This window comes from Spermophilus citellus (genome assembly GCF_964194105.1).
Source record: "Spermophilus citellus genome assembly, chromosome: 15".
Taxonomy (NCBI): domain Eukaryota; kingdom Metazoa; phylum Chordata; class Mammalia; order Rodentia; family Sciuridae; genus Spermophilus; species Spermophilus citellus.
The window spans coordinates 20,807,763-21,045,913 of NC_138195.1; the positions used below are offsets into that span (position 1 = coordinate 20,807,763).

The 238,151-nt window shown below is 37.7% G+C and overlaps 4 protein-coding genes and 1 pseudogene across 10 annotated transcripts; 2 read left to right on the forward strand and 3 right to left on the reverse strand.

The window, feature by feature from the left end:
• Positions 1-9,683: 9,683 nt before the first annotated feature.
• On the reverse strand, positions 9,684-32,035 carry OGDHL (oxoglutarate dehydrogenase L; the record flags this gene model as incomplete). Of its 3 annotated transcripts, XM_081268616.1 has the most annotated exons (22): positions 9,684-9,807; positions 10,582-10,736; positions 10,910-11,073; positions 12,409-12,481; positions 12,593-12,718; positions 12,838-12,909; positions 13,408-13,586; positions 14,430-14,557; positions 15,698-15,848; positions 16,825-16,953; positions 17,437-17,539; positions 18,067-18,219; positions 18,582-18,761; positions 20,234-20,362; positions 20,723-20,902; positions 23,368-23,458; positions 24,101-24,247; positions 25,096-25,250; positions 25,619-25,734; positions 26,122-26,224; positions 30,015-30,179; positions 31,832-32,035. In XM_081268616.1, 22 exons carry the CDS (start codon positions 32,033-32,035, stop codon positions 9,684-9,686), a joined length of 3,027 nt encoding a protein of 1,008 aa, XP_081124742.1. The 3 variants fall into 3 exon arrangements, with proteins under 3 accessions (XP_081124742.1, XP_081124743.1, XP_081124744.1); XM_081268617.1 differs by lacking the exon at positions 30,015-30,179; XM_081268618.1 differs by lacking the exon at positions 18,582-18,761.
• Positions 32,036-65,386: 33,351 nt separating this feature from the next.
• Positions 65,387-185,135, reverse strand: PARG (poly(ADP-ribose) glycohydrolase). Of its 2 annotated transcripts, none has more exons than XM_081268837.1 (18): positions 184,927-185,135; positions 177,525-177,591; positions 175,861-176,844; positions 174,852-175,035; positions 171,697-171,819; positions 171,488-171,571; positions 166,832-166,906; positions 132,621-132,713; positions 129,025-129,182; positions 121,634-121,713; positions 118,072-118,132; positions 114,104-114,179; positions 109,243-109,390; positions 95,335-95,413; positions 93,860-93,968; positions 85,035-85,140; positions 69,254-69,382; positions 65,387-68,447 (listed from the first exon to the last, which is right to left on the reverse strand). In XM_081268837.1, exons 2-18 carry the CDS (start codon positions 177,560-177,562, stop codon positions 68,293-68,295), a joined length of 2,682 nt encoding a protein of 893 aa, XP_081124963.1. In that variant the 5' UTR covers positions 177,563-177,591; positions 184,927-185,135; the 3' UTR covers positions 65,387-68,292. The 2 variants fall into 2 exon arrangements, with proteins under 2 accessions (XP_081124963.1, XP_081124962.1); XM_081268836.1 differs by having other exon boundaries at positions 184,647-185,134.
• LOC308634305 (small ribosomal subunit protein eS1-like) lies at positions 74,388-75,327 on the forward strand (annotated as a pseudogene). The gene has a single exon. The product of its transcript is annotated as a small ribosomal subunit protein eS1-like (transcript).
• Positions 185,136-185,195: 60 nt separating the features above from the next.
• LOC308634770 (mitochondrial import inner membrane translocase subunit Tim23) lies at positions 185,196-208,920 on the forward strand. The gene is made up of 7 exons (XM_081268841.1): positions 185,196-185,444; positions 186,602-186,660; positions 191,916-192,009; positions 192,263-192,347; positions 194,267-194,325; positions 196,513-196,623; positions 208,170-208,920. Exons 1-7 carry the CDS (start codon positions 185,339-185,341, stop codon positions 208,283-208,285), a joined length of 630 nt encoding a protein of 209 aa, XP_081124967.1. The 5' UTR covers positions 185,196-185,338; the 3' UTR covers positions 208,286-208,920.
• Positions 208,453-235,083, reverse strand: NCOA4 (nuclear receptor coactivator 4). Of its 3 annotated transcripts, XM_081268839.1 has the most exons (11): positions 234,956-235,059; positions 227,537-227,880; positions 219,070-219,224; positions 216,621-216,761; positions 216,351-216,439; positions 215,947-216,055; positions 215,330-215,419; positions 214,718-214,864; positions 211,942-212,955; positions 211,471-211,611; positions 208,453-211,122 (listed from the first exon to the last, which is right to left on the reverse strand). In XM_081268839.1, the coding sequence occupies exons 3-11, from the start codon at positions 219,208-219,210 to the stop codon at positions 211,117-211,119; spliced, it is 1,878 nt and encodes a 625-aa protein (XP_081124965.1). In that variant the 5' UTR covers positions 219,211-219,224; positions 227,537-227,880; positions 234,956-235,059; the 3' UTR covers positions 208,453-211,116. The 3 variants fall into 3 exon arrangements, with proteins under 3 accessions (XP_081124965.1, XP_081124966.1, XP_081124964.1); XM_081268840.1 differs by lacking the exon at positions 227,537-227,880 and having other exon boundaries at positions 214,718-214,861; positions 234,956-235,083; XM_081268838.1 differs by lacking the exon at positions 227,537-227,880 and having other exon boundaries at positions 234,956-235,083.
• Between the last annotated feature and the right edge of the window lie 3,068 nt (positions 235,084-238,151).

Consider the following 238,151-nt stretch of genomic DNA (forward strand, 5'->3'; position numbering starts at 1 on the left):
TCAAAGAGATTTATAAAAGTCATCAAAATAAAAGGAAATATTTTGAAACAGGCAGAAATGAATAATGCATACTGAAATATTAAATAGCTTTAAACAATTTAGAAATCTTAAAAAAGTATATGCCAAGAAATTTTTAACATTCACTAAAGAGGATAAATTCTAGATTGAAACTATTTGAGAAAAACATTACTGAATTGGAAGATAGCATCGGAAAATTCACCCGGAAAATTCACAAATACAGAGACAGAAATTAAAAGATATATTTGAAAAAATAGTTATGAGACCTGAAGTCTACTTTGAGATCTTCTAACATCTATCTGATAGGGGTAACAGAGGCAATATATGGGGGAAATATATTTGAAAAAGATAATAGATAATTTGGAAAAGATAATAGAAGAGAAATTTCCAAAATTGAGTAAAACAATCTCAGACTGCATAATGAGCATAAAACAGAATTTTAAAAAAGCAAGAAAAGAAATCTAAACTTAGAGAAATTGTAACAAAAGTGCAGAACATCAAGGGTAAAAGGAAATGACGGGCTGGAGGTACAGCTCAGTGGTACAGCATTTGCCTAAGATGCATGAGGCCCTGGGTTCAATTCCCAGCAATGGAAAAGCAAGAGAGAGAGAGACAAAGAAAAGAAAGAGAAAATGTTAAATGCTACCATACAGGGAAAACAAACTGCTAATAGAGCAATAGTAAGAGTAAGAGGAGACTCTCCATCCACAAAAATGAGAGCCAAAGAGAATGGAGTCTTATCTTCATGAAAAACCAGCCTCTACCTCAGAGCAAAGCATGTCCAAGGAAGGGGCGTGACCCTTGTCCTTGGAAAGACCCACAGAGCACTCCTAGGCACATTCCCACCCTGCTGAGTTGTTTATCTACAAATAACAGGAGAGATCTGCTGCTCCAGGTATCCCTGACTCAGTCAGGCTAGATGAGGACCCATAGCAACCCCCTAGCAACCACCAACCAGCATGAGACAGGGAAAATACCTGGGATGCTAGATGACCCTCCCAGTAGTTTATGGTTGATAATATGTTGGGTACTTCAGCAAGTACTCCACTCGTAGCTTAAACCAATCAGTTCAAACGAATTCCCCTCTTGTACTGACCAATCACCCCTACCCAACTTGTTCCCGCCAGTGAATGTGCTAATTATGTTTTAGAGTTGTTTTATGATTTTCCCACAGTGTGTGATGATTTGCTTAGAGATGTTATGATGTATGTGAAGTCCCTGCCTTCCCCAAAGAGTGTATAAAACTGCTGCAAACCCGGGGCTCAGGGCCTCTCAGAGTCACCAGTTGCTGTGTGTGCGTGGAGGACCGAGCTAGCTCGAAATAAACACCTCTTTGCTGCTTACATCGATCTTGGTCTCTGGTGGTCTTTTGGGGGTCCCGAATTCGAGCATAACATTCAAAAGGGCTGAAGATGAAAACCTGTCAATTTAGAATTTTATGACAGATAAACTATCATTTGTGAGTGGCATGAAAGACTTTTTTTTTTTAAATACCTAAAAGATTCAGAGGGTTTAGCACCTACAGACTCACACTAAAGTAATGGCTTATGTTAAGGGTACCTGGGATTTGTTTTAATCACGCATGATAAAGACACAGACATGGAAATAACTGTCATGAAGGAAGATGTTTGCTATTCTCACATATCCTTACAAACAGGAGGCAGAGCAGGCCATGCAGCCACGTGGGAAGCACAGGGCCAGCAGAGGAGTGAGGGGGGAATGTGGGCAGGATCCTTTATAATGGTTTCCATGGGAGGAAGCAGAAAGGTAGTGTAAGCAGGTTTAGGATCACTAGTTTGAATAATTTTAGCAAGCTGTGAATAATTATGGGGTATAGAGATTGTCTTGTTTGGTTCTGGGCCCTGAGGGACTAGAAGAGGTAGTTGGAGGTACACGTCCTTGATTTAGTTGGTTTGCATGAGAAAGACCTGCTCTCAGGAGATCTATTGACTCTCTGCAGAAGTGGGCTAACACTGGAAGGGGCAGTCCCTCCAAGGTTAGCAAGACCCCAGATGTCAGGCATCAGAAAAGACAGAAAACAAAATTACAAGATTCTATTTCAGTTAAAGTGAAATGAACTGAGAGAAGTTAGAGAATTTAAGATACAATATTAAGCAAAGGTGATGAATAAACAGGTAATTAAATTTAATTAATGATAAATCTGGTCATATTAAAATAACAATTTCTGTGTTTAATCATGCTTATAGTTTTTTTTTTAAAATGACTAAAATGGGAGTTTTAAAATGGGTAGTTAAATTTTGCAAAATTCCTTTGTTAAGGAGGAGGATAGAAATACTAAATAACATAATAAAAATCAAACCCATAAAAAAGTGTAATAAAACGAATATCAATATTTATTGCTTCCAAATCAGCAGAGGATAAATTGGACCACCAGAAAAATTTTAAACTTTTATTCAGCAAAAAATAGGATAAAAACAATGGAGAAATAAGCTACAATTTAAAAAAAAGGATATTTCTAACATGTATGACCACCAAGGATCAGATTCTAGAATTTACAAACAATTTCTATAACTCAATATGAAAAAGTATGAGTTTCAGTAATAACTGTTATGCTTTGTTGTCTTAAAAAAAAAACTCTTGTAAAGCATATAGGGCATAGACATGAGGATTTGTTCAAGATAAGTGGTTGATGGATATAAAGATGTCTGTCCTCATAGCCTCTTGTCTATACATTTGAAATATTTTACAATTTTATTTTAACTGTATCAAATAAAGATCCATTTAATTCCCAAATCTTTACCTTGACCACCATACCAGAAAGTAAATACTCACTGCCCAACACTGACAGGGGCTCAGCTGAGACCCAACAGGCAGGGACGGTGCGGAAAGGAAGCTCTGTGGACCTGGCTCTGCCCAGCAGAGATCTTTGCCTCCCTGCTGCAAAGAGTCCCTTTCATTCCAGTGTTCTGAGGAGCTGAAGATTTCCCCCTAGGTAGCAAATATGGTCCCCCAGCTGGTCTCACTCTAGGGGATCCAGTCCCCTTTGGTGTGCTTTCCCAAATGAGCCACCCATGTGGTGTCTAACGGGGAACACTGGCTTGATGCCTGGGGCTCACAGGGGGCCGAATAAGGACTGTGCTGTAATTTCTGCAAGTGAACCCCCATTTCCACTGACTCCTCAGCCAGCATCTCAGAACCTTTGGTTAAACATGTCAATACAAGAAGATCCAGTTCACGGGCTGGAGTTGTGGCTCAGTGATAGAGCACACGTCTAGCAAGCCTGAGGCACTGGGTTTGATCCTCAGCACCACATAAAAATAAATAAATAAAATAAAGGTATTGTGTCCAACTATAATGAAAATATATATGTATTTTTTAAAAGAATATATATTTAGAAAGAAAGAAAGAAAGAAAGAAAGAAAGAAAAAAGAAAGAAAGAAAGAAAGAAAGAAAGAAAGAAAGAAAGAAAGAAAGAAAGAAAGACCCAGTTCCAGCAGTTAGTTGGAGGGAGACAGGCAAAGTGAAGTGGCATCCACATCCTGGATGTTTCAGACCCCACGTCCTTTCCTTTTTCAAAGAATTAAAGATGTCAGAGACACAAAATTTATAGAAATTTCTCCTCAAGAGAACTTGGAAGTCCCAAGTAAACCAGCAACTCTATTTCAAAGCCAAAAAATCATGTCCATATAGAGTATTCAACTTACAGCTTTTAGCTTTATTGAACACAAAGAATTTACTTCGTGAAGGTAAATGCATTTTGCTGAAGAAAAAAAGAAAGCCAATCTCTAAAGGTGACTTACTGAGTGATTCCATTTATATGACTTTCTCAAAATGACTCAACCATACAGATGAAAGTTTAAAGGGTAGCATGAGGTAGATCTCTGTGGAATGGATAGTTCACTGTTAACCAACATTGTTAGCAGTGTTAGTTAAACAAGTCTACACATTTAAAAAATGGCACTAGTACACATTGTATTAATATCAGGCTTTTATATTGTCCTGTAGTGATGTAAAATGTAATTGCTAGAGGAAACTAGGTGAAGGTACATGGGTTGCCGTACTATATTTTCAACTTCTTATACATCTATATTTTGAAATTAGAATTTAAGAGAAAATAACTCAAGCATAGTTAACTTTCTATATGAGAGTTGGCAAACTGTGAATCATAAGCCAAATCTGACCCAATGCCTATTTTTCTTTGAACTGCAATCTAAGAATTTGGTTGAAAGTGTCAGAGAGAGAGGGGCGGGGGAAGGAGGGAGGGAGAGGGAGAGAATGTCTTGTGACACATGAAAATTATATGAAATTCAAATTAGAGTTCACAAATAAAGTATTATTAAACACAGCTATGACATTCCTTTATGTACTGTATGGGTAATCTTGCTTTACCTCAGCAGAGTGAAATCGTTCCTACAGAGATTCTATGGCATACAAATCCTAAATTACTATTTGGCTATTTGCAGAAAAAGTTTGCCAACCCTCACTGCAGAACATTCAGGGTTTCTATTATTTTACTACTATAAAAATACTGAGATGAAAAATCTTTGCATTTTCCTCTATGTGCACATATATAAGAAGAGCTCTAGAAGAGAAATCAAGAAATGGGAGAATTTTCACCTGTAACAGATATAGCCACATTGCCCTTCAGAAATAGTGGTTTTAGGAAACAGCTTTTAGTAATATAAGAATAGCTTATATTTACTTGCCAATAACATTTACAAATTCTGGACAAAATATGAAAAGACCAATCTTTTGAGGAACTAAAGGTCAAACAAAAGAAGGCAGATATTGATGGGATATGACTCTTATGAGAAGGGACACAAAGTAAGGGCAAATGAACCCTAAAATAAGCAGGAAAATCTAATAGCAAAAGTCAGTGGCATAGAAAATGAAAAAAAATAGAGAAAAATCAATAAAACCCAAAGGAGAATTTTTAAAAAAAAATTTTTATTGTCAATGGACCTTTATTTTATTTATTTATATAGCCTCACACATGCTAGGCAAGCACTCTGCCACTGAGCCACAACCCCAGCCCTCAAAAGAGGATTTTTGAAAACAAACAAACAAAAAAATCCAAAAACTTAAAATTCTAGTCAGAAGTATTAGAAAGAAAATAAATTTTCAAAATTAGAAATGAGATATTACTATAAAGCCTACAGACATTGACAGAATAATAAGGAAACACTATGAACAATTTTATGCTAATTAGTGGGTTGGACAAATTTCCTGAAAACTGTAAATAGTCTGCCTGGGCTGCCATACTGGAATGCCACAGACCAAGCAGCTTAAGCAATAGATATTTCTCACAGTCTGAAGGCTAGACATCTGAGATCCTGGTGTTGGCATGGTTGCCTTCTTCTGAGTCCTGTCTCCTTAGCTTGTTGGTGGCATCTTCTCCCTATGCCTTCACATGGTCTTTGTTCTGTGCATGTCTATGTCCTAATCTCTTCTTATAAGAATACTAGTCATTTTGGATTAGGGCCCATCCTAATGACCTCATTTTTAACTTAATTACCTCTTTTAAGGCCCCAAACTCTATTTGCATTAATATAATTTGGCCGGGGAGGGGGGGTAGTAAATCCAAGAGAATGTTTTTTAAAAGTCATTAAAACTACTAAGCACATTCCCAATGTATAAAAATCAATTGCATTTCAATATACTAACAATTAGAAACTGAAATTTTAAGAATACTATTTATGGTGGCTAAAAATTTTAAATTTTTATAGATAAATTAAGTTAGTGTGTGTTCTTCCTGTGTGCTGAAAACTACAAAACATATATAAATAAATGGAGATGTACAACATATTCAAAAACTAGATGGTATCATATCTCCTAAAATTGACTACAGATTCAACATAATACCAATCAAAAACCTCAGCAGGCTTTCATTGTGGTTTTAAAATAAATCTTGATATAAGGCAGTGTAAGTTCTCTGTGCTCTTCTTTTTCAAAGTTGTTTCGGTTGCCTGAATTTTTACATTGTAGCAACAACATGTCAATTTCTATGAAATGGCTTGATATAATTCAGATGCAGATTGTGTAGACTCTCTAGATCCATGTGAGAAGAATTGATTCTTAAAAGCATGAAGACTTCTAATCTATAACTCTTCATTTACTAGATCTTCTTTATCTCTGTCAGTGGATAAGCCTTCCACCTATTTTCTCATTCTTGATGCTAGGTAATTGACTACATACAAATACACAAAGGTACCAAGTTAATTTAATGAATAAAAATCTTTTTTAACAGATGGTACAGGATCACCTAAATATCATATAGGAAATAAAAAAATCTTGCCCCTCTCATCTCACACCATATATAAAATAACTCAATATATGTTTATAGACCTCAACTTAAACTATCCAAAAAAATAATAATTAGGAGAAAATGTTTGCAATATTAGTTTTAGAAATAAATTTTTAGTTAGGACAATACTATGGTCTGAAAAATTGCATTCCACCAAAATTCACATGAAGAAATACTACCTCCAAGGTAATGGTATTAGGGACTAGGGTCTTTCAGAGGTGGTTAGGTGGTAGAAGTAGAGCTCTCATTAATGAGATCATGTCCTTATAAAAAAAAGGCCCAAGGGAGCTTGTTTGCCCCTTCCACTAGGTGAGGACACAGCAGGATACACCATGTACTAAGAGGGAGCCCTCATCAAACATGGAATCTGCCAGTGTCTTGATTTAGACTTCACAGCCAACAGAACTGTGAGGAATCAAATGTTTGTTGTTTATAAGCCACCTGGCCAATGGTATTTTATTACAGACACCAAAAAAACCCACAAACGATAAAAAGTGATAAATTAGATTTGAGGAAAATAAAAATCTTCCATTCTTGGAGAAAATTAAAATGCATGCTATAGATTGATAATATTTGCAAAACATATCTGATAAAGAATTTGTATCTAGATTACATGAGGAATTCTTACAGCTCAGAAACAGGGAGCAAACAATTCATTTTCAGTTAAACATTATTTGATATAATAATAGAATTATACATAGTTTGTAAGAAATATATCCCATGCAGCTTGGTCAAGTTTCCCTCAATGGGGGCTGGGGATGTGGCTCAAGCGGTAGCGCGCTCACCTGGCATGTGTGCGGCCCGGGTTCGATCCTCAGCACCACATACCAACAAAGATGTTGTGTCCGCCGATAACTAAAAAATAAATATTAAAAAAAATTCTCTCTCTCTAAAAAAAAAAAAAAGCTTCCCTCAATGGTAACAACTTACAAAATTATAGCACAAGACAACAGCCAGGATATTGACACTGAGATAGTTGAGAGACAATAAATTCCATCACCTTAAGGATCCCTGGTTTTTCTCCTGGGATTTGCCAGATCTGTCTGAACTGTGAAATCTGTATGTCCTTCATATCTCTTTAAAGGAATATTAAAAATAAAACTTCTTGTTTATATTCCAGAAGTATCTCTACCCCAAACTTCTTGTTTATATTCCAGAAGTATCTCTTCTATTAAGCCTCTCCATTAAGATTTTTATTTTTACAATATTTGGTATGTTCTAAATATCTAATCAGGTTGTTTTGTTTTGTTTTAACCCAATTTACCACTGAACTACATCCCCAGCCTTTTTTTTTTTTTTTTTTTTTACAGGATCTCACTAAATTGATTAGGGCCTTGCTAAACTTCAGATGCTGGCCTTGAACTTGTGATCCTCCTGTTCCTGCCTCCTGAGAAACAAGGATTACAGGCATGCACCAGGCTTTCAAGTGTGCACCATGGTGCTCAGCAAATCAGTTATTTTTTAAACAATCTGTGATTGTTTCCCAGTAGCAATATTCTGCCCTCTGAAGTTATCACAGTTCATTTAAAGCCTTCTGTTTGTTCCATGAGCTCATTTTATTTCCCAGTTAGTTCTTAGTTTATAGAGTTTGGAGCCCTTTTTTTCACAGTTAGTGTTCCTTCATTTATTGATCTGGCAGTCACCCCACTTTCTCACGAGGTCCCCCACCAGCCTGTCTGCAGCCCTCTAGTACCAATGTGAAGGAAAGGCAATATATGCCTTAGGGAAGCCGGGCCAACCATCCAACTCAGAGCCTGAGGCTCCCTGCCCAGCCCAGGTGCCTCACTGACTGCACCTCTGCCCTCTGTCACAGCCCTAGGAAAGAGCTTTCTTCCAAGGGAAGCAGTATGGGCTTGTAGACAGAAGCCAAGTTCAAAACCACTACTTCCTCAGCGTGTGACCTTAGGCCTTGATTTCCTCATTTATAAAATGAACATATTCTCAAAACGGGTGAAGTTAAACAGCACTTAATCATGGCATACCAAACATTCCAGAGAGGTTCCAGAACATAGCAGACACACTACCAGTTGCAGCTCTAATTATTTTTACTTTATTTTCACTTAGAATGCTTCTGCAGTAGGATTCCAAGTGCACACGAACCTGGATTTGAGGCTGACAGCACTTAACAGCCCCCAGCCTAACCTCAGTTTCTTTTCTCTGTGTTGCCCCATGCCAACCCCCGGGGTTAGTATTTCTGGGTCTTCTCTAGGGAGACTCATCTCCCTTTAGTTCTCATATAGGACTCATCTTTCTTAATACCATCTCATTCAGGGAGCCTTCTCTGACTCCCACAGCACTCCGTACTTACCTCCAGCATAACCCCTAACTCAGAATTAAACCACTTGCATTGGACTGAGGGTGCAGTTCAATTGTAGAGTATGTGCACAGGGCCAGCACCCAAAATAAATAAATAAATAAAAATTAAAATTAAAAATTGCATCTACCTAGCTGAGTTTCTGAGTTTGAAGAGCCAGCACACCCCAGTGCTGAGCATCTAACAAAGAGAAAGTACTGTGGGAAGGGGATAAGTAAACAAATGACTTGTAGAAAGCAGAATGTCTCTGTGCTTCAGCTCCCCAGCATCTTGGTGGGAAGCAAAGCCAACAGAAGCTGGATAGGAATGAAGCCAAAGACTTGCAAACAATGCCTTGTGCTTGGAGGAAAATCTGTCCTCTACATGTTTATCTTTTTCTTTCTCCCCACTCTCTACCCAGAATGCACCAAAATGCTCCTCCCTTGATTTTACAACAGGAAATGAAAACAGCAAAACTCTCTTAGGCATTTTATTATTATTATTATTATTATTATTATTATTATTATTATTATTTCTGTTATTTGGTTTTCTACTTTGGTACACATGAGCTGTGGCTGCATCTCACACTGAAGCTGACATACCTTTAGGACACGCCCCATAAAACAGAGCATACATAATTCACCTGGCATGGTTTTGCTTCACCTGCTTGTTATTGCTGAAATCTCCATGTCTAAGAGCACAAAAGCGAACTTCCTTTTGAATCTACAGATGGATATGGATAGGGTGAATGGCATCCAGGTCTGCCAGGATGGGAGTGACACAGGACCGCTGTTGGCTGTCTTGAGACATGAAAAACACAGATGGGGAAATAACACAAAAGCTTCCAGAAAGCTTGGGGAAGCTGGGGGAATACTCTAGAACTATATCCTTTCTATCAGACCCCTCTGACTTTCTCAGTCCTACAGATTCTGAAATAAACATGAAGGCCAAACTTGGTATAGTACCGAAGCCAGCAGTGCTACTCTTTGGCCTCAATCGCTACATAAGAATGGTTGGTCCTGAGGCACCAAGTAGTCCTTCCCCCTCTCAGGCCTCCTAAATCCCCAATTGACCCCACAGCAAGACCCAGGTAGGCCTTGACTAACTCTAGAACGTCTTGCCCTCGAAGGCCTGAAGGTTGAAGGCAGTATCCAGAAACTTCTTCAGTGACACCAGGTGTGCATTCCTGTTTCCAGTGGCTGGTGCAGCTGCTGGGTCACGGCCCACATACCTGGAGGAGAGACAGCTAAGGGGAGGGGTGGGCCTGGCCTCAGCCCACACTCACCCCAGGACTAGAGGGCACACATCTGAGGAGAGCTGACCTAGCTGTGGGAACTGTCTGGACACCACTCCCAGTGAGGTGAGGACCTGGGGCAAACTCAGCTACCCAGCTATAGAACAGGGAGGAGAAACTGCCCTCTCTATGTCACTAGATCTGCCCATGAAGAAAATAAATGAGGCCACAACTTAAAGGCTTTGGGGACAAACACACTTTTGACTTAGAGTTTCTCATACCCCTTTACCATCTTCCCAAAGATAAGTGATGCTAATGTTAAGCACTGAGCAGCTACTATGTGCCATGCACCTCAGAGGGCTAATCTGTCCATGGGGTCTAAGCCTATCATCATCCTGCTGCAGAGACAAAGAGTTCACAGAGTCTACATAAGGAAGCTAGGCTCAAAGGATGGAGGTTTGAGACATGCAGAAGGTTCTGTAATTCAGCTCTGGCTACAGAACAAAAACAAAGGTCTACTCTGTATAAAGGTGGTAATGCTGATGCTCCATCCCTGATGGGGAAACTAACCCATCACAGTCAGAACACGTGGAGCCAGCAGGGACTACAGGGCTCAACTCCTAGGTTTTCAAATGTGGCTCAAAGAATAAAGGCCAGCTCCAAGTAGCACGGCCAATAGGACAGGCAGAACCAGGATGGGGTCATCAAGCCCAGAGCCACAGGCAGTCCCAACAGAAGCAAGGGTAGGTACTGGTCCCCCAAGTCTTGTACCATATGGGGCGAGTGTGGCCAAGGATGGTCATGAAGCGTGGGCTGATGTAGTCATAGTATCCCATGTTCTTGTGTTCCTCCTGACACCACACCAGCTCCGCTCCTGGGTACTTCTCTGCCTCCTGCTTGATCAGATCAAAGGGGAACGGAGAGATCTGGGGAAGCAAGGACAAATGGGGCACAGTTGAGGGGAAGTGTGCCCAGGGCTCCCAAGACAGGAGCCATCCTTCAGCAGACCCTCCCAGCCCTGCCTGGTATGTTGCCCAGAGCTGGGGGCTGGCGAGTCAATCTTGCTTGTTTCTCTAATCACTAGAGGAGTTTGGCACACCTGTTCCAGGCGTGTGATGGCCACCTGCTCCTCCAGGCCCTGGCTGATGCGTTCCTTCACCAGATCGTAGTACACCTTTCCCGTGCAGAAGATGAGCCGCCGCACCTGTTCAGGAGCCCGTGCTGCAGCCCCATCTTCAGGAATTACTCGTTGGAAGGTGGTCCCTGGGGACCAATATGGCATGGCAGTGACGTGAGCACACAGAGAAAGAAGCACACACAGAGAAGCTCCTAAAAGATCCCCAACATCCCCAGGCTCTCCCTGGCTGCTGAGTCTAACCCCAGGCTTAGGCCTGTGGTTACAACTGGCAACTCTTGATCTAAAAGTTAGAGCAAGGGACAGAGGACACCCTGAGATATCACAAGTACAGGGGTGGAGATGGAGCTGTAGCCATCGGCAGAACCCTGGGAGCATCAATATTTAAGATGCTGGTTATTAGGAGTACAGGCCCCTGCAGGAGACTGATCTGATGGCATCATCATTTGTCCAAGACCTGCTACCTCCAGTGGTGCCCACTCCCTGCATGACACCCCATTCACCACACTGGATGACGAGTAGCTACTGAGAGGCCACTGTGCCCTCTTTTTCCCTCAGACCTGCAGTACAGCCCCCATCTTGAAGCCCTATCCATTTTTTCTGCCAGAGGTCACATCATGCACCAGATCAAGCAGGTTGCAAAACCTTTCAAGAAGCCGCTACAGTGTCCCCGCATCACTGCATCCCAAATGAGGACACTGAGGCAGACAGGGTAATGGCAGCCAGTCCCACAGGAGAAGGGTCAGCACCAGCTCATCAGCCCAGGTGGTCCAGTCCCACTGCAGGAGCTGAGAACTGCCCACTTCAGCCACCTTCCCACACTGGAAGGAACACCCAGACACAGGGGAAAAACCAACACCTGTCCATGCCACTAAGGCCCTTTATGGCCCATTGGTGCTTCTTCTATTGACCAAGGGGGTTCTACTCTGCCAACTTCAGTGCCTTGTACCTGCTTATCCCTGATTCTCTACGGAATCACATCTCAAGTTCAGCACTGGATTTCCATGTGCTTCCTCTGACCCCCCCAAGGTCAATAAGACTGAGAGCTTCTGGAGGGGGACCCAGGTCCCCAAGGCCAGTAATGTGTGTTTGGTTCATGAGTGAAAAGATGGATTAATGAATGAGTGACAGTGCACAGCAAACTAGGCAGCACTCCACTGGCCTCCCACCTCTGAACAACCTTGGCAGAGCCAGGTCAGCCTTGCTGGTGGCTAAGGAGGGTGGATAGCACACACCTCTAGCCCTACAGCTCCATACAAGTGACCAGAGCTGGCCACAGTGCCAACCTCCCAACCCCATGGCCTGTGGAGACCAGGAGAAGAGCTATTAGAGGGCTGACAGAGCCCCAGACAGAAAGGAAAACAGAAGAAGCCCAGAAGCAGACGCCACGCAAAGGCCACTGGGCCCCACGTAGGATGTCTCCCCAGTGCAGGCCACCCAACACTGCTAGGCTTGGCACATACCGGACACCATCTGGTCAAAGCTGGACCTTGCCTCTGGATGCCTCAGCAGAGATTTGGGTGTGAAGATGATCAGCTGGAAGGGAAACACATGCTCAGCAATCATCTGTCCCCACCTGTCCAGGGCTTCCCACATTCAGCCCTCATACTGAAAAGGTGCTACGGGGGCAGGCACAATTCAGCTCACCGGCTTGCGGAAGGGCAGCAGGATCTGCCGGCGCAGCACATGGAAGTAGCTGGCCGGCGTGGAGCAGTTCACCACGATCCAGTTGCAGTCGTAGAGCTGGCTCACCTCGAAGTCCTCAGTGAACACCTGCCAAGGCCAGAAGGAGGTCAGTGGTGACTGGAGGAAGTCACATGCTGCACCCACACCCTGGCCCCCCAAGGCCCAGCAGGGTGGCCCCCATCCTGGGGGATGGCAGGAGCACTCACTGGGTAGGCATCAGAGTCATCATTACTCATCTGCAGGAACCTCTCGGGTCTTGCTGAGGAATGCTCAGGCCCCTGAAAGCAGATAAGAGATGGCCAAGGTGACCTACACAGGGCATACCTGGCCCCGCTGGGACCCCAGGCCTGAGGGAAGTGCCCTCACTCTGGAGCTTGAACCACAAGGAAAAACCAGGAATGTGAGGCAAGAGCAGGCAGGGCATTTGCAGAGGGGATCCACCCAGGGCCAGCATGTGTGAGCGTGCAGGGCGGCAGGAAGAGGTAATAAGTTACACTTTCTCAGTGCTGCCACTGAGTGAGTGAGCACTTCTGTCAGGACTCATCTTGAAAGAAGCCCAGGAGGCAGACACACAGAGGGGGAGGTGAGAGACTGAGAGGGTAAGACCTCAAGCCAGAAAGGGGTAGGTTCATCCCTGTCTTGGCCTTTCCCTTCCCTCCCCATCAGGCAGATCCCTGAGCTCCAGGGCCATAGAAGGCAGAAACCCCTCAACCCTGCAATGGGCCAAGGATCTCCCCACCAGAGCCCACCTCGCCACCAGCCACCACAGTCCTCACCATGCCCTCCATGCCATGGGGCAGAAGCAGCACAATGCCGTTATGCCGCACCCACTTGGCCTGACCAGTGCTGATGAACTGGTCGATGATGCACTGGGCTGTGTTGTGGAAGTCACCAAACTGAGCCTCCCAGAGAACCAGGGCATTGGGGCTGGCCATGGCGTAGCCCAGCTCAAAACCTAAAGAGAAGACACCAAGATAGGGCTTGCTGCATACTGTCACCAAACAGCCGTCGGACCAGTGAAACCCAGCCCTCCTACCCAAGCTCATCCTTCCCAAGAAGCCAGGAAGAACCCAGGGGTTCCTTGGGACTCAAAGGCCAGGATGGGTCTTCTGGAAGCTGGCAACATGCACGTCACCTTCATCTCTTATATCATACATGGACAGGCTTAGCTTTAACTAGCCCAGGAGCCAAGGCCAAAGATACCTGGGAGGTAGCAGGAACCATATGCCAAGAACTACCCAAAAATGTGTGCAGAGATGTGGATGAGGAAGGGGAGGAATTGGCCCAGAGGCATCTCCCTAGAGTGGGTGGCTAAACTCTGGGAAGAGGAGTGAGGGAGGAAGCATGCTAGCCAATGGCTGAGCTGAGGGGAAGCATATATAGCAGACATAGGGGAGCCAGAGCCCATGGAAGGGACCTCAGTACAGGATTCCTGGGGTGCAGGGCAGAGGAGGCAAGATGGGACTCAGGAACATGGAGGCAGCAGAGCCAGTCAGTAGCCATGTCCCATAAGGGACTCTACTGGGCTTTCTGTCCCAGCCCACCAAGGCTGGTGTCCAGGGAAGGGGCTCTGGTGTATAAAGTCCCCTTCCACACAAGGCAAGCAAGGCTCTTCAACTGGGATCCCTGAGGGGACAGGATAGGACAGAATCTCATCTCCCACATGTCCCCAGTAGGGGGCAGCCCAGTACCTGCCCCCTCAGGAGTCTCTGAGCTCTGCAGCCCTCCCAGGCCATAACCCTGGCTCCCTCCCAGCTTCTCCCTCGTCCCCAGCTATCTCAGGGCCTGCCTAACCCACCAAGGACTCCATATTCCGAGAGGGAGCTGTTGCACACGGTGTAGGGGGCCTGGTCAGGCCACAGATGGTTCATAGGGACACACGTCCTCCGGTCAACTTCCTGGTCGTGGAGAACATGGTGCCGGTGACTGGGGAGACAGACCAGGAAAGGGACAGAGGGTAGGAGGGCTGGCACCAATTCCAAAGCAGGGGAGCTTGGGCAGCCAGAGGCAGGCAAGCCTTCATCAACACCCCATGAAACCTGAAGGGTCCCGTAGGATGTTGACACCAAGACAGCTGCCACAGTCCCTCCCCCTACACCTCCCTCCCCTGCCTGCCCCTGGCCTGCCCACTGCCCACACATTGCACCAGGGGGTTGGGAGCAAGATTTTCAGGTCATGGCACCTCCCTGAGTTTCAGCTTCTCACTCACAGAGAGACCCGATGAGACTTGTCCTGCCGACCTCCCAAAAGCAAGGAAGAACCTGAGATCCCAGGAGGCCACACCTCTGGGGCACTGTCCTGCTGTTACCTTGCTGACTCCTCTGCTACCTCACCTGCCCTGTCCAACCTCTAAGGAGGCAGGAACTGCTGTGCAGGACCTGAGGCTGACACCTAAAGAGGACCACCTGGCTGAACCCTGGCAAGGGCCGATGTGCAGCCAAGGGGCAGCAAAGCAGCTGCCTAGGTCCCTGGCTAGAGCAAAGCCAGCAGAGATGAGCAACCAGAGCAAGAGCAAGATAGCTGGTTGAATTCTGCAAGCCACACCAGCATGACATGCCAACATGGCACTGAGTAAGGATGTGAAACAGCTGGGGGCCCAAATCAGGAAAATGTGATGTTGACCATAGTAAGTGTGAGATCCAACAAGCAAGATAGGGAAGGCTGGTCTGACCGCAGTTCAACAAAAAATAAAAATAAAGAATCCTAGGACCAGAGATGACCACCAGACCACTAGATATGAGTCACCAGCTTGGGCCAAGAAATCAGCTCTGCACAGCTGCTGCAGGGGAATCAGAGAGAAGTCAGCAGCCCTCTGATAACTCGGCCTTGGCTGGGGGTTGTGGCTGCAAATGGGATTAGCTGTGAAAACCTCAGCTAGACAAGGGAGTCTTCCTTGGGTCTTCAGACCAGGTCCAGGAAGAAGACGAAAGGCCAGCCCCTCATCCGTATCTCCTGTGCTGACCCTGGGATACCCCAAACACTGCTGAGCAATGAGCTCCCCTACAGGTTCTATAGGAACATGACCAATGCCCAGAGGTTGGGACCCAGAACCTATCCTGCCCTTACCTGAATGTGCCTCTCTCCACGTCCTGTCCACTGAGCCGCACATGGATGCCGTCTTTCAGCAAGGAGCCAAAGGCCATGTACTCTGCCAACGCCCAGTCTACTGTCCGTTTCTTGGTCATGTCTGCACGGCCACGCAGGATGCGAGAGAGGCCTGCAGAAGGGAAGGGGGTCTGAGGGCCTCCGGAGCCTGACAACTATTCTGGGACAGCTGAAGCAAAGGTCCTGGGGTAAGTGTTTAGCGTAAAAGCAGGGTACTGGCAAGCTGCAGGAGGGCCCAGTGCCGGCCCCCAACTCCAGCTTCTAGCCAGTACAATAGGCCAACCTGAAACAGCCAACCCCTCTCTGTGGGAACAAGGAGCCAGTCTCAGATACTCATGCACTGAGTCAGGATTCTTCACAGCAACCCTACAGGGAGGAGTGTCCCACTCTCCAGGTGAGGAGACCGAGGCTCAGAGGAGGGAAGTCATGAACTCAAGATCACATGCCTAGCAAGAGACTTAGGATTGAGTCTGGTACATGTACAAACACCCTGTGCTGTGCACAGAGAGGAGCACTCACATCATCAGCAGGTGCCCCAGGATGCCTGGCTTCCTTGCACATTGTGAGGGAGCTCCCTTAAAACTCTATTACAGTTGTAGTGGCCCTACAGCTGCCACAGCATCCAAACGCAAGGGGTGTGCTAGCCAGGCTCATTAGCCAGGGATTTGTGGGGTTGACCTCAGGCATCTGCCCATGCCAGCAGCAGGCCCATATCCTTCCTGCCAGCAGAGTCCTGGCCCCACCACCTCCTCCATGGAAGCCCCTGCTTCTCTGCTCCTCTGCCTGGCCAAGGTCATGTTCCCCAGCAACTGTGTTTGGAAAACCCAAAGTGCCCAATATGAGACTGGTCCCTGGCATGGAGCTGCATGGCATCCACATGTGCTCAACTCCCTACACCCACCATGAAAGGAGCTACGATCAAGGGCACCCCAGAGGCACAAATGGGACTTCAGGAGCAGAGCAGAGCCACCAAGGGCTCAGCAGGGACATTCCATGCAGTCTCCCTTATTGTCCCAACCCACCTCCCTACAGGGCATGGTGTTAGGTCTGGGACAATGACTGCACTGGAGACCACAGAGCACCCTCACCTGTGTGGATCCTAAAGTCCTCCAAGGGCACAGAGCTGGCCACATTGCCAATGTGGGTCAGCACGTCCTCGGGGATGCCTGTGGGGGGGCACGTCATGCTCTTGGGCTCCCCATCCACATTGAAGAAGCCTGAGAAGGACAGAGACTGTTCACATTTGGATAGCAAAAGGCTCTGATGTCCCTGGTCAGCCTGCTGTCCCCGGACTAAGGGGCCTATGGCTTCCTTACCCACACTGGCTGGCTCTGGACCATCTGTGGGACTTGCCACCGCTGAAGAGCCACAGCTGTACTCCTATACCTGCCCCACACTTTCCCCAGGGCCTGGGTCACATCTGACCCAGCCCTGCCCCTCCAGGGAAGCCCTCTGAGCTCCCCACCAGCAACCCTTCCTTTCCAGGTAGCACACGTGACCATTAGCTCTACATGGTCACCCCTCTGCCCCAACCTACCTTGACCTGTAGGAATGGGGCCCCCACAGCCTGGGGGTGTGCAAGGCCCAGCCTCAGTGTCTAGCTGGGCAGTGACTGCTTTTACCCAAGGCCATTTCAGTCCTGTCCCTGTACCAGAACTCAAGGCTCAGGTGGATCACTGAGCCATACACCACTAACTCACCAGGCCAAGGAGAGTCTAGCCAGTGCTTGATATGAAGGATCTTTTTATCCTTGGACCTTCCATATGCCTCCTCGCAAATCCGGTCATATTTGGCAATCTCTTCCTGGAGTCAGGATAAAGATATGGAAGGAGGCAGCAAGGCCCAGGGCAGTCAGAGGCTCCATCTGCCCAGACTCATAAGCCCTGGTCCCTTCATCAAGTTCTAGAATTCTCTGCCTCCTGGCTTGTAGGAACCTCATGGCTGTAGCCAGGCCTGGTAGACCTGCTGTAAGGGGCTTGAGGGAAGAACCAGGAAAGACTTCACAGCCCTTGCTCTGAGTTCCCTGAAGGTGGAAGGACCAACATGTCTATAGATGATTTGGGGGAAGAACCCAACTCGGGGATCCCTCTATAGGAAGCCTCCCGGGAATCCTGCCTGAAGCATCATGGCACCTGCTGCACCCTACCCAGCTGTAACTGTGTACTTAGTTCTCTGTGCACTTTGTTAACTGAGGACTCTTGGGGACAAGGACCACATTGACTATTTCTTTAAACCCTCTGTGCCCAGTACTGAGCTGGTGACATCTGTAACGACTCCAAGGTTCCCACCCAGTTCTATCTGAAACTTGTTCCCAGTGCCCATGTGCCTACCTCAAACTCCTGCAGGGTGACTGTTCCCTCGGCGATGAGCTTATCTGCATACTTCTTCAGCACCGGCACCTGTCTGTGTATCTGCTTATACATGAGCGGCTGTGTGAACATGGGCTCGTCCATCTCATTGTGGCCACGCCGCCGGTAACAAACCTGCAGGGGAAGCTGGGGGCTCAGTCCCTGCCCAGGCTGTGTGCTCAGCAGTCACTGCAAAACAGGGTCACATCCAGGCAGGGCAGACTCTGAAGCTCTCGAAAGCACCCATTATCACCTATCACTAAACAAATGTCCCATGCCCAGGACTTTGCACACAGATAGCTCTTAGTGGCACTAAACCTGTCTAAAAAGCAGTCCTAGCCCTTAGTGCTGAAGGTTTGGAAGACCTGGTCTGCCTTGCATGATGGGATCAGGCCACTCACTCCTGCCTTGGCCTTAGCACCCCAAACCCATCAGGCCTGCTTAGCATTGCTAGGAGGAGCCATTACCCTGCCTTGGCCTCAGTCCCCAAGACCCACCAGGTCCACAACGACATCTTTGTTGAAGGTGTTCCTCCACTCAGCTGCCACACTGCACACATATATCACAGCCTCTGGGTCATCTGCATTCACATGGAAGATGGGTGCATTGACCACTCGGGCCACATCAGTGGGATATGGTGAGGAGCGGGCCATTCGGGGGTCTGTGGTGAAGCCAATCTGTAGGAGCAGAAGGAACCAGCAGCATCCCTTTATTATTATTATTTAGTAATAGTAATGAGTACCTGGGACAGCAGGCATGTGCCACTGCACCCAGTGGTTCCCTTTTTTTGTTTGTTTTGTAGTGCTGGGGATGAATCCAGGGCCTGGTGCATGCCAGACAAGTACTCTACCACTGAGCTACACCCTAAGCCCCAGTTTCTATTAGAGACCCAGTGGGTCAAGAAACTGGGTTGGAGGGTCCATCAAGGGTACCTAGAATACAGGACATGAAGGATAATAGCGAACAGCTCCACGGTCAGACATGACAGCAACACCCACAGGGACAGCAGAGCACCAGGAGAGCTTCCATGCTTCTTTTTCCATCTGTCACTTCTCTATGTTAATAGTGACGAACACAGGCCTGGAAAAACCCAGTGTGCCAGCAAGTGACTGCACAAGTTTGGATAACATACTTCAATTCCCAAAGCCTCAGTGTCCTCATCTATCAAAAGGGCTCCTTAAATTCCTGCCTGCAGGTTTACCCAAGGAAGATCCAATGGCACTGTAAATAAGGCAGTTAGTTAATGCTCTAAGCTCATAGATGAGCCCTTATTAACCACAGCTGCCTTCAAGAAAAGGCAGGTGACACTGTGATCTGAGACCAACTTGCTCAAGTGAAGCTAAAGGTAACATCTTATTACACACACAGCCTCCATATTGTATTCCTTTCAACGTTCTCTGTACTAAGTACAGTTGTCCCTTGGTATCTGTGGGGAACTGGTTCTAGGACCCTCTCAGGAAAATCTTTGGACACTCAAAGTCACTTAAATAAACTGGCATCATATTTGTGTGTGACCTACACGCATCTTCCTGTATTCTTTAAATCATCTCTAAATAACTTATAATACCCATGTCAATGCTGTGTAAATACCTGTTATACTGTATTGTTTAGGAAACAATGACAAGAAAAAACCATGTATATATTCTGTACAGGTTTAATTTTTCCTCAAAAATTTTTTTTCTGGTACTGGGGATTAAACCCAGGGTTTTATGCACTGAGCTACATCCCCATCCTTCTTTTTATTTTATTTTAAGACAGCGTCTCACTAAGTTTCCCAGACTGGCTTCAAACTTGCAATCCTCCTGCCTCAGACTCCTGAGTAGCTGAGATTACAGGTGTGTGACACTGTATTGGCCCAGCCACAATTATTTGTACTTCAGTTGGCTAAACCTGTGGATGCAGAACCTGCAGATACAGAAGGCCAAATACACACACATACACATACATGTGTACACACAAATGTATCTACCAATTTCATAGATCAGGACATGTGGGCTGGGGATCAGGTACTTTGCCTGAGACTGCATGCCAGTAAGTGGCAGGGCAGTGAGACAGTGGGATGACAACCAGGGTGTCTCACTGTCCCCACCAACCCACCACCTAGATCTCCAGTGACAGACATATGGCCTGGCATGAAGCCCACCCTTACCTGGTTGTTGACAACGACGTGCACAGTGCCATTGGTGGTGTAAGAAGGCAGGTCACTCAGGTGGAAGGTCTCATACACCACACCCTGTCCAGCAAAGGCAGCATCCCCATGGACAAGGATGGACATGACCTGCAGTACAGGGTGTGAGCCAGCAGGGCCTATGTCCCAGGATGCACAGTATCCCTGACTCCTCTACCATGAAGACCCAGGGCCCAGGTCCTCTTTGTCCATCCTCTTAAGGCCCAGGTCCCCAGAGGCCCACCCATCAGGGCCCAGCATCTAGCCCCCCAGGGCCCAAGTCCCAGAGCATAATCCCTCAGGGACTAGCCCTCACAGGATACTCCCCAACCTCTTGGGGTCAAGATATCTGAGCCTAGGTCCTTGGAGTCCAGGTCAGCTGAGCCCAGGTTCCAGAACCAGTCCCCTAGAGCCCCACCCTTGGGACCTGACCCTCAAAGAACACCTTCAGGCCTAGCTAGAAGCACACACCTTCTTGCCCTGGGCATCCCCGCGGTAGAACTGTTCTGCCTTGGTCTTCCCCTGTACAACAGGGTCCACAGCTTCCAGATGGGAGGGGTTAGCCACCAGTGACAATGTGATGTTCCTGTTGGTGGCGCGGTTGATCCTCTCATGGTACATGCCCAGGTGGTATTTGACATCCCCAGAGCCCTGAAGATCAAGGTAGAACATGATGAACCTATCCCCACCCCATGCCAAACAGGTTGAGGGAGATGAAGACACTCAAGCCCATGCTGGGCTGGGACATTACCTGGCTTCTGTTTCCTCTGAAGTCTATGCTGTCTCTGAACCACCTTTCTTCCTGGTCACACTGCCTTTCTCGCCCTTCTAGGCTAGCTAAAGCAGAAAGGTCGGCTCCTCCTGAGGCTTGGAGCGCCTGAGCCACTTTCTCATAAGAGCCCCCTCTGCATTATCAACTATCATCCTCTCAATCTAAATGACCACAGCATGGGAAAGGATAAAGGCATCAAGAAGAAGGGCCATCAAGTGGTAGTGACCACAGAGAATGAAGAGCAGCTCATAACAGAGCTAAGTCCATATACCAGGCCTCTAGAAAACACCAGAACTGAATCCCTTCCTCACTCCTCACACCAAAGTAATCAAAGCCACAGCAGTATTGAGGTAAACCAGACGTATCTTACTATATGGGAGTAAGGGAAGGCTTACTTTCTAAATGATATTCAAAGTCCAGAAATCATAAGAGAGCTAAAAAGGAATTAACTTGTCATGGGTGGGAGAAGCAAATACAGGCACATGCTAGGGGGAAAACAATCAAGCTGAGGAAAAGACTTACAAGACAAGTGAGGGAAAGGGCTGGTGTCCTCAAAGTGCAAACTGCTTTTACAAATCAATAAGATAAAACCCAAAAAGCCCTAGAGTGAAAACCAGGACAGAGAATTTACAGAACAAAAAGTATAAATGGTTCAAAAACATATGAAAAGATATTCAATTGAGTTCATAACAAAGATATGTCTAAATGAAATCATTTTGATATTTATATTGGCAAAGACAGAAAGATCCAACAGTGTATGTGAGGACAGGGGCACAGCAGGCATACACCATGTCTGCAAGCTCCCCAGAGGGTCATATGATCCTACCTCCTTAGCTTTGGCCACTGTATTTCTCAGACATCATATAACCAATGTACTCATTTGTATATGTGCAGGGACACTCATTACAACGACCTAATGCCCTTGCAGGGGACACCGTAGCTTTAAGAAGCCTGGGGTGTCACACAGGTGCTGGTATAAAACAATGACAATCTTGTATGTGGGGACAACAAGGTGCCAGTGGCATCAAAGGCTGCTCCCGTGGCCTTTTACAAATAAGGCTGTAATGGAGTAACTGTATTTGTGTCTGAATGGAACATTCTGGAAGCACATACCTCAGAACAAACATAAGCACACACACACAAACTGGCCAAAGGAATGGGGTCTCACAGAGGAAACGTTCTCATTGTGTAAACTTTTTTTAAGCAATGCTCATATTTCTTTTGTAATTTACCTTTAAAAAAAACAGTGCTCATATTTTTTTCAATAAAAAATTTAGAAATTCTTTAAAAACTTATCCTTGATCAAGTTTTACAGCGTACACACGCACACACACCACCAGCACCATCATCATCTCTTCATTTCCTCACAAACACAGTGGGGCAGGTGCTTTTATCCCAGTTTTACAAAGGAAAAAAATGAGGCTTAGAGAGTTCAAGGTGCTTGAGTAAAATGAACAGGACTTTGGAAAAAACCCTGGGCTGGGAGCCAGCAGATGTAGATTCTGGATCTTATTCAGGTACAATGTACTCATTGTCCTTAGGGCAGTAATTTATTGTGACTTATTTCAACAAACCAAGCACCTGTGGAACTGGATACTGGGGCTTTAAAGGCAAGGTTCTTATCCTCATCCTAGAGGGGAAAAATAGATATGCAACTCGATATGCATGCATGCAGATACAGACAGACAGACACACATGGCAGGCTGAAGAAAGCCAGAGACTAGGACTGAAGGCAAATGAACACAGAGGCTTCAGGGGAGGGAGGGGCAGGCTCAGTGCCACCAAAAGGAGAAACAAGCAGGACTTTGAACGAGGCAGAGGGCAAAGGAAAGGGGGAAAGCAATGGGGACTGAGGGGCTAGCATGGCCACGGCTGGGTGTGCAGCATGTACAACACACATGCCAGCTAGGGGCGGGTGGGAGTAGGAAAGCATGTCCTTGGCTGAACCCCACAGGCAGTCTTCTGATCTCCCAAGACTCTCCTGGGCAAACAAACAAGTGAGGGGGCCCTTCCAGGCTGGTGGACAGGACTTGGGGACAGAGGCACAGACATAAGCCGCAGTGAGCAACTTCTGTAAAGTCCTTGCATTTCTCTGGGCCTCAGTTTCCCTAGCTAGAAACAGGAGGTTGGCCCAGATTATCAGAGGGCCCTCCTAGCTATCTCATGACAGCACTTGTTCCCAAAAGCCTTAGGGATCAAATATTGCAGCCTCTCTTCCACTCTTTTCCACTTCTGTCCATGTCAAGTTCTCTCTCACCTTTAAGCTCTCAGCCCAGCCTTTCCCTATTCTATCTCCTAAATACCAGGTCCTCTCAGGGACACAGTATCCAGGGCATGCACCCACCTCATCTGCTGCCTCCAGCTTGGGGTCAAACTGGCAAAAGATCTGCTCCAGGTCCTTGCGGATCACATTGGCCAGCACATTCAACCTGCCCCTGGAACCAGAGAGGGCTTGGTTCTTACCTGACACCAATGCCACTTTCCCCCACTGGTCCAGCAACATCATTCTCCTTTGTATACCTGGGATCTAACAGAATCAGGTGAGGGGGGGGAAATCCGCCCTAGTAGTGCCTCGTCCCACAGACTCTGGTCATACAAACTGCTAGTGAAGAAGCTTTCCACAATTTCATCAAGGTCAAGGGAGACATGCAGTCACTTTATAGCTGGGATAGACACCTTCATCTCACCTTCCCTCTAGGAAATGCCAACCCAGGGCCACCTATTCAGGTCCTGCCTTCACCTCCTTGGGATGTGCCCTCCACTTGATGTCCACAGGAACTTCAAGAAGCACAATGCATACCTTTACAAAATTCTGCCCCTCCCAAGAACTATAGCAACATGGTCAGAGGAAAGGGAGTCTCAGAGCACTTGACTAGTCCCCAGCCCCATGTGCTTTGGCCAAGTACCTGGCTCTTCTTGGAATGAAGTCAGACCTAGGGTCTCAGAGAAGCTACCAGGCTGATGGCCTTTACCCAAAGACCCTACCAACACCCTCATTTCCATCTCATCCCTTCCAACTCAGTCTCCTGAGCCTGGAAAATGGACAAAGCTAATGACAGAAAAGAAGGCAGCCCCACCTGTGTGGCATCCCCAGGATGACGTTCTCGATCCCCATCTCACTGGATTTGTCAATGATAGTCTTAAGGGCAGGGATCATGACCTCACAGCCTTCCAGGCCAAACCGCTTCTCTGAGGACCACTTCCGGGCCAGGAAATCTTCAAACCTGCTTGGGGAAAAGGGAAGGGGAGGGATGGAGAGGGACAGGGGTGGAGCTCATGGGGCTTTTCATTAGCAACAGGAGCTGGGTGCCCAGGACAAAGGAAGAACAAAGTCATCTTCTTACTATATGATCTAGTACTCACCCCTACAGAGCACACCACTCCCACCCAGCAAGGAGCACAAGGTCAGGGCAGGCTGAGGGTCCTGCCAGGTCACCATAGACTCCTGCCCATACCTTCCCAGATGCCACCTCTCTCCTCTTCAGAACCCAACTTCCCCAACAGGCCATCCCCCACCTGCTCTCTGCCACTACTCTCCTGCCCACACTGCTAAATACTCTCTCCCCAAGACCTCAAAGACCACCTCCCCAGCAGAATTCAGAATCCAGCCACATCTCACCTCTCAGAAAGTCCCTTGGCACCCAATACCTGGGCCAGGTGCTTCTCTAAGCCCTGCATCCATGGGAGGACCTAGCTTCTGAGACCTCAGTCAGGAAGTCACCTCCACACACCATAAGGCACCACTATAATCACTTCACACGGGGACAGCTTTCTGCCCAAACATTCCGACAGCCACATCCAGTTACTTCTGCCCTTGTTCAGAGTGTCCCCTGCTCCCATGCTTTCCTGGAGTCCTACTCCTTCCTACCTGCCTGGCTCTTTCCTGGACCAGCTCTTGGCCAAACTAAGTGAGCACCTGTTTCCAAAGCTCTGTCTAAGGGCCTCCCCACTGCCAGCAGAGGAGGCCAATCCAGTCCTGCCTTCCCTTGCCAGGCACCTCCTTGTTTCCTACTTGAGGCCAAGAGCAGGCCCCTCCAACTACACTGGGCAATCCATCTGGAGTGGTACTAACCTCATGGAGCGCACAAGCCGGGCCAGCAGGGTTCGCTTCTCCTCGCTGGAGAACTGCATCACACCGGGGGTCTCAAATTTTTGCCGAATCCACTGGCACTGCTCAACATCATTAATGAACATGAACTCCAGGCCAATGTGCTGGCAGTAGGTAGTCTAGGGGGACAGGAAGGATCTTTTTTGTGTGGGGGCAGGGGTAACCAGGGATTGAACTTAGGGACACTTGGTCACTGAGCCATCCCCAGCCCTATTTTGTCTTTTATTTAGAGACCAGGTTTCACTGAGTTGCTTAGCACCTCGCTTTTGCTGAGGCTGGCTTTGAACTCATGATCCTCCTGCCTCAGCTTCCCGAGCTGCTGGGATTACAGGCATGCACCACCACGCCCATCCCAGGAAGAGTCTTAATGGGAAGCCAGGAACAGGGACAATTGCCCTGGCATCTGGAACAGAAAAGGTAGAGAGGGCCGTCCCTCTCTCCTCAGATGCTCCAGAGAGTTCCATTGGGTACACATGCCTGGGCTCACCTCCAGGCGCCGGATGATCTCCCGCAGAGAGAGGGTGTTTTCAGAGCCCCCAATGAAGGTGGTCGTGGGAAGCTGGAACTCTTTATCCAGGTCAGCCTCCTGCAGGTCATAAAATGCTGGGGAAGGAGCCCCAAATAGCAGAGAGGGAGAAAGAGGGAGGTCAGGCCCAAGAGGAAGGGCAGCATCCCCAGACCTCCTCAGACCTCCTTCCAGGTCTAGCCTGGAAGTTCATAAACTGTTAGAGCACATCGGTTACCATGAGAATGGGCTTGGACAAATCCCTCTTGCTTTCTGGGCAGTGTACCAGCTAGAGAAAATAGGAACACATCCCTCTCAGGGATACTATACAGCAGATGAGTAAGGGTCAGAAGGGGCTAACTGGACTCAGAAGTAGTGGGCTCAGACTGCCCTACAGGGCATAAGACCCCTCCACCCCCAATGGGCCACAAGCACCAGCTTGATCAGTCACTGCCAGGACAACAGGGAAGGGTTGCAACACTCACCCAACTTATCAATGGTTGTGATCAAGTCAGAAGGCACAAATGAGTCCAGGTCTGCATCCAGAATGCCCAGGGGATCCAGCTGGGCCACATGGTGGCCCCGGATCTGGAAAGAGGGAAAAGGGCATGCCAGGCTAGGTCTCAGCTAAGCAGACCTTCACCTAGAGTGATGCTCAGAGCCCCAGCCCCTCACTCTCAGCTTCAGGATTTTAAGTTTCCATAGATCTCACAGGTTTCATAATGCGGCTGTCTATGAGACCTCAGCATCAGCCACCAAGCTGGTACCAGCTCACCTGTTTAAAGCTAGGAAAAATAGAAAAAGACTTATACACAAAGATATACACTATAGTTCTATTAGTAGCTGTGAAATTCTAGAAATTTCCCAACGATTCAACAGGTGTCTAGCATATGGACAAAGGAAATCCAAACGGGGGAGTACTATAGAGCTGTAAAAAGAATGAGGAGGCAGGCACAGTGGTGCATGCCTGTAATCCCACTGGCTCAGGAAGCTAAGGCAGGAGGATCACAACTTCAGAGCCAGCCTCAACAACTTGGCAAGGCCCTAAAAAACTCAGTGAGACCCTGTCTCTAAATAAAATACAAGATAGGGGGGTTGGGGTTGTGGCTCAGCAGTAGAGCACTCACCTAGCACGTGTGAGGTGCTGGGTTTGATCCTCAGCCCTACATTAAAAAAAAAAAAAAAAAAAAAAGGTATTGTGTCCAACTGTAACTAAAAAACTATTAAAAAATAAATTTTAAAAAAATCATGTTTTAAAAATAAATAAATAAAATAAAATACAAAAATAGGACTGGGGATGTGCCTTAGTGGTTAAGTGTCCTTGAGTTCAATCCTTGGTACCAAAAAAAAAAAAAAAAAAAGAAAAAAGGAATGAGGAAATCCCTTTCTGCTCATATGAGTCTCCACAAAATACTGTTAGGAAAAGCAAAATTCTATAAGTGTGTATGGTGAATCACAAATTATCCAAGAAAGAGGACATACCAGTAAAAATATGCACTTGTGTATGAACATATAAACACACACATCAGAAGAATAAAATCACAAAATAAGAAAACCATAAAATAAGAAAAAATTATTATCTATAGGGATAAAACAAAACAGGAAAGAGTGCTAGAAGCCAGACTTTTAAGAATATATCTTGCTTTGAAGATTTGACTTTGGAACATTACACAATGTTATAAAGCAAAATTCAGCTTTAAAAACTGAAAGTAAAATGAAACAAATGAATAAAGATATCTACTTAGTGGCATAAATATACAGAGAAGAACTATTCTAATTACCTAATGGAATATTCCCTGAAGACAAACAGAACTACAGGGGAAAAAGTCATAAACTGCTTTCTATAACTAACCAGTAGTAGCAGAGTTAGCATTATTATTCTAAGACTATTGCATGTGGGTTGTAGGAAAATCAAATAAGCCATTGTGCTGGCATCTTTCAGAACATCTATTTTTGGCATCTTTGGAAGGAGATGGTGCCATAAGATTGATGAGGTCAAGGACAAATCCTGAGTCCTGCATTTGAAGTACGAAGACACATCAGTATAAACTGACAGCACATGTTATCTTTCTAAACACACATACACACACACACACACACACACACACACACACACGCACACGCATGCACATTTCCTGGCTCTGACCACTGAAATCACCAAATCAATTCCAGTGAACATTCTGAACTCCATAGAGACTTAGATGATTCTAGGGCTGAGCAGAAATGTACATTCTGAACTTTGGCATCTTGTTCTACCAGAAAGCAAAAGTGTGCTAAACATGTTAGGGCTGAGAATATAGACACTTCCTAAGCAACCATATGTATATCTGCAACTAATTGAAATATGTTTAAATTTGTGCATTCGTGTGATACCAAAAAAAAAAAAAAGGAAAAGCCTTCATTGATCACCTTTGAAGGATATAATTTTCATATTTTTGGAAATCAGTCAATACAAAACAAACACTGAGCCTTTCTTTTTTGGGTGGGGATGGTGAGTGGTGGATACTGGAGATAGAACCCAGGGACATTTTACCACTGAGCTACATCCCCAGCCCTTTTTATGTTATATTTTGTGACAGAGCTTTGCTAAGTTGCTGAGGCTGGCTTTGAACTTGTGATCCTCCTGCATCAGCCTCCCAAGTCATTAGGATTACAGGACTGTGCCACTCTGCCTTTCTTAGACAATATTTATCTCCCAATAAACCAGGTGGACAAAGGGATTTTCTCCTGGTAGAATATGTCAGGTAATAAACAAGGAAAGATAGAATGAGAACAATATTCATTAGTAATTCCTAATGAATTAATGGATCTAAGAAATTATTACGCATGGCTATTCACTGCTGAAGAAGTATGGGGCCACAGCTCTCCTGGAAGGAACTCACCCATGTCAGGCACAAGAGGCTGGGGCCTGCAGCCACCCTGCTTCTCCACCTTAGATAGACCTTTACCAGTAAATAAAGTCACAATGCCTGAATCCAGGGGCTAAGAGCAGATGAAAAAATACCTATGCTAGAATATAAGGCCCTAAGCAGCACTCTGGAGGTTATTGTATTTAATACATTTTGCATTCCATGTGCTTCATTGTCAAAGTCAATTGTTAGATCACTTTCTGCTTCTTTCAACCAGCCAAAAAAACACAATGTGTATTGAGCATCCCTTATCCAAAATGCTTAGGATCAGAATTGTTTGGGATTTCAGGGTTTTTGTTTTGTGTTTTCTTTTTTTGGAATGTTTCCATGTATGTAATGAGATATCCTGGGAATGGGACACATGTCTAAACATAAAATTAATTTATATTTCAAATATACAGGACCTAAAAATGATTTTGAACAACATTGTTAGTGTCTATGTTTTGACAGACTCATCAGATGAGGTCAGGTGTGGAATTTTCCAGTTGTGGTGTCATGTTGATGCCCAAACAGTTTAAGATTTTGGAGTATTTTGGATTCCTTGGATTAATGATGCTCAACCAGTACAAGCAGTTGCTGTTTGCTTGGTGGGCCAAGTCAATGAGTCTTCAGGCCAGTGAGGGGGGCCTAACCTGCTCACCTTCCTTCTTCCATCCAGGACAACTGGTACCCAGGGAAATTACTTCCCTCCCATACAGGGCTTTTCATTCAGAGCAATCATTTCCATTTGCTAATGCATCTTTGCTCCCAAGCCCTTGTAGCAGCTTGCTGCTCCCTCCCACGGAGTCTCTGCCCAGACCTCCAGGATCCCCTAGCATCACCCCCTGCATGTCAAGTTTCCCTTACAAAATGCCTCCTGCCACCAGTTCCCATAGAAATCCCCAATGATTACACTTGTTATGGCATGAATGCCCAGAACAGTATCCAATTAGCCCTGTTCAGTCAATACCAAGATTACAGATCACCAGAACTCTCTGACAGAGGAGCCCAGACTGGGGACCCCACACAGGAAAGCCAAGGTCTCCAGAATGTGCAGCTGGTGGGGAAGAACTGTTTACCAGAACTATTCATTCATTCCACAAATGCTAATGAAGCACCTGCTGTATATCAGTCCCTGTGCTCTTGGACCCAGTCCTGATGAGAAAACAGACATTAACTATGGTTAATGCACTTACCTCTCATTCAAGTGAGTGGAATTGATTACTTACTAAGTATTCCTCTAGGTACTGAGGGCCTGGTGTGGGAAAGACAACATTCCAGAAGACAGATGACAAGCCACCTAATCAGTATGCACAAAAATAACCCAGTGCTCTGAAGGATAAGTGACAATAACTAGCCAGAGGAGCAGATGGTATTTGGTAGCAAACTTCAAGAAGGGCTCTCTGAGAAGACACTGGAGCCAAGTGAGACCCTTTCCCTCAGAACCCAGCCAAGTCCCAGGAGCCTCCTTGTTGGCTGTCCGTCCGTACCTGGTAGGCCCGGATGAGGGACTGCACAGCCAGGTGGTCCTCTACCAGTTTGCTGGTCCGGCCAGAGACTGTGGGCCTGCTCTCAGGGATGACAGAGGGAAGCTGTGGTTGAGCAGAGCCAGATGAGGCTTCCTCACTGGCTTTCCGGAAGAAGCTGTCCCAGGACTGGGCAGGGAGGAAAGCAAGAACACAGCCAGTTTAGTGCCTGGGAAGACTCAGGGGCGACCCAGGGAGCATCCTTGGGGACCACAGCTCTCAGGGTCTTCTCAGGGCTCTGCTTCACAGACCCTTCTCAGCTAGCTGAGGCCCCCTCACCTAGAGCCCATTTCTTTTTAGGACTTGGTTTGATGTAGTGGGGGCAGAGAAGGTTATAAGTTGTGGCTCAGGGGCTTCGGTTGTGATATCAGTTGTGACATGCCTTCACCCACTGGTTTAAAGAGATCCTTCTGGAAGGCAGTGTGGCAAGCAGACACTCTACACATTCATGGCTCTTTTTTTGAGCCAGCAATTCTGCTGTTAGCAATTTACTCCACAGGCATTGCACAAGTCTGTGCACTAGGTATATACACAAGGATGTTCCCTGCAGGGCTGTGATTTACAAAACAACCTAAATGACTATCAACAGGAAAATGGCTAAACAAATCAATTTTAGAATCTGGAGGATTATGCAGTGTTAAAAAATATGAAAGTGCATTCATTATTGTGGATGTGGAATATCACCAAGAAGATATGTTCTAAGGAGAACAAAGCAGAAGAGGATATGTGGCTTGCTACTCGATGCGCCTATACACAGGCACTTCTATCAGTTTTCTAGGAGAACATGTAAAATTGTTTTCCTTTGCTCACTTTCATACAATGCCAGTGGCAGAATCAACTGGAACAACCTCTGTGGAAAGCAATTTAACAATACTCACCAAAATCACACACACAGATAATCTTGGACCCAACCTTTCCACTTTGGGAAATCTTTTCTACAGATAGCTATACACATACAAGAGTATGTACCACAGCACTGTTCATGACAACCAGGCTGGAAGTGAACCAGATATCTGTTACTGGGGACAGGGAGGGCACACCCACACAAGATAATACTATGCAGCTAGAAAAAAGCACAAGAAAACTATTCACATACTGACATGGAAAGATGTGGAGACAGATTGCCAAATGAAAAAGCAAGAAGCAAAACAGCAAAAAATGTTTATGTACAACTTTGTGTAAAAGGGGGACAAAATCCAATTATGTCTGCAGTAAGTTTATGTAAAGAAAGTTAAGGAAATGGGGTGAAAAGGATCTGATCAGCTGGTGATAGACTGGAAGGGTGTTTTTCTGGGTCTTTTCATACTGCTTGGCTCTGGATCATGTGTCTGTTCACTTTCCTTTGAAAAATGTGAGTGAAGGGGAGAGAAAGCAAGTTCACTTTTCACCCTGCTATCTGACTGACTTCTTTTTAACCATCAAATGGTATTTGTTTTATTTGATCATGTACCTATAAACATTTATTGGCCTAATTCCACATGAGAGGGTATCTGGAGACAATGCAGCATATTAGTGGGGCAGTGAATGCCTCAGGTATGACTGAACAGGCACTATCAGGACCTCTAGAGCAAGACCTCTTCCCCCAGCCAGTTCATCAGCAGGAAGGCATGAAGTTGTCCTCTTCTACATGAAGACAGACAAACAGGGACAGCTGAGGATCTGAGAAGTAAAGAAACTCATCCAAGATTACACAGCAAGCAGACTGCTTCTCTCCACTACCCCCAACACAATAGGCCCCAGAGACTTCCCTCCCACTCGGCAGGCAAGGTGCGGGTGCCAACCTTGTGAACACTCTGTGGGTTTTCCAACCAGGCGAAGTACATCTCTTCCATGTAACTGGAGCCACCTCCACCTTTGCTTCCAGGGAAGGTGGCTGGTGACCCAGAAGACCTGCCACGCCAGTTGAACACTGAGATGTACCGTGCAGCCAGAAACCTCGTGGCTTGTGCCCCGAACAGGGATGGCAGCAGCCTTAGCTGACTCATTCTGGATATAGATGATGAAGGAGAGGTGTAAACCATAGGACCAAGATAGGGGAAGGCTTTGAAAACCATGTGCTCACTCATCAGCACCTCTCAGTCCCATGGGGGCAGCAGGGAGTGGGTTGGGGGCTGGTCCAGGCCATAAGATAGAGGTAAATGAGATAATCTTCCAACCCCCTGGGTTCACTGTCTAGCAGGAAGGCCCAGCTCAGTAAACCTCATTAAGAGACACTGAACATCCATAAGCCCAGCCCTGCTGGGCTCTACTCATCCCAACCCAGCTCCTCCTTTGCCCTAGTCCAACCATTGCCTGGATACTGAACAGGACTTGCTAATGTGTAGGGAGCCCTAGCCCGTGAGGGGTGTGCAGAACCAGAACTACCCCACCAGGGCCCCCACGGTAGGGAGAAGACTACTGTCCCTTCCAAGGCTCAGCAACCCAGAAAACACACATTCTGAGGCATAATGGTTACCAGGTCCTGCCTATGCTGGACCCTGAGCCAATGTCCCTGAAGGCATGCTCTACCACCAGGTTTCCTCCACCCTGACCTCCACCCATCCCTTTTATCAGCCCCACCAGCCACTAGAAGCCCACTGCCTGGACTTTATAAAAGGGCTCAACTTCCACTGCAGGGTAGGATATGGCCCTCCCACCTCCTAGCAAACTCACATGAGCCAGAGGGGAGGGTCTCCTCAATCAAGGAAGGCCGGGTTCCTCAGGTAATCAGCAACAAGTCTAAACAGTAGAAAAATTAAAAACTCAAAAATATTGAGTGAATTTGGTAGGGCTCTAAGTCCCAAGTTCCTCAAGTTTCCCTCCCACATGCTCAGCTCCCAAAGTTTTGGGCTGTGTGCCCATCACCATCAGCCACTATGGCCAGGCCCTACAGTGAGGGCCCCCTGGGGCTGGCTCTCCCTAGAGCAGCATCTCTCCAAGGCATTGACTCAAGGGTCAGATAGTTGGGGGTCACAACCCCTGCTCTGTCTGGCAAATGTGGGGCTGCACCAGCCCAGCCTGCCACCAGGCCCAGGAGCTCCTGGCCTGGAGTACTGCAAGATCCCAAACAACTAGGAGGTTTTATTGTCCCTATTCCACACACAGCAAAGGAAACTAGGCACTAAGACCATCCATTCTGAAAATTTAAAAAAAGAGCAGACTATTAGGAAGCACTGGTCCTGAAGCAATCACAGTACTCACTTGATCCTCTCAGCATACCACTGTGGGCCCCTATCAGCCCCACTTTATAAACAGGAAAACTGAGGAAGAAGAGGCTATGCTGGTGACAGGGCCTGTGTCTTCCTAACTGTAGAATCAAGATGTCACCCCAGATTTCTCTTATGGGCAATGTACTTTCCACTGGCTGAAGCTGCTTCTGCTGACAGCCCAAGCCCCACCCCCATAGGGAATAGGAGAACTCAGGCCAGAATAGAACAAAGGCTGGCTGTATCCAGCCTGGCCCAGTGTGGGAACACCGAGTTTTAAGAACACTGAACACTGGGGCAGCTGATGGACACTGATGTGGCCTTCACCCAGTTGGGCAGGCAGGTAGCCAGCATACCACTTCAGCTCCTACCCAAGGAAGGCTTGCAGACCCAGGAGCCCTAGAACATTCAATATCTACAGCCAGAGCCCCAGCCAGCCTTGCCAGGCCCTACTCACACTGTATAAGGCAGTGGCAAACAGTTGAGAGACACCTTGTGAGGTCCCTGCCAACTAGAAGAGTTGTGTGGGGCAGCTCCTGGGGCTGTCCCCCCCACCTCCCGGGCAGTGTCACCAACCCAATCTTAGAAACACAACTGCAGACACCCCTACCACTAAGGCTCCCACATACAAGGTCCTGTCCAGGTGCCTAGGTGAGAGCTGCTTCCTAATGTACCTACCCCTTGTAAAAATCAGTTAACAGAAGTCAGAAGAGGGGTTCTTCCCAAGACCTCAAAGCTAGGAAGCATTCTCTTTGTTCCCTCTTTATGCTCTGAGAATTGGATGGGCTTTGCTCAGGAATAAACCTCAACTCTAGCTTGCTGGACCCAAGAGAAAGCAGGTGTGTGTGTGTGGGGGGGGGGGGGGGAGGTTGTTTCTTTGCCAGAGAGTAAGGGCCTAAGATACAGCCCAGAAGTGGGAAAAGGTGAGGAGGGGCTGCACAGTAGGGCTTGGGCTTCTTTGGGGAACTGAAACCATAGTTAAAACCATCTTTAAGGATGGAAGGGGGTGTTAGAGTAGGGCCCTCTGGGATCAGTTAAAGCCTAGGTTGCCTGCTGGGGCCTCAAGGTTATCACCTCGCCCCCTCCATCTCCCAGAAGATGGGAAAGACTTCCATGTTGGCTTCGTCCACTTCCTTAGGTCAGTTCAGCCTCTAGAAACCTCAGTTTTCTCGTCTGGGAACTGAGATCGCAGTTAAAACCGTCTATAAGGATCCTACCCCGTGAGGCCCTGGGACTTCAAACTCCCTGAATTTCCCAATACACTCACAACACTGGACCCTCCCCAACCTTGGTGTGACCCTTGGTGGTCCTGGCTGCATGGGAGGGCAGTGAGCAGCAAGCCCCTCCCCAGGTCATGAAAGGTAAAGAAAGTAGTCTGTAGCCCTTGGACCCAGGAGCCCAGCGCTAATGCCTGAAACCCTACTATTGGCGCGTCGCTCCTTTACACGAAATTCCGTACTCGCCAGATCAAACGCGCGCAAAAGGTTGGGGGTCCTCCAGAAGGCCAAGGGCGGAGGCAAGGTCACGTTCTGTTTCTCCCTTACTTCCGCCTCCACTCCATGCCCCCCCACCCCCACCCCCACCCCCGAGCACCCGACAGGGCCCGGCTCAGGACAGCCGGCAGCGACTCCTCAGGACCAGGGAGACTGGAGCTGAGGCGCGGGTCCCCCAACACAGCCCAAGAGATGGCGCAGGGACCAGGAAGGGGACGCGCAACCGCGCTCACCGGGTGGGCGGGGGTCGGCGCTGCAGCGCGATCCGGAGGCTGCAGGTCAAGGGGCTGTGCAATGGGGTGCAGGGAACGCAGTGCCAATTACCTGGGTCACGTGACGCGGCCGCCCGCGAGTGCGCGCCCCAGAGACTTCTCGCGTCGTGACGTCTCCACTGACGCCCCGCCCAATCCCTGCCCTGCGGCTGTCGCTGTCCGCGGTGCTGACTGCCCACCTCCGAGGCCACCTGTGGCTAGTGGAGTGAAGAACAACCAGAGGGCAGAATCAAAAGGAGGCTCATAATGGCTGAGTGAACCGAGTCACTGCTGAGCCCCTCAAACCCAGTACTGTCTAAATTTAAGAAGAAATGTACAAGAAAATAAGCAACGGTTTGTATTTAGAGGAAGATAGTTTCCGTTTTATAGCCTGTAAAATGGGTATACTAAAAGTTCCACTGTCTTAGGGATGTTTTTCAGAAATAATGAAATAATGCATGAAAACTGCATATCTCAAAGTCCGGTGTGCATTTTACCCATCCATTCTCCCAGTGATGGTGACGTTGGCTGCCCTCAGTGCCCCATTGCAGCAAACAGTGATGCAATAAATATCTTCACATTCCCTTATGATCCTACGTGAGAATTTCTCTGGAATATACTTATTCCAGATGGGTGACACAAGCCCCCTCTCTATATATAATTAGGAGATGAATTATCGAGTTGCTGGGTCATGCTTAACTTGATTCCATAGAGTCAGATTGCTTCTGGATTCTATATTCCTTTAAAAGTGTATAAGTATTTTAGGTCCTCTTATCTCAGATTTTAGCTTTCCATTTTCCCCCAGAATGACAGATGCAATATCCTATTATGTTTTATTTATTTATTTATTTATTTTTGTAGTTATAGATGGGCAGAATGTCTTTATTTATTTATTTTTTATGTGGTGCTGAGGATCGAACCCAGTACCTCACACATGCTAGGCAAAAGCGCTCTGCCACTGAGCTATAGCCCTAGTTCTCCTATTCTGGTTTCAATCTGCATTTCTCAATTATTAGTGATTTTCATCTCATATTCTTTGTTTTGGGATTTCCTGTTGTACTTTTTGTCAATTTTTCTGTTGGTATTTGTTCTACTGTATGCAGGATTTCTTGTATAGGAGATTAAAGCACCTGATTTAAATCACTGTCTGCTCTATTGAATTCTGCAATAGCCTCCTACTGGTCTCCCAGCTTCCATACCTTGCACCCATGAATCCTAATCTCAGCACAGCAGCCAGATTTACACTTGAAAAACACCCATTCAAATCATATCACTCCTCTGCTCAAAGCCCTCAAATCTCTTTCCATTTCACTCAAACTAAAAACCACACTCCTTTTATCTGCTTTCAAGGCCCTTATCCTTATCTCAAAAACTTCAGGCATGCTACCACACTTAGTGAAGAAAAATGGAAAACAAAATAAATATATAATGTAAAATTATTTGTGTTAATTAAAGGTGCATGCCTACAAAACTTCAATATGCATTTCACAAGAATATATTCACATATCAACCACATTAATATGGTTGTCAAGGATGAAGGAAGATGTAGATATAAAGTAATTAATCTGTTACTCAGACCAATGCTGAAAAACTCCAAGAACAGATGAATATAATTAACTCTATCCTTCATACCTGAGGTCCCTTAAAAGTTGTTTATTCAGACATATTTGGGGGTTTATATGTCCAAGAACCCTACGTGTTTCTTTTTTTTTTAAGAGAGAGAGAATTTTTAATATTTATTTTTTAGTTTTCAGCGGACACAACATCTTTGTTTATATGTGGTGCTGAGGATCGAACCCGGGCCGCACGCATGCCAGGCAAGCGCGCTACCGCTTGAGCCACATCCCCAGCCCCTATGTGTTTCTTTTATTATTGTATTTTTATCTCCTAGCACAAGCCCAGCTTATAGAATTTTTAAATAAATATTTGTTGGATGAATTAATGAGTAAATGGACATAACTTGGGTCCTCAAGGACAAGCAGGAGTTTGTCTGGCAGGTCTGGGGATATAGCTCAGTGGCAGGGTACAAACTTAGCATTTTGAAGGTCTGGAATCAATACCCAGCATCAAAAGAAAAAAAAATTGTAGAAAGGCAGGGTTCATTGGGAAATTCTTTAATTATAAGCACCCAAAATGACCCAACTTGTTTAAGTTTTAAAAAGGGGGGGGTATGGAAGTTGTTTATAAGTAAATTCACAGAATCAGAGGAAGGTTGAAGAAGTAGTCTCAGGGAGCTGAGCTGAGCTGAGCCAGGAGCTTTCTCTTCAAGGCTTATAATATTCAAAACTAAAATTCCAGGAACAGAGAGGCTAAATGATCTGGCTAGGCCAGAAGTTGGGGAGAGGGGACCTGGAGTCACCTATCTAAACCACACAAGGATTGAAAGGCACATGGTTCATGGGGTGTGGGTACCATAAGAAATGGGAGTGGATGCTAAAGAAAAAAAATCGTCATGTGTCCTGAAGATCCCCAACAAGAGAAAGAGGCATAGGCACTGGCAGAGCTCTGTGAACAGCTATTTGAAAGGGGACATTCCCAGGATGTCTGCAGGGGTGGTGGCCTGGGCAGTGGCATTAGGCTATGTACACCCCATCAAGGGGTTTGGACTTGTTGAGGCTGAGAAACTGATGCCCCAAAGCAAAGGCCTCAGAAGCAGTATTCTTGTTTCTTTCTGACCTTGTCCTGTGCTCCTATCTCCTGCTTTCACTCTTCCCCCAGGAAAGCCACAGAAATTAGAATTCCTCTTCTCCAAAGCAGGTCATATAAACCAGAAAACCTTCCCAAAGCCAGCCATAAAACCAAAAAACTATTGCTCTAACTTTCTAGTTTCCATATAGAATATGTCCATAAAGAAACTAAGGCCCTCACCCCCAGAGGTCCCATCCTATACCTGGGAGGAAGAAATTCTATCTTTGAGGGCCCAAGAAGAAGCTGAGAAGAGAGTCCTTTCTGGGTTTCCCCATTCAGTCAGTTTTCATTAGCTCATATCCTTTTTCATATTTCTACATAGCTGTCCATTCTTCATAGAGGCTAAGCATAAAAATGGGAAGTTCACCCTGAGTCTTTTGGTCTTCAATCTGAAGGCTCCTGTGTCATGTAAAACTGTAATAAAAAAAAATGTTAATGCTTTTCTTGTGTTAACCTTTCTTTTGTTGTAGGAGTATCTGTAATGAACAATAAAGGGGATCCCCTTTTCTTTCCCTAGAGATTCCATCCAGTGAGCCACAGATGCAGCAATGTTTTAAGTTGTGAATAACATGGTTAAATTTTCCTGCTAACAGGCTTTCTCTTCAACTGGAGGGAAAATGGAGTGGTAAAGGGTGAGAATGAAAATTATCTAGGTAAGAGGTAATAATGCACTGGCAGTAGAGATAGAGGAAAGGGACAGAGTAGAGATAAGTTTTGGACTCAGATCCACAGGTTTAGTGGTTGACCAGGTATGAAGGGTGGGGCAATGGTGACTCACAGTTTTCTGGTTTTGGTGACTAAGGTAGAACTTCAATGAACTGGAAAATAGGAGATGATGCAGGCTTGGAGGGATAGAAGGAAATTTTAGAAGTCAGATTCACTAATGAACAACTTAAAGATGCAAGGCGACACAGAGTAGCAAGCAGGAACAATACCTAACAAATCAGAAGATTTCAGAGTCTCCCACTGGCTCACAACTGTCTTGAGTCATGACAGGAAATATGGAAAAAGATAGAGGGAGAGAAAGAGACACACATTTGGAAGGGCTGCTTAGTCACTCACTGAAGGAGATGGGCAGGGCAGCCCAGGACAGAAGCCACTGCCTTTCAGCTTAATTGAGGCTCTGCTAATTACACTGATTAAAGCAAACATTTGGAGCAATCAAGGCTCTCACAAGGTGGCTGCCATTCTTAGAAGCCTGAGAGACTTGAGGCAGTGGCCAGGGATTCTGAAATGATCTTTAGAAGAGGACACCTTTTTTTTCCTTCCTTGGGTGTGGTGAGGAGAGGGTCAAGTACATATTTTTTTTAATTCTAGTTGTACAGAATTTCAGTAACACAGAAATATAAAGAGCAAAATGTGAAAACTTCCCTTCCACTTTCCCCAATATCACCTTTATTCTCCTCCAGAGATAACTCCTGGATAGTTTGGTGAATATCTTTTCAAAGCTTTTTATATATTTCAATACATATACAAATAAAACGTAAAGCAGATCACACTAGAATATAGTTCTGCAATTAGCTTTCATTTGTCTTAAAGATCTTTATTTTACTCTAAGTACATGTATGACATCTGTTCTTTTTAATAGGATATTCTATACATTGTAAGACTATATGATGATTGAATTTTACTTCTCTTCATTGGACATTTACTTTTTTTTACATTTACAGCAGAAAAAAAATAGAGAGGAGTGCTGCAGATGTAGCTCAGTGGTAGTGCACTTGTCTAGCATGTGTAAAGCCTTGGATTTACACGTGATCCCTGGCACCACACTGAAAGAGAGTAAAATCTTCCTACATACAGTCATTTGAGCCAGGCATGGTGGTGCATATTGTAATCCCAGGGATTTTTTGAGGCTGAGACAATAGGATTGCAAGTTGAAAGCCAGCCTCAGCAATTTAGTGAAACCCTAAGCAACTTAGCAAGACCCTGAATCAAAATACAAACTTAAAAATCAAGAGCTGGGGATGTGGATCTGTGATTAAGCACCCTGGGTTCATTCCCTGGTACCAAAACACACACACACATCACACACACACCCACAAACGCACACATACACATACACATACACATACACATATACATATATATTTAAATGTTTTAAACATATATATTTACCAAATAAATGTATGAATGCTATACATTCATATATTCATATATACATTCATTTGGTAAATTCCTAGAAGAAATTTAACACTGGGCCCAAAATATACATATTTTAGAATTTAATAAGTGCAGTTTTCAGTAAGATCATTCCAATTTATGATTCATTCTCAGTGTTTTTGAGTTCTCGTTTACTTATATCATTGTCAAGACTTGTTATTATCAGTCTTTTTTTGTATCAGGGATTAAACCCAGGGGTGTTTTTACCACTGAGTCACATCCCCAGTCCAGCCTTTTTAAAATAAATTTTTATTTAGAGACAGAGCCTCACTAAGCTGCTGAGTCTGGCTTTGACTTGCGATTCTCCTGGAGTCTCTCCCCTAACAGAATCCGGGGACTCTCTTCTGCTTTCCAAGGTGGCCTTAAGCCAGGGGAGCAGTGGAGCGTTCCTCTCAGGAGGCCTGCATGCTGGGCCGGGCCTGTGTGCTCCTGAGGAGTCCCAGGAGACTGGTAGCCCTCCAGTGACCTGTACGGCCCAGCTGAAAGCCTCGCTTTCCCGTCACTTTGGACTGTGCATAGCCAGGTGTCTGGTGGGAGACCCACTTTCACCACCCAAAAAGAACCCACCGACGCCGCCTGAACCTGGCCGGGCAAGGTGCTCTGCGATGGCATGGGTTGGGGCGGAGAGGTAATAGGGCCTTCAGGCTGGGGTCCTGAACCACGAGTAAGAGTTTTCCAGGCGGTGCACTGCCCACCAGTGCAGGCAGAACCGAGGGGAGCGGCTCCCCTCTCCACACACACTCACACCCGCCTTGCCCTGGGATGCGCCCATGGTTTCCCTGGTTTCCCAGAGCGCGGGCTCCAGAGGAGATCGTAGGGAAGGCCACTGTGCGGTGTGGGGCGCTGGGCAGGGACTGAGCCGCAGACACAGCTGCTCTGTGGCCGAGCAGCGTGCTGCGGGCCCTCTTCCGGCGCTGTCCTCCCGCACTCACCCTGGGAGGGTTCTCAGCCCACTAGCTGGGACGCATCGCAACGGTGGGCCGTACATCTGTTGAGGACCCCAACCCTGTGGTGGGCTGAGAGCTCCGCAACCCTGGAAAGCAGGAGTGGGCGTCCAGTCACTACTGCTCCCTGCAAATCAACCCGTGCGGCTAGGGGCTGGAGCTGCGCTCCCCTCCCGGGAGTGGTGGTCAATTGTTACAGTGGGTGCCTAGCAGGCAGGCCTGCGCCCACTCCAGGAAAGAAACATCAGATGCAGCCTTCAGAGGACTCTCAGGCCGGCAAAGCTCAATGTGGAAGAACTGTTGGCTCTCCTAGGGACACCCGAGTTTCCTGTAAAACGGTCTGAAATCCTACACTTCCATGTGAGCACCCGGGAATGAGTTCTCTCAGGTGGGGCCAAGTCACCTCTCCCCTTGACCCACTCTCCTGGGATTACAGATGAGGGCAAATGTACTCTCCCTCTGATCCGAGGGAGAGCTTCCCGGATCAGAGGGCAAAGATGCTGAAGTGAGAAGGTGTTGTAGGCAGAGGCCTGGAAGGCAAGCAAGGGTCTGGCATGTCTGGGGAGTTGAGTGTGAGTGTAGTGGGGTGGGGGTGGGGTAATGGGGTTCTCTGTGGGCCTATCTGGTGCTCCAGGGCAGGGTTTGGAGTTAGCCAGGCCTGACCAAGGGCCTCAAATATTCCTCATGACTTTGGGGTCCCCTCAGCTCTGTAGGACCACTTTAGGGTTGAAGTAAAGATCAGAATCAGATTCTGTTTTTTAAATATCATTCTGGAAGCTGGTGGAAGACTGCTAGGAAACAATGCAAAAGCAAGGAGGGAGCTTCCCCTACTGAGGACAGCCCCCAAGTCCCTAAGGGAATGGTGGACCAGTGGTGAGGGGGGACCCACTGAACAATATTACAGAGGTACGGTCAGTGGGGCTGGAGGCAGATTGGCAGTGGGTAGTGAGAGGGAAAGAGTCAACCTTGAGTTCCAAGATAATAGAGATGTGCCCAAGACCTTTCCTGCCTCTGTATGATGCAGTTATCACATCCTAGGAGGCCCAGCCTCAAGCATGGCTGGGTCTTCATATTTCGTTGAGACCAAGAGAATTGATTTCTCATTATCACGGATGTACTAAAAGGAGCTCACCTGGGAGAGACCTAAGAAACCCCTGCTTTCCTAGTAGTTTCAGAATACAGATCACCTCTAGTAGACTCCAGGTGATATTTACCTCTAGCAGACTCCAGGAGGGCTCCAGGGTAGACCCTCTACCCTCAGTAGAAGAGAAGGCAAGACAGAGAGACAAACAGAAAGAACACTGAAATGGTTAACAAATCAGGCAAAAAAAATAAATAAATAAAAGCAGGTAGTTGTGTTTTAGAGTCAAGATTGTCTTTTTAATTGCACTGTCAATACATTTTCTCACTATAGAAAAGTCTAAAAGCACCAAAAAAAATGTAAAAGAAAAAAATATTCATAGCTTCTCACCCAAACTCAATCACTTATTTGAGTTGGTCAGTGTTTTCCTTCTTGTCTTTCTTCCTTACATAGTATTCAGACTTTTAACAAAGTCTGGGGTTACACTGTTTTCACAATTTGCAATTCCCTTTCATTTAAGATCATCCTGAAAACATTTTCCATCATATAATAACCTCTTGACCTTGTTGAACAGGTCACTTCGGTCTTGGCCTGCCAGATTGAATTTAATTAATCCCCAGTGAAATTATAAATACAAATACCACTTGGTCTACTTGCCTTTTGCATTAAAACAGAAGTTAAGAAACCTGGCTCCCTCACACTTATAAATCCTATTCTTTTCTGAAAAATCTTTAGGCAACTGTAAGCACAGTGACTTAGAAAACCCAGCAGTATAATTAACTTCCAGTGAGAGGAAGGCGGAAGTGTGTGCTGAGCTTAGTTAATAAGATTGGGATAGGTTCCTGTATTATATGAAGCATGTGGGTTAGAGCTGAGGGCCGTGGGGAGTAATCAATGCCACTGTTCGTTGGGTTCAGATTGATTTTATAAGCAAGAACTGAGCTAGTGAAATATCAACAGAGACAGATTGTCTCACTATTTAAACCCTACCAAAAAGGAGTTTGCAATGTATTCTCTGTTCAGTATTGAATCAAGAGAAGAAAGGTGATATTTACCATTATTCATACCCTGATCACTGCAAGAAAACAGGGCTTCATTGATTCCCTCAGAAAACTTCAGGAAACAGGTCATGTTTTGAACTCAGAGACCCGATAACAGAGTGTTCAGTATCTTCTAGAAATTGGGTTATCATTGCCTATGTCCTGACTATTCAAGTTGTGGTCTCAAACCAGAAGCATTGGCATCACTTGGGAGTATGTCAGCAACACAGAATCTCAGGCCTCAGCAGAATCCAAATTTAAACAACATCCCCAAGCAATGTTTACATTCAATGTAAAACGCACTGTTCTCTGTAACATTAAGAATCCTTCAACCCTTTAGAGCAAAATCATGCCTTAGGTAAGGCTATCAACAAAAAGGCTTAAAGGAGCCAGCTTGGTGGCTTAACTTCTATGGAGTGTCTTTAAATAGATTAAATTAAAACTCTATCTTGATGTTCAAGAATTCCAATCTTTAGGAATGTTTTTACTCTCTCCTCCTCTTCTCAGGAGGCAATTATTTCTATCACAAGTTCCACTATGGAGTGTATTCTGTTGTGACATTTAGGAAAGACCACAGGAACATAAAACGTGAAGGTCTTGTGTGTGTTTCATTCAGACAGGCCATTTCTTCTTAGGAAGGTTTGCATTGCAATGATACGTACATTTTAAATGACATTTTTAAAGATTTTAATTATTAACCATTTATACCTGCTCTATTTCTTCTCTTTGATCCTTCTCATCCTTCCATGATCATATTATAGAACAGACCCTGACTCAGGACAGACAGAGCCAGTGGTATTAGACGTATAATTCCCTCTTTGAGGACATAACTGAAAAAAATGAACCTCTGGAGAGGCTGATTAATCGAGCTATTCCTTCCTAAAGCTAGATCTTTGGGCAAGATTACTAAAGGAACTAGGATCTGGCTGCATCATGGAAGAAAGATTAGCACACTTGTCCCAAGTGTGAAGTGATGGGCATCAGAAAGCTGCTGGATTTTCAGGACCGCGGACAACATCCAGACCTCAGCTGTGTGACCAGCTGATGACCTGGAGCAGGGAAGCTTCTGTTGCCAGCTCTGGATTTACAGACACTCAGAATGCCTGTTGTGGTTTAAATACAGTTTGTCCCTTCTGAAACTTGTGTTAAAATTTGATTGCCATTGTGATGGTGTAGGGAGGTGGGATCTTTAGGAAATGAGTATGGCATTAAGAGGGGTTAATGCCATTACTGTAAGAGTGGGTTTTTTTTTTTTAATGAAAAATAGGATGTGATAAAGCAAGGTCACCCCTTGTGTTTTTCCCTTTTACATGCACCCACTTGCCCTTCTGCTTGCTTCCATGATTTGAAGTGGCACATGTCCTTTTCCAGAAGCTGTGCTATACTTTTGGACTTCCCAGTCTCCATGACCAGGAGCCACAAAATAAACCTCTTTCCTTTATAAATTATTTGGTATCAGGTATTCTGTTATAGAAATAGAAAATGGACAGATACAGTTTCACAGAATTCTTCAACTTACAGATTATTTTTTTAAAAATTAGCCACTGTATAGTAGTTAACAACCAGGAAAGAGAATGTTGCAAAAACAAAACAAATGACATTATGATACAAAGCCCAAAATATTGAAATTGACAAAACTGTATTTAACTCTTGTGGCTCAGTCAAGACCAATGCAGCAATATTCTCCTTTGCCAAGCCCACCATACTCCTGTTCATCTACTCTGCTGGTATCTCTTTCCTCCTCTTCTGCTGGTAGTGTGGGTGTTGAGAGAGTCAATTATTGGTGACCTGATAAGGACTCTGAGATGATTCCTTGGGGCATCCATGACAGCCAGTTTTAAGCATATATTATAAAAATATTCATTGTGTGGTTGGGGTTGCATCTCAGTGGTAGAGTGCTTGCCTAGTATGTGTGAGGACCTGGGTTCAATATCTCTCTCTCTCTCTCTCTCTCTCTCTCTCTCTCTCTCTCTCTCTCTCTCACACACACACACACACACACACACACACACACACATAAATTCATGATGATCCAGAATATTCTGTTGGGAAATCCATCCCAAAGAGTAAATAGAGAAAGAGCAAACTTTTACACATAGAGCTGCTTACAAGTCTGAATTTTTTTTTTACTTCTTTCTAGCTTCAGACCTTGAGCTGGTTACTCAATCTCTCATGTCCTTATTTACTCAGAAAGGGGAAAATAGTAAAATAAGCAACATCATTTAGAATAGCCCTAAATTGGAAACAGTCTTAAAGTCTAATTATAGGAAAATGGCTAAATACATTAAGATATAGCTATATGGCAGCTTATTTTCTAACCATTAAGAAATGTACTTAAGGGACTGAGGATGTAGCTCAGTAACAGACCATGTGCTTAGTATGCTTGGGGTCCTGGGTTCCATTCCATGTACCAAAAGAAAAAATGTATTCATGAAAACTGTTAAATGATATTAGAATGTGCATCTGATAGAATGTTTTTAATAACATTTATGAAGAACTTACTGTATGCAAGGCATTATAGTAAGTGTTCTGAAAATTTTAATCTAGCTGGTCAGATGACTGTAAGTATGTGGGTTTGCTTCTGTATCTTCTATTCTGTTCCACTGGTCTTCATGCCTATTTTGATGCCAATACAATGCTATTTTTGTTGCTATTGCTCTGTAGTATAATTTGAGATCAGATTTTGTTGATACTTCTTCCATTGTTCTTCATACTCAGAATTGCTTTAGCTATTCTGGGTGTCTTATTCTTCCAAATTAACTTAAAGACTACTTTGTCTAGTAGTCTGAAGAATGTTATTGTTATTTTGATAAGGATTGCATTGAATCTGTATATTGATTCTGGTAGTATAGCCATTTTTAAATTCATTCCACTTTTGATGAACTTTTGAGAATTTTTTTTACTATTGTGAATAATGGTCCTATGAATATCTAGTGCAGGTCTCTCTATTACATTCTAATACAAGTCCTAATGTCTATTAGGTACACATCCATGAATAGAATTGCTAAGCCTCAGGGTATGGGGAATACTGCCAAATGGTTTTTCCAAAGTGACTTACCAGTTGACACTCTTAGAGTCTTTTTTGTTTTTATTCTTTTGTATAAATTTCTTTTTCATTCATTTATGTTTTTTTTTTTTGCACAAAGCCCATGTGGGAAATAAACAAACTACAACAACAAAATGTAACTGTATCATAGAAGATAGCTTATAAGCATCCTCTAGGAAGTAGGTCCTCTGACCTTCCTCATTATGTTGTCTCACAAAAGGGGGATGTAGGAGGAGGGACAAAGAAGCCCCTGCACTAGAAACATAATTTTCCACCACGTAAAGATGCCATCATCTGTAGCAAGGATATACTGAATTCATCACCTCCTATCTGTTAGCAGCCCATTCTCTTACCACAATTAAGTAGTGCCATATTGCTTTATCATGAGGGAAAACCAGGTTAAAGGAGGTCATGAACGACAACTCTAATCCCAGATCTGAGTAACCCTGGTCAATCTTTTGTGTGTAAATTATGGGGTGTAACAACCTCAGGTGAAGAATCTGGTGTGCCTGGAGATGGAATAAAGATGTGCAGTAGTCTTAAAAGATACTATTTTTAGTTGTTAAGATCTGGTCACTTCTCTTAAAAATGGGTGGCAGATGTGTGATGACTTTTGTTTTGATGAATTGCAGTTCTCTTTGCCATTTCTGAGATATTACAGTTTAGCTGCATCTGAACACTAATGCCAATTTATGAGACACATGAGTCATCATGGAAAGGACCCAAGGAGAAAAAACAGAGCCTGATAAAATAGCCTGTGGATCAGAGCCTAACAGCATTCTTCTCCAAAGGAATGAGCTAAGAGTGCAGTGACTATTAAAGTTGCCTGGATGCAAAATCTGAATGTCCAAAATCTGAATGCCACCCTAATGCCCAAAGGCTCTCTCCTTTTTTTCTGACAGGTATATTTTTACTTTCCTGAGAGACTAAGTGCCACACACTATGCTAAAGACATGGTCCTTGCTCTTAAAAGTCTGACAGTCCACATAGTGGAGACAGATAGTAAATAGGAAATTATGGGGCTGGGGATGTGGCTCAAGTGGTAGCGCCTTCGCCTGGCATGCGTGCGGCCCGGGTTCGATCCTCAGCACCACATACCAACAAATATGTTGTGTCTGCTGAAAACTGAAAAATAAATATTGAAATTCTCTCTCTCTCTCTTTCTCTCTCTCTCTCTCTCTCTCTCCATCTCTCAAAAGCAGTAGAGTGCTCACCTAGCATGTGCGAGGCCCTGGGTTCGATCCTCAACACCACATAAATATAAATAAATAAGGATATTTCATCCAACTAAACAATAAATATTAAAAAAAGAGAGAGTGCTAGAATCCTGACACTACTCAGCAGAAGAAGCTGCCAGTTTCTTTACCTTCATAAAACCTACTAGACCAGGTGGTTTTAATCTTTTCTCCAAGTATCTGTTTCCTGAGTTAAAAAGCAACCAATAGCCAGTGTCTGCCTTCAAAATAAGTTAAGTGCATTTCTGTAGTTATAACAAAATAGCTGAGAAAATCAACTCACAAATGGGAAAGATTTATTTTGGCTCACAATTGTGGAGGTTTCTGTATGGATTAGTCAGCCCCATTGCACTGGGTCTATGGCAAGGAGCATAACAGCAGGACAGTGTGTTAAAGAAAAGCTTTTCACCTCATGGCCAGGAAGCAAAAGAGAAGATGAGACTAGGTTCCCAAAATCCCCTTCAAGGACATGCTGGCAGTGACCCAAAGACTTCCCATTAGGCCCCACCTCTTGGGGGTTCCACCACTTCCCAACAGCGCCACCCTCAGGACCAAGCCTTAAACACATGGGCCTCCAAGATCCAAATGATGGAACTGCAATAAATAAAGTAGAGTTGGGGGCAGCAGGAGGAGGAGAGTGGGGAGGAGGGGAAGGAGAGGAAAAGAAAGAAGAGGAGGAGGAGGAGGAGGAGGAGGAGGAGGAGGAGGAGGAGGAGGAGGGGAAGGAGGAGGAGGAGGAGGAGGGTCGCTATAGCATAAAACTCCATGATATGTATGTAAGGATGGAGAAGGAGGAGATGATGTTCATGAGTGTAATGGGGAGGAATCCTCATTAAACAAATAGTTTTGCTGTTTGCTCTGTGCTTGGTGCTGAGGACTCAAGAGATGAAACAACCAGTCACTCACCTGCTAAAGCAGAAAGATGAGACAGACACAAATAAAAACAAAACCCTGCACTGAGAACTCCAGATTCTTACCTCTCTAAGTATTGCTGTGGACCAGCAGCACCAGCATCACTCGGGGGTTTGTTAGGAATGCAGTTAGACTCTGGAATCAGAACCTGTACTGAGAGGTTTAAAAGCACTGCTGTGCATGGTGTAGGGCTGTGGGCATCATGTGGCTGGGGGGAGAAGGGCTGACCATGTCTGAGCTCAGGGAAGGCATCCCCAAGGAAAGATCATCAAAGGTATGTAGGAACTTTGAGAAGAGGAAGAAAGAAATCCCAAGTAGAGAGAGCAAGGGGCAGGATGAGAGAGAAGCAGGATGAAGAGAGATGAAGCTATCCTAGAAACACAGACTGAAATCTGACTTTTGAAGACATATCTCTACTATATGAAGGAATTTATGCAGTGTTTGATCCCCAAGGACAGAAGATAAATAAGGAGAGAGGATATTCTCTAAGTGCCATGTTGATATATAATTATGGCCAGATGTGCAATGTACAGTAGAGATACTGATGATTTTGTTGGCGGTGGAATGATATTTTCAAGGGAAAAACTAGTAAAGACTAGCACCCTTCAAATTTGCTCCCAGACACTTGGAAGCACCAATGAGTTTGAAGGGAAACAGAAAAAAAATCCATCTAAGGCCATTTATTTTCGGAGGATGGGAAAAGCAAGAGAATTATCTTTTCCTCTAAATAGTATTAAGTCACAACACGGGAAGTAATATTTCTTCGAGGCAAAGTGGCAACTGCTTAATCTTTTCCACAGCCTTGTGAAAAGCCAAAGCAGACAGAAAATCCCTGCCTCACTTCAGCTGGAACTTAAGTTGACTTAGGAGTTGAAAGTGTAGTGTTTTGAGAAGGATGGTCAGTCCATATGCCAAATCCACAGAGTGCTGACTCTGTTGCCTAAGGCCCAGGCTCCGGGTATGATTTTTGTGCCCAGGCAGGCCCAGACCAGCTATCCCTCTCAACTAGATCCTCTCAATGTTGAATTGGAGGAAGCCAGGTTTTTAGAAATAGATGAGACCCAGGTATGATGTTGCATGCTTATAATCCTAGAGATTTGGGAAGCTAAGCCAAGAGGATCTCAAGTTCAAGTGCAGCCTGGATTTAGCAAGACCATTTCTCAAAAATAAAATAAATATTCAGTGATAGAGCACCCCTGGGTTCAATCCCCAGTACCACCAAAAGAAAAAAAGAGAACTTTTTTCATACTCTGCTATAATGATGATAATTGATTTTTCTTTTTTCCTTTTCTATTTTCTTTTTCTTTTTGGTACTAGGGATTAAACCCAGGGTAGTCTACTACTGAGTTACATCCCCAGCCCTTTTTATTTATTTTTTATTTTTAAATGTTGGACTAGGCTGGCCTTGAACTTGTGATCCTTCTGAATGAACCTCCCTAGTCTTAAACCTGCTTCACCTGCTTTCAGTTACTTGTTTTCATTGGCTTTAAAAATCACCAACTTTGGGGACAGAGATAACACTCTGAGCTGTGGGTTATGACAGTAAGACTTGAAGTTTGATCATACATGTGCATCTGCCTCATCAATTACTTCCTAGCCTCCAATGGCCATTTCTCAGGCCTCAGCCTAAAAATATCCCAAACCCTATCCTGGGAAGGTGGATTGGAGACTTATCCTCCCATCTCTACATGTGGCCGCTTTGTGAATAAACTTATTTTTCACAACTCACTGTTTGACTAATTGACATACTGTGTGGTGGGCTAAACAGGCCTGGTTCAGTAACACTTGGGCCACTGAAACTATTGACTAGGGGTGGGGGTTAAAGTGTGTGAGAACTAAAGAGCAGAGACTCAGCAACTAGAAATTAGCAATAATGCTGCAATATGAAGTGGCAAAAAGAAGAAAAAAGGAAAAGAAAATGAAGGGTTCTTACTATTAACACCCACGAGGTGCTGGCTCTATGATGAATGCTTAGCACTCATCTCTAATTTGTTCTACAATCCTACTATATCACTGTCATTAGCATTGATTAAAAATGAGGCCAGGTGTGGTGGCACATACCTGTAATCCCAGCAGCTCAGGAAGCTGAGACAGGAGAATCATGAGTTCAAAGCCAGCCTCTACAATGGCGAGGTGCTGCTTACCAGTTCAGTGAGACCCTGTCTCTAAATAAAATACAAAATAGGGCTGGGGTTGTGGCTCAGTGGCTAAGTGCCCCTGAGTTCAATCCCAAGTACACCCCCCAAAAAAACCCAAAATGAGGAACCTGGTGTTCGGTGAGGGGGGTTGTTAGGCCCCATACCAGGCTGTGTGAGCTGGGATTTAAGTCTAGGTCATCTTTGTTGGCCACAGCCCACGGCCCCACTGAGGGGATTGCAGGACCCTGCTGTTAGAAGGTGTCTGTTGATAGTTGGTCTAGTCTTCAGAAAATCCACCAAAAAGACAGAAAAACAGACAAAATCCACATAGGTAAAACTGATTAATTGAATAGCAATCATTAAATTACATAAAGTTTATAAATTATACATAGCCATACAGTTTTGTTTTTACTATAAAAGTTTCATTTTGCCAAAACCTTCAGCATAGGTTTTTACATATCTTGCTTCTAATTGCACTTAAAAGTCATTTGTTCACAGACATTTTGTTTGTTGTTTTTCCAGAACACAAAATTTTCATGACTGTGTTTTTCAAATAAAGAACATTTCACATAAACCCAAATCTATGGATCCAGGTGAGATGATAGTAATAACAAATCAATAATCTATCATTTACTCTTTTGAAGATTCTGTGCTAAATCCTGGAATAGAAACAAGGCAATTTTGGATTTGTAGTATATCTTTTTAAAAATTAATTGATTAGATTGGTGTACATAATAGTGGGATATATTGTGATGTATTTGTACATGCACATAACATACTTTGCAGTTGGAGAATGAAATTGACCAAATTATAAATTATGTTAATAGTTTTGAAAAATCCATAAATTGTTTTCCAACATGTCTGCACCATTTTGCAATCTCATCAGTAGTGTATGAGGGTTCCAGTTTCTTCATATCCTTGCCCAAACTTGTTATCATCTGTCTTTTTTTTATTATAGATATCCTCATGGTTGATATCTCACTGTCATTTTGATTTGCAATTATCTAATGACTAATGTTGAGCATCTTTACATATTGATCTTCTACATCTTTAGAGAAATGTCTGTTCAAATATTTTATCCATTTTAAACATTTTTTTCTTTTCATTATTGAGTTATAAGATTAAAAAAAAAAGTCCCCCTGGGTGGGGGGTTGCAGCTCAGCTTTTGTCTATTATGTAAGGCCCAGGATTTGATACCAACACTGAAAAAAATTATCAATTTAAGTTCTTTATTGGATATAGGATAAACAACTATTTTCTCCCACTCTATATGTCGTCCCTTCCATGTTTTAAATATTTTCAGTTGTAGGTGGACACAATATCTTTATTTTGTTTATTTAGTTTTATGTGGTGCTGAGGATCACTGGTGCTCTACCATTGAGCTATAGCCCCAGCCTCATTTTTCCATTTCTTGATGGTGTGGTTTGAAGTGCAAAGTTTTATAGTTTTTATTAAATTCAATTTATCAATTTTGCTTTTATGATTTGTGCTTTGCAAGTATGCTTGAAAAAAGATCACATAGATTTACTCCTGTATGTTCTTCTAAGGGTTTTATGGTTTTATTTCTTATATCTGTGATATATTTTGAGTTGATTTTTGCATATGGCATGAGGTAGAGAATCCAATTTCTCACTAAATTGCCTGCTGATCTCGAACTTGAGATCTTCCTGCTTCAGTCTCCAGAGTCACTAGGATTACAAATATGTGCCACTGCACCTGGCTATGTTATGTATATTTTTGTGTTTTGTTTCTTTCATTCAGCATAATGTTTATAAGAATAGAGTGCAAAATAGATATTCTCCCCTCCATTGAATTTTTATGAAGTTGCCAAAGTAATTCACTGAGAAAAGGAAAGTCTTTTCAATGAGCGATGCTGAAATAAATGAACATTTGTGTAAGATTTTACCCAATATACAAAAGTTAACTTGAAGTAGACCTCAGATCTAAGTGTAAAATTGCAAATCAAAATGACAGTGAGATATCAACCATGAGGATATCTAGAAATCCAGAACTTTTAGAAGAAATACAGGAGAAAAATCTCTGTGAACTTTGGTCAGACAACAATGTACTAGATCAGACACAAACAGGACAAGCCATTAAATTTTTAAAAATTAAGTTTACTTCATCACACTTCAAAATGTCTTTTAAGAAAAGGAAACAAGCCACAACTTGGATAAATACTTCTAATACACATATCTGATAACTGGGTTATAGTTTAAATTTTAGTTTTGTGTTTTGGTCTTCAGAGATTCTTAATATATGTATGTTGGGTCTTCTTTTTTTTATTAGTTTTTGTAACCAAGCCCATGTAGATAAGACTTTACATATTTAATACCATGTTATCCCTGCATAATTGGAAAAAATTAAGTTAATGTTTCTAGACCAATAAGGCTATTAATTTCTGTACAATGCCAACTCAACATGGTAAACTGGGATACTTTTTTTTTCCAAAGTTGACAGCACAGCTGAAGTTTTCAAAACTTCAAATTATATATGTACATATATTTATATTTAAAAAATCATATAAAATCTGTTATTATATTATATAACAGCAAAGTTCTGTTGCTGTTGTGATACCTGGCCCCATTTCTTTTATTAGCTTCTCAATTATCATCTGAAAAGAAAACATTCTAGAGTAACATCATTAAAAACAGCTCTGATAAAGCATGGTCACTATTATGTATCATAAAACAGGCGCCAGGATGTGATACAGCACTGTCCTGCATCTATAATACTAGAGGATACAGTTTAAAAGGTGTTATTTGGAACTTGATTCTACTTTCCAGGAGAGGGCCCAAAGGACGGTATGACACAGCTCTGTCAAGAAATGTACTTCCTTGGGATTTCCTTTCATTGGTGGTACAGTTTTATGTTGGATCTTCTTTATGTGTCTTCTGTTTTAGTCATTTTCCTCTCTGATCCTTTTCAAATTTCTTAATCTTATTTTTAAATTTTCTTGGATGTTTTCCTACTCGTCTTCAACACTCACTACTCTCCCTTGGACATGGGGAAATTTAGTTTTCCCTTCTGCTAGGGCTTTATCATCCCCTCTTTACCCTGAGTTCAATCAATTAGTTTCATTTCTTTTGTTCTTTGCCAATTTCTCTTCCTAAGTTTTCAATTTCTGATCCAAGGTACTTTTTCAATCTTTATGTGATTATATTAAATTAATAATGAACACAGTTTAGAATTTGATGTTACAGATATCTTTTGCTTCATAGTTTTAGAGAATTGTTTATTAACTGAAATATTCTGTTTTCCCTTCCCCTGCCCTCCCTTCCCCTTCCTTTCCTACTTTCCAGATGACAGCTTCAAGTGTGAATGCATTCCATGAATAGGATGGGTAGATTGGAGTGGATTACAAGAGTCCTACCTCAAGAATCCCCTCTACATTCTGTCAATACATAGGCAATTGCATTTTCCTTAATATTTGGCTTGCAGGAAAGACATGTGTAAGGGGAGATTTCATGTATCCTCCATTTATATAACAGCAAAGTTCTGTTACTGTTGTAATACCTGCCCCCATTTCTTTTATTAGCTTCTTTTGGGGGGTTGTCTTTTGTCTTCCAACACCCATTTACTTTTCTTGTTTTTTTTTTCTTTTTATGACCCAGGTTTTGAAAGCCACGCTTCTTCCTTTTTCTAGCATTTTTGTAAGGATGTTGAAATATACAGAAAAGTTGAAAAAAACTTTCCAGTGAACATTCATATACTTGGATTCTACCATTAACATTTTATACTTCTTGCTTATCACATATTGGTGAAAAGATTCCTCTAACCGTCCATTAATCCGTATTATTTATTATGCATCTCAAATTAAATTGTACACAATCAGTACAATTCTCCTTAAATGCCTCATCATGCATATCATTAAACAAAGGTCAATATTTCTTTATAGTATTTAATTGTAAAATCTACACACAGTGAAGTGCACAAAAATTCAGAAAGGTTGAGTAGCCTGTACAGAGTCTGTGTTTTTTAAGGGTTTTGTCTTGTCCTATTTTCTCATACTCCATTAAGTAGTTAATTGACCCTTGGTATATCCCTCAGCAAATTTCCTAAGCAAGGGTCCTGATGACTTAGTCACAGGGGGAGGTTGTGACACTGTTTTGGTGATGACTTGGTCCCAGGGACAGCTGTTTACATGATCTTGGGGCAATAGTTTCCTTAAAAGATTATAATTATCCATGGCTGGGGAGATTATGCATCACAGTTCCCATTTTACAGAGATGCTTGTCTGCTTTGACAAGGTTCCCTGTTGTTATGTTTTGGATATGAGACATTCCCCAAAAGCTCCTGTTAATGCAGGAATATTCAGAGGTGAAATTATGAAGTTAAGAGAGTTGTAGTCTAATCAGTTCACTCTAGTTTGAATGGACCAACTTGGTGGTAACTGTAGGCAGGTGGGACATAGCTGGAGGAGTGGGTTACTGAGGTGTGCCCTGGAAGGGTGAATATTCCTTGAGGTTCCTGCCCCCAACCCTTGCTTCCTAACCCTACCATGAGCTGAACAGTTTTCCTCCAAGGGGCCCTTCCTCCATGATGTGCTCTTAGGTCCAAAGCAATGGAGTCAGCAGTATATGGACTGAGCCCTCTTAAATCATGAGCCCCAAATAAAGTTGTTCTTGTCAAGTATTTTGGTCACAACCACAAAAATCTAACTAAAACACCCATGATTTTGAGAAATAGTTCCCTTAGGATATTATGATTGTCTGTGTGTTGGGGAAGGTTCGACATTACAGTTCACATTTTCCAGATGCTTTTCTGTCCCAATAAGCTTCCCTATTGTTTTAAGTCTTGTGACTCATGGATTTTTCTTAATGAATATGTCTAAGTTGTCCTGAAAGTTGTCCCTGAAAGTTACTGCCCTTCCTTGTCCTTCCTTCTACCCACCTGTTTATGACTGACTAACCTGCCTAACACTATCCCATATCCACAGTAAAACCATTATTCTGTCAATCATTAATTGGTTTTGCTTGTTCTAGAATTTTCATAGGAATGGAACATATGGTATATACTCTTGTGTAGTCTTTTTTTCACTTAGCATGATGTTTTTAAGATTCATTCATGTTACTTTTATGTTATTGGTAATTTTATCAGTAATTCATTCAGTTTATTTTGGAGTTTTGGGCTATATGAATATGCCACAGATTGCTTAATTATTCTCCTGATCACATTTGTGTTGTTTCCAATTTGGGGATATTATAAAAAGTTCTTAGAATGGTCTCTTGATTCTCTTGCTATTCCACCCACCTTCAATATCCTTTGTTAAAGGGTCCCACATCCACACGGGCATTGAACCAAACTAGGCAAATAGAGCAGGAGGCTTGGAAGGGAAGGGGGATGACTTATGATCTCCTCTACCTCCCTGGAAATAAACTCTCCAGAGACAGAAGGAGCTAGGGAGAGCTCTCTTCACTCCTGGTACTCTTCCTCTTGTCCTCACTTGGGAAAAGCCCTAATTACTGGCTGTACAGCCTCTAAATCTCCTATACCACACATAGCAGCAGCCCTCACTTGCTAGAGGTGGCCCTGAGCAAACCTTTGGTTTGTTCCTGGCAACTCCACACCCTCCTCCTTCCTTCAGCCTCTGGCCTAGTCACCCATGTTTTTTGTCACCTACTCAGACCTTCTCTCTCATCTTCCAGGCCTCTCTGCCAAAGGGTTTCTAGGGAAGCAGCATCTTGAGGGTCTTCCCTTCTCCTAGCAAGGGACCACTAACAGGCCCTCTCTACCCAGCATGTGGGACTCACATAGCTGTCCCACTCTCCTTGAAGTCAGAAGCTGAGAGCTGCTGTCTCACTCCTGGGGGAGTAGTGTGGGAGGAGCCATCAGGCTGGGTAAGGCTGTAGAAAACGTGGATAATAAAGCATCTTTATTTTACATTTAAAATCATTATTTAAGAGAAATGAAGGTCAAATGAGATCTAAAATAAGTCCAATTAGAGGTCCAGAAAAGAATAGGGAAAATGGAAGAGGTAAGATGTCTGAAGAGAATTTTCTAGGACTAACAACATGAAACAAGGAAAGCGCAATAAACACTAAGTGGAATAAATACAAAGAAAATCAGAGTGGAATTTCAGAATGGCAGAGACTAAAAGCAGATCTTCAAAGCAGGAAGGTGGGACTTTTCAACAACAACTTTAAGGTTACCTTATATGCAGAATATTGATTTTTTAAAGCATTTATTCTCTCATACTGACAGGATACTGGGGATTAAACTCAGGGGCACTCCACCACTGAGCCACATCCCCAGCCTTATTTTGTATTTTATTTAGAGACAGGGTCTCACTGAGTTGCTTAGTGCCTTGCTTTTGTTGAGGCTGGTTTTGAACTCCCAATCCTCCTGCCTCAACCTCCTGAATTGCTGGGATTACAGGTGTGCGCCACCACACTCAGCTTTTAATGTCTTTTTTTTTTTAAACGAAATTTAGATGCATTTTGTTTTATTTTTTGGTATCAGGCATTGAACCCAGGGGCACTTACCCCTGAGCCACATCCCCAGCCCTTTTTATTTATTTATTTATTTTAAGACAGGTTATCACTGAGTTGCGTAGGTCTTCACTAAATTGCTGAGGCTGGCTTTGAATGTGTGATCCTCCTGTCTCAGCCTTTGACACTGGGATTACAGGCATGTACAACTGTGTCCAGCTATATTTAATGCCTTTATAGATAATTTAACTGTTGATGTATTAAGGCTTAAGTTTGTTGCTTCATAAAATTAATAAGCTTTATTTTTATAGTAATTTTTAGGTCCACAGCAAAATTCAGCAGAAAATACAGTTCCCAAATACCTCCTGTTCCCTGCCTTCACAATCCCCCATTATTGACAAACCATACCATAGCTGTTGTTAACAGTTGATGAACCTACATCATAATCATACAGGATCTGCAGTTTATATTAGGGTCCACTTTTGGCATTTAATATTTTCTATGGGTTTTCACAACTGAATAATAACATGTATCCACCATTAACGTATGGTACACAGTAGTTTTACTGCTCTAAAACTCCTTGGTGCTCCATTTGTTCACCATTCCCTCCCCAACCTCCAACCACTGGCAACCATTGATATTACTGCCTCTGTAGTTTTCTCCCTTCCAGAATGTCATATAGTTGGAAACATATGGTATGTAGTCTTTTCAGATGGGCTTCTTTCACTTAGTACTATGCATTTACATTTCCTTTGTGTCTTTACAAGGCTCAATAGCTTTTTTTATTTTGGCACAAAATAGTATTTTATTGTCTAGATATAACACAGTTTCCACTTTAGTCTACAAAAAAATGATCTTGGTTGCTTGCAAATTTTGACAATAGCGAATAAAGCTGTTATAAACATCTGTGTGCTAGTTTTTGTGTGAACTTAAGTTTTCAAATCACTTGAGTAAATACTAAAAAGTATTAAGTGATGGGTTGTATGGTAAGAGTATATTTAATTTTTTTAAGATACTTTCAAAGTATTTTCCAAAGTGATTATACCATTTTGCGTTGACATTGGCAATAAATGAGAGTTCCTATTGCTCCACACTCTCATCAGCCCTTCTGGCCCATTTTTAATTGTGTTGTTCATTTCTTCTTGTTTTTTTTTAATTGTTGAGTTTTAAGGATTCTTTGTGTATTTTGGGTATGAATCCTTTAACCATTTCATTTGCAAATATTTCCTCTATTCTCTACTTTGTCTTCTCTCTTGACACTGTGTTTTGCAGAGCTGAAATTTTTAATCTTAATGAACCAAGCTTATCAATTATTTATTTTCTGCATTGTGCTTTTAGTGTTGTATCTAAAAGTAATCACCAAAGTTGCTTAGGTTTTCTTCTAGTGTTTTATAGTTTGCATTGTATGTTTAGGACTATGCTACATGCTGAGTTAATTTTTTAAGGGGTATAATGTCTATGTCTAGATTTATTTATTTTTTTACATATGAAAATCCAGCTGTTCCTGCATCACTGTTGCAAAGATTATCCTTGCTACATTGTATTGTTTGGTTAAAAAACAGTTGACCACACTTGTGTAGATCTACTTCTGAGATCTTCTGATTCATTGGTCTATTTTGTTAATTGTTTTTCCAATATTACACAGTCTTTATTATTGTAGCTTTATAGTAAATCTTGACACAGGTACTGTGAGTCCTCTTTGTTCTTCTCCTTCAATACTAAATTGACTATTCTGGATCTTTTTCCTCTCCATTTAATGTTGAGAGCCATCCATGGGCTGTGTGTGGACTTTTGCACATTATAGACTAATGAGGGGATAAGTCTGGCATTGGGAACTTCTGGTGGCACCCCCACAGAGATTGACCACCTGATGCAGGTGAACTCCCCCCTCAAGCTCTGCCAAAGATCCCACACAGCACCTGAGATGGGTGTGACCTGCCAAGATGTCAATCAACCTGCTGACTGCAAACATCACGAAGAAAGATTCTGCCCTTGAAACCTTATCCTGGCCTTTGATGTACCCCCTTTAAATAAACCACTGGAGCCATCTCTCCTTTGTCTAGTTCCAGCACCCATGTGGACTAGATCTATCAGGGGCTCGGCTTTTGTAAATATATTTCTGACTCTTTATGTTTTGTTCTTCACTAATTATTTGAGATTTTAAGTTTTCAGGTGGCTTAAACCCTCCTCTGCAGAAAAAAGAAGCCCCCCCCCCCGCCCCAACCAGGCTCCGCAGTGAGATGCTGGCCATCACTCTCATTACATATAAGCTGTAGAATCATTTTGTCAATAACCACAATATTGCTTGCTGGTATTTTGATTGGGATTGTATTGAATCTATAGACTAGGTTGAAAGAAAAATGGCATCTTGACAATATCAAGTCTTCCTATCCATGAACATGGAATCTCCATGAACATGGAACATCTCTCAAATTTTTTAATTTTTGATGTTTCATTAGAGTTTTGCATTTTTACTCATATCTTAAACATATTTTGGTAGTTTCATGCCTATTTCATTTGGGAGGACACTAATAAATGGTAATGTGTATTTCTTCTATTTGTTCATTGCTGGTATATAGGAAAGCGATTGATATTCATATATTAAAATCATATCCAACAACCTTGGGGATTTTTTTTGTAGATTCTTTTGGACTCTACATAAACATGTTATCTGTAAACAAAGATAGTTTTACTTTTTCCTTCCTATTCTGAATATATTTTATTGTCCTATTGCTTTAGCTAGGTCTTCCAGTATGATGTTATAAAGCAATAGTGAGAGGGAACACCCTTGCCTTGTTTCTGAGTGTGGCAAGAAAGCTTTAAGTTTCCCACCATTAACCATATTGGCCAAGGCTCTGTATACATTATCATATTAAGGAAGTTCTTCTTCTATTCCTAGTTTGCTGAGGCATTTCTAAAATCATGAATAAGCAGAGGCTGAGGCAGAAGGATTGCAAGTTCAAAGCCAGCCTCAGCAATTTAGCAATAGTGAGACCCTGTCTCAAAATAAAAAATAAAAACGGGTTGGTGATGTGGCTTTGCAATTAAGCACCCATGGATTCAATCCCCCATACCAAAAATTTTTAAATAAAATAAAATATAATGAAAAAAAATAAAATCATGACTAGGGCAGGGCATGATGGTGCATGCCTATAATCCCAGCAGCTTGTGAGGCTGAGGCAGGAGGATCATGACTTGAAAGCCGCCTCAGCAACTTGAGGCCTTAAGCAACTTAGGGAGAATTTGTCTCAAAATAAAATATAAAAAAGGGCTGGGAATGTGGTTCAGTGGTTAAGAACCATGGGTTCAATTCCTGGTACCAAAAACAAAAACAAACAACCCCTGCCCTAAACAAAAACCAAAAATCATAAATAGAAATTGGATTATGTCAAATGCTTTTTTCTGCATTTAATAATTTGATTACTATTTTTCTTTAGTCTATTGATGTGATGACATGAATAGCTTTTGAATTTTGAGCCAGTCTTGTATATCTAAGATAAATCCTATTGCTCATGATGCAAAATTTTTTCAATATATTGTTGGATTCAATTAACTAATAATTTGTTGAGAATTTTTGCTTCTATATTTTGAGAGATGTCAGTTTATACTTTCCTTTTCTTTGTCCAACTTTGTTATTGGGGTAATGCTGATCTCATAGAGAAGTATTCCTTTGGCATCTATTTTCTGGAATAAATCATAGATACTTGGTTTAATTTCTTCTTTACATATTTGGGAGAATTCACTAGGAACTATCTGGGACATCTGCTATTTGGAGATAATCATTAATTATTGATTAAATTTCTTTACTAGAGATAGGACAATTCATATTTAGGGGGGTGGGTATCAGGGATTGAACTCAGGGGTGCTCAACCACTGATACACATCCCCAGCCCATCATATTTTATTTAGAGTTGCTTAGTGCCTCAAGGAGGCTGAGGCTGGCTTTGAACTTGTGATCCTCCTGTCTTCCCTGTGCTGCTGAGTCTACAGGCGTGTGCCACCATGCCTGGCTTCATAGTCTCTATTTTTTGTGACTTTTTAGCAAGATATTTTTTTCAAGGTATTGGTCCATTTCTTACAGCTTATCAAATTTGTGGGCATGAAGTTATTCATAATATTCCTTTATTATCATTTTAACATGATGGAATATATAGTGATGTTCCCTCTTTCATTTCTAATATTAGCAATTTGCAACTTTGCATTTTTTTCTTAGCCCAATTAGAGACTTATCAATTTTATTATTTTTTTCTAAGACTAACCTTTTATTCTTTTGCCATTATTTGTTTTCTGGTTGTTCCAATGTTTTGTTTTCTTTTTTCTGCCTTCCTGTGGATTATTTTTTATTCTTAGAATTTTACCTTGATGTATAGTGGTTTTAAATGTATCTCTTTTTATAGCCATTCTAGGGTTGGTCTAGATACTACATTGTATAGGTACAGCTTATTACAATAGTCTACTGTTGCCACCATTTTACCAGTTTGTGTGAAGTACAGAAACATTGCCTCTCTTTATGCCTCTTTACTCTCTCATATTTGTAATTGAAAATCAATTCCTCTATAAACATGGAAAACTACAATAGACAGTTATTAATTTTGCTTCAATAGATATCATTTGGAAAAGTTAAAGAGTTTATTCTACTTACCCATATTTTCTACTCTTTCAGTTCTTCCTCTCTCATAGTCCAAGATTTTTTTAAAAAATTATTTCCTATGACCATTCTATTATGCAGGTCTGCAGGTCTGCTGGCAACAAGTTCTCTTGGCTTTCCTTTATCTGAGAATGTATTGGTTTCCCCTTATCCCCATCTGGCCTTCATGAATTCTGGTAAGAAATTCAGTGTAATTTGCATTATTTGTCTTATGTAATATGTCCTTTTGCCAGTACTTTCAAGATTTTTTTCCTTTAGTTCTGAGAAAATTGATAGTGATATGTTTTAGTATGTGCTGTGGGAGTGTTTTTTGGAGTTCACTCAGCTTTCTTAATCTATAGATTTATTTTGTTTGACAAATTTGGAAGCTGGGATTATAGACATGTGCCATCACACCTGCTAATTTGGGAAAAATTTAGAAATTATTTATTTGAATACTTTTGAACTCCTATCTTCTTTCTCCTTTTCTTCCAGGACTACAATGAAAGTGAGATTTCTATTACAGTTTCAAAAAAGTTGATGTTTCGTCCCCCCACAGTCTACCCTTTTTTTTTTTTTTGTTCAGATTTGGCTAATTTCTATCTTCAAATTTATTCTTTCCTCAGTCCTTATTCTCTTGAGCCCATGTAACCCCCACCTCCATTATTGTATTGTATAGTTCTAAATTTCCATTAGGTTCTTCTTTTATTTTTTGGGACTTTCTACCTCCATGCTGAGACCGTCTTTTTCATTTATTTAAAGTGTGTACAAAGTTACTTTTTTAAGGATTTTTATGAAGGCTGCTTTAAAACCCCTGTCAGATAATTCTAACATTTTTGTCATTTCAGTGTTCCTGTCTGTTGTCTTTTGTCATTCAGGCTAAAATCTTTCTGGTTTGTGCATGAGTGATTTTTGATTGAAATGTGAATATATTGTATGAGACTCTGGATCATATTAAAACTTGCTTTAGCACCTGACATTATTACAATCTTTGAGTAGGGTGTGAAAGACACTTCCTTATTACATAGTCAAGTGGAGATGGAATCCAGGATCTTCTGCTTCTGTTGATATCTAGGGGGAGGGGGTCTGTTACTGCTGAATAGGGGGCTGGAGTTCATAGGCTAGGCTAGGAAGATGGAATGGAATGAGTGGTCTCAGTTGAGTGGTAGAGACAAGTCTTTTGGTTAGGCTTCCTCAGACAACACCTAATAAGTAAGGGAATTGGAGTCTTGCTACCCTTAGGAAGTAGAGTTCCAGTGTTCCCATGTATTATTTTCACATTGTGTTGGGAAAAGATTTTCTTTACCACCTGCTTGGGCTTGAAATGTGGTAGTTGGAACACATTGTCACAAACCAAAGAACATAGACAACTAGATTTCACACCTAGTATTTGATGGTGGGGGGTGTTTTTGTTATGTGGTATTTGGTTAGATAGAGTAGTATTACATGTTTTTTTTTTTTTTTGTCATGCTTAGGTTGCCCCTTTCCTAGTCTTTGGTTTTAAAGGGAGGAGGCTTTTCTTAGGCCTTTAAGTCTGCAATCAGTATCTTCACATTGTTGGTTTCTCCAAGATCCAGTATGGGTTATCTGGGACAATACAAAATCCAAGGAACTCATCAACTGTATTTTTCCTTAATTCCCAAAGTCTCTAGCAGTCTGCTTATTTTTCAGTTTTAAGTCTTCCTGTGTGTATGTTTTCCTGGTACTGGGGACTGAACCACTGACCTATGTCCCCAGTCCTTTTTGAGACAGGATCTCAAAAATTGCTGAGACTGGCCTTAAACTTGCCTCTAGCTTCCCAAGTCCCTGGGATTACAGGTGCACAACACCACACTTGGACTATTTGTTTTACAAACAATGATCAGGGTTTTTAGCTATACTCATCAGAAAGAATATCTTTTTAAAAACATTGTTTTTTAGTTGTAGATGAACACAATACCTTTTTTTAAAATTTTTATGCGGTGCTGAGGATCAAACACAGTGCCTTACGTGTGCTAGGCAAGCACTCTATCACTGAGCAACATTCCCAGCCCCTGTCTATGTCTTGAATTTTATATCTATATATAATTAGAAAGAAACAGGATCTATGTTGCCTAGGCTGACTTCAAACTCTTGAGTTCAACTGATCCTCCAGACTCAGCTTCCAAGAGTGGCTGATTACACATATGTCCCACCATTCTTGGACCCTTTTTGGGATGAGAAATTGGTAGAAATATAATTTAACCATGAGTTGATAATTGTTGAAGATGGGTGATGGATATGGAGATTCATTACCCTATTTTATTTTTATATTTGTCCGAAATGCTCCTTAAAAAGAAAACAAAAAAAGTTCTTGACTACCAGTCTAACTATACTATAGAATTTTACAATAATCGTGATTTTCTCTGTAGTGATTGTCTCCATTTCTGCTAAGAGTATAAATTTGATATTTAATATGGGCACAATTACCATAGCTAAAAAGAGACTGACATATGGTTGTCACTCAAGTTGCCATGTTTCCTCATATATAAGATGTCTTAGATAGTAATACACCTTAATTTTTATGTAGCATTAAGAAAAACTACAGTATGCTGATTTTAAGATCAAACATTATTACCCTATGTATATATATAACTACACAACTGTATGATTCTACATCATGTACAACCAGAATGAGAAATTATACTCCATTTATGTATGATGTGTCAAAGTGCATTCTTCTGTCATGCAAAACTAATTAGAATTAAAAAAAAACTGGAATTTTTTTTACAAGTGCTTTGATTTCAAAGATGCTATCATGTGAAAAAATGCTCACTGCCATCTGTGAAATTAATGAATACTCTGAAATCACACGAGGTCGAGATTATAGTGAAAATATCTTTAAATGGGTTTAAGACAAATGAGAGTCTGGTTTGAGGCTGTTAACAATTCTGGCACGAACATGTTTCTTTCCCCAGATATTAAAATTTTATGTACAACTTTATAGGTGGAATGGCAAATCTACATGTAAAACTGTTCACCAAATCCCTAAGACATACTCTACATGTTTTCACTGAGAGCATGCTCACAAAATTTTACATGAAAAATGGCTTAATTATTTGCAGAAAAAAAGAGGTAGTGACAAGGGGATCCAAATTTCTTTATTCTCTTCCTACAAAATCATGTAAACATCAGTACAGACCTGTCCTTATCCCCAAATCCAGAATCATTATGACACATTAACCTTACATTTAAAATAAAGTCAGGAGCAATAAAGCCAATTACCAGATGAACATATGCAGCTTTGTTGTCTTGTCTGGGAAACCTTCCAACTGAAGGCACAATTGATCTATGTAGTATCTGGTGAGCAGGGACTCAGGACATTTTGCTGGGACAGAGGGCAATAGTGGGTCAGTGGATCTTAGCTGTTTGTTCTAGCAAGTATCACTTTGGAATGTCCCCCTTTATCCCCCCAAAATGACAGGATTAATTTTCTGAACTCATCATGTACCTGCAATGGCCAGACTTGGTCTTCCTTGCAAACAAAGAGATGGGAGGTATTCACAGGTTTGAGAGAAGGAAGTGCAGGCCCTCTCAATCTTATCTTTAAAAGTTGGTATGCTAGATTGTCTTCTGCATCAGAATAAAAAAAAAAATCAAACCAAAACAAAAAACATGAACATACAGCCACACAGACTGAAGAAAGGGAAAGAACACAGGTAAAAAAATCTATGCAGCCATATTCCTTCCTGTTGAGGAAGTTTTCCAAAAATATGACCCAACATTTTGCTCACTATATTCTGGAGTCAGACAGCTTAACCATTTTGGTTTCCAGAGCAATATGTACTAGAGAGAAGTATCAATCACTGGGCTGGGTTAGATCTCCTTTTTTAATCTCCCTTTTAAATACTGGTTTGAGTATGCCTGCTCTAAATGCCTTTGCAACCAGCAACAAGAGATAATCCTTTTGGAAACAACTGAATGTACTACACAGGTTAAGAACCCCTAATGTGAAAATAGGAAATCTTAAATGCTCCAAAATCTGAAACTTTCTCAGTGCCAACACAACACTATGTGGAAAATGCCACATCTGACTTCATGTGATAAGCCCCAGTCAAAGTGCAAGTGCACTAAAAATGTGATGTAAAATGACTTTCAGGCCATGTGTATATGTGAAACATAAATGAATTTTTCACTTAGACTTGGGTCCCATTCCAAAAAAAAAAAAAAAAAAATCTCATTTTCTACCCAAATATTTTAAAATCGGAAAAAAATCTAGAATCCAAAACTCTTCTGGTCCCAAGTATTTCAATAAGGGATATTTAACTTGCTAGGTAATAAGGGTGTCAGGGCCCTTTTCTATCAGATCCTTACATAGATAACACAGCAAGTCCCTTTTCCATAATGAACTCCTTCAGGTTGAGCTTGTTCAATAACCCCAAACCTCTGGGCATCTGTTACTCCCTGGAAAAATAGGCTAAAATTTGTAGAACAAGCAGATTGGCTAATATATAGTAGGTACTCCATTATGTTTCCTGGTCAACTGATGTATTTTTGAACACAAAGTATGTGTTCAATTTACTGTGTTTTATTTCCCAGTAGGTGCTACTTATTCCATTTTCTAGCTAAGTTAGGTCAGAAATCAATTTATTTCAACAAGGTTAAAATATTAACTAGAGAAATGGCCAGCATTTGAACTCAATTTTCCTGAATTAGAAATCTCATGTCCTTTCCATTACTAGACATTTGTTTTGTTAAGTTGCTATTATAGATCTGAATGAGTTAGCCAGAAATTGAAAAGAAAGCTTTATTAAAAATCTAAGATTTCTACATGAAAAAAGGAGTAACAATATGAAAACAATAAACCCTGTATAAAAGAGTAAAAAGATACTGTTAAACACCTCAGAATAGATACAAATGTTAACGAGATGTTTAATTTCTCCTTCTTTTTTGAAGAGGACCTTTAATGACAAAGTAGCTCTACGTTTCCTCCTTCCTTAAAAAGTCAGGCATGAGCTCTCATGTTAGCTGCCCTACTGTCAGGGCATACTGGGACGAAGAACTGGTCTTCCAAGAGGTTTCTTGGAAATCTCTTAACAGCAAGAGAGGCAAGGCAGTTAGTAGGTGGCTCCATCACTACCGCTGTACAACTAAGAGCAAAATCTCTGCTTCTGTGTTTTGGAATACTGAGCTGGGTAGTCTTCTAACCTGGATCCATAATTCCTCAACTGCAAGAACCAACAAACACTGTTCATGAAACACTTTAAGCAACTAAGAGGGGAAGAGCATAGGGATGGAAAAATAAGGAAAGGAAATATAACCATAAATGCTTAATTAAAGCACAGATTAGGCTGGGAAAGAGACTTCAGTATCAGCAGAAATAAAGCCAGACTTCTTCAAATTTAGGAGATGATTAAAAATCTTAGTTATTATGATAAACAGCTTCATCAATATCAAGCGTCTGCCATCAGGTACCAAATCCTATTATCCTATCAATCTTTATACAAACATAAAGAGTTGCAGATACTGAGCCAGGTGTAATGGTAAACACTTGAAATCCCAGCTCTCAGGAGACTGAGGCAGGAAGATCTTGAGTTCAAAACCAGACTGAGACCTGTTTCCAAGTGAAGAAGAAGAAGGAGAAGAAGAAGGAGAAGGAAAAGAAGAAAGGACACGAAAGAAAGGAAGAAAGAGAGAAGAAGAAAAGAGTTACTGGCATAGGCCCTATTTTTTTTTCTTCCAGTGCTGATAACAGGAGTTTAGGCCATCTACTGATGTTCCTTATAACAGGATTTGATCTCCATCAGCTTTTCCTGACAATTGACTATAAACCAGAACAACACTATAATTTAGGACTATTTTGAAAATCTAAATAAGTGCTTTTGTGATTAAACTCTACTCAACACAAGACTTGACTTTGGCTTTCAGTTTAATCTTCTAAAGACTTCATTATTTATTTTTGTTGCCACTTTTAAAAGAACAAAGTTGTGAATAACAGATTTTAAACAAAGCCCTGATAAAGCTTAAAATTCCCCACAGCAGTTTTATTTGGATTTATGTGTTCCACATAAACACTTAAAGATCATGTTTATATAGTATATAAAATATAGATGATATGGAAGTTTCTGACAAATGATTTATTAATGAAAAATTATCAACTATATAACCTATGAATACCAGAAAAACTTCAATATGTACAAATCAGCATGAAGTTTCTGGTTCCCAAACTTTGGTTATATGAAATGCCTCAAGCACCACAGAACAAATATTGATCCTAAAAAAAAAAAAAAAAAAAACCTCAAACAAACAAACAAAACTCTTCAACCCTCTTGAATTTGTTTTCATTACACCATATGAGGAAAACTCTTTTACTCTACATTTTCTTTCATCTTGGTCAGTTTCTAGAAACAGTGTCAATAAAAATTGATTGGGATAAAATGGATAGACAAACCATACAGATAAAAGTGGATGTATTAAAAGAACAACTTCTGAAAATTATTCTGATTTAAATAAAGAACAACATAGGATATGTGCACTATGTAACATATATGAAAAAAAAAACTTCTTAATTTTCAAAAATTCACACAACATAAGCCTGTTAGTGTTGGGATGAAAGGTTCACAGGGAGATTTGTAGCAAATTCTATTACAGAGATTCCTGGATTTTAACTTTTTCCCAGGCTCACTGGCATCTGCAAGCTGCAGAAGCAATTTGTATAATATACACCCATGAATAAAGAAACCCGATAGCTGAGCACAGTCTTTCATGGAGATTTTTACAAGAAATCTGATGGACAAAAGACAAATCAAAGAATGAAAACTAAAATAGAAGAAAATGGAAAGATAACATATCTAAGCCGATATAAGTCAGGATGGGGAAAGTTTAGATGTACAAACTGACAATTGCATATGTTTAGAAGGGATTACATCCTTGACTACAAATGTAGATTATATACACACTTACATTAACTTAAGTCATTCATATATTACACCTGACAATTCAAACAGGATGTCTCTGAGCAGTGGGAGGAGGTTCTGTTCACTTGGCTCCTCAAGTCCCTGTCTTTTGTACTGGCTGGTTAACAGTCTCTGTACAGGACTCAACAGCATGGTACATGAATGGATAAAGCTTGATGTCTGGTCCAGGGGTAGAACAGTTCCTGCATTCTTCATTGTAGTATCGAAGCAATAGCTTATACACTTCTCCTGGAGGGTAAATGGTCAGAACAATTTGCATGTGAGTTATGTGGATGGAAAAAGCTTCAAAAAAACACTAGAGTTTTGCCATAATCTAAAGAGCACATGCTCAGATTTGGTTTTTGAAACTACAGTATGAATTTCTTATGTTTAAAAGGCTTTCTTGGCATAAACTTAAAAATTTTACAAACACTTTAAAGAAAACAACTTAGCTCATGATAACATCAGGCTACATATGGTAAACTGTCCATACCCTGTTGTGGGAGTTCATGCAATCCTAGTTATACATTCAGCTCCTAAGGTAGTAATCACACTGGATGAGCATACTCCATATCTGATAAATACCACAGATTGAGACTTCTTATGTTTGAATTTACTTTCAGATGTCTTCCACTTTTTTGCTTTCTTTTTTTCCTTTTAATTTTTTTTCTTTTAGTTGTCAAATGTTTACTTTATTTATTTATATGCGGTGCTGAGAATCAAACCCAGTGCCTCCTATATGCTAGGCAAGAGCTCTACTACTGAGCTATACTCCAGCCCCTCTTTCAGTTTTCTATACCCACAAAAGTAAAAATTGAAAGTAACTCCAGTTTCTTGACTTTAATAAGCTGACATACTCATTCAAAATCGTGGATGAAACTCTGCCAGAAAAATAGACTACAAATGCAGTCCCTCTAAGAGCTTTGTTCTATCCCCTCGAAGTGATGCACTTGTTTCTTCTTATCCACTATGATCCATCCAGATTTAGCAAGTGTTCCTCCTAGATGGTGTATAATCCATCTAGCTACCAAGTATCAAGACTACCTCCTACTTACCAACAGTCAGTTTCCTCTCAGTAAGGAAAGTGTGCATACTGTAAACGTCTCTCATCAATTCTGAGTCCCCAAAGGTAAAATAAACCACATCTCGTTGAGCTGCTGCAGCTGCCAGTATCTGTATTAAAGCTATAGCAAAGAGAAAAGATACAGCTCTATTATGATACTTCTACTATCAAGTTACCTTTAATTCTTTCAACCTGCTAACTTGTAGCTGGTATATCACAGCTTCATCCCAGATCCAAGATTTATAAATAAAATACACATTATTACATATGATGAATACAAAATAAGCATAAATCATCTAGCTGTGTGACTTTCCAGAAATGCTGCTGAGAATACCATTGAATCATAGGATTTCAACACAGATACCTTCTTTGGATCACAAATAAAGAGCATCTGAAACTGCAAATCAAGGCACTGAGGTGGTATTTATATTCACTTCTGTTAATCCAGAACTAATAGTTTTGTTTGCTTGCTTGATTTTATAATTTTGTCTTATTAAACAGTCACTGTTCTTTTGTATCACAGGCATATTTGGGGGGTTCCAATTCTCATCAATGCCACAGCAAGCATTCCCAAACAATATCCCTCTGTGCTTGTACTGCCAATGTTCCTGCAGCATGGAGTCAGGAGTCAGTGTTACTGAAGATTCAGTAACTGTCTAGTATGTTGGAATAGAAAACAACTAAGACCCACTATTTCAAGAGTCAAAGCTACAAATCAATGAGCCTGAAATATGTCTGCAAAAATCAAGTTTCTTTGCAAGCTTAATCTCCATAGGTAGGATTTATTTTGAACCACAACAAAACTGAATATGGTTACAATAATGCCCTTTTGCTCATTGTATATCTTTCACTTCATAAAAAAAGAAGGTGGGAGTCAAATTAAAACATTATGGAGGGGCTGGGGTTGTAGTTCAGTAGTGGAGTGCTTGTCTACAATTTAAAAATTTTTTAAAAATTTTTTAAACAAAAGTAGATTTTTTTAGTTGATTTTATTTTTTAAACACATAACAGCGGAATGCATTATAATTCTTATTACATACAGAGCACAATTTTTCATATCTCTGTTTGTATATAAAGTATGTTCACACCAATTCATGTCTTGTCCATCACATTCCACCATCATTGCTAACTCCTTGCCCCCTCTCTTCCCCTCCCACCCCTCTGCCCTATCTAGAGTTCGTCTATTCCTCCTATATATATATATATATATATGTTTGTGTGTGTATACATATATATGTACACACACACAGAGGATATATTTTTATTATTTTGATTGAGAGCATTCTAATATTCTATATATTCAACATTAATATACATGAAAATGGGGAGGAACCTACAATTGAAAGCAAATAAAACAAGTAAGCCTACTTTTAGTTCAAGTGACTAAAATAACTACACTGAAGGGAAAGAAAAAAGAAAAAAAATGAAAGAAATTATGAAGATGGTTATGTGATCACTTTTGGTCTTAGCCAAATTCTTAGGAAAGAAATGCAAAAAAATTCTCATCTCTTTTTGCTAGGAATGTTTACCATAATAATTAAATATAAAGTAATTCTGAAACTATTTTTAAGTGTATTAGAGGATGAGCAAAAGAATAAATATGTTGATGCTATTGAGAGCTCAGAGTCTCACTATGAGAGAATGGACACAGACATAGAATGAAGGAAGACAAAAAATAACTCCACGAGGATGGATAAAAATGGAAGACAGTCAGGCACAGTGGTGCATGACTGTAATCCCAACAGTTTAAGAGGCTGAGTCAAGAGTATCACAAGTTCAAGGCCAGCTTCAGCCATTTATCGAGAATCTATCTCAAAATAAAAAATGAAAAGGATTAGGAATGTGGCTCAGTAAAGTACCCCTGGGTTCAATTTCCAGTGGGGGCGGGGGAGAAAGAAAGAAAAAGGAAGACAATGGTGTGTGTTCATGATGTCTAAATTAGAGACACATTTGTGAATATGTGTTTATACACATATTTTCTAGCTCTGCTGGGTGGATGGGCAAAAACAGACACTCTAGCAGCACCAAATACACTGAGTACTCAGACTGTGGTCTCTAATTCCGTTCCTCCTAAAAGGAATGGACTCCTAGGGAAATGCCTGATTCCATGGTTGGGGCAGGCAGGTACAAGATGAGCCCAGAATGTTAAGTAGTGCTAAAAATAAATAAATAAATAAATAAATAAATAAATAAATAGATTAATTAAAAAGGGAAAAATTGGTGGGAGCTTATCACAAGAAAATGGGAGTTTGAAGGAGTTTCCATTACCCAAATCTGAATGAGCTAACCACCAAAATACTAGAAGTATAGCAATCAATTAATTACAAACTATTAAAAAATGTGTACCCTTGATTAATACCTATTAGATACATAAAGGAGGGGCTATCACAATAGGAACAACTTCTCTGTGTAATCAACCATGGTTAATACTGGATGAGGAAAGGATCAATTTGTAGATGTGAAGTCAAGGGGAAATTTTGTGTTACAGTATCTTCCCACAGATTGCTTACTAGTTACAAGGTGGGGTGGGAACCTCAGTTAACTATGCACTACAGAAATCAGGCAACATCTTTACTGTGTAATCAAAATAAGAATCAACATTGTGTCTGATATCCTCCAATGCTTCTAGGCACTATTACTGATGCAATGGTTCTGATTAAGAATACATTATCTTAACCTCATCATGAGGAAAAATAGTAAACTCAAAGAATGTGTTAGTCTTCAAACATGTTGATGTCATAAAAGACAAAGGCTGTTTTGGAAATACTATGAATTAAAAAATGAGTCTAAAACATGTGGCAACTAAATTATGTAGCTGACCCTAGACTCTGTGTTGGAGGAGAAAAGACTAGAAAGAGCTTTATTAGGTTATCTGACATAAAAATATAAACAATAGAAAAAAGTATTAATGTATAATATAGATTTAATAAGTAAAGTTTAAGAGTTTTTTCCTCCTTTCCCTTAGGAAATATATATTGATGTATGTAGAGGGCATAATGTATGTAACTTAGTTCAAATAGTTCAGGAAAAAAATTGTGTGCATGTGTATAGACATAAACATTACATATTCAGCAACAGGTAAATTATTTTTATTTTTTTATAAATTTGAAAGGTTTTTAGTGTTTTTTTTTTTTTTTTTTTTGTGGTGCTGGGGATTGAACCTGAAAGGATTTTTAAATAGTTTAAAAAGTTATGAAGGAAAAAATGTTTCAAGGCAAACTAGGAAAATTTGGTATAGTCAAGTATTCTCCAGATTTGGGAAAGAATCTATATTATAATAACACATGAGATTGATTTCCAAACTAATATTTATTGAGTATCCACAACTTCGGAGGTGCCAATGACTAGATCTCATTAATTTCAGAATGCTGAAATTGGTTAATTTCAAAAGAGGTAAGTTTTAATTAAAACTGCTCATCCAACTTATGCATACATTAAAGCTTCACTACACCCAATTTTAAAAGTTTCTAATTAACCTAAACTACATATAAAAATGTCATCTTTCTCTACCAAGAGGTATAATCTCTTCCCTTTCAGTAAGAATAAATATTTAGCTTTAAGTGCTTCCTATAAAAAAAAAAAAAAGACTTGAAGAGAAGTCCTTTTGGTTCTATTTCCTATTAGATCACTGGTCATTTGTCATTTTGGGCCTTAGGCATGCTAGACAAGCACTATACTACTGAGTTATACTCCCAACCCCAAGCATGACATTTTTTATTTCACATCCATTTCTGTTTGAGTCCATAAGTACATGTTAGACTAATTAGGACTGGGAGACAGAAGATTCAAAGTTAGTCCACATCCTCTGCTAGTTAGCTATCTCTAGGCTAGTTACTTAACCCTCTTGGCCTCATTTTTTTGTTATACAATAAAGCATGTGAATCAGATGATCCAGAGTTTAAGATTCCATAATCACTGAATTTTTCTCTATGTATCATCAGATATTAGATTATAAACACACAAAGGAAATTTCCAGGAAGATAAATTAATCTCAACCCTAGATACATCAGTAGTCACTGGCAAAAGCTCACTTAAATAATAGTACACGGACCTCACTCACTCTCTCTGATATTCCCAAGATCTTTGTAAATCTAGAGAATTAAGCTGCATGATTTAAATGAACTATCTTCTACCTAAAGGTAGATGAGAATAAATCACAAATCTAATAACGTATGTGGATTGATTCCAAGTCTGACACAAAAGCATGAAATTCTAACTTCAAGCACAACTAGGTGCCAAAATAATCACTTAAATTAACCTGCAGGGAGTTTGGTTTTAATCTTCTTTCTGGCATTCAGTGTTAAGCTATGAAGAAAATATAAATAAATGTGAATAACCTCAAAAAACAATTTATAGTGTCCTACTGCAATAAATGAATCAAACAGAAAATGGTTAAAATGATGGATACTATCGCACAGGTGTTGAGGCCACCAGCACATAATATTAGTAACCCCTTGCTAACAATGAGAGATCTTACAGCATGTAAACACTGTTGTAGGAGCTTTACAGGCACTGACTTATAACTTATAAGGATTACTTCTTTTAATCCTTACAGAAACTGAATGAAGTAATTATTAGTATTATTTTGTTTTTAAAATAATAGGCACCAATAGGCTAAGTAATTTATCTAAGGTCACTTAGGTCAGAATGTAGTGGAGTTGAGAGTTGAACCCCTACAGGATGACTCAAGGGCCTCATGCCCTCACCCCTCTTCTTGCAGGCTGCCATGACACATCATTCTGCTCAAGGTCAAGCAGATCTCACCACATGCCAGTTACAAGAACTTCCTTGCACTGTTTACTGTTATTTGAATGCATTTTGGCAAACAGTACAGACCTAAAAACACTACCCATGCCCTTGTAGTGAACCCAAGTTCTTTTGAGAGCTCTCACACCAGTAGTTGCCCTGAAAACCCAAACACTGCTCACCAGCCCAAGGCACCTGCTTGTTTCCACAAAACAGCACGTTTCTAGGCCAACTCCTATTCTTTTTCTGCTCTTGTCCTCTGGCTACTCTTCTTAATCTTGACTTGTCCCACTCCCTCCTCCCATTATGGAGGTTTCTAAAGACTCAATGTTGCCTTTTGGCTCTCTGAGCAGCACAACAGAGGTAGGTAAGAACAAGAGCCTAAGGCAACAAGAAGGAAGCCTAGAAAAAAAGTGGTTGATTTATTTTTTTTTAGAAATATTGGTATGGTGTGAAAGTACTGGCTATGTTCAAGATAAGAAATATTGAGAAAACATTAGTTAGGAAGACTCAAGGAACTGAAATTGCACCTGATGGTCTCAAGGGTCATGTGTTTGAAGTGAATTTTGCTGATGCACAGAATGATGAAACTGCATTTAGAAAGTTCAAGGTAATTACTGAAGATATTCAGGAAAAACTGCCTAACTTCCATGACAGGGATCTTACCTATGACAAAATGTGTTCCATTGTCAAAATGTAGCAGACCAAGACGTCAAGACTACCACTGGTCACTTGCTGCACCTATTCTGTGTTTGTTTTACTAAAAAAAGCAACAATTAGATTATGGAAGGCCTCTTATGGCTCAACAAGTTTGCCAAATCCAGACAATGATGAAAATCATGATTCAGGAGGTACAGACAAATAATTTGAAAGAAGTGGTCAATTAACTGGTTCTAGACAGCATTGGGAAAGACATAAAAGGCTTGCCAATCTATTTATCTTCTTTATGATATCTTCATTAGAAAAGTAAAAATGCTGAAGAAGTCTAAGTTTGAATTAGGAAAATTCATGGAGCTTCATGGCGAAAGTAATTCTGGAAAGGATACTGGGGATGAGATAAACACTAAAGTTGGATGAACCTATGAATATGAACCACCAGTCCAAGAACCTATCTAAAATTCAGATTTTTAAAAAAGTCATGAATAAAAAGTCCTATTGGTGAAAGAAAAAAGGCACACGGTGGCAGGGCTGGGACAGGGACTCAATTGTTGGGCCTTTCACCCAGTTTACAATGTACTCTCCAACTCCTATATCCAGATTCAATATAGATTAAATAATAAAAGCATACATATTGGCTTCAATCCTGATTTGAATCCTGGCACTGGCACTTGGTATCTGTGAACTTTAGGGTAATTACTTACCTCTCTATGTCTCTTGGTTGTCTCATCTATAAAGATGAAAATAAAACCTTCCTAATAGGCTATGTTTATATGTAGGTAAAGAATGTACTTAGTATAATTCTTGGAACACAGAATGCACTCAACATGTTCTCAACTAATAATAATAATGACAAAAATAATAATAATTGTGAACACACTACAGTCTTTGAGGAAGATGGAGCCAAGTTTAAATGCTAGTTCTGACATTAGCTCTCTCTTTAGGTTTGTTAGCCTGTCTACAAACCTTAGTTTACAATTCTTGAACATGCAGCTAACAAACTAAAGGGTAATTATGCAAATAAAATAAGAAAAATGCAATGATTCTTATACTTAATGATCATCAACTCCCAGACAGTAAAAAGAAAATTCCTGAAGCCATTTCCCAATTCCATTACCTTAGCACCATTTCTGAAGTGCTGATAACAAGTATTCACTTACCTATGACATTTCTGAATATACATTATTAAATAAGACCCTAACCTAAGACCTGGGTCCACAAAGAGGTCAATACAGGAAGGTTAAGAGTGGGAGAGATTGCAGAATCACATCGGTTACACATCCACAATTTTACATAATGCCCTATTAGTAATTGTTGTATTCTGCTACCTTTCCTATCCCCTACTATCCCCCCTCCCCTCCCCTCCCAACTTCTCTCTCTACCCCATCTACTGTAGTTCATTTCTCTCCTTGTTTATTTTCCCATTCCCCTCACAACCTCTTATATGTAATTTTGTATAGCAATGAGGGTCTCCCTCCATTTCCATGCAATTTCCCTTTTCTCTCCCTTTCCCTCCCATCTCATGTCTCTGTTTAAAGTTAATCTTTTCTGCAATCTGCATTTGGGGTAAAATTGGGGGTTCATAACCCACTTCAATCTAATGTATGAAATATGATATGTCAAGAGCTTTGTAATGTTGTGAACAACCAATAAAAAATTAAAAAGAGTGGGAGAGAAATGGAGAAGGTGATTTATTCTGGCAAAAGGAAGCAAAGTGCTGAGGAACTTGTGGTAGGAAAAGTGAGGTAACCTGGAGCATAATTCTCTGTCTTCAATTTTCTGTCACCTTTTCTGCACCTCCATTAAAATGCCTCCCACAAACCCCAGTCAATGGGCTAGGCCAGGCCAACCATCTATAGCAAAAAATGACTCATTAACATTGTCCAGGTTCCAATCTTTTCCAGATTAATGATGTTTTGTTCTGGTTTTGCAATTTAGCCATCTTGGTTCTAAAATAGCAAAGTAATTAGTAAAGACATATTTAGGTTTGATATAAATGGAAACTAGGTCAGAAAGAAAATAAATTTATATCAAGTTTCTAAATCTCAGAAACTTTTCACTTAATATAAATGTCATGAAAACCAACTGGAAATCTTCTCAGTTTCACTAGGGATGTATCAAATATGTACTGAGTTTGGGACTATGATAATTTGGTCCCAGTGATGGGAAGGTATCCAAATTGGTCCAATTATAACACTTCCATGGGATTTTTAAATCAAGGAGTCCTTCTTCTTCTTGGGCCACTCAACAGTAGTGCTATTAGCCTGGAACTATTTGGTACCCATTCCTGCCATGCAGAAACAATTGATGTAAACAGAAGAGAATGAGGCCATCACACTGAGAAGAATAGGCAGGAGAGGAATCAACACACACACAGGCAGCACCTGATCCCAAGATCATTCATCCCTGAGAGCAACTCCATCTCGCTTACTCAGAGAATTGGCCAATAATCCCCTTCTAGGCAGAAGGAATAAGATGCATTAGTTCTCTTTTAATGGAAACAACCTTGATTCATAACTTTTTGGAGGGAGAATGGAATCTTTCTGGGGCATAACATCAGAGCAGAATCTTACAAAAACTAGTTGGATATAGAGAGGTGGTTACAAAACAATATATAAAGTTTTAGATTAATAAAAGGCAGAGGCTGCTAAATAAATCTGTTAAAAAGAAATTCATTGGACAGATTTATCTGCAAGTCACTTTTAGGCACCAAAGGTAGGAGATGGGGATAGAAAAGAAAATTCAGAGAACTATAGCTTCCAGATACCTTTAAGAGCTGGTAATGTATAACTCTGTGGTACAGCATATGCTTAGTGCCTGGGTTCAATCCCTAGCACTTGCAAAACAAAAATAAATACAGAAAATTGGCCAACAGTATAATCTCTCACAAATCAGGCAACATTCTATGGACATGGTAAAAATTAAACAATGAAGGAAAGGCAAGAAGAAATTGACAAAAATCACAATAGGAGAAAGAACTTTAAAGCACTACTCAGTGTCTTCATGAAGCAAGCAGATAAAATCAGAAGCATGAAAAGCCTCAGGTGATAACCAGAGAATCCTTCCCCTATTCTCTTACTGGGGATTGAATCCAGGTCCCCATTCATGCTAAGCAAGCACTCTACCATTGAGCTATACCCCCAGCCCCTATGTATTATACTTATTTTGAGACAGGGTATATTAAGTTGCCTAGGTTGGCCTTAAACTTGTGATCTTCCTTCCTCAGCCTCTACAGTAGCTGAGATTATAGGTGTGTGCCACAACATCTGGCTCAGGTATATAATTTTTACAGGCATGGAGTAAGCGCTACACCCTTCAGAGACACTTTCAGTGTCAACACATCTGTAATAATTAACTATATTAGGTCACAGAGAGAAGCTCAAAAAAAACTCCAAAAAGTAGAATATTATATAATTTTGGAACTATAAAAAATAAGAAATAATAAAAAAAAGCAAACTTATTTTTTAAAATCCAACCCTTTAGAAATATTTAAAATCTGCTAAAAATCTCATGCCTAGGGCCTAGTGATACATTTGAGACAGGAACCCACCCCACAATCTCTACTGAGGATACGATATAGAAAACTGAAAGAAAAAAAAAGCATTTCTACTCTAACAACAAGAAAAAGCCAAATAATCTACAAAATTATAACTTCTGGCTTTCCCAGAAAATTGAGTTTGCAAGGCGATCAAAGTGTGACAAGTCCCTCTAAAGCATGAACTGCTTTACCTTTGAAAGATCACAGGATAAAGATGTAGCCACCATTCAAATGGGATGAGAATAAGTACACTAAAATTTTAATAAAATTCTGACGTAATTTTTTTTTTTTTTCAATTCTGGAGATCAAACCTGGTCCTTGCTAGGTCTTGGGCATGCCAGGCAAGTGCTCTACCACTAAGCTATAGTCCCAATCCCACTTTAACAAAAATTTAAAAGCCAAGCGGGGACTAGTTACTTCAGAATATAGATGCTCCTTGAATCATGATGGATAGGGTTACATCCTGATAAACCCACAGTTAAAAATATCCTAAGTAGAAAATTCATTTAATCACCCAATGTACCAGTCATCCCAGTTTAGCAGCACAACAATGCAAAACATTAGTTGTTTCTCCTCATGCTTATGGGGCTGGCTGGGAACTGCAGTTTATGGTCACTGTCAGCATCACATGAGTGTAATATACTAGCCTGGGGGGAAAAAATCAAGTCAAAATTTCAAGTATCATTTTATTGAATACGTATTGCTTTTGTATCATCATAAAGAACCACTGTGAGTCAGAAACTGTCTATGGTTAGAAGCCCCCAAAGTAAGAGGAGTTTGAATTTACTCAAAACATTTTCCCATGTTCTCCACTAGGCAAGAGGGCAGAGAGCCCTCCTGGTGGCATGGGTGTGCATGAGACCACTGGCTGCTGCTAGGGCCGCCACAAAATCCTTTCTTCTTCCTCAGTACCTTCTTTCTGCCTTCTGGCTCCTATGGCCATCAGTTGCCTGGGGCAGAAAGTTGTTAATAAAAGTATATTGAATTAATTAGTATATAAAATATGTTTTCCTAATAGCTACACAACAATGGGCAATTAAAGAAATTCAAATTCAACTGGTATAACTTGTTGAGACTCATGTAAAATTATGCAACAGTATATTAAAAATACTGAGTCCTATTTTTAATAAAAGAAAGTTTTAAGACTTTACATATGGTTATGTTCCTCCTCCATGAAAAATTTTTGATATTTGTTATAAAACACATATGATCACAACAGAAAAAGTTATTAAAAAAGAAAATAAAGAACACTTGTGTCATCCACTTGGAGATAACCACAGTTCATCTTTGCACAAAAACTGATAAATGAAAAACCTCAAATTTGAATGTAAAATTTTAAATGACTTCTGTGGCATATACTATATATATCCTCCCCCAATGTGGCAATATTCCAAAAATATCTTTCCATGTCAAAGATCTATTTCTTTTTTTCCCCAGTATATTCTACTTTAAAAAATGTTCTTTTTAGTCATACATGACAATAGAATGTATTTTGGCAAATTACACATATATAGAGTAGAACTTATTCTATTTAGGATCCCGTCCTTGTGGTTGTACATGATGCACAGTTACCCTAGTTGTGTATTCAAATACAAGGGGAGGAAAGTTATGTCTGATTAATTCTACTGCCCCTCCTCTTCCCTTCCCTTCTCCCTTCCTTTCATTCCCCTTTGTCTAATCCAATGGATTTGTATCCTTCCCCTCCTCACCCTCCCTTGTTTTGGGTTATAGCTTTTAATGGCTATATAATATTTTATTATACAAATAAACCATATCTCTTTCTTTTTAAAAATGAGTTTTAGAGACAGATGTTAGGGCACACACTCATAATCCCAGCGACTCAGGGGGCCCAGACAGGAGGATTGCAAGTTCAAGACCAGCCTCAGCAACTTAGGGAGGCCCTAAATAAAAGGCTCAGGATGTCTCAGTAGTAAAGCACCAGTAGGTTCAATCCCCAGTGCCAAACCAAACCAAACCAAAAAAGAAAATCAGTTTTAGTAATCAATCTTCTACTAAAGGATATTATGGCTACTTTTTTTTTAATAACATGCTTATTTATTTATTTATTTTTATGTGGTGCTGAAGATTGAACCCACAGTCTTGCGCATGCTAGATGCGCACTCTACTCCTGAGCCACAACCCCAGCCCTATGGCTACTTATTTTAATTATTATTCAAGTGAACAAAGGGTAGGAAGTTGTCAAAGAATTATTCCAAAATTTAAATCTTAATTATTAAGAAAATGAATTACACAGTGGAAATTTTTGAACACTATACCTGACAGTCACTAAAGCAAACAAAGCTGCAGTCTGAGAGAAAGGCTTTAAAGCCACAAAGAAAAGGAAGAAATGAACACATTTATAACGCTTTCTAAATTGTCCAGCACAAATGACCATGGTTTATGGCAGACCTGATTTCTGGATTGATGGCACAAAACCAATCATTCATTTTACTTAAGAGAAAAATAGGAAAAAAGTGTCTGTCATAAGATCAATAAACTCAAGAGTGAAAAACCATGTTTCCTCAAACAAATTCAGGATGATAAAGAATTTCACAAAATAAAAAATCCAAATTCTTTCTTTTATGGACTCTCAAAACACTGAAAAACAGATCCATGCAGTTTTTGTAATTTCAAATTTGAAGAAAATATGGATGAAAATCTTAAGACAGGGAAGATTTTTCTAAGTACACTACAAAAAATGTGGACATATAAAAAAATTAACTCGGTTTGACAACAGCTCAGGAGGCTGAAACGAAAAATGCCTGCAACACAGGGCAGTCAAACAATTACTATTTCTTAATCTACAAAGAGGTATTACTAGCTAGTGAAAATTCAACTACTCCCATAGAGATAAATGGATAGAAGGCATGAAAAGCAATTCACAAGACAACCAAAAAACTTTGCATCTCGGAGAAATTAAAAAAGATTGACAAATCTAATCTTGGTGATAGGGTACAGACAAACACAAGTGGTGGGGACATGGGGTTAAGGGAATAATTCTATAAAATGGGCCTACTGTGCTGACCCCCACATGCTTTCTTTTCTAAGAAGCAATTTGCCTGCAATCCTGCCTGGCTTAAGTGGACTGGCTATGTCACATTCTTCAGCAAACTACCTGCAGGAGAAATGCAGGCCCAAAATAATATCAATAAGAGAAACCCAAGTTACCCTAAAGGGGGAGACTTATATGACCCTTTTCACAGACCAGATCCCAAAACTCAGGGAGATAAGGGTAATTCCTCTTAACCATAAAATATTTAAGACCTAGATTTGTCACGGCAGTGAGAACTTCCAAGTCTCATGCCACCCTGCTGTCAGTCAGAAGTCTAAAAGAGGTGGACGTAGGCAGAAAACTCTGGAAAATTCTCTGGGATCCCTAATAGACCTGGAACTCCACCAAGATTTCATCTTACTTGAGTCAGAATAGCAATTATCAAGAATACAAGTAACAATAAATATTGGTGAGGATGTAGGGAAAAAGATACATTCATACATTGCTGGTGGACTGCAAACTGGTGCAACCACTCTGGAAAGCAGTATGGAGATTCCTCAGAAAACCTGGAATGAAACCACCATTTGACCCAGTTATCCCATTCCTTGGCATATACCCAGAGGACTTAAAATTAGCATACTATAGTGATGTGGCCACATCAATATTTATAGGGGCTCAATTCACAATAGCTAAGCTATGGAATCAACTGATGTGCCCTTCAACAGATGAATGGATGAAGAAAATGAAGCATATATACACCGTAGATTATTACTCAGCCATAAAGAAGAACTAAAATTATGACATTTGTCAGTAAATGGATGAAACTGGAGGCAATCATGCTGAGTGAAATAAACCAATCCCCCCAAAACCAAAGGCTGAATGTTCTCTCTGATACACGAATGTTAACACATAACAAGGAAAGTGGAGAACAGAAGTTCACTGTATTAGACAAAAGGGAATGAAGGGAAGGGGGGATGGGAATAGGAAAGACATTAGAATGAACTGGACGTAACTTTCCTATGTTCATATATAAATACACTAGCAGTGTTAACTCCACATCATATATAACCACAAGCATGGGAGGTTGTACTACATGTATGTATAATATGTCAAAATACATTCTATGATCATGTATACTGAAAAAAAAAACATATAAAAGGTTAAAAAAAAAAATTGGAGAGAGGCACATGGTCTATCTCCTCTCTGAAGAGGACCCAAATCTTCCTTTTTCTATTCCTTCAATAAACTCATTCCTTTTTCTCTGAGTGACATGTCTGAAATCCTTCTGATTTGGTTGCAAGAATCAGGGCTTGAAGGGGAAGGGGGGGTCTTCATGCTGCCTCAGTTTCCTGGAAAGTCCCAGCTATGTAATATTGGTGAGGTTAATTCATGTAAGGAAGACAATGTAAACTGATGCAGCCTTTCACAGTGCAATTTACAACATGTATCAAAATATAAAGGATACATATTCTTTGAATTATTAATGTTACTTCTAGGAATTCACCCTCCCTTATAAGATAATTACATAAAGCTTATATATAATTATACACCATAGTGTTGCTTATAAAATAAAGAAAACAAATCAACTGTGAAATAAATTATACATGTACATATAACAGAAATACCAAATAGCCATTTAAAAATGTTGACAGGAGTTGACAACTAGCTTCTAGCTATGAGGGAGGCTGAGACAGGAGGATCATGAATTTGAGGCCAGAATGTGCAAAACAGTGAGACTCTCATCATGAGACCCCACTGAAGGAAGGAAAGAAAGGAGGTAGAAGTGAGGGAGGAAAGGATGAAGGAAGGAAGGGAGAAAAGGAGGGAGGGAAGGAAGGAGGACATAAGGAAAGAAGGAAAATGTTGACAGTACATGTATATTTGTTGGTATTAAAAATCATCCATAAGACTGTAAGGTTTTCAAAATGTCAAATGGTCACACAGACTTTTACAATGATGTCTGAAAGGATGGCCATCAAAATGTTAGCTATGTTGGTGATTTTTATATACTTATGGCATTTTTCTACATATTCAAAATTTTATAAAATTATTAACTTTTTATTATTGGGGGACAGTTACATTATGACAGACTCAAACTGTTCTATTCCTAAAGAGATAGATTTTATTTATTTCTAGTTTGGTTATTAAGGCCAGCTAGTAGTTTGTAAATTATATTATTGTTACATTGATAATTGTGATATTACAGTTTGTCTTGTCTTGGTCTTGAGTTGCTAAGAGAAGCTTCAAAAATCCTTGGATATGGGCTGGGGTTTTGGCTCAGCGGTAGAGCACTCGCCTCACACATGGGAGATCCTACCTGGGTTCGATCCTCAGCACCACATAAAAATGAATAAGTGAAATAAAGGTATTGTGTCCAACTATAACTAAAAAATATTTTTAAAAAATCCTTGGACATGTCCAACCACAAAAATGGGTAGTTATACTGCATGTATGTATATATGTCAAAATACATTCTACTGTCATGTATAACTAAAAAGAAAAAAAAATTTAAAAACTCCTTAAAATTTCTTGAGTACTAGTGGCTTTGTAATGCTAACATTTAGAACCCTACTTCCAGGAGTAGGGGTAGAGCTGGAGATCAAGTTCAATCAGTTAACCAATGATTTAATCAATTATGTCTAGTAATGAAGTGCCCAAAACAACTCTGGATACCAAAGCTCAGAATAGTTTCCTAGATGAACAAATTTCATATGCACAGAAAGTGAAGTACCCAGACACCATGGAGTCAGGTTGTCAAAGATCTGCATTCCCTTCCATACCTTGTGTATATACTTTATAGTAAAACTGCAACTTAAATATAGGACTTAAAAGCCATTCTAGTAAATTATCAAATCTGAGGACCATGAGAACATCCCATGCTGGTAGTCAGCTGGTTAGATGCTAGTGATCTAGGGACCCTGCTCAGACTTGTGGTTACAATCTAAAGTATAGACAGTTTTATGGAGAACCCTTCCCCTAATCTGTGGGTTCTGCAATAAATCCAGATAGTTAATGTCAGAACTGCATTGTGGTATATCCCGCTGGGATCAGAACAGTTGGGCTGAAAGAAAATGGTAACCATACCAAGTAATGATATAATACTATTTTCTTTTGAAAGTATTTATCAATACTTTCAAAAGTAAAGCAAATGTTATTATCTGGTAAAGGATCAACATCATTGTTATTCAAGTTTTGTAATTTTTTTTCACCACAAACAACCAAATACAATAAGCAAAATGCTTATCTATCTTGGGTACCCAAATGCTTCCTCATCTGTGCCATTCATGCAGCTCTCCCAAGATATACTCCCACCACATTGTGTGGCTCTACTAGAGCATTCATCATTATGTGCTGCATTTGTTTATGCCTCTCTCTCGTATGTGGGACAGTGACTCCCAAAGCAAGGACCTAATCTTCTTCATCTTTTTATTCTCAGTGCCAACTACATTGCTCAGAACATTGTAGTTTAGTCAAACAGCTATGCCTGTAAAAAAAAAAAAATCACTCCACAACGGAAAGTGCTCAAGTAGGTGCTTTGGTTTGAAACCTCATAGTCTTTATGGACTCTTTCCCCTAACCTTTCTATCTTCAACTAAATACTGTGTCTGAGAGATCAAACAGATAAGCAAGCTCTATAAGGAAATAGTAAATTAAACTAAGAATTCCTTTAAATATAATAATTTAAATAAAATATAATAATAATAAGAGGATGGTATCAAATATTCTTTTACTTAAGATTTTTACAGTCTCTTATGATAGAACATTAGAAATGTTGTTAAAGGACTACTACTTATCCCCTGGTGAGCATGCTATTATCCTTCTGTATAAGGATTTACTCACCTTTTAATCTAGCATCACCCCCAAAGGCACCACAACCCCAGTTTCCTGTGGCCACAGCAGAAAGATTCTCTGAAGGAACTCCAGGACGCAGAAATCCACAGTAAGCCTACAAGATGAAAGAAATATCACAGCACATGACTGAATGGACAGTAACAGTATTTCTGACAGATGTACTAGGATCAGCATCTATTACCAAGCTTATATTCTCTCTCCCTCGTTTTTCTTTTTCTTCTTAAGGCCAAAGTAGAGGGGAAAACAAAGAAAGAGAAAAACCTGGGATTGTACAAGAAAGAGAATGAGAAATGACAGATTCTAATATTTATTTGTTTGAATGTTGGGTATATCAAATCCCTTACACTAATACAAGTATTAGTTTCTGTTAGAAATACTGAGGTGCTGTAAGAAATCAAACATATGGTAGGAAGCCAGTAAGGCAAAAACTGCAGAAGAGTATGTCCCCAAAGGGAATTTTGGTGGGCAAACATACCTGGGTAGGCAGTCTGCCAGTTTTTATCCCTAACGAAGTACTGTTTGCTTTGAAATGAAGAGTTCGGGGGTACAATCTACACAATTAGCTGATTTAAAATTGGGGAAGGCATGAAAAGGGGCTACAGTTGTGGCTGGATACCTGTTAGGGAATTTAAAAATGGCTCCATTCTGACCACATGGTTTTCTAACTTAAGAGGGCTCCACTATACACGTGAAACTTAGTTACAGTAAATTTGTTTGTGTTGCATTACAGATTTAACTTTGATAGAAAAGAAAACATAAGTCTTACAGTTTCTTTTTCCACCTCAGACATATGTGATTATCAGAGATATTTCAAGAACCAATGGGATAACCAAGACAAACTATCAGGAAAGGTACTTGTTCAAATATTGTTTTCTCTGAAGGCTTTTGGTGACCACTTTTGCATCAAAGTAGAGTTACTATGGAGCTTCCTTAGCAGGTTCTTCCCCAGAGTTATTGGGACTAGATTAGTAACTATGATTCACTTTTTTTAAAAAAAATGTTTTATTTGTCAACGGACCTTTATTTTATTTATTTATATGCAGTGCTGAGAATAGAACCCAGTGCCTCACACATGCTGGGCAAATGCTCTACCACTGAGTCACAATCCCAGCTCCACTATGATTCACTTTTGTGCTTCTTGCCATTGGAATGCTTTGTAAAAGTGAGGCCACCAAGGCCACCCAAGATGACGCCTGCTCACTTCTCCCACAGCTGCCTGGAGAGGTTCTGCGCGGGCCCAGGCACTTTAGGCAATGGCATTGGAGTTACATCCCATGACATGTATTTGACCCCGAAACTTCCGTTAACAAAAAAATAGCAACTATCTATAAAAGGGATTCCTATTTCTGATTATGAAAAAAAAAAATTTTAAGATTTCTTTCAGTCCTAGAATTCTCTAGTTTCATAGCTGTTTTAAGATAGAATATTCAAAATTTTGCCAGTAACCTGAAGAAAGTACAATATATCCTGAAGATGCTGGCTAAGTATTAATTAAATTAATTTTTGTACATGAGAAGGTCCCAGAGTTTATGGTTTCTACTTCTTTGCAGTCATCTCAATCTTTCTGCCTTCTAGGTATACTGTATTAAGAAGATAATACAACAGCAAAACAAATCTTCCCTAGGTTCTCTCAGGTACCAAATAAGCCTAAAATATAGTCTATATGTAATAGTAAATAGACTAAAAGAGTAAGAGAAAAACCAACAATAGAGAAAGATGCTTCTGTGAAACCCACATGCTGAAATACAGCAAATTACTCTCTGAAGTTTCCACAAAGGTATAAAACTTTATTTTATACACTGTCTGGATGGATGAACAAGGTTATTCCCTCCATCCTCTCCTAGGCTGTAAATTCTGACAGATATTAATTATAAGTTGGTACCAGACCATTATTCAATGCTATGGTACAGAGCTTGCACAAGAACTTACAAATTACCTGTATAATCAGATGCACAGAGCTTCTAAAAATCTCTTTCAGGTCAAAATATCAGACAATTTCATGGGGGAAGGGTAAGTTCTTGAATGATAAAGAATATGGCATTATATGTATAACAGGGAAAACAAACCTCTGTCAGAATAAACGTAACTTTGCCATCTTTCATTTCATTTTTTTTCTGGCATGCTTGGACAAAGAGGAGTTCTTGGCTTCCTGGTTCATATTTTGTTTTATACTATCAGAATGTTTTAGTTCCTCACTGCTTCCTCTAAGTAACCAGGTTAAATGTATTTTAATGAGCAAAAACAGTGCAGTTTGGTGAACAAGTAAAAACCAAAAGAAAAAATTTGTATCTAGAATTAAAAACTAGATACTAAACAGGAAGTAGTGAAAATAGAGACATAAGAAGGAAGAAAAGAAAGTGGAAAAAAGACCAAAGAAAGCATGTATAAAAGTTCCAGGACTGAGCCCAGGAAAGGCATGGGACTCCAGCGTAGCCCAAATAAGTATATACACACTAACAACTCTGGTTTCAATATAAATTGTAGCAGGCCCAAGTAGATACACTTAAAGGATGTCTTTCATCATCATGAAAATATATATTATATTGTTATTAAGATTAATAACTTAGTAATTATTATTCCCAGTTATTTATTCATAAAGTCAGTCTACTCGTGTGTTTAGTTTACATTAATACATAGTTGATGTTGATATTGATTTCTTGAGGTTATTAGTATTCTGTGATTTCTTAAAAATAAATACAATATAAAAAGACCCTTAAGGATCTGTTGGAAGAGAATAAAGTAATATTACTAAAGAGTCTTTAAGTTATCCTTAGACTCAGTAGTAATATTAGTTTTGTAAATTTCTTCTAAAAAAACAGCATTGTACAGATGTTTATTCCTATTTTACGTAAAAGAGAAAAATCTGGGACTAATTGCTTAAAAATAGGCTAGTGACTATAGAGTTAAATCACAGCCTATCAATCCAACCAATTTTATTTAATTATGAAGATTTTTAAGAAGTATGAAAAGCATTTATAATATAAAGTTAAATAAAAGAGGTAAAATGCAAAATTATAGGTTAACTTTTGTGTATATTTATATAAAACCAAATTTCATGTGGAAAGACCTATAAAAAATGAAAACAACTGTTTTTGTTTTTAAATATTTATAATTTTTTAATTATAGCTGAATACAGTATCTTTATTTTAATATTTACGTGGTGCTGAGGATTGAACCCGGTGCCTTACGCATGTTAGGCGAGCGCTCTACCTCTGAGCTACAACCCCAGTCCCTGAAAACAACTGTTTGAAAGACAGTATTATGGATAACGTTTTTGTCTTTGAAATAGTTGTAACATTAGTACATTGTTTTTGCTATTTTAAAATGTAATATAAAATGAAAGTCTGTAGATCTGTTTTCTCGTGTGTAAAACTGAAAATTAGTTATCTTGTGATGTTCTGACTCTATATGTTGAGAAACTTAAGGGAAAACTCACTGGAGATGACACATTTTGAACTAATATTCCTAAAAAAGTAAAGTGACACATATTTTAAGAAAAGATTATAAAAAGATCAGGTGTTGAACTTAAAGTATCAGCAGCCAAGTACTGAATGGTTTTATTATAAAGGTTTTATTTAACAATAACTCCATTCTAAATTTGGATAATAATAAATCAATTAAAAAAATCAAGAAGCTGGGGTTGTGGCTCAGTGGTAGAGCACTTGCATAGCACATGTGAAGCACTGGGTTCGATCCTTAGCACCACAAAATAAAATAAAGATATTGTGTCCAACTACAACTAAAAAATGAATATAAAAAAACAATTAAAAATAGAATAACAGTGGCAATCCACTTTGTACAATTCCTATTTTGGAAGGCCTAATGAAATATATTCATTATGTAATCTTACCTAAAAAAGTCTAACATAGCCAAGTACAACTTTTCACAGGTGATTTCCTTCTTCCCTTGCAGGGTTATTTGCCACTTTTACAAGATGGAGTCATAAATTGTTCCAAAGTCAAAGATAATTCTCCCCTAACATGTCACCCAACTGCACTCATAGGATTAAATACAGATTTGCACTATCAGTTAAATGGATTCCTTCCTTTTAAAAACGTACTCTGTTTGCTGGTCATGATGTCACTTCAATAGGACAGGAGGGACCTGGACGGACCAGACCTTTTCCAGAGGCATTAGAGCACTTTGTGGGAATGCCCTTTCAAGTAATGTGTAAAAGTAACAAAGAGGCCCTGAGAGCTCAGAGATCCACACTGAATTCTGATGATGAAAACTAGTCTTATGTTTTGTTGCTTCATTTAGAAAAAGGTAATTTTTCTATTCTTAACTTTCTCTCTGGCATGCAAAAAGACACGTGTTCACACACGCACACAAACATACATAAGTCATCTCTAAAACTGATTTGATACAGACTTCTGCTTTAAACCCAAGTTTATAAAACATAATGAAATATAAAACATTAAATATTTCCTTCAAGTTGTGTTGCCAGCTTATGTGGAATTCTTGTTACTTACATAAAAATTCATAAATCTATTTCAATAGGCAAATGTAAATTAATAAGGGATGGAATGCTTTAATTTAGAAGGTCCAAAGTTATTTGGATTAGTCTGTTAAATTAATCTTTCAAAAACACTTAACAAGGACTGGGGTTGTAGCTCAGTGGTAGAGTGCTTGCCTCGAACACATGTGGAAGGCCTGGGTTCGATCCTTAGTACCACATTTTTTAAAAAAATAAAGATATTGTGTCCATCTACAACTAAAAATAAAATAAAAAACACTTAACAAATTCATTTACTGTTTTTCCCCCCTTTTTTAGTGAAAGAATTAGAAAACCAATCTTTGATGAAAGAACAAATTTTAGGAGAATATATCAGTGAATGAAAGAATACACATTTTCAATACTTTCCCATGTGTGAGGCCCTGAGCCAGGTGCTCTTTCATATACTGACAAATTCTCTTCATATACTGGCAAATTCTATTACATGCAAGATATTTCTTCATCTCATGGGAATTCAAGAATAGGTTGAGGGGAACGCTCACATTTTCTTGAAAAAGTGTATCAAACAGAAAAGAATATTTAGAAAAGGATTCAATGGATACTTTGTGCATAGTGAAAGTTTATCATCAGAGGACAAGGAGCAACTGAGGCATATGTCTGTATATTATATATTAATCAAAGGCCGAAATATTCTCAACGATTAAAGATTAAACAAGATAAAAAATCTAGAAGATCAGATCTAATTATAGTAATCTCTATATGAGAGGATTTACATTTTTAAAAAGTGATATGAGGCTGGGCTTGGTATACACACCTGTAATCCCAGCAACTTGGAGACTGAGACAGGAGGATTGTTAATTCAAAGTCAGCCTCTGCAACTAAGGCACTAAGCAACTCAGTGGGACCCTGTCTCTAAATAAAATACAAAATAGAGCTGAGGAGGTAGCTTAGGGTTGAGTGTCCCTGAGTTCAATCCCCAGTATAAAAGAAAAAAAAAAAGGGCTGGGGATGTGGCACAAGTGGTAAGGCGCTCGCCAGGCATGTGCAGGGTGCTGGGTTCGATCCTCAGCACCACATACAAATAAAGATATTGTGTCCACCGAAAACTAAAAAATAAATTAAAAAAAAATCTTAGTACTAGGGATATAGCTCAATGATAGTGCATTTGCCTAAGCAAGTGTTAGGCCCTAGGTTCAATCCCCAGAACTGCCAAAAAGAAAAAAAAAATTATCTAAAGTCAGGGGAACCCAAGTTAAGCCCTGGTGTGGTCACTACCCAGCTTTTGGGACCTTAGGCAAGCTACTCAACTTCCTGAGGCTTACTCTACTGTCTCAAAATTGGCAATAAAAACAGTATCTCTGCCTCCTGGGGTAGTGAGGATTAAATCAAACAATGCATGCCTGGCAGGCAGCGGCACATTAATAGACCCAGTTACTTGGAGGCTAAGGTAGGAGAATCTCGAGCCCAGGCCAGCAACCGAATGAGACTCCATCTTAAAAAACACAGCAAAACAAAAACACAGACAATGCATTTAAAATGCTAAGTGGAGTCCCTATCACACAGTAAGCAATTATTTTATTGATCTTACTATTTTCACCAATATAGTTTGAAAAAGTTTCTGCTTAAATTTGACTGAAAAGAATTTTTCATGAGTTAAAAATTAGACTCAACTTCATATTGACATAAATAATGGCAGGCAAATTCAGAATGGTATACATTAAAAATCAACCCATCTCCATCATATCCTTCAACTGCTCTGCATTTTACAATGGACTTAAGCTTTATTTAACACTTGGAAATATTTAAAAGTTTATTTAACACTTGGGAATATTTGAGAAGTTAACAATTGGTAATATTTTGAGTGCTTTGAGATAATGTACTTCTATAGTTTCTAAAACTTTTGTCATAAAAAAAGCCATATTAGCACTGCCTAAGAAGTTATTCGCTTAGTAACTGAGCAAGACATTTAACAAATTATTCTTGAGACATTCCCAATAAGGCAAGCAGTGTGTCAGGCACTGTCTGACCTGAATGAAATAAAATTCCTGTTGCCAGGTTATTTAAAGATTCACTCTTTTTATATAAAGTATGTCTCATAAGCACTCTACATTCCACAGATAAATATTTTTTTAAGGTTTGCAATAATACAACTAACAATGTATTCATATAAACCAACACTTCACACCTTTAAAATTCCTGGTGTCTATAATTGAATGTTAGTGATATAAGTTAATGTAGAGAATACCTACATATGGTAAAAGGGAATTTAACAAAGACTAATTTATGCCCAATGGTTACTCCCCTCCCCCATTTTCTTTTATTGGTGCATTACACTTGTACATATGGGGGTGTCTGTTGTTACATATTTGTATATGCATTAAACATAATAATATAATGTGGCCAATCATTCCAAAATTTATCTTTTAAAGAGATCATAATTGCAGATAATTTCTAAAAGTGAATGATCTAGCTTCTTTAGGAAGACTTTATCCATAAAAAGGAAATATTTTAATTTTTGTTAATATGCTTTACAACTTTAGTTAAACACATTTTGGTCTTGTCTTTCATCTATTTTTCTCCAAACCACCTACCACTTAGATAAATGTCCTCTAGTTTCTCTCTCTCTCTCTCTCTCTCTCTCTCTCTCTCTCTCTCTCTCTCTCTCTTTTTTTTATTAGTACCAGGGATTAAACTCAGGGGCACTTAACCACTGAGCCATTCCCCAGCCCTACTTTAGAGAAAGGTTTCACTGAGTTGCTTAGTGCCTCTCTAAGTTGTTGAGGCTGGCTTTGAACCCGAGATTCTCCTGCCTCAGCTTCCTGAGCTGCTGGGATTACAAGCATGAGCCACCACACCCAGCCAATGTCCTCTACTTTCAATGACCAGGTGACAAATTGCTGTATACATGTTTAAGTAACACTTGAAGAAACTCTAAAAATTAATCTCATTCTAGATGAATATGCTCTATTATAAAACACATAGAGGTTTGAAGACAATTGCTTTAAGTTAAGAATTTGGAACAGTGACAGCAGCCTTATATGGATTTTCCCCCCTGTAATGCTAGGGATGAAACCCAGGGCTTTATTCATGCTAGGCAAATATTCTAACACTGAGCTACATCCCTAGCCCCAAGCACACTTACCTTTAAAGTGTACTCAACTACTAGTAAAAGATACTTTTCAGTACAAGTAAATTTGACTTTCAGTGTCAGATAGGAAAGAAATTTAGAAGTGCTAATATATTAAAGAATATATCTGGATAGATTTTCTGAGGAATTGCTGTTTTTTAAAATAAATGTTGTCTGTTTATAAATTCAACTTTGGATGATAGTGCATTATTCTTTAAACTTTTTGAGATTCATCTGAAACCCCTAAAAATTAAAATGATCTAATAAGTTATCTATAAGAAAATATGGTCACCAATAAAGCAGATTCTCTGATGATCAAAATATGAGATAATATAACCAATTATATTCAAAATATCTACAAGTTATAAGGGTAATAAAAGCCTATCTGGATTATTTGGTTGTATATATCCAGTCTGCTGTCATTATTAGAGATCTTTGTGTAGGGACTGACACATGTAGCCACATAAAACCACAAACTTCACAAATAATCTTATAAACAAATCCTGCTCCTGGGAATCAAACAATGACTTGGAATTGAGTTAGTCTCCTTGGCTATGAAAGTGATTTGAGGAACCAAAGAAAATTTTGATTGTTTTGGTGAGGCCCGAATTCTAGAGAACAGAATCAGCACTACTGCATGATGGAATTTATTGTAGCTAACAGTTGTGACAATCTGAACTAACAACAGATATGACTCATTTTACATTTCTGTAATACAACAGAAAGAAGAAAATGAGTATACTAAACAGCACTAAGCATAACAGACCATTGCAGTTTCCAGTAAAAATATGTCAAATTACCAAATCAACAAACAACTTTTATTTGAACCTTATCAATAATAATAATAAATGGTTTATCTGTTCTAATCCTGATAGGATACTATGTAAAGAAAATGTCATTGGGAAGATCTGAAAAAAATTTTTTTCAGGGCTCATTCATTTCTATATGGTTTTACAATAATGTTCCAAAGCAGCTAAAAGTACTTAATAAGATAAATGCATGTGTGGAGTTTAACATCAAGCAACAGTGTAGTGGGCAACCTTATCTAGTAATCAAACAATTACAAAATGGAAAGTACATCTTGTACAAGCTGACAAAGCCATTAAATCAGGAAAGCTGTGGGCATTTTGACACTGTAAAAAACTACCAGAAAGCATTAATTTCAGCATTAATAAAATGGCAGTAAATAGATGACAGTTACCAGATGAACTAAGAAATAAGGTTACTGGCCTTGTTAAGCTCACGTCTCATTTTCTCAGGCACAAACTGATCGAGGTAGCGTCTGAAGTGAAGTGCATCAATGGCAACAATCTCAGTGCATCGTCGCTGCCAGTCATCCCTGGGATAGGACAAACAAGGGAAAAAGATGAGGAATAGGTAGAGCCCTTCGGCCTTGCAGAGGTTAGGTTGTCAATACCTTGGTAGTGTATAGTAAAAACAAACAAACTGTGACCACAGGTCTCAGCAAAGCAGGAGGTCAAGAAACATTTTATATTTAGATTCAAAGGCATACACATTATGCACTGTTGGGTAGTAAGTAGTACAATGAAAAATCAAAAAACCACACACTATGACATATTATATATCATTTACAGTGAGTCTGACACAAAAAGATTTGAGGGCAAACAAAGGGAATTTAGGTCTTTCTTTTCCTTTCATACTGAAGTTCAATCCTTCTTTGTTTTGTGGGATCTGCTCTAAATTACTGGGATGTAATACTATTAACATACTGTCCAGGACATAAACCCAAGAAGTCAAGTGTTACTACTGTGCTCAATTGCTGACTGCAAGAAACTATTTTTTGAAAGACAGGACATCAAAGTAGACAATAACATGTCACTTGTGGAAGTAGAAAGGACTAGTTGAGATGATAATTTTAGAAATGTGTGAAATTCCAAATATCTCACCTCTTTAAAAACTTGCATAATTGGTATGCCGACCAATTTTTCATTTTGAAGAACAATGAAGCCTTCATGTTAGTTTGGAAATAATTACCAGGAATAAATAAATATTCACAAAGATAACTGTTTGTTACACCATATACTTTAAACAAAATAAGAATACAGAGGCTGGACTTGAACGTTTGTGGCACAGGTATGACTACATGGACCAGAGCTGATTGTTTCTCATTTAAAAACAAACAAACAAACAAATCCCACAAGCTTTCAGGCAGCATTTCTGCAAAAAAATTATACCTGATAAACTACACAATTTGATGGAAAAGCAAAGATGTCAAAATGTGAATAAATTCTAAAAAGAAATAGGAGACAACAGCAGCAAAGTTCACTGCAGTACCTACTATCAACTGGCTTTGTGGCATTAGACAAACTGTCCCAACACAGGTGTCCTCCATTTACCTAATCTCACGGAGAAATTAAGGATAACTAAATAAGACGCTCTAATTAGAGCCACTTCTAATTAAGTTTGGATTTGGAAGTTAACCGCTCCCAATTGGCAGCTTGTAGAACTGTAGAAAACTCTGTCTTCCTTGTACTTATTTTAGACTTCTGGTTTTTCATTTTCTCTGGTCTCCCTTTGTATACAGAAATGGTTATACTGTTTTAACTGCAACAAAACTGTAACACTGAATTTAAAAAGAAAAGTTCAACTGCCTGAATAATAGTACAAGAGATACAGAGTGCACTAGAGTCACTCCAGCTCCTTCACTTTCAGTCATATAATACTCAAGTCAGAAACAGACTCACCTTTCACTCCCATCTTCATGGCTCCGGGCCCAACGATATGTTTCAGCATAGCCAGTGTATTCACTGTACTGTTCAGTACCTGAAACAAATAATTTGTTACTAGTTACTTGATACTCAATGGTGAAAACATTTCACCTAAAATCAGCAACAAGGCAAGGAATACCATTCTCATCACTTATTTTCAGCACTGTGCTTGAGGGGTCCCCCAGCCAGTGCAATAAAGCAAGAGAAGAAATAAAAGGCATAAAAAATATTAAAAACAAAAACAAGAGTGTAGCTCAATGGTAGAACACAAGCTTATCATGCACAAGGTCCTGGGTTAAATCCTTAGCACCAAAGGAAAAACAGTTAAAATGTCCCGATTTGCAGATGCAATCATTGTTTATCCAGCAAATCCTAAGGAATTACTGAAAGAAAGAGTGTGTAAATCAATCAACAAGTACATGAAAAAATGCTCACCATCTCTAGCAATCAGAGAAATGCAAATCAAAACCACCTTAAGATACCATCTCACACCAGTAAGATTGGCAGCCATTATGAAGTCAAACAACAATAAGTGTTGGCGGGGATGTGGGGAAAAGGGTACACTTGTACACTGCTGGTGGGACTGCAAAATGGTGAGGCCAATTTGGAAAGCAGTATGGAGATTCCTGGGAAAGCTGGGAATGGATCCACCATTTGACCCAGCTATCGCCCTTCTCGGACTATTCCCTGAGGACCTTAAAAGAGCGCACTATAGGGATACGGCTGCATCAATGATTATAGCGGCACAATTCACAATAGCTAGACTGTGGAACCAACCTAGATGCCCTTCAATAGATGAATGGATAAAAAAAATGTGGCATCTATACACAATGGAGTATTAGCAGCACTAAGAAATGACAAAATCATAGAATTTGCAGGGAAATGGATGGCATTAGAGCAGATTATGCTAAGTGAAGCTAGCCAAGCCCTAAAAAACAAATGCCAAATGTCTTCTTTGATATAAAGAGAGCAAATAAGAACAGAACAGGAAGGAAGAGCATGAGGAAAAGACTAACAGTAAACAAAGACAAATGGGGGGAGAGAAAGGGAGAGAGAAGGGAAAGCATATGGAAATGGTAGGAGACCTTCAATGATACACAAAATTATAAGAGGTTATGAGGGGCAAGGGGGAGGGGGGAAAAAGGGGAGAGAATTGAACAACAGCAGAGGAGATAGAGAGGGAAGATGGGAGGGGAGGGGAGGGGAGGGGGGATAGTAGGGGATAGGAAAGGTAGCAGAATACAACAGTCACTAATATGCCATTATGTAATAATGTGAGAATGTAACAGTTGTGATTCTGCAATCTGTATTTGGGGTAAAAATGGGAGTTCAAAACCCAATTGAGTCTAATGTATGAAAGATGATATATCATGAGCTCTGTAATGTTGTGAACAATCAATAAAAAAAAAAAGAAAGAGTGTGTAGAGGGGAATTATAACAAGAAAAGCTCATAAGCAAATTTAGTAAGGTCAATGGTATGTCTATATATGTAGCAATAAGTTCCTGTGATGACCAAAAAATCCTTATTCTCATTGCTAACTATAAAAATAAAAATGTATACTCAAGGATCTTATTTCAGTTACATCAAGTGACGTCACATAAAAGAGTGCACTCCTAGTTAAAAATAAATTAAAATGGATCCAAATATTTTAAGACCACGTGGTTACATAAAGTTAATACAATTATAAGTTAAGTTCTTATTCTTAATATATATTTTTTAGATATTTAAATAACCTATATTTGTTAATCTATAAATTAATTAGCACATGCCTAATTGATTAGTTAATATATATTTGCCTAATTGTTTTTCTTCAACAGGAAACCCATAATTTATGTTTTATATTTACATTTATCAAGATACTCTGCCTTTTCAGTTACAGATATTTGAGATAAGTGTGTTTACTATAAATTTGCTTTTAAGTGAAAATACAATCAAGTAGTTTCTAATTCTCAAGGTTACTGTTTAAACTTACAAGATGATAAATTATTATAATTATTTCTACAAAATATCTAAGGGTTTTAACTATATTTTCATTGATATTTCTTATCAAAGTATAATAATTTGTTTATAGATTCTAAGGTTTTCAGAAATTGTTCCAAAGTATATTTTTTTTTTAAGAAAAAGGTGCTTCAACAAAGAAAAAGCACACATGGATCCTAAAAAGAAGAAAGAAATCATCTTTGGGTAAAACAAGGTCTTTATATTCATTTTCCTAAAAAAAAAAAAAAAAAAAAAGGGGGGGGGTTTATATTGGTATCTAAACAGATGATGTAAAAAGTTAGAACAATTAAAAAAGAAATTTATATATACTAAACTGACTATAATTAATTTAAGGGTATTTCAGGTTATTTTCCTAATTTAACTATACTAATGTGAGCAAAAATTTTGTCCATATTTTGATATGATAAACACCTATTAAAATGTAAGTTTATTTTTTAAAGAAAGATTCTTATTGCCTAATAATTCTTACTGTTTAAGATAAAGATTAATTTTGGTAAATAAATTCACATTGTTGATTAAATATTAAGTATATTGAACTACTAACTTAAACCCCTGTATGACCTTTTGAGAAAAGACCCCTCACCCACCTCCCTGTGAAAACCTACTCCAAAAGCCTTGAAGGCACTCAGGTTAATAAAAACAGCCCCACAAAAGATACAGGTTACCCAGATAGATTATTCTATACCCCTATCATTTATAATCCTGCCATCAAAATTAACTCCTACTGGAGTGTTTTGGCAAACAGGTCCCATCTATTGGGTCCATCTACCCGCTTCTAACTCTCGGGTGATAACTCCCTTTTATGAACTAGTGATAAATCTGATCTGGAAAGCCAAATATTTGGGTGATGCACTGTTTGGAAAAACTTTTGACATTCTCATTCAGCCTTATACCCAGGATATGACTTTAAAATTACAACAAGAACATGATCTTTGGTGTCTTTTTCTCTGTAATTTCAAAGGTCAAATTGATAATCACTTCCCCCGACATAAACTTCTAGAAGGCCTTAAAAAATGTTCTATTATTTTTCCTAAAATTATTAAAGGGGAACCTATCCCGGGGGCTCAGACTGTTTATACAGATGGAGCAAAAGGGGGATTTGCTGTTGTTTTTGATGGATCTCAAGTAATTCGACACCCTGTTCCTAAATTGTCTGCCCAAAGATCAGAAGTTGAGGCTCTAATTATGGCCCTTAAACTTTACAATTCCACCCCACTTAATATGTATACTGATAGTCTCTATGTTGCCAATTTAGCCTTAGTTATTGAAACAGCCCCTTATATTGGCAGGCAATCTACTATCATGGAACAATTACAAACGGTTCAGCTTCTTGTTTGGGCTAGACGAGATCCTTTATTCATTGGACATATCCGAGGACATTCAGAGCTTCCTGGGCCTCTGGCGGAAGGCAATGCTAAAGCAGATGCCGCCACTCACAATATGGGACCGCTTTTTGGTCTCCTCCTTATAGTTGCTGTAGGCCCCTGCCTCGTCAAAAGAATGACACAATTTATTAAAGACCAAATTAACATTCTGACTTCTAAGCCAATACAGGTTCATTATCAACGCCTACAAACCAAGGATGATTTTGCTGAAGTTTGTCTCCGACCGATTCGAAGATGATTTTTCTACAATGATCCCTGCTTCATGCCTTCCTCCTTTTACCCCCTTTTCCTTCTTTATTTTTGTTGTTCCTCTCCTCTGACTCTATGCCTTGTCTAACCGGAACCAATTAGAGACCCAATAATGACTGGCTGGATCGCTACCACTAAATGCCTTGGCAACAACGAGCTGATCTTGTAGTACCCAGAGACGGGCAACATTCACGCTTGCACTGCAACCTAAGACAGGGGAATGGGGCCTCCCCAAAGACGGGTAAGCAGTGTAAGGGCAGTGAACGACCTAAGACAGGGGCTACTTGATTCCCTTTGACGTGCAACAAACAAAAGAGGGTGAACTGCTGGCTCAAATTCCCCCTGGCCCCCGGGGCTTGGGCCCAGCCCTGGTTTCTTGTGTGCACGTCAAAGAGGCCAGCTCACAAGGCCTTGAAGGAGCTCACAAGGCCTTGAAGGATTTGTGGTGTCTGTTTTCATATTATTCAGCCTATAATGGTCATGTGGGGACGCCCTGACCTGCTTGGGTCTGATAAGGTTCCTGGTTGAAGGCTCACTATGAGTCGAAGTGAACCACCTGTTTTCCCCTCCTCCTTGCTCCCGCCTACTAGTGGCTTTCTGTTCTATCTGAAAGAAATATATAAGTATGAGCTGAGATAATAAAGTCAGTCTCCCCTGGATGAAGAACCTTGGTGTCCTGTGAATTCTTTTAACCCCGACGTCTCCCGCCGGACTCGGTCCATTTCGCCGGACGCGGCAGCAATAAACAATGGGAAATAAAACTTTTCAAAAATCCATTAAATATAATGTAAAAAAAAATCTAGAAGTAAATACAATGGATGAAGAAGACATAACTGAGAAAAAACAAAGACCTCAATAAAAATGAGAAATATACAAGGCTCTTGGGATAGAAGACTCAATATTGTTACAACGTTAATTTTTGATTTATAGATTCACCTCAATCCTAATGATAATCTCAAAAGACTTTTTCTTTTTAAAAGTAGTAAATGATGGGGCTGGGGTTGTGGCTCAGTGGTAGAGTATTTAGCATGCATGAGGCACTGGGTTTGATTCTCAGAACCACATAATGTAAAATAAAGATATTGTGTCCACCTAAACTAAAAAATAAATATTTTTTTTTAAAAAAGTAGTAAATGAGAAGAAATGTAGGTCTATTCTAAAACTTATATAGAAAAGACAAACAATCCATACAGAAAAGGGTAGTTTTCCCAACAAATATTACCAGAGTAAATAGACATTCATACAAAACAAAATAAACTTCAACTGCTACCTTACACTGTGAATAAAAACAATTTTGAGATGACTCACAGAAATAAAAATAAAATTATAAAACTTCTAGAAGAAAACACAGAAGAAGAGTTTCATTATATTGGGGATAGATAAATATTTCTTAGACTGGATAAAGAAAGCAATGACTATAAAATTTACCCAAAGCAATAACAACAACAAAATCCCCCAAAGCAAGCTCTCCTCTCTACCCCAAAAAACCTCAAACAAAAACTACAATGGAGCAAAGTTACATACTTCTGGCCATACAAAGACCAATAAGAAAATATGTAGGCAGGACAGCAGGAAAAATATTCATAAAACTGGCATCTGTCAAAGAACTTACATTTAGAATACCTGAAGAACTCTCATGAATAACAAAAACAATAAAATTTAGAAAACTGGACAGAAGATTTGAACTATATCCTACTAACAACCATATGAAACACTGTAACATTATTCCAGTATAACATTAAAACCACTATAAACTGGAAAGAATGACTAAAAACAAAAAAAAAAAAAGACTGACAACACTAAACATTGGCAAGGATGTACAACAAGTAGAAATTTCATGCACTGCTGAAAGAATGTAAAATGGCACAATGATTTTGGAAAACAGACAATTTCTTACAAAATTAAATATGCATCCAACCCTGGACCTATAAATTACATTCTTAGGTATTTAGCCCATAGAAATTAAAAATATATGCTAACAAAAACTGAAGAGAATACTCTTAGAGGGTTAATTCATAATAGTCTTCTATCAGTCAGGGTTCAACCAGAGATACAGAACTAGTAGGAGATATATACGAAAAGATTTATTAAAGGAGTTGGTTTAAATAACTGTGGGAGCTGACCAGGCAGGCTGGTACTCAGAAATGAACTACTGTCCACAATAAGAATTTCTTTTTGGGGGGGGGGGGAAGCCTTAGCTCTGCTCTTTAGGCCTTTGAACTGATTGAAATTGGTTTGCCCAGATTTTTGCAAATAATCTCCCTTTTAAAATATTAACTACTTGTGGACTTTAATCACATCTACAAAATATCTTAACAGCAATACCTAGATTAGCATTTGAATATATGAGGACTGGAGTCTATCTAACCTGACATATAAAAAAGACTATCACAAAAATAAAAGTACAAATAATCTAAATGTTCATCAACAGAAAATTAGCAAAACATGATTTACAAAGGAATTATACTTTTAGTAATAAAAAGGATTAAAACCACCGATGTACTCAAATCCATAGATGAATCTCACATAACATTTTATGCAGAGGGGGGAAAAAGCAAGGTAGAAGTGTGTGTGTGTGTGTATACATATATATATACATACATATACATATATATACAAATATATACATATATACAAATATATACATATATATATGAAGTTCTAAAAAAGACAAAACTAATTCATGAAAAAAATAAAAATTGTGTTTGTTTCTGGTCTTAGCATGGGGATTGATCAGAAAAGGGCTCAAAGAAATTGTCTGACAGGATGGATTTGTTATTCTGTCTTGATAGGGGTGTGGGATAAAAGGGAAATATTTATTTGCCAACTTACCACAATATACACTTAACATTACATATTTCACTATATGTAAATTTTACTTAAAAAGAGAGAGAAAACCAGAAAATAATTATAGACCAATACCAAACTCCACTAAGGTTTGCCTTTTACAGCGGCATGGTTTAGTAGTTCTGAAATCACCTAAATGAATAAGCAAAATGTAATTAGGAAAAACACTGGGCAAATTCAAAATGAGGGACATTCTATAAAATAATTGGCTTATACGATTTAGAAATATCAATTTATCATGCCTTTAGCATGATTAATAAAAATCAAAGAGGAACACCAAAGAAATGTTTGATTTCCAAACATTTCTGAAAAACTCCAACTGAATTTGGATCTTTTCCCAAAGAACTGGTGTCATTTAGCAAAGGGTTATTTCTATAGTGACAGGTGTCCCTAGCACTGCACCTCTATAAAGAGATGGCACTAATATTATAAGCAAGAGTGTCTACATATAGTCATTTCTGTCAGTTCTGCTGATACTCAGAAAAGACATAAGGAACTGCAATGTCTGAGATAATTTGATTAACTGAAGGGTAGATTTTATGTTAAATATACTATTCCTCTGCTCAGAAAGTTTCATGTATAGGCATGCATCTGCTTTGTGTGCTCACCAAACAGAAACACAACAACAAAAACCGCTTAGAGTCCTTTAGTATTGAGCTATTTGTTGGATATTGTAGAGAAACACATGACAGAGGGGAAGATAAGAAAAGGTAAGACTGGAGTTTTAATTCTTTCTCTTTATCTATACTTACCAAAAGGTTTTAACTTATGGCTGCCCCAGTGAGGATTGCTTGGGGGGGGGGGGCTGGGAATAACACTGTATAAAACTATAGAGGGATAACACCGTATAAAAGTATTTGCCTGTTTGCATGACCTGTTTCATATTCATTTAAAAGTCTGATGGTAACCAGATGTCCCACAATGATGATAAATTTAATTTATTTCCAATTTCTCAAACTCTTCTACAGATTCAGGCAGCATACTCATAGTCATTAGCTCACTGAGCCTGGATGCATGATTGAAGGAATGGAATTGATCTGGCAGATAGATGCAGTGCATGGTTAAGAGTCTCCTAAGAAGGGAGATGGCAGAAATCCAGACATCAAATAGATGATGAAATGGCCATTTCCATTAAGGGAACATCACATCACAGATATTAATTAGGAGGCACTATAATAAAGTTAAGTGGAAGTGGGAAAAAAACACTGAGTTAAAAGTCACCCCAAATGTCCTTAGCTTGACTTAATTACAGATCTGAAGGTGAACCATGGATCTGCAATTTTCTATCCATTTTACAAACATAATTTAAAGACTAGAGTTAACTTCCAAGTGATCTGGGGATAAATGATCTTTAAAAATAAACTTTCTTTAAAAAAAATTCCCAGGGAATTTTTCCATTTATTTATAGTTACATTAAAGGCAGATGTCAAGGGACTCCTACTACTGTAAATGAAATGAAGCAAATGAAACAAATTAGTTCTGAATATAATTCCCAAGATTTTATTTCTTTTTAATTTTTTTTTTGTAGTTGTAAATGGACAGAATGCCTTTAATTGTTTATTTTTATGTGGTGCTGAGGATTGAACTCTATGTCTCACACATACTACTAGGCAAGTGCTCTGCCACCAAGCAAGATTTTATTTCAAGGATGTAAATTCATCTTAAAAACTGATGGGATATTTTGTTCTAGGTCTTCAGTTCAAATCCAGTTTAACTGCTAAAAATTTAAAACCTTTTAAAAGTATTATTTGATATACCCAAATGATGACAGTCACATTCCTGACCTTCAGAGATCCCTGAGTACAGGGTAACAGGAAAGGCAGTGGAATGAATCTAACATAACTTTCCTATGTATATATGTGAATACATCTCAGTGAATTTCAACACTGTGTGTACCCACAAGATTGGGGTCCCAATTAGAAGAAAATACATTCCATGTTTGTGTAATATATAGAGTCTACTGCCATGTATAACTAAAACAAACAAAAAAGAAATATGGATAAGCCAAAATATCTTAAAATTTAAAAAACTGGGATAAATACCCTTTTAAAGAACACAACCCACTGGATTTTACAAAGCTATGCACCCACATCACTTTCCAATTACACAATATTTTCATCTTCCCTCAAAGAAATTTCTTTAACAATTATTCCTTATTTCCATTTCTCTTTAACCACTGCAACCACTTATCCACTTTCTATCTCTATCAAGTTACCTATTCAGGACATTTAATATAACTGGAATCATACAATATGTGGCTTTTTGTGTCTGACTTCTTTTATTTAGCAAGTTTTCAAGATTCATCTATTATATAATAAACAATGTTTTATATCTATACAAAGGATATTACTCAGCCATAAGAAAGAATAAAATCAATTTGCATTTTTAAAAAAAGAATATAGGGCAAATACTCAAAGTACTTAGTTGCCCAATAATGGATTTATACCACTTTTTTTTTCATTTTTTTGTTTTGTAATCTTGCACTCTCACTTCCCACAGTATTTCCCACAACTGTACCCTTTCTAAGTGCTTATGTAAAAACTAACACAGCCAGCCAGATGACCAATATGTGAGTTGAGGCAATGCTGAGAACAAAAGTGGTCTGTGTCTATCTCTGTCTCTCCATTTCAGTACAATTTGGATCACTAATTCAAGAATTGTGAATGAAATACTTCAAGTTACAAGTCATTAGCTTCGTATGGCTAACTAGGGTTCCATCCAAGAAGAAATTCTTTGCCAACATTCCAATCCTAATTTCCTACATAAACTCAGGTAATTAACAACTTTTATTTTCTTAAAGTTACTTACCTCAGCAAAATGGCAGAATTACAAGGATAAGAATTAACACAGAATTTTAAATGAAGCAAAATAATTCATTTAAAGCCCCTTTACCAAAGAATGTCCACAAAAGGTATGGAGACTTCAGCAAAAAGGATAAAATAAAAACCTTGAAAATTCTCCCCTCCCTAAAATCAATGAGAACACTGAGAGAATCACAGCAAAAATCAAAAGTGGAAATAAACTAAAGCCTTAAGTAATCCAGGCAGTGTTTATTCAAGGAAAATTGGTGGAATCTTGGTTAAAAACAGCAAGCTTAATGGTGTTTTAATTTGCCTTATTTTCCATTTCACTCTCCCAAGCTCTGTGGTAGCCTTAAAAACCAACTGTCCCTAAGCATAGTGAAAACTAGCAGCCTGGCAGCCACAAGAAGAGGCAGAAGAGTGACAAACATCCTTCAATTCTCCTTTCTCAGAGAACTGTCATTATTACATTTGTCTGGTGTTTCTCTCAAAGACCTCACTTCGAAGGCTCTTTATTTACTGGACTTAGCATTCCCAGTGTGAAAAGACTAATTCCCAAAGGTTAAATGAAAATAAACACAGGCAACTACTTAAAATTGAGGCTGCCTGAGGTGGTGATTGTCAGTTAGGGCAAATAATAGGCTAACCAAAAAGCTTCAAAGAAAAGGCCTAGGAATAAGATGTCCACAAGGGGCTTAAGAAAAGTTCTAACATATTCCTGGGAGTCTGGAAGACCACATGCAAGCCCACAACCATGCAAATGCTCAGGCCCTCAGCTCTCTCCCCTCTTGCCTAATCTTAAGGCTCTGTGTAAAAAGGAAGTGAAGAATAAGGCAGAGTCAATAACTGTAGATGGGAGTGTTAAAAGGTGAGTCCCCACATGTACAAAGATCATTTCAGCACAGACTGTGTGACTTACTGGCTCCAAGCATTTAAGGAAATCTGCATTAGAATTAGCTGACCAATAATCTAATTGAGTAGAGACAAGAAAGAATACAGACTTTACAGCATTTGTTTAGGAAAGTTACTAAACAAACAACAAATAGCAACACTGAACTCTGATGAGGGAAAATCTCATTTGCGGGTTGCCACATTATATTATTCAAAATGTCCAGTTCTCAACAACAACAAAAAAGTAAGACATGGAAAGAAATGAGGTAATATAATCAATACCCAGGGGAAAAAGCAGTCAACAGTAACTGATGTTGGATTTACTAAACAAACACTTTAAATCAGTTATTTATGGAATGACATAATTAAAAAACTTCTGCACAGCAAAACCAATTAGGAATATGAACACAGAACCTACAGAATGGGAGAAAATCTTTGCTAGTTACTTTTCTGACAGAGGATTAATATCTAGGATATATAAGGAACTCAAAAAACTTAAAATCAAAAAAATCAAATAACCCAATTAATAAATAGACAAAGGAACTGAACAGATACTTCTCAAAAAGAAATACAAATGGCCAACAAATATATGAAAAAATGTTAAACATTATTAGCAATTACGGAAATGCACACCAAAACTATACTGAGATTTCATCTCACACCAATCTGAATGACAGTTATCAAGAATACAAATAATAATAAATGCTGGAGAGGTTGTGGAGAAAAAGGAACACTTTTACACTGTTGGTAGGATTATAAATTAGCACAACCACTATGGAAGTCAGTATGGAGATTCCTCAAAAGACTAGGTATGGAACCACCATGACTCAGCTATACCACTCCCCAGTATTTATCCTAAAGAATTAAAGGCATCATAGTATAATGATATATGCATACCCATGGTTATAGCAGCAAAATTCACAATAGCCAAACTATGGAACCAATCTAGATATCCATCAATAGATGAATGAATAAAGAAAATGTGTTGTATATACACAATGGAGTTTTATTCAGACAGAATTTGTAGGAAAATGGTGGAACTAGACAGCATTAAGTGAAATAAGTCAAACTCAGAAGCTCCAGGGTCATATGTAGAAATTAGAGAAGAAAAGGAAAAAGAAAGGTTCTGGGGAGTATCCCATGGAAAACAAAGGGAGATTGGTAGAGGAAAGGGACCAGTGGGGTGGGAGAAGGGGAAAGTGCTGGGGAGTAATATTGGCCAGATTTATATTGTTATATTGTGTGCATATACACATATGTAACAGCAAATCTCATCATTATGTAACAATACAATGTACCAATGAAAAATGTGGAAAGAGAAAAAATTAGTTATTTAAAATATGTTGGAAGAACTAAAGAAAACTGGCTAAGTAACAAAAGTGTAAAGATAACTCTCAAATAGAAATATTAATAAAAATTTGTTCCCAGGATGTAGGCTCTTTATTTACCTCTTTTATTGTTTCTCTTGCTGAGAAAAAACTTTTTAGTTTAAGTAAGTGCCATTTGTTTATTCTTGTTATTAACTTTTGGGCTATGGGTGTCCTATTAAGGAATTTGGAGCCCGACCCCACAATATGTAGATCGTAGCCAACTTTTTCTTCTATCAGACGCAGTGTCTCTGATTTGATATCTAGCTCCCTGATCCATTTTGAGTTAATTTTTGTGGATGGCGAGAGAAAGGGATTCAATTTCATTTTGTTGCATATGGATTTCCAATTTTCCCAGCACCATTTGTTGAAGATGCTATCCTTCCTCCATTGCATGCTTTTAGCCCCTTTATCAAATATAAGATAGTTGTAACTTTGTGGATTAGTCTCTGTGTCCTCTATTCTGTACCATTGGTCCACCTGCCTGTTTTGGTACCAGTACCATGCTGTTTTTGTTACTATTGCTTTATAGTACAGTTTGACCTCTGGTATCGCTATACCTCCAGATTCACACTTCCTGCTTAGAATTGCTTTTGCTATTCTGGGTCTTTTGACTCCCCACACCTCAGATAGAGCCCCAATATCCAGAATGTACAAAGAACTTAAAAAATTAAACAATAAGATAACAAATAATCCAATCAACAAATGGGCCAAGGACCTGAACAGACACTTCTCAGAGGAGGACATACAATCAATCAACAAGTACATGAAAAAATGCTCACCATCTCTAGCAATCAGAGAAATGCAAATCAAAACCACCCAAAGATACCATCTCACTCCAGTAAGATTGGCAGCCATTATGAAGTCAAACAACAATAAGTGTTGGCGGGGATGTGGGGAAAAGGGTACACTTGTACACTGCTGGTGGGGCTGCAAAATGGTGAGGCCAATTTGGAAAGCAGTATGGAGATTCCTGGGAAAGCTGGGAATGGATCCACCATTTGACCCAGCTATCGCACTTCTCGGACTATTCCCTGAGGACCTTAAAAAAGCGCACTATAGGGATACGGCTGCATCAATGATTATAGCGGCACAATTCACAATAGCTAGACTGTGGAACCAACCTAGATGCCCTTCAATAGATGAATGGATAAAAAAAATGTGGCATCTATACACAATGGAGTATTATGCAGCACTAAGAAATGACAAAATCATAGAATTTGCAGGGAAATGGATGGCATTAGAGCAGATTATGCTAAGCGAAGCTAGCCAAGCCCTAAAAAACAAATGCCAAATGTCTGCTTTGATATAAAGAGAGCAACTAAGAACAGAACAGGAAGGAAGAGCATGAGGAAAAGACTACAGTAAACAAAGACGAATGGGGGGAGAGAAAGGGAGAGAGAAGGGAAAGCATATGGAAATGGTAGGAGACCTTCAATGATACATAAAATTATAAGAGGTCATGAGGGGCAAGGGGGAGGGAAAAAAAGGGGAGAAAATTGAACAACAGCAGGGGAGCTAGAGAGGGAAGATGGGAGGGGAGGGGAGGGGAGGGGAGGGGGGATAGTAGGGGATAGGAAAGGTAGCAGAATACAACAGTCACTAATATGGCATTATGTAAAAATGTGAATATGTAACAGATGTGATTCTGCAATCTGTATTTGGGGTGAAAATGGGAGTTCAAAACACAATTTGAGTCAAATGTATGAAAGATGATATATCATGAGCTATGTAATGCTTTAAATAATCAATAAAAATAAAATTAAAAAAAAAGAAATATTAATAAAAAGACAGATATTATAAAAAAAATCAAATAGAAATTCTGGAATTAAAAAATACAATAACTAAAAATTCATTAGAGGGATTCAAAAGTAGATTATAGCAGGTAAAAGAAAGAATCCATGAATTTGAAGATATGTCATTTGAGATTATCCATTCTAAGCACCAAAAAAAAAAAAAAGAAAAAAGAAAAATGAACATAGCTTTAGAAACTTATGGGACACCATCAATGTACTAACATAAATAAATAATGGCCAAAAATTTAATAAATCTGATGACAAACATTAAACTCGCAAGCTCAATGAACTCCAAGGAGGATAAAATTTAAGTCCATACTTAGATAAATCATAATCAAACTGCTGGAAGGCAAAAAAGAAAAGGTGGAGAATAAAATGTATATTCAAGATATTTTAGGAAAATGAGACTATAACAATTTCAAAAAGGAAGTATAAGTAATGTATAAAAATACTGGGACTAATACCCATCAGTAGCCTCAAATCTTCACAACAGATATTCACAGGTAGGGAGGACTTACCCCATTTCCAGAATTCCCCAAAACTAACCTGTGATAATAAGACATTCATTGTGATCCAGCACCTCAGTGAAGAGCCGTGAAACAATCAATTCAGGATTGATTAAAAAGCGGATTTCTTCTTGCACAAGTCCTGCACTGGTTACTCCACCTCCAACAAAACGATTTGCAAAATCCACCTGTTTAGGAAAATGTGGCATGTTAAATAATGATCTAAAATACCAGAATTATGATAAAGAAGCACATGCCAAAAAGTTCTAATCTTTTTATTTCCCACGAAAATCAGTCCTCAAACGACTAATGTTCCCAAGGAGCCTGAGTTATACTTGTGTACACTCGTAGTTATATTTGTGCCTTACTTTTCCCATTTCATTGAAGTTAATATGTCTGCATGTTTCTTTGGATTCCAAAAGTGCATAAAGGACCTCAGAAAAATTGTTTATGGGTGAAATATTATCTAGGAACTCTTATTTAATAAACCTTATTTGTGCTCCCCTGGTCATAAGTCAAGGGAGGTCTTCTGCTTGAAAGGTTTTAACATTATTTTCCTACATCCATACTTAACCTCATTTTATATATTTCAGATGACTTTAATACAGCAATCAAACACTTGTCCTAAAGAACTGAAGAGTTTAGTAGTTGACTATTTTGGGATAATACCTTTCTTAATAATATTATATCTTTCTCTTCTGTGGAAGAATAAAAGGTATGGAATTTTTGTCCTAAATCACCAAATACATGAACATTACCAACTTATTTTTTGGGTATCAGGAATTGAACTCAGGAGGACTAGACAACTAAGTCACATCCTCATCCCTATTTTGTATTTTGTTTAGGGACACAGGATCTCACTGAGTTGCTTAGTGCCTCACTTTTGCTGAGGCTGGCTTTGAACTCTTGATCCTCCTGCCTCACTCAGCCTCCCCAGTCGCTGGGATTACAGGCGTGTGTCACCACGCCTAGCTACCAAATATTTTTTAAAAATATACCTAAGAAAGAAAGAAACCTGGTATAAGAACAAAAATTCAACTAAATTAATATTTCCAATATAGTCTGAAACCCATAGCTTTTTTTTTTTTTCTTTTCTTCAGTTCTAACTATTGAACCCAGGGTCTTGCAAATGATAGGCAAGTGCCACCACTAATCTATTCCCTCAGTCCTACATAAGATTTAGGTAAAAGTATTATGAGATGTACTGATGAAGAAGAGCTACACAATCCTTGTGAGAATGCACTCAAACTGCCAATGTTAATTCAGTTTATGTAAGAAATGGTGTCCATCTTAGCCTTAGGTTATTGTTAAGAGTTAGATTATACAGATACATATAATTTCTGTACATACATATTCACACACACAAGTAAAACAGAATTTACTAAATACTGTAAGAGAGGGTAATATGCTTTCCAACCACTGTAAATTATAAGATTTCTTCAAATTTGTTTGTATTCTCTGAGGTAACTGATACTAAATGATAACCTAAAGCTAATTTTATAATAGAGTAAAACAAGAATTATGAATCAGGTCAGGTGTACTGGTACAAGCCTCTAATCTCAGTTAATCAGGAGGTGAGACAGGAGAATCAAAAGTTCAAAGCCCCCCAGGGTAATATACCAAGACCCTGTCTTATTTAAAAACAAACAAACAAACAACAACAACAAAAAACCCAATAACTCCTGCCAAAAGAATGTAAATCTTTTGCTATGTGAAAGTATATAGAAACTTACAGAAATCAAAATAGTCTTTACTCTTTTGTGTGTATGTGTGGTCCTGGAGATTAAACTTGAGGGAAATATATAACAAATTCTTAAAATGAGTTTGAAAATCATATATTTGGTTTTGTATTCTTTTTCTTTTTTTGTGTGTGTGGCATTTAGGATTAAACTCAAGGATGCTCTACCATTGAGCTATAACCCTAGTCTTTTTTTGTTTTGAGATAGAATTTCACTAAATTGCTTAGGCTGGCCTCAAGTTTATAATCCTCCTGCCTTAGCATCCTGCGTCACTGGGAATATAGATATGCACCACTGCACCTAGCTGGGTTTGTATTTGTAATCAGCACTAAAAAAAGGGGGGGGGGCTGGAGGGCAGGGGGTGCCCAGTAACTCTTTAGCTTATATAGAAAAACAATTTTTGATGAAAATGTTAATTAGATTGGTTACTTAGTACTCAGCTCCTGGCCTCATAGGATTTGCAAGTTAGATGGATGGGAGTCAGGAACATAAGCAGAATGATAAGGTGATAATTAAAGAACATGTTAGTATGTATTTGTTACTTTTCATATAACAGAATTAACTAAATATGAGCATGGGAGGAAGATTAGGAAAGCTTTACAAGAGAACATGGCATTCGATCCAGAGTTAGCTAACATATAGCCTGAGGCAACAGCTATACAAGGGACACAGGGAGAAACCCAAATGTAAACAGCTACATGAGAAGAATTATGGTGGCTTCACTGCAAAATACATCATGTGGATAGTTATAGTTGGTGATAAAGTGGTTTGGGGTCTAGGGAATTTTTACTCAATTTTGAAGTTTCTGAGAAAGATTCATATGACAACTGGACCTGTGTCTTAGTGTGATACTTCAGGCTACAGTTTAAAAAATAAACTGGAAAAGTGTAACATTAAAAAAAAAAAAAAGCAATTAATCAGATGACAAGCATTATGAGAGCAGGGGCAAAGTAAGGGGGGAAGACCCAGCAAAGAAATGAAATTAAATGAAATGAAGTGCATTTGAGAACTGAGACCATACTGAGTGCCTGCAAGTGTAATTCTACTAGAAATACAAGTGAGAGACTAAGGAGAGTTGAGATCAGTATAACTTAATTTTTACTGGAATAAGTTACAGAACAAATAAAATACAAGCTCTATCCAACTTATGTACTATTTGATAATGATCATGAAATACATGCAATGTGAATGCTATTGTTTACTGAATAAAAGGTCAACAATTCATTATTTGCAAGGTGTACACAGAAATAAATGCACAAAACTCAATATGCCTCTAAAAACAGGGGTCTTTAAGAAAATAAAAGTTTCTGCTACTTAAAAAAGTTCTTAATAAAAGGCTCTCTATAACAGGTGATAGACCTGTTCTAGTACATGAAAACAAGCATATTATTGTTTCTTTATTTTTAATCACTCATTTTATAAGTTTCTTTACTTTAACGCTACTTTATTCAGATTATTCAGCTTCTGAATTATAACTTGATGAAAAGAGAGAAATGATAACGCTCCTTAGAGAGGTTTTGTTGTTGTTGCCATTCAGCATAATGTAATTTATGTGCTACCCAAGGAGCTTTGAAGCATTGCAATACAATATTCCCTGATCTCCTGGGGAGATATAGCATGGGTTGGGAGAACAATTAATAGTGCTAGAAGCCTTTATGGTATTCTTTTAATCTACTGAGGTCTCATATTTCATCTATAATATATTCCACGAAGTGAGGAGAATCTCAGCTTCAACTGTTGTTAAGTAATTCCCTGTTGAATTATACTGTAATAAAAGGTCAGCATTCCTGTGGTGCTAACTAAGAATAACTCTGTTCAGTTCATATGTATTAAGAATACCCCAGTTTACCCAAGACTTTAATGGAGAAAACAATCTCATAAAGAAGGGAATGTGGGGGAAGTAATATTCATTTCAAACAGTTTTTAAGTACATTTTGAAATTATGTTTTTGGGTAGAAGAAAAAATATATGATTGTACATATATTAAAATATTTTTTGGTGTTTTTTGTTTTTGTTTCTACAAATGTTAAATCCAGGACAAACTGTCAATTCAATTTTCCTAAATACTTTTGTTTACAAGTTCAAGTAATTACTAGGAGAAGGTGATCTGAAATAAAACACAATTCACTTCCTTTAAAATTTTAATTACAGATATGTCTAAATAAAAGGCCATTCTAAAAAGAATCTGATTCATCAGTCATTTGGAACATATGTATATCATAACTATGCACAAATCAGTCTAGTTAAATTCAACTATTTTCTCAACATTGCTTTCTTTATAGCTTCTAACCCAATATAAGCACCAAATAAGGATCTAAGAAGAAAAATCCCCAGTATAAATGATATAATACACAAGCTTCTTTCAGAGAAAACTAAGTTTACAATGCTCTTACAAATGGGATAAAAACACAAATCACTAATATATTGTCTGTGATTAGTGAATTTTTTGAAAAAAATGCTATAAATCAAAAGCAAAATATATGCTCAGGTTAGGTATTATGAGGTTTTAAAGCTAAATATATGAAGTGTTTTGTTAAGCTCTTTTGCTAAAAATATTTTTTTAACTAATGACAGTTACAAAATAATTACAAAGATTGAAGAATGCACAGAATTATGTGCTCTCTAACAGGAAAAAAGACATTAGCAAGCATAGCTAGCTCATGTGCTTAAAATTGTTATATATAGGAGAGAAGCTTTTCTTATCAATCAGTTTTAGATGTCTGCCTCCTAGACCTAAGGCTGTTGGTGGCAGAAAAACATCTCAAGCTGGTCATCATTTGGGGCAGGGCAAGAGCCTTCAAAACAAAGAACAAAACTGCCTGTGACAGCTTGTCAAGAACATACCCTGGGAACTTCTCCACTGTCAGTCTACAATCAGTGTCTGAACCAAGAGGAACTGATGTTGTCCAGATCTTGGGACTTTCTGTCAAAGGCTTTTTAAAGAGGCACATGTAAGAAACAGAGAGCATACACTGGCAAATAACAACATTACCAAGGCTGTCAAAGTGATCTGTTTGGTGTTTCTTTCCATTCTGCCATGATGCTTCTCTGCATTAAATCAGTTTAGGAGACAAATAAACAGCCTTTCAAATTTCCTTTTGTCAGAAGCTTGACAAGAAAAAAAGTCTTCAACATGCGCACAAACAACGGAGATTTACCTACCTGTAGCATGCCTTGTCCATTTCCTTCTATGGTACCTTCATAAGTAATATGCAACCGTGTCAGGGGTTTGTCACATCTATAATATAAAAATATATTCCCTTAATTTTTTGTTAATGATAAATAATTCATTACAGACAAATCTGAAAATATAGGTATCTAAAATATTGAAACAATTCCAAATCTCAAAAGCCAGAAATAGATGACTGCTGTCAATATTCCTGGTACTGAATCTCCCAAACTTTTCCTTCTAAAAATCTATAAAGAGGGGTTGGGGGTGTGGCTCAGCGGTACAGTGCTCGCCTAGCACATGCAAGGTCCTGGATTCAATTCTTAACATCACATAAAAGTATATAAATAAAATAAAGGTATTGTATCCAACTACAACTAAAAAATAAATATTAAAAAAATCTACAAAGATACATATTTAAATTAAAATTAGACAAGACATTGTTTTGAAACCTGCTTTTCCTCCTTTTAATATCAAAGTTTCTCTTCTGTTAGGTAGCCGAGAAACTTGTTAAGACATAAAAAAATGAAGATCTATGATATTTAACTATTATGCTCAAGTTCACAGTCTAAGAAAAAAATGTAGAAAATTTGGCAATAAATCATATACAATTCTCAATGGGCTCTATTTACATGTGTTCGTGAAGGGGTGTCTTGATGAAAATACATGCTATACAAATCTTGATCTGTGACATTTTCATATTAATAGATGAAAGATGAACCTAGGACCTATAAGTCACTCAGAAGACACAATTGTTTTCCTTTCAAAAATGCTACGGTCACTGAGGTGTTGACCTGCCTTATAGTATATTAAAAATCAATTTAAATAAATTAATAGCATTTGGTAATAATATTTTTTCTTTACAAGATTTTTCCCCTTGATTTCTTACTGCATAAAATATATAAATTAGCTGGGTACAGTAGCACATGCCTATAATTTCAGTGATTCAGGAGGCTGAGGAAGAAAGACACCAAGTTTGAGGCCAGACTCAGCAACTTAGTGAGATCTTCAGCAACTAAATGAGACCCTGTCTCAAAAATAAAAAAGAGTAAGGATGTACTCAGTGATAAAGTACACCTGGGTTCAATCCACAGTTCCCAAAATACATACACACATACATAAAATTATAATAGAATGTAGTAGAGATTAGACCCAAACTCCTTATGTAAGGGTAGCAATAACTTTTTTTGAAGGAGAGAATGATTACATTTTAAAAAATAATAACTTAAAAGGTTAACTGGGAAGCACTACTTATTTACTGAGATCGGCTTCCTAATTTTAATGAGTCCAAATATATTTCTAGCAAAACTTCAGTCTAATAGACTGTTAACTTTAACCCAAGAAGGTAATTCAGTAGAAGTTTTACTCTAAGGGCTTCATTTGTATTAACTCATTTAACTCTCAAAATAACCCCATATGATCTCCTTTGGAAATAGAAAACCAAAGCACAGAAAGTTTTTAAGTAACCTGCTCAGGCAAATAAACAATGTAGCAAAGATCTGAACCTAAGTAATACATCTCATTGGTCCAATTAGACCATAATTTTAGAAAAAAGTATACAATCCCTTGCAGACAGTCCATAGGTTTGATTTTTTTTTAAACTTCCTTTTCTTATTCCTACTTTCCTAGCCATTTTATTCAGAGACCACCTGTGAGGATACTACTGAAAACATAAAGAAGCATGGTCCAGAAATCTCTGGAATGTCAGTCAGGACTTCAAAACAGAACTCCCATCAATTGGCAACTATTCTCCATGGCTGAAGTTGTTAACTTTATATTATAGTTCTCATTGTAATTATGAAATTGCTAGAAACTATTTTTATTTGTTTCAAGTATTCTTCAACTTCCCAACAGGTTTCCTATTTCAGTCCCAGCAAAGCTTCTACACTCCTGTCCCAAGAATCAAAGACAAATGATTCTGGCTCTCTGCAATTAATGAAGCCTGGTTAAGTTATTTGCTGATGGGATCAAAGGGCTAACTAATGTTATAGAAACTGGGATTCAGAAAAGCCTTGGACTTTCTGGCACCCATGTAGCTCCTTATTCTTGACAATCAACAATCCTCATCTCTTCTTCATCCTCCCTTCTTAAATGCATATGCGTTTCTGGTTCTGTGCAGTCTGGAAGACTACTTTTAATTACATTCTCCAACTCACTTATGAAGCAGCTAAAACAAAGAAAAAAAAAAGAGATCAATGAAATATAAATAAGTTAGAAAAAGTACCAAATTAAATTCTGCCTATGAAAGTTAAGGGGATAATCTTTGTTTGAGGGGGGCGAAGTAAATATATCTCATTCACATGGCAGTCTGCAAGTCTCTGCATTTTGACCTCTCCTTATTTCCAACAATGATGTACAAATGTGTGACCTTTCACACTGATGTCAAATAGGCTCTGTGAATGATCTATAAAATCAACAACAAAGTGGTATGAACACAACATTTGTATTCCTTCTAGAGATTAATAGAAAAGTGAAGAAAAGCAACCTTCTGTACTTTGGTCTGGCCAGATGACATAGCAGAATGTTACTTTTAGTTCTATGCACTATATTGAGAGAAACCAATGATTAGGAGGAGTATGTCAAAGCAGGTTTAGAATTCCCAAAAGAGTATACTATGGACTTGTGTTCACTGTTAGAACTGTCAAGAAAATATTTTCAAGATACTGAAGGAGGGGTGAATGTTGAAGAATATTATATATTAGATTTATTCTAATTCCAGAAGGAAGAACCAGGAATGGAAGGCGGGCTTATTTTGAGAAGACAGACATTTTTAGGGAATAAAATGTTAAGTTATAACACAAGCATCCACTAATGGAACAGACTGAGGTAAACAGTGAATTTCCCATCAGTGAAGTTGATCAGTCTCTATCTGTTGAAGGTATTATAGAGGTGATAGTATTTTTGGTAGGCAGATGGACTACATGACTTTCAGGGGTCTCTCTCATTTTTGATATGCCATGCTTTCAAACACTGTATATGCTGTGCTCCTTTTCTGGCTCTATTACTCCCCACCCTGCTTTTCAGGTTGTTTAATCTTTTTATCCACTTTTTAATCATCTCAATTATGCACTGAAGTAAGTTTTTCTTCACAAACACCTCTGATGGATATGAAAACATCACAGGAAAGCCACCTAAGCAGATATCTTCTCAAGTTAACTTCCTTTAAGAGTGATTCCCCCCATCACTAATTTCAAATAAAACAACTACAAACTAAGATAAAAATTACTAGTGAAAACACCGAGGCAGTGGTTAATATAAAATGCACATCTACAAACATACATACATGTAGTATGCTTGATCATGTCCTCGCCTATTTAAAAAGTCAATCCACATTTTTAAATGCACTGGAAATTTCCTCTGGAAATGTATTAGCTATTTCAGAGTATTGAAGATCTTACCATCTGAGTTAACTCAGACCTCCTCAGTGTTTTCAGGTAAAGAATAATAATAATCTTAAAATCCTAATGAATTAGCAACAACATAAAATCTGCCAAGAATACAGAGAGCCAAACTTAAAATTCCCCACTTAGATAAGTTCTAAATAATTACTGTTTATATTCCAACTAAATTTAAAACTTTCCCCAATCTTGTGCTCCAGAAAGAAGAGTCATAAAATACAAGCACTAACCAAAAAAAGGGTAAGGAAGAACATTTAAATATTGGTGTTCTTACTTAATATAGTGTCTTCACACACAAAACTCCTTAATTCTAAACAAAACTTTGTTTCAGAAGACAAAACTAAGGCAGAATGGTAGAAGCCAAAGAGTTGCAGATTTTGACTGAAGTTGCAACTTTTCTAACAATGAGAGCTACTGATAGAGCATTTATGAGAAAATATTCCCAGAATGAGGGCAGTTATGAGGTTGAGTGCCTATCTTTCTAAGGGCTATAAATCAAGTCCTCTCATGGTTAAAAAAAAGAAAAAAGTCTAAAGGTATAACACTATTTTTATTATTATTACCTTTCCCATTCTGGAAAATCTTCAAGACTCTGTCTTGTAAATGTCACCAACCCAGTAGGTTCTACAAAAGCAATAAACCAAAAACACACACAAAGTTAAGTTTCAATTGTGAATTATCTGTAACAAATGAGGAAATACTGATTCTAGTACACAGACTTGGTATACAGTCCTTCAGTATCTGTGCGGGATTTGTTCTAGAACCCTCCTTGTACATACTATAATCTGTGAATGTTCATGTCCCTTATATTTGCAAATAAACCTACACACATCCTTCTATATACTTTAAATCATTTCTAGGTTACTTAAAATACCTAATAAAATATAAATGCTAGCTAGGATGTTATAGTGCATTGCTTAGGAAATAATGATAAGGAAAAAAGTCTGCACATGTTCAGTACAAATGTAATTTTTTTTAAAGATTATTTTTAATCCATGGTAGATTGAATCCTCAGATGGATCAGATACAGAGGGCCAACTATACAGCAGAACATTGATATAAAAGAGTTATCCTTACATTAGGAGCATCATCTATAAAATGTAAGCCCTTAGTAAACAAAACTATACGAGTAGCAGCACAACAGAAGGATCTAAAGCTGGCACTTTTTGGTGGCATTTTAAAAACTGAATATACTTTTAAAAAGAGCACTAAAAATGCACAGTTGCTATAGCATAAACAATAAAGACAATTAAATTCCAATTTTTACACTCCTTTTGAAAGAAAAGCTTTAACCCTACACTCAAAGACTGGTGCTTTATGGTAAAGTAAAATTTTTCAAAAGGAAATCTTTGGCATGTCTTTTGGACTTAGCACAACTAAGTCCAGAGCTTAGATGATTGGCAATTACTATACTTTTAAGTATGCATATTAACTGGAAGAGGAATTACTGAGTCCTAAGAGTTTAGAGAAGAAAGATGAAATTTTAAAGGAGCAATACATTGAAAGGCTCAAAATTAGTGCAGTCGATAATTTTAGAGAATAGGATCCTTTCTTGGTTAGGATTACTTTTTTATTTTTTAAGCCAGTGGCAAAAGCAAAAAATAAATCTGCTGGCCAGAAGTAATCTGTCTGCTTCAAATAAAAGAACAAAGTAAAAAGGCCATGCCATTTCTGTTCTCTTTTGTTAAAAGAAAGAAAGAAAGAAAGAAAAAGCTCTTAAGCACAAAGAGTGATGTCAGGAACTATTAGTGATGATGGTGTCAAGCCCAACAGAAGCTTGGCCATAATTTCATTCTTGTAGATAATACCACATTTCTTTACTCCCAAGGACAAGCAGTAACGACTCAAAAATTACATGGAGCATCTACATTAGTAAACAATTTTTGTTAACACAAGTCTTAAAATATTCTTCAGATACTAACTTTAAGACAAAAGGGTAGCATATTTAAAACTCCCAGGAGGCCAAACAACCCAAACATTAGAGAAGCAATTCTATTAATAGGAAATTAATGTCTATTTTATCATTCAGTCACTTGGCAAAGAATATTATTAAAAGTCCTTCATACATACTGAGAGAGACCACAAGAAATTCATAAATAAATACTGCTGGCAAAGCAAGAGAAAAGGCAGTATAAGGTTCTCCAGAGAAAATTACTGACAAAAATGCCTTGAGAACATGTCCGTTAGCTTTTTCCATAAAGGGGCAGAATTTACCTCAGAAGAGGGTATTTTGGTTAATCAAATACTTCTTTTAATAAAAATCACAATATGTACTATATATGAATCATCAATTTTAAACATGTGACTATAAGATACTTTATCTAAAACTATATTGCAAATAATAACTCAGAAAGCTCTAAAAACTTTGACTCAAGATTTTCATTGTGAATATAAAAGTATAGATGTTTAACCATAATGAAAAGTTGGTCCTGTTGAAATTATGTTTAATCAGTTCTAAAATGCATGTTGTTTCACCTATTAAGTTTCTGAAAATGTTTTTTATAACGTAGATATCTTGCCATGGGTCTGGGTTAAAACAGAATTTCCCCAGAGAAGATGGGCATCTGCTCCTTCCATCATCGGGAGGTGTCACCAAACTGAAACTACATTAAAACCTCTGTTGTCGGCCTTTACATACCACACTGGTGATAGGACTCCAGACATGATACTTGCGGTCTGTGGTTCAAATTCTCAGATATAAAATTCTCACGAGTCCCCCAATGCAGTGATAAAGTTGGGACTTACAAGTTTCTTTATTATCCCTTTTCTTCACAGCCATGTTAATTTTTCATTTATCCTTGATCAAGGGCCAGAACTTTGATGCTTTGTGCAACAGGTTTCCTAACAGATTCCCCAAGCCTGAGTGCTTTCTCATTCTTAGACGTCTATAATGTGATGGCACTTCCCACCATCTATGATGATTAAAGCCTCTATTCAGTAGGCTCTGGACCTCAATACAACTAATCATGCTGTAGCAAATTTCTTTAAGTCCCTTTATCATATCTTCCTTAGATTACTAGTGCTACATGTTGAAAACCTATAGCAACATTTCATTTTATTTCTACAGAGACCTAAATTATCATGTACAGTGAAAAAGCCAGAAATAAAATGTCTAATTATAGTTTATTTCTTCAACCTAATTCCCAAGATTTATGATGGCACATACATTCTAATGCAAATTAAAAACAATAACAAATAATTTGCTTTTCCTCAGAGTATTTGAAATCCTAAAGCTCACAAAGAAAATTGGCTTTCAGAGAAGGTATATATGACTTGATACCCAAGACAGAAAAGTAAACTTTGAATTACTTACTTAGATTTAGAAAAAGGAAAATTTAGCAAAAGGAAACTTATGAGGTGTTCTGGTTTCCTTTATTATCAACTTGCATTAAAGGTAGCACTTTAAGCATATATATGCTTGTTTAATATCCCAACTATTCTGTGAGGTAATTATCATTATTATTTTATTTCATAGATGAGAAACTGAACCATAGACGTATTAAACTTGGTCATGTCATTTAGTTCCTGAGGTAAGAGTAGTAATATTGTCCACTATCAGATAGTCATTGCCAGCATTTGTTGGACATTTACTGTTGTTGCCTCAGGTCAGTCTGGGCATCCAGTTCTAGTAAATATGGTCCAATAGAAGCAGAAAGACATGTAAACACTTACAATCCAGTTTTACAAGAACTCTACAAAGGGATTGGGGGAAGCAAAAGAGATGAATGAATAGGAAACAATGAACTAATTGGCCTTTACAAATGAAGTTCAACTAGTTAATGCTTCTTTAAATAAACAGCATCCAATATATATTTCCTGTTCAATATACTTTCTTTTAAAAGTATTAATTTATTATTTTTACTCATAAAAATTCCTTCATGTATATTGCAGGTTTTATAGTATATGGGTGAGTTCAGAGTACATAGAACCCATGCACACTCATAGTACACATTTATATGTATCCATAACATGCATAAAATCAAGGTTATAACATTGAATCACTACTGTTCAAATGTATTTGGGGCAGTAAGGAATACTTTAAACACAAATGTTCTTCACATGTCACTTGATTTTGAACTGTACTCATCAGTAAGAAAAATTATAAGAAGAATGAAAGGAATTTACTTTTCTCTGTGACTTTTCGAAAGTAACAGAAAAGTGTTTTAAGCTTCTCTGGTTTCCTTGATGAACGTCCCTCAAACAACCTGGAAGAGACCAAAAATAAAAGAGGATTGGTTTAAAAATGCCTTAATAATTCACAAAGTACTTAAACTTATATTGCTACTATGTAATCACCTTCCAGAAGGTAATGGCAAAGAACTAGAAAACAGATTTGATAAAAGGGCATCTGGAGAGGACTAAAATCCACTATACCCAGGCTCCCTGAAAACTGTTGGAATCAGCCAGTACTCTCTACCCACCCACTTGTCCAATCCATTTTCCTCCTGGGAAAAGGTACCATCTAGTCTCCCAAGGTCAAGCGTAGCCAGTCAGTTATTGCACAGCATGTTCCCTGTGGCACATAATTATTTTATAATATTGAATAATAATATTAAGCAGTTATATAACTGAACAAAAATATCTAAAAAAAATCCACATTTGAGTAGTGAAGTGAAGGGAATATGATGGAGGGGAGAGACATAGGTATGACAAGAGACTGGCGACTGAATGTACAATTTTTGGTAATTAAGCAGATCTTGCTATAGATAAATGCGCCCTCCCAATGCTCATATGTTGAAGCTGGAATTCCCAATGTGGCTTTATTTGCAGATAGGGCCTCTGAAGAGGTGGTAAAGGTTTAAATAAGGTCATAGAGTACAGCCCTAATCTTATAGAACTGGGGTCCTCATAAGAAGAGGGGGAGACACCTGGACTCTCTGCCATGTGAGAATAAGGTGAGAAGGCAATAGTCTATAAGACAAGATTGAGAGTCCTCATCTGGAACAGAATTCATTAGCACCTCAGTCTGGGATGTCTAGCCTTCAGAATTCAAAGAAAATCAATTTTTGTCTTTAAGCCACACAAGCTATAGTATTTGTTATGGCAATTAGAGCTGACTAATATAGATCCTTTGCTTGGTTACCAAAACAGTGCCTATGTTTTCCAGTTTACAGCAACCTAGATTTGCACTACTTAATTTGGTTTTCTTTGAAATGATGTGGCATTGTTATTGGTAACATAATTCAATTTGTCCTGAGGAAAGAAAAGCAGGACTTTAGAAGCATATGACCTGAATAAGTAGTTCTCTAAAAGATTTCTCACACAAAAGGAGGCTTTTGGGAATAAAATCTAGCTTTCCAAAGGCATTTAAAAATTACAGGAAAATTCATTGGCTATAAATGATGAGGATTCTCTGCCTCTAGTCATATACTCTGACTTTAAAACCAGAAACCCTTCAAGTAAAAGTTCACTTTAATAAGTGCTGAAATAGGTAACATTTTTCATGATTAGAAGAGCAAGCTTATGTAACTATGCAGAGAAGGAAAAATAATTTCATGAAAAAATCCTACTGAGCAATTGAAATGAATTAAGAAAAGGGAAGGAAATGCGGATTTCAAATGATCCTGTTTACAAGGATCTGAAATCTGTATTCAGGGTCAACTTCTGGCAAAAGAATTTATATGAGTATTTCCTAAAAAGAATACTCATGTTGGGTAGCATTTTAACCTAACCTAAAATGTAATCTATTTTTAAAAATAGTTCAAAGATGCTTATGTGATAATTTTTACTCATTTAAAGAATTTAAAATATTAAAGACTCATATTTAAAATGCAGTTGGCAGCTGAAAATAGGCTCTTTGAGAGTACAGGTTTCAGCTTGATTTCTTCTGCAGTATGTCAACCAGTGTATAGTTTGTTTAAATCAAAATGATAGTCAAAATGAAGAAGGCACTTGGCAGTTTAATTAAACATCCTATACCAATAAATATGATTTACTAAATGAATACTTTAGGCTTCACTGCAAAATCCTTTTCTAGGCTTATTACTTATAGATGGTAGCAGTATGAATACAAAAAGCAGTCACTACCTTTTTCTACAGATGAATTGATATATTGCATAATTCAATTAAGAGGGAAAAGTTCTTCTCCAATAGAACTACTGCAGAGAGAAGACAAAATGGCTGCTGCCCTTAAGAAATAATTCCCCAAACCACAAAAAGAAAGTGTCCCTAGCTTCTGTGTATGAATCAGCTGTTTGTAAAATTTCATAAAAGTCCACATATTTCACAACCATGATGACAAATTGTTAACCTCAGGATTGTCTTGGGACTGCAGATTTATTACCCTGGTGATATGGACTTTCCTAGAATATCATATTGATGTTATATCACTACAAATGAGTGTCACTTTACTAGTCCAAATCTTAAAGGAACAAATCAAGGAGAATATCAATGTATTACAATTATTTACTGCTCTATGTCTAATTTCAAATCATAATGTAACCAAAATATGCTTTCCCATCTGAGCCAAGAACTGTGTTTGGGGGGCTGGGTGGAGGGGGTGAAGATAAATTCAGAGAAGATAAAGCAGGTTTAAATCCTTATGATAATTCTCAGACTTGGCTTATTATGACATTTCAAAGAACTATGTATAGCCATCTAAATAAAACATTATCTTATTATGCAACAAGTGAAAACAGAAATACATAGGCAACAAGCATTAATGAAAGTCATCACAAGAGTGATGTTCTCATACATAATATGAGAAACTGTTGGAGCAGGAGGGAGAAAACAAAGCGTCTAAGCTTGGAAGACAAGATGATGGGGGAAGGCAAATCAAGTCTGATGTAAATGGGGATGGAGAAAGAGGGAGCCTATGAGATACAGATACTCACAGAGAGGTTGGGGGGAAACTGAGAAAAACGAAGCATCATCTGAGTTTTTAACTTCCCAACACCTTTCTCTTAATTTAGATTTTTAGTTTTGGGAATATATATTTGGAGGTGATTTTGACTTGGCAGCATGTATATAAATATGCACACAAACCAGGCCACTAACAACCCTATGCATGTAGGGAAGATTCTCTAGCATTTCACTAACTCAGAATTACAAATTATTTTTAAAAGAAACAGAAAAGGCCAGTTAGGCAACCAGACTCTTTTTCTAAACAAAACATTTTGCATTTTCAAGGGAAGAAGTCAATCAAAGGTCAGAAACTTATTAATTGGTACCTTCTTTTCATATTTATAAAGAGAAACACAGTTTAATAAAATCTTTCCCTGGATGGAATATTGATAACATTACTGGAATTGAATTCTAGACACACATACCCACGCCATTTTAAGTAAAGGATTAATTCCATTAGTATATAGTAAATCAAAACTAAAGTACTATAACCTCCACTTTAAAATAGAAGCAAGTGATAATGTGGGACCCAGCCAGAAAGTCATTTCTGGCTCTTCTGTGAGGCACTCTGCCATATGGCTCCAGCAGCATTTTCAATGCAGGGAAGGCAGATGTAAAAGCCTCCTGGGCTGACCACTGCAGAGACCCACAATTTATCTCTGACCATCTAGTTTCCATGTAATCTCAGAAGCATCAATGCTAATCACATTGGAAGCCTTTATATGAATGTTTAGGCCCTGAAAGGCAAGCAGGGGAAAAGGTCAGGGGTATTTAACATAACTAAGCAGGTCTGGAAGAACACAACAATAAATAAAAAGGGAAGACTTATTCAATTTATTGACGTCAGCCTTCCACCACTCTTGCCATTTTTCTTATTCAATCAACTAGCTACTATAACTCATTTGAGATTAAATATACTCATACACACACACACACACACACACACACACACACACACACCTCTGAACTGCCCAAAATGACTCATTTTAATAGAAATTATACAAAAAAGAACACACAATAACAACAAAATGCTATATAATTAGATTACCAAATAGCTCATTAGATTAGGTACTTGATCTTTTAAGCCACATGAAAAGGGAATTTGGGGTTGTCTTCTATTTCTGAAGTGCTCTCAGAGCATTCTGCTCTTAAAAGGCAATGAGATATAATGAAAAGCACTTGAGTTTGAGCAGAAGGCAGTGTTCAAGTCCTGGTTCTCTTGACAAGTCCCTTACTTACCATGAACCTTAATAGTAAGAAGCTTCCCTACCTAAAAACTTCCATAGATAGAATCAAAGTGAGCCATCAATATCATTCCTATTGTTTAGTTTAGATCCATTAAAACACATCCCATCTTATAAAAGCCCGGCTGCTAAGGAGTTCCTACAACAATTATAAGATTATCACGGGCCTACCTGCTTTAATTCATTTTCAGTATTCTGCTATTCAAAAAAACATCCATTAGGCTTTTCACTAAGGTTCAAGAAGTAGTAATTCTGTTCATTCAAAGGGAGCTGTATAAGAGGGTGGTTAAGGGACACTGCTTTTAGAAGCAGACTATTTCTTGAGTTGAATCTAAATTTTACCAGTTACTGTGTTAACTTGGTGAAAGTAACCTACCTTCTCTAATCCTCCATCTCCTCTAATCTGAAAAATGGAAATAACAACAACTAATCAATACCTAATTTAAAGTTGATGTGAGGATTAAGTATGAAATAATTTAACAGTGATTAGCACATGGTAAATGCTTAACAAATATTATCTATTATTATTGGGAAATATTCTCAAGCTAGAAGATTTCAGTTAATGTCAAGTAAACTGAGGTACTTGGGGTAAAATAAGATATTATATAATACCCAGCAAAAAGTCAATATACATTTGCATAAAGTGCTTACACTGTTCTAATCTATATTTCTTTCCTTAAGAAAAATGGCTGAGCCTTGTTTTTCATCAAGCCTAACAGGTACACTTGGCCGATCTGCTTAGTCTTCAGGATAAATCACCATGAACAATGAAAAAGATAAAATCACCATTGCCAAGAAGCCCTAGAGTTTCCCTGTCGGAGTTTAGTTGGTTATGAAAATTTAACAGTGGTCCATCTTATGCTCTGCTTGTAGCCCTTGCTGCTCTGCCACTGTGACTTATTTTTTTTTAAAAAATGTTTTGTTCTCTTCCTTTCTCCCTCTCTTCCCTAATCTCTCCCCCTCTCTAATCTCTGGGGAAACAGGATTGCCTTTCTTCTCCATCCTAGACAGAGCACACACCCACCATAGGAACTAAGTATTCAGACATTGAGAATGGCACCAGAAATGACTATCTCCCCAAATCAACAAGTGAATTGCAATTCTGATAAATAACAAGTGGAATATAGCCTTTGAATCACCTCTTTAAAAGCCCCCCATTCCCCTGATGGGCAGAATCACAGCCTCTGGGACAGGAGTCCCCTGTGCTTCTCCTTTGCTAGCAAAGCAATAAACATCTTTTTCTTTTTTGTCAAAACCATGTCCTTGTTATAGGATTGGCATCTGGGACAAGGACTGAGCTTTTGATAACAAAAGTATAATAACTGGTTTATAATACTATAAGTAATAAAAAGCAGGAGAGAAATGGAAAAAAAATAAAAAAACCAAAACCAAAAAAAGTCAAGCCTCCAATATCCAAGCTGATGAGATATAATTGGATAAGAGGCAGCATTCCTAAGAGCTAATTCAAAGTTAGCATCCTCATGGAAACTAACAACTCTATAAAGTTGCATTCCAAGTTTTGCAACCTGTGATCTAAGGAAATCTAATTTCAAATATCCTTCAAAGTGCTCAAACTAAAAGCATAGGAATATTTGCAATTATTATATGTCATAGCAAAGCAACAAAACTTCTTTTTCCTTTTTCTCAAAACTGCATCCTTACTTTTCAGTAACAAAAGGAGTCATGGATCTTTGGGAAAATGGTTGATTCCAGGACTGGGACACAGAAAATATAGGATAAACCTAGAATATTTTGAGTCCAGAAAAAAAGGTAATGCTCAAAACAAGAATGGGGACTTGTCAAAGAAAAGTCCTGAAGGAGCCCTAATAGCCAGAGCTAGAAAAATTTTAGCAGCAAAAATGAATAATGATTGTAATATCAATGAATCCATTTTGATAGTAAAAGGGACAGTTCTTCCTTGTAAGAGTGCCTTTACAGTGGAAAAACCCAGCAGACATTACCTTAAGCTGATCACCAGTGCTAAGATGAATCATTAGCCCACTAAAGTGATGCACTAAGAACACAAGATATTTCTGTGGTATTTCTGCCCAAAATGTATGACCTCATTCTATTTGTGAAAGAATATCAGCGAAATACAAAACATTCTACAAAATAACTAATAAGTAGCCTTCCAAAGTATCAAAGTCATAAAAGAAAATAAAAATCTAAGGAACAGGTTGGAGGAGATCAAGAAAACAAATGCAATATGGGATGCTGGGCATAATCCTGGAATAGAAAAAAAGGAGTAGAAAAACTGGCAGAATGTAAGTAAGGTTGGTAGTTCAGTTAACAGACATCAAATGTTAATTTACTGATTTTCATCATTTAACTATGGTTACAAAAGATGTTAACATAAGGTGAACTAGGTGGAGTTGCATACAGGAATTCTGGGTATTTTTGTAACTTTTCTGTAAGTCTAACATTGGTTTAAAAAAGTGTGTTTTTTTTTTTAAGTTCATTTAAAAGGCAAATTAAAATAAATGGTTACTGCACCATGCCATGTTTAAAACAAAAACAGTATGTAAGACGAAAATGACTTTTTGGTTTGTTCCATGACCATACCTCCTACTTGGCACACTACCCACACTGATCCACCCTCAGGGTTGGGAGATGGGTGATCAAAGGTGGCGGAGGAAGGCATTATACACAACCTAATGGAAAAGAGGAACACACAACAATTTTCTGAAGACCCATTAGGTATTAGGGAAGAAAATTCACATTCTGTTCATAGATACCATAAAGATAATGCTCAAATGAAGAAAGAAAAAAGACTTGGAGGATAATGGATCAGAGAATGGGAGGGATGGGAAAAATGATATTCATTTGCTAAGAAGATGCCTTATTCTCACTTGGGAAAACTGACAAAATCTGAAGCTTTATCAACACTTTCATAATGTGCTAATTTAGTCAAAAATCATTTGTACATTTGTCTTCCATTAAAAAATATTACATTGATAATCGTGTCAAAGTCACTTTTCATTTTAAGTATATTTTTCAAGCCTCATGATTTTATACTCCTTACAAGATCTTTACAGAAATGACTTTCACTCCCACTTTAATATTATTTCAGCATATAAGGAATATAAAGTACAATAAATATTCCTGTGAATAGTCAAACTAAGGCATGTGGAATCCAGAGTATTCAGATGAGGAAGATAATCTGAGAAGGTGGAAAGGACATGGGCATTGTAATACTGAGATGAAATCTCAGTTCCGTGACTTATTGGCTCCTGGATCCCAATCAAGTTCTTTACCTCTATGAACTTTAATTATCTTGCCTGCAAAATGGTAAAAACATCACTTAACTCTTAGTAAAGATGAAATCAGATAATTGTACATAAAATGCTTAGCCCATGGCAAATTATTCAAAATTATTGTTCCTTTCACTCTTCTCTATTTCACTGTTAAAGAAGTGTTCTGAAAACATACCGATTAAAGTTAATGTCTGGGTAACTAGAATACTCCGATTTCATTTTAGCATTTCGTCGGGGAAATGTGCAGAAAAAAGCATTAGCTAAAAGACTGGCAATCTGTTCCTGGGACATTGTGATGGAATGATTCATCTTCTGTTTCAGGAGTGGTATTGGCTGATGGAGGAAACAAAAAATACAGACAAGAAAAGCAATAATTAGTTTAGCAATTTTGAAGGCAGAAACACCAAATTGCATTTGCTAAATTAAGGCAGGAATAATTTCAGGCCACTCCTGAATCCTTAAATCAACAATATTGTTAAAGCCAAGGGCTGCTTATCAGGGATGATTGAAAAAATGTAGTTGTTTGACAAACTACAGATTTCTAACCAATAACAATGATAGTGAAAAGAACACAAAACATTACTTAACTAGAGTGCTTAACCAAGTAAGTAGAAAAACATTACCCATGTAATAAAAAATTAAAACAAAAGATAAAACAAAAAAATACACTGAATTTAGGTATTATTACATAAATTAAATATTATTCTTATACAAAAAAATTGTCAGAGCAATATTTCTTATTCCTAATAAAATGACTTAAGGAAAATAATTGAAAACACAGTTCCTCTTATTCTAAATCACATCGTACAAATGAGAATTTCTTTATGAGATCCAAATACAATTTTATTAAAGAAATTAATAGAACATGCAAAACTTATGTATAATTTATAACAAGATAGGCATTTCTTATATAATCAAACATCCCAAATCAAGAAATATACAATAGAACATTTTTCTTTCAAATATTTTATGTCTAAAATGTCTTCTACTTGCACCAAACCCAAATTCATTGACTTCCACTATCAATACAATCCATAGGACCTGAGGATTATATTCAGTGTATTTTATTCTATTTTTAAATGTCTAAATGTTTGTAAAAGATACACCAGTACAACCAAAGACAAACTTCCAGCTTATTGGAAGAACAAAGTTGTTTTCATCCAGGAGAAAAAGCTGGGAGCCATGAATTGATTTGTTCTACCCAGTGACTTATTATTGCTTACAAATTTAGATGTTTTTGAATCACAAATATGTCATTAAATGAAAAATAGAAACTTTGTGTCCTATAGCATGAGGGAGAAGTGAAGTGATTCATGCCTAAAGGATAGATACAGTTGATTATGAACTACACACTGAATTTAAAAAGCATTTAACTGAACACCACACAAGACCCATAAAGAGGCCAGGCGCAGTGGCACATGCCTGTAATCCTATAGCTCAGGAGGCTGAGGCAGGAGGATCATGAGTTCAAAGCCAGCCTCAGCAAAAAAGCAAGGCACTAAGCAACTCAGTGAGACCTTGTCTCTAAATAAAATACAAAAAAAGACTGAGGATGTGGCTCAGCGGTCAAGTGCCCCTGAGTTCAATCCCCAGTTCCAAAAATTAAAAAAAGACTCCCCCCAAAAAAGGATCTCTCTTCAAGGAGAATATAAAGTAAAGACATAAAATAAAAACAATGTGGGAAGTATATTTGAGTGCTACAGGATAAACTATGCTCTGCTGGTAAAAGGCAAGAAAGCCTCAGAGGGAAAAAAGTAAAGTCAAAAGCTATAAGGTAATGAGAGATTTTACAAAGTAAGGAAAGGAGAGAACAGAAAATGAATAAACAAGAATATAACCAAACAATTTCCAAGAGAAGCACTAAGAAAAGTTGTTTTAAACAGTATTTCCTTCAGTCAGGCTTAGTGGCACATATTTATAATCCCATTTACTCAGGAGGCTGAGGCAGGAGGATTATAAGTTCAAGGCCAGTCTCTGAAACTTAGCGAGACCCTGTTTCAAAATATAAATTAAAAAGTGCTAAGGATATAACTCAGAAGCAGAGCTCCCTGGATTCAATTCCCTTTGGAGAGAGAAAAAATAAAATTCTTGTCTAATGTAAAACTTTTTTTTTGTGTGTGTGTGGTAATACTAAGAATTGAACTCAGTAGCATTCTACCACTGAGCTATATCCCCAGTTCATTTTGATTTTTTTATTTTGAGACAGGGTTTGCTAAATTGCCCAGCTGGCTTCAACCTCCCAAATAACTGGGACTATAGGTATGTACCACCACACTGGGCATAAAATTTAATTTAAACACAATGTATTACTGAGGTAAATTAAAGTTATATAGCCCTGAAAACATCTGAGTTAAATGCTAATAACTGTGGCAGGCTGAAAACATTCACTGGTTTTCTACTGAAGATGGCATGGTCCCAAGTAGACATCTGGACAGGTGTGGATAGTTTAGGGTTCTTCCAATGACTATGCTTATGATTTTGAGGTGTGCTATGGGACAGGGCATCCCACACAATCAGAAACATTTCAACCCACAATGTTCATAGGGCCCTGTGGGAGTAACAGTATTAAAGAATCCTGCTAGCATCTAGCAAAAATTTTTGGGGGGCTATCCAAAAAATAAAAGACAAAGGCAAATTCAAGCCACTATTGTGAGAAACACGGGAAGAAAAATGAAGAACAAAATGACAATCTTCTATGTAGGGCTGAAAATATGTTCATGAATTCTTCGATATTTTGATACTTTTCCCTTTAAAAAGTGAAAAGCCCCTATCCTTGAGTATGTTTTAGATTTAGTGACCAGATACTAATAAGTAGAAAACTAGTGGCAGCAACACTGGGTACTCTGGGAAACTTTGTCAAAAAGGTACTACAGCTTCCTCAGTCTCTCTCTTAGAAGAGGATACCTAGTAACCAAACAGAAAGGTCCACATGAACTCATCCTGCCACCAGCCATGTGAGTAAGCCGACTAAGTGGGCCTTCTAGCCCCAGTTGAGTCTTTACAAAACCATAGCCTTGGCCAACATCCTGACTATTAACTACAAGAGAGACTCTGAGCCACAGCTTTTCAGCTAAGCTGCTCCTAAACTCATGACCAATAAAAACTGAGATGATACATGTGAATTGTTTTAAGACACTATTGAGGTATTCTGTTATGTAGCAATAATATCTAATTAATACATTCCAAACAAAATAAAGCAATAATGAATTATTTTTTAAAAAAAGTACCATAAACTCATTGGTTTAACAATATATCACTTTAGAGGACAGTAAAGGAGTGTATAGTATTAAGCTGTTTTGAAAATAAAATATCCCAATTCTATTATTATACTTTGAAATAATGATTAATTTTTTTAAAGACAGAGACTGTTTAAACAAAAAGAGGAAAAGAAGTCTAAGTAAACAAATGTCCACAATGTAAACTGAAGCTCAAAAATTGAACACTGCATCTTTAATGTCATTTTGTAGTATTCATTCTAGCCTCTAACCTTTCCCTTAACATAGCAAAATTATCATATTCTTGGGAAGAAACTGTTCCTCACCTTTCTCTTTACCATTCTTCTGACGTTGACCATGAGAATTTTAAAAACATCCAACTGTAAGTCTTAAGAAAGCTACAAAGGGGCTGGGATTGTAGCTTAGTGGTAAAGAGACAATGGATTCGATCCTCAGGATCACATTAAAAAGAAAAAATAAACAAAGACATGCTGTCCACCTACAACTACAAAATTAAAAAAAAAAAAGACTAAGTGAGGAAGTTAAATTCACTAACCTGGGTGCAAATATTTGGCAGACAGAGTGCAATTTTCACCATATCAGGCAAAATGGATTGGTATAAATGTTGAGCTTCTGCTTCTTCAAGTACCTGAAAACCAACAAAACATGTTATGTGAATAATAATAATAAACTGGGTAATAACCAATGAACAAATATTTGTTATAAAATTACTAATTTATTTTTCATGAAAGCCCATAATAAGACGTTATCATCACTACCAAACACATGTAGAATCACACTAACTAAAGTACCAATAAACTTACAAATTTCTTTCTTTTTATATATAATATACCTTAATGCGCCCCCAAAACAAATATCCCCCAAATCAAGTATCTTTCACTGTTGAGAGCCACAGCCGAAGGGGCCCCAGCAAACTTTCAGACTGCCAGCTGATGATTGGCTCATAAATGGTTTAATTTAAATTGGGTAAACAACTGTTGAGGATTGTTTTAATATGTGAACAAAAAAGGAGGTTAACAGATCTGTTTGTTTACTTTCACCTTTCCTTTTCATTAAATTTAATAATTCTCTTCAAGATAATGTAAATTGTTAAGAAAATTGTTTTTTTTAGTGCCTTCTGGAATGTTAATTTTTTCTTTAGCCATTATTGCCAGAATTCCTATCTTCATCCCAGTGCCGGTGAAGACAAAGATAAAACCAATCTACAGCTTCTGCAATAGCCATCACTGAAATGCTTGCAGAACTTGCCTGGACTATGTATCACTTATATGCATTGTGAACTATCTGTTGGTGCATCGACTTGTGGTAGTGTTGGGGTATTTTTGCTGATGATGTCATCGGTGGTACAATTTTTCCAAAAGGAGCCGTCAATTGGCTTGGTGTATCTTCCTCCCTTCTGCTTGTCATGATCGTTCAGCTAAAATTTGGGGGCCAACAGAGGTGAGGCAAAGAACCTCACCGCCCTGCTGGTACAAAAACCTCTCCACAGGTGTGGCTGTATACTGGACCGGTAGTCAGTGACGGGTAAGATCCAATTGCAATGGTACCAACCTAAGACAGGAGGCTGATGCCTTGAGGTCAGCTCATCCGATAACGGTTAAGGACCATATGTACTATTGGACAACCTAAGGCAGGCAGGGTCCCTAAGCCACATTCTTGTTGTTTAAACAGAGAGGGGGAGATGTTGAGAGCCACAGCCGAAGGGGCCCCAGCAAACTTTCAGACTGCCAGCTGATGATTGGCTCACAGCGGCCCCAGCAACTTCTAGCTGATTGGCTCCTCTGCGGTGGTGCTCATTGGGCTGTTTCCCCGCCCTTTCAGACTTTTTTGGCTCCGCCCATGTGACCCAGCCGATCGGCCTCAAGAGCAGGAGGATTGTGGGAGGGGGAGAGGCTTGTGGTTGAGAGAGGCTTGTGGGAAGCCGGTGGTGGCAGTTGGGCTCTGAAGGTTTTTCCTGAGGAGCTGTTTTGTTTGGTGTGTGTGGTTCTAAAAATAAAGTTCATTTCTTTTGACAAGTGGCTCCTGAATTGTGCCCAGCCAGACTGCGGCATTTCACATCAACCTTAATTATCAAATACAATACTTGTAAATGAAAAAGAGAACATTCTGCCCTTGACTACTCCAAGTGAAAACTGCTAGACAACCAATGACTCTCTCAGAAGCTCTAAAAGACCCATTGAACTTTAGAAGCTTATAAGTTAAAGCAATCACAATAAAAGCTACACTAATTACTTCAAAGCATATAGTATATACCAAAATGTAACTTTACCAGGTAGGAAACAATGAGGTTTCTTATGATCTTAGAATTTTCCCTTTCTAGGTATACCTGGGAAGTTAAAAATCACAATTCCCATATCATAATTTGAAATGAAATAAATTAAAAATTTCCATCTTTGTAAGCAAGCGAACATGAGACAACTGTTACTTTAGGGGAAAATAAAAAGTTGTACAAAAGAAGAAAAGCAATCATAGCCCAGAAATAAATAGTGTTTACAACATTCTATTGAAAAAAATAGGAATGTGATAATTAGGGTGGAAAAATGAGGAGGCAGCAGTAAGGCTTATACTAGTGGTGATGGGGAAATGGGAATTTATGCTAAGACCTAAATTCTTAAAGGGAAGTCAACACATTATAAAAAACAAAAACAAAAGGAGTTCATAGTAGTCAACATGATTGCCTCTTCACAATAAACCTCTTTAATTCTGATAAAAATAAAGGCTAGGCCGGATGTAGTGGTGCATGCTGTAATCCCAGATACTTAGGAGGATGAGGCAAGAGGAACATAAGTTCAAGACCAGTTTGAGCAATTTATCAAGACCCTGTCTCAGAGTAAGATTTCAAGAAAGGGCTGGGTAAGTAGCTGGTGGTAGAGTGCTTGCCTAGCATGCATGCCTAAGTCCCTGATTCAATCCCCAGTGCTGCAAAAAAACAAAAACAAAAAACCCAAAACACTTAGAAGACATTCTACTACTTTAAATATTTGCTTTCCTGTATCTGAAAATATATAAATACATTTTAATATATTAAAATACTTGTTTAAAATACTCAAACTCTTCCTGAATATAACTTATCTTTTTGCTTTTTAAAACTTCTTATTTTGAAGTAATTATAGATTCAAAGGATGTTGCAAAAATAGTATAGAGAGGTTCAGTATACCTCTCACCCAGCTTCCCTCAATGATTAGATTTTATACAAGTATACCACACAATCAAAACAAGTTAATTAATGATGGTACAATATTTATTATTCTATACCATTTTATCATGTGTGTATATTTGTAAACCATCACCAAAATCAAGATACAGAAGTATTCCATTACAATAAAGATCTCATACTACCCATTTATAATTACTCATTTTCTTCCTCCCATTTTTCCTAACCCTTAGCAACCACTAAATTGTTTTCCATCTCTATAACTGTCATGTTATACAAATAAAATCAGTTTGTTTTCTTTCAAATTGATATTTTTATACAGAATAGTATCCTTGAGATTAATTCAAGTAATTTCAATTATCAATAGTTCATCCTTAGTCATTGCATTCCATAATATAAATACCATATAGTTTGTAAAGCCTTTCACCAACTGAGGAGCATCTTGCTTTCAGTTTTGGGCATTACAAATGGCTATGGTTTGGATATGGTTCAAGTATGTCCCCCAAGAGTTCACAGGTTGTGAGAATGGTCCTCATTGTAGTAGTAAGACCTTCAGGAGCTTGAGCCTATTGGGACATCACTAAGAGTGTGAGCCTTAGAAGGGATTATTAATGTAGTTTTCCTGGGACCCTGAGTTAGTTGAGAGAGTTGTTATATAAAAGAAATAAGGCTGTTTCCTGGTCTCTCTAGCTTCTTATGATCTCTCTGGTCTCTTTATATACTGCCCCCATAGTGCTCATTTGCATGTGAAACAGCCAAAGGGACCCTCACCAGAGCTGAACCAATGCCAATCTTTGAACCTCCAGAACTGTAAGCTAAATAATAATGGAAAACAGCCTAATACACAAATAAAGCTGCCTTTTACTCTGAAAATATGTCATTTCTCTTTCTGCTTTCAAGATTTTATCTTTGCTTTTAAAGAAATGTGACTAGGATATGTCTTACTGAGAATATCTTTGGGTCTATCCAGTATGGGGTTCACTCCACTTCTGAATCTGCAGGTTTATGTGTTTTGCCAAATTTTGAAAGTTTTCAGCTATATTTTCTTTGAATATTTTTCCAGTCCTACTATCTTTCTCCTCTCTTTCTGGTATTTTAATGACATGAAGGTTAGAAATTTTATTATAGTCACACGGATCTCTACACTATTCTGTTTTGTCTTTTTCTCTCTGTTAGTCAGATCAGTTCTTTCCTGTTATGCCCAATCTCCAATGAATTCATAAACAGCATTTTAATTTTTTTTCAGTTAATGGAATTTTCAATTCTAAAATTTCCACTTAGTTGTTCATAGCATTTATTTATTATTGGGACTCTGTTATGTTTGTTTCAAGCATGATATTAATTGCTCATGGAAGCCTTTTAGTGCTTCAAAGGCTTTGTGCTACTTTTTTCCAGTCCCCGTGTTTTCTGATGAGAAATCTACTGTCATTAAAATATCTGTGGTGGCTACTTTAAAATCCTAACAAGATAATTCTTACACCTGTGTTATCTCAAGAGTTGGTGTCTATTCATTTTCTTTTCTCATTTCAGTTGAGATTTTCCTAGTTCTTGATGATGAATTATTTTTTATTCATACTTTTAATTTGGAAACTTGGGGTATGATGTTATGAGACTTTGGATCTTACTTAAATCTTTTATATATAAAGCAGAATTTCTGTGATACTTGGCCAACAGAAAGGGATAGCAGCCATTACTTCTAGTGGATATGAAAATTCAGGTTCCCCAGTTGGCCTTCACTGCCTATGCTAGGGAGGACAGAGGAGACAACTTGATATGGTGGGTGGAGAGGGTACAGGCTCTTCACTAGGCCTGTGCTAAGTGCACTATAAACCAGGGTCCCACAGTCCTAGCAGTTCAGCCTTCTCTCCACATTTCAGAATCATCTTATATTTGTTCTTTATACTGTGTTTTAGCAGAAGGGATAGTGAGAAATGCCTATTCAAAAATTTCAACCTAATAACACTTAATCAAGTGTCTTAATATGCTGATGGTTTCTTTTCCTTTGGTTACTTGTCCTTGTCTTTTAAAACTGACACATGACTAGCTGCTGCTATGCCTCTGCTGACAAGCTTTACAATCTCATTTTTTAAAAATATTTATTTTTTAGTTGTAGTTGGACACAATACCTTTATTTTATTTATTTATTTTTATGTGGTGCTGAGGATCAAACCCAAGGCCTTGCAAGTGCTAGGTGAACACTCTACCACTGAGCCACAACCCCAGCCCCACAATCTCATTTATTTAATGAAGCATTATTACATGGTACTTCTTCACAACTGTCAACAGCTATATCCAATGCTGCTTTGGAAACACAAATGAGAATATAAAAAAGGTCATCTGAGAACATAGCCAACTCAACTACTGCTTGATTTTAAATGCATAATTTAAAATATCAGCATGATCTTAGACCTGAACATATTAGTATCTTTAGGCACATTTTAACAAAATATTTATTAAATCTAATCTGTACATACAAACAGGGATGCAACAGAAAAAATAAATTTTTTTTAAACGTAAATCATCACTTAACTTCAAGAGAAGGAAAAAAGATGAAAAGATTTAAAAAAACTGAAAATAATTATAAAAATAATAAACAAAAGGAAAAAAAGAAATTTTAAAGAAAAAAGGAAGAACCCTCGGCCAAGTATTCTATATCAATTCAATATGATTTTTGATGATGACTATAAGGAATATAATCATGTATATTATGGTAAAAAGGAAAGCTGTATCAAATTTTCCCACAAATAAAGCCCTGCCTACTATTGGAGAGTCTGCCCAGATAATTAAATTTATGTGGTGAGTGTTTCTATGTGTCTAAATGTGTGTTAATGCACTTTTACAGACTTTTTACTCTAGTCCCACAAATTGGTTATATGTATGTTCCATTCAAAATTAATAAAACAAAATTTAAAAATTTCCATCTCCTTTCTTAATATTATAGATTTGTTCAATTATTCAATTGTTTGGTAAACAAATATTTGAATATCTTGTGCCAAGAGACAGAAGAACAGTAAATAACTGACCTCACTGACCTCATGAATCTCAAGATACAAAGCCCAAATTCTCTCTCTGTGACCCCCAATACATCAGCCCTAACCTTGAAAGACAGTAATAACTGTCTCACCACAGTGAGGAGGCTCTTTTTCTTTTTTCCTTCAGCGAACTAAAACATGGACAAACTATTAAAAAAGAGTAACCAAATTTGCCAGATGTTGAAAACATAGATGATTTAGATATCTATAAACATAAAAATAGTAAGACATATTTACTCAGTTTTCCTTTCTTAGAATATTTGGTCAACTAAAACTGTTAACTACTCTGTAGTAATTATTGAGGATGTACTTGCACGTGTCTTAAGTTTTGCCTGACATACAGAAAAGTACTAAATAAATATTGACAATTAAACTTTGAATGTGAAATTTGTAGCTAGTAAAATCAGAAAACCATTGCCATTTAAATAAAGGAGATAATGTCCATAGATCTTCTTCAAATAGTTCACAGCAAACAGCTTGTAAAAAATAACCAATCACAAATCAACAAATACAAGAAACACCACAAATCACTTAATTTTCTCTGCTGGACTAAACCTAACAAGATACTAGTACAATTCTGAAAAGTTACTAAAATTTTTTAATGAAAAATATCAAAATTTACATAAAAGGTCTAAGACATCTAACTTTATTGAACAATTTTCAATATAAAAACACATTTTCCAAAATCTATATTAAAAAAATGGATCCTAACAGAACCACTATTTATACCTAAGTCTTTCTCTTCTTACACAGGTGCATTTTCCAGTTGAAATGACAGTTTAAACTATTTAGTATTTTTTTAACCTAATTTAACAATAAAAACCTCCTCCTCCTCCTCCTCCATTGTGCTACATCACCACTTTTATTTTATTTTTTAAATTTTTTTTAATTGGTTGCTCAAAACATTACAAAGCTCATGACATATCATCTTTCATACATTTGATTCAAGTGAGTTATGAACTCTCATTTTTACCCCAAATACAAATTGCAGAATCACATCAGTTATACATTCACAATTTTTACATAATGCCATATTAGTAACTGTTGTATTCTGCTGCCTTTCTTATCCTCTACTATCCCCCCTCCCCTCCCCTCCCCTCTTCCCTCTCTACCTCATCTGCTGTTGTTCAATTCTCTCCCTTGTTTCCCTCCGCCTTTCCCCTCACAACCTCTTATATGTAATTTTGTGTTACATTGAGGGTCTCCTACCATTTCCATATGCTTTCCCTTCTCTCTCCCTTTCTCTCCCCCCACTCGTCTCTGTTTAATGTTAATCTTTTCCTCATGCTCTTCCTCCCTGTTCTGTTCTTAGTTGTTCTCTTTATATCAAAGAAGACATTTGGCATTTGTTTTTTAAGGATTGGCTAGCTTCGCTTAGCATAATCTGTTCTAATGCCATCCATTTCCCTGCAAATTCTATGATTTTGTCATTTTTTAGTGCTGCGTAATACTCCATTGTGTATAGATGCCACTTTTTTTTTTTTTTATCCATTCATCTATTGAAGGGCATCTAGGTTGGTTCCACAGTCTAGCTATTATGAATTGTGCCGCTATGATCATTGATGTGGCAGTATCCCTATAGTACGCTCTTTTAAGATCCTCAGGGAATAGTCCGAGAAGGGCGATAGCTGGGTCAAATGGTGGATCCATTCCCAACTTTCCCAGGAATCTCCATACTGCTTTCCAAATTGGCCTCACCATTTGCAGTCCCACCAGCAGTGTACAAGTGTACCCTTTTCCCCACATCCTCGCCAACACTTATTGTTGTTTGACTTCATAATGGCTGCCACTCTTACTGGAGTGAGATGGTATCTTAGGGTGGTTTTAATTTGCATTTCTCTGTCTGCTAGAGATGGTGAACATTTTTTCATGTACTTGTTGATTGATTGTATGTCCTCCTCTGTGAAGTGTCTGTTCAGGTCCTTGGCCCATTTGTTGATTGGGTTATTTGTTATCTTATTGTTTAATTTTTTGAGTTCTTTGTATATTCTAGATATTAGGGCTCTATCTGAAGTGTGAGGGGTAAAAAATTGTTCCCAGGATGTAGGCTCTCTATTTACCTCTCTTATTGTTTTTCTTGCTGAGGAAAAACTTTTTAGTTTAAGTAAGTCCCATTTGTTTATTCTTGTTATTAACTCTTGGGCTATGGGTATCCTATTAAGGAATTTGGAGCCCGACCCCACAGTATGTAGATCGTAGCCAACTTTTTCTTGTATCAGACGCAGTGTCTCTGATTTGATATCTAGGTCCTTGATCCATTTTGAGTTAACTTTTGTGCATAGCGAGAGAAAGGGATTCAGTTTCATTTTTTTTAACCTAATTTAACAATAAAAATCTCCTCCTCCTCTTCCTCCTCCTCCCCCTCCCGCTCCCCCTCCTCCTCCTCCATTGTGCTACATCACCACTTTTAATAGTTGGGTATTATTCTATTATTTGGCCAAACTATGATCTATTTCTAAAAATTCTCTTATGATGGGCTTATAGGATATGGTCAGTTTTACACTGTTATAATTATCACTGCAATGAATTTCCTTGTACATACATCTTTATGCATCTGTTAAATAACTCTGTAAGATAAAATACTATAAACAGCTTGGGCTTTTTATAAAGACTTTTGATATATGCTGGTCTTACAGAAAGGATCTACTGGTTCATATTCCTACTTAAGCTGGATAAGAAATTACTTAACTCCATACCTTTGATACTGCATATTCTCACATTCTTGTTATCTCTGCAACTTGATGGGCTGGAATGTCAATTCACTATTACTTCATGTTTCTTTGATTACTAATGATTTTAACTTTTAAACCTCATCTATTCCAGCCTTTCTGCGATGACTCCTTACTTCTATTAATTTTTAATGGGAATACAGTCTTGCCTTAAAAGTGCCAGTCAGGGGCTGTGGTTGTGGCTCAATGGTAGAGCACTTGCCTTGCACATGTGAGGCACTGGGTTCAATCCTCAGCAGCACATAAAAATAGATAAACAAAATAAAAGTATTGTGTCCATATACAACTAAAAACATATAAAAAAAAGAAAGAAAAAGTGCCAGTCAGATGAAGTCAAAGCTCTCCTTGACTTCTCCAACAGATGAAGATCTCCTCCCTAAATGTCTTGTGAGAATTTATATGTATCATATAAACACTCAGTTTTGTGTTAAGTTTTAAATACAACATTTTTCTTCCAACTTTTTTTGCAGTAAGAGAAATATTAGAATTTCTTCTAATGCTCATGCTATACTATACAGCATGACAAATGGTAGAGATATGCCATAATTCTTTTACTCATTCCCCATTGATGGTTACCAATTTCCCCAACAAATTGAAAAATACAGCAAAGTTAAAATATACAGAACAATTAGTTTCTACAATTAACATTTTACTATATTTTCTTTTGTCATGCTTCTGTACATTCATTAATCTATTTTTAAGTAAGTTGTGAGTATTGGTACATTTTACTCCAATCATTTCTACCTACATAATCAATAACTAGAATTCAATATTTGTTTATGGATATTTTTCTTCTGAAGTAAAATTTACAATTAGTGAAATAACAAATCTTAAGTGTACCATTCAATTAGTTTTCACAACTCTGTGTATATCTATGTAACACAAATCCCTATCAAAATGTGACACTGCCATTTCCCTAGAAGTTCCTCATGTCCCTTCCCAGACATCTCTTGCCCCATATATCTCAGAGACTACCACCATTCTAAACTTTTCTACCACAGCTTCCTATTGGCTTTTTAATTCTTACTGTAAACACAACACATGTATTATTTTGAAAAAGGCTTTTTAAAATCAGCACAATGTCTCTGAGATGTGTCTATGTCATGTTTATCAGTAATATGTTCCCTTTTAGTATTTTATTCCACTGTATGACTATACTACCATTTGTTTATTCATTCTCTTATTGATAGACACTTGATTTGTTATGAGATGCTGGCTGTTATAAGTTGTTATAAACATTCTTCTATGGATTGTGTCAATATTTTTTCATTTCTGTTGGGTACAGAAAGGAATGGAATTAATGGACAATAAGATAAATGCATGTCTAGTCTTAAAAAAAAAAAATAGCCACACCTTCTCCCAACATGGTTCTAGTTTTAATTTTAGCCTTTCTAGTCCCTACATACTAATAGCTCATTGTCACTTTAATTGGTACTTCCCCTATAATAAATAATACTGAACACCTTTCAATGTGCTTATAGGCCATTTATAAATCTTCCTTTCTTAATTATCTTTTACATACTTTTCCTCATTTTTAAATGTGGTTGTCTTTTCATTTTTGAATGTACTTTATGTATTCTGGAAAGAAATTTATCAGATAAATATTTTGCAAATATTTTTCTTTTTTGCTTGCCTATTTCATTTTCCTTTGACAACTACTTTTTATTTTGGTTCTTTTTTTGTGTGAAACTGAACCCAGGACCTCGCACATGCTAAGCAAGCACTCTAACACTGAAATAACAGTCCCAGAACTTTTCAAGCTTTATTTTGAGACACAGTCTCATTAAGTTGACCAGGATGACCTCAAACTTGAATCCTCGCCTTAGCTCCCAAGTAACTGGGATTATAGGCCTGAGTCACCTTGCTGAATTTTTCTCTTTTATGTTTAATGCTTTCCATGTCTGAAGAAATCTTTGCCTATCCCTGAGCCATGAAGATATTTTCTTCTAGAAGTTTTATAATTTTGGCTTTCCTATTTAGAATTATTTTCTGTGGAAAAAATAAAAAAGAATCATTTTCTACACATGATGTGTGGGAAGCAATCTATATGGATTTGGATTTTCACTTTTTCTAACACCATTTGTAGAAAAAACATTTATTTCCTCATTGGATTTTGCTTTAACACCTTTGTTAAAAAATCAAGTGATTGTATAACCAAGGGTCTATCTCTGAGCTCATTACTCTATTCCATTGATCAACTTGATTCTTATGTTAATAACACACTTTTTAAAAATTTCCTTTGGCCGCTTTTAGAAAATGTCACAAACTGTGTGGTTTAAAAACAACAAAAATTTATTCTATTATAGAAGTCCAAAATCAAGGGGCCAACAGGGTCATGCTCTAACTGAAAGTTCCCTGTTTCTTTTCATATATAATTCTTATATATAAATATATATAACTAAATATATATTTTTATTATATATACATATGTGTGTGTATATATATTTTAATTATAGTTGGACACAATACCTTTATTTTATTTATTTTTATGTGGTGCTGAGGATCAAACCCAGGGCCTCCTACATGCTAGGCGAGCGTTCAACCGCTAAGCTAACCCCAGCCCCAGTTCCTTGTGTCTTCCTAGTTTCAGCTAAATCCTGCCAATCTTTGGGTTTACATGGCTTTCAAATGCATCACTCCAATCTCTAACCCCCTAAGCACCCCACACCCCGTCATTCTTCTTTACTCATTTATCTCTGTGCCCTCTCATTTTCTTATAAGGATATCAGTCACCACTTTTATGTATATCCCCATCCAGAATGACCTCATTTTTACTAGTTACATCTACAAGACTACATTTCCCCAAAAAAGCCATATTCTGAGATTTCAGGTGAATATGAGTTTTGGGGAATTCTATTCAATTCACTACACATACACTGTCTTGGTTACTATAGTTTAATGAGTTTACAGAGCAGTTAATAAGTCTGCCAACTTCTTCAACTTGTTTGAAATTTCTTTGCACATGCTAGTTCCTCTGTGTTTGGAAATAAGTTTAAGAATCAGTTTTGCATTTCCTACAAAAAAAAATCTACTTGCTGTTATGACTGGAACAGAACATAGAGAGGACTGATAATTAATCAACTTCAGTTATATTCATGGGCTTGGTATATTTTCTTCTATTAAGGTTTTCTTTAATTTATCTCAGCAATGTTTTATAGTCTTGAAGGGACAGGTTTTAAACACTCTTTGTTAAATTTATTTCTAAGTATGTTGTTTCTTATTTTAATGTGTGCTGTTTTAATAAAATTTTTAAAATTGGGCTGGGGATGTGGCTCAAGCGGTAGCACGCTCGCCTGGCATGCGTGCGGCCCGGGTTCGATCCTCAGCACCACATACAAACAAAGATGTTGTGTCCACCGAAAACTTAAAAAATAAATAAATAAATAAATAAGTATTTTTTAAAATTAATATTTCATTTACCTCTAGCATATGAAATATAATGATTTTTTGTACACTGACCTTACATTCTGTTAAATAAAGACCCTTATTAGTTCTGGTTATTGTTTTCTAGGGTACTTAAGTTTTCCTATATAAACAAACATGTCAACTGTAAATAAAAACAGCTTTCTAGGAAAGAGATGTAGCCCAGAGCTAGAGCACTGACTTAGCATACATGAGGTCCTGTGTTTAATTTCCAGTACTAAACTGAAACAAACCAAAAAAAAAAAAAAAGAAAACAGAAACAGTTTTACTCTTCGTTTCTGATTTTCAAACATTTTGTCTTTTTTTTACCTTTTTGTATTGGTCAAGATTTTCAGTATTATATCACAGAGAATGAAGAGAATAGACACCTTTGCTTTCTCCTTTTTGGAAGAACATTTTAATATTTCACCATTAGGGATGATTTTAGTAGAAGATTTTTCATAGATACTGTTTATCAGATTGAGGACACTCCTTTTTGTACTAGTTGCTAACAGTTCTCCCTAAATTTTGAAAAGTGTTTATTCCGCATCTATTGAAAAAAATCACGTGGCTCTTCAAATGACACCAACCTTGCATTTCTGGGATAAATCAGACTTGGTAATGATGGAATCTGATTTATATATTACTAGTTCAATCAGCTAATATATTGTACAATGTTTGTCACTAGTATCAGAGGTATACTGACTTTATAAATTAGTTAGAAAGTGTTCCCTCCTCCTGTATTTTTTCAGAGTTTCTTAAAAATTAGTTCAACATAATCTTTGAATGTTTAAAAGACCTAATCAGTGAAAACACCTGTAATCCCAACAATCTAGAAGGCTGAAGCAGCCTTAGCAACTTAATAAGACCCTTTAACAACTTAGCAATATCCTGTATCAAAACAAAAAATAAAAAGGGCTAAGGATGGAGCTCCCCTAGGTTCAATCCCCAGTACCCTAAATAAATAAGAGAACAAAAACAAAAACATCTGGGCCTACATAGTAACTAATTTTTAACTGCACTTATTTTACTGGCTATTAATCCTCTGTCTCTTATAATGTTAAAATATTGCCTACCATAAAATCACCATTCATTTTTATTATCTTTATTTTTAAAATAAATAAAAAGCACACTTGGTACATTCATAGCACTGATCCTTTTCTAGTGTTATCTTCTATTCTATCAGTTATGTACTATACTCTAGTGATAATGAAAAATTTGCAGCTCCTTACTTTACCATACTGACGGTAGATAACTATGATCAAATCACAACCTTTGAGCCTGTTTTCTCACCCATAAAATGAAAATATTGCAGAATCAAAAACTTTTTAACGAAGAATAACTACTATTATGATGATGCATTATTTTACCTTCTATTTACTACTATTAAACCACCTATTAAAACACCTTCAGACTTAATTGACATTTCCCTGTGAACCTTCCCTGACTTGTCTAATTACTCCTTCCTCTATGACTCTGTAGTCAAAACACACCTATAACAGCACTTATTATAGTTCATTATATTTATTTATTTACATATTTTTCTTTCTTTCTCTAATCTGTGAAGCATTCACAAATGTAGGGATTGTGGTTTAAGCGTACTGCATTCCAGTATCAAGCATAATATGTATTATACATTATTATTTGCTACTCAACTCTTTATTCAAAGAGTCAATGAAAATAATACTAGACTTTATCCCAAAAGTGGCCCTACAATATAGAAAGGATAAAAACATCAAGAGAAACTAAAGCTCAAATAAGGTAAAGCAGTTTACTCTCAATTAACAACTTTGTGGCACACATTGAGATTAGATAACAGGAATTTTCTTCTCAGGTTCACAAAGAAGCATGTTTTAGAGAAAGGAGCACTAGCCAAGAAACTCAAAGACCACAGTTCCATGCCCAAATATGCATTTATTCTCTGTATTAACTTTTTAAAAAATCGCTAAATTCTTTATTTCTTCATCCATAATAAGGATAATTCTATTATAACTCTGATTAACTCATAGAGTTATGAAAGCTCCAATATATAGTGTTTTATAGATTCTAAAGCTCCACACACAAAGTATTATTTGCTAATGGGCCAGTAATTCACAACCTTCTTTTAACACTCCCATATTAATTAACCACCAAATACTGATTGACCCAGCAGGACCTCACATATTCACTACCTCCTCTTTTGGGGGGTGGGTGTGGGGTTGGGTACTGTGGATTTAACTCAGGAGCACTTGACCACTGAATCACATCTCCAGCCCTATTTTCTGTATTTTATTTAGAGACAGAGTGTCACTGAGTTGCTTAATGCCTCTGAGTTGCTTAATGCCTCCTTTCTTTCTTTCTTTCTTTCTTTCTTTCTTTCTTTCTTTCTTTCTTTCTTTCTTTCTTTCTTTCTTTCTCTCTCTCTCCCTCCTCTCTCCCCCCCCCCTCTCTCTCTCTCTCTCTCTCTTTCTTTCTTTTTTGCAGAGGCTGGCTTTGAACTCACAATCCTTCTGCTTCAGCCTCCCGAGCCTCTGGGATTACATTAGTTCCTCTTAATCATTACTAAACTACCCTGATTCAACTTCTCCCAACGTCTCCCCAAGATTACAACAATAATCTAACTGCTGCCCTGCTGCTAACCCATCTTCCATTTCTTTCTTTCTTTCTTTTTTTTTTTTTTTAGATAGAGGAGAGGAGAGAGAAGAGAGAGAGAGAGCATTTTTAATATTTGTTCAGTTTTTGGTGGACACAACATCTTTATTTTATTTTTATGTGGTGCTGAGGATCAAACCCAGCGCCCAGTGCATGCCAGGCGAGAGCGGATTACTGCTTGAGCCACATCCCCAGCCCCCCATCTTCCATTACTGCCTAAGTACACCCTAGTGTGTCCCTGATCCACTTGAAAGCTTTCAATGGCTTTTCATTACCTTTTCAATACAATTTCTTGAACAGTCAAGCTATCTTGCCCTATGCTTATATCTAGTCTTATTTAGCATGAATAGCTCTAAGGAAGATAGATAGACAAACAGACATCCCCTTCTGTGCATCTGTATCTTACGTACTTGGAAATTCAGCAATTCATTCTTCTGTAGAACCTACCTGTGCTTCCACAAATATAACTTGCTTTGTTTTGGGGATTTCTTTCCTCCTTAACTCTAAAACTTATATTGCTCAAACAACACTTTTCTTCAAAGTCTTAACCAAATTTCCAACTAGAAGGTAATTCTCCCTCTCACATTTTTTCCTTCCTTCCCCCAACCCAAGACTTTTTAGATTTCCTGCTTTATACAGTTACCTACCGGCATGCTCTCTAGCCCTTACTTTAAGATTCATGGTTGACTGACCGTGCCTAGAACAGTCACATTCATATGTAAGAGTCAATAAAAATACTTATTAAACTGACATTTTCTATCTGAATTAATGAATTTTTTAAAAAAAATTCCTCTCAGAATCTCTAATGTTTAGCACTATATTTTGTTTTGCTTTAAGTTCAACTGTCTATAGACTCAGTTTTCTATAACATATATTAAAGCTAACTGGAGATTGCTGTAGCAGTTCCAAAGTCCTAGAGACAAGTTGATATTTCAAAAATTAAAAGAAAAAGAGCCAGGTGTGGTGGTGTATGTCTGTAATCCCAGTGACTTGGGAGGCTGAGACAGGAAGACTAGGCAGCCTCAGCAACTTAGATGGCCCTAAGCAACACAGCAAGACCCTAAGCAACACAGCAAGCCCTTGTCTCAAAATTAAAAATAAAAAGAGCTGGTGATGTGGCTCAGTGATAAAGCATCTGTGGGGTCAATCCCCAGCACCAAAATAAATAAATAAACAAACAAACAAATAAATAAATAAATGAAATAAGAAGTCAAAATTCTGAGGATCTTTTAGATCCTCTTATTTTTGTTTTTTGTTTTTTCCAGAGAGAGAGAGAGAGAGAGAGAGAGAGAGAGAGAGAGAGAGAGAATTTTTAATATTTATTTTTTAGTTCTCGGTGGACACAACATCTTTGTTGGTATGTGGTGCTGAGGATCGAACCCGGGCCGCAGGCATGCCAGGCGAGCGCGCTACCGCTTGAGCCACATCCCCAGCCCTTTGGGTTTGTTTTTTAAAAGTACAAAAAAATAACCATCAGAGAAAAAGAAAAATTATAGCACTAAATTATGCAAGAGTAAAAACTCAGCTGGAAGTGAATGTTTTTAACATTTATCTGTGCACGACTCAGGCTGACACTTTGAAGAGAAGAATGTGACAGCTTACAAGAAAACAAACTCACTCCTTCCCCTTAATTTCTGAAGACTCATGAAAGTCTGACAGGCCAGTCACAGGGTGATCTCTCATGTGTATCACCCATGACAATTATGGTTTCAATAAAAATATTCTCCAAATTTAATATGGTACAATTGGTTTTCAGAAAATAGCCAGTCTTCTATTTTCATACTTAAGAAGGCATACCTCACAAATTTGCGGCTAATTTGTGGGTCTAAATAGGACTCTTCAAAAATTCTACCTCGGGGGCTGGGGATGTGGCTCAAGCGGTAGCGCGCTCGCCTGGCATGCATGCGGCCCGGTTCGATCCTCAGCACCACATACCAACAAAGATGTTGTGTCCGCCGAGAACTAAGAAAAAATAAATAAATATTAAAAATTCTCTCTCTCTCTCTGTCCCCCTCTCTCTCACTCTCTCTTTAAAAAAAATAAAAATTCTACCTCATGGCATCAAAAAAGGTACAAAATGAATGTGCTGGCAGCGAGTAGGTGATACCAAAGGCTGAGTGCTCCCAAGGGTCTGCAGTGATAACACAGGGAAAGGGATGGCTGAAGAGTCACCCTGTCTCTCCATTTTGGCTTGGTTTTTCTTTTTAAACAACTATTACAAAATTTCCTATGGATTTTTCAAAGTGCTATGACTCAAATATGGAAAATACTAACAAAAATTATGGCTCATTATTAGCATTTATAATAATATAATAAATGCTAATAGATAAATGAAATACATAGAAACTTGAAAATATTAGCCCTACAATTTACACTGGATATAACCTGCATTTGTCCTTATATTCATTTAATAGTTGTTTGATAACAAGTAAATCAAGCTGCTATAGGCAGTGTTCTTTCCTTCCTATCAAGGGTTGCTAGTAAAAAGGGAAGGTACAGTGATAAATGATGGAATCTCCTTTTATTCTTAATCTATACCCCCATCACCAATCTCTTATCAGTCAATATAGGGAGAAGAAGGAGAAATAAAGGGAGAAAGAGACCTCCTACCAATCTTTACCACAGCCCCATTGTAACCTCTCCTAATCAGATGTTTCTAATAATAGAACTCTGCACTCATTTCTCACTTCAGAAAACAAGCCATTCGAGATTTACAACTCACAGGCTTTTGTAGATTAGATGGAATTTCATCATCAGTACTAATTCCAAATAATGAACAATTAATCTGGGGATACAATCAGTTTAGAAAAAATACCTTCCTCCAATTCTTGAAACAAAATATACCTCTAATCAAAAACAGTCACACTATCTCCAACACAAATTCCATTAGATTAAACATGAAGAACTATGTAAGCTTATGAAACATGAAAGAAGTGCTTCTCTAAGCAGTATTTACTGTATAATCGCTACCTTTTCCACGTTAATAAAATGCACAGAGTACTATTACCTTAGTAACGACAAAGCATGATAATACCTCTTCATTATTCTCTTTCTCCAAAGAAAAATTCAATCCTCAATACTGTTATAGTAAATGATTATTCCCTAGGGAATAATCCCACACTGGCACAAGACAGTCTTTCCCATCTCTCATTTCTATTACCATACAGTTACAAGGTCATCTCCATAAATCATTTTTGCAAACCCACCAAACCACAATGCTATTATATATAAGCTAACAGATATTTTCAATACCATAGAGTCACACTATTTTCTATCTTTTATAGACAGGCAATCAAACTCAACATGACAAGATTTCTGAGAAATAACTAAAGACAATGGTAAATTCTCTGGTCCTAGAAGCAAAATGGATTTAATTTGTTCAAGAAACATAGGCAAGCAATAACTTCAATCTTTTACTATTGTTTATATACACTTGTAAACAAGATTTTTTTGACCTCTAAGAAGTACTTCGAAAATACCTATTTTTACTTTTAAGTAATTTTTAAGATACTTCAATGACAGCTTATCACACCACTAGCAAAAATATTTCCATACAAATCAAGTAGTGTGCACATATACTTATAGTACTTAATTCCTAAATTACCCAGTATGAATAAATAATCAATATTACAGTCTGAACTTCAACTATATCCTGGCTAAAACAAACTTAATTTTCCCAAAGGTATGAGGGCACCCCCTGGTGGCAGATTCTTTGGAAAAAAAATAAGAATGCATTATTATTATAGTTAAAATAAATGCTAATACAATGAAAATCTTTTTAAAAAAATTAGCCAAGTTCTACATAGTAGCTCAATTATTTAAGGCAATATAAAATCTTAAAAAATTTAAAAGATGATCACAGAATGTTAAGAAATATCTCAGGCTCCTTTTTGAAGGCCTCTAATCTATAAGCCACTTTTAAAAAGAATGAATTAGAGCAGATTATGCTAAGTGAAGCTAGCCAATCCTTAAAAAACAAATGCCAAATGACTTCTTTGATATAAGGGGAGTAACCAAGGACAGGGTAGGGACGAAGAGCTTGTGAAGAAGATTAACATTAAACAGGGATGAGAGATGGGAGGGAAAGGGAGTGAGAAGGGAAATCGCATGGAAATGGAAGGTGATCCTCAGGGTTATACAAAATTACATATAAGAGGAAATGAGGGGTAAGAGAAGAATAATACAAGTGGAAGAAATGATTTACAGTAGAGGGGGTAGAGAGAGAAAAAGGGAGGGGAGGGGAGGGGAGGGGAGGGGAGGGGGGATAGTAGAGAATAGGATAGACAGCAGAATACATCAGACACTAGAATGGCAATATGTAAATCAATGGAAGTGTAACTGATGTGATACAGCAATCTGTATACGGGGTAAAAATGGGAGTTCATAACCCACTTGAATCAAACTGTAAAATATGATATATTAAGAACTATGTAATGTTTTGAACGACCAACAATAAAAATAAATAAATAAAAAATAAAAAGAATGAGATGTCAAATGCAAAAGGAACCTTAGAGATAAGCTAGTACTAGCCAACCAAACTCTCTGCAATGATGAAAATGCTCTACTGTCTGAGTTTGAAATGGTCAAATATTTCTCCTGAAATAATTTTGGCTTTAAGGCCTGTATAGGCCCAAGACATGTGAAGATTGGTATAGGATTTAGCTGTATCAAATAAAACTGATTAAGTCGCAACCTATAATCTGGGGCTTTTGTTCTTATATCTTGGGAATTAAAAAAGTAAATGGGTTCTTGAAGTGTAGATTTGCTGAAGTTAGGAATCTGCCCAATAGGTCCCTTCTACTCAACTCTATTCATGCTGCTAACACATGTGGCACACCCACTTTGGGACATCAGATTGAGTACTCTGGGAAACAAACACAAAGATTAAACACTGGTGTACACCAGTCATTACAGACTCGGGAAGCTGAGGCAGGAAGATCAGAAGTTTGAGGTTAGCCTCCACTACTTAGCAAGACCCTATCTCAAAAGAAAAAATAAAAAGGGCTGACAATGCAGCTCAGTGGTAGAGCACCCCTGGATTAAATCCCCAGTATCGAAAACAACAACAACAACAACAACAAACAAACAAAAAGATAAATACTGCAAAATCTCTGTCCTCTAGAAACTTCTTACATTTTAGGGTAAAAATGACAATATGACATACAACAACCATAAGGGTTATTGTGTACTGGTCTAACCTTTTCTCTCTAATATGGGGTGGTCGCTGCCAGTTTACACAATAATTCCTAAATCTCTCCATAAGAGATGGTAGCTTAAGATTCAAGATTTCCATGTGCTGGACTACTCTCCTTAATAACTGTGAACCTAGTTCCAGAAACACTTAATGGGTACCAGTCATAAGCTAGAAAACACTATGAAGACCTAGAGAAGTCCAGCCTCAGGAAGAATATAGACATTTTTTAGAAGTTATCATGCCATATGTAGCAAGTGCCTGGAAGTGGGCACAGATTTTTACTGTAAGCATACAAAGGAACTTTTAGAAGAGGTTGAGAAGACAAAAAAAGGTGCCTAGAGGAGACCAAGACTGAGCTGAGTCTTGAAGGATAGACTAAGAGCAAGCAAACAGCATGACAGAGAACCACAAGCAAATTAGAGTCATTAGACTATGATGTTTAGAGCTGGAAAGTGACAGAGAATGATGCTGGAGGGATGAGCAGAGGCAAGGTCACAAAATGGTATGAATAGCACTCAACAGACCTAAAAAGAGATCAGGTATCAATGGAAGGTTTTAAGACCTATGTTTCAGATAGCTCACAGTGTGTGAGCAGCACAAAGGATGGATTTGAAGGGAGTAACAAACTCACAGGAGTCAGCTATATGACTCATTGAGTCATAATGGTGGTATGGATAAGAGAAATGTAACAGAAACAGATGTAAGACTCAAGAAGGAAGTAAAATTATTGCATCTTACTATAAGATGAAGCAATGGTGGTAGATGAGCAGAAAGGTGGCACAGGCAGAGTGGGACATCTAAGATGATGAACAAACCTGAGTGAGTGAAAATGGATAGATGGTGGAACAATCCTTTTGACAGAATTTGGAGTCAGAGTATGGTGATAAGACTAGTTTTAGGTACATATGAAATATCTAGGTAAATAAATCCAATAAACATTTAGAGCTAACAGCTGAAGATTTTGAGTGTCACCTGAATTAAGTGGTCTTAAAAGTTTTTGGCACCAAGTGCTAGGGACAGAACAAAGAACAAATCACAGCCTCCTACAAGGAAGAGCATAGAGGATGGACAAGCAAAAGGTCAATCACCTTTCTCATGATGACACCTGTTGTAAATAAGCAACCCATAGCAAATACATTTTAAAAAATCAAGAACCATCAGGACTTGAAAACAAATGTCCATTGCTTTCCACTAACTTAACCATTCAACCCTTTATTACAAAGTACATGAGCAACACAACCTGGGAAATACTAAACAGAACCAAAAAAAGGTAGCAATGGAGGCTTTAAAAACAGAAAGTATAGTAGGAATAAGTGAACTGTGAGAGGAGAGGAACTCACAATTCATGCTCTTAAACAGAGAGCTGAACTAGGGTAAAGTCTGATCCAAGATGTTGGTCGCATGGGTTAATAAAGTGGAGGGTCTTACCTACACATTTGGGACCAGTTAAATAAGTGGGTAATCAACATGAACATCAACCGGAGTTGCCCAAGTTGGTGGGGTCACAGGTTAAAAAAAAAGAGGTGTCAAAGATGGGTGGATAAAAGAATGGGAAAAGGAAACAATCAGATGGCAAAGAATTCAAAGGAACAAAAGACTGCCAGAAGTTGGCTAAGTGTCCTCCTTAACTCATGCCTTTAAATGATGCCAGATCTAAGGCCACAGGCCACCAAGGTCACCTTTATTATATGGTTTTTCTAAGTTTCTTTCTATGATTCAAACCTTTGAACATAATCAGGCCTCCCGATCCATATTCAACTGATTTCTACCATGAATCCCCCGCCTTTTCTACCCACTTCTGTTTGACCAAATGTTTGGGCAGTGTGTTTAAATTGATTCAGCTTCTTCCCTAGGTGTTATGTCAAGGACCAAACTCTGATGGCATGCACCACAGTCACAGATAAAAAAATGAGATACCACTTAGTTATTTAAACTCTTGGGTTTTCAGTTCTTCACTTATTAAACAGAAATATAGATGGTATTTACCTAATGGGTGACTGTGAGATTTAAATGAGACAAAACAGTGCTTCACTGTACTATGTAATACTATGAAGTAAAGCTCTCAAAAATAAGTACTACTACTATCTCTACCACAGATAACAAACAGGATCTTCTACCAAAGATATCTCCAGGAGGATCTTATGGAAGAAATCTTCGAGGAGATAAGGCTAAGCCTGCAACAGATAAGTGTTTCCAACAGAACTGAAGCTGGAATGGTCGTTAACAAAAGCAGGTCTGGAGGTAGGACAGGACCATAAAGGAAACAGAAATCAACTACCAGGAAAAAGGTGGTATATGTTGATAGTTAATTCAATATAGTAAGTGTTTCTGGAACTAGGTTCTGAGTTACCAAGCAGCAGAGACAGTGAGCAGCTTCAACATGCCACTCCCAGAGAAATGTGTTTTTTTTGTTTATCTTTCAGAGCTGGGTTTTCCAAGGCTGAGGTGGATAAGACCAATAATAGTAAAGATGACTTCAACATATATCACTCTGAAGTTTATTGGAAAATATTCCATTTTTTACTGTGCTGAAAATGGTCCTTAATGTAGAAAATGTCTTTTTGTAATGCTCTTCATGTAACTAAAGAACATCTGTGGCAACCAGATATTATAACCACTCGGTTTAAGAAAAACTAATTGTTTAGAGAGCTTAGAATCTGATGGCCTCATGTAGTTAACATTATCTGTCATTACTATAGTAATAAATCATGAATGAGTACTTTTGTTTACCAGTACCAATACTAAAATAAGAAGAAACACCATTAGTTCAGTCTTTAGTAGAACATAGTGTTAAGAGTACATTTCCTTTAGAAGAGGATAATGGACATATTTAGTCTCTGTAACAGAGCTTACTGCTTTTTATATAGACTGCACATTGAAATAGTTCAAAAATAGATCTAACATTCTGTTTTTATTTATTTGTATTTTTTCCATATAATATATATTACAATAGTCCCTCCAGGGTTAAGCATGAAATGTGATGAGTGAATTAAAACATAAGAATAATTATAAATTAATTTATTAGAAACTAAGGCATCCTCATGAAGCTACATACATAAAACATCAAACAAAACAACAAAAACACTTCAGAGCTAGATGATAAACAAATTAAAACACAGAGGAGATTAAAACAGAATTATTATCACTCCTCTAACACAGTAGGTTTCTGAATAATGAAATCAATGCCATGGCAACTTTTAAAATGAATGTCTTATATTGCTATTTCAGCCAAATGAATAAATGAAAGGCTAGAGTAGCAGGATATTAATGTACTAGCTTAATTTCATTATTAGAATATAGGAGGAATTCTACTGAATGGATTTCTACTTTTGAGTATATTTAACAACCAACCTCTTTATCTATCACAGAAAGAGTGTTTTGCAATTACAAAATAACGCCCTAATTGCATCAGTGATATAGTGCATGGAGGGCTAAACTAAAACTGACATTCCAAAATAACTCAGCAAATTTATCAAAACAAAGTGCTTCATTCCAATTGAAGCAATTTGTCCTATAAGATATGTACTATTTTAAAGAATCATGAATATAAAACCTTAAAAATATTCCACAATCCAAACACACACATTAACCAAGGGGAGCAAGGGTGGTTGGGGAAATTCCACACACATTGTACAAATCTAAAAGGCACATCCATCTGTTTTAATATTTTAGTGACTCTGATTAGCTGCCTTTTGGTTCCTACAGTTCTCATGAATTAAATTAAGTTGAGCTATAAAGTAATGCAGACCTTATTGATTCCAGAGACTGAGTCATCAAGGGAAGAAGTCCAAAAAGGTTAAATTTCCACTGAACTCCAAATCAGAGGTTCGAAAGCTAGAGAGATAAAGACATTAGCTGTAGTCTTATGAAACATTCAAGGCTGCTTTCATTTGATTAGGAGTTTGCTACAGGCTCTTTATGACAAATATAACAAGGACACTTTAAATTTTTTTAAGCCTTGAAGAAAGACTCAGAAAGTAGATTATTAATGAAGAATTATAAAATCAAAAGCTAAGGAACAATGGATTTATATGCTTTCAGAAATTCACTTTTATAGTACCAAAAAAAAAAAAACCCCAAAGAAAACAAAAACAAACAACACAGAATACAAAAATGGTATCATCTTGAATAGTTATTGGATGAAGGCCACAATCTTAACTAGTTATTGGCTGAAGAAATTGATTCTGACTTAAACATTGGTTACAACAACCAATTGCCTTAGATCAACTTTTCCCAAACCATTTGAAAGAACTCTTCAAATTCAGTAAAATGTTTATAGAGATTCTGATGGGTAGGGTGAAGGGGGGGGGGAAGAAATGAGGAAAAAAAATCTTTTACAATAATTTTGTTCTAAAATTTTTAACATACAAAAAATACTAAGTACTTTGATAGTTATAAAATTAGTTGCCCATAATAGTAAGTCATATTCTATAAGGCCAGGAAGTCCACAACATACTACTTATGCATAAATGCACCAATGCTCAACAATGCATAAACATACAACTATTCAGATGCATTTTATGCTACTTACTGATAACTGATTTATTTGCCTAATAATTCTAAATATATTTTAACTTTTTTATAACACAATGAAGAAAGGAATTCAAACTTCATTTCTTCTAGCCATTACGATATGTAAGATAATATTACTATATACACACACATAGATATGAGTTAACCTTGTTGATAATCTATTTTAATACAAGTTTATGTTGTTTTCCTGAACTTCTAGTGATGCCTATACATTATAATTTTTAAAGATTTTCATTGTCACATAAGTTCAAAAAATGTTATTTTAGTTAAGCACAGGTATAACAGTACTTTGCCTCAATTTGGGGGATAATGAATTATGCTATACTTGGTTTGTTTTTAATTTTAAAATTAAACCTATCAGGGGCTGGAGTTGTAGCTTAGTAGTAGGGTACTTGCCTAGCATGTGTGAGGCACTGAGTTCGATTCTCAGCACCACATATAAATAAACAAAATAAATAAAATAAAGGTCTATCAACAACGAAAAGTATATTTAAAAAAAATAAAACAACATATCAAGAACTGAAGAAAAGGTGACCTAGGCATAAAATTTGATCTACAGTAAACACAGTTAATTTGCATCCTTCAAAATTAAAAATAATACCTACTTGCCTTTTAAAAGTAAGTAGTACAACTCATACATAGATGGGGGTGGAGGGGACTGCAAATTAGTGCAGCCACTCTGGTAAACAGTAGGGTGATTCATGAAAAAAGTAGAAACGAGTGCATAAATGCATTCTACTGTCATGTATAACTAATTAAAACACATTTAAAAATTTAAAAAAAAACTAGGAATGGAACCACTATATGATCCAGGTATCCCACTCCTCAGTATATATCCAAGTGATTTTAAATCAATATACTACAATGATGCAGCCACATCAATGTTTACTGCAGCAATATTCACAAAAGCCAAGTTTTAGAACAAACTTAAGTGCCCTTCAAGAGATGAATGGATAAAGAAAATGTGGTATAGAATGTGGCAATGAAGTATTACTCAGCCATAAGAAGAGTGACATGATGGCATTTGCCAATAAATTGATGGTACCAGAGACTATTCAAGCTAAATGAAATAAGCCAATCCCCCCCAAAAAAATCAAAGGTTAAATATTTTCTCTGATATGCAGAAGCTAATCCAAAATGGGAGTGGGTAAAAAATAAATAGGAAAATACAATGGAGCATATGAACAGGATTGAAGGGGAGGGAGAAAGGAGGGAATAAGAACAGTGCAATGAATCTAATTTCCATAATTTTCCTGTGTGTGTGTGTGTGTGTGTGTGTGTGTGTGTGTGTATATATATATATATATATGAATATACCACAGTGAATCTCAACATCACAAATACCCACAAGACACTTAAAAAAACTATAAGTAAATAGCAGAGAGCTCAGTAGGGTAGAGGGAAGGGAACAAGAGGAAGAAAGAAGGGAGGGAAAGAGGAAGTACTGGGGACTGAATTACAACAAATTATATTCCATGCTTTTATTTTTTATTCATTTTTTTAAAAATGAGTTCTAATGTTATGTATAACTAAAAAGAACCAATAACAAGAAAAAAGGAAAAAAGTAAGTAGCACACAAAGTTCATTACTGATTGACCTCTTATATAGAAGAAATCAGCCTTTAAACTAAGTCATTAGACAACAATAAATGTTGCAACACATGCTCAATATTTTCAAAACTGTAGCAAAGACAAAAGATGCACAATTCTTCAGTTTTAATAAAGAATATTTTTGTATATATAATCTGAGGTAAAGACTTTATATTTATAAAAGAAAAAAAAAGTATGATTTTCAAAGAAGAATATATCCCTAGCCAAGACACAGCTTTCTACTTGAATTTTTTTCATTTTTCTTTTTAAATGTCCTCAAACTGCTATACTTCTACCTTTTACTCTCCACTTTTAGCAGCCACCAATGCAAAAAACAAAAGCAGGAAAATTCACCTCATTTAGTTACTTATGGCAGTCTTTACGGAAAATCCAATAGAAGGGATTGTCTTTTCAATCCCTGACATAAAACATACAAAGGGAGATGAAATAGTCCCTAACATCCTCACATTTCCTAACAACAAATTATCCACTTGATAAAAAATCTTGCTGTTTTAGAATTTAAGAGTTTAATTTTAGAATGTACAGGCTCTTTATATTAAATAGACATTTTACACTTGTCATGAATGTATACTCAACAAGTCCACAAAATATGTGTATGGTTTACTGGATAATTATAAAGCAAATGTCCACATTTTAACAACCACCCAGGTCCAGAAATAGATGCCAGAATCACAGAAACAGGGGGAAAAAAAAAAATACCTCTTAAACATACACTCAGGCCCTTCTTCCATCATTTTGGCTTTAATGTACAATATAAATTTCATGAGTTAGTTTACTAAAAATGAAATGAAACAGTGCTACAGGTTGTATGAGATTAAAGTATTTAAAACTCCTCTACAATACATTAATAAGAGAACCTTTCCTAACATACAGTATATTTTGTTAAAATTTGCTGTGAAAAACACCAGTAGCATAGTATATTGATTCATTTAGAATATAATTATTGAAGTGCTTGGATTTAATTTTGTGGAACACTACACAGGAGGGCCATAAAACACAAGATTATTTGTTCCTAGCACTTCTAACAGCTGGCAGTGAAGAAGACCAACATTAGCATTCAAGAGGCAAAAACACTAAATAACAAACATTTTGACTCAGTAGTACCTAAATATGTAATTATAAATTGCAAATTAATAGTCTGATATCTGTGATTTTGGCTGAGTTTTGACAAAATAATAAAAGCATCAATACTTCTAACTTCAATTCCAACAGAGAATGTTCAATAAGAGACTCAGAAAGATTGTGGGACCCTTACTTCTTGTACTGGATACTAGTCTGCAGGTAGTAACAATAATATGGAATCGCATTAAATGACTGTTGATAGTAACTACTCCTAAGTTCATTTGGTTTACAAAATACATTACTTACAGACTTAACCACAGAAAAATTTTATAAGGAAACAGATGTCAACAGCCTCAAAATAAATACCTGGAAAATATCAATCTTAATATACTGTTAAAGTTTCCCTGGATATTCTTCCTTAGCAAGGCAAGTCATTTGGTGCTCAAGGCAAGTCATTTGGTGCTTAACTTTTAAGTGAAGATTTTCCAATTTCTATCAAGTAGCATGATTTATAGAAATGATAATGTACTGTATATTTTTAGAGGCTACAAATAAGGATATCAAATATTTTCAATATAAAGAAATTATAAATGTTTTTGACACATCAAATATGACTACCCTGAATTAAATACCAAACAATGTATATATGCATTGAAATATTACAATAGTATCCCATAAAACATACAATTTGCATTTATGTATCAAACTTAATAAAATTTCCAAATTCTGTTAATGAACAATGTTTAAGAATCCCTTAGATTAAACAGCACTCCTACTCTTGAAAGTAGACACAGTTAATGCAAAGTAGACAATTAATTCATAATTTAAAACCTAACCAAAAAAATTGTTTCTTTTGCATTAAAGATCTTTTCCTCTACCAATGTCATCTATATGTGTCTGGCACATCTCAATAATCACTGTAAGCCTGGGCAATGATGTCCCTATGGGCCATGACTTGATAAAGTTCTAAATTAATATCTTTGGAGATTTTACAGACAAGAAAGCATGCAAATGTATTAAAGGTCTTTTGTTAAATACATAAACAATTACAGAATAGCAAATGGTCACAGGAAAACACCTTTGAATCTCTAGATATGCTCTAGATAGATTTCCTCAAATTTCTAACACTGTAACAACTGAGCAAATAATTTATCAGCTAGGCACGGTGGTGTGTGCCTGTAATCCCAGCAGCTCAGGAGGCTGAGGCAGGAGGACTGCGAATTCAAACCCAGGCTCAGCAAAAGCAAGGAGCTAAGTGATTCAGTGAGACCCTGTATCTAAAATACAAAATAGGGCTGGGGATGTGGCTCAGTGGTCAAGTGCCCCTGACTTCAATCCCTGGTACCTCCCCCTTACAAAAATTATCAATTCAATGAACTATTATGGAACCATTACAACAACAAATTATAAAGCTACATAAATTAGAAGACAGAACAAAATATTTTAAATATACATTTATATCTAGCTGGAATTATAAGATATTATATATAGGCAACAACCTGAAGAATACGATAAAAGAAATTGTTTTTGGCATAGTTTTGGGCTCCTTCAAACCTCTGCGTTTACAAAGCAAATAAAAATCAGGTCAAAAATGCAATGACCCTTCTCCCTAAAGAACTATAAAACCATCATCAGCACCTTAGTAATCACCTCATATTTTATGATCTACACTAAACACAAACTTGCCATATATTATCCCTTCAGTCATGCTTCTGCGCAAGGTCACCAGATAAAAAGGAAACAAGGTCCTGTCTTGAGTATTCTGATTAAAGAGAGGTGGAAAAAATGACTACTCTACCTTATAGTAAGGTGACAGAGGTATTGCAACCAAAGGCATGTTTTAGTACCATCTCAAAGTATCAAATTTAGTATCACCTTTTACCAAAATTAACCACTGTATCCAATTTAAAACCAGAGAATTACAAAATACAAATGTTATATTCTGATAACTTAAGTAACAAAGAGAAACAACCTTTCAATTCATGAGAAATTAACTCTGTAAGAGTAAGAGACATTGAAATTCAAGGAGACCCTAGGATATCCAATTTCCTGACAGAGGGATAAGTCATCTATTACTTTATGTCTTCCTTTCAACTCCAGGAGTCAAAAGTTCAATAAGGCAACTCTGAAATTATTGGCACTATCTCAAAATACAAAATTAATTTGGATTCTACTAACATGATTATAAAAATTGCCCTTTGCAGCTGGCTTTTTTTGCAGCAACTAATAAACTAATCCTAAAATTCATATCAAAATGCAAAATATTCAAAACAATCTCCAAAAAGAACAAAGAGGACACAGGCTTCGTGATTTTACAACTTACTACAAAACTACACTAATCAAGAGAGAGTGGTATTGACATACAAAAGATATATAGATCAGGGGAATAAAGTTGAAAGAACAAAATAAAGTTTCACATTGTTGTCAACTGGGCTTTGAAAAGGGTGCCAAGACAACTCAATAGGGATAGCAAAGTCTTCTCAAATGGTGCTGGAAAAGCTAAATTCCACAAGCAAAATAATGAAACTGGACCCTTACTTTCTACCACATGAGAAAATTAACTTGAAATGGATATTCACATGGAAAATAATAAAACTGGATCCCTAATTCAGAGTGTGAGAACAGAAAGTCCAGTGACCCATATTCAAGTGGTCCATATTCAAGTATTTGGCTTTAAAAGTAAAATTACTGGGGACATAAGAAAGAAAAGAGCCAAAGGGGAAATAAAACAGTGATTACCAGCAGCTTATACCCAAGTACGTCATATTCACAGTCCCTTGGTAAAGGAGGTGAGAAAAAGGGGCCAGCCTAACCAAAAGACCCCAAAAAGACCTTCCCACCACAAGAGAACAGAGGGAGATAGAAACAACTAAAAGTACATTTCTTTAAATAACCCAATAGAGACAATAAAACCTGGGCAATGTTTCGGAATATTAGTACTCAGCCAATGAGGATCCAAGAGAGAGACCTTAAAGCACTACCCACTAGCGATAAAATGCTGATTGTAACTGCTCTGGGTATGCCTGCTCCACAGATACCAGATCTTGCAAGAATGTCAATAAAAAGCCCCTTTTTCTCTGTAACTTGTGTGTCTATTCCATTCTTTGGGTTTGAGCAGATGAGAATATCTCTAACACCATATACAAAAATGAGTACAAAAATGTTAACAGAATTAAAGCAGAAGAAACTTAACAGTAAATCTTTATGACCTGTATTGGTTTCTTAGATATGGCACCAAAACCAGAAGCAACAAAATAAAGATTAATTAGTCTTCATCCAAATTAAAAACTTTTATGCTTCAAAGAATACCATCAAGAAAATGGAAGAGCTGGGGATGTGGCTCAAGCAGTAGCACGCTCGCCTGGCATGCATGCGGCCCGGGTTCGATCCTCAGCACCACATACAAACAAAGATGTTGTGTCCGCCGAGAACTAAAAAATAAATATTAAAAATTCTCTCTCTCTCTCTCTCTCCCCTCTCTCACTCTCTCTTTAAAAAAAAAAAAATTCTCTTCTCAAAAAAAAAAAAAAAAAAAAAGAAAGAAAGAAAATGGAAAGACAGCCCACAATAAGATAAAATATTTGCAAAGGATAGATCAGACAAGGTACTTGCATCTAGAATATTACAGAATGCTTATAACTCCACAATAAGAACATAAAGGATTTAAATATATTTCTCCAAAATGGCCATTAGGCACCTGAACAGATAACCAACATTAGTCATTATAGAAATGCAAATCAGAACCACAATGAGATACCATTATACCCAATTCAAATGGCTAAAATAAAAGACACACAAAAACAAGTGATGATAAAGATGTGAAGACGGGGCTGGTGTGGTGGCTCAGTGGTAGAGTGCTCGCCTAGGATGCATGAGGCACTGGGTTCGATCCTCGGCACCACATAAAAACAAACTGATGTAGCCACCTAAAAACTAAAGATACATAAATAAATAAATATTTTTTAAAAAAAGATATGAAGAAATTAGAACCATTATATAATGCTAATGGAATTATAAAATGCTGTAGCCACTTCAAAAGGCAGTTTGTCAGTCCCCCAATATATTAAAAAGTTACTATATACCCCAGTAATTCTACTCCTGGGTATATATTTAGGAAAAATGAGAACTTATGGCCACATAAAAACCTTTTCACAAATATTCAGAGCATTACTACTGATAATAGACAAAAACAGCAAACAATCCAAATATCTATCAACTGATAAATGTATAAACAATGTTTGACATATCTATACAATGGAATATTATTCAGCAAAAAAGCATAAAGGATTGACATGTAGTACAATGTAGATGATTGTTGAAAATGTTATACTAAGTGAAAGAAGCTAGTACAAGTAAAATGGTACTTGCATAATAAACATATTTTTCAAAATATCTCTCCTTTACACACTTTTCTAAACCTAATTATATTTCCCTCTATAAAATATTCTACCTACACTCCACAAAAGGTTACAAGATTTAATGTAATAATACATTCATTTTGATATACACATGTCCTCAATAATATCTCCTTTCTTTTAAAGCAGCTGAAGAATTTTAAGTCTATATACTGAAAATTATAGTATATAGAAGATATGCCTAGGAGAAAAATTATCTCAAACTTTTAATGCAAGTTAAATGTTAAACTTGAGTTTGAAAAGTAATGTCATTTAAATCAGAAAATTCTCATATTATACTGACATCACTATATCTGCTAAAAAATTATTTTATTCTAACCAAAACTTGTTTTTCAAAGCAAAGAAAGTATAATTTCCCATTTTTAATATTATTCTCTGTTCTCCATCAATGGTTCTCCAAATATGGTCCTTAAACCCAAAACATCAGCCTTAAAAGTGCAAAGTCTCAGTTCCCAACTGAGACCTAATCAATCAGAAACTTGGGGAGAAGAGTGGACAATAAACTATGCTTTAATAAACTCTCCAAGAGTTAGATACATAATAATCTGAGAGCCATGGCAGTGCATTATGCTGCCTTACAAGGACTTTGTGGAGATGATTTAAGCACTCTGGAAAAAAAAAAAAAAAAGGCTGTTAGTGTTATTCCTACTGTGTCAACTGCATTTTCACATTTCCAAACTCTTCCAAATTAACAGGAGGCATTAACTAGGAGGATTCACAATAATCTTATTGTCTGATTCCTGACAATGTAGTTAACCAACCACTTTGATTTGGATTACCACCACTAATCCTCTAGGGGACAGACAGAAATTCAGGCAGGGAGTAAGGACAGAAATCAGAAACATATCAATTTGAATTGATTCTTCTAATATTCTTCTGACTTTGATAACCCTTAAAATCAGTATGATAATCTGATCTGCTAAAATAAGATCAATAATTATTTATCTCCATAATCTTTATTATTTATCTCCACTTGCTAAATAAATGTAAGGCATTATACCAGATGCTACAGTAGACACAAAATTTGTTAAGTTCCAGCTTCTGCCCCATGAAACTTTTAACTCACTAGATTATGTCAACACTTCACAAATAACAAGGCAAAGAGAAGGACTGCCATAAGATAAACTTAGACATCTACCTTAGAAATTCAAAGATAAACGGTATCTCATCTCTTAGAGAAGAGAGGCAGAAAAATGGGAGGTTAGGGAGGCAGAATTCAAAAAGAAAGGTGAAAAAGAGGGGTATAGCCATCCTTTTATCACAGAGGAAATGAGGCAGCAGGTAGTGGTACAGACTGCAGAGAAAAATCACACCATGATGCATGCAGTAATGAAAGAACATTAATTGGGTCAAACTGCCCCACCAGGAACAAACTATGTCACATTGGCCTAACAAGTCCATCTCTAAATCACAACTACTCATTTGTGAAATAGGAATAATAACAAGTATCTTAATTACTTCAAAGATATTTAACTGAAAATGAGCCAGGGAGGGAAAGGTGCCAACAGAAAGAAATAATAAAGGCCATGTTCAAACTTCAATAATTATTATCTATTAGGTAATCAAAATTGTGGAACATTAAAATCATTTCAATTCAAAACATTTCCATTTCAAAAATCACAGTTTCTATTAGTAAGTAAAGTATAAATAACTTAAATGATTCAAAACAACATGAGGAGAAGAATCAAATTGAATATAATTTTGTTAACAGATTATACATAAAAACATCTTTTCTTGGGAGGGGCACTTAATTAATTAGCAAAAATATACAGTCATTGTTTGGTACAGCTCCTTTGGTAAGTAGTAGTTTGGCAATTTCTTCTGAAGTTCAAAATACACTTACCAACAACTTATAAACCATCCTCTTGGGCATTTATCCCAAAGAAACAAAATTCTATGTTCATGTAAAAACCTATACACAAAAATTCATACAATCTTTAGTTGAAATAGTAAAAAACTAGAAACAACACAAATGTCTTACCACATAATACAATTCAGTAATAAAAAGAAAATAATTATAGATTCATACAAATAAACCCCAAGGGAATTAGGCTGAGAAAAGGCTAAACATTGTAATCCTTTCGGAATAAAAAAATTAGAGACGGAAAACAAATTATTGGCTACTAGGAGTTAGGAAGAAATAAATGTAGCTATAAAGGGGAAGCACTAGTGAGTATGTGGTATTGAAATGGTTCTTCTGTAACTTGACTGTGGTGGTAGTTACATGAAGCCTCAGTTACGTGGATATAATTATACATACAAACACAAATGACTATAATGAAACTAAAATAAATTCTTATGTCAGTTTCCTAGTACTGCTATAGTTATGCAAGCAATCAACACTGGGAAAGGTGGGGTAAAGGGTGATAGGACACCCCTGAACATTTCTTTGCAACTTCTTGTGAATCTATGATTATTTCAAAATAAAATGTTAAAAAAGGTAAACTGCCATTTTTTTCAAAACAGATTATGCCCATTTAACTAGCATTGGTACAAAAGTGGTATTCTTACCCATTACTGATGGCATAGTAAGTTGCAACAATTCCCTGTAGAAAATGATTTTACAACACATATACACAACTATAAATGCTGTGTCCTTTTACCTAGCCATCTAACTTCTGGGAATCATCTAAAGAAATATCATCAAAATGGGAAAACACACACACATTCAGAATGTTATTATAGTGTAATTAGACACAACCTAGATGTTTTAATAGGCATAATTTTATCAAAACTTGGTCATGGATTATGTATCCATTGATAATACTTATAATGGTATGACAATATAACAGAAAATATGAGAATAAATCAAAATTCAAAATTAACACCTAATTACATCTTCCTAAAGCATGGATTTAAAACACAGGAAACTCCTAAGAATAAATAAGATAATTTTGTTAATATGAAAGAATCACAGGTGTATTTCTCAAACCTTCTTATAGAGTTACAGTATTTCATAGCTAAAGAAATAAGCATACTTTTACCTTATCCCAGAAATCAACCAAAGCTGTAAAGTCCCATTTCTTAGAATATGCCACATTGTATTTCAGAATAGCATCCTATGGGGAAAAAAACAGAAACAAAACCTCATGATATAGCCACATGATTTACCTATGAATAGCCTGTCTCTTACGAATTACTTCCAGTAAATTTCTTAATGCCAGACAAGCTTCCTCTTACTATCAGCTTACTCCAGAGAAGTAGTTATGGACAAACAGAATGTATACTGATTTATTATTAACAAGAAAATGATATTATAAAGGTTAGGCAATAGGGGAAAGACATAACTACCCTAAAGCATTCATTCTAAATGGGGATAATATACTCCAAGTGGACAAAAATTGGATCTTGGGGGATAAAAATTAACTTAGAAATTGCACCAATTCATGAACTTTATATATGTATATATGTGTGTGTATACGCGCACGCGCGCGTGCGCACACACACACACACACACACACACACACAGCATATGTGCAATATTAAAATTTTATATTGGTGGGAGATTAGGGAAAAATGTTTAAAAGGGCTTCTGGAATAGAGGACAATAATGAAAAAGACTGTGAAACCCCATCTTAAAGTATGAAGTGGTCCTTTCTGCTTCACTAACAGCTTTTAAAGGCTATATATAAGTGATTATCTTCCCCTAGCAGTTCATACAAATTACATATTTACAGAGAATGAAAAATCAAAACATTATGCCATCTACTGGTGTAACTTTTAACTGTCTGAATAAACAATACTATCCAGGTGGTTTCCAGAGTTAGGTATGCATAATTCATTAGTTGTGCTGAAAGAACTTTCATTCTTTTCAATATCTATTTTGATTATTTTATTATACATAACATTAGTAAAGTTATAAATGAGTACAATTTATAAATAACTATATTGGTAATACAAACTCAAAATACTTTTATTGAAGAAATACACAAGTCTGAAAATTATTACTATAAACCTTTGGGATTTCCTTATCAATAAAGAAATTTTTAAAAATTAATGCTCTGCCAAAGAGCTTCTTAAACAACATTTCATGGCATACAATCACCAAACATCTAGGTTAAAAAGATAGCACAAAATGTATATTATTTATTTGGAATCAAGGGATATATAAATTCCTTCAGGAAAAAAAGAAATTGTCCATAAATAACATGGCAAGAAAAAGCTTTAATTTTTCTCACAAATCATAAAATAAAAATTTCTGTTAAGAATTCTTCAAAATTTAAGGAATTTTTTCTAATCATGGATATCTTATTTGAAAACCTCACATAAAGTAATAAATAACAATGTCTATAAACAGATGAATAGGCCAAGTGCTTGGCACACGCCTATAATCCCAGCGGCTCAGGAGGCTGGGACAGGAAGATCACAAGTTCCAGACCAGCCTCAGCAACTTAGCAAGATTCTGTATAAAAATAAAAAGGGCTGGGGATGTACTCAGTGGATAAGAGCCCCTGGTTTCAATGCCTAGTACTAAAATCAAAAATAAAGAAAAAAAATCAGATGATTGAATAAGCAATGCATATACTGGAGCAAACTACTGATATACTGAACTAAATGGGTGAATCTCAAAAACATTCATTCTGAGTAAAAAGAATAGACACTATAGTATACAGGATATGAGACTCCATTCATATAAATTGTACTAATCCATAGTGAAAAGAGTGGTTCAGTAGTTGTCTAAGGACAGTTGAATCGACTATAAGAAGACACGTGGGGGATGATAGAAATGCTTTGCATCTTGATTGTGGTAGGGTTTCCCCCAGTAGATATAAATGTGAAAACTCATTAAAATACATACTTTAAAAGGATACACTTTCTTTTATGCAAATTATTCTTCAAAGTTGGTAAGGAAAAATAAATGGAACTTGCACTCCTAATTCCTTAATGGCATAATATAATTAGCATAAATCCCTTAGACACTTATCGCTCAGTATCTGCAGGGGATTGGCCCCCTTGAAAATATCAAAATCTGAGTACGCTCAGACAAGTCTCCTTATATAAGATGGCATAGCATTTGCATATAATCTACACATCCTCCCATTCTTTAAATCATCTTTAAATTATTTACAATTGTTAATCCAGCCAAGTGTGTTGGTGCACGCCTGTAATCCCAGCAACCTGGGAAGCTAAAGTAGGAGGACTGAAAGTTCAAGGCCGGCCTCAGCAAGTTAGTGAGATCCTATCTCAAAATCAAAAATAAAACGTGGGGAATGTAGCTCAGTAGTAAAGTGCCCGGTGGTCAATCCACAGTGCCAAAAGGGGGAAAAAAAAAATTTTTAGTTGCCAATTCAAGTAAACGCTATGCAAACAGTTGTTATATTGTATTGTATAGGGAATAATAAGAAGAAAAAAAGTCTGTGCATGTTTAGTTACAGCCATAATTTTTTTTCCAAATGTTTTCAAACTACTATTGGTAGAATCCCAAGATAAGGAATCTGTTCCAGAGAGATAAATGTATTTTTACTTTTAGTTCAGGTTTCAACTCTCAAAAGTAGTCAGTCCATCATGAAGTTTCCTGTCATTAGAAAAACAGGATGCTACTCTGTATCAAATATTGAGGGAATTTGAAGAAGTGCTTTTTGTACAAACTGTCAGACACGTTATTTATACATTATCACTTGTAAGGACATTATTCTTTTTTAAACTTTGAACCTCTCTGATCCCCCTAAATCTAACATCATATGATATATAATCAACAAAAAGATCATTATACTCAATCAGAAGAATTTAATATTTCCCCTTCCTCTCTCATAGCATTCTTCAGCAAAGTAAATAATTACCAAATCAGATGGCAGAAAATCTTGATGAATTATGCTGCTAAATCTACCATAAAATAATAAAAAAAAAGGGAAACTGACATTAAAGTAATCACCCCTTCCTAAAATAATCATGGCAGAATAAGAAACTGCTGGAGAACACTATCATTACTCTGTTGATGTTTGAATAAAAAATTTGAAAATTCTAAAAATATAGCCCACTTTCTAAAGTGGGCTAAAGCTATAAGAACCTACCACAGAAATGGAATCTGGTTTCTTTTCTTTTTTAGTGGTACTGAAATCAAATTCAGGGTTTGCACATGCTAGGCAAGTACTCTATCACTGAGCTATATATCCCCACCCCCAAAATGGAGTCTGGATAGTATTCTTGGGTGGCCTGCTTCTGCATTTTTGAGTTTATAATTTTGGTTTTGAAGATAAAGGCCAAATGACAACATGCTGTAGAAAAGAAGACTAGTACTTTAAACAGATAAAAATGGAAGAAAGATTAAGCCAGGCTAGAATACATCATAGTATAGGTATATCAAATTCTAAAGAATATGGTTCAAAGTAGTCACTACATATTTGCAAGCTGATACGCTACATAAAAATATCATCTTTGCATCCACCAGCATCCAACTGTTTATGGTTGTAAGAGAAGAAATAAATACAAAATAAAGAATTTTTTCTTTATAAAGTATTTTAAAAAATTTCTTAGCATACTATTTTGGAGTTTGGATCAGTGGTTTAAAAATATCTATGCAAAAAAAGGAATGTTAAGTATAAATTGTTTTCACTGTGATCATCAAATTAATATATCTGCAAAAGCACTATAAGCAGGGGGAATTTATACTTATTTTTATGTTTATACATATACAATTAACATTACACTAAAATTAATTAACATTACACTAAAATTAGGTCAACTATGGCATACCTTGATAATTTTTTTCATTTACAAAGAGTTAAACTAAAAGGACTTCATTACAAGATTAAGGAAACACTTCATAAAATTGAAAAATTTTTTAAATTTTCAAAATACATTATCGTACAACATCAATGTGTTTCATGAGGAAAAAAAAAGATAAACCTAAAAGTTACAGAAACCTATGGAAAATTTAAAAATAACTTGCAAATATAGGTGGAATATCCTATAAAACCAGAGAAACTGTCTATAGCAAATTAGGCATCAGAAAGAAAATAAAACCATTTTTATGAAGTATAGAAAATTCTATCACTGTTTGTATTTATAAAATGCTATAAAAGCTCTATAGACACAGTGTTTTCTCAAAAAATATATACACTTATGCATATTTTAAATATTACAAAAACAATCTAACGGTTGCCTTTATGGTTTTAAATGAAGTACAAAAAATTATTGTCAATATACAAAATTAATAAATAAATTATTAAACTGCTAGCAGCTATATTAAGAGCAATAAAAAATAGAATACTTAATGTATACTTTAATCACTAGCAAAATCAGCTTCCCTTTAGGCAAATATTGCTGAAGTCATAATTCTTTCCTGATTTCTTTTTAAAGACATTTCAGAAACATTAAAACAAAAAAGAGAAGCTTAGACTGAAGGAAATTGGACAGGGTATCAAGAAACAGAGGTCTGATTCCTGGTTCACAAAATTATTCTGTGTGGCTCCAGGCAAGTCATTTACAACTCTCAATTCCTTAGCTCATTTCCTAGTGATGGAGTGGAAACCAAGAATGTCTCTAAGGAGCCTTCCTTAGTTCTGGGAAGCAAACACTTTGTTTAAAATGAATACTGTTACCTGAGCCTATTATGATCATAAAACATCTTTAAGAGAGGAAACAGAAGACTCATCTCTAAGAGCTATAAATAAGAAACAAAAATGGCAAAAAGACTATACCTTTAGGTTTTGGGGTCTTGTGAATTTGTTGAGAAGTGCAGTCTGAATGAGCTCCCACCGGCTCCCTGCAGTTCGCTCACCATTCTTTTAGGAAAAAGAATAACAAGATCAAACTATTCCAAGTTATTTTGCATTACAGAATCAGAAGTCAAACAAGTTAAGTATCAAAACATGTTTCAGGGACTAAAATAATCTTCACTTTTTCTTACCTCATCTTCTACAGGGTACAAATTTTGTTCAGAACAAGGCATTTTAACATGCTTATTATCCCACAAATCTTTATAATGTGTTGGAAAAGGTTTGGGAACTTCTCCTGCTCGTAAAAGATCTACCTGAAATAGAGGGTAAATAGGAAAATTTTAAGAGTATAAACTCTAAGCACTTCTTCTATAAAATAATCCACAGAAAGAAGCTAAAGTAAATGCATTGTAAATTCATAGACCGGTTCCCAGGCAAGAAACCTCAAAAGTTCTCTTCAGCTGTTGTCACTCCTCTCCTCTTATCAGCTTCCAAGAGACCATGCCCTGTATCTCCATCCCATCTAGGTGCTAAGCCCTCATCATTCTTTGCCTGAATTGCTGCCTAAAGCCTCCACACTCTCTCCCTAAATCCAAGTGTCCCAGACACACTCATTCCTCCATAAAACCCTTATCCCCACTTTGGAATAACATTATCTTTTGAAAGTATTCCCAGTTTTCTAATTCATTTTAGATAAGTCAGATTTTTTTAAATATAGCAAATTCAAGTGCATGTCTATATATATGCCTATCTACATACTAATATTTCTTTTCTCTTTTTAATACCAGAAATACCAATTACCTCCTCCTCACATTTTTTTAATCTGGTTAAACCCTTATTCTCATCTTTATAGCTGGGCTCAATTTTAATTTTTCATTACCAAATCTTTAGAAACTCTTTAAAAGGCAGTTCATTTCCTCATTTTATTAGATCATAATCATGCTAGGAAAAAGTGGAAGAAAAGATAGTTCCAGCTATAGTCTGGATCTGGAGTGTCCCCCTAGTGGCCCATGTACTAAATGCTTATTCCAAGCCCACGCTATTTGCAAGTAATGGAAGGAACCATTTCCTAGTGAAAGGAAGTTAAGTCCCTGGTGGTGGTGGGTGGGGGGACTGTCCTTGAATAGGATTTTGGAATCCTGGCCTCTTCCCTCTTACCTTCTGCTTCCAGGACGCATAAGGTGAACAGACCCTCTACCATGTACTCCCACTTTAACATACCATGCCACCAAAGGCCCATAGTGCAATGGGGCCAAGTAACCACAGACCAAAACTTCCAACACTATGACCAAAATAAACCTTTCCTCATTATAAATTGATCAACCAACATAATTCTCAAAAAAGGAACAGCTTATAGAAAGGAAGACTGTCAAACAAGCAGCTTCATAAAAACATATGCAATTTAAGAGAAATAAATTTGTAAGCCATCGACATAGGTGATCATTAAAGCCACAAGGGTAGATGAGACCACCCAGGAAGAAGAGGACATATGAAAATGCCCAGAGGAATTCTAATAGCACTGACTGGTCATACATAGAAGATAAAACAAGAAGTAACCTAAGAACTGGCTAAGAAGGTAGAAAGAACACTGGGATTACACCGTGTCATAGAAGCTTAAGGATGAGAATATTCCAGGAAGCAGAAAAAAGGTCTACAGTCAAATGTGACTGAGTTATTAATTTTTCTGAAAGTACTTTTCACCCTCATAAGGTACCAATGGTGATTTTGTCAAGTTTTTCCCCCTCATTTGAGGAAACAGAATAGGTACTACTTCAGCTTTAAACAAAACTATATATATATATATATATATATATATATATATTTATATATATATATAGTGTATGTTCATACTCATACACAAAAGTGTATGTTTATAGATATTTAAGCACAAGTATTATATCCTTGCAATTTCAAATTACCATATATCTAAAGCTAATTAGCTTCATCAAATTCTGTAGCTATTAACATATGCCACTTTAGAAATGTAACTAAGAACTATGTATTAAAGAACTAAGTTTTTTTGTTCTTGTCCTTTTTCTTGGGGCAGGGGATTGGCTTATTTCACTTAGCATGATACTCTCCAGCAGAAATGGTTTTAACAACAACAACAAAAAAAAAAAAAAAAAACATTGCAATGACAATCGCAAGTAAGGGACAGACAAGGCACAACAGGAATTCAGAAGGGACAGAGTGACTTCCAGTTTGAGGGTTATTCTGCCTCACTGTATTAACCATTGTTCTTGATAATATTCCACACTTCCTTGATTTTCCATTAAAAAACTATTTTTATATATGTATAACATATGCACATATAATATGTACATTGCCATATTCAGAATAATGAATCTAGAAGAAAACACAAATTTTAAGCTCTGGCAATAGGACTAAGAGATACCAGATCTTTACACAGTAATTTTCAACAAAGCAAACTTAATGTCATATACACTTTTTGGGGGGTGCTAGTCCCTGTGAAATCTACAAAGACTGACTAAAAATCAGATGAATATTTAAAACTATTCAATGAGAGATAGAAACCTTCTAAAACTGGATTATTTGCAATGGTTACAGAATTCACTAACTAAATATTACCAAACTGCACATTTAAAATGAGTCAAATTCATATACCTCATTAAATTTTTTAAAAACCCACAGAAAGTATGAAAGAAGTTAAGTAGGAGCTAGGGTAAGCAGCAAATGAGGTATGACTGCTTAACAGATACAGGGTTTCTGTTTGGAAAATGAAAAAGTTCTGGAAATAGGCAGTAGTGATGGTTGTGTGACACTATAAATGTACTTAATGTCACTGAATTGTACACTTAAAAATGGTTAAAATGCTAAGTTTTATGTTATGTATGTCTTACCATAATTTTTACAAAAGTGAGATTGGCTTTAGAGATGTTAAGTTTGGTACCTGTGAGGCAGTGATAGACATGTATAGAAGAGCCTAAACCTTATGAGGACAAAACTGGAGAATGTACTCAACTATGTACAATTTTGAATTTTGGGGTCTAACCTAGTAACTAAAATGTAGTGTTAATAAATACTGACAACTGAATTTAAAAAGAAAAAAAAAACGAACTTTCATAAAAACCCTGAAAATTTCAATTTCATCATTAAAAATTCAAATTCATCATTAGCTGACTATTCATGATTCATCTGGCTGATTTGTGAAGTGCCCTATTATTAAGTAAGCTACCATTCATCTCTTCATTCTGTAGACTTCTCAGTATTTCATATTTGCAAAAAAAGAGAACTTTCTATGCCTTGGTCTGTTTTATATTAATAAATATCACAATAAATCAGAACTTCCAGTCCTCTCTCCTCGTGGGTAAGAGGGGATACTCACCCGAATAGTTACAGTGTGATTGGCAGATGGCCTCAAGAGAGGTAGCCGGATTCCACACTGAGGCATCCTTCTCATCTCCTCAATAGGAGTTCCAAGCCACTTCTTATCTGGAGAAAGGTGAGGTGGAACGTATTTAAGGATCTTCCTTTCTGTTCTCTGATGTTTGACTTCACACTGTTCTTTTCTAGGGTCAAGACAAACGTATGCAGCCACAAATTATTTATTGTTCCCCTGAATACAAAAGTACAAAATTTTAGCCAGAATGTTATTGTTTAAAAAGTGCATTAACCTTGCTCTAGCACTTCAGTTTGTTTTACACTTACAAGGCAACAGAAAACCTTATAAAGCTTATATTAAAATTCCTTCCTCAGACAGATAAATCATCTTCTAAAAACAGAAATGAGCCATGGTTCATAGTATTAGCCACTTCTCATCTTTACACAGTAATTTTCAACAAAGCGAACTTAATGTCATATGCTAGAAAATTGAGATCATATAAAATCATTGGCAGATTTTAAAATTCAATATGGAATAGTGACAAAAACATAAGCTTTATAATCAGACATGCATGGAATTAAATCCCACTACCACCACTCAGATTACATGATTTCAGTGACTTTTCTAATGCAAATCAGGTTTCTCATTTATAAAGCGAGTACAATAATTTCTGCCTGTCAGAACATTAGAGAAAGTATAATATATAATGGCCTAGAAAAATGGCTAACAGTCACCACTATCAATCTAATATTTTCATGTTCCAATAATTCCCATATATTCCATAAAGAAATTCATGAAAATAAAAATCTGACTGCCAACATTTATTATATCTTATTTTCTATTTCTTGCCATTTTAAAATTTAGAGTCTAGGATTAAATTTAGCATGAATATTTAATAAGAAACACAACCATTACTTTATTCTACTATAAATCTTGACTTTGTTAAACTCCCTTATGAAATTTTAAAACACATACTATTAGAAAGATGCTCCTTATGGGGAAAAAGAATTACCTTCTATCTTCTGCTTTAGGCATTCTCATAAAATGATCAGTGATTTTAGAATCCTTTTTTCCATGCTGCTTGGAATTTTTGCATTCTACATTAAGGCTAGAAGTATTTCCAGGTGGCCTGGTATTTAAATCACTCATCCCAGTGCGATTCTCTCCTCCTTCAAATTGAAAATGTAATCTAATTTCACCTCCCTTATTAGAGTGCCGTTTCCTAAGTTCACTGTCAGCTTCTCTTGCTTGGAACCTTGAAGGTTTATTTGTTGTTTGGGAGGAACTACCATCTTCTTGTTCATCAAAACCTGGACTTGTCTCTTCATCTGCTTCTGAGTCTTGACAACTATTTTTGGAATTATCTACATCCATCGGTGACTCTGGTTCGCTCTCCTTCTCAAATGGAGAATTTCCTAGGCTACTTTCTTTTCTACTCAACTTGCTGTCATTTTTGGGTCCAGTTCCAACATCTTCAGAGCCAACATCTGACAATGGGCTCTCTGGTACCACATCTATCTCCTCCTGCTGACAACCTGCAGAGTCTTCTACAGGATGGCAAGTCTTGCTACACTTCTGGTGGTTTCTGGCATCTCTGGCCTGCTCATCTTCTAAAGTCTGTTTTGCATTTGCAAGCTTTGCAGGCGTCAGAAATTGTTGATTATCTCTATCTTCTTCACTATCTGTGTCACTGTGATCATCAGTTTGGGGTGACTGATTGATGTTAGCATTACTATACTGCTCTGGTACCAGAGTCACTGTTGAATGTTCACTTCCCAAAAGCTGCTCTGTATGTTTCCCTTCATTATGCCACTTAACCAGAGTTGCAGTCTGATGTTGGTTCAAATATTGAGTGCTTTTTTCAATGGGTGATTTATCATGACTTAGCTGAGAAACATTTTCTAATTTTTCCACATTATGTTGGTAAAAGTTATCTTTTTGTACAGAACTCATCATGGATTCTATCCTTGTATTGTTATTTTCTTTACTACACAAACTACAAGAGAACAGAAAGAACTAAATTGAATTTATGATACAAAAAGTTTCCTAATCAACCACATCCCTACAATGTCATATCCATAAGTATATTTGTGAATACATGAACACACAGCATGTTCTTTCATTACTGTTTGTACATGTGCCTATAATTCCCTTCCCCAGCTGTGTGCTTGACAAACACCTATCCTTTCTTCAAATCATAAACTTCACTCACCTTCTTATGTAGTTGTCCCTCAAGGCTTAAGCATAAAGATGATTCTTTTTTATTTCTTCTCTATATTAACCACCACTCATATCTTTTCTTGCTCATACACTTACTGTGGCATTTCTCACATGAGTCAGCATTACGTGTTTTTGTGTCTGTAACTACCATTACAAGATAAGTATTTTAAAGGAAGGGACTAAGGGCTGGGGTTGTAGCTCAGTAGAGCACTTACCTCACATATGTGAAACACTGGGTTCAATTCTCAGCACCGCAAATAAATAAATGAATAAAATAAAGGTCCATCAACAAAAACTTTTTAAATAAATAAATAAAGTAAGTAAGGGACTATTCCTTTTTTGGGTTGTATTGTAGGTGAATAAAAAATGAGAAAGCACAGAAATAAGAGAAAATATGAAGTAAGATAAAACCCCACACTATATAATTCATTTCTCCATATAAGCATGTCTCTATACCTTTCTGATTCAGCTGTCTTGATTCCTTTAGTGTCCATCCAACTGGTAATAGTCTTTTGTTTGATAACTTTAAGAAAGAAAAAAAAGTACAAAATTAATGTACAGCCATACCTTCCTTCAAATAGAAAAAATATACAGCCTATTATATTTATAAAACATATATTTTAAAAAATATACATATGGCATTTTTTTAGGTTCTATGAGCTAAACAAAGATCTTCTTTCACCCTCAAGTATTGAGAGAGAAGTTATGGACAAACATACTAATATTAATGGCAAAGGATAGAAAGTGACTGGCCCCAAAAAGAGTTGGTATCGCTCAATGTGTAAGAATACAGGCTCTGGAATCAGAAAATCTGGATTCAGATGCTGATTCTCCCACTGTTTTCCTGTGCGATCTTGTGAAGGACAATTTCTCTTTGTCTCAAATTCCTTAGCTATAAAACATACTAGCAGTGTTTTTCATGGTGTTAATGTGAGGTTTAAATAAACTAATAATAATCTATATAAAGCGTATAGGTGCCACTCAGTATATGCCCAGTAAATGTTAGTTCTAAATTATCATTTTTATTATTAATACTTCTTTTGGTACTAGGGATTGAACATAGGAGTGTTTTAATACTGAGCCACATCTTCAGTCCTCTTTATTTTTTATTTGGAGACAGAGACTCACTAAGGTTGCTAAGGCTGGCCTTGAACTTGCAATCCTCCTGTCTGTCTCCAAGTAGTTGGAATTATAGGTGTATACCATCATGCCTGGCAATTATCTTTATTATTTAAAATGGTTTTAATTAAGAAGATATTTCCAGGAAAAAGACTACAGCAAGAAATAGGAGTAAGTGGGATAATTGTTAAGATCTCTGGAAAGAGCTAATACTTAACTTCTGCCTTTAAGAAAAAACATGAATTCACAAAAAGTAAAAAATCATAAGCAAAGGCACCAATGGCATAAAAAAAAAGAAAACAACACACAATAGAGTCAAAAAGTCAGCTAAGACAGTATCACCGAAGACCATACTCACAAAGAGAAGTATAAGAAAGTGCTAAAAGTCACACTGTGATTCCAAAATTCAAATCTAGGAAGCTCACAGCCAGCCTGAAGGACAAATACGCAGGCAAAAAGGCAGAGCCTACGACAAAAAACAGTGAGAAAGCTCCTGGTGTAGGTTAGTAGTTCTCAAATCAGGAGGCTAGCAATAAATGGATCCAAGGGCCACATCCTACTAAACCTACTGAATCAGAATCTGTATATGAGTATGATGGAGGCTGAGGGGAATCTGTAATTGTTTCAAAAAGTGATTTTGATGACCAACTAGACTGAAGAATTACTGGCCAAGGAGCAAAACAAATCTCAGTAAGAGTGGTAAAATGTAGGAGAATCATTACAGACTTCATAATGTGAGAGAAATTAAACGTGGCACTAAACTCTAAGCTTGAAAGGATTGAAAGATTGTGACAGCATTAAGTAGAAATGTGGATTATAAAAGAATTGAGATTGGGGGGAAATATGATTAGGTCAATTCTGCACATACTAAATTTGAGGTACCAAGGAGATAACTTGATAGAAATGACCAGAAGTCAATAGCTATTGATCAGATCAAGTACAAGAGATGCACTATAAATCAAAACAAGTAATATTTTATATAATCATTAGAAATAAGTGTGCTTATGGGAGTTCATAACCCACTTGAATCTAATATATGAAATACGATATGTCAAGAGCTTTGTAATGTTTTGAACAACCAATTAAAAAAAAAGAAATAAGTGTGCTTTCAAAATTTAACATACTATACATGGATTAAATGTATATAACATTTTAGTATAAAAATAAAACCTGAAGTATTCTCAACCACTTTCTAAACTGCACCTTAAATCAGACTCTTTCTTATTTTCATACATCTTCTCAAACACCATATAATATGAGCAAAACAGATGCAGGCTCAAATAACAAATATCACTGTTTATCACTGAGATAATGGCATAAGTTAAATACATTTGAGACTTAGGAAAAAATTCAAATTCAAGTATTCTAATGTCATACAATTTATACCTGCCATGAAAGTATCTGAGTACCATATATTATACTTCCTACAAAATACTAATAGTTCAACTAGTAAAAAATCATTATTTTTTAGTTTTATCATAAAAAGTAATTATATGCAGTTAATATTTCTTGTTAAATACCACTACTTCAGTGATTTTATTTTGAATTTCTACAGCATATTAAGCTTCAAAGAAAAATTAATTTTAGTAAGCAGGCCCATTGGTACATGCCTTTTATCCCAGCAACTCAGGAGGCTAAAGCAGGAGGATTGCAAGCTCAAGGCCAGCCTCAGCAACTTAGTAAGATGCTCCCAAAAATAAATAAATAAAAAATAAAAAGGACTGGGATGTAGCTCAGTGGTAGAGCATCCGAGTTCGACCCTCAGTCCAAAAAAAGGAATTTGATTCTGAGACTTTTTCTACAGTTCTATCTTTTCTATTGAATTTCACTTTACAGGTTAAGCATCCCTGATCTGAAAATCCAAAATGCTCTGAAATCTGAAACTTTCTGAGCATCAAGCACTGATTTTAGAGAATTTCAGATTTTGGATTTTGGATTAGGGGTGCTCAATCGCTAACATCTACACAAATATTTTAAAATCTGAAAAACTCAAATCTGAACACTCCTGGTTCCAAGCATTTCAGATAAGGGACACTCAACCTATACCAAACACAGCAAGTACAGTTCAGAAAATCCTCAAATTGCAAACCAGCAGTGTACAAAGCATTCATTTTTGAGTCAGGTTAGGATTTAAAACACTTTTTTTCCATAAATGTTACAGTTAAATATAAGGACTCATTGGTTAGGCTCCTCCACTACACATGGAGCTCAGCACTGTACTGATAAGTCCACAGAACCTAAAGACTGCAAACTTTATTTCATGAAAAACCATGAGTTGTATACCAGTGAAGTTGAGAAAGAGAGCTAGGGCTCTCTCCTGTAGCCCTAACAAGGAGAATGTGTTCTCTCTCTAGCTAGGGCTTCTGATTATGATTCCTGAAGTCTGAGAAAAGGATGAAGAAGGAAAGGCAAGAGATGAGGAATCAATATTTCTTGTTAACATTCCTCAGTCCTTGTTTGGTATCCAGAGAAAGGGCTTCCCTACTTCTCTTTCCAATACCACCACTTTTGGCTTCCAAAGGTTTCTTTTCCAACATATCACAAGACTGTTTCAGAGCTCTCGCTCTCTTACTTCTGAAGTAAACATAAAATGATGATTCCCCAAATTCTGGGAAATTTCTTTCATTTAACTAGAAATAATCACAGCAACAAAAATAAATAAGGAAAAAGTACATAATGTAAAATCAATCCTGGACTGAGACCTTTGTTCAGTCACTAGCATCACCTATGCCAAGTTTTTTTCAGCTTCAAATTGAATTAACAACTACTACTTCCAAGGGTTATGTGAATCATTAAGATTACAAAAATTAGAGAAAATATTAAATGTCCAGCCTCACAACACAGATACGCAAGAAATATATTTATTCTTAACACTTCTATTCAATCTTTTTTTTTACTGAGATCAGTAGTTCTCCAACTTTATTATGAATTTGAACCATTCACATTTACTCTCATCAGTAACATCAATCAGTAACAAGTGTATTTCAATGACATTATTCAATAAGCACCTATAGATAGAAGCAAAAGGTACAAAATGCACTAAAATTCAGCTGCATTTCAAAGGAACACCCCACTTCCACAAAGTTTCCCATAGCAATGCAAGTACATAAATCACCCCCCAGAATGTGAACAGCAAGCTAACTTCTCTGCCTAAATACAGATTATCTGATTTCAATCAATATAAGACATATCCAGGAAGAAAAATAATACTAAATATTAATTTTTCTACTCCACCTACTCCTTCTAGTATAAATAACTATGTACCAACTTCCTAAAAGAACCCTAAAATTCAAATGACATAAACTTAGAATTTCAATAATCTGTTAATTGGTGTTCTGTATATAGAAAACATCACACATGTGAAGAATTAATGATTCTTCTTCTATAAAAACTCAAGATCCAAACAATAAAAAATGACTGCCCTGGAGGATCAAAGTCAGCCTCAATAACTAGAGATGCACTAAGCAAATCCGTGAGACCCTGTTTCTAAATAAAATATAACAAAGGGCTGGGGATGTGGCTCAGTGGTCAAGTGCCCCTGAGTTCAATCCCTAGTACAAAAAAACAAATTAAAAAAATGCATATATGAATGACTGCCCCAACTCCTACCAACAACTAACTCCTCCTTACCACGCAAATAAAGTTGACAGGACCACAAATTACCCAGTCACACAAGTCAAATATATTACCTGTTGTTCACCATCAGTTCTCCCTCCTCCATACCAAGTTCTCTGAAATCTACATGCTAAATTTTAAGTCCATTCCTTCCTTATATTCCTTAAATATATTACTCATCGGGTGACTGTTATGTGTCTCCAACAACTTGTCTCCCTAAATTTACAGTCTTGACTTTCTCTAATCCAGTGTTTTATAAACTACAAAAAAGTAGCATATTTTGATGAAATACAAGAATGCATCATAAATAGTGAGGGTATTATTTTATGAAATATTTGTTTTCAGTTATAAATACAGCATATGTACCAGGTTATATGTATATTACTGTGTGCCAAATAATTTTATACTGTGTGGGTTGTAGTAAAAAAAAAAGTCCAAAAGCCATTGTTTATATCACCTTTTCTAAAATATTAACAAAATGTCATTTCTCTGCTTAAAAGCTTATTCACAGACTCCCATTAACCACAGAATCAAATTTAAATTCCTTAACATGGTACTCAAGTTTGAGTACTCAACAATCTCACCTGACAGTGCTGTTATCCTTTAGTGTGTGCTGTTTCCTTTGCCTACATATTTTCTCTCCCCTTCATTTATATAGATAATCCTGCTCATCCTTCAAGACTTAAATCTGCTCCCCATTGCCTCCAAGTCCTAAGACACCCAAGTGTACAGAAAACTGTCTGACCTTTGCCCAGCCTCTTAAAACTGTTGACTACTGCATTCTTTTTGAAACACTCTCTTCTTTGCATGACACTACACAAGCTTGGTTTTCCTCCTACTTCTGTGACCATTTTTTTTTTCAGTCTTCCCTTAAAATGTTGGTGTTTCTAAGTGTTCTGTCCTTATTCACCTTTACATTTTCTATATATTTAAATGATATCTAAATGATTCACATAAGCTTCCATAGCCCTCTTTATTCCAAGAACTCTCAATTTCTCCACCACACATGTACTACTTCTGAGGAATATAAGTATCCCATTCTCTCCTGAATTCATCTACTTCTCCTTCTTTGGCGCCCATATCCAAGTGTAAGGTTAAAATATCTTCCCCCTAGAACACCTTAACTCTCTGGGCCTCCACTTGTGTTTCCAACCATTTTTTGTTTTCCACATGAACTATAGGGACCGTTCAACAAACAATTCTGTAATAGCTCCTCATTGTCATTAAACTTCAAAATCTTTAGTAGTATTTACTACATCCCAGTAAAGTATGATCTGATTTTCTCCAACTTGCTGCACCCCTTCTCTCACTACTCTCCCATTAACTCTCCACACTAGTTGCACTCCTGAAACACCTCCTTATTACCTCTTCATCTAGGAAACTGTATACAATTGTTAGTCCTCAAAGTAAGCATAGTGTCTTCCGGAGGACTGTTTTTGAGCCCATAAACTAGGTTAAGTACACCTGCCTTCTACCAAAACAATCTGTCCCTCACATATCAAAACATTCACTACCTTTTGTTATATGTATTATCTTGTCTATTGTCTATCTCTCCTGACAGATTTTAGGGTATGAAAGCAGAGAACAAGTTCCTTGTGTTCAACACTATGCCAGAGACAAGCACAACAGTAGTTAAGACTAGGGACTGGGGTTATAGCTCAGTGGTAGAGAGCTTGCCTAGCATGCATGTTAGGCACTAGGTTTGATCCTCAGCATCACATAAAAATAAATAAATAAAATGAAGATACTGTGTCCATCAACAACTAAAAAAAATATTTTTAAAAAAGTAACTGAAATTTTAAAAAAATTCAGTAGATGCTAAATTCTTATTCAAGGATTTTAAACTATTGAGTAAAAATTACATTTTTACATTATAAGCTTTTTTTTTTTTTTTTTTTTTTTTTTTAGCAATTACAGACATCTGAAAAGAAGTGGCTGCATATAAGGACCTAGTGAAAAAACAAGTTAAAGCCAGTAATAATTCATTTTAGCTAGTGAATCATAATGCCATAGAAACAACTATAAAATTAAGCTGTTTATTCTTAAGTTTTTTCCTCTCCTTGAAGAGAAGCAAAAAAACAGAAAATTAACTTTACAAAATAAATATTACAGCTTTTTGCCTTTACAGAATTAGTTGCTGTTTAAAATAAATATAACTATCAGAGCCATATCAAAGTGTGTAATTGACTTATTTTCTTTATATTTGTTGTGTTATTAACTTTTGAATTATACTTGCCTTTCTAAACCCATACATTCCAACAAGATACTCCGTCGCCAATTAAAATTCTGCATTGTTTAATACATTTTTGGTAGCAAATGAGAGCAACTCAATTTGGACTTGCTAAGGAAATTGTAAAGTTAATTATGAATATATAAGTACATAAATAAAGCTGAGCCACAGGATCAACTAGGGAAAAAAAAAAAAGTAACTGAGACTAAAAAATCTGGACCCTGGGTCCCAGAATCCGAAGGAGGGAAGTTGCAACAGCTTTTTTTTTTTTTTTTTTTTTTTCCATCTACAGGCTGAAGCGTCCTACTGCTATGCTACTCAACTAGATGCCAATAAAGGCAATTTCTCCATCAAATCTGAGAAAAGAAAACAGGGGGTCTCCGGCCATTTTCCGCCCTGTAACTGTCCATCAAGATTTCTCACAACAACAAGCGGATCCGGGAAAAATGCGGCCCCCGCCTCCTCCACTGGTGGCATTGGTAGTTGAGCGAGCGAAGCTCGGAGTGATGCATATAAGACCAGGTTAGAGTGACAGGAGCCCCGGGTCCTCGGACTCAAAACAGAGAAGGTTTGGACCGAGGCGAAGGACAAAAGATTTTTATTTCCCCACGTACCAAGCGAGGTGGCGCCGCCTCTGTGCGGTCCCGCCCGCCCAGGGACGCAGCCTGGAGAGGACGGTGGGACCCTGAACTGTACAGGAGCGTCCTTGGGGTCGAGGACGCGCCTTTGCCTGCCGGGGAAGCTCCGGGAATCCAAGGCAGCCGGTGGAGAAGTTGTAGCGGCGCCCCAGCGGGGTCGCTTGGTGCAGGGCTCACAGCCGGGGCCCGCACTCATGCTTGGGACCCACAGCGCACAGTCCCCGGGCCGGCCGGGGAGGAGACCTCATTCACTAACCCTGAGAGGGACGGACTGCGCCTCCTTCTCGGCGCCTCCCCGCACCATTCCCTCTCTGCCGCTGCCTGCTTCTGCAGTTGCTGGTTCGCCGGCGTTGGAGTCAAGCCCTATTGCAGAAGCTTGCCTTCCTTCTTTCCGCAGGTATCTCAGCCTCAGATCGCTCTGCTTGGATTCCGACTTCGTTCACTTTCCCACTACCGGAAGTCTGCCGTCAGGTGCTCCCGATTTCCGGGGTGTACACAGCCGTAAAACGGAAGTGTGGTGCTTAACGGGAATCGACGCCCGGAAGGTCAGCGTGTGAAGGAGGCTGTGGTAACGCGGGTCTCCCCGCGACTACGGTGAAGCAACCGCCGAGCGCTCGACCCCGGCTTGAGGCACGGTCAGGGACGAGACGGTAGTTTCCTGAGACACCATGGAAGGCGGCGGGGGAAGTGGTAACAAAACCACAGGGGGATTGGCAGGTTTTTTCGGAGCCGGTGGAGCAGGTTACTCGCATGCGGATTTAGCCGGCGTCCCGCGTAAGTATCGGGCCCAGTACGCGAACATTTCTGACTGCTTCCTGCGTCTGCACTTAACGTGAGCCATTCGGAAGCATCAGCGCTGGTAGCGAGGTTAATGTGTCTGACCGGCTGCTCTTTCAAAGCTATTGTGAAATTGAGCTTCTATGAACATTGTTTTGGGGGACTGTAGATCCCTGGGGAAGCTACCTGTGGTTGACCCGGATTTAAGGGATGATGCATGCTTTCTTCCGTTTATATCTAGGTCTCTTTTTGTTATTATATGTATTCCTATATGTTGTCGTGAGTTAAGAGAAAAGCCCAGATTTTCTGGAAATAGCGTATTGCAAATAGCAAGCAATTAGTTAGCTTCTTGGCGAATTTTTTAAAAAAATCAAATTCCAAAGTAGCTATTGGGGCCAAACACTCAATACGTGGAGTCGGGAAGTAAATATGAGTTGGAAAAAGTCAGGAAACCATCTAAATAAGCTGGAAAGTGAGCTATACTTTAAAGGTAACTTATAATACACGAAGGTATATATGTTTACATGCTTCTCTGAATATAACTTCCCATTCTTGTGGTTGTACATGATGTGAAGTTACACTGGTGGTGTATTCATATATGAACATAGGAAAGTTATGTCCAGTTCATTATACTGTCTTTCTCATTCCCTCTTCCTTCCCCCACGTATGCGCCCCCCATCCAGTGAACTTCCCCCACCCCCACATTGTGATTCAGCAACCAAATATCAGAGAAAACATTCAGCCTTTCGGTTTTTTGGACTGGCTTATTTCACTTAGCTTGCCTCCGATTCCATTTACCAGCAAATGCCATGATTTTATTCTTTATGGCTGAGTAATATTCCATTGTGTAAGTATACTACATTTTCTTTATCCATTCATCTGTTGAAGGGCACCTAGGTTGATTCCCTAGCTTAGCTATTGTGAATTGAGCTGCTATGAACATTGTCTTTTGAGATTGAGGGTCTCCAGAATGAGTCAGCCCCTAAACTGACAGAAGAAAAGAGAAAAAACAAAATTTCATGGAGCTTGTAAATAAAATATTTATGGAGCCTATAAATCAGAATTGCAAGACAGGGAATTGTTAGAAGCTTAGTTTATTATATGTAATAACTTGTGGGAATTTTTATGCAAATAACAACTTGTTTTCTCTCTAGTAACTGGTATGAACCCTCTGTCTCCTTATTTAAATGTGGATCCACGATATCTTGTGCAGGTAAGATTAAAATTTTAGTGTTTGATGTTTTATCTTACACTTTAAAAAGTTCAATTATTTAATTCCAAGTTGAATTAATCCATGAACTTAGTACAGGTACTTAATTCTGCCATATACTAAGTCTCTGGTTTCCATTCTCTTTTTTTTTTTCCCTCACAAACCCTAAGAACTTGGCTTGTATCTCTCCTTGAAACCATTTAACCCCCTTTAAAGGGAGTTAAACCAACAAGGAATGCACCCTGATAAAAGTAAATTTTGCTTTTGAAGCTCACTTTGTAGTATCAGAATACTGGGCTAAATGTTAAGACTTCAAACACTAGTGGTTGAATATCTCAGGAAAGCAAGGTTAATTTAATGTACTGAATATCAGTTTATGTTCTGTGACATATCAATATGTAATTAAGCAATAAAAATAAGAATATAAGACAAAACCACACGATTACCTCAATAGATGCAAAAAGAGCATTTGATTAAATCCATCTCCCTTTCATGATTTTAACACACACACACAGAATACGAGAGAATTCCTTCAACCTAATAAATGGCACCTACACAATAGTGAAGGACTGACTATTTCCCCTTTAAGATCAGGAGTAATAAAAGCAATTTCTACTGACTTCACTACTGTTTAACATCCTGTAGCCAGAGCAGTTAGGCAAGAGAATGAAATGGCAGATTGAAAGAAGAGTGAAACACTTTGCAAATGATGTGATCTTGTCTTTTAAAAATCAAATAAAGGTACACAAAAAAAAAAAAAAATAGGGCTGGGGTTGTGGCTCAGCTGTAGAGCGCTCACCTCCCACATGCGAGACCCTGGGTTTGATTGTCAGCACCACATAAAAATAATTGAGTGAAATAAAGGTATTGTGTCGAACTACAAGTAAAAAATAAATATTTAAAAAAAACTGTTACAATTAATAAGTGAATTCAGCAAAGTCTCAGAATATAAAATTAACATATAAAATCAGTTCTGCTTTCCATACAGTAACAACAAACACTCCAAGCGTAAAATTACTTTATAAATGTAAGAGCTAAAGATATAAAACTCTTTAATGAAATCATGGTTATAAATAGTTGTGATTGGATTATGCAGTAGTTCGTTTGCTACCAAAAGCACAATAAATAAAAAGTTGATTAATTCAATTTAGTCAAAATTGATTTTTTTTTTTTAAAGCTGGACCCAGTGACATGCCTATAATCCCAGTAATTTAATCTACATGAAATAGGAGGATTTGATACTAGCCTTAGCAATTTAGCAAGATTCTGTCTCAAAAACACAAAACAAAAACAGAAACGAGGGGTTGTGGCTCAATGGCAGAGCACTTGCCTAGTATGTGTGAGGCACTGGGTTCGATTCTCAGCACTGCGTATCAATAAATAAAGGTCCACTGATAACTAAAAGAATATTAAAAAAAAAAAAAGCAGAAACGACTTGGTATGCACTGGGTTCAATCCCCAGTCCCACCAAAAAAAGAAAACAATTTTTTTTTTTTTTTTTTTTAAAGAAAGGGGAAAGAGCCAGGCATGGTAGTGCATGCCTATATTCCCAGCAGCTCAGGAGTCTGAAGCAGAGGATCACAAGTTCAAGGCTAGAGACTTAACAACATAACATATGATGTTCTTTATGGAGTGATAAGTTGAAAACGTGTTTACACAAATTGTACATAAATGTTCATAGTAACCAAAAAGTAGAAACAAACAGTTTAGCTAGGCCCTAAACAACTTAGTGAGACCCTGTCTCAAAAAAAAAAAAACGCTGGTTGGGGGCTGGGAATGTGGTTGAATGGTAAAGCACCTCTGGGTTCATTCCCTAGTACCAAAATAAGAAAAAGAAAGGGGAAAGGTAGTCAAAGACTAGGAGAAAATATTTGCAGATCATTTACCTGATGATGGACTTATAGTTAGAATGTTTAGTTTTAAAAATTTTTTAAAACATTAATGAAACAACAATCCAGTTATAAAATTCCAATTATAAATAGACATTTCTTCATGAAAGTGTATAGATGCCAAGTAATGACATGAAACTTCAGTGTCACTAACTAGAGAAACTGAAGTCACAAAACCACAGTAAAATACTACTTCAGGCCCACCAGGAGCTATAATGAAAAAGACAATAACAAATACTGGTAAGGATATGGAGAAATTGGACGTTCATACTTTGCTTGTGGGGATGTAAAATGATAAATCTGCTTTGGAAATAGTCTGGCAGTTTCTCAAAATGTTAAAAATAGAATTATCTTATGACCTTGCATTTCTACTCTTAGATATACACACAAGAGAATTGAAAACATGTTCACACAAATTGTACATAAATGTTCATAGTAGCCAAAAAGCAAAAACAAACCAAATGTCCATTAACAGGAGAAAGAATAGACAAAATATGGCGTATCTATATAATGTAATATCATTTGGCAATTAAAACATGAATTATTGTTTCATGCTACAACATGGATGAACTTAAAATGCCTGCTAAATCAAAGAAAACCAGTTACAAAAGACCGCTTAATACATGATTCCATTTATATGAAATGTCAGAATAGGCAAATATATAGGCATGAAGAGTAGACTAGTAATGGCTTGCAATTGGGACTATGTGGGGCATGAAACTATTGAATTGTACATTAAATAAATGAGTAGTATAGTATGTGAGTGATATGTCAGTAACTTAATTTTTTTTTCCTATTCTAGGAATTGAACCCAAGGCTTTGAGCATGCTAAGCAAGTGCTCTACTGCTGAGCTATACCCTAGTCCTTAAAAAAAAAAAAAAAGTTTTTTAATAAGGACCTTGTGAGTTTAAAGCTTCATTGTTTTTGCAGAAAATTTATCATTTAAATTTATTAAATATTAATAAGTGGATTTTTTAGAAGCTCCCATCTTGTCAGTTTACTCAGAATTTCACAGAACATGTATTTTGCTTAAATGTTGACTTCAGAATTAAAGTGCTACTCTAGCTATAAATGCAATATTATTTTGATCTTACATTGCTAAGTGAGTAGGGTTAGACCAAAAAAAATTGTGTATTCTGGGATGCTAGAGGGACTTCAGAATTGAAAATGTTTTTCTAAACCTTTTTGTCTTCATGTTACATGTAACAATGGAAAACATAAATGTAAAGATGATACCTTAATAAAAATTACATTTTTAAAATATTTTTCTATACTTTTAGAAAATTAAATATATCTTAAATAGTGCCCGTCAACTGACCATATAGTAGTTTTGGCATCAATTTTTATTTGTGCTTTCTCTTGCTATTGCTTTTGTATTATCACTACTCTTAAATCATCCCTAAAATGTTTTTTAAATTATGTTAATAAATCTTGTTCTCTGTTAGCCCATATGAATATCCGGTATAAAAACAAGGAGACTTTAAATAATTTCCAGTGTCCATAGTAGTATTCACATGAAATTATAAAGATGACACATAATCTCAGCCTTCTGACTATTTCATCAGGTTCATTGATATTTGTTCTTAGATTCATTTGTCTTCTATATTAACAAACAAACTTATGGTATTTTAGTGACACTAGTGTCCAACTAGAGTGTCACCAGTACGGGTTTAACAAGAACTTTTCAACATATCCTATATTCAGTGTATTAATATACTTTACTGTCAGTTTTGTGTATGAATTGATGTACATTTGCTTCCAAGCCTAGTGTTGCTTTTATTGACATCAGCTGAAGAGTGAGCTTGTGCTGACATGCCCTTGAGCTTGCTTGATAAGGTTCAGCATAACCGTATTTAAAATCACTATAATTTAAATGTCAAGCAGCATCCAAAATTTGAAAAACTATGTACAGTATATCATCACATGGAATCTTCTCAAGATTTGCTTATTATTCCCCAACTGACCATTTTGTGTGATGAGAATACATGTGCTTGTTTACTTGCAGTGTTTGGTGAGTATTTTGTATGCACAAGCCAGAAATTAAAAACAGTGCAGAGCTAGTTTTCCTAATTAATAATGCATTTACCAAAGTTCAGTATTTGCTACAAGGAGTGGGATAAATGTTGATATTTAGTGGTTTTTAGTATGTTGAATGTGGCACACTCTGTGTGCTATCCATCAGGGGATTTGCCAAAGCTATTTTTTCATGGAAAGCTTTCCTTAAATGAAACTGTTTTTTCTAACTGTATATTGACTCTTAAATTGATCATCATTGTTTGCTCTCAGTAGCATTTTTATCTTTTTTTTTTTTAAGAGAGAGAATTTTTTAATATTTTTCAGTTTTCGGCGGACACAACATCTTTGTATGGTGCTGAGGATCGAACCTGGGCCGCACACATGCCAGGCAAACGCGCTACCGCTTGAACCACATCCCCAGCCCCTCTTAGTAGCATTTCTCAACCCAGGATTTTGGGTCATCTTCCAGGGACTCATGTTAATTATTCATTTACTACAAATAGGGTCTATAACTTCCTAAGGTTATTAAAGGAATATATGCGGTCAGGGTATAATTCAGTGGTAGTGTGCTTGCCTAGTTTGCATGAAGCCCTGGGCTCAATCCCCAGCTGAAAAAAAAATACTATTAAGGGTATAATTTGCCCTTGTATGACTGATGACTAATACAGATGATTGTACTTTAATAGTTCTTGCTCATTTTTTGAGGATCATTTGATCTTACACGTGTAAGATGGTATTCAAGGTTTAGTTGCTACAAAATCAAAAATTACTTTTTTCCTTCAGGCTTGACAGTCTATCATCTGTTAATTCTTATAGCTTTCAGTGTTCTTTTCTTTAAAGCTGTTCTTTCTACACTGTCACCTCAAATTTGTCATTAAGGCAGATTACGTATTATCTATCTGATTTATATTTTGAAGGAAACAAGTGCTAAATGAGAATCCCTCCTAAGAACAAAATGTATTATGTATTTCTTTTCACTTTGATTTAGGTATTGCTATTGCTGCAGACAATTTTATTTTTGTTTAAATAAGATAGTTGAGGTTTCCACACATGGTGGCACATGCCTATAATCCCAGCAACTCAAGAGGCCAAGGCAGGATTGCGAGTTCAAAACCAAAACCAGTCTCAGCAAAAGCGAGGCACTAAACAACTCAGTGAGACCCTATCTCTAAATAAAATACAAAATAGGGTTGGGAGTCCAATCCCCAGTACCCTCCACCCCATAAAAAGACAAGTTTGCATTAATTCAATGTTTTACTTTCTAGAAAAAACTGCTTTGAAAAGTTAAAAGTAGTTTTCAGGTGCTATGTCTTGAGTGATGCTCAACTTGATTTTCTTTATTACTCCATTAGGATACGGATGAGTTTATTTTACCAACTGGAGCTAATAAAACACGGGGCAGATTTGAACTAGCCTTCCTTACCATTGGAGGATGTTGTATGACAGGTGGGTGTAATGATATTTTTTTTTCCTTTGGTGTCCTCAGTTTAAGAAGTTGATGGTGCTTAAAATGAAAAGGAATTAGAATACTGGTTCTAAGGTTTTTTTAATATTTTCAAGGGTTTTTTTTGGTATTTATATTTATCCTTCTTTTCTATTAAGTATAAATGAAAATTACTCAGAAGTATGGTTGTTGTTGTTGTTGCTGTTGTTGTTTTAATACAAAACTATATTTGGATGAATTATTATGATTTACCAGGAGCTGCATTTGGGGCAGTGAATGGTCTTCGGCTAGGATTGAAGGAAACCCAGAACATGGCCTGGTCCAAACCAAGAAATGTACAGTAAGTCTCATGTAATCATCTGATACAATGATCCTTGAATATTAACTCTGCTTTCGTAGTGTAATGGGCACAAATCTGAGATTGCAAATGTTTAGAACATTGATATACTTTCCTTTGTTTTTTCTTGTTTTTTTTTTTTTTTTTTTTTTCTTACTCAAAATAGAAGGAACCAAGGAATCCAATTATTGGATGCAGAACTGGAGAACTTGGTAATGAAGAAATAAGCAGTTCAAAAGAGTAATGCTAAGTCTGTCATTTTACCTGAATTTCTTAATGTCTTCACTCTCCATTTCTGAAATGAGGAGCCAAAGAACTTTAAATGTAATTCCTAGAATTTAGAGGTAGTTTTAAAAGATTAAGATTTCCTCAGGAATTTTAATTTGCAGAGAAGGGAAGGTACATTTAAGCTCCAGAAAGTATACATATGTCTTCACTGTGCTTAAGAAGTAAACATAACCAGTCTCTATCAATATTGCTTAAATAGTAAGTTGTTCTGTTTGGCATGTTTTTATTCTTTTTTTTTATGTTTTTATTCTTGATATAAGTAGAATCACAAATATGTGTTCTTTGGCTCATGGGGTTTTTTTTTAGGACACTTTGAACTCCATCTTCCATATGTATTATTCAGCCAGCAGATGGCAGCAGATTTACTGAATTAGAAGCTTTTAATATTCTTATTACTATGTGAATCACTGTACTTAAATTACCATCCTTCTCCTTCAGTATTTTATGTTTATTTTTGTAACATTTGTCCCTTGCTCCAGTAATTTTTTTTTTACTTCTTGTATATGAGGAATTTTAAATTAATACCAAAGTAAACAAAGTAGCATGATGAATACTTATGAAGCATAATTCATCCTGGCAACCATCAGCCACAGCTTATTATGTCCCATCTCCTCTCCTGTATTGTTTTGAAACAAATTCCTCAAATTATGTTAAATTTGAATTTGGAAGTGAAAAGTCTCTTTGAAGAGACTTTATTTATTTATTTATATCTTTATTTTATTTATTTGTTTTTATGTGGTGCTGAGGATCGAACCCAGGGCCTCTCACATGCTAGACGAGCGCTCTACCGCTTAGCTATCACCCAGCCCCAAGACTACTACTGTTTTTTAAAACAGTAGTAGTTTTATAATCATTCTTCTACATAGAGGCAGCATTTAATAATGAAAAGAAGATAGGATTAGAATCAAGCAGATATATGTGGTTTTTATTGTTTACTGTTTTGTGATCTTGAGTATACTTCCTCTACTTTTCTGCCTTATGGGACACAATAACTGTGGCTGATGGTTGCTGAGGATGAGTTATGCTTAATAGGCATCCCAAAGAATTTTACCAATTTGCAGTACCTCTAGCAATACAATAATGAAAATTAATATTTTTAAAGCTAATTACAGACTTTAAAATATTGAACTTAAAACATTAGTAAATAATTTAATTAGAAATACTTTTGTTTGTGAGGATACTAATGTTTTTAAACATTGTTAGAAGTAATACAAATTTTTATACTATAGAATGTTAATTAATGAGTTCTTTTACTCTTTGTTATTGTATTTCCATTGTTTCCAGCAGTAGTCAGCTATCCGGACAGAACCATTCCTGTGATGGTGTTACACTGCTGGGAGAGGAATATCTTGTCTTCTTCGTCCAGTTGCCTATGTCACTGTTCTGGTAGCATGTGGCACTGGTATAAGGCAGGACTTTGCTTCCTTGAGAGTGTGCTAAGCATTCACTTTGGCTGCTTAGTTCAAGTTAGGGAGCAGACATGGTACTTCCTCTATGTATTCTAGTTAGATGATTGTTAATGTTCAGTTCTACTTCATATCATATAGTTAATATACCCCCTCTCCCAGAAAGAAAAGCCAGTGTGTCATAGTAAAAACTATGATTCTTAATACAGATTTTTTCTTCCCTGGTAGGATTTTAAATATGGTGACTAGGCAAGGTGCACTTTGGGCTAATACTCTAGGTTCTCTGGGTAAGTAGAAATCTCATTTGATAATAAATCCTATTATAATGCAAAGAAAGAATATATAAGTATGAACAATTTGATCAACCAAAATTCTGGTTCAAGGATTTGAAACAATTATGTTTAAATCCACTTTGGTGAGTAGGATATCATTAGAAGAGAGACCAAAATCTTTTAAACACTGCCTTCCCTTGTCCATGCAGGACACCAAATAAGGTCAAATTTTAACTAAACAAAATTCAGATGATTTAGGTCTGAGGCAAAGGGCTATGTATATTGGGAAAGGTTCAAGGTTCTAAAGTGGAGACATGATGGATTAGTCCAGTGCTATTACTTTTTTCCTAATAACCTGCTCAGCAGATTTCAAGGACCTAATTCCAGAGTTACAATAGTTTCTTTGTAGATAACAAAAACATTGGCAGTTCTAGGTAAGAGGTAATTTAGTAGTGCTTAGTCAGAACCAAATACTTTCATCACGTATTATTTATAAATGACAGGCTCTTTTGATTATTGATGACTTAAAATAGACCAGCCTGTGGCACATATGCCCTAACACAAGGTTTTCATAATTTATGAGCTTAACTGAATGTCTGGAAATCTTTTAATTGTGGCAGATTAAACAAGGGAAAATGTAGAAAACTCATTGAAAAGGTAGAAAAATCCTCTTATAATATACTAAGATCCCAGCCTTGTTGTGGGCTTTAGAAGCAGTGCGTTTGAACACCTTAAAGCCAGATTTACATTTTGATTCTAATAAATAGCTACTTCCATGTGCTGCTCATGCCTACATTTCTCCTGTCCCCATTGTGTCTCCGTGCCCAACATGTGTGTGCACACAGTCACCCTCTTTTGTTAATTCCTCACCTCCTTTGTTAATTCCTCTGTACTGGGGGTTAAACCCAGCAGTTCTTAACTACTGAACCATATCTCCAACCCTTTTTACGTTTTATTTTGAGACAGGATCTCACTTAGTTGCTTAGGGCCTCTCTAAGTTGCTGAGGCTGGCTTTGAACATGCAATCCTCCTGCCTTAGCCTCCCAGACGGCTGGGATTATAGGCAAGTGCCACCATGCCCTGATCTCTTGTTAATTTTTAATCGCTTATATACCCAGGGTAGTTACTGTCCCTTTTGCTTCAGACTTTCTCAGTTTTAGCACTATACACCCCACATTGCAAGAAACCTCTCGGGCCTAAGCAATGTGGGATAACTGGTCACTGGGTTTGTCACTTTGTATTCTTTTTGTAATATGATCAATCATAATGTTCTACTCATGTTCACTTGCAGTTATGTAAGTTGAACAGGTAGATGAACGTTAATAGAAGTATGAAATACCATAACAAAGGAGTTATAAGTCTTAAGTTTGGTATAATGTTGAAGGGTCAGTTATAGCTATGATTTTGTGAAAGGGTAAGAAAAGTCGTTAATGCATTCATGTCTGATAGGAATCTAAAAGCAGCAGAGGTTGAGGGTTGTTTGGGGGAAAATCATGTAAAACCAAATGGTGCCAATGTTATAGTTTTTTACATGTACAAGAATCAAACTTTATATTTCTTTTTAATTTTATATACACAAAAAAGATGAGAAAAAGGAAAAAGTTTTACTGCTTTGCTAGCAAAGGACAAACATGGGGGGATCCTGTCCTAGAAGCTGTGATTCTGCCCATCAGGGGGAATGGAGGGTTTTTAAAGAGGCATTTCAAAGGCTACATTCCAGCTGTTCCCTGTCCAGAGTTGTAATTCTCTTATTAATTGGGGATATAGTTATTTCTTAGATCTTCTGGCTAATTATAACAGACATATATGGGTGTTTAATCCAAAGTACATATACTGAGTATATGTGGGTAACATATAAATGAAAAATTTAAAATATACTTTTTGGGCTTTCCTGGAGTAGTATATAGAAATAGTTACTCTTTTCTTCTGAAAACTTACATAGATTATTTTTTGCATAGCCAATCAGAGTCATGTACTAGTGTGCATATGTGCCTGCTTTGTTTATTAATGGTTTTTGTTTCAAGTGACTGTAGTATTTCATTGTATGGAAAGTTTCTTCCTGTATCAGTTTAGATGGTACAAATGCATTTTATTTGTTGCCAGGCTTTTGCTATTAGAAACCGTTCCATTACTTATCTAAATATTATTGCCATACTGACTTTCAGTCACACTTTTATAACATCACTTCTATTTTTCCTTTAGCTCTTCTTTATAGTGCATTTGGTGTTATCATTGAGAAAACACGAGGTGCAGAAGATGACCTCAACACAGTAGCAGCTGGAACTATGACAGGCATGTTGTATAAATGTACAGGTAGGTATTACTGAATGGAGAACTATCACTTAATACACTTGTTGTATGCTTTTTTAGTTTTCAGTGAAAATGTTATAGTATTTTTATAATATGGTGTAGTTCTGTAACCTTGTGGTTATTTTTGTTTTTGTTTTTTTAATTTAAAATATGTCATAAAATTTACTGTCTTAACCATCTTTAGGTGTTTGGTACAGATAGTGTTGTGTGCTCACATTGTTGTACAGCTAATCTCCAGAACTTATTCATCTTCCAGAACTGATAACACATTAAACAGCTGTTCCCTCCTTTCCATTTCTCCCAGCTCTGGTAATCTTATACTTTCTGTCTCTGAACAGAAAGGAAGAGTGAATAATTAAAGCAGTTGCCTTTGGGAACAGAGAATTAGCTAATGTGATAATGGTGGTAAAGTAGTCTCAGGCATCATTGAAATCTTTTAATTTTAAGAAGATAAGTTAGATAATCTAGGTACCTCATATAAGTGAATTTGTATATCATTTGTCCTTTTGTGATTGGCTTTTCACTTAGCATAATATCCTTGAGGTTCATCCATGTTGTAGTATGTATCTGAATTTCTTTTTTTTGAAGGCTGAATAATACTGCATTCCATGTGCCACAATTTGCATATCTGTTCCTCTCTCAAGGGTTTTGTGGGCTGCTTCTACTGAATTTCAGTATTGTGAATGATACTGCAGTGAACATGGATGCACAAATACCTGTTTATGACCCTGTTTTTGATTCTCTTATACATATACCCAGAAGTGGGGTTGTTGGGTCATATACTTCCTGGTTGTTATTGTTGTTTTGCCATTAAAAAGAGCTAAAAATTTCTCTAGGTTCAATCCCCAGCACCATAAAAAAAGCAGGGAAAAAAGGAAGAAGATTCTTTTCTATATTTTTCATTCATTTTGTTTTTTTATTGTAGATAGAGTAAGCAATGGAATAATCAAAATTACTATTTTTTTGTATTTCTTTTTTCCTTTTTTTCTGGTTTTCATTTTGCTTGTTTGTGGTTTGGGGCATTCATTTGAACCCCATGTTTCATATGTGCTAGATAAGTTCTCTGCCACAGCCTTTTTTTTTTTTTTTTTAATTTATTTTAAGATAGTCTCACAACGTTGCCCAGTCTCGCCTCAAACTTTTGATCTTCCTGCCTTAGCCTCCTAAGTTGTTGGAATTAACAGGTGTGCACCATTGTGCCCAGTTTACTGGTACACACAAAGCCAAAGGCACAGTTCAGTATAGTGTATGTTATTCCTATAGAATCTTACTGGGAGATCTATGTTCTCTTCTGTGTATAAGTTCAGTGGGTTAGACTCAAATGTCCCAGCGATGCCTAATTTAGGTCTCTATATTTCTTCTTTATTGGACTGGGGATTGATCCTAGGGGCCTTGTTCCATATACTAAGCACATGCTCTACCCTTGATCCATTGCCTAATTATTTTGTTGGTACATCTTTGCTTACTTCTGGTAATATTTTTTTGTCAGACATATAATTTTAAAAGTCAAGGTTATTGTCTTAAAAATCAAAAGATTTCAATAATGCATGAGACTATGCATTCACCATTCTCACCTTAGCTGGTTCCCCATTCTGAAAGGCAATTACTTTAATTCTTCACTCTTTTATGTTTCTAGATAATGTGATTATCTTGCTATTTCTTGATTTTTAAGATAGTAGATATTATGGGGCTGGGGCTGGGGCTCACTGGTAGAGCACTCACCTAGCATGTGTGAGGCACTGGATTCAAGCCTCAGCACCACATAAAGATTTAGGTGTTTTCCATCTACAACTAAACAATAAAGATATCGTTTATTGACTTCAGATTAGGGAGACTGCTAAGTCCTTAAAAATTATATAAAATATACGTATGGGAGAAAGGAAGTCTCTTGTTTTTTATACATTTTCTTATTTATAAGTGTCTGAAGGGAGCAAAGGTCACTTTTATAGACAAGTCGAAATTCAGGCTAACTAAGTTAGTCAAACCCTAGTCTGACTTCACAGCCCATTGTATTTTTCAACATACCAAATAGCCTCCAAGAAATCAGGGAAATTTTAGAAAGGAGTAATAGTTGGATTGGGCCTTAAGAATTTTGTGCTGGGGTTGTGGCTCAGTGGTAGAGCACTTACCTACCATGTTTGAGACACTGAATTCGATACTTAGCGCCACATTAAAAAACAGTAAATAGACAAAAATAAAGATGTTATGTACATCTATGATTTTTAAAGGGGGGTGGTTAGGGGGAAAAAAGGACTGAATTTCAAATTTATGTGTTTAATTACCTGATACCATATAAGGAAGGTTTAGGAGAAATGTCTGGGAGGTTAGTCTAGGCTTAGAGCTTGAGAGGCTAGGGAGAAAATTTAAAGTTAAGTTGAAAGGCAATGTAGTATCTAGTTTTTTGACTGAAAGTATCAGAGTCATCCTTGGGGGGGGCATTAAGCTAGAAATAAGGAGTAGAGAAAAAAGATTAGAAATAGAAGTCAAAATGGAAGGAAAAATATTAATACAGAATGTTATGATCAGTGATGAACTTCACAACTGATGATATGAGGGAATGGTGATGGAGGGGTAGATGTCAAAGATGATTAGGCATTGTTTATTGCTTTGCTTTGCTTTGTTTTATTATATTGTGGAAGCAGAATGTGTTACTCTGCACATCAGCTAGCTCTCCTGGGTTCCTCACCATCCAGCCTTTATTTGCAGCCTCTTCCAGGGAAGACTGAACTCATTAAAACATCTCAGTTGTTTCTTACTCTCCATTATACTGTCATTTTAGGACTTTTTTGTTTTGTTTCCAGTGATACTTAGTCATTTGGGTGATTGCTTTTCTGTGGGTGATGGGGAATGTTCTAGAACTCTGGAAGGATCCCATGAAAGTTTCAGAGGGTTTCTAAACCCAAAGTTAACATATATATACACTACTCAGGAGACGGGTGAATGTTTAAATTTGCTGGGAGTTACAATAGACACTTTAAGGCTTATGATTTAATGGAAATTCAAAATTTAGAAGAATCAAAAGTCTAATTAGTCCATATTCTTTACAGTGGTCTATGATGCTCAAATCATCTACATGATTTGTGCCCTTGCCACTTCAGGTTCCAGATTTGACTGCTCTTCCTGTTGCCTTTTAACACCCACTTTTGGCTGTTCCCTTAAAACATTCTACATTAAGGTACAATTGTTGAAAGACAAGTTATTGAGCAGAGGATCTACATATTGAAAATGTTAAATGAAGGCTGGGGATGTGGCTCAAGCGGTAGCGCGCTCGCCTGGCATGCGTGGGGCCCGGGTTCGATTCTCAGCACCACATACAAACAAAGATGTTGTGTCTGCCGATAACTAAAAAATAAAAAAAAAAAAAAAATTCTCTCTCTCTCTCTCTTTAAAAAAAAAAGAAAGAAAGAAAGAAAAGAAAATGTTAAATGACTAAAGCCAGAGTGCCCCTCCAAGTACTTTTTCACTTTTACCATTGTTTTTATTATGACACTTGGTGGAAAATCTTGATGTCTCACCTTTTCCCTGGTTGCTTACAAAATTGAGCAACTTCTATTGTTTAGATGTTGTTTGTATTTTTCTCCCAAAGTCCTTTATCCTTGTTTTTGCAGTACTGGGGATTGAACCCAGGGTTATTCTACCATTCATCTACATTCTTATCTTTTTTTTTTTTTTTTTTTTTTTTTTGAGATGTCATCTTACTAAGTTGCCAAGACTGGCCTCAAACTTGGCATTCCTCCTATCTCAGCTTCCACAGAAGCTGTGATTACAGGTGTGTACTAATGTGCACATTTTTTATTGGGTTGTTCCCTTAACTGATTTATTGAAGCACTTCATATATTATGGCAATTAGCCATTCACCTATTACATTAATGTTTGTTCATTGGAAAAATATTGATGCCAGAAATTATACAAAGAAGTCATCAAGCTGGGCACAGTGACATACACCTGTAATCCCAGTTGGCGTGGGAGGCTGAGACAGGAGGATCACTAGTTTAAAGCCAGCCTCAGCAAAACTGAGGCATTAAGCAACTCAATGAGACAAATACAAAATAGGGGTAGATATGTGGCTCAGTGGTCAAGTGACCCTGAGTTCAGTCCCCGGTACCCCCCAAAGAAAAAGTCATCAAGAAATTCTTTTTGGCATGTGAAATTTAATTCTAAAGGCCTGTTGTTCAGTTTAGATATTGATAAATAGAACCTTTTAACAGTGACTCAATCCTTTTACTTTGCTTTTACAAACTGATTTTGTTATGGAAAGCATAAGATTTGTTAATTAGGGCTTTGAGAGGGCAGCAAGGATTGCTATATCTTTTAACTTCTGAGACCTTGTTCCCTGAAAATAAGTAACTAGGCCACTCCTGAGCTAATTGATTATAGCAAAACCATAGCTGTTCTTGTTCTGATAGAACATGGACATTATTAAATGGATTCGTATATGCCACAGGGAATCTAGTAATGGCATTTCACATGCTTTGGAAAATATTACAGTTTATCAAAGAAACACCAGACCTGAACTAAAAATCACATCATCAGGGTTCTTTAACCTAGCTTCTCATTGGTCTGCAAATTTCCCATTTTCTTATGTGTTTGTCCACATGATCATTCTTTCACTAAAATGCTTACAAACCTACTATGTTGAAACTTTATACCAAGCTCCTTTCCTTTCCTCCCCCACCACCTTTCAGGTTTTTTGTTTTGGTTTTGGTTTGTGGCGGGGGGGGGGGGGGGGGGGGAGGGTGTTTGTTTTTGGTGGGGGTACCAGGGATTGACTCAGGGGCACTAAACCACTGAGCCATATTCCCAGCTCTATTTTGTATTTTATTTAGAGACAGCCTCACAGAGTTGGTTAGCACCTCACCTTTGCTGAGGCTGGCTTTCAACTCAAGACCCTCCTGCCTCAGCCTCCTGTGCTGTGGAATTCAGGTGTTCACCACCACACCTGATTATTTCAGATTTTTGTTTTTGAAGAGTACACTGGATGTTGGAAATATTTCAGGTCTGCAAGAATTAGCTGTTCCCCAAGGATTAAGGGTATTTTTCTTTTTAATGTTTTTATTAAAAAGTGTAATACTGGGATTCATTTTGACATATTTATACATGCATATAATTGACTCCATTTCAATCCCCAGTATTTTCCCTTTTCTTCCCATCCCCCTTTCCTCTACTCTACTGTACTCTCTTCTAGGAATTTTTATGGGATTACCCCTTTGCCTCCCACCCCCGCTTTTTTTTTTTTAATTCTATATTTCTTCCTAGCTTCTGCATGTGAAAGGGCATTATCCTCTTCGACTTTCTGAGTCTAGCTTCTTTCACTTAGCATGATGTTTTCCAGTTCCATCCATTTACCAGCAAATGTCATAATTTTATTTATGGATGAGTAAAACTGCGTTGTGTATATACATGTTTTCTTTATCTGTTCCTCTGTTGGTAGGCATCTGGGTTGGTTCCATAACTTGACTGTTGTGAATTGTGCTGCTATAAACACTGATAGGCATGTATCACTGCAGTATGCTGGTTTTAGTTCTTTCAAATACTAAGGAATGGGATCGCTAGGTCATTGTAACATTATAAAGCATTGCATATGTGTGCAGCTGCTGAATTTGACAGGTCAGATCCAATAGACAATAAAGACACTCTCTTTATACAATGTAGCATTTATTTTAGCAATAATATGGAAGCAAAAGTGGTACATGAGACAGAAAGGGAAGAAAATATATCACCAAATTGGGGGAAACACCAACACCTGAAGTCATATAGCTGGGGAGCCCCAGGGCAACTTTTCAGGGTCCCAACTGGGAGTCCTGGGCAGAGCATCCTCTCCACAGGTGAGACTCCCAAAGTCTTATTTCCAGTGGGGTTACTTAAATGCAAGTTAGAACAAAGAAAGCAGGGCTGGGGGTGTGACTCAAGCAGTAGCGTGCTCACCTGGCATGCGTGAGGCCTGGGTTCGACCCTCAGCACCACATACAAACAAAGATGTTGTGTCCGCCGAAAACTAAAAAATAAATATTTAAAAAAAAAAAAAAAAAGAACAAAGAAAGCTCTGTTCTAACAACCTGCTGTGACTTACTGATCCTCATCTCCCCAGGGACTGGCCACATCCTCAAAGCCAGAGGGAGTGATAGCCTTGAGATAAAACTGAGTTTTGAAGAGTGAGCCAAACCCATGGAAAAGTGAGCATTCTTTAACTGTTCCATCAAGGATGTCCAAAGGTCACAGAAGGCACATGGTCAGGGAAGATCTTTAATATTTTAAACCAAAAATTGGTAAAAGAACCTAATTGGCCTTTGCCAGAATGATTGCCAGTGTGGTTGAACTAAACTAAATCAGTAACTATGAAGTGATGTTAGAACTCTGTGTCAGCAGTGTATTTACCTCCTCTGTTTCACAGTTGTGATAAACATTAGAATCTACTTGTCACTTGACATAGAATTCATGGGTGTTCTTTTTACTTTTTCTCTTTTGAGCCAAAATCTTCATCTTCCTGATCTAGGTTGGAGGTTTCCCCTATTGTGTTACCACTGTAGTCCTTCACACAATGTTAGGTTCCTGTATCTTTGGCTTAACATCAAATATTTAGCCTTTTCTTCTCTCTCTTGTTAGAAATATGTTTTAAGTTAGATCCTAATTCAGTGCATTATTATAATGAGGGCTGTTGTAATACAGGAAATGCCATAATGGCTTACCTTATGTTGGAAAATAAGGGATGGTATGGAACGGACCTCAAATTTCCATATCCTTGCATTGGGCTAGAAGTACCTTCCACTCAGCTCCAGCAAAAAGCCTTCCATTTATTCCAAAGAAATTGTGATCTCAGATTTTTGTGTGAAGTTCCTGGTTTTAAAATACTTAAGTCTTTTTTTGGTACTAAGATTGAACCCAGGGTCACATTTCCACTAACCTAAATCCCCAGTTCTTTTTTGCTTTTTATTTTGAGACAGGGTTTCACTAAGTTGCTGAGGCTGTTCTTGAACCTTGAACCCTCTTGCCTCAACTTCCTGGGATTAAGGGCATGGGCAACTGGGCTGGCAAAATACTTAATTTTTTAAACATAGTGTGCACCAACAAAACTTAGGGCTGTGTGGTATCCTTGTGCTGTCAATTAAGTTTTAAATTTGTCTTCTACTGAATATTTTCAATGTGGAAATATTTTTTAGGTTTTTAACAAAGTTTTCCTGTGCCAAGGTATTTTAGTCAGCTGTTTCACTGCTGTGACTAAAAGGACCCAACCAGCACAATTATAGAGAAGGAAAAGTTTACTTGAGGGCTCACGGTTTCAGAGGTCTTAGTCCATGGAAGGCTGGCTCCATTCAAGGTGAGGAAGAATGTCATGGTGGAGGGAAGCGGCTCACATCATCAGGAAGCAGAGTGATTCCACTTCCCATATACAAATATATACCCCAGAGCCACACCCCAATTCCCACCTCCTCCAGCCACACCGTACCATTTAATCCCTCGCAGTGGATCAATTCACTGATTGGGTCAAGACTGTTAGAACTCAATCATTTCTCCTCAGAACCATCTTGCATTGTCTCAGCTGTGTAATTTTGGGGGGATACCTCACATCTAAATCATAGCACGAGATAAACTTTTCATGAGCATAAAAGGTAATTAATCCACTCTCCTCCTATCCATGGAAGCTCTATTTATGTGTACTTACATACATATGTTACAAGAAGTTATTTTGAGCTTTTAAACATAAAATTACAAGTAAATTCCATTTTTAATATAGAAGGGGGAAAAAAACCTTTTCTCAAATATTTATCTCAAGAAAACTTGGGGTTTGTAATCCTTTTGAGACTTCCTCTAAAGATTTATGGAATAGAAACACTACCTGATATTTGTGATGGATGAATTACCAAAAAATCAGAATAAGTCAGCTAATCAGGTGTTTAATGTATAATCCAACAATACAGCAAATAAAGATATTTATCAAAAAGCCTGTATACAGAGAATATGTAGTTAATTCAGCCATTTAAGACAGAAATGTAATGAAATTTTTTAGAATCTCACCAGCTACATGACTTTTTGTAAAAGGTCATCTTAATAATGGGCTCACCCATGTTATTACTTTGAGGGTTGTGAAACAAGTTACAATAAGTGCTTATCTGAAAGTATAATTCAATGAATGTTAATTCCTTTTCTGTCCTCTAGCTTAATTTGATATTTGATCTTTACACAGGCTGTTTTGATTTAACTCTTAGGGTTTGATTTCATGATTCTTTAAATTTCAATACTGTTTAGTTTCTAACATTGTTCACAATAGCCAAAAGGTATATACTCAAGTATCTATTAATATTTGATGGATGAATGGATACACAAAATGTGGTATATCGGACAAGAGAATATTATTCAGCCTTTAAAAAGAAGGAAATTCTCTTGCCTGCTACAGCATGGATTAGCCTTAAAGGACATGATGCCAAGTGAAGTAATTCAGTCTCAAAAGTACAAATATTGTGTGATTCTACTTATATGAGAATTTAGAATAATCAAGTCAAAGAGACATAAAAGTATAGTAGTGGTTGCCAGGGATGGGAAGTGAGCAATATTTTTTTAATGGATACAAAGTTTCAGTTTTGGAAGAGTTACTCTGGCAGTGAACATTGGTGATAATAGCATAATAGCGCAAATGTACTTAATGCTACTTATGTTCTTAAAAAGTTAAGATGATAAATTTTGTGTATTATACTACAATTTCATTTCTTTCTTTGGATGCTGGTTATTAAACTGAGAGCCTTGTGCATGCTGAGGCATACACTTTACCATTCAGCTGCATACACCTCCGTAATTTTTAAAAATAAAAAATTTAAAACAATTAAACAACTCCCTCCCCCAAAATGGTGTCTAGTAATATGTAAGTTAAGACTGTTTCTGTGCAGCAGGAGCCGCTAACTGTTGCTGGCAACTGCTGCCTGTCTGTTCAGTGTCTGAAAACTAAGGATGTGTTTCCACTCACTACCCCCGCCTACCACCCCATCTTTTTTAAGTAGGTACATTTAAATAATTATATAAGAAGCACCTACACTTAAATATTCTGATTCTTATTTTCCCATGTTTACAAAAACCATTATTTGTTCTTTCTCTCTGAAAAAGTTATGTGAGGATCCAAAAGATAGGAAGTAAAACTGAAACACAAGTCTTATTTGCTTTGCTCTGTATAGATTGACCATTGACCTTATTTGCTTACTCCATCTTCAACACAAGTATATTTGATGATCAAATTGCTGTATTTAGTTGGGCAGAAGTTGTTTGATTAGAGAACTTAAAACAGAGACCCTTAAACTTAACAAATTGACCAGTTGGGAAACCCTGAAATTACTGAAAAGAGTTAAAATTAAAACATGGGTCAGGATTAGCTATGTGGTAAATAGAAATCTTACATTGCATATGTTTAGTGTCTTTTTGCTTGAGTTAACTTTTCTCTAACCTTTAAAGAGCTTATTACACTGAATTGAACTTAGCTTTTGTTTTGGATGAAGAAATTGCTTTCTGGGATATAAATTATTCTTAAGGGACACTTAAGGTACACTAGTATCCTAAAGATCTTAAAGCCTTATAGATCCCATTGTTGTTATGTAACTCCCAATTTCTGCATCAGAGGATTTCTGTATCAAAGAGAATACATGTGGAAGCTTGTTACTTGAGAACTAGTGTGAAAATTCTTCCACAAGGGCCAAATAGAAGCCATGTTCTTCGAGCACTCAGAACAAAGGGTCAGCTGGAAAAAAATGGTTTTAGGTCTTTCCAAGTCAAGTGAGCAGTCTTTTGGATCTGTAATGAATGTGTAAAGTTGAATCATCATGGAAAAGTATCTCCAAAACTACTGTATTTTCAATTAACTGCCCTCTTGCCACTTTTCTACTGATAAATAATAATGAGGGGAACTTTGCCTTTGTTTTCTGTTTGATTCAGAAAGGAGTTTGAAGTGTTATTATTTTGGCTGCCTCCTTTAGAGAACCTTCATCACATTTCAAAAGTTTAGGTCTAATAACTGAACCATAGTAATGCAGGTGTGTATTCTCCCATGCTTCAGTTGTGTTCCATTTTAGGAATTTGGTCTAATTATAGTTTCCTTTCAGCCCTACAGCTTTCTCTTGACCTATTATTAGTCAAAGGCATGAGATCCCTATTAAACTAAACATATTATTTTAAGTCAACAGGATAAGTGTACGTTATTTTACAGCTTTTTTATATTTTCTAAACAACACTGGGTACAGTTGCAAATTCAACTGCCATGTCTACAGTCTAAATGTAACAAGATAGGGATGATGTGGACTTTGATTTGTGGGGCTTTTTAAAAATGTTTTGATCTTACACACAGACCTCAAAAAAAAAATTTTTGAGTCTGCTTAAGAGAGATAATTAAGACATTTCACAGTAGAAGCCTGAGAACTTAAGCAGGTCAGATATCAGAAGTTTTCAGACTGGAAAGATTCCTGCAGGGAGTGGCCCTCCAGTCTATCAGCTGCAACCATTTGGTAGTACACTCATTGCAGAAATGGTTACTTCTGAAGTGATGTTAATGAATTTCACAGAACTGACTGGCATAGACTTCAAAGGTAATAAGATCCACCACAACTAGGACAAATACTCTGCAGAAACACAGTGGGCTACCTGAAGTCCATGTTTGTGGAACTGCAAGAGAATCACATTCTCTTTTAAGTGTCTTTGGGAACCCCCATTTCTGTGGAGCTTCTTAATTTGGTTTCTCTTTACCACATAAAAGCTATTTATTAAAGCTGATGTAACCATAAAGTTGGGGCTTTTTCTATGTTGGGAAATTTCTGTGTGGTTGCTGCTTGTTTCAAGTGACTGAAACATTTTTGTTTCTGCATTTCAAAGGAAATCTTTTTCCACAAGTGTTCCTTTGTTGTCAAAAAGAAGTAGTTTACTAAGTCTGACTCATGATTTCCCCCCCCCCCCCAGTACAGTAAAGCTGGGTGTCTCTGGCTCATCAGTTGTAGGAGAGTGACACATCAGTGCTGGGGGTTGCTATTTACATTAGCACCACCATCTTAGCCATTACTCCTTCTGAGTCCTCAAAGTTAATATTTGGAGAACCTGTTCAGAGTCCAAAGGCTGCTATATTTCCACATAAAGTATTCACCTTATTTACATTATAGTTTAAATTCGTTGAATTTAAATGCTAGTAAAATTTTAAACTGTATGACTAGCAGAAAAGAACTTTCAAGAACTTCAGAAATAATAAACACAAGGTCTTATATCCAGAACCAACAGTTACTACCTGAATTGAGATAAATGAACCCATTAATCCTGGTAGCTACAAATTGTTAAATTGAAAGTGAAAAGGGCTGTGAATGTCGAAATACAAAAAAAAAAAAAAAAAGTATGTGTATTAAATAATGGTTTTGAGAATTTATCAACCAGACTTTAAATATGTCTGAGAAACCACAGTTTATCTAAATTTAATCCTATGTTGAGATTGAATGTTTTAAACAAGTGTAACCCCATAATTGATGTATTTTCATTTTAGGACACTATACAATACAAAGCTATTTCATTATTTTTTTCTCTCCCTTCTCTCCCAGGTGGTCTTCGAGGTGTGGCACGAGGTGGTCTGGCAGGACTAACACTTACCAGCCTCTATGCACTGTATAATAACTGGGAACACATGAAAGGTTCCTTTCTTCAACAGTCACTCTGAAGATTTTTACCAACTGATGAATGTAGGACATTTCAGTAGTCATCTAGACCAATTAATCAATCTGGAGTTACCTTCTCTTCTACCTACAATTAGTTTGAGAAATTGGAGATTCCGATTTGCTGTGATAAAGATCAGGACTGGCATTTCTTCTTGCCCTTAAAGGCAAAACCCTTTGGTGACTCACTGAGTAATGTGGTTGGTTCTCTTCTCCTTTGGAGAAGATATTGCACCTGTTCTCTCTCCTACTCCTTGACCTAGAAAACCACTTACTCTCAGAATTCAGGTCATGCTTGTTGTTAATACTTTATCACTGTTTGTTCATTTCATGATCTCAAACTGCAATGTTGCCCTGTGTTCTGAATAAAGGGTAAAAAATAGAACCGTTATAACTCCCACATAACCATAGTTGGTGTCTCCATTCTAAAACATCTGCCCAAGCCAGGCACAGCAGTGCACATTTTTAAGCCCAGCATCTTGGGAGGCTGAGGCAGTATTGCAAGTTTGAGACTAACCTCTGCAACTGAGGAAGACCCTGTCTGAAAAACTAAAAAGGACTGGGATGTAATTCAGTGGCAGAGTGGTCTTGATTCAATCCCCAGTACCACAAAAAAAATAAAACATCTATTTGGATATGACGGCAAAGTTAATCTTGGCATTTTCTTCTGCCTAAAGGAGGCCAAAACAACATGTTTTTGTGTTTGTATTGCAATGAAGGTCTATTGGTGAAATTAACAACCAGGATAGGATTTTTCACCAGTAGACTGATAAGTTGGCATTAAGTAATCTGAAGGTACTTCAAGTTAATCAGAATAGTATGCTAGTACAGTCTATCCAGCAATCATGTTTAATTCTGTACATAGTAACTCCTTTTGGGAATAACTAGAAGCTAAGTTTTTCAAGAAGCCTTAGGAAAAGTTAAGGAAAATAAAGGCGAGTTTAATTTCTGAGTTTGTTATCCATAATATGAAATCAGTTACAAAGTAAATACTAATCAACTAAGATGGCTAAGATGGGAAAAAGTAAAACCTGGGCCTTTTGGGAATAAATGTAGTAAAAGGAAATCCAGTAGAAAAGCACTGAATCTTAGTTATGAAACTCCAGTTCTAAAAAAGTAGATGTGAAGAATTTTCAAGTAAAGGCTGAAAGTGGAATAACCTATTCTCTGCTAATTTTTAAGATTCATAATTTATATAGACAGTAAATACAACAGTCATTTTTTGGCTGTACCCAACCAAAAATTATCACATATAACATGATAGCTCATTTTGCAACATAGTTTTCAAATACACACATACAACTGTGGTGTGGCTATTATGCTTTTAATGGGGGAGGTATAAAATGCATCATTGCAAAAGAATGTTTTACATAGTCATTAGCATAGTGATTAATGTAAATTACATTTTGATAATTAAGATACAGTGTGTTAGACCTCAAAAAAGAAACCACCTGCCTGCAACCTAAAATACTGGAAAGACTTCTTTTTACCTACCACTTACGTAATAATTCATTAGTGGCAGGAAGAAATAATATGAGGCTAGGCCCTTCTGAGCTATGGTTCAAAGAATTCCCATGATGCTAAATGGCACTGTCACTATGGAACCATGAAATTTCCCCACAAGTATTTCCAACAGCATAGGCAGTTAAGAGACGTAATAGTTCTAAATAAAGCCTGGAATGCAGCTAAGACCTCGAGAGAATTTTAAAAGATAAATTCCACCTCTCCTACAGAGAAACTAAAGCTTGGGCATGACTAACAATATTGAGAAAATGTTAGTAGTTTTCATAAAGCTTCAATAAACACCATAAAGGCACAAGGGTTGAAAATAGCCTGTGCACTAAAATTCACTGCATCATACATTTGGAGGTACAGGAATGCTGTGCTTAAAAATGATAGGACATTGACTTTATCCCTAATCAAAAGCACCAAGTGTCAAGCTCAGCTTCCATTTACACAGAATGCACCAGTAATCCCTAGGGTAATGAATGGTTCAAGTACTACTTTTTCAGCATGTCTTGACTTTTTACTTAGTCAACACTGGGGCTCAAAAAGCATATGGGTTTGTAGAATACTGGAAAAAAGGCTTGCATTATCCTTAAAATGGTCTTTAAATAATAATGAATTCTCAAACATCTCACTGGGTACTTTTAAAATCCACAGGAATAAAGACAAAATTTGCAGTAGATGAATTTCAAATGAAGAAAAATAGTATAGAACTCATGTTAAGCCAAAACATCTGGTAATTAATGTCAAAAATTGTCAAGATTACTAATATATTTTGATGAGAAAAGAAAAAAAATCACTATTGGCAAGGTTAATTATATGAAATATGCTATATATAAATTAAATTGAACAATCATTTCAGACCACTAATAGAAAACCCACAGCAAGAGAAGCATCTAAAGGGCAATCAAAAGTTTAGGGAAGTTTACTAGCTTTAGAATACATCAACACACTTTGATTACAGAAATATTCACTTTTCAAACTACAGTGTTTATGTACTAGTTAACAACCCAATCTAAGGAGCTGTGGAAGCTGGTGACAACCTATCCACTAAAATGCTGCATTTGTAGTGTGGGGGCAGATTTAGTGAATACTTCTATCAGAAGGAAATGAATAACCTCAGCATCAAAAAACAGCCACAAACAGCCTCTTTCTTTTTTATAAAGAAACTCATAACTTTTGATAATTTTTCTTTGCTAGCTCAAAATTATGAGAGAAACTAAGCTGGTCAGACCCAGGAACAAGATGATTTGGCAAGCTGCAGTCACCACCAGTTCAGGGATGTGTGATAATCTGCAGAGAAGCTGCTTGACTATGGTAGTCCATTCCTTCACATCTGCAAAGAAAAGTCCACAGATAAAAAGTCATTCTACTGGTGAATGAAAGCAAATTCTCCTCACCTTAAAACAACTCAATTCTCAGTAAGCTATTAGAATTCGTGAGATTTAAGAATTCCCAGCAATTACATCTCAAATAGTCATTTTCAATTACAACTAGTGAGTGACAAAGCAAGTTCAAGTGCAATACATGAAATTTTTAGGCGCTCTTCCTCTTCCCACCCTTATAAATATATGATTGAGTAAAGTATGAATTCATAAAACATTTTATAAACAGCTACTTTAGTTTATAAAACATTGTATAAAAAACTATTAATCTAACATTCACTCTGGTAGCATATACTCACCTGTAGAGGAGTTCGATATAACCACTTTTCTTTATCAACTTGAAGCTGCATACATGCAAAGAGATCACAAACTGCTGGGAGGCCATAACGGTCTGCAGGGAATTTATGTTCCTCTTGAAGGGGTGAGTTAAGAAATACTTCCTGCAAGAAGAAAAAATATCTATTGTTTCATGTCATCTGGGAGGCACAAGACCAACTTAACTCACTTTCCGAATATAAATAATAAGTAAATATTGGCCAAGAGTAAAGATGACAACTATTATTTCTACCCTAAATCAGGCTGGGTTTTCTCTACTGCAGGATGGCAGCTGGCCTGGGAAAAGCACAAATAATTCAGTTTAAATAATTATTAAGTCCTTCTGAACACATGGCTGTCAAATTTAGCATTTAACCTATTTAAAGATCTGGCCCATGTGCAAGTTTTAGAGGTGAGAAAGTAAAACTCAAATGGCAATTTTGATGTCATCTTACCTGGGCCTTCTTTCGAAGTAGCCACTTGTCTTCTCCAGAAGATAGCTGGCTGAGGTTTCCCACTTTCTTTCCTGGCAAGACCCAGTCAGCAGTGTTAAAGGGACACCAGGAAGTAGTAATGGGGCTTTTAAGCTTCTGTCTGCCAGCCCTGTCGGCAGTACTAGGCACTTCCTTGGGACTTCCTTCTTTGCATGAAGGCCTGATGAGCCATCTTGACAAGGAACTGTTCCTTATGACTTCAAAGGAATCGTCAATTCTAGGAGTTATTGCCTTTGGTGCCTTAGCTTGTTCTGTTATGTAATTTCTGGAAGGACAGAGCCACATACTCAGGGACTCTTTATGTTTCTCAGGCTCGGGTTTGGGTTCCATAGGCATCCCATTTTTATCCTTTCCTTCTTTCTTCAGAAGCCATCTACACAAAGCTTCCTTCTCACAATTCTCCTCACACACACATTCTGCAAAGCTTGTGCATGGCTCATTGGCTTTGCATACATCTTCTACTTTATATGGATCCTGATGATTCTGGACAAGCCAATCCTCAGTAATCATGTTGGGGGTGGAAAGTGGTTTCTTGGCCTCCAAGTGGTCATTCAGGCACTTCAGGCTGCCCAGGTTTTCAATCTCCACGCCTTTAGGTTGGTTGCCCCAACAGTTGGTACAAGAGTCAGGCCTGGCAAGCCAATCATTCACACTGTAAGGCTCCTGGAAGACCTGGAATAAGAGCTTAAACTTCTCACTGGTTTCATGACTGCCATTTTCAGGTTTCTCCAACTTGCAAGGTTCCTGGGGAGACACCAGCCAATCAGACAATCCCATCTCATTTTGATCAAGGAGCTCTAGATCTTCAACCTTTTCAACTTCAATGGAGAAAGAACTGGTAGTTGAGTGGCTGTTAAATTTTTGGTAACCCGGTTTTCCAGAAACTTCTTGTTGCTGACTCTTGAGGAGCCAGTTTTCTAAGCCCTTTAAGTTGCCCCAGACATTACTGAAGAAATTGCAGGTTCTTGCAGAGGTCTATACAAGAAGTACACATCATTAGTTTGCCAGAATAATTATGAATGTTTTGGGGATTCTGTCTGCATATTTACTGTCTTGCCCAATGTTTCCAAATTTAATGATAGACAAGAGATTTCTGTTTGGATTATTAAAACATGACTACATAAAAATATTTTCTGTAGTTCTAAAAAGCTAAACTAAGAAGTTGTGGCATATGTGATACAAGAGAAGCTAGTAGTAATATTCTTATGAATATGGAAGACAAAAACAGGCAAAGGAAAGAAAGCAGTTACTCTGAATACTTTGCTAGTAGGAAGATGACTATTACTAACTTGCCGGAAAGCCAAATTGGCCATATGTATCAAGTCTTAAAGAGTATGCTGAATTGAAATATAGGAATGTAGTTTCTAAGAATTTATTCAAAGGTTCCACAGAAGAAACCAAATGACAAGACATGCACAGTGGCACGCACACCTGTAATCCCAGAGGCTTGGGAGGCTGAGGCAGTAGGATTGTGTGTTCATAGACAGCCTCAGCAACTTAACAAGACCCTATCTCTAAATCAAATATAAAAATTGGGCTGGGAATGTTGTTCAATGGTTGAATGCCCTGGGTTCAGTCCCTGGTACCAAAAAAAATAAAATAAAAAATTAAAAAATAACAAATATATTCAGTATTATACTGGAGGGGAAAAAATACAAAAACAGGATTTACAGAAAAGACTTGAAAAATAAATGTATACACAGGAAAAATGAGTATACCAACAAAAACATTATAACATCTCTTCATATGGAAACTGTGTGCATTTGTTTTTTGATACTACAGATTGAACCCAGCGGCACCTAAAAACGGCCACATCACCAGCCCTTTCCATTTTTAGTTTGAGACGGGTTCTCTGCTGAGGCTGGCCTTGAACTTGCAACTCTCCTGCCTCAACCTCCCAAACCACTGGGGATTACAGGTGTGTGCCACTAGGCCCAGCTGTATATTTTTACAAATTCTTTATTGTGGGGCAGGGTCCTGGGGATTGAACTCAGGGGCACTTGACCACTGAACCACATCCCTGGCCCTATTTTGTATTTTTATTTAGAGACAGGGTCTCACTGAATTGCTTAGGGCTTCCTTAAATTGCAGAGGGTGGGTTTGAACTCACGATCCTCCTGTCTCAGCCTCCCAGGCCGCTGGGATTACAGGCCTGCGCCACTACACCCGGCTAAAGCTAATGGCTATTTTCTTAATTTTCTATCCATAGTTGAGAGATGTCACCGTTATAATTAAAAATTAAGAATATGTCTAGCCAGACATATACCATATGCAGGTAGCATACACCTGCAACCCCAGCTACTCAAGAAACTGAGATGGAAAGATCACAAGTTCCAAGGACAGCCTGGGCAACTTAGAAAGACCTAGTCTCAAAATCAGAAATAAAAATGGATGGGCTGGGGATTTGGCTCAAGCGGTAGCGCGCTCGCCTGGCATGCGTGCGGCCCGGGTTCGATCCTCAGCACCACATACCAACAAAGATGTTGTGTCCGCCGAGAACTAAAAAATAAATATTAAAAATTCTCTCTCTCTCTCTCACTCTCTCTTTAAAAAAAAAAAAAAAAAGAAAAAAAGAAATAAAAATGGCTGAGTGGAGAGCCCTTGGATTCAATCCCCAGTGCCCCTCAAAAAGTATATGGGTTTTTCCAGATTATAATCATATACTATAAGACAATATTGGTTAGTAATTAACTTGGTTTACTACTATATCTACTTCACAATGAAGATAGCAACATACCTGATTATTTTCTGAGGTCTGTTTTTGGGTGAGCCAGTCCTGGAGGTTGGTACTAGGTAGGTAAGAAGCATGACGACCACTGTTAGGTTTGCTTCCAAGAAGCCATTCACTGAGAGGAACAGTTGTACTGCTGGATGTTGACTTCTGCTAATCACAAACAAAACTTTGCTGCCTAACAAGGATTGTCAAATGCAACAGAAATACACCAGCAAAGCAGGAGATCCAGTCTTGGGTTGCTACTGACCCTGAGCAAGTCACATGCCTTTCCCCCTCAATCTTCACAATTTTCAAATAAGAACTGTAACTACCTGTAGGGTTGTTCTCAACTCAGATGTCCAGGACCTTTAATTCACATTACCTTTAAAAATACATCATCTCTATGAATTAACGGATCCCTAATAAAGAACCAATACCATAATTATTTTCTTATTTAATACCTATATAACAATCAAATTTCTATTTGACATTTAATGCTTCAAGCATTCACTTGCATGAACTATCACTGATAACATTTTACAAATAAATAGCGCCCCCACTGCCACAAAAAATTATTTGATCACAATCTAAAGCAAATAATAGTAATCCAAATACCAGAAATAAATGACATTTTACCTGCTCTGGCATCAGGATATAACCTCTTTTCTCAAGGAAGGGCCCAGTGTTTGATGAACTAGTATGAGCCATCAGATGTTCAGGAATTTGCTATAAAATGAAGACAAGAATTCCATCAAATCTTCACAAGAATTGAGAGTATTGCTACTTTTAATGAGACACAAATTACACTACACTCAGGTCTTTATTAAAGACCATTCAGGCCATCAATTTTATAAGAAATATGGCAAAACAATTAGAGATGCAAGATTAATTCCAAAGATTATTAATGAGTCAACAGCACTCCACAAACTAACAACCTAATGCTCTATTGACTTTATCAGAACTCACTTTCTCAATTTTTGAAGGTTAACGCCTCAAGAAAGCCACTATTCATATAGTAAATATGTAATTTGGCTTTTTTTAATATTTATTTTTTAGTTTTAGGTGGATACAATATCTTTATTTTATTTTTATGTGGTGCTGAGGATTGAACCCAGTGCCCCAAAGGTGCTAAGCGAGCACTCTACCAGTTGAGCCACAACCCCAGGCCCTGTAATTTGTTTTAAGAAAGATCATCTGTGAGGGTGCAGACTTGAGAAGCACCTGACAAAGGATCTGAGGTCAACATTACTCACAATGGTCTTGAGGGACCCAAAGGTGGTGATGGTTTGACGCAGTGCAGTTGTGTCTGCTTCAAAGAGCAGAACAGTTGAATCTTCAGGCTTAAGGGTCAAACTGCCCAATCTGGGGAAAAAATAAGCAAAATTCAGCTATTTTCATATAATATCTGTTTCAGATGCTTCTAAAATAAAAGCTAAATTGTGAGTAATTTTAAATGGCTGCACTTTTCTAATAAACTCAACAGACTGTGTATGGTTTAATCACATATAACAAGTGTAACATTAAAATATAAGACAGGATGATCATATTATGAGAATGAAGATAAAAAGTTAAAACCAACATAAGCTGGGAGTTACAAAACTGACTGTCTTTTACTATGTCAAAAGAGCCAAAAGTCAAAACAAATAAGGGTATTTACCTCTCCAGACACACAGAAACTTGATTGGCTAGATCTTTATTTTGGGTACATTCCAGTTGATGGATAAGACAATTGAACTGGCCCAATAACTGTAAGAAAAATGAAACCATCTAATCACAATGATACTAAAAGTACCAGGTATATCCAAGTTAAAAAGCAATTGAGATTAAACTTTTATCTGACTTTTATTAACATTGAATTACAAGAAATATACTGTCTGGAAACAAAGAAACCATGGTCAAACCAGTTCTAGTCAGGGAGCCACCTTACCCAGTAGAGCTGCTGAGCCTGCTGCTGAAGTGTCTCCTCTTTAAGTTGATAGATGAGATCTACCTGTTCATACAGCCATACCTCACGGCTCCGAAGGCATTCCAGGTGACGGCTTATACAACTATGAATCTGAGATTTCACCTAGGAAACATACATGTTAGTTTCACTTGTGTTACAATCCAAAAAATGATGACTCCCACAGAACAGTGGGGTTCTTAACTTTTGTGGGTCACAGATCCTTCTGATTATCTAGTGACATTCAAGGAATATACGCCTCCCTCCAAAAACCCAAAACAAACAAACAAACCACACATATACTAAAAACTATATATACTAAATATTTGGCCTGTAATTTCAGGGTGTAAGTCCAACAGGGCCCCTGATGGACCCACAAATTCTTTCTACCCCAGTTTAAGAATTAAAGCCATAAAGGTTACACCTCAACTCTAAAATCTTCCTTTAATACTCCTGCCTCTAAGAACATCAAGTTTATTTTGGGTATCCTAAAGTAAACAGAAGATACTGATCCCCTTCAGTTCCTACACTTTTTAAAACATATGACTTCACAAGTTTATCAGTAAAAGAGATCATTGGAACACCTGCTCTGGTCCTCAACATCATAGGTGGCCTTTATGTCTTTCCTTACCTACAGAATGAGCAATCCATTTTCAGGAGGCTAATTTAGTAAAGACATGTGTCACCACATGTCAATAGCAAGAAGACCAATTAGGGTGGTCAGTAGGTAAAATTGTAAACTAAATGTTTCTGAGAGCATCAGCAGTGAGTCACCTGAGGGCTAAATGTCAAAATCCCAAGAGAAAAACTCAAAACAGCTATAAATGAGAATCTACATTAAATAACTTTAAAAATTTTTAAGACAATCTTTTTTTTTCTGAGTTAAAAAAAGTTGTATTTCAAAGCCATATACTACTTTACACACTCACCAACAGATTACTATTAGAACTAACAGATTTCATTCTGACTTCCAAATGACAAAGTCATTTACAGAATAAGTTAAAATGAGACAGGGGCATACTGAAGTGCTATTCTTAACACATCAAGGGGATACAGCTAAGCAAACTACTGCCTGCTCCCCTCATTATTTTTCACTGATGATAGTGCCTGTCATGGAGACCACACAGAAAAGTATCAAAAATTTAAGTTGAGAAAGAAACTGAAGGAGAGCGAGCTTACAGAATGGGAGAAAATCTTTACTACACGCACCTCAGACAGAGCATTCATCTCCAGGAGAACTCAAAAAACTTAACACCAAAAAAACAAATAACCTAGTCAATAAACGGGCTAAGGAACTGAACAAGATACTTCACAGAAGAAATATAATCGATCAACAAATCCATGAAAAAATGTTCAACATTTTTAGCAATTAGAGAAATGCAAATCAAAACTACTCTTAAGATTTCATCACTCTAGTCAGAATGGCAATTATCAAGAACACAAGCAATAATAAGTGTTGGTGAGGATGTAGGGGAAAAGGTACACTCATACATTGCTGGTGTGACTGCAAACTGGTGCAACCATCATAGAAAGCAGTATAGACATCCCTCAGAAAACTTGGAATGGAACCACCATTTGACCCAGCTATCCCACTTTTTGGTTTATATCCAAAGGACTTAAAACAGCATATTACAGTGATGCAGCCACATCAATGTTTATAGTAGCTCAACTCACAATAGCTAAGCTATGGCACCAATCTAGGAGCCCTTCCACAGATGAATGGATTAAAAAAAGGTGATAAATATACATATACACACACACATATGTATATATACACACATATATATATATACACACACACACAGTGGAATATTACTCAACATTAAAGAAGAATGAAATTATGTCATTTGCCGGTAAACAGATGGAACTGGAGGCACTCATGCTAAGCGAAATAAGCCAATCCAAAAAAAAAAAAAAAATCTATATGCAGATGCTTACTTCACAATGGGGTGTGTGTGGTTGAAGAAGAACAGAGTTACTTTAGATTAGAGGGGAGTTACTTTAGATTAGGGGGAGGGCGTATGGGGCAAGAATAATAGTAGAATGAAACAGATATTATTACATATATTACATATACCACTGCATGACCAATGTGATTCAACAACATGTACAACCAGAAAAATGAGAAATCATAATCCATTTATGTATATCAAAGTGCACACATGTATTCTCTCATGTATAACTAATTAGAACAAATTTTTAAAAAATTTTTTAAAATACATGTTGAATGGAATTCTCCGGAGTAGTAGAGGATTTCTCAGACTCTGGCATCTGCCTATTTCTCCTTTAAATCGATATGCCAGGCAGCTGAGATTAGGCAGATCATACAAGGCATGGGATGATATTTGTTTGTTGGCACTGAGAAGCCAAGTCTTTGGCTGTGTTTTAGCCAGCCCTGTTAGAAGTCCAGACAAGAGAAAAGCACACATCTCACCTCTCGCAAGTTATCTTTAATTTGCTGTTCAGCTCGGTGAACTCCACCAATAGCAAGCTCCAAGTCCCTCCGTGCATCACTACATCTCAAAAGGGCTTCTCTATTACTGGAGCAGCTGCTCTGGTCCTGGGAGGTATTCATTCTGCTCACTGTTCCTTTAAAAGAAAGAAAAAAATAAAAATCCAAGTAACACTGTAATTACAACCAAAATCAATCATTGCTCAAATGATCATTCCAAACAGCTCCCATTACTAACTACCTGAATTACCTCCAACACAGAACACAGGACCCCAACACACAGGATACTCTTAATAAATACTGCCTCCTCCCTTCCCCATCTCTGTTCCTATTATAAAATTATATAAATCTTCCTTAGTGACACTTCACATGTGAACAGATACTTCTGGGGGGGAGAGGGGACAACACTGGTAGTCCTCCTAATCAACAGAACACATGTCTCCTAAAAAGTTAAAAGAACATAAGTTGCTGGGCTGGGGACGTGGCTTGGTGATACAGTGCTTCCATAGCATGCACAAGCCCTTGTGTTCAAGCCCTGGAAGCGGGGGAGAAAGGAGTATGTTTCCATTCATAGTACACATTTATTTAGTCATACAAAGCATGTATTCCTCTTCACAGATTTAGACTAAAATGTGTTGAAGATTCCATAGTTACTTTAAAAATAAGCCGCTAATCAATAATTAGATAGAGTTTAGAATACAGGTTGTTAGAACTGATATTTGCCTAAGTTTATTAAGAAGCTGTAATTTTGTTATTTTCTCTTTTAGGTGGAATTTTTTAATTTATGAAGAATTTAAGAATAACTATGCAGCTAGAAAGCACTCAAGAATACAAATGTAAACAAAATAATCTCAAAATAATCTCAAAGAGGTACTTATAGAAATTGGTATAGTTAAAAACAGAGGGTTCTCTAAAAAACTCAGGGGAGACAAGGAAGAAAAGTATAAAGAAAAGCACACAATTATACAATAAGGCCCACAGAAGAGTATCAGGGAAGCTTGACAACAGCCCCTGGAAGACTAATTTGATATTCATCCTGCATAACTCTAGAATCAAGAGATGATTTCTAAAAACCAGGAAAAAGTAAACAGTGATCACTGTGGCCCAGAATGGGTTCACTTAGCCCTGTGATACCAAAGTTATTTCCTTTTGTATAGTTTCACCAAATTGGCCAGTAGATATAATGCAGCAGATGCTAAGTACCCAGGTGACAGAAAGATTTTTGGCAAGATTCTGTGACATGCTTGGAGACAACGTAAATACGGACTAAATAGAAGTACAACCAAATTAAACAATAAGATTACATTTTTACAAAGTATTCAAAGGGTAATGGACTAAGGCCGGTTTAAATGTTTTTAAGAGGCATATCACTGTTTTCCCTAATTACTCAACTCTTTTTCCTACATATTTGGATGAGAGCATATTAGAGCTAACATGGGGTTTTAACAGAAACATATTCCAAAATACTCTATGTAGCTGTTAATACCTCATAAAACAATATGGTGTTTGTTTTTTGTTTTTTTTTTTTCATCTGAATGAGGTGCAAAAATGGGGTGGAAAAGGCAAGGAGTAATTTAGAGGGTTGTTATTTTGTTTGCAATGCTGGGGAATTGAACCTAGGGGCATTTAGAAAAGGATAAAAGGTCTCAAAACCATGAAAAATTTCTCCAGAAAGGAAGGCTGTTTGGCCTAGATAAGAGACATCTCTGGGAGGACATGATAACTGCTCTCAAATATTTAGAAACCTGTTTTTGTTTTTTTTTTTTTTTTTGGTATTTAGCTTTTTGAGTTTTTATATACCCTAAGAGATTAGTGCTCAATCTGATGTGAGAATGGTAAAAATTTGATCCCAAGATGTAGGCTCTCTATTCATCACACCGATTGTTTCTTTTGCTGAGAAGCTTTTTCGTTTGAATCCATCCCATTTATTGATTCTTGATTTTAATTCTTGCACAGTAGGAGTCTTATTAAGGAAGTCAGGGGTCTAATCCGACATAACGGAGCTTTGGGCTTACTTTTTCTTCTAACAGGCACAGTGTCTCTGACCTTTAAACCTAGGTCTTCGATCCATGCATGGTGAGAGATAGGGATTTACTTTCATTTTGTTGCCAAGGAACTGAACAAATGATATACTCTCAGAAGATGATATACAATCAATCAACAAATATATGAAAAAATGTTCAACATCTCTAGCAATTAGAGAAATGCAAATCAAAACTGCTCTAAGATTTCATCTCACACCAGTCAGAATGGCAGCTATTAAGAACACAAACAATAAGTGTTGGCAAGGATTTGGGGGGAAAGGCACACTCATACATTGTTGGTGGGACTGCAAATTGGTGCCGCCAATATGGAAAGCAATATGGAGATTCCTTGGAAAGCTGGGAATGGAACCACCATTCCACCCAGCTATTCCACTCCTCGGTCTATACCCAAAAGACTTAAAAACAGCATACCACAGGGACACAGCCACATCAATGTTTATTGCAGCACAATTCACAATAGCTAAACTGTGGATCCAACTTAGATGCCCCTCAGTAGATGAATGGAGAAAGAAAATGTGGTATATATACACAGTGGAATAATACTTAGCAATAAAAAATAAAATCATGGCATTTGCAGGTAAATGAATGGAGCTGGGGAATGTAACGTTAAGTTAGACAATCCCAAAAAAACAAATGCTGAATGTTTTCTCTGATATAAGGAGACTGATTCATAGTGGGGTTGGAAGGGGGAGCATGGGAGGATTAGATGAACTCTAGATAGGGCAAAGAGGTGGGAGGGGAAGGGAGGAACCATGGGGGTAAAAAAGATGGTGGAATGAGATGATATCATTACCCTAAATACCTATATGAAGACACAAATGGTCTTCATATTTTATATAAATGAATATACTTTATATTCAACCAGAGATATGAAAAATTGTGCTCTATATATGTAATATAAATTGTAATGCATTCTGCTGTCATATAGAACAAATTAGAATAAAAAGATAAATCTAATACAAATAAATAAATAAAATATTTGGAAACCTGTCGAACAGAAGAATTAAACTTGTGCAGAACAGTCCAGGGTGGAAGTATGTGATGTAGTTAATAGGAGACATTTTAGACAATACATGAAAGAACTTTCTAACAGTCTAAAAGCAATGAATAATCCTAGAGAAGACAGCTTTAAACTGAACAGCAGCCTGCCCAGTGAAGTCATCCAAATGGCTGGCTGCCCATTTTAGACAAAGGGAACTTAGATTAGTCTTGACTGCATCTTTAAGACTAGGTTTCAGCCTGAAAGATGGGTAGAGACAAAAGCAAGTAAGTCCCAAACTCAGAAATAAACTGATGGAGTAGAATGAATAGGACATAACTTTCCTATGTTCATATATGAATACACCACCAGTGTAACTCCATACCACAAGAATGGAAAGTTATACCCCATGTATGTAAAATATATCAAAATACTTTATAATGTCACGTATATCTAAAAAGGAAAAAAAAGAAAAGAAGAAAGAAACTGATGGGAAGACACAGCCCAACAGATTTTCTTTCCACCATCTCAGCAAAAGATTCAGATCCAGGAACTTGAAAGTTCCTACAAGAAACTCAAAAGTTCAGGAAGATTTCTAACTTCCTCTTGCTAATTCTGTTACCTCAATCTGTTTCCCCAAAATGATCTGTAAAAGAAAAGCCTTTCTCAATTGGACTTGTCAGAAGTCTCTGCAAAAATTCTTTCTAACCCTGAAAACACCAGCTGCAACTAACTTCGCAGCCTGTTTTCACAGTGTGAGTGGCCTGTTTGAAACCTAGGCATTAGTATGTATTTGGTACACACTATAGGGACTTTGAAAAATCCTAACACAGGTAAACACTGAAAGGTTAGAAGACAGAATTACTCGAAAGGTGATTCACACTGCCCTAAGACATGTTCAGCTGTCTTTCAAATGTAATAACTGTCTTTGGCTGCATCAAATTTCCCCTTCTTAGATCTTCACCACTGTGTGGAATGCCACAATTTCCTGGCAGTATGTAAATTAAGTAAGATTAAGTTAAAAGGTTGCTTCACATTGTCAAAAACCTTAGAACTCTGGGACAATGGAAGGCAAACACAAATGCATACAGTGTAGACTGTTATCTCTAGATCCCCAAAGCAAGTCTTCTTGATAAAATCACATGCACTGTGGAACTGCACAAGAGCAGACCATGGATAAGTACACACATTAGATTTTCTCCTTATAATCCATGCACAGAACATAAAATGAGATTAAAGTTACAAAACTAGCCAGGCATGGTGGCACATGCCTGTAATTCCAGCAACTCAGAAGGCTGAGACAGGAGGATCACAAGTTCAAGGCCAGCCTCAGCAACTTCGAAAGACTCTGTCTCAAATAAAAAACAAAAAGGGCTGGGGAACATGGCTCTGTGGTTGAGTGCCCCTGGGTTCCATCCCTGGTACCAAAAAATAAAAATAAAAAACAAAAAAAAAAAGTTACAAAACCATTTTTTCCACACACACATTTTTTCCCCCAAATTAAAATGAATGCTATCTTCAAAACAGTCATCTTGTTAGAATAAGGGTGTTTAGAGCTCACTGTCAGACACTATAAAAATCTGTTTCATGTCTTTAGGGCCAGTCCTAGTATGTTTGGCCTTTTCCAACTATGGCTGTTCCTCCTTCCTGTGGGGCTTCCACACTCCTGATCCCAAGAAAGGCCTGCCCTCTTGTACTGTGATGAAAAAGAAACCTTCAGATCTAAAATGAAGAACCCCACCCCTCGGGTGAGCTTAAATCATATGAGTTGATGTCTGACCTAGCTTTATGAAATAGAGATTTGCATAAGGTAAGTAGCTCACATTGATCATTTTCAACAATAATTCACCATTTGTTCCAGGTTCAAGAAACAGCACAGCAAGCATGATGGTTAAGAATTTGCCAAACCTGTCTGTATGCTGGAGACCCCTGATCTAGTAACTTAACCACTCTGGGCCTCACCTTCCTCTGGAAAAATGAAGGCAACAACAATAGAAGGAAAAAAATCAACAATTTCATTTAAAGATCTTCATTGGCTTTTTTCCCCCAATTCTAGAATTATGCAACAGTTCATTCTATAAAATAGAAAAAGTACTCCCAAGGGCTGAGCAGAAGAGGTTTGTTTTATAGAGAGAACATACAAAGAAAAGAAAAAGCAGGTGGGCCATTTCTAGGTTATGCTCCTTGTCAGGCAGGGACAGAAAGACAGAACAATGACTGATTAATTAACATGAGATTAAAGTTACTTCTTTTGTGTAAGGATTAAAGCAGAGAGAATGTCATTATCATGCCAATTAAAACTGACCTCAGGAAATTTAGCTGTGGTCTCTAATCCTGACAGTTTGTAACCATCAGTTAACAATTTAATTTCAATTTGGTGATGAGAAATTTTAGTGTGAATGACTCCATTTTGACTTCTAGTCTGGTTTTGGGGTATGCAGGAACTTAGTCCAGTGTAATGATCTGTAATTTTTATTTTTATTCTCCACACAGAAGGCTGCAGTATAGTTACAGTGAGACATTATCTGTCTCTGAGCACTTAGCCAACCTCAGCAAGTCATGGTTTTTTTTTGGTTTTTTTTTTTTTGGGGGGGGGGAAGGGGGGATAGATAGGGGCTTCAACACTGGGGTTGAATCTGGGGACGCTCTAGCACTGAGATTCATCCCCATCCCTCTTTTTATAAAGTTTTTTGAGACAGGTCTTGCCAAGTTGTCTAAGCTGGCCTCAAATTTGTGATCCTCCTGCCTCAACCACCCAACTTGCTGGATTACTGGCATATGCCACCAGGTCCAAGAACTCATGTCACTTCTTAACAATGCAGTTGTTTTTAGGTTTGTTTTAGGTTTTACTGAGTGATAAGGACCTTGGGAATCTCCTTCTGTTGAGTATAGAAAGCAGCTTTGAAACTGGTAAAAGCTATCACATGAAGAGGCCTGGACTTAGAATCCTTTAACTATTTATCAGTACCTTGCCTTTTTGAACCTAACTTCCCAATTCATAAGTGAGGATAACAATATAGACTTGCAGATGTAACAACATGGTACTCGTTTAATAAACAGCTCTTTGTCTAGTCTTTCACTCCATAATATAGCAATCGGCAAATTGTTTTCATGGCAAAACACAATATTCTAAACCCACTAATATACACAAAGTATGCATGCTTCTGTTTCCTTGCCTGAACAAAGATTAGCTCTAATTCTAAAATTCAGTGTCTTTTATCTTCACCTTCAAAATCCAAACTACTGCCCTATCACCTTCAAAGGAGACTGCCTTACATGTTCACTTTTTGAGTCAAAGTTAAGTGATTTCTAAAATTTCCCTGTTTCAAGGATTCCCTACCCTAAGTTTTAGAGTAGGAGGAAAATATAAAGGAGAGGAAAAGAAAGACACATTCTTCAAACAAATAACAGAAACTGGAGTTTCCTTAAAGGGGAGTTCTGCCAATAACACCTGTCATACTTAGACAGTGCTTTCCAAAAATCTAGTTATGAAGTCCCAGATCTTGGAATCAGAATTGAGCAACTAATCACAAATGAAAATAACTCATCATCATATGGTTTAACCATAAAATTTCCAAAAAGCCCTAACCCTCATGTCCCACACAAACCACAATTTAAAGAGGAAAAAATTTGCTGGGGGTATAACTCAGTGATACAGCACATTCAGAGCACACTGAAGGCCTTAGGTTCATTCATCAGCACTACCATTACTAATAATAATTAAAGATGAAAAAATTGTAACTGTCTCTTTAGTTCACGGTCCACACTTCATATATGATTCCAAAGGCCCACACAGTTTAAATGACCCTTCCAAAAGACCACAGTTACAAGGGGTAAGATTTAGATACAGAACTAAAATTTCCAGGATCTAGCCCTGGGATCTCTCCCCCAGGTGGACACTTTCTTCCTTTAGAGTATTATCACCCATAAATTATTATTTGCCAACACTAGAGTTTAAAATTACTATTCCAGCCCAGCAAGTTGGTGCACTCCTGTAATCCCAGCAGCTTGGGAGGCTGAGGCAGAAGAATCACAGTTTCAAAGACAGCCTCAGCAATTTAGCAAGGCCCTCAGCAACTTCTAGAGATCCTGTTTCAAAAAATAAATAAATAAAAAAGGGCTGAGGATGTGACTTGGTGGTAAAGCATTCCTGGGTTCAATTCCCAGTCACCAAAAAAAAAAAAAAAACCCTAATATTTCAATAACTTCCATAATAGTTTTCAATGAATTACAGCCAGTTTCTCAGAACCACCTGTCTTAGAAAACACCATTAAAAAAAAAAAAAAAACACATACCACAAATGTCATAATAAGCTCAGAATAATCAAAACATTGCCAAGTACTAGTACCAAGTAGGAAGAACTGAAGAAAGAGACTGGCCTTCAGAGCAAATATCTACAGGTTATCAAAGATGCTTCAGTCCTCATTTGAGCATGAATGAAAGTTTAGACTAGCTAATCTCTACCTCACTTGCCAGCTCTGACATTCTTTGCCCCCTATGCCATCTGACACCCCCCCCAACACACCAAAAAAACAACAACAACAAAAAAAAACCTTTCACTTTTTACTTATTTTCCTGGCATCTGAATCACTGGTAAAAGGTCAAGCCTGCAAGAATCAATCCACAGGAGACCTATGTGTTCCATGGACTACTAGATTCGAATTACTAATCGCCAATTTGGTTATTTTTGATGTGATAACCTACATTAAACTGTACACCTACATTAAACTGTACAAACTTTGAGAACAACAACTATAAATTTAAAAACAATAATTGATATTTTTCAGTTTTACTTTGGGATTTTTTGGCTTCACTTGTTCTGACAGATTTTTTAAAAAAGTTTTGAATCATAATTCATTAATTCAAAGATAACACAGATCTTACCCTATTCTCAACCCACTTAAATTTATCAAGACAAGTAGCTACTGAAGTTCAAGACCTGTGTCTCCGCCATTTTTTTAAAAACCACACAAATAAACGTTAATGTTTCAAGAGAATTTAAATAAAGCATTACTTAGTTCACCGTAGGATACCGTTAAGATTTGTGTTAACACTTCAGGACTTCCTGCGATATACTTAAAGGTATAAGTAACTGCAAGCAAGCAATCTTTGCAACTCTCCGAAGCAGTAGCTGAAAACTGACCGCAAAATTCTACCATCTAATAGTAGAATTAAATTTAGGTCTTTTCTAGCACAAAAATTAGAAAACAGCAGGATTAAGCAAGGCGTTTCTAGCTCAAGAGCAACAGTGACTCAAGCGGCTTTCTAGGCTTCCCGGTGCCCTTTCCAAGAGCAGCGGCCGAGGAGCCCGTCCCGCGGTCTCCTAGCCGTAGAGCCGTCACCAGTTTGTAAGCGCGCCGCAGGGCCGGCCCAAGCCCGCGAGGGCGACCCAAGGGGCCGAGGCGCCCCTAGGCTGCCAACGTACCTCGAAAAGCAGATCCCGGCCCAGCCAGCTACCTCGCGCGCAAGAAGCGGTTTTATCCCCGAGCCCCTGCCGCGACCCGCCCCTCGCACGTCACGCGCGGCCTCCAGCGGACGAACGGGAGCACGCACGCCGGGCGAGCAGAAGGCTCCGCCCAGTGGGCCGCGCCCTCCGTACCGCAGAGCTCTCAGTTTTCCACTTGCTTTTGCCTCTGAGATCCAAAGACGCTAGGGCTCTTCCCCAGCCCCCTTTCCTGGTCTGCTCCACCTGCTCCGAGCCCCAAATCCGAGCTAAGACGTCTTTGTTTTAAGGATCCTGCTGCAAATCACGGCAGAGAAATAGCAAACCTGGGACAATCAGAAACTTGAGATTACCACTGTTTGCCCATCTGGGTTTCAGTCCTGGGCTTTTGTTTCAAGCTCTCAGACATCCCCTCCCCTCACCTCTAACAAATCTGTACCCATGTCAGTCTGTCTGTGTCTGTATCTTATCCCCGCTTCCCCCCCCCACCCCACCCCCGCGCGCGCGCGCGCACACACACACACACACACACACACACACAGCCTTAGTCTAGTACTGCCTCAAAGCCTCATGGATGCTTCTCTTTCAACAGACATTGACTAAGCACCTGCCTGGTGTCAAGCACAATTCCACATGTAGGGAATAGTTTAGTGAACATGGCATTCCTACCTGGAGAGACAGATAGAGCAGTTAAAAGAATGGACTCTGGCCGGGCACGCTGCCTGACGCCTGTAATCCCAGCAGCTTCCAGCAGTTTGAGAGGCTCAGGCAAGAGGATCCCGAGTCAAAGCCAGCCTCAGCAAAAGCGAGGCACTAAATCGAGTCAGACTCTGTCTCTAATATAAAACAGGGCTGAGAAGGTGGTGGCTCAGTGATCCAGTGCCCCTAAATTCAACCTCCGATATCCTCCCCCCATCAAAAAAAAAAAAAAAAAAAAAAGAATAGACTCTGAAACTGACTGGTTTAGCGCAAAACCTTGCTCTACCACTTAGATACTACCTCACCTTAGGTAAGTCAATTTGTGCCCTGGTTTCCCCACCTGTGAAACGGGAGTGATACTGGACTCAATGAGAATTGTATGGTTATATGTAATATGTTTAGGGCAATGCCTGGCATATTGTACTGCCTGTCTGATTACTATCAGGCTCATAGTACTGGCACTTCTAGTTTTCCCTTTTATCCACAGCTAATCCATACAACCTTGCATAACCAATCAATCAGGCCAGAATATGTAACCTCGACAGCACTGTCATTCCCTTTCAATTTCTTAAATGTAAAACAGTTTTTATATGTCTATGCATACAAAGTTATTTTTGTAAATGGTAAGGATAAAGCAAAACCATATGAAAAAAACACCAGAGGGGAATGAATATTGAGGGTAAACACCCTCTTATTAAGCACCCCTCAGATTCCAGATGAACAGCTGGTTCACCATTTCTTCGTCAGAGCTCACAGTTTCTAGGATACCAGTTCAGACATTATCAAATATAAAGGAGCCGGGCAGGGTGGAGAGCACCTGTAATCCCAGCAGCTCAGAAAGCTGAGTCAGGAGGATCAGGAGTTCAAAGCTGGGCTCAGCAATGGTGAGGCACTTAGCAATTTAGTAAGACCCTCTCTAAATAAAATACAAAATAGGGCTGGAGATGTGGCTCAGTGGATGAGTACCCCTGAGTTCAATCCCTGGTACCAAAAAATAAAAAAATATAATAAAGAAGGAATTCTTAGTTTATTAATACACCACTGACGTCAAGACAGCAGATCAGGGTGTGGTCCTGCTCTAGCTCTTGACATTAGTTACACTTTAGTAAACTAAGAATTCCTTCTTTCTAGGCATTTCATGCATATAATCCAATCTGGTTATCTTGTCCAGCTTGGCTCTCCCAGCCCTGCCAGCAATGTCAGTCCCTTTACTTCTCCCTAGCTATCTACTTTTCAAGTCACCACCACTACAAAGCCTTTCCTGATCATTATACCTCATTCCTCAATAATTTTACTGTTCCCTTTGTGCCCATTGTAATCTGCATGGATTTCCAACATGACCCCTGTAACACATTACTCATATTATTATATGTCTGCCTCCTTGACCTGAGAGCTCCCTGAGAGACCCTATCTTATAGCTTTGTATACCTTTAATGGTAAAAAGATAGCCTGGGATTGGCACCTTAACACTTCCACCCCTCTTCACATTCTACATGAACTACTGAATTGAACTAAAAAGAATGGTGTACAACTATTAGCCCTGAACTCAACAGAGCTCACTACATTTTGATTCATGAATGGATGAATAAATGCTAAATGAATGCTCAAGTTCAGATCAGGCACTATAAAGTTCAGTATAGGACTGGGGCTGTAGTTCCGTGGCAGAGCACTTGTCTAGTATGTGTGAGACACTAGATTTGAGCCTCAAAACAGAAGAATAAATAAATATAATAAAGGTACTGTGTCCATGTATAATTTTTTTAAAAGTATAGTATATTTCTGTTTCAAACATAATCTGTCCCACTGAGGCCTATAATATTAATTTAAAAATGTTTTTCAGAAAAGGAAAAATGTTTTTAGCACAAATATTATTTACCTTTTTCAAACAAAACTGGCAAGTTGACACTGAAACCACAATCCCACAATAGTTGCTAAAACAGTCTTTCAGGCCAGACTCAAGGTCAGCTCCGCAGATTCACAAATGGCAACAGGTTTGTAAGTTAAAGGGAAATATTTACTGTATTTAGAGCCAACTTGAATTTTCTCCCCTCAGACTTTGCATTACCACAGAAAATCCTCAGCACATTAACAAAAGTTTGATTAGCTTTTAGAATAGGGATGGTGTCCTGTCTTCAGTTTGAAACTCCTTTCCCTAAAATAGTCATGGATAGGAAAACATGTTACTTACTATCATCATAAAAATAATATCATTTTATCCCTTGTAAATACGATAAATATCTTGTGGTTTTCCCCCACAGAAGCAAACAAGTGGGTGACTAGCAATAATGTCAAAATAAGACAAAACACAGCTGATATTATGTTCTCTTGAAAGCTGTAATTGGCCAGTGTTAAGACTTAGCTTTTTACCTATGACTAAACTGACAATCAAGCAAAAACCTTTTATCCTATTTTGTCAGTTTTTTACTCCATCAATAAACTAAATTGTCACATTTGTAGACCACTTTTAACGTAATGCTAGGAAAGAGGAATCTTAAGACTCAATAGTGTCCCCAAACACACTCCTAGCCCCCTAAGGAACAGCTTGATTCAACTGAATAATCAAGTCAAGTGAAATCAGAATGACAACTTGAGATCAAGAATGGCTAAGAGCATACAATGAGTCATTTATGCCAGAAGTTAAGTAAAAGGAACACCCTCAAAATAATTACTTTGTTCACTTGCCAGATAATCTATCTAATTTAGGGAATGTGTATGACATATTTGGGATTTGAGTTATTGTAGGATTGACTGTAAGTTTATAAATGACCACTATAATATTATGATTCAAGAATCAAAGAAGACAAGCTGAGAAAAATTATATGGCAGCTCCTGTAACTGACAACATAGAGATACAGTACTATTAATGCTACTCACCAAAGCAGAAGTGGTCAACATGGCCTCCTTACGGGCTAAGTGTCCACATTGTACATATGCATTCTCTGCTTAAGTAATATATTTTCCAATAATGAAAACAAAGCCAAAATGGAAACCTTGGACAAAAATTTTAGAAGGGCTAAAAAGTCACAGGAAAAGTAATAAAAATGCCATGGATATCTACAGTTCTCTCATGAAACTGAACTGAACCCAATGTATACCTATTAGCTGGTTCCTTTTTATAGGCACTTATAGTCACATAAGGCCTGCCTTTTGAAGTTAACCAGTATGTGGTTGGGGCCCTAAATTCACCCCTATCGTCATTGATGGCTTGGTAAATACACATCTGAATCAGTAATATATTCCAGGTATGTATCGAATAGTGACAAGTCTCTGTTCTCTGAAGCTGAGTATACTTTTTTGGAAAGAGTTAATGACTAACACAAGTAAAGTATGTAGAATAGTGTATGGACATTAACTATCTTTATTACTTTTAGTCAGATAATGCAATATGATAATGAAGACATTTTATTATGTACTTAGCATCAATTTAATATGCCACCATCATCTCCCTGGGATTCCTGCAGAAACATTCATGACTGCTCCCCACTTCTCCACTCCAGTTCCCTTCCTTGCTGCTCTTCCACAACAAGGATGCTTCTACCATAGGACCACTGAACTCTCCTCCAGATATCCTCAAGACCAAGCCTTTATTTCCTTCAGGGGTCTGCTCAAGGGTCATCTTCTCAGGCCATTCCTCACCATCCTATACTTTAAAAAGACTTCTGTCCACAACCCCTTCATATGCTTTATTATTCTCCACTGTACTTATCACCATTTGACATGTAGAAACCATTTATTTTCTGACCCTCCTTTGGAAAACACTAGATGGTAAATTCCACAGAACCAAGAACTTTGTCTCTTTGTTTACTGTTGTACACTTGGTATTCCATAATTATTTGTTGCATGAATTAATTCAGGATTTACCTATAGCCATTTTGTGAAAAGCCTTTTCAATTTTTTACACTTTATCTCATTTAGTCCTCACAACACTTTAGGGTGAGTATTATTATAATCATTTTTAAAAAATGAAACTGAAAAGGTTAAATTTATTACCTGCAGTCACACCCTTCCAACTAGAGGAGCCAAGATTTAATCCCAGGTCTAACACCCTCAGCCACACCTGCTATTTTAAAGAGATCATTTAAGTATTAAGGTTTTATATATTCATTCAACAAGTATCTAAGGGCCTAAAGTACCTTGGTCTATGTTCCCTAAGGATACATGAACTTGCCACTTAGAGAAGAATTTGTATCAGGGACTCACCAACAATAAACAAAAAATACTAATTCTTTGAAATAATGATTAAGGGTTAAAAGTCTATCAGTAGCAGCAGCAACTGGCTCTGAATGCCTTCCAGTATGTTAACACCATGTAGGAAAGCATTAGAAAACAATAACCAAGAGACTCTCAAATGGAGGAAGGGCTATGTATCAGAAATAGCCTATGGAGTTTTATGAAACCCCTTCAGGGGTTCTAGAGATTCCCCGACAACTGCGCTGATAAAATAAAATGGGGGTAAGAATATACCGTCCTGTGTAATTTTAAGATACATCCCCTTCCCCTTTAAGAAACACATCTTCCTTTTCTTTCCTTACATAATTCAATTTGATTTTCTACTTTTGAAATAATTCTTTTCAGGACTGGGGAAGTGGCTCAAGCGGTAGCATGCTCGCCTGGAATACGTGCAGCCCGGGTTCGATCCTCAGCACCACATACAAACAAAGATGTTGTGTCCGCCAAAAACTAAAAAATAAATATTAAAATTCTCTCTCTCTCTCTCTCTCTCTCTCTCTCTCTCTTAAAAAAAAAAAAAAAAAAAAAAAAAAGCAAGCCTGAAATAATTCTTTTCCCGAAGGGAATAATGTAATTATAGAGATTCGTTGACACACAAACTATAATAAAACTTTAAACAGCTAGAATATCCTCTAGAGACCCAAGGGCAAAGGCTCTATGGAAGAGGGGAAAGAGAAATAAAATGTAAGGAATGTTACTGTGCTAGACTTTACACTTTATCTCGTTTACTTATCTGAACAATTATACAAGTGAGCAAATCCTTAAAAGAGCAAATCTTTGGAGCAAAGTCCAGTGGCACAAGCCTGCAATCCCAGCAATCAGGAGGCTAAGGCAGGGGGATAGGAAGTTTGAGGCCAGCCTCAGCAACTCAGTAAGACCCTGTTTCAAAATAAAAAATAAAAAAAGGATGGGAAGCTCTATAGAAAAGCACCCCTGGATTTGATCCCCAGTATCCCCCATCCCCCCCCCTAAAAAAGGCAAAGAGCAAATCAAGTTACTCCTCTGACCACAGATAGTAAATGAATCTCCCTTCACTGAAGCAGCAAGGTAAGTTTTCTTTCACAATTCTGATGTACTTTGAAGTTCAGAAATGTCACATTAGGATTCCACTGCAGAAGTGAGTCAACTATGAACCTGTCCCATCCTTACTCAAGGTGGTAACTCAAGAGTCCTACATATTCCAAATTATCAAATAGATGGTAGAAAATTAAGTACATCCGAAAGTAGTTATGATGGTCAATCTTATCTAACTAGAAAACAATAACAACAACAACAACAGAAATGGCCCGGTAAAGAAAGCTCTGCCCTTGGGGTCAGACACTGACTTCCGTCATTCTTTTTTATTTTTAGTTGTAGTTGGACACAATACCTTCATTTTATTTATTTATTTTATGTGGTGCTGAGGATCGAACCCAGTGCCTCACATGTGCTAGGCAAGCACTCTACCACTGAGCCACAACCCCAGCCCCTGACTTGAGTCATTCTTGATCACATCTTCCCGTCATATCCCATGGCACTTAAGACTATATTATTGTTGTTCCCATCACAAAAATTTAGTTCTATCGAAGCGAGAAGTGTGTCCTTCCCCCTCCCCATTTCTATATCCTTAATACCTTCAGCATAAAGTCACTGAATAAATGATTGCCAGTATTATGAATCATGAATGAGCAACTTCTCATCTGTAAAAGGGAGATAATCAGGCTACTTTTCCAGATTATTGGGATTATTTGGACGTTAAGTAACACTGTGTTCTGCACTTATAGGGCCACATTTTTTGCGTTTCCACCTGACAAACCCTTGGGAATGGATGCGCTCTGGCATAGAAAACAGGTCCCGCCTGGTCACACTTGAAGCTGGGGTAAAACGACCCAGCAGGAACAGATGGTGGATCCCTGCGGCCAGGAGTGTCTGTAGGGAAAGGGAGGGGAAAACAAATCTTCCCTGCCTCCTGGCTGCGGGTGGTAACCGCGAGGTCCACGTGTGGATGGGAGGAAAGAAGACAGGCCCTTGCCTCACAAGAAGTGGAGGCCTTGGGGCCAGATGGGTTGAGGGTTTGGGAGAGAACAGAACCAACCCGCGGGCGGGGAGGAGGAGGTGGCCGACTTGACATATCAAGGATTTGGGAGCCCGCAAGCAAGCAAGACGAGGTGGTCCCGGGACCGGCTAGTGGAGAGTCTGGGAGAGATCGGGCCCATCCAACTGGCAGCCAGAAGGAGGTGGCTCCGGGGCCCGGCGAGTCTAAGGTCTGGGAGAGGAGGTCAGGCTTAGCCCGCGGGCAGGCAGAATGAGGTGGTCGGTGACCCTGCGTGTCCAGAGGGAGAAGACAGGCCCGAGACCGGCGTGCGGAAGGAAAGGGCGACCGGGAAGGGTAGACCCAGGCCCAGCACGCCAGCTACCATCCGGCTTCCGCTGGGCTCGCGGAGTGAGAACTGAAGGAGACGTGCGCGCCCAGCCAGTTAGTCCAGTTCTTACCAGTTCGGAGAGGCTCTCCGGACGACCCGAGGGTACCCTGGTTGGACTGACACCAGCGGACACAAGTCTTGGGCCCAAAAGCAGAGTTCTCGCGAGAGCGCAACCTTCCTCCCACGCCTCTCGCCACGCTTCTGACAGTCTCGCGAGACCTCTGCTCGGGTCAGCGCAAAGCTCTTGCCTGCCCTCTAGAGGGTACAGAATGCAGGCACACTCTTTTCCCTGCCCTTGATCAGTGTCCTTTTCACCTCTAGCGAATACATCAAGTTAAATGAAGCAAACAGTTTTGAAGATAAATGCTATGTAGAGAACTATGCTAAGTGATTCTCTAATACCAAATGTCCCCACAAGATAGATATTATTTATATTTGACGTTCAGATGTAAATATAAATGTCAGCAGACACAAAAAAAATATAGCATATAATTCCACTTTCTATGTTGTAATTAGTCAAATTCTTTTTTCAAACATATTCTAATTTAACTGATGCATAGTTATTATACATATTTATGGCATACAGCGTGATCTTGCAATACATATATACAATGTGTGATGATTAGATCAGAGTGATTGGCATATCTGTCACCTAAAACATCATTTTTTTGGTGGGAATATTGAAAATGCTCTCTACTAGCTATTTTGAAATATTCAATTAGTTATTGTCAACCACAGTTGTCCTACTATGTTATAGGACATTATAATTTATTCCTCCTATCAACTCTACTGTGGTGCCCATTAATAAGAGTAGTCAAATACTTAGACACAGAAAGACAATGTTGTTTGCCAGGGATGGACAGAGCAGGTAGTTTTGTAGACTTATTGTTTAATAGGTTTAGAGTTTCAGTTTGGAATGATGGGAAGTTCTGAAGCTGGATGGAGGTGATGGTTGCACAGCACTATGAATATAGTTGATGTTACTGAACATACTTTAAAAATGGTTTAAAGGATACATTTTATGTTATGTAAATTTTGTCACAATTTTTTTAAAAAAAGAATTGAATAAATAAGTGTCAGCCCAGATTCTATATCATCTGACTCCAAAATATAAGATTGTTTGCACTGTATCATAGCACGCAATTCTTCACATCCACCATTGCAATACTTTCTTCATATTTCTCCCAATGTCAGTGCCGAGCCTTGTACATATTAAATTTTCTATCACTGAGCTATACTCCCAACTCCTGTTGATTTGTGACCAGATGTTAAACTAGGATGGGGTGGGGGGTACTGAGAATCAAATCTGGGGATGCTTTACCACTGAGCTATATCCCCAGACCTCTTTTATTTCTCATTTTGAGACAGGGTCTCACCAATTCACCCGGTCTGGCCTTGTACTTCCAGTCCTCCTGCCTCTGCCTCCCAAGTCCCTGGGATGATAAATGTGCAACACCACACCCAGAAAAATGAAACTCTTTCTGAACTGGGCACATTGATGCAAAAAGCTCCAAGAAGGAGCCAGTCTTGATCACCTCTTCAGCAGAAGCAGCCAAGAGTGCATTGTGCCCTTTGCTCTCCTGTCCCCCACTCTGTCTTCAATGAAAATGCTGACTCCGGAATGAGATTTTTATGTAACTAAAGGAACCAAAGCAATTTCTTATTACTCAAGAGTGTGGAAAAAGCCAAGGGGAACTGCCTAGATTGCTCAACAGATCCACATGTTTGAACAGACTGGATCAGGGGTAGGGGAAATACAGCTCTTTATCAATTGCTCATGGGTTATTTAGCAGATGGATGTGCTTGTTTGTGATCTGTGATGTGTACTCCAAGCCGTGGGAGAGCAGGGGCTTGATCTCTCTGATTCACTTCTCTATCCCCAGGCCCAGCACACTATCTGGCCCAGGCAGTCAGCACAGTGTTGAGTAAACACATATTCTCTGCCACAGAAACTGTAAAGAGAACCAATGTTTCAAGTCACTCCATTTTGGGTGGTATGTATGCAGCAATTGATAACTGATCCTGGAGTCCATCGACCTGGCCATTCTCCACCACCCAGACTGCGCCTTGGCCTTTGAATTCCCTGTCAGACTGCCCCAGGGTCAGGAGGGCACTTCCTGCTACCTTGCTCTAATCTTAGGCAAACACAGAGGGATGTGGAACAGCAGCGAAGGCACTGCCTAAACAAGAAGACCGAAGATAAACATGAACACCTCTAAAGAATTGGATGTCATCTCAAAGACATATTTGTTGTTGTTTTTCCCTCCATCCACCAGGTAATAGACACAGGCAGCAGAATAGTAATATATCAGAAATGGCAAAAGTGGCAGTGGTCCACCTAGAAGAATATGCCTGATGACCAATTGGAGTGTAAGACAAATACTATAACTTTTACTTGATTTATTTTTATCTCCTTTGAATATTTGTATGCTTTATAATACATATTAAACCAGTAAAAACAATACAAGTGTTTGCTCAAAATATTTTTTTATTGATTGGTAGGGCTAGGAAATCACAGGCTATTAGAGGCCATAGTTGAATGAGGCCTATCCTGGAAGGGCCTGGGCCCTGACAGGCTTGGAGCATTAGAAGAATATTATACTACCCAAGTGTTAACAGAGCAGGACTTTCCTGGGTTGTTCTTCTCCACCACAGTATAGCTGCAGTTCGACTTGTGAAAGATTTTCTCGCACTTGGCGTCAAAACCAACAGGTTCAAGAACTCTGTCATTGAGACAAGACCAAGACCCATTAGAAGGAAGAACAACTAGCCACCCTACCCTGCTGCCCAGTTCAGCTCTGTGTAAGAAAAAAAAAACATATTCCTTGCCAACTTGAGGGAACCCATTGGCTAGCATCCCCAAGCTTGGCCTCCATGTCCTTGGACCTGCCCATATTATCAAGTCACATAGACCATTCCTAACTTCAGTCCTACGTTCCAACCTACATACAAGAAGGATAGGGGTAAGGCTTCTCTGGAGCTGGGCAGCTTCTTCCAGTTTATCCCTACATACCTTCCCTGTTCAGGAAATGACCAGTAGCAATGCTGCTAGAAAGTGGGAAGCGAGCAGTTGCCCTGGCCCTAGCAGAGCAGCCTGTTAGGAGAGGAGCTACCTCAACTAACAGAAGCAAATAGGTACCCCAGGCCAGGGTCATAGGGCCCAAGAAGAGGTGATGAAAACTAAAGATCACCTTCTCAGAAACATCTACCTACACATTCACTGGTGCAGTTTGGGGGCTCACTGCTCCTTTGAAGTCTATTCATAC

What these genes read in the sequence shown, in the direction of transcription:
- PARG (XM_081268836.1), bottom strand. Translation starts at nt 184,866, where the DNA reads ATGAGTGCGGGCCCCGGCTGTGAGCCCTGCACCAAGCGACCCCGCTGG. An exon ending in ATCACACTGTAACTATTCGG is followed by an intron (nt 171,820 to 174,851) that starts GTGAGTATCCCC and finishes CCTCTATTTCAG; the next exon opens with GTAGATCTTTTACGAGCAGG. An exon ending in TGAATGTCTTATTATCACAG is followed by an intron (nt 95,414 to 109,242) that starts GTTAGTTTTGGG and finishes TATTTGTTTCAG; the next exon opens with GTACTGAACAGTACAGTGAA.
- LOC308634770 (XM_081268841.1), top strand. Translation starts at nt 185,339, where the DNA reads ATGGAAGGCGGCGGGGGAAGTGGTAACAAAACCACAGGGGGATTGGCA. An exon ending in GGATTTAGCCGGCGTCCCGC is followed by an intron (nt 185,445 to 186,601) that starts GTAAGTATCGGG and finishes TTTTCTCTCTAG; the next exon opens with TAACTGGTATGAACCCTCTG. An exon ending in TAATACTCTAGGTTCTCTGG is followed by an intron (nt 194,326 to 196,512) that starts GTAAGTAGAAAT and finishes TTTTTCCTTTAG; the next exon opens with CTCTTCTTTATAGTGCATTT.
- NCOA4 (XM_081268838.1), bottom strand. Translation starts at nt 219,210, where the DNA reads ATGAATACCTCCCAGGACCAGAGCAGCTGCTCCAGTAATAGAGAAGCC. An exon ending in TTAAAGATAACTTGCGAGAG is followed by an intron (nt 216,762 to 219,069) that starts GTGAGATGTGTG and finishes TATGTTTCCTAG; the next exon opens with GTGAAATCTCAGATTCATAG. An exon ending in AGGCTCAGCAGCTCTACTGG is followed by an intron (nt 216,440 to 216,620) that starts GTAAGGTGGCTC and finishes TTTTTCTTACAG; the next exon opens with TTATTGGGCCAGTTCAATTG.